We start from the raw sequence: 288,358 nt of genomic DNA on the forward strand, positions 1-288,358 counted from the left end.
CCATCTTGAAAATACCCCAGCAAGGCCCCCTTCCAGGCTCACTCACCCAAGGGGCTTTAGAATGTGTGCCAATGAACAAGACTCACCGGAATCAAGCTAGTGGCTATGTAATACATTAGACAATAGGCCAGTGAGCAGTTTCCTAGCAAACATGCATGTGAGCTTAGGGGCCAGACTTGAAGACTGCATCAAAAACTTTAAAAATCAAGGACACACTATGGTAGCACATTGAAGAGGGTCCCTGCAGATGTCATATAGGGAACTGGATCAAATTAAGAGACAAGAATATAATGCCAGGCAGTTCACTGTTAGCATATTTTAAACACAGTACAGTTGGCGGAAAGGTTTCCAGACAACAATCAGTGCATTTCCAGGTGCCTAATAAAACTTAAAAGTGTGACTACATAGAAACTCTTTGTAAAAGTGTTTGTGACCATAAGGGTGAGTCCTATAGATAAAAGGCCTAGAATTTAGTGTGGTCTCTGACCAATAGCATAGAGGTTAGCAGGACATAAAGTGTATGTGACATCTCCCCTAAGGATGGGTACGGGTCTAGGGAAGGAAGAGTCTGGGATAATTATTCTGGGGAATTAGGATAAGACCTGTCCCTTCAGAGAGCAAAAAGGTAACCATGTCATTAACAAGCTCCACCCTCGGTTGAAGAGACGCCCCTGCCCCTGTATGAGTAACACTCCTGCTTCTCCTTGTGCTTCCCTATGAGTACAAGGACCTCTGTGCCCCCACCAGCACAGATGAAGGAGAGGGGATAGTCTTTCTTTTGTGAAAGAACAAGTAGAAGCATAAGAGTGATGGGGGGGTGAAAGAAAGGGGTAGATCTCTGCCCTATTATTATGTTCTGAGGGGAATAGTGGCCAAAACTGGGGGAAAGTAGGCAGGCTAGATTGAATTAGAATACAGATGGCTAAATAAGGAACAGCACAGTCAAAAGCAGTGACTAGAGAACAAACACCACCATGTTGGTACTCTATCAAGTCCAAAGTGTTCAGTAAATAATGAGCATTTTCTTTCACCCGTGCATAACCCGTTTCTTATAAGATTTAACCCAAAGGGGACTTCACAAAAAGAAGCTGTGATCTAGACTAGGCTATTTGATTTCCCTGGAAATACTTTTTTCTGACAAGTTCAGTTGTCTTCAGCCTTTGTGAGCAAATCCTGGTTGATCCCTACCAGTCCCTTGAGGAGACCCTTTCTTGTCAGCCAGCAGGCAAGGTCCACCTCATCTCATTTCTCCCTTTACTTCAGTGATTTCTTCTCCCTGAGTGAACTCTCCCTGCTTTGGTGGTTAGCTTATTTATGAAATAAGTATAGGGAACATGGAATGAAACAGCCGGTAGCAACTTCCCTAGAACGTCAGTGACCAGCCTGCAATTAATCTCAAATGGAACCCATTTCCCTAGAGAACCATTCCAATGTAAGATGCAAGGTATGTTTAAAGAAAATTAAGCCTAACCACATGTGCCTAGGCCCAAGGCTATTCAGGCATGAATCAATACTAGTAGTACCAATGCATTTATTTGTATAAATGTTTAATTGGGCGTAATGTGAAATGTCTGCTTATCTGGAATTTCCCACAAAACGGAGAAAAAGTGGCCGATGGCAAGATTCCTGTATCTCTACTGGGTGTTTTAATCTGCACTGACACAAACATTTATATAGCAGTTGGGGCTTGGGAAAATTTATATTTTGTTTTCAAAATTCTTAAAGCTGTGACTCAGACATAGTAATAAGTCATTCCTTCTCTTTGCACATAGAGAAAATAGGTGAACCAGAGAAAATCATTCTCATTCCATGAGATGCTAAGAAGATCATTATCATCTACTATTAAGTTAATCCCACGCATTAAACATGAAAGTGAAACCCAAAGAAATGAGGTAAGTTCTAAGCATTCCCTTCATAAGCAAGAAAGGATATTGTAAAGGAATGGCCTCTGAGTGACCTTCACCTATATCTGCAGATACGACTGCAGAAGATATATATGTATGTATGTATGTATATGTGTGTGTGTGTGCGTGTGTGTGTGCGTGTGTGTGTGTGTGTGTGTGTGTGTGTGTGTGTGTGTATATATATATATATATATATATATATATATATATATATATATCAGTGTTTCTCTTCAAGAGTATTTTGCTAATTGATCAGCAGATGGTAAAACAGACTCGTGCAGGTGAAGAACGGCAGATAGCAACTGAGGCAAAGAGCTCAGGTGTTAGAGAGTAGGTGATTCATGCAACCTGCTTACCAGCCTGGCTTGGAACCATGGGTCGTAAACCCAGCCGTTTTGAGTGCGTAGAAGCACCTACTTTAACATTTTTATTTATTGTGCTCATTAAAAAGTAGAAAAGGAAAAACTTATGCTTCAGCCTATAATTTCTCAGCAAGAGAAAAGCCGCCTTAATTGCCTCATTCAGTGGAAAGCTAATACATAAAGGAGAACAAATATGTATTCTCGCAGGTTAAATCAGAAAACATCTGTTTCGTTTGTGAAGCTTCAGTGTGTAGGCACAGAAGCACTTTTGGCAGCTGTGCTATCAATTGATAAGAGGCTATAAAGTTGTCACAATAAGGATACTGCAAATTCAACTTGAATAGTTTGCTTTTCACATTAATGACACATTAGGACACTTGTGCCTCTCATCATCACTTCAGAGCTTTGAAAAGACCAATGTTCTTGTTCCTATCTCAAAGGGCCACTACCACTCAGCTCCTGATTCATCAATCCTTTGTGGTATTAACCCTTAGATTAAATTCAATCAAAGTTGAAGATAGCACCAAGAGCACTTATGTCCCTTTTAAAAGATCACACACATTCTTTCCACCTGGAAAAAAATCAAAAGAAACCAGACCCGCCACTGTTCATTAAAATTGACCCAGATGTCAATAAGAAAATTCAAGCTTCATTTGCTTAGAATTGCCCAGGTGTTTGCCAAAATATACCACAGAAAATATACTAAATTTCACAATAGATCCAGCAGCATTGAGTGTTCTTGTTAATTTTGTATTCATCAGTTAAGTTACAGTCTAACATTCTCAGGTCTAACATCATGCTGAATTATAAAAACTGCTTCACTTGGAAAAAAAAAAAAAAACGTGTCACAAGCTTGTGAAGATGCACAGGTAAATTCAAATGACTATGTGGCTCCACCCACAACTCTTTACATTTTTAAAAGAATGATATTCTTAAGATGAGGAGACAAGAAGACTAATAGAGACACCTGGCCATTGGCCATAATTCTAAGAGTATAGTACCATCCCACCTGCAGCCATAATGCTGACGAGATTTCCCACCCATTTGGGAAGCTGACTAAGAAATAACTTCCAGAGAACTCAAATATGTTATAAGAGTCATTGCCAGAAGTCATTTTAGCATAGGGACTGTCAATAGATCACATGATCCTATTAGAAGCCTTGGGCTTGTAAGGATCTCATTGGGTAGATGACAGTACCCTCAGCATCCTGCTGCATGTGGACAGGGAACACAGTGGCCATGAGCTATGACTTACTAATCTGCCTAGCAAGAGTTACATAAAGTCTCCTCCCCACAATATAGTTGAACTGCTACTGAAATATCTCAGTTACTCATCAGCCTTGTGAGGTTAATAAACAAAGTAGATCCACCTTCAAGTAGATGAGAGACTGTGAAGTCGACACTGTCTTCAAAATCCACATGATAATTATATATAACAAAATTCCAGAGTCATGAAAACATAGTTCATGAGAATTCGACTGCTCTGAAACCAAATTATGTTGAGTAAGAGTGAGCAGAGATATGAAATAGTCGCTGAAATATCTTACAGTAAGCTTTGTCCGGCTGGAAAATACACACACACACACACACACACACACACACACACACTAGTGAGAACCCAATGTAAAGATGTATACATTTCACCAAGGCCTGCCTATCCACCCACTGATGCTGTAAAATCTTGTTCTTGTTGTTGCTTAAGTATCTGTCCCCCACAGTGTAGTTGTCTGACTCTTATAACAACCTGTAAAGTTGTAAGGGACACTGTTGCAAAGTCATGAATAAAGGTTTTAGGTGTTCCAGTCCAGCTGAGCCTCACAGTTCAAAGTATGTGATTACCAATAGCTGAAATCCTCACCTATACCTAAAGTCCCCTAATAAGAACAAGAGAAGGCATTCTTTGAAGCCTATAGCCTTTGGACTGAAGTTATTTGTGTAAGTCACATTAGCATCAATAAACTTGCATCTGAAGATCAAGGAAGATCATCTGAGTTCTTTAGGGTGAGTACTGTAAGTACCAAGGCAACAATGTTGGTATTGTGTGCTCTCACACTTACATTAAATAAACAAATAAATAATGTACAAGTGAACTCCAAAACACAGAGTTGTATTTTGGGGGGTGTGGGGGAAGATGAACAAATATTTAAAAACTAGCTAGCTTCTTATATATGACAAATAGGTGGAAATAGAGACATAGTAAGTAGCACGCAGAAATGAAACCAGCATGGGAAACTACTTTGAACAGTTGTGCCTAAAAAGTAGAAACGTCTAAAGGAGAAGGCAGATTCTTGAACTTACACATTGGCCAATACTGAATTTAAATAATACAAAGTACAGACAAACAATAGTATTGAGATTGAAGTGTAATTTAAAATTCCCCCACCTGAAATGTTTTCAGGAATTGATGCTTTTCATAATGTATTCTAAAAATCATTTAAAAGAAATCTCAATTCTCAAAGGAATCCTAATGTTTCAATAATTTCTGAGTGAAACAAATGATTCTGGAGGATTTCAAATAGTGTTATGAAGCCATAGCAACTAAAATAGCTGTATACTGACTTTAAAAATATATGCTCTTGGGAAGTTGAGGCAGGCAGATCTCTGTGAGTTTGAAACCAGCCTGGTATATAAGAGCTAGTTCCAGGACAGACTCCAAAGCTACACAGGGAAACCCTGTCTCAAAAACAAAAATAAAAGTCTACAGATGAATAGCACAGAATGAGTCCATGTTAATATAACTAATCAATTCTGGGCAAAAACATCAAAATGTGCAATGGAAGTGAAAAAGGTCTCCATAATAAAGGTTCTTTGCAAAACTAGATATTAAAAAAATGGAAGAGTGAAACTTGTAGACAAAATTCTACACAAAAATCAACTAGATATAGATCAAGTATTTAAATACTAACCTCAAATCGATGAAATTCCTAGAGGAAACCATGAGATAAGTACTGCAACAAAATAGCATAAGCAAAGATCTTTTACCTAGGAGCTTAAATGCTCAGAAAACAATTTATTTATAAAACCATATCCAACCTTTGTACACCAAAGGAAATTATCAATATTTTTGAATTAATATACAAATGGGAAAGCTATTTTCAATCAATTCATCGAGAAGGTACTGGCATCCAAGATACTTAAAGAAACTAAGAGTGGACATGAAAAACAAAATAGGTAACACAATAAGTCATGCAATAAATAAAGATTTAATAAATCACTCCTTAAAAGAAGACAAAAAATGACCAAAGTATATGAAAAGTGCTAAACTCACTCATTTAACTATAGGGTAAAACTATCTCTGATGTTTCTCCAAATGACTGGAATATGAAATTCCAAACACAAAAAGATGATTAATGTTTGAATGCAGAAATGCTTATTACCCTGTCTTGAGTGTTATACTTTGCAAATAAGTATTGATTAGCATAATGTACCTAATAAAGATGTGTGAGTACTTTATCTCAGTAATTACACAGAATATATTCTAACAACATTTAAATATTTTACAAGGACCAGGAACCAGAAATTTATCATTGATTCAGTTCTCACCTCATTTTCCCCAACTTCCTTTATAATACTGCTTCCTTCCACATTTAATTCTGTCTTGGAAAGGTTCTTTTAAAAAATGTAATTATGTGAGTTGAAAAATTCCCACAAAGTATCTGGCCCCAAAACTGTTTATTTTGTAAGTGATTTTTCCAAAAAACAGAAAAGGAAAACCAAACATCCCACTATTAACGTTCTTGTCACATAAAACTACAGCATACGTATATAGTCACTCAATTAGATATGGTTGGAATTGATCCTTTTTTTTTTTTTTTTTTTTTTTTTTTGAGCCACACTAGCAAATGATGTAATCTGCAGGTCTTATTCTACATCTACAGCAGACGTTTTCAAATCCAGACAGATGTGGAGAAAATAGTACATAAAAATATTGCTCAATTGTGATTGTGAAGTGCACAAATTTAACATTTGTTTAACTTCAAAAACTTGAGGGTAACCTAATGCAATGTGATAGAGACACTTAAATCTGACTTGTGATACTCCTTTCAATAATGACTTGGAAGTCTGCATGCAAATCTTTTTAGACAATAGTATTATTTGATTAAACTTCAGCAATTCAGGAATTTGAAAGTTAGTAGAATTTCTTGGAGACTCCCCAACTGACTTGCAGCTTACCACACTGCTGACTTTCATGAGTTATTAGGGAGATTAACTTTAAGCACTTACTGATTTCATTCTGGGCAAGATGAGTGACCTTTTATTTGCATCAAGGCAGTCAGTTTGCTCTAAATCCCTCAGTGTTAAATTCTGGAAACCTAAAGATTAGCCACTGCCTCTGGATATGCACTTTTTCCTGTTATCTTAAGGCTACAAAATCTGCCTGGTTGGAGGAGAGTGTAGAGGCTGCCTGCCAAGTATGAACTTATGGGGCATTACTGAGGAGACATTTTCATAGGAAGAGACCTTGAAAGGCCTTCAGGGGGTCATCTTCTACATCTCCTTGACTGTTGCTTTGTCCTTAAGAGACAGGCACAGAGTGCAATCCAGACCCAAACATGCCTTGGGACTGGCATTTCTAAACAGGAGAGTAAAATACCGCATTTTTTTTTTAATTACACAAATTAAAATGGAAGTTTACTCTTCACGTTTTATGAGACAAATCAACATTTTTGGTCACCTCCAACTTCCCACTGAGTATTTAGACACAATTACGTTTCTTCAAGGTTAAATACATGCATACAAATAGCTATATAGGTAGGTAGGTAGGTAGGTAGATTAGAGAAAGAGAGAGGGAGAGAGAGATGATAGATGATCAATAGAAAGGAGATGATAGGTAGATAGATGATAGATAAATAGATGATATAGTCTAGCTATAAATCAAATAGTATCAGTGCTAAAATTTTAGCTCTAACTATGTTTAGTGTGCTAGCAGTCATAGCTTCATACTTTGCTTTTATGAATGCAGAATCTATTGTTAAGGGCCCCAAATGAAATGACATGACTTGCCAATTAGATGTTTAGTAAAATGGAGTACTTGGACTTACCCAACAAAACTCTCAATGAACTATCTATATTGGTAAAGTTTCATGTTATTTTTAGAGATGGTCATTACAAATTATCTCTATTAAAATCTACATTAACTGTGAGCATGTATTGAGGGATGTATTTTATGAATTGGTTGAATGGGAAAATGTCTTATAACCCTGATCCTCCCTCAGCAGTGTTTATTCACAGTGACAGAAAGATGAGCAAACTATTCATTACTTGTTTTCTTGCCTATAATGGAAATTAGCCATACTCACTCTATTATCTAAAAGAACTTGGGAAACACTATCATCTTTAAGAGTTAAGAAAAATTATTCAAAAGCAGCTGTGATGGCTATTCTGGGTTGTCAACTTGACTATATCTGGAATGAACTACAATCCAGAAATGGGGGGCACACTTGTGATCCAGATCTTGAGGCTGGAAAACACAGGCTTTTAATATGGATCTTGAGGTAGAATGACACACACAAACCTTTAATCTAGATCTTGAGGGTCTGGGAGGACATATCTTTATTCTGGGCCACACCTGATGGAAGCTTATATATGAACAATGGAAGAGATATTAATATATATATATATATGTGTGTGTGTGTGTACATACATATTCCATTATATATATATATGTTTATATAGAGGGAGAAAGATATTATATATAATTCCATATATATACATATATATATATATATATATATATAGAGAGAGAGAGAGAGAGAGAGGGAGGGAGGGAGGGAGGGAGAGAGAGAGAGAAATTCATTCCATCAATTGTGTGACCCTCAAGAACCCTGCCTAATACACCAGCTAATATGGTATGTCATTGGTTCTCAATCTGTGGACCTTTTGGGGTTTCTATATCAATTACCCTGGGTATCAAATTACAATTCCAACAGTAGAAAAATTATAGTTATGAAGTAGCAGTGAAATAATTTTATGGTTGGAGGCCACCACGACATGAAGAACTGTATTAACGTGTTGCTGCATTAGGAAAGTTGAGAACCACTGCTAATAGAATGATGTATTGCTTTGTCCATTGTGAACTGTTGCTCTAGTATATGGTTGGTGGTTCTGATTCTAAGTGAGGATTGGAGGCACTGGGGAAGAGTCACTCCCTCATTTGAGTCACCCCTCCCAATTAATCTGCACACCGCAATCTGCTCTTTAGTTGCTGTTAAACTGTGGCAGCCTGCTATGCCTGCTGTCATGATGTAGCAATTACAGCAGGAGAACAAGACATTATTATCAATCACGAGATGCCAAAGTGCTGAAACAGCCCCAAAAGGAAGTAAATCAGAGGAAATAGAAGGAAAGACAAGGAGACAATGGCACGGACAGAAAGGGAACTGGACAGGCAAGAAACAGAGATGAAACGGAACTCTGGAGCAGAATAAAGATATCTAAAAGACAAACATATACAGCACCCAAAATTCATTGCTGGACCAACTTTTATTGTCAACAAGCACATTAAGAGGACTTAACACATTTAGTTAATATTGATGACTGAAACCTACAGAAATTGGGAGGCAGAATGTGAGGCTATGGTTTTGTTTTTACTACTCAGTATTCATTGTGTGAACTAACAGTGAGTCTGCTCCCATGCAACACAATGGAAAGGCCTCAAGGACATTTTAAAGTCTCTGCCAACCCTTCCATTGACTTCCTTTAGTATCTGTTCAGTACCAGATACTGCCTTAGTCCATTTTCTGTTGCTAAGAACACAATGGCACAGGACTGGAAAGTTTTAATAGAGAATGGCTTAATCTGGCCCAGGTCCTAGAAGTGCAAATCAATAGAAAGCACATGGGGAGTGGCAAAAGGTGCACATTTAAGTCTCCTCAGGTTACCTTCCCCCCTCTTTATTAAGCTAACAGTAGCAAGTAAAGTATGCTCCATCCATTTTTCCTTATCTAATATGTATTGATTCCAAAATGTATAATTTCTAAACACTGTAGTCAGATTAAGTTCCTATTTTACTGTCTTAAAATGGGTACTCAATTTTATCATGAACTTTCTGGGGAGTAACTCATATTGAAACATATCACTAGGGAAACATCTGTCACTAGTTCTAATGGGGAGAATCAAGTGTCTACTTATAAGTGTGAGCAGTCTGTATACTTCTAACCCTTAACACAGGATGGTGCTGTTCAGTTACCCATCCTTACCCACATCCTGAGAGAGAAGTGTTTTAAACACACTCTTTTGAGAAAACAAACAAACAAACACCCTATTATAATTTTTTCTTCCTTAGTGCTCCTGTGTAAGAACTCCTGTACCAATATTTGACTTATCATTGCTCTCGCTAGCTACCAGTCAGTTAAGAAACAAAATCAAACAAAAATACAGAATAGAAAACAAAGTAAAACAAAAAGCTATGAGATAGTGACTTTGGAATCAAACAGCATACATGTAAATTATTGAACTACACCATAAATCTGTTACAGCTTGGGTCTTAATTGTAGCCCATAGCTCATGTTTGGTCCTCAGCTAATGATGTAATGGGAAATAATGGAAATGTTAGAAAGTAGACTCTACTTGATGGAACATAGTTACCCTTGTTGTGTTCTTGAAAGCATATTAGGATCCCAGTCTCTTCCTCTATCTTTCTTAATGCCCTGCCCACCATCACATAAATAACTATTATATAGTCCCTACCTTGACATCCTGCTTCATAATGGCTTGGATAAGCTAATATGGACATAAGTCTTTGAAACCATAAACCAAAGAATATCTAGTACTATTAAAAATGCTATTTATATAATAATGGGGTAATAACACAAAACAAAATACTTATATTTAGTTAGTGATATAGAAAGGATGAAAAGAAAAAAAAATTAAGTTTCTATCTTCTTGGAGTCCACACTCACAGATTCAGAAAATTATGAATAGAAAATATTCTTTAAAAATTTTAAATTCTACCTGCATTTTTAATTATCCCTTTGACCTAAACAATGCTACATATATTTTTAGATTTCATTAAATTATATTACAAACTTTACATTACTTAAAATTCACAGGAGACTCTTATGTAAGGAATTTGAATGTGGAGTTTGATGTCTACTAGGATGCTGAAAATAGTTTCCAGGATGGAAAACTATTCAGTAAGTACTTATAATAGGATTTCCTTTTTAATTACAATTTGTTAGTATATACTAATTATTCACACTGAAATTTCATTGTGATATTTTTATACAAGCATATAATATATTTTGATTACATTTACTCCCTAATACCTGCTGGTATTCTTCCATTCCAATCAGTATTCTTTCATCTGTGAAGCACTGAATTTCACTAGTATTGCTCACCCCAGTGTGGGTGAGGAGTTATGAAGAATGTACACAACTTAACCAGTTACCAGGTGAAACTTAGGAGTTACACCATTGAAGAAAACTCTCCCCCTTTTCCAACAGCCATTAGCTGCCAATAGCTCTTCCAGGAAGGGTGGGACCTCTTAGGACCCTTCCCCATCCATGAAAGAGTATTGACAGACCCAGTTTTGTTCAGGTGATTATAGCTGATGTTTTGTTTTGTTGTAGAAAGATTTTCTCCATCTATTTCGGTCCCACTGGACTGGTTTTTCTTTGCTCACTGGGTTCCACAGCTGCTTAAGAAATAACCACTCTGAGACTTAACATCAGTTACAATTGTTTAGGCTTCTTACTGGCTAGCTCTCCCTTAATTATTAACCCATTATTGTTAATCTGTATATCTCCACATGGTCTTGTCATACCAGAGAATGCCCGGGTGTCCTTCCTACCTCCCCAGTGGCTATGTGATGTTTCCTGACTCTCTCTATCCTTGTTTGGATTTCCCACCTGGCTAAATTCTGCCTGTCCATTGGCCAAAACAACTTTATTCATCAACCAATAAGAGAAACACATATTTGCAACATACAGAAGAATATCCCACATCAGTTTTGTTTTTTATTTGTTTTTTCATACTACAGCAACATAACGTCTATAAAACAGTATTTACAAACACTCTTTCCCTTCCTTTGGCTCACATATCCTAATTAGCCCTTCTTCTATGACATTCTCTGAGCTTTTGAGGGAGTAACATTGATTTCCCATTTAGGACTTAACATTTCATGTCACTTATTCATGGCACTTTGATCAATTATAAATTTCTATAGTAATTGTAACCAAATGTGGAAAAGAACTTACCTGACCAAAGCTGAGGACAGGACTAATGTCTGGGCACAAACACAAATACTAGGAGACAATTTAATAAGCACAATCTTTTTAGGGAAACAAAGTGGTAACCTACTTTGTAGGTTCTCCAAATTGCCCAAGTTATAGGTATTTAAATAGCCTCACAGTAACTAATGGATTCCTTCTTGAGAAATGGACTTTTTCTGCAGTAAAACAAAGCAGTGAGTTACCCCATGACAGTCATATATTGGACATGGGTCTTGGGCTAGGTCTGGAGCTTGGGGAGGGCACAGGCAAGGCAGAATCAAGTGTAGAAACTTACACTGATGGGCCTGACCACAGGATGGACCTGAGTCTAGAGGCTGGGTATGACAAGATGATATTAGCAACAAGTAGGAGGCTAAGGTGGAGCACATTAAAGAAATATGGTTTTAATTTGGAGAGACAATATGCTGAAGATTGAACTTATAGACTTGTTATTAATTATGGTGAAGGAAAATTGATAGTTCATAGGCAATGGTCTATCACTGATTACCTGATTTTCACCTATTTTTCCATCTTCTACATCAAGTGAGCAATAAGAAACGTAGAAAATAGTTATAAAGCAGTTGAACTTCATTTCATATCTATACATTTATGCTTTTTACCATGACATATTTTATTGTTACAGGCATAAAAGAATTTGCCTTCCCATTCTGAAGGTTTGATGTAAAGTTTGAAATAAATGCAAAGCATGTAAACATCACATCATGGCAGCATTGAAGAAAAGCAAACATCCATGAATGAGTCAGATATTTAAATGTATTCTTTGATGGAATGAGGGATGTGGAAAAAATAGAATGTTTAAAGGGGCAGGAGTATATGGCCATAAAGAATAGCAGTTTTTCTGGGCTTTAGGTATGATCCTCAGATCTAGTAATCCTTCTTATTAAATACATCTGTCTTTCCCAACTGTTGAGATCTTAGAGAAGAGATTGAGAACAATCAAATGCCACCTAGAGGCTCTGTCGTTTAAGGGAGACAAGGATTCGAGAAAAATCCATTCTCTGACCTTACTACTCCTTCCTTGCTCTCTTTGTAGTCCAAAGTAGTTCATTTCACCATTTCCTGGTGCCATTTGCCAAACTCCAACATTAGCTGTAAAATTTTTAAAATGGCAAATGGAATTTTGATTATCACTATATTTCAACTATTATGTCTGCCAGAGTTTTTCAGAGATGAATCTAAAGGTGCTATCTACATAAGGTTTCAACAATCCCAGCATCTAAGTCCCTTGTCACTGAGGCAGAACAGAATTTCATGCCCTCTTTCTACCCAATTATGAATAAACTCATCTTTAATTTGGTCAATAATTCTACAATATTCATTGAATTCCTAAGATCAGGAATTAAACTGGAAACTGAAGATGCACCAAGAAATCCATGCACTTGTCATAGATATTGAACTTTGGAGGAGTAGGATGACACAATAAAATAAACAAATTACATGTAAGATATACCAGAAATGATAAAAATGAAGAAGAGGGCTATGGAATAATAGATTTGTCTCTGGATGGGAGAAAAATTAGAATATGTAGTCAAATAAGATCTTCGTGACAGGTGACATTTTAGTGAATATTTAATTGAAACAGAAGAGATCTACATGTATCCACATTGAAAAGATATTAAGTGTTCCCAAAGTCTTGAAGGGAGATTGATATGTGTGTCTTTTTTTAATGCTGGACACTCAACAACCAGTTGTCCTCAGCACTTTCATTGGCCATGATTCTCTGCAATGACCAACTTTTGCTGCAAAGTGATGCTCCTTTATTCAAGGATGATGACAGCACTAATCTGTGGGTATAAAAATAAATATTTCAAGAAGCAATTTAACAACATGATCATTTATAATAACAACAGTTCATCCCTATGGCCTATGACATCCTCTGCAATTGGCCTTTAGTCAGGTTCACAGTACTGGACATGAACCATCTCTCATTGAGCATGCCCCAGATAAAATCAGAAATCAGTTTGTTATCCAAATAGCAGCTAAGGTCACTATAAGCATCGTTTTTCTAGAAGTTTGAAATAGTGGTATGTAAATCCTAAATCGGGGTGACAACCTTTCCTAACTTTCTTTCTACTAGTTATTTGCATAGCAACTTCTAAAATCATGAAGACTACCTAGTAGAATAAAAGCATCCATTTCAATTCCAGCATGGTTTCTCTGTAAGATACCAACATATGTGTTGTAATCAACAATGGAGTTGTACCATACAGTTGTAGAAGATAAGCATGCTTGTATTGTTTCAGTGACCTCTTGGTCTTTTTTGGTCAACAACTCCTGAGAGGCATCTCACTCATTGCACTGGGATCTTCATTAAATAATCTAAGGATTTGGGGATCCATATTATCCACCCATGAATAGTATCTCTATTCAAGTATTCAAACAACTTACAAAGTATTAGTTGCCATATGTTCTTTTTCCATCCACTATTAGTTTTAATTATAACCCTTGCACCCTATCTTCTAATCCATCATGAACCCAATCACCGTCTAAACTTTGTCACCCCCTCAAATTCCCTTCATTACATCTTCAACCTCCTTAGAGCCTCTGCAACCTTTAGTAACACTTTCTCCTTCTCACTTCAAGGTCCTTCTGCATATTTTCCAGTTTAAACAAACAAATATAAAAATTTGAAGTCATGATCCACATGTGAGAAGACTGCAGTATTTGATTATCTGAGCCTGAGTTATCTCACTCAGAATAACTTTACTAGTGCCACCCATTTTCCTGTACATTTCATAACTTCATCCCATCTTGATGGGAGATGTCATTCTGTATATATGTTTCTCATACTGGTTAATGAATAAAGCACTGTTGGCCATTAGCAAAGCAAGATAGGCAGGACTAGGAGACGAGGAGGAAAGAGGAAGGAGTAAGGAGGAGTCAAGATCAAGAGGCTGGGGAGACCAGATACAGGCCCCATTCCCCGGTAAGATGAAAGCACGTGGAAATATTAGATTAACAGAAATGGGTTAATTCTTAAGACAGAGCTAGTCGATAAGAAGCAAGTACCTGGCCAACAGCATTATATCAAATACAGAGGCTCTGTGCATTATTTGGGGCTGGTGCGGCAGCGGGGCAAGACCAGCAACTGGCAGGAAAACCATACTGCTTATACCCTCTCACAGAAAAAAAAATATCCATTGTATATATCTAACATCTTGTGATAATATTTAAGAGAAAGGAGCCTTGCCATGTTGTAAGTGTTCCCAAATCTTAGCATTGTACAGGAGCATATTGAGCCATTAACCATGTAGAAACTGTGGATTAGACAGATAGGTGCCCATAAAAGTTCTATCTATAATGTCTTGGAAATCAAATCCATATTCCCATGAACCTATCAAGAATCTTGGCATGTCACGATGAGCTGACCTACATTGGCACACAGAGGAATGATGTGAATGACTCTGCCTTTTGCCTCTGTCTTTGGTAAATAACCAAACAGTCTTTTTTGATTGTCTTGGAATATGGTCACCATCAAAGAAGCCGAAGGGGATCCCTCTTTGTTCCACCTTGTCCTCAAGAAGACAAACAATCTGTTTTCACATGCTTTGTTGGCTTAGGCCCTAAGAATCAGATGTATGGCCTCACCCACTCCTCCCCTCAGCTGGGCAGATCTTCCTACAGATTGTTCCCTGGAGGTCTAGTGAATTTACATGGAAACCTTTAGTTCATTATCAAGGTTCTCACCTGAATGATGGGTACCTTCACATTATTCGTCAAAACTGATAGGTATATTATATCCAAAGCAGGTACATTACAATCAGAGATGACAGCAAATGTATCCCACCTAAAGAGGCTGCATCCCAGTTAGGTAATGCAGTCTAGGCCATTGAGATACTCAATGGTATCACCAAAATTGATTATAGTTTAAGTATTTACATAGTTATTAATACTAAAACACACCTTTTACCAAGTTAACTATATCCAAAAAAAAAAAAAAAAAAAACCAACAACAAGAAAACACATCAGCAATAGTCTAAAACCCGAGGGCACAGCAGCAAGTATCTCACATGACTTGTGAGGGTGCTTTTTTCCTGTCGATTTCACTGAATGTTTTATTATTATCGTAATAAAAATCATATGGTGTGACCTCCCACCTGACTCCTGTAGCACTTGATAAGGTAGATTGATACATAAATAGTTGTTAAATTATATGTCTCTGTGGTGATATAATGAGTGGATAATCTTAATCTTTGGGATCAATAGAGTATCTTACTTTATAATATGGGGGAATGGGGGAGACTGTCCAACTTTACATTAAAAAAAAAAAACGAAAGTAGAAAAAAGCAGAATAATGTGATATTCCCAATGGGACACAATAATTCTCTAGAATTATTAAAGAAAGGGAACTTTCTAGATTGCCTGACAGAAATGCAAAGAACGATATTTTAAAGCAACAAGATGTAAAAGAATAGAGATTCAATGAAATGAAGATGATTTATGACATGAATGAGAATGCATATATATATATATACATATATGTACTAAATGTATGTATGTATTTATGTTCATATAGAAGGAGGTACTTAAAGAAAAAAAATACTCAGAGCAGGACAGCAAGGATGGTGCAGAGGCTTAAAGGTGCTGGTTGCTCTTCCAAATAACCCAGGTTGAATGCCAACACCAAGATGATGTCTCATAACCCTCTGTAACTTCCAGTTCCAAGGCACCTGATGCCCTCTTCTGCCCTCCTAAGGTACCAGGCATACATGTGACACCTTTTGGCATACAGATATACATGCAGGTGAAAAACCTATATAAATAATAAAAAAAAAGGGCCAGACTCAGAAAGTTAAATAGGGCATGTATTTACTTCATGCTTTACTCTCAAATGCAGGATCGAAAGTGTGTTACAAACATGTGTAAACATATGCTAAGAACGTAATCTTCCTTCTAATGGAGATTATGAGAAAGATCTGATGAGGGTGAAAGGAGAGGAGCTGAAATCAGATTGAGGTATTACTTGGTGCAGGAAGGGGATCAACAAGAGTGGGAGAGACATGTACGGGGCACTTAGTGATAAGAATGGAATAGCAGGATACAAGGGATCTGATCAGGAAGCGGCTCTAACTAAGGAAGGGAGAGGGAGATAAATACAGAAAGAAGGTTAGAGAATGGTAAAATAACTCTAAGTGTTTCTAAAAATGACATAAGCAATTATACTTATTTATCTCATATATCCATACTTAAGTGTCTATCTACAAACAACTTATAGTACATGTGTGTATGCACACATATATGTGTCTCTACACACACACACACACACACACACACACACACATATATATATTATATTAAATTAAATTCTCTCATATGGGCAAACAATACTCCCTTTAAGAACCAAAGCTTATCTAACTTAACCACAACACCCTCTTTTTTAGTTGCTGGTTAGGATTTTTCAGAGACTCCCCAAATATTGTAGGCTATTTCCCTATGGCTGAAGGCATCATGCACTTCTGACTAGAAGGCTCTGAGTTGGAACTGACATCAACCCTCCTCCCTGAAGACTAGCTTTTATGGTACCAAAAGCTACCATGCAAGCTTCCAGAGAAGGGAATCAGCCAGCAGTCCTACCTATCTCTGATTCCTAGGAGCCATAACAATGACCAGCATGGTGTGATAACCTGAAAAATATCTTACCTTGGGGATAAACAATAGCTCTCTAATTGGACTTAAAAACCATTCAGCAACAGGAAAATTGTTCTGGAAACCATGACAACTACCCAGAGCTAAGGAAGTCATGGATTTTGGAACAGAACTTGTAACTGCCACAATACTAAATCAGCATCATTCATAACTAAATTCTAAATATGTGTCCTTATACCTACATGTAAGTGTAGTTCTCATCCCTCATTTAGGAAACTTCTTTTTGTAAGAGATAGAAAAAAACCATGAAAGAAAGCCAGAACCAACCACAATGTACAGTTGTGGAGCCCAGTCCCAATGGATACATCTGCAAAATATTCCTACTCCTAAGGTTCAGGGATCATTTCAGAAAAGAGGGCAGAAAGATTGTAAGAGCCACTTGATCAAGGAGTTTGCTGTAAGATTGAGTGTCCTAGTAATATCAGAAGCTACCTAACCATGAGCTTAACAAGGGCAACAACAATAGATATGACTAAGTGGCCGGGGGGGGGGGGGAAGGAGGAGGGGGAATAACAACGGGACCATGAGGTCTGAACCCTGCACAAAGAACTACTAAGCATCTAAGAAATGCTGGTTGTGGCTAAAAAACAAAGTCTTCCCCAAAGGAGAGCACATCAGTTGCTTATCCAATATCAAATAGTCAGCCCTGAAGGCATACATACAAGTAACATCATTCAGATTGAGCAGGTTTTATTTATGATTTTAGGGATACAGATGTAGTTAAATATATGTGTGTAGCTTCAATTAAAGAAAAAAAGGCCATGAATTGAAATAGAGTAACAGTAGAGTAAGTTGGAAGGTCTGAATAAAGGAAAGAGAAGGGAAAAATAATGCTAATCTTATAAACAGGGCAATCGACTTAGGTCCATTGGAATGAATTTGATGTTCAATACTGTAGCATTTTAGATACATTTTTTTCTTTTTAGTGTGACAATGAGAAACAGTGAGGGGTTTGAGTTTCTCATTTTAATTCATACGCAGATCACTTTCTGCCAAGTATTGAGTTCTAATGGCCCAGGGTCTCCTCAGTTTCTCAACATCATCTGTGTGCAATTGAAATAAAATGATCAATTTGTCTTTTAAGCACAGCATCTGTGTTTTGAGGGCAAGTTGAGAATGGAAGTAAAAATCAATTTCATGGATGGAATCTCAGAGGGGTGCTGGCTCTTTACCTTTGGGAAAGTTCTCATCTCTGAACAGAAGGTAACTTCAGAATAGGAAAGAAATGACAAATATATCTAAGTGTGATACCCAGCCTGTGGTACAGCTTTAATTGAATAATAATAATTGATGTAACTGAGTGCAAACAGAGTTGACAGTAGAAAAATACACAGTGACCTAAGAAGTGCTACATCTACTCAACCTTATCCAATAAAGAGCAAAGAAAGACATTATTTAATCCTTTCTCTGAGTGATGACCTGGGTTGTGATAGAATGATGAGGAAAATCTCCTTTGAAGAGAGTCTTTTTGGTTTTCTATTCTAGGCAATAGTTTCCACAGTTCCCTGAGCATTGTAATATGTACTACAAGTATCTGGAGTGTAGTCCAAGTAAGGGCTCACTTGGAAAATAATCTTCCAGAACATACATATTTACATATGTTCACATGTACACACATACACACACGCGCGCACACACACATGCACACACACACGCACACACACACACACATATAATAACCATACAGGAAATAATCTGTGGTAATATTATTAGTGATAACTGAATAAAACCAGGATATATACAAACAAAAAGCAATATCCCAGATGACAACACTGCCCAATAGCACATTTGCGTGCTCAAGGATAAGATGAAAAGTTGGATAAAGCTCCACAGTTCCATTGACAGTGCAGATTTTAGCTAAAAATATTTTCTCCTTTATTTAATTTCAATAATGAAATCACTACTCAACAGATGTATTCCTTGGCTGACACTATCAGATCATACAGGCAGCTATACCTGTATCCAGTACTATACACAGATGAACTCATTAACTTCAACCTCAGGAGTGAAAGGGTAAAATTCCTCATGACTTGAGCCATAATTTCAACAATTACCTTCATTTTAAAGGCACTAGTCTTTACATAACATCTGGGACACAGAAATGTGACCAAAAGGATGATTGTTTTTGCCACTGCTTCATGTCATTCTTCTATTAAGGATGCTATTGTTGACATCCAAGGTAGCAGATAACCTCGGTGCTAAAGCTTACACAATATGAGCCTAGTATAGCGAGCCAGCCTTGGAATGAGGGCTATAAATAGGGCTGTAATATTTAACCTCATGGAATTCTTATAAGGGGTTAATGTTAAGTATTTAGGGATTTTTTTTTTTTTTGTCATTTCCTGCTAAATTTCTTCTGCAGGAGTCTTCAGTCTACAGGAGACGATGCTATGCTTGTAGCCCCAGACATCACTTCCTACTCTGAGAGACTGATGGGTACTCATTATCTCCTTCCAAGCAGCAGCTGCTGTCGATGGCCACACAAGTGGTCCCTGGAATGTGCTGTTAGCAGATAGGGATACTTTATTGCCTACAGTCAACTGACCGTTGTTTCTCTGGAGAAGAGAAGAAGCGCAAATCAAGTGTCTGAACTGATGCTGCCAGCTGACTTAGGATGTTTTCTGGACACATATGGTCACATCCTTAACTGGCCTGTTTCCTGCAGTTCCATAACCTCACACAGCCCTCAAAAACAAATCAGTACCAAAAATGTGCCAAAATGCCCTACCATTGATGTTTATCTTGAAAGCCAGTTATAATCTCAATGTTCAGGTTTGCTCACAGGAAAATTCCAATCAGTCTCAAGATTTAAAGTATTGACATTTATCTCTACTGCTTAGTCACGGGATTCTAATGCATCATAATGTGAATTTCATCTTCTCAAGGAGTGTGATCTTTGAGGCAAAACACAGCTTTTGGATACAGGTTTGACAGTGTGATGTGGTTCCTGTGGCTTTACATCATTTAAGTCTCGTGTCTCTTCATTGTAATGTGGAGCTAGGAACACACAACAGCAAAGGATTACTAAGGTCCCAGTGATAGCAGGAGGAGGGAATGTCTAGAGTATAACTGGTACACAGTGCTACTTAATATGCTGCTACCCACAGAGACTTGCTTAGTGTATTTTCTGCATAGTGTACCTTCAGCATAAATTCTTACTCTTGCCCTTGAACTGTTTTTCTTCTGTCTCTTTTCTAGCTACCACCCCACCACCACCTCCCCCCCACCGCCACTGCATGATGCTACTTTCCGTAGATTTGACATAACTTAGATGAGCTAGTGGTTGTGGAAAAAACTCCTTATGCTTGGGGCTGGAGCCTCCCTGAGGAGGATAGTTTGCACCTAGAAATTCTCTAGTGGTAGAAAAAAAAAAAAAAAAAAAAAAAAAAAACAAACCAAACCAAACCAAACAAACAAAGACAGGACCTTCCCTGGCTCCTACTGGTCTTTGTAGACCTGACTAAGCTCAGTGAGGGTTGACACAGAGAGAAGCTGAGCTGTTGGCTCTGCTGCTTGAGAGAATAAGGGAGCCAGGGCTAGCTGGACAATACTCATTACTATTCATCCTAGTCAAGAGAGCTCATTTTAAGCTGGCTAGCACTCTCTTAGCAGAGGAAGTTTCCATTTCTGGAGTGGAGGAATTAGGAGTTAAGCACATCCAGGGCAGCCAGAGAGTCATGTAAATCAATGAACTGTTAGACAACCTGCAACCCACAGTGAGAACAGTGGGAGCAGTCCTTCCCCAATAGAGGGGCACAGAGGCCTTTTGTATGCCCGAGAAGTGGGAGGCTACCTAGTCGCTCCATAGAGAGGACAGAATCTGGGACAGCTGTTACAGGAGTGCCACAGAGTCCTCCTATTGTCTCTGTTTATTGTGCTCTTCCTTTAGAATGTTTCACAGGATGTTTTGACTTGTCATTTACGAGTATTGTTTGATCTGAAGGAACATCTTTTTCACTACAGTTTGGGCCAGGGATGAGCTAGCAGAAACCCTTAGCGCAGAAGCCAGAATGTGCTTTCCTTTGGCTCTGCTAAGGATTCCTCCCCCTGGATACAGGGAGAACTGTGAATAGCAGCTTGAGCATGATTTTCCCGCTGTCTCAATTATTTCAGAAATGCCACCTTTGCAAACACTGATTCACACACTCTTGCCCTTGCCTTTAGAAGAAAAACAGAGCCCTCCCGCACAGGCATAGTCTTTGTTCTGGCTTTCTTTTGTGAGTTTTATGTGCTAACTAGAATCTAATGAAAAGTAAATTGAAGCTGAAAGATTAATCCAAGTGGTTAGGTGCTAGTCATTTTAGACAAATCTTTCAAGGGTGGGTGTGTAACAGTTGTTCCTAATTATTTATGATAATATGTGGCTCTTTTCTCCTAAGGGATTTTTGATTTCGGAGTACTTTGGAAGACTATGGCTATTTACCACACCTTGTTATTTAAAAACTGAGGTGAAATGATATGAAATTAAACAATCAAGCTTTCTGTTTAAATTACATCTGACACACTTTTACTTTGTAAAATTTTGATATTACCAACATTGACTACCTTTTAGTTGAAGTATTTTTATTTGTTGCACAATAAATAAAAAACCCAGAGACTGATATTAGGGTTCAAGCTTGAAGCTGAAGATCAGAAAAACAAAGCAACTGGACACTAGCTCTTAATCTACCCCAGGCTGAAAGGCAATCCTGGTTCCACCAAACCTCAGATTGCAACCTCTCCTCAACGTGGCTGCAGAATCCTGAGACGTCAGTGTCTTCCTGTCTTCAATGTGGCCGCAGAATGAATATTTATACCCCTCTAGTGCTGGGATTAAAGGTGAATAATCCCAGGTGATGAAATCATCTTTGTGTGAGCTGTTTCTCTTTAGAACTGGCACAATCTTTTGTAGATCTTGGTGGCCTCAGAGATCTGTCTACTTCTTAATCCTGAGTTTTAGGATTAAAGGTGAGCACTACCACCTCTGTGCTTCTGGATGCTTGGATTAAAGGTGTGTATCATCACTGTCTGGCCTCTATAGCTTGAGGCTGACTTTGCTTTCTGAATCCTCAGGCAAGTTAAATAAATCATAAATGACATATCGCCACATTTACTCACTTAAATGTTAATTTCAATGTTGTAAATTGAAAGTAATTAGTGACCACCAGCCAATTCAGTGAGCCTTAAAATCACCTTAAGTAGGAGAAAGAAATCCGTGAACACAGCAAAGGCCCTGGATTATTCTAGTGCACCATTCTATAAAACAAAATATTTTCCACATTTGAAGCCTGTGCACTTAGGGAAAAGAAGAGAAGTACTGAGTGTAATCAAGTGAATAAAAACTACCAAGTAAAAGCATTTCTAATAATTCAGTTTTTCTGATTATAGGGACTAATGGTCATAGAATGGAAACTGCATAAAGAATAGACTAAGGATTCCAAGATTACCTTCTTCAGCAAGTTCATGAGTCCCATGAACCCCTGAAATAAGGTATTAAACTTGTGTGCATGTGTGTATATTAGGATTCCTGTGTGACAAGTCACAGGAAATGGAGCCAGAACAGTTTATATAAACGGAATTTAAATAAACTGTTGGTGAGAACCTGGGTGCCTTGGGAATCCGTGGGAAGAAAGCCTGGAGTGCTTAACAATAAGGGCATTGACTGTAGTTCGCATCTTCCTTGGGTGGGCACTATGTAGCTTTACATAATCAATCAGCATCTTCACTTTGGATACCTTGACTCAGATGGTAACATCATTGTAGTAGAGAAAAGCAGAAATGGATTTTTCAGTCTTCCCATGTCAAAAAGTCATAGAAGACACACATCTCCTTCTATCCTGATTAGAAGTTTTTTTTTTTTTTTTTTTTTTTTTTTTTTTTGTGTGTGTGTGTGTGTGTGTGTGTGTGTGTGTGGCCAGATGTGTCTGGAATGATAGAAATGACCACTTGAACAATGGTAAATGGGAAGTAGAAACTACCCAGAAAAACACAAAGGCAGCCTAGCCTGGTGGTACACATCTGTGATTGACAATATCAGGGTAGCTAAGGCAGTTGGTTAGTAAATTCATACTGTCTGAGTTATATTGTGAGTTCAAGGCTGGCCTGTGAAAAATCAGTGAGACCCTGTTTCAAAATAAAACCTAAAACAATAAGAAAGCTTGAGGATATGACTTAGCCCTCCAGTGAGTGCACAGTATGCGTGAGGTCTTAAGTTCAATCCCAGCTGCGTTGGGAAACAAGGTCATTGTTCCATGGAAACAAAATTCACACTGGGGTATTTTGTGAGAGTGTTCTTTCAAATTTTGAGCTATTTATACTTACCATAGAAGAAATAACATATGACTTTTTTTTTTTTTTTTTTTACTTTGGAGTTCAAAACATATTCTACAGTGACAGAAACTTGTTAGACCAACCAAAGGCTTCTGTGAATATGCAAGTGTTTATTCTCCTTGGATCTATGATGGCAAAAAAAATCATGCAAAGTGTGATTATGAATAAACTTCAGAAGTCACTTAATGAATTATCGATATTAAACAAATCATTTCTATTCTGATTGCATTGTTCCTAAGAGCACTAAGGTTTGGGAGTTCTCAGAAGGCTCTGTAAAAATGGATAATGCTGTTAAATAAATGCCTATTAAACTCAACAAATATTTGAATTCTTTCTGCAGACAAGATTTGAATGGTCAATGTCAAAAGGTAGTTGTTAGGGAAAATACTTCTGTTATATGTGACAGTTAGCATACTAATGCAGTTGACTTCATTGCATTGTGTGGTCACTCCTTGCTGTGAAGGTACTTGATACCTACAATTATATCTATAAATGTAGACTAGAGAAAGTAGTTACTTACTTTGTATATTGTGACTAGATGTCATCTCATAGGATCAAAGTCTTAAGAGCAAAATGTAAGGTTTTCTGCATAAGACAATCAGTGCTGGGACTGGAGAGATGATTTGGTGTTTAAAAGCACTGGCTGCTCTCCCTAAAAAATCCTGAGATCAATTCCCAGCAACCACATGTTGGCCCACAACCATCTATAATGGGATCTGATGCCCTCTTTTGACATAAAATCAATAGAGCAGTCCTATCCAAAAAACAAAACAAAACAAAACAAAACAAAAAAACAAAAAGCAAAACAATAAAACAAATCAACCAACTAACCAACCAACCAACCAAACAAACAACAACAATAATCAATCAAAACTCACTGGAGATAACAAATTTCCATCCCTAGAGAGGGGACTCTTCCTTGAGTTAGCAGACCTATTAGCCCTCACAACTGCAAGAAGGTTGTGAATCCTCTCTATGGGGACATCTGTGACTTATTATTATAACAGAAACAGAAAAAGGTCTGCATCTTATAAATGCAGGCTTTATTTACCTCATTATTTTGGTGGTTCTAGTCTTATTGGTTGGCTCTGTTGCTAGTAAAGCAACACATCATGGCAGTTTTAATATAGCATACCAAAAGTACACATCGTAAGTTTTTGAATCAGGGAGAGGATGATAGATAAAGGGAGAAGGAAAGAAAGAGAGGTAGCAAGGGAGAGAGAGAAGCTAGCATCCCACAAGCCAATTAGGGCACACCCCATAACCTGAGATCTAAATTTCACCTTTTGAAGATGCTACCACTCCTCAATATTATTGTGGAAATAAATCTCTTGATGTGGTACACTCTATCTTTTTAAAATATTTTAAATAAGACAAAGTGCAAAAAACAGAATGTCTACATAAAGAAAGTATCCTAAAATAAATCAGATTTACAGAGTCGGGTGCCTAAGAATTCCTAAAATTTTTAAAATCCAAAGAATGAATTTTCTACCTTGCTTTTCAATGAATAGCTACCAAAGTCGGAGTTTCTTTGCACATTTTCCTTTGTCTTATCATTGGACAAAATGTAAATGAAGTTCATTGGTGCTAGGTTCCTAAGTCAATTTTATGATGAAATAGAGGTATTTCACCCTTGAGTTCCATATAGCTTGCACAAGGCAATAGCATCCCTGCTTTCACTTGCAACATACTCAGAATTCATTTTGCAAGTTTCAGTGTTCAAACTTTTGATGCTTACATATAAAACAGTTATTTCTTCATGGCTGCTGTCAGCAAAGTGAGAGGTCATCAACCAGAACTAGAATCTCAGTTACAGCAATGATGCAATGTAAGGATGAAAAATAATTGCCGTCAGATGGCTGAAATAGTATTGTTAAAAAAAAATGGCTAACTATCATAAGGTTTGTAGAGGAAGAATCATGTTAGTATACTGCACAACTGACACTCGTCAACTGGGTATCATGAAACAATGTACCACTCTTTCCTACCTTTTCTATTTCCTCCTGTCCTGTCCTTCACATGCTATATTGAGTACACATTATAAATCAGATATTAGTGTTTGGAAAGCTGCATAAAATAAACCAATGACCACAGGTTGGAGAGCTGACTCAGCTGTTAATGGATTTGTTCCTCTTACAGGGGGCCTGGGTTGATCACTAGCACTGCTTGCAGTCATCTGTAACTCTAGTTCTAGGGGGTCAGTTGCCCTTGCTGACCTCTGTGGACAACAGGTACTCACGGGGTGCTTATGTATACTTGCAGGCAAAACACTCATACACATAAAATAACACAATAAACCTTAAAAAATTAATGAATACTACATATTCATGGTGTTTGGTTTTTATAGAAAGATGATTTAAAATTATAAAAAATGATTACTGGGAAATGGAGGACTTGTTAGATAAACAAGCAGGCGGACAATGTTAAAATAAATTGCCGTTTTTCTAACTACCCACTTAGACTCTTCAGAGAGTTTATGTTTGAACTGAAATTCTTGTTTTCACATATTACCTGAATAAATATGTGTGTATGCACATGTGTACTACTTTTAAAAATCAGAGTACAGTGCAAGCTATCATTTATAAACTCTTCTCTATTCCTCAAGGTGAAGAAGGAAAATGCTCTGTCTACTTAAGATGATGGCAGAGAAATATAAAAGGCCATTTACACAGAAAATGAAGTATAAATGAGATTTATAATTATCTTTGTTATATGTCTCTAGGGTGTTGTTTGAAGCCCAAATGACCTTTTCCTTTATCACGTGGATTCTTGGCCAGCTAAGCTGCCTTTGCTGGCAGTCTGGTATGTTACACATTTTATTTTTCCTCTCTTAAATCCCTGGAGAACAAGAATGCACACAGTCATTTTGAACTTGCAAGTATTTCCCCATATTCCTATTTAGAGAAATATCTATTATTCTCCACAAGGGTAGTTTTTCCTTTGCTTGATCTCACATGCTGAAGAGTACATAATTCCTCAGCAATTTAAATTTAAATGACTCGGTGTTCTCACCTTGGTTTGCCTCTGTCCCTCAGCAGTCACATACTGTAGTTTGCATTAATCAAATTAATAATAAGGGATTAAAGTTGCTAGCTTCTAGGGGAGAGATGTGTCATTGGTATTAATATTTGCATTTGGAATGATTGTCCTTGCATGTTAATTATACACTGTCTGGGATAAAGGGACGGTCAAAGAAGGAGATTCTAGCCATGTGTTATTTTAATTAAAAAAAAAAAAACAGTAAAGATTGAATTGCCTTGTAATGCCTTTTCTAATCAAACCAAGCATGGACTCATATTGACTTAGACAACAACTCCTTTAAATCACTATCAGTGACTGTGAGGACAAGGATTCTATAAGACTAAGTTACATATTAAGTCACAATAGAAGATTCACTACAAACTAGAATTTGTAACACCCACAATAGGAAAACTATCTTGTTAGTCATAGTGTTGATCAGATATCTGTGCCATTCTCTATCTGGTGTATGTATAAGACTTGAATAAGAGTTGAAAAATAAATAGAATGCCCAGAAAGAGATTACTTTGGCACAGTATTTTCTACAATGGCTATTTTTTTTCTTTTGAAATGATCTGCTGTCTCATGGATGCTACATTTCAGCTGCTCATATTTCCTTTTTTCAGTCTCTCTGTAAATGTAATAATGTGGTAAAAAGAGCCATTGTTTTACTTGTTACTGTCTTTGTCTTGACTTTTAGTTCAAATAAACAGAAACCCAATTCGAATACAATTTTTTTTTTGAACTCCTGCCCTGGGTGGGAACCTGGGAATCTCACAGCTCACAGATTTCTGCATCTCTCACAGATTATACAGGTTCTGTAGTCAAATGAGATTATGAAATCTTTGCTTGCCAGGCCAGATGTTAGCCAGTAGCATAAACCTCAACACAAGGAACAGCTTTTTTTGTTCATTTTGCTCTTGGTGTCTGGCAAAGAAAGGAATCTTGACTGGTTTTTCCATTCTGGTTCCCCTTTCCCTCATGTGTGAAGCGTCAGTCTTCTATGGTGGGAGCCTGGGGAATGAGGAAGGAAGAGAGGAAAAAGTGAGGGGGATCCTTATTTACTGATGCCTTCAAGGTTCTTGCTGTGTAAAGTTAAAGCTGCTTCATTCTATCACGTTTTCCCAGAACTCAGCACACACGATGGTATAACTGCGTGGAATAGGCTCCAGAGGAAGCCAGAAACTCAACTAGAAGAAATGAAAGGAAACCTTGTACCCCTGTTCCTCCATGAATGTTAGCTGTACTGAGTCTCATATGGTCACATTATTGTTAATTACAACAGAGAGAAAAGTAGAGGAGCTGACCTGTGTAATGAGTACCTATAATGAAGGACATGCTGTCATCTCTTTACCTAGGAAAAACTTTGACCTTACTGGCCAACAGCACATCAGACTTAACTTCAGCTAAAATCAGGACTGTTTGTTTGCTGAAATAATTTCCAGGAATCACTTTGAAGAGCTAGGCTGACAGTTGCGCAAGAATCATGGAGAATAGTTACTACTATCAAATCAGAACTTCTCTGACACAGCTTTCCACTATGGGAAAAGAGCTTTGAACCTATCTTCTCTGGTGAGTTGTGTTTCTCTTTTTCTAGACCGTGTTTCAGAGTGAACTCTAGAGTCACTTTCTCTCTAATATATGTACATGCATTCTTTCTTTTCATTGAAAAAAATTCATACAGTATATTCTGATCATGCTTTACCTATCCCCATCTACTCCCAGATCCTTCCCAGTGAACTTCATACCCTTTCTCTCTTAAACAAAACAAAAACAAATACATGCAGTTAAAACAAAAACAAGCAAGCCAACACACACACACACACACACACACACACACGAGAGAGAGAGAGAGAGAAACGAAAATATATAAGCAAAACACCAATTAAGACAAAAAAAATGCTCAAGCAAAGCAATTTGAGATAAAATATCTACGAAAATACCACTGGATTCACTTCTTGTTGGGTATCTACTATTGGGCTTGGTTTCTCCCCAGCAGCGTGATTAACATTACCAGTGAGGAAGAAGCATAGCAATGAAATTCTTAAGGACATCTCTCTGTACCCACTGATTAACATCTTGCTCCTCCATTATAAGAGAAGCTGTTCTTTTTTAGCTTAGTTTTTGTGTTCTTTTATTTTTTATTGAAAATAATTTCTTCATATGTATATAATCTAACCATGGTTTCATCTTCTCTCAGAGCCTACACATCTCCCCAACCATCCATCTCCAACCCCTTTCTCTCTGTGTTTTTAGAAAACAAAACAAACCATAATTTTGAAAAACAAACAGAAGATGAGAATAAACACATACAAACCCAAAACCCTAAACAAAAGCAAACAATCCATAAAACATAAAATCAGAAAGTATAATATACAAATAAAAGATCAATAAATAAAACATTCCCCATCAAAGATTATGAGACAAAATAACCTCCAAGGATACCTTTGAGTTTGTTTTGTGTTGACCATCCACTTGTGGGCATGGAGTCTACCCTAATGTGTCCATTATACAGCCAGCAAGACTCTGATCGAGAAAACGACCTTTTCCTTGGCAAACAGTTGTCTGTTAAAGATAGCTTCTTGGATAGGGATGCTGTATGGTGTCCACTTCAGTCTTTTAGTATTGGGACCCATTTGGCTTGGTCCTGTGCAGGCCCCATACATGCTGCCACAGTCTCTATGCATTCAGATGTGCATCAGTCTTTTTATGTCTGGAAGAAACCATCTCCTTGGTGTCATCTGTCCCCACTGGCTTTTATAATCCTTCTGCCTCCCCTAGCCTAGTCCCCTGAGTCCTGAGTGGAGGGATTCAATAAAGAAATCCCCTTCAGGACTGAGTGTTCCCAGACCTCTCATCCTTGCACATTATCCAGTGGGGACTGACAACTAAAAAATGTACAGGGAGTAAGAGATTTTGGACCACTTGCATTCTAAAAAGGACAAAGTCTGATGTTGTTAGGCTTGCTGCTTTTCTGTAGATGTGGAAACAAAAGGGCAAAGTTTGGGTGTTATGCCCCAGGTCTCACTACTGACTCAAAGGCTACTGGTTTCTAAAGCCTATTCCTTTCCATTCAATCAATAAGTTTATGTGTCCCTTAAGAGTAGCCATTTGAGGACACTAAAAGACAAAACCCGTTCTCTGCCCTCACACCAACACCACCATTATGTTATCTAGGATGTGATAGAAAGACAGAATATTTTGGAACATTTGGTGAGAATTTACCCACATGTAGGCATGTTTTACAGCTCCTTTACAATTGCTTGTTTTTAAACAGTGCTATCTTTATTTCTTTCCACCCCTTTCCTGAATCTTAGCACCGGGCATTTTTTATAGGGTTAGAGATAGTACCTGACAAGTGAAACCATAAAGAAAAGGGTAATGAAAGCAACGGGGAAACTACTGAAAGTCCTTTTAAGATTTTCACCTGTGATCTTTTAGCTTCATGTCTGGATTTAGTGGTTGGGGACCTGAGTGTGTGCTGATTTGTGTGACTGTCCTAATGACAAATGGCATGAATTACTGAAAACCTAATTAGGCCTTTGGAGCTGAGTATATTTTCTTGAGACTCTGACATTTAGTGAGGAGTGTGGTGTCAGCAGAATATCTGAGCTGAATATGATTTCTAATTTGAGTAAAGGTATTGGCATGTAATTATGTGGGCAGGTAAAGAGAGCAATTATACACCACTATCCTGAATAATGAACTTTGGGAACAATGAAAAGGGACAAATACAAGTCACAGCAAGGCAAGTCACATACATCCCTATCACATACTTTTCTATGTAGACAGATGTCATGATAGTTATCTGGTAAGAATAAAACTGACTTTAAATGTTAATTCAAAAGTATAATCATAGTATATTGAAGGTTGAGGGCCATAGGTAGTAAGTATTGGTTGCAGAAAGTTCATGGAAAATTGAAATAGTTTCAAAGTACAAAAGGACTCATCCCTTTGAAGCCATTAAAATATACATCAACATTGAAAAATATTAATGATTGTTTATTGCAAACTCAGTTGCCTCCAAAGGCAAATATGAATTAGCTATTACTGAGTAACAACAGACTCAGACCTCAGTGGCTCAGAACACGAATCATTTATTAATGTATCACACACATCTGTAGGCCAGTTGGGAGTCAGGGGATTGGGCTCAGGTGATCATGGGTGGACATCTCATGGAGCTGTGGGTCTCACAGCTCTGGATGCTTGTGAGACCTGATTCATAATCTAACAGTTCCCTCTCTATACCCACTTATCTTTCTATACCTCAGTTGCTCTATTCTGGCCTTTCATTTTTAAAAGAGAAAACAAGATGGTAAAGGCCATTTCAATTCATTTTCAGCAATGTGACTGCCCTATTAGATCAAAAGCTAGAATATATTAAGTAAAAATTTAAAATTAAAGAGCAATTACATCATTTCCCTTTCCCTTTCCTCCCACCAACTCCTCCCATGCCCACCCTCTGTCTCCCAGAAACCATGCCCTTTTTCTTCATTTTGCTTGCATACACACACACACACACACACACACTTATGCCTAAATAAATAAATTGAACCTGCTCAGTTCATTTATTATTACTTGCCTGTATCTTATTTAGGACTGACCACTTTGTATTGGATAAGCAATCAGAGTGCTCATCTCTGGGGAAGATCATTTCTTCTGACTTCAGCATTCCTTAGTTGCCTCTTTTTTTTTTTTTTTTCTAAGAGTAGGACTCTTTGAGTCGTGGTAAGAGTAAGTAGCAAGGGGACTGAAGACACAGAAGATACTTCCCATCTGGGTTTTAGGAGCAGCAGGACAAAGACTCTGGAGCTACTAATCCAAGCATCACACCTTCTGTGTTACAGAAACCTCACAAAACAAGAACATTTCTTAATCTCCAGTATTCTTTGTGCACCAATAATATTTATTACTACTGTCATCAAGTCAACAAGAATATAATATTGTGGTGCTGAAAATATTGGAGTATGCATTTGATAATACAGTGAGTTTCTTCAAGAAAAATTAAACCGAGTGAAAGGAAGAATAACAAAGCTACTGCAGGAGATGTTTGAGTCACATTTTTCTAAAATAGTTCATCAATGAGAAATATGTGGGGAGATGAATTTGTTGTTTACCTGAGGCTGTTTCAAATGTGAAGAAAAGGACTTTATTATGTAAATGATGTGGATACAACAATTAAATATGAAAAACAAAGGCCTCTAGATCAAGAGAAATGAGAGGCAGATTATTGTTAGTGAACCTAAAATGTGTTTCTCTGGAAATCAGATTCAATAAGCGGTTCCCCTTTTTCCCTTTAAAGGCTATTTGAAGCTGACAGTGGACAAAGACCATCAAACCAAGGGGGAGGAGCTCCCTGGTAGTTGCCTACACTTAGAGAAAGAACCCTCGAATTTCAGAGTAAAGGGAATTTTCAGAAATTGCTCAGCATCTGTGGAATGACTCAGTTGCTCAGAACTAAATCCTTTCTTAACAGAAACATTCTATTTCCGTAATCAACTACTCTGAGAGTGTCACAAAGCAAAATTTCTAGTAGTAACTATCTTCTGTTTAAAGAATTGTGGGTTCCCTGCTGGTGAGAATTCAAAGCACCAGGGGGAACTGTCTAATTCCACCTACTGTGTTCTGTGGAAGTGAACTTCTCATCTCTTTGTAAATCCAGTCACATCCTGTCAACTGCTAATTAAGCTCAATTTACCATGGCCTACTCCAAAGAATGAATCATAAGGAAAACATTTATTAGAAGATATGAGATTTCACTTTGGTTATTTGGCTGCCAAATAGTCCAAACTGGGTAGTGACAATCTCCAGAAGCATATACTTTACCAAAAGTTTTCCTTTTAGGATGTCATAGCACTGGATGTGCAGAATACAAGACAGTTAGAGACTGAACAGTAATTGAGGACACTGAGGCCCTCATATGCTTATTGGTGGTATGAAGTTGACACAATTATGTTTAGTTGTATGTATTTTATTGCACTGCTGCCCTTGAGTGGCCTTGAACCATTGTGGATTACCACCCATCAAAGAATCACGATAACCTTCACCTTTTTTCTGCTTCCTATGAAGTAATTATGTTTTGGTAATCAAATCCTGTTCCCATCCAGACAATAAGATTAAAATATCCTTTCACCGTGTGTGTGTTGACATACATGTTCATGCATCTATACAGATAACTGGAGATCTTTTCTCACATTCTGCTGGCTTCCTGTTACAAAGTAAAACCTCCAGAGGCAGCTAACAAGACAAATAACCCGAGCAAGGGACGGCTTTTAAAGTTCTGTGTCGATAAATTCATTTTCCAATGAATATTTTTGCATGTAAAAGGCATTTATAAGGAAAAACGAGAAAGGCAATTTAGGGGGAAATGAATTGGATTTGAATGAGAATGACGAATTGGTGAGCAGAGAACCGAGGGAAAATGTGCTTCATGTTTCTGCCTTTGTGGTTCCCTAATAAAGTGTATTTTATGGATAGGTTTTATAAAAAAAAAAAAAAGAAAAGCTTACATAAGAAACACATCCTACTTTTAACTGAAATGCATTCTTTTGGGATGCATATAATGCCTTACATTTTAAAATGAATATAGCATTAGTACTATCAGATTGCTTAGATTTAGGGCTTACGGCCTAATCTTTCACACAAAAATCTGTCTTCTGAAGAAAACTTCCTATTTTTATTTATTATCTTATCTTCATTCAATCTGACATTATTATCTTATCTGACATTTAATAGAGGAAACATTGAATCCCGAATCTTAATCTGTCTTCTTAGGAGTCTTCATCACCAATGAGAAATGTATACTTTCACAAGAGAGATAGTAAGTATGTAATGGGCACAGCTTGAAATTTGGAATCTTGGACATAAATGCAGGACCAACTTACCCCCACGCGACCCACTGGTGACTGCAAACAAACTCATTCAGTTTCTCTTCATGTGAGTTTAGGATTATAGCAACATCTCTATCAAGATAGTGAGAAAGTCTATAAGCATTGAAATTACACATCTACTTCATGTCTTATTATAGTCACTTAACTAGGAGAGCAGTATGTGCATGTTTAAAATGTGATGTTGAATGAAATAAGGAGAAGAAAAGTGACCTTCCCCAAGGAGGAGTAGCATGGTTGTTTAGTGCCAAACAATCAACCCAGAAAACATACATACTGGTAGCATTTATATAGACTGAACAGGTTAGAATTAAGAAAGTGTGTGTGTGTATTCATATATGCATACAATAAAAATTCATGAAAAACAGAAGCCATGAATTTGAAGGAGAGTGGGGAGGGATATATGGGAGCATATGGAGGAAGCAAATGGGAGGGAGAAGTGCCATTATATTATAATATCAAATAGGAAAAAATTCAAGTTCATTCACTTATACACAGTTGAAGAATTATGTGATACTATTACATAGCCATCTTAAAATTATCATCTTTTTGGTCCCAAAAGCTGATGTGTAAATTACTATCTTTCCATTTCATTAACCTGAAGCAATACATTCTGAGAAACTCTTGAGGTCTAGAGCAGCCTGGGTCAAGGCATCTGGCATCAATTTTGCAGAAATGTGCTCCTGGGAGTCACAGAATTCAACCTTGAGCTTCCAGCTGCGAAGGGAGGATGTGTAATGTTACAACTTTTGGTGAAGGGGATTCATGAATGGCCAGGAAAGAGGTGGGTCCAACATTATTTTTTTCTTTTTGAGATGAGGTTTTACTCTGTAGTGCAGGCTGGCTTAGAACTCATGATGTAACTCAGACTAGTTTGGAACTCCTGACACACCTACCTTAGCCACACAAATGGCTGGGATTACATGCCTGAGTCACCATGGCATGTGATTAGCCAGCTAGCTAATTATGCCGAAAAAGTTACTTTTCACCTCTGATGTATATAGCCAACTTATTTTATTTTAAATGAAAGCACATACCTATGAAATATCTTGTGTAGATAATTTCAGATGGTGATCTAAAGTGAGGTAAAGAAAGATAAAAATGAAGTATCCTCTTAATTAAAAGCCAAGGGTAGTGTACGGGTAAGCTGCTGTAACTGTGACCCTATCAGTGAAGAGAGACACCTTGAGAAATTGTCACTGCTGAAAACTCAGGGTACCCTCCCAACAGGGAGAAGTACAGGCACTCTTATTACTTTAAAATCCACTTCTAGAGGGATGGACAATCACATCTTTAACTTTTTCACTTTTTATTAAAGAAAATCACTTTTTGTACATGAACATCCTATTGCAGACAAGAGGCAGACAGCTATGAGGAATATGTGAAGACATATTTCATTTTTATTTTCTTTTAGGCATAGAGGGATATGTTAATCCATTTCCACATACAATTCCTATAATTACATATAGGGAGTGAACCTTGAACTGGTTATAAACCTGTAACCTGTTGCCAACGAGTTCAACTGGAGAGAAGAAACTCCAGGAGTTGAAGACTGAATTAGCTTCCTTCCAGCCTCACAGCACACAGAGTTGCTCTTGAGACAGTGAGCTTCCTCCTTCTGCAGACACTGATGCAGCGGTGGCCATCGTGTCCTCTCTTGTAAACATCTGCTCCTGGGTGAGAGCTCTGAGCCTCTCTTGCTGCTGCCTAGGCTATAACAGCTGTTTGTGGACTCAGTTACAATTGCCAAGTGTACACCACGCTGGACAAGAGTAAACACTCACTTTTTGTTGCCCTGTAACTTTTCTGCAAACACATCTTAGAGTAAGACTTTAAATCTTTGATCTCCCATACCAAAAGGAAAAAAAAAAAAAAAAAAAAGCAAACAAAACAAAGAAAAAATAATAATACGGAACTATTGTCACTGTAGTGTTCATGGCTTATTGTGAAAAGCAAGTGTTTTTAAAACTTTTAGAATTTCTTTAACAAAATTCTAAAGAGAAAGGAAAAGGAAAACAAACAAACAAACAAAAAAAAACAAAAAGAAAATCATATTTACAGAGATAAACAGAATGGCTTAGCCATGCAAAACAAAGAACTTTGGTTTTGTTTTGTTTTTCCCTTTTCCCTTTGGTTTAAATATTGATCAAGATTCAATTCTTTTTTCTTGCCAAATTAAACTTCAATAAATCAAAGTTTGGAGGCAAGATAACATGTTTTCATTTTTTCCCATATTTTATACAATATTGATTCTAATAGAATATTTTATGTATTTAATCCATACCATTGTACTATAGGAAGCTTTTATTAGTCTGAGACACTATTGCTCAGACATCAAATGGTTACAAATGTACAAAGACACATCTCTCAGTATGCAGAAGTGGCAAAAGATTATTTCCAACCACCATCAGAGATTAATCTTTGATTAGTTTCTCATTGCCTTTAAAACAGTTTATTCTTTGAGTCTAAAAGCAAACACCACATTTCCTTTTCCTCTCAAAGAACAGAGTTCTATACCTGGAAATCTAATGGTCACTTTTCTTTTCTCAGTTAAAGTTATACACATAAATCTGGGGCAAAATAGCTGCTCAGTGCAGTGTGATCCCAGAAACCAAGCTTCTACCTGAAAGAGCAAAGATCGAAGTCTAATCACAAACCGCTACTGGCCCTTATCCAGTCTACTTCAAGAAGTTCCCGTGTACACTACCTTCTTAAAAAGTTCCTCAGGCAGAAAACATGTTTATAAAGTTACAAATCTGAATGTAACGAAAGATACATAGACATTTTATTATTACACTTTCATGTACTGCTCGATAAATTATGTACCAGTTAAAAACACTAAATTATCTCAAGGTGCATTCAATATCTGTAGCGTAGTTAACAAAAACACACACGAAAAAAATATATATTCTATATTCTGTGGAAAATAACACAGCTTTAATAATGACCACTGTTAAAAATCTTCAATTCTGACTGATATCTTCTATTTTATTTTTAAAGGAAATAAGTGTCATTTTAAGGCAGTGGATAACCCAAGGGGTTTAACACCAATTCGAATTACAGTGATTTACATTGAGATCTGTGAAATTGGGAATGCTAGTTGTGAGTTTTCCAACTCTTTCTGACACATTAGGGTTTTTATTTTTTCTGATCTTTTTTTTTTTCTAATGTTTCTTTTGACTGAATGTAATTTCCTAGCAGGTGTCAATAAGTATATGGGACCCAAATTCTGTGTATGTCTTTCGCAAAGAAGACAAAACTGTCAGTTTGTGTGTTCTGTTCACACCCTATAGAGCCCCGGACACTTGGGCTGGCCCCTTTCCTCATAATTAAGAAACTGGCTTCTGACTAGGCAAGGTATGTGTTTCCAGGCTCACAAACTGCCACCTATGGGTTTCAGGTCCAGGTAAGAAAGTTTGGGGCATTCTTGATAGCAATCAGAATCAGAACGGTACCTGCTTAGACTATCCATATAAACAACTGAAATAAAACATTACATTATACATCCAATTAACAGCCACTCCCAGAACAAAGCTTACAGTGTATAAAAATAGCTACGTAAAAAATTTACATAAAAGGCAAACTTAAAGGAAATCCTTAGTGCAGACATTTACAGAAAAGGAAAAAAAAAAAAAAAAAAAACAAGAAAGAAAACCAAATACAACATATGACCTATTATCATGGCTGCCAAATCTTGCTGTTATTTTATTTTATAACTGTTTCATTGTTTTACTTGAGATAATTCTCTAAGATCCTGTGACAGCTTGGTAGGATGAACTGCTTAATACTTGAACCATGAATTGCTGTCATTTTCTTTGTATATGTCTTAAATACAATCCACGTTCATGCTTCAATTTGTCTATATGGTTTTTCTCTGAAATGATGGAAAAAATATAATGCAGATAAATTACCATAAGAATCATTTTTCACCATCAACAGATCCTTTGTACTAAAATTGACAATAATTATATTACAGAAGGAATTATTTATAGAACCCATGTCCTGAGTCTACCTGTAAAGCCAGCCCTATTCTCTCTACAATATAATTTTGGAATTGATGATTTTCTTCCTTCCTTCCTTCTTTCTTTCCTCCCTCCCTCCCTTCCTCCCTTCTTTTCTCTTCCCTCCCTCCCTTCTTCACTCCCCTTTTTCTTTCTCTCCCTCCCTCTTTTTGCAAGACATGGTTAATCTACATAAAGATAAGAGGGGAATAATGACGTTTCAGGACAACATTTCATTATATTCCTCTTCATATTTAAAGAGTGCCTCCATCCCTATAAATCACACTCTAATTTGCAGGCCTTGTCTTCAGTTTTATAGTGCAATGGAACTCAACTCAATTCTGGGTTTAGTTTGTTTACATGGAATTGAGGAAAATAGAGTAGGGTAGTGGAGAAGAAAATGTGAAATCACTAGCTAGGTATCTGGGTCCCAGTGAGCAGATCAGGAGAAAGAGTCCAAATCTGACTCCTCAATCTCTTTAATCTAGCTAACAGACTTTATAAACTGATCTCATTTCCATTATGCCACATTTCTTTCCTGGGTACAGCCTTCCAACTGCAATTCTTTCCTATTCATTCCATCTGTGCTATGAACGAACTCAAATGACCCATCCAGATTGTGACTTGCAGTTAATTTGTCCTACACCTAAAGTTTATACTAGTTGGGCTTTTGTGTTTGTTTGTTTGTTTTTGTTTTTGTTTTCAAGACGGGTTTTCTCTGTCTGTATTTATGGTTTGTCCTGGAACTTTCTCTGTATCAGGCTAACCTCGAACTCACATAGATCAACATGCCTCTCCCTCCTGTGTGCTCACATTAAAGGGATGTACCACTGCCTGGTATAGTTATGCTTTTACAGCTTGTCAGTAGTAGCAGTCATCTCCATGACACACAGACTAGTAATCCAAATGATGCCTTTGATGGACTCAGGGGTGCACAAAGAAACAATGGTCAAGTTGTATGTAGTAATATTGAGTCATACACCTTTTCGAGGTTGCCTTAAAAATCATACAGATGCAGCTAATATATTTGAATACATGCAACATATGCAGTACTAGCCCATACATTATAAACACATATGCAAACATGTAGGTACTTGAATGCATATGTATGTACTCACACAAGCATGATATGCATGTACTACCAAGAAGAAAGTCTATGTATATGTGTGTATCTCTCTCTATATATACATACATACATACATACATACATACATATATATATATATGCTTGTCAGCCTTTTCATTAAAATGACTGGAGAGATGGCTGTATAAATATACTTACAATTATGCCATTTCCTTGGATTAAAGTATTTATATATTAAAATTTATTCTAATGGGTTTTAAAAATAAATTTAGAGTTTGTGCTTACTGAACCCAAATACCAACTTATAAAATAAATCTTCTTTGTGTGCAGCAAAAGTTTTTGGCATTAAAAAACAAAATGCAAATGAGGTGCTAAAAATCTCAAAAGTGGATTTTATTATTCAGTGGATATTAATTATGTTGGGGAGGCTGAGGAGACTAGGAAGAATCCCTTCTGTGAAAAGCAATGAGTCACTGAAGTTCACTTTGAAAACCTTCTTCCTGGCTGGGGAGCTGTAATTAAGAAGTATCTGGGAGTGATATTTGGGTTTGATCCCCACAGGGTTTCCCCACACTTCTCAGGAGTCGCCTCCTTATTCCCATTTACCTGAAGACCTGGGACCACTCCTCTCTTAGGCTTCTGTTTTGTGATTGTTTTCTTCCAGCTTTTTATTCTCCTCCATGTTACCAAGGTCCTTGTTTACATGTTTTGATGCAGTTCTACAAGAGAATGAAATAACACATACTCATTCAAATTAAAAAAATACTGTTCTACTTTGAAAATATTTCTAAAAATAGGTTGCACAATTACACATCTGTGAAGACTAATAACACATTGGAAAGAAAAAGTAAACGAGATTTTAAGTAGGATAGAATTAAATAATTGTTGAGACAAAAATAATTCTGAAACCAGATTGTATGATTTTTTGTTGGACTGTAGTGTAAGTTGAATTATTTTTCCCTACGATACCAGAGAAGCAATCGTTATCATTTTTTAGTCAGCTTTTTTTATTCTCTGTATTTAATATATATATATATATATATATATTTTTTTTTTTTTTTTTGAGGGAGTTTCATTAGCTCAATAGACATGCATTGCCATGAGTCTTATCAGACCCAAAGCAGTGGGCCCAGTCAATGTGGGATGGAAGTCACAGAAACTATAAGGCCTAAATAAAGTTTTTCCTTCTTTTATTGTTTAATCTCAGATTTTTCCATCCCTCTCCAAAATCTGATTAATACAGATTACAGATATAAAGGTGAGAAGGCTGGTTTTGGTGATTTCTCAGATTTTTTGGTGAATCTATGATTCTTTGGAAAATGTTGCATTGAAAAATAATACCCACCCAAGCTAATGCACCTATCATGAAGAAAATTAGGTTAATTTTGAAATAAATTAGCTACATAAACATAAATAGTACTGAACTCAACTCAGAATATAAAACAGTGACACACATTTAAATTCCCTCACAGACAATGCAGCCCCCACAAAGTCACACAAACTCAATGTCTAGAGGACAGTTTTAACTGTTCATGTAGTTTATAGATTAACAAAATCATATCGTATGTATTCATTGGTATTTGCCTTTTTGTGAAACTCAGCTGTAAGTCTATAATATTCCTAGTTAGTGGAAAAGTAGTCATAAGATGGGCTTTCACTAGCAGGCACTCTTTGCTCTGTAGTCCTTTTAGGACTTTAGACACACAATTCAGGTTGTTCCTGTGGGTTTGTCCTATTTCTTATTCTCTGACTTGCCTTTCGTCTTCTTTTAACTTCCAGATACAACATTTAGGAATATTTTAGCCTTTGTTCTGATTAACTGTAGTATTCCCATTAGCTAGTTATTTGTTTTTCCTCCCTAATTTTCTCTTGATTATATATTGTACATATTTACTCTGTGCTTGTCCAATCCTTTTTTTTCTATGCTGACATTGTATACAAAAATGTATTGTCTCCACACAATGCATGCAGTTTGTAGCAAGTAAGATCTTGTCTTTCTCTTGCTAAGCAGAGATGATGAGGGGAAACCACCATAGTTCTGCCAAGGTTCCTGGTAGTATGGGGTTTAGGTGTGATTTGAATGGGGCTAATCTACCCTGTGGTTCTTCCTTTTCCTGAGGGACAGACAGCTCTCTCAGACATCCTGAAACCCTTTGCCCTAAAATGTAGATAAAGACTTTCCCTTCAGCATTTGCCAAATGAAGTATCAAATATGGATAAACTCCTTAGATTTGTTTTTTGACCAAACAAAAGATCCTTGAGAATAAAGGACATGTTTTACTTATATTTTATCCACAACACATCATATAACGGAAGGAATATGATAAGAGCATACAAGGCATCAATTTTGCTACATTGAACAACCCATCGTGCTAAACTTCAGTCTATTTCCTTCTTCTCATCTTGATATTATTGTCAAATACAGCTCCTGTCACATGTAGGGAAAGTTAAAAGTCCTACACTGAAATGACAGAGCTAGAAACTATTATATTCCACCATTTCAGGAGGCATTATGATCATACAGATAGACAGAGTATCCTGAATATCCTATTAGCTATTAATCATATATTTAATAATTATAGTTTTATACATCAAAGCAATCAAGGCAATTGAGAGATCATCTTATCTCAGCACCACCTTCTGCAAAATTATTTCTCTTACATATTGAGATTATAAATAAAATGAAATTATTATTTCATTCTCTTTCCTTCCTACTTTATATAAGAAATGTTTCTTAAATATATAGTCTCTAGAGAAGTACCATCTACCTATATTTCTCCCTTTCTCTCATTGGCCTAAAAATTGTCAATTGTGCTAGACTAGTTCGCCAAAAAGTCCCAAGGATTCACCTATTTCTGCCTCTCCAGTGCTGGGATCACAAGTGTGAGCCACCATACCCTGTATTTTTAATGTGGGTTCTGGAGACAGAACTTAGGTCACTGTGCTTATGAAGCAAGACCTTTACCAACTGAGCTTTCTTCCCAGCACAAGTACAATTTAAAAATTAGTCAAACCTCAGCAACTTGTGGGATAAGTCAAAACAATTGAGTATACAGATATTTGGGATTTTAGGAATGGAAAATGGGTGACAGTCCAATCTTTTGAGAAAAGTGAAAAAGATTGTTTTTTGTTAAAAGAAACACGGTGTAGAAAACAAGACATTAACGTGCCTGCCTAATATTCCAAAAGTTCACAACTTCAAACTTTATACAAAGAAAATTTCCAGCAGAACTAAAGAGGAGGAAGATCATGATGTAACTTCTTGTCAGTAGATACCCCAGTTTTTAGACTAGAGCAGTGGTTCTCAACCTTCTAACCTCTGCGACCCTTCAATACAGTTCCTCATGCTATGGTCACCTTCAACCATAAGACCATTTAGTTGCTTCTTCTCGACTGTGATTTTGCTACTGTCATGCACTGTACATGTAAATATCTGATATGCTACCTCTGTGAATAGGTCATTTGACCCCCAAAGGTGTAACTACTCACATCTTGAGAACCACAGAACTAGAGTAAAGTCATGTCACGAGCATCTCAGATGCATTCAAACTAACTACAGCTCTAGATGACCTAATAGCCAAGTAAATTGAAACAGTCTAGTGAGACCCTACTTTGACAATAATAAAAAAAATGCTAAAACATAACATAATATCAAAAGATTGTGAGGATTATAAGTATGTAAACATAAGAAATATGCTAAGTAGCAAAAATATGTAATGGAGAAGTGAGAGCACATGTTTGCAAACTTCTTACATCACATAGTATGAAATTTCATATATATGAAGGACTAAGATGATTTAAACAGTTAGTTTTCACCTTACCCTGTTCATTTCAGAAGACTTTTGTTTCAAGTGTCCTTAGGAATCACTCAAATCAAAGAAATCCTATTGTAATACAAGAACTAAACGGTTACTGGAACAGTGCTAACAAAATTGAGTTAAATGAGAAATATTTGGGGTTTAAGGAAGACCTAATCAAGTGATTGTAAAGAAGTGACAAGAAATTAAAAAAATATTTGGAACCTAACAAATATGAAAACAGAGCATATTGATATTTGTGGAATATAAGTAGCATAATACTGGGCTGCAAGGATGGCTCAGTAGGTAGGAGCACCACCTGGTTTTGCAGAGGACCTGGGTTCAATTTCCAGCACCCACATGGTGGCTCACAACCATCTGTAACTTCAGTTCAGGACCAGACATCCTCTTCTGATCTATGTGCACACTGGGCACAATGTTCATATACTTAAATAAAAATTAAAAACAAGTTATTAAAAAATTAAGTGACACAATACTCAGTGTGATGCTGGTAGTTTAATGCTGTGTTAATGCTGTGGTATAAAACAAGAGAGCTTAAAATCAATGTTCTATATTTTTATTTCAGATAACTAGAGAAAAAAAGAGCAAATTAAGTCTAAACAGTTCCCCCCCCCATCCCCAAAATAGTGTATGCTGAAAAGAACAGAGTTGAAGGAACTATGCAAAAGTACAATGAAAATACTGATAGCATTTTAATTCCCTATCCTATTTACAGTCTAGGTGTCCAAAAATTCATTGTAAATTATGTGATTCCATAAAATAAGAGAAAAGAAAAATGCACCAATATGAGGGTGGTGATAGAATTCTCTACAGGGAAGTTGTGATTCTCAAGACAAATCCCTTCAGTATGTCTATCTGGGCTAACCCAGGTGGAACCATCCTTGCTTGAAGTATGGGAAGAGGGCGTTTGTGTATAACACAAAACTTGAAATGTATGTATAGAATGAAGACTTCATTTATAAACTGTTAGGAAACAAACCAATAAAGAATAACAAGGAAAATAAAAGTTAGGCAAAAGGAAATTCTCTCTCCTTTTTTAAATGCCACTTTTTGTACAATTATCACTAGCATTTAAAAGAACAATGGCTTCACAGGTATGAAACTGTTTTATTCTCACTATATTTTGATCTTACAGGGAAAAATAAGCTTGCCTGCACTCACATAGCTTGTAAGAAACAAAGGCAGGATTCGAACTCCAGCCTTTTGGTTCCAGTTCTGCAACTCTGCTGAGATTTACCACCATCTGGTGTGGCAAGCAGAAACACGTGTTGATGCTGGGATAGAGGACTGCACACCCTCTGCTGAGTATGTACAGGTAAGAGTTGCATACACTTTATTGAGAATTTCTCTCTCAGTTTTTATTTTTACTTTTTAAGAAAATTTTTTCTTTCCTTTTTGAGGTTATAATATAATCTCATTTCCTTTAACTCTTTCCTTCCCTCAAATCCTTCTCCCATGAGCCTCTACTTGTTGTCTTTCAAATTCATGGATGGCCTCTTTTTCCACTAATTGTTGGTACATGCATATGTGTATATGCTTAAACATATATATTCCTAAAAATAATTACTTCATATTGCTTAATGCCACTTGTATGTATGCTTTCAGGGATGAGCATTTGGTGTAGGGTAATCAATTGTAGCATTCTTCCCTGGGGAAGACTATTTCTCTTGCTCATTGTATTCTTCAGTTTCCCATCATACTTTGTGTAGGAGTCTGAGAATTCTCTTCTGATGGTGGATACGCTATGACTATGTGTTTCTCTGATTGATTGATGAATAAAGCTGTTTCAGCCAATGGACAGGCAGGATTTAGCTAGGCTGGAATCCCAAACAAGGAGGGAGGGAAAAGAAAAAGGACAAAAATGCCCTGTAGATGCCGGGGAGTCAAGATACCCATGTATCACCAGTAAGCCAAGGCTACATGGTGATACATAGACTAATAGTAATGAGCTAAAGATTAAGAGAGAGCTGGCCAGGTAGAAGCCTAAGCCATGGTTATTTCTTAAGTGGCTGCAGGACCTGGTGGGTGGAGGAAATCCAGTTTAGTGGGACCAAGATAGACAAAAATATTCCACTTATACTCTTCCCTTTAAAGACTGTTCTGGGAAATAACTATCCGCAAGGATCAACCGGAGTGTTCATGAGAAAGCTCTAGATTAGACACATGACTCAACAACCTGATGTTACAGAGCTGTTGCCAAAGGCTACATGGCTACTGAGCAGACCAGTTCAAATCTATGTCTCAGTTCATCTGAAAGAGCAGTTCTGTGAAGGAGCTAAATAAAGCTGTTTGTAATCACTTCTCCGAAAGCCTGAGTTCTTTCCACAGACATCACCAAGTGATTCTACACTTGCTTTGAGTTCTTTAGGAGAGAAAGTACAGAAGTCATCAGTGTTGCTCTCTATGGATGGCTTTATTTTAACAATAATTTAGTGGGGGTGGGGAAGTGAAGGGGGCTCTTGAAAATATAGGTTCAAGCCATGCTGAGAGGTATCACTGAAAGAAATAAAACAGCAACAAAGCAACACCACCACCTCCAACAACAAAACAGAATTTCATATTTGTTAAGTAAAATAATGTATGTTGAAATTATTTAATATTCAAATTTAAATACTTTTGAAATTATTGCATGTTCAAAAACAGACATGCATGTGTACAATCAACTAAAAACCCTGTTAGAGTATAAGGAAACTCACTCTTTCTGACTGAAGGGTTAAATTCTCTGATTTATATTTTACAGTGTGCCAGATTTTCATCACATACAGGTGCCATGACTATGAGCTTGGAGGACAGACACATTGCTGGTGGGAAATTGCTAGTTCAAGCAGGCTGACCATTGACACCTGTGCAGGTGATTAGGGTCATATCCCAGATAATAGTTATTTCCCCTCTTCCCTGGTCACAGCTGTCAGCAGAACGAGTCTCCTCTTGGGCCAAAGTTAATGAAAAGTCAGAGGTGGAGGAGAGAGCTTTAATCCTGCTGACAGTGGGCAGCAATTTCTTGACTTGGAGAAGAATAAACAATTGTGTTTTTTTGCTACCACTTTCAATTTACTATATGTAGACTTTGAGACTGTGCTCACTAAAATAAGGAGTGCTTTTGTCCTCTTAAAAAAATAATAATCAGGAAATAGTCTTTCCATCTTATCTAGCAGTGAGTATGTAGACTGCACAGTAAGCAGAATATTGAAAGATGGAAATAAAGATAAAATCCTGACTCCATGAAAACAAGAAGTTCCCATTGTGTTCCATAGCATGGCTCTGTGTCAGCTACCGATACAGAAAACAGTCTGGCTCCTGGCAAGGAGAGGGACATTTTCCCCTTACCTTAGAAATGATAACAAAACAATGATAATTTGTTTAATGAGCATTTAATTTATAACTGGACACACATACTAATACCAAAAGGCACATGTGTCTATACGCAACAGATGGAGAAATTGAGCCTGTGAGATATGGATAACTTCAATTTCTCTCCAGTACACACAGATCCAAGGTTACCCATGACAGGGCCAGGTACCTACATTTTTCCACAGGAAGTGAACTGTGATCGTTTAGAAACAGAAGTGCTCTATTTTGATGTGAGCCCTTTCATCTGAGGACTTTCAGGACCTGCACTTAGTGGCCAGTGATGTTGTACTTTTGTACTTAGCTAGATATGCCAACATTTCCTCTTTATTCTATTTCCCTTTTAGTTTATTATTTATGATTTGAGAAAATAATGGGACTTTTAATGTTTTTTTTCTTTCTGAATGCTTGCCAAATTATAAGTAAAAAAAAAAAATTCAAACTTGGATAACCTGGTTTTTTAATGGAGGGGCCATCCATCCCTGAACTTGGGGTGTGTTCCTCTTCCATGGCAGGATACTAAATGCACAAAGGCACAGTCACATCTTGATTCTTAACAAGGTAACAAAATATATATGGATTTATAAGGGATATGAAAAATGCTAAATATACAAATGAATGTATTCTTCAATTCTACTTTGTAATAAAAAGTTTCTCCTGTTTTTCCATGATGTTTACCATAACTAATTCAAAGAACGCCTCTCCAATGTTGCTAAAACTCCACTGCTCTGCTAACTGCATTACAAAAATTGGTCTTTGAGATTCTTAACTGAAATGATGAGTCTGCACTTCCTCTGCCAGTGTTTTAAGGGGTTAAGCATTCATTCACAGTACACAAATGTCAGCTTATTCTAGAGGCTCAGGCAAGGGATTAGATGCTTTTAGAAATCCAAAGCATCCCACATATTCTTCATAAAAGTCTCCAGTACTTGAGATGATGAGAGCTTTAGCTTATTATAGTAATTACCAATAATATTAAGTCTATCAAATTGGGCACACCTTTCAATTAAGTAGCACTCACATGTTTAGACTGGCCTTTAACTTAATGACAAACTTCAAAGGAATGCTTGAGGCCTAACTCAATGACATTATTAAGCAAAATGTCCAGCATTTATTCACCTGTGATTTTAGTTTTGATTACTATATGGTTATCATGCTTTGTGACTTCCACGTTTTTCTAGCTGTGTCCCCCTGGCAGGAAACTCCACATGGAATGGACATGTTTATAGGGTGAGACTAAGATCGTAGATTTGAGCTCACTTTATCTTTCAACTCCCTCTTAATAAATATTTCTTGAAATTTTAGAGGGATTAACCCAGACATAGTGAAAGCCTAAAATGATGCTCTAGGTTGGTACTAGCTACAGATACTCTGTTGTAAAAACAGTTTATTCACTTGTAAGATACTATTTTAAAGCCCTTGTTTGAAACCAGGAATGTGGAGAATTACCAATTGGACTTTTAAAACATGCAAAATGTCAGACTTGATTTCCCCTTGTTCTGGCAATGTGGACTCATACAAATTGTCATCTGTCTGATTTGGGAGATGTGTCTTGTCTTCCAGAAATGATGTGCATCTGAATCTTGAGTGTGATAAGGAGTGGCTGACATTACTGGTAATCTTCATTAGTTTAACCACATACTCAATGTAACCAATGTTAGAAGATCTTTAGGGTCTATCTTACACACCATACTTTATGATTCCAATCATTTCAAATCTAACCTTATCTAAAGTGTTTTAAATGCATTTGTAGTATTTTGTCTAAGCAATGTTTTCACTAAGGCCAAGGTAATGATTTTTCCACCTTTTAATTAGGTTCTTACAAGGAATAAAGTCATTCAATTAGAATAGAGGTAGATATCCTCACCTCAGTGGCATTTTTTTTTCCAGGTCAGATCAGACACTGCTCAGTCACTGACAGTCCCTGAAATATGTAACTTTTTAAAAGTAATCTTAACCAACTTGCAATAAATAGGGTAGAATGAACTTTAAAAAAAAATATACCCATGCAGAAGGCAACACTAACAAAAATAATTGCATTTAGAATGTTGACTGAGGAAGATAAGGTGACAAAGCACAACCCAGGCCACGTCTTGATGTTAGCCCTGTAGTCACTGTGAAGTGACAAAAACCGCGGTATGCCTAGTTTGATGATGCGTCTGTCTTATAAAATTGACATGCACAGCAAGGGTAAGCACAATCAGCAAGTAGGATTTATCCCGTCGGAGGCTGAGAACAGCAACAACCATTTTCTACAACTTACTTGGATTTCTTCATGTACAGCCAGTAGACGACACCAGCCACAAGGGCAGCCAGGAGGAGACCAACTACAATTCCCACAATTAGTTTTGCCTGGTCATTCACCTTTTCTCTGTTTTCATCTACAACAAAGAAGAAAAATCCATGGAATTATAGCCAGGGCCAAAGAGTTTAAAACAAAGTTGGTGTCTTTTTAACTTATTAATGATGACTAAGGCTCACTACCGTGATTTACATGCAAAGTTGTGATTTTTTTAAAGGGTGAAATTTTTAGAATCTTGTCTCATTTGGTATTTTAATTCGAGTCGAATTTTGGACATCTACACAAATTCACTTATACAAGGACACTTCATAAATCTTGAGCTGACAGTCAAGGAAGAGGAGTCTACAGCATAGGAGTCTGCAGTATAGTACCTACCACTTATATCGTCTGCCTCATCGTGTTCTGGAATACTTACTGAAATGAAAAATGTTAATATGAAATTAAAAACAAAATTTGTTGATAAATGAAAGTCACCTTTACCATAACTGTATGATGTAATAATACTTAGGTAAAACAGCTATTCTAGAACTAAGGGAAAAGAAAAGGAAAATTCACATTTGATAGAGCAAGAACTTCCCTAGGAGGGAATTAATCTTGTTTTAAGGTGACTACTTAAATATGCAAATGTTTTAAACTATTAGAGAAAATTTACAACCAACAAGCTACTGTATTTATCTAAAATCTATATTAATTTCCTACTGTCTGTATCTTTCACTAGAACTTATTTTTAGGAGAAACAAGTTGGCTCCTATGAAATCTACAATGTTGCATTTCTTAACTGTGTTCAACTTTTTCTGCCCTTATTTAGGAGAATTCATTTTCATTTGTTAGTATCAAGGACACTACTATTAATTACATTCTCAAAGTAGGAGTTGGAGTGGAGGTTATAACTGGGGTACTCTAGAAATTAAACCGCACCCTACCCTATCAGCCAGACTTCCAAGTTTCTGATTGTGCTATGATCTTACTCCAGTTAAAACTCATTGCTCTTGTGGATCACCATCCAAAGACAGAAACATTCTTCAGTGTGCACAAGTCAGCATCAGAATTCTCCATGGTGTTAGATAAAATCCAGAATCCTACATTCCTTGTCTTAAGTACTCAGGGAGCACAAAGTTTGAAATGACTGTTTCAAGTACTGAGAAAGCTTCAACAGTGTGTTGGGGCCCATAAAGATGGATCCACTTCATCTTGACTTAAGGTCAGAGAGTTCAAAACTGTCCTTAGTAAGTCAAAAGACCTAAAGGTCTAAGGAAGGCTACTGCAGATGTTTTGGTCTTGGTAGGGAATGACTTATCTAAACAACAACAGATTTGGGCTCAGGTGTGTTTACTCTTGATCTTCAAGGCCCAATAACAGGTGTGGTTACCAAATGCTTGGAGGATTAAGGGAAGAAACTCTGTTTGCTCTTAAACATGATAATAGAAGTCTTGTGCCATGTCCTTTTGGTTGCTGTACTTAAGACTGTTGAAGAATAAATTTAGAGTGGTCAATATTCACCGGATTGCCCTCCTGACTTTATCTTGTGTCTGTCTTTTTCTTAAGGGTCTTTACCTCAATCCACACTACCCCGTCAGGTATGAAGAGGGCAATTTGGCTGGGCTGCTGGATCTGACTGAAGGCCCACAAAGACAGGTTCCCACACTAGTGTTAAAAATATCTGTTCAGTTCAAAAAAGCAAAAGGATGGGTTCTCTCTAGATAGTACAAATCAATACTCATGGAATTGCATTGTGAGAAGTCAATGACCATATTTTAATTTTGTTTAGTTCTGCTCTCCAGCTAATCCACTGGGCCTTTATATTTTAGTCCATCTGTTAGGGGCCATTATCTTTTGAAAATTGTTTTGTCCCTCAAATTCCTAGCTATTATAGTCATAATATACTAATGCAAGGATTCCAACTGATCAAGAAATAAACATTTGGCAGCAGGTCAGCTAACATCCTGTCTAAAACTGAACCTTACTCTAGGCCAGTCCTGATTTAAGGTTGCCATAGTAACATAGCAACAGGAATAGTAACAGAATTGAAAATGGTGTCTAATTTTCCAATAAATCATGTTTTTCAAAATGTTTTCTCTCCCTCAAAAAGCACATAAGCTAGGATTTCAATATTGACAGATTTTTCTATTTTTTTTGTAAGGCAATTTCATCTATTTCCAATATGATTAGAACCTGATGAGAAGGGAAAGTTTTACAAGCTGATTTTGTTAATTCCCATATCTTTTTTACTACTAGTTTGCTACTTAGCCAAATTTGTGACATTCCTGTATAAAATAAGGGTAGGATAAAAATTTAAGACATTGTAATGCAAGCTAATAGTAGAATTAAAATTTTTATCAAATGTGTACCTTTATATAAAAGTGTTTATAGATAATCATTGGATTATCTGACGTTGGATCCATAATATTGATTAAATATGAGCAATCCATTTCTTAATTCTCCCTTGCTTTTGGAAGAATTTCTATCTTTGGGAAAAGTGTCTGAGATATATATATATATATATATATATATATATATATATATATATGAAGTAACTTAGTGTGAAAACATAGATAGTAAAAGAATGGAAACCAGGAAAAAAGAAAAAGAAAAAGTAACCTCATGGGGATGATATCAAATGCAAAACAAATGCATGAAACTTACCATGATGCAGTACAGGGAGATGGGACTGAAGATGTTAAGCTAATGAAGAATACCTTCAAATTTTCTTACGGTTTTAATGCCAGAAATGAAATACTCACTCGCAGAGACATTCAGGGAGTTTACTGTTCTCTCCAGTTGGTTTTCTGCTGTGCAAGTTAATGTAACATTCTCCTCTGGGGAAATGATAATTTTACTATAATACCTGCCATTGATATAAGGAGACTCCTCTGTCTGGAAGAAGAAGGAAGATGAGATTAGAAATGGAAATGCATTTTACAAGTCTGGGAAAGAATAGTGGTAGATGACACAGGACAGGTGTGATGTCCTACTGTCTGTTTTTAAGGGTATGTGGGAACTACAGATAAGGACAATTTAGGTTATTTACAGCTGTACAGCAGGCAGAAAACAGATTAGTAAAGCTATAATGGCTTTTGTCTGTCTATGATTCTCTTGGGAATTTTAATATGTCAGTCACACTTTTCTTTTTCAGTAGATGCTCAGTGTCAGTTGAAGTTTCACCCTTGTATCAAAGCATACTGTTAATCATTATAATCACCTTTCTGCAAATATTAGCATTTAATTATTTGCAAATAAGATCAATGTTGCTTTTTTGTTGGTTTGTTTTTTCTTTGCTGTAGGTATCTATTCTACTCTTTTAACTCTTTGCTAAGGACATCTATTTTTACCTTAAACTGTTATATCAAAGATTTGTTTATGGGTAAATAAAACCATTTGTTTCCCCAGAATTTTCCTATGCTAAATAGAAAAAGTGAATCCTTTAATGGTGACTTAAGTTAAATGCATTTGATTGTCCTGAGGTACAAAGGGGTGGGGGTGAGGGCATGTCTGAATGTAAGACCTTCAAACATAAGAGGCAATGCAGTAGTTTTGATTTGTATTTCCCTGATGATTAAGGATGAGGAAGATTTCTTTAAGTCTTTCTCTGACACTAGTGTTTAGTCTTTTGAAACTTCTTTGTTTAGATCTGTACCCTTTGTTTTGGAGGACCTTGTTAAACAAACAAACAAACAAACAAAAAACCCAAACAAGCCAAAACAAAAAACAAACAGACAAAAAAACCCAACTTTTCAGGCTTTTTGCATACATATTTTGGTTTCTGATGTTTTTTTTTTTATAGGATCTCCGCATTCATGTTCTTTGTTTTGTCCTATTCCAGTTTGTCTTATCGTGTTGCTATTTTTAAAATGTCTGTTTGTTTTCAAATGAGAGAGAAAGAAAGTGCAGTGGAGGTGGGGAGAATCTGGGAGGAGTTGGGGGAGGGGAAACTGTAGGCCCATAACCAGAATACACTGCAGGAAAACATATTTTCAATAAAAATATGGAAAAAAAGCAAAAAGAGTATACATATTGCCTAACCAAAAGAGAAAAAGAAAATATTTTTAAAAGGATTTAAAAATTAAAAACAAGGAGGAAAGAATGAAGTTGGGTCTATCTTGGGATTAGATGCAAATGTAACACAACTCAGGCCAATATGCATTCATAGCCTTTTCTTGGTCAATAACTTGCAATGTGTCCTATGTTTTTCCTTGCTTTATTCTTAACTATACTAAGTGTCTTGGGGATAGGAGTGCCCTAGCCTCTGTTCCCTGGGAGTTACCTCATGGCTGTACCCTAGTAGGTTCATCATACCTTGGAGGGGAAGGGAACACATACAATATCATGGATGGATCATCCCAGACCCAGAACAAGAAAAATAACACATCATCCCTAAGGCAGACTCAATCCTTCTCCATGACAATGAAGAATGACATTATTATTTCTATCCTTGTGGTAAGTGTACCTGCTATTTTCCCCGAGGCTTTGTGCTACTTCAGTGTCTACTAAATATACTCGCTTATTTCTAGCACCGCCTTTTACATTGTTACATTCATTTATTCATCAGACATATGTATGCTGTTTTCTTCTTTTGTCTACTTTCCATGTCAGCATTACCAGTACCTACAGATTCTTTTTCAATGGCACTTAACTGAGCTAGAGAGAGAGAAAGTAGAGTGGGAAGGAAACACTTAATAGTCTCTCAGGCCTCCCATCTAAAAAGTGCTTCTGCACAATGTCATCAATTTAGGTCTTTATTCCAAACAGAGAAGCATGCATCTTTTCAGGCTTGATGGTCTCCTTGCCTCTCTGCCTCCCAGGCATGGTCTTTTTATTTGGGTGTCTCCAAATGAAATGTATGTAACCCAGTCAGGATTCAGGGCTTCAAGCTTGACCACCCCGAGGGCTCTCTGTGCTTAAACATATACAAATGTATTTATATGACTCACAGGCAAGAGCCAAGATCCACCATGTTTAGCAAATTATATTATATGAGCTGAACCAGTGGTTCATTTCTCCACAGGGGAATGTGGAGTTTTCAACTTAAAATTAATTTGCATCTTTTTGCTTTATATATGACTGCTGAAACCATAAATGAAGAGTCCATTTCCTGTGACTCTCTAACTGGTTCTAATGCTCTTAGCAGACATGAGGACTGCTATGGAGAAAATTACACTAACGTTATGGTAGTACCCCAAAGAGATTAATTAGTGTGGTTAAAGTTCTGAACCTTTAGCAATAGGTTGGTTTGTTGTCTCTGTCTCATCTCTCTCTCTGTCTGACTTTGTAATTAAGAAGAAAATATTTGAAGCATTTGTAAGTTGCAAACCGTATGGTTATTGAAGTATCTTACCAAGACTACAGATACTAAGCTTAGATTAATGTCTTCTGTAGTCCACGAGTTCACAACCTAGATTTTACAGCTGGGTAGCCTTGTTCTGGTCCTAGCCCTGTAACAAGCTAACTGGAACACACGTTTTCAGGCAGTGACTATGTTGATCCCTACCCCCTGGGAGCCAGATTCAATAATCTATATCCTTTAAACATGTGTAAACAGGCAAAGTAATGGAGGCTACTTATACTCTGACATACAAGTTTATGGTGCAGAAAAGTATATACCTTAATGATTTAATTATCCCTGTTTCAGGAATTAATGGCCCTGGATAAACACCCAATTTTAACTCTTTCAAAAGCAGATACCACAACACAGTAGTTCTGATATTTTCCATGGGCCTGGGATTTAAATGTGTTCTTTAAGGCATGTTTTCCTTCAGAGAAAAATCAAGATGTCATATGTTTCTCGGAGCATATGTTGCATATCCTACATGGTAACCAAACTAGCCTACATTCCAGTTCCCTAAATAAAACTCAGCTAGAGACCAGGGGCGGCACAGAACACGAAGAAAAATACTTGCTTGGTTAATGACGCTTCCACTGCCAGTAATGGTCCACTGTATAGCTGGTTTCGGAAAGCCTTCCACATGGCAGATTATGGTTTTAGACAGGCCACTCGGGTCAGTTTTCTTTGTCATTTTGATTTGAGGTTTTCCTAAAGTATTATTACAATTAAAACATCACAACAGAAATGTTAAAGGAGACCGGATATCAGATTCTTGAAAAAAAAAAAATTGCTGCTGAACCATTTCATCACCTTCAACTATGAGTGTCAGCGACTCCCTTTTCTTCAGTCCCTCGACCTCCTGAAGAGCAGTCTCACAGACATAGTTCCCAGCATCCTGATAATGAAGGCTGTTAAAGGATGGGCTTGATCGGAGCTTGACGTTGTCCTGGTTGAAGGCAGAGCACAGTACTTCAGAGGACACAACTTCCATTTTCCTTTATTTATATTTTTAATCACTGTGCATGGTGTGTGTGTGTGTGTGTGTGTGTGTGTGTGTGTGTGTGTGTGTGCGCCCAGGCAGCTGAACTTGAGTGTTACAGGATGTGTGGATGACTACACCTACACCTGTACATGAGTGCATGGACCAAAGCAGGTCACCTCTTGACTTCCTCTATTATCATTTGTCTCATCGCCTTGGGATGGGGTCTTTCACTGAATTGGAAGATTGTATTTTGGCTGGGAGCTCTTGGAATCAGTTTGTCTTTGAACCCCAGTGTTGGGCTTTCAGACACATAGTATTATGTGGTAGGTGCTACGAACTCACACAAGGTCCTCACAGACTGAGTGAAGAGAGTGAGTTCTTACTCCTTGAGACATCTCTCCATCCTCACGGTTGTGACTTTAGATATATGTGTCCCATAATAGTTGTCTAAAGTTATTATGCTGGGTCTGATGTAAATATGTATACTTAAAATATAGCATACTTAAGTTGCTTTCAAAAATAGATTTCTTTTATCCATCTCAGTCTAGGAGTCATGCAAAGTAGAGTTATAGCTCACAGTCTCCTGTTCTAGTGTTGGTAATTTGGAACAAGTTTCTGATTTTCTGAGGATGCATTTTATTTATTTGGGAAATGGAGTCTTATTCTTACTGTATCTAATTGTTTGAAGAATATATATATATATATAAAATTATAACTATATAATTATATATATATAATTATAGAGTTATAGTTATATCATTATATACTTATATATATATTAAGTCTATAGTGAATATATATATATATATATATATATATATATATATATATATATATATATATGCAATGGGTTATTATTGAGTGAAAGTCTCCATCAGTCCCTACTTACTGTGTTAGGATTATTCCATGCCCTTCATGGAATCTAAAGAGTTGTAGGCATAAGTTCTCAAAACTTATTTGATCTGAATGGCCATAAACACTGGGTTTCATTATAAAATTATGAAAAATTCAATTAGTAAGAAAGCCTTACTATTCTAATTTCTAAGGGGAAAGCTATTTAATCTTTTAAAAAGTTACTTGAGATCAGATTATAATGATATTTTCAGGAATTAAAGTAAAAAGGCAGATAATAAGACATAATTCTAAGATTATAGGTCTTTGTACACTAGGATTTTCTTCTGCCTATTTCCCCATCAACTAATGTTGAGTAAAAATGTTGCTTAGCAACACAGATATTAGGGTTCAACCAACAACAGTGACTGCATTTCATGTTTAATATAGTTGATTTATTTCTCAGATAACACTGTATGTTTGTACCATCATTGAATATTCTACTCGCTTTGTGTTGTCTAGCTTTGTGACAATTAAGTATTATAAATAGGGATGATGAAGACTGACATTGGAATCATCTGAGAGAAGAACCAATGGTAAGAAGATGGTGCCTGAGAGAAAGTAGAATAAACTGTGGCAAGAATGAGAGAATTCTGGATTGAGGTGCATACCATTAACCCTAGCACTCAGAAGCTTGAAGCCAGCCAAGTCTACATGACTAGTTTGAATCTAGTGAGTGACACCCTGTTTCAGAAAGAGGAGAGGAGAGATGGGAGAGCTTTGTGTGTGTGTATGTGTGTGTGTGTGTGTGTGTGTGTGTGTGAGAGAGAGAGAGACAGAGAGAGAGAGAGAGAGAGAGGGAGAAAGAGAAAAAGAGAGAGAATCTAACATTTGGACTAGAAAAGAGCATGAAACAATAATATTTTGTCAAGAACTCCTAGTAAGAAAATTTGTGCATGATTATTGTAAATATAATTTCACCCCTGTTTCAAATGATGTGGATATTTATTTTCTCACAATTCCCCTGGTTGAGTGTCCCTATCCATGCAGGGAAATACTAGGCAAAGCTATAAGCACTGGTACCATAGACCTGCACTTCTGCTTTACAAACAAGCTTGACTGGAGGCACCAATTATGCACCCTCTGTTCCCATTCAACAAATGTACAAATGACTGGGGCCCAAGTCACTGGAAAATTATATGACTATGTGAGCTCATACAGGAGATCCCAAACAAGATCATAGAATGTTCCAGTTGCTTCTGAAGGTCTAGAAGTGAAAGGCCACTTAGCATTTAGAAGGACCTGCTTTAGAGACTGAACATTTGTCTCAACATCAAAGAGAAGGCAAAAATGGTGTGGTCACAGAGCATATTCATACTCCAGAAAGCCTAAGCTTGAGCCTCTGTTCTCCTTTGTGAATTTTCAGATTTATCTGCCTGGATTTCATTATAAATGATGGGGAAAATAATGAATGAGCTGCATTTTTTTCCCATAGAGATGCTACAGGCACGATGTTAGGATGATGGCACTTAAAATGTGCTCTAAAAGGTTTATCTTTAAAGTCCATAATTGCATATGCTTGTGTATGGGCATGCACGCGTGGATCACTCTTCATTATATAATCAGAAAGCAATGCACCAAGCCCAGCTCCAGCCCATCCATTAATGATGCCTCAGTAAGGCTGAGTGCCTTTACCATTCTACTGTGACTTGGCAAACACTAGAGGGGAGAGGGATGAAAGAGTACCTGGACACGAGCATACAAACCAAACATAGCTATGCAGTTAAGAATGTAAAGCAAAATCCAAAAGGATAGGACAAGAACTTCTAAGCAGCAGGACAGCATCAGAGCTCTGGACTTACTTTCATCCACACCACAGTTGCATTCCTACTTGCAGATATTGTGCATGACACAGGCAGGGCATCACCAATCTGCTTGGTCACTTCCCCACTCGGATTTAAGGATAAATCCAAATCTGTGAGACAGAAAAATCTGCTTGAAATGAAAATTACAAAAAGAGTAAACATGAAATAGAAAGCAACATTTTTTTTCCAGCTGTACTTGAATATTAGAAGTGACTTGTATGAGTGAGACAACCAGACTGCAGAAGGTTCAGCTTAGCCCTCCAAGCTAGCATTGATGCCAACTTGGACAAACACATAGTTGACCTAACTGATTATGCAGTGATTTTCAGTTAATATAACTGATGTTTGGGGTGCATAGAAATATTTCTTAGGAACCTATCATCTTAAGAAAAATAAAGAATCAACTAGCTTCGGTAAGGAAACAAAAGTGAGTAGGTAAATATTAAAAAAGCAGTTGATAAGGCAACACAGTGGAAAATCACATATATTTAGACAGCAGGTGATAAATGGAAAAACTATGAGATAGTGCAGATGTTTCTTCCGAGAAAATTGACAAATAGTTGAATTATTTTTTGAAATGCTATTCCATTTTCCATGCAGTTGAAATGTTGAATAAGACCTATTATTAGGTACACTCTCAACAGATAATTTTGAAAACATAAGCATGTTTAAGGGTGTAGAAGAGCCTTTCAAGTGAAAAATGATTTCCTAAATATAAAACTTATAATGTGATTTGTAGGAGGAAAATTCAATTCAATGGAGCAAATATTGTCACACAGTTACTATGTTCTAGGCACTGACAGAAGAGCCATATGTGAACGATGACAACACAACAGGGTGGAGGTAATGTGCACTCCATTCCGGCGCATCACCTATGAAGTCAAAAGCTAGCGAAAAGATCTGTTCCACATTCAGATATCAGTAATTACTTGTTAAAATACTAAGTCATAGCATACGCAAAGACTTGTAGGTATAAAGAGAATAAAATCAAACTGTGATTCAAAGCTGAAAGGCTTTGTATTAGACACTATGTGTTTGTAGCCTCTTGGCAGCTAAATATTTTGATAGGTGGGATGCAGCGCAAACCTTTCCACATGGACAAAATAGAAGAGTGGGGGAACTCATCAGGCTGCTCAATATCGGGTAATTAGGTGCTGGTGGTTGTAACCCACGGAATGTGTATCTAACTATAGAATTAAGTTGAGATCATGGTGCTTTTGTGCTTTTTGTCTCTGTTTCATAATTTCATTGCAGTTTGCCAATCATTTTCTGTGCCATTCCTTAAAAGAAATATATATGATGTATGGATGTGGCAATATACTTGTTGGTGTGTGTGTACATGCACATAGGGGTGTTATCCACTTGCACCCTGTTTCTCCACCAACACTTTGCTTAATTGTTTAGGAAAGGGAAACAAATCCTGCTTTTGTAAAACTAGGGATCAAAGATAAATGGGCAAAATACAATTTTCATGTTTGCATATAATGTAGAATAAAATGATGATGAGCATCATAATTCTTTAGCTCTTAAGGAGACATTCAGGCCTTAAAACCAATGTTCCAGTCAATCTGTCAAAACCAGAATGCATTTGAATAATAAAACACATCGAATTCAATTACCCTCCCCCATACTTAGTTTCATTTTCCTTCCTGTTGCAGAGTGTCATTGAGGTATGATGTGGCTGCCTCCAAGTCTTCTTCCTTATAGTGTGAAATCCAGCCATCCCTGGCCTATTCCACACACTGTGCATATAGAATAGCTCTCTCCTCTTAAGATACTGTGTGTCTGTGTACCTGACATCTCTTACACATAACCATGTCTAAGGAACTGGAATATTAGTAACTTGCCTCAAGATATGATTGACAGGGATATCAGATGACTATTCACAGACACTTGTGTTTGTTGGCTACATTCCTTTAATTTCCTTCATAGAACAAGGTTAGATAAATGGTCTCACTATTGGGTGGTCCCCAGAGAGGGGAAAGGCAGCACTGTTATTCTACTTAGAGGACACTGTTGTCCTAGCTAGCACCTGCCAGCAGATTCTCTCAGACCCATGAACATGAGCACAGAGGAAACGAAGAAAGAAAGGACTTGGTTGAGAACAGTTTTCAATACTTCTGTTATCACAGGGCTCCTCAAACAATAGGAGCAAGAGCCCTTTTACATGTCCCTCCAAGTTTTAGTTCCTCGCTTATAAGTTTTCCAAGCATTGTAGATAGAGGACACAGCACCATGAGCTTAGGGCAGTTGCCTTTAAAGTGTTTGACTTTGCTTTCTTCTTTTCCTCTGTCTAACTAATTCCACTACAACTGTATGGGAGCTCCATGAACTCCATATTGTTGTCTAGTGATGCTTTTGGACAAATGCTTGGTGTTTGCATGTTTGCTCTCAGGGAATGTGATTAAGGTGGATAGCCAAGTCTCATGCTTAAGGCTTGCAGATGTTTTGAGTCCCTCAAAGCCCCCATGTTGCAGAGGACCCTACACTAGAGCCCCAGGCCATTCTTTCTGATGACCTTCAGTTAGTACCCTTTCTTATTCATCTCATTTAATTAAAATATTGTGACATAGTGATCACCTCATGTTCTATAGGATTGCTGTAAATGGACATTTCTCTCCCACCTGCACGCTAGTTCCCAAATAACCACTCTGAGGCTTTTTATTTTTTAGTTATAAAATGCACAGGTTTATAACTAACTAGCTCTTACTTTTAAATTAACCCATTTCTATTAATCTATATATTGCCATGTGGCTTGTGGTTTTACCTGGTCTCTAGCATCTTGCTGCTTGGGCATCTCGCTGGCATCTCTGCTGACTCTGTCCTTCTTCTCTCCCTCCTTAGTTTGATTTGCCCACCTAACTTTATTCTGCATGGCTATTGGTCAGTCAGCCTCTTTATTAAACTAATCAGAGCACAATTTAGACAGTGTACAGGAATTTTCCACAGCAGATTATAACAGATCATTTCTAGGAGGACTATTTCTGATTACACCATTGAGTGAAAGGTTTCCTCAGCCTACATCCTAAACAAGGCACAGTTACTCAAAACAATGTATGAGTTCTATTCTTCCCCAGTGGCAGTGTCAATAAAAAAAATAAATCATTACTTTTAAGAAGCATCTGATATGTTAATAATATGATCTTTCATGATTTGCAAACTAAAGAATTTGCCAGGTGATGATGGCACACACCTTTAATCCAGCACTTGAGAGGCAGAGGCAGGAAGATCTCTGTGAGTTCAAGGACAGCCTGGTTTACAGAGCTAGTTCCACATGATAGCCCGAGCTGTTACACAGAGAAAGCCTGTCTCAGAAAAACAAGGGGGGAAAAAGAAAAACAAACAAACAGAAAAACCTCAAGTTTCATGGCTCATCTTTCCCCTTTTTTCAGAGATTATTTCATTGTTTTGTGTGGATGAAAGTTTTACCTGCATGCATGTATGTGAAATGTGTGTATGACTTGTGAACTCTGAGGTCAGAAGAAGGCACTGGATCCTCTGGGAATTGAGTTACAGATAGTTGTGAGTCACCATTTGAGTGATGGGAATTGAACGTAGGTCATCTGCAAGAACAAGGAGTTCTCCTGACCACTTAGCTATCTCTCCAGCTCCCTATAGGCCTCTTCTTAATGGATCTTTTCCCACATCGTATTCTTTGAGACTAAATATAATTTTGGAGCCTCCTGAGTTCTCCAAGCCGATTAAAATTTAATAAAAAGCGTCACTCAAGGTGATTTTGAAGAGGTTATCTTTCCAACAATTAACTATACTTCAGCTATTAGTCACCTCAACTTCATTTTCCAGTGCTGATACTGCAGTGACTTTGTGTCACCTGGATCTGGGTGCTGTTATTATTCTGTAATTTAAAACTGAGATATATAATCTATGTTTTTTTTTTCTAGTAAAATGCAAATCTTGTTAAAATCAAGAGTATCTAAAAAGAGCTTAGGGGTACAGCTCAGTGGCAGAATGCTTACTTAGCATGTAAAAAGCCCTGGGTTCCATCTCTAGAACTTCGTAAAATAAATTATGTATATTGCACATATATTTATATATTCTGTATACATACATTTAAATAGATAATGAGTTATTTAAAGATCACATCAAAATTACTTAGTGCTATAACAAACTGAAGGCATTCAGAAGCAAGGGTTTCACCACTGACAAGTATTCAGCATAGCAGTGGTAACCTGCTTGAAAGTTGAGCTTTTTCTGCTGCATTTTACAGAATGAACTGAAATCAAGTTGTTTGAGAAAGGTAAGTCTGCACTTCTTAAAGTTAGGCAGGTAATATTATTAGAAGCCTTTGAGGTACAGCAGGTCCCGAGGAGGTGACTTACAGTGAACTGTGATGGCTGTTGAAGCAATCATACTTTTTTTGTCGACCAGTGAGCATTTGTAGTCTCCCGTGGCATTGCGCCTCACATCTGTCAGTGTGTAGGTGTTTGAGCTTCTTATTCCCTCAGGCTGTCCCTTTGGATGGAGGAAAGTGTCAGATGGTTACTTGGTAGCTACAATAATAACGACTGTAATTCTTGAGGATGGTACAATTTTCTCAGCTATGAGAAAAAAGTGACCATACTTTTTGATTAGACAAAAATTATTCCAATTTGTTCTGTGAACATCTGAAAAACAATTCATAGTTTGGTGCTAAATTTTGAAGGGCTGTTTTACATTGTTTTGATAATATCTATTTTTTGACAGCATAGCTTGAGTTTGAATTTTAAGCAATATTTTTTAAATTTTCATTTTTCCCTATCCAGTACCTATGCCAACAAAAAGGTTTGAGGAATTCTAAAAGAACTGAGTCTTGGCATACATGCCTCTATTTGCAGCAGTCAGGAGGATTGCAAGTTTGAGGATAGGCTGAGTGGCATCGTAAGTTCAAGGTCAGCCTGATAATGAGACTGTCTTAATGAACCAAGGGATGGCAGAGAACTTGCCTGGTGTGTGCAAGACTCTTGGTTTCATTCCAAGTATGAGACAGAGACAGAGACAGGGAGAGGAAGAGGAGATAAACAGACAAGAGAGGAGAAAAAGGGAGAAGAGCGGAAAGGAGATAAGAGGAGAGGGACAGAGAGGAAGCAAAGAAGCAGATGGGAAAGCCAGTCATAGATCCAAAGTACAGTGATGACAGAAATGAAGGGAGCAGGGAGAAGAATGAAAAGCAACAAATCAGCAAGAGCAAGGAGGAAACTGAATAAAGGAAAGGAAAGCAAACAGAGGAGAGCAAGTATAGAGATGGCAGGAGCAGACATTATCCACAACCAAGACCACCCGCAGACACGATTTCTAAGCATAGAACAGGAGTTTAGAGCTGCCATTCCCAATAGCCAAAATGGAAATTTGGTTTCCAAACTTTTATTTGTAAATGATGATATGTTCATGTAATGAGACGTGGTCAGTGCAACAGGTGCGGAAGGGTGAATGTCTCACTACAAGTTCATATATAAATGTAATAGGTAGAACAATGCCATCTGCCAACATGTATGCTTGTAACAAGTTTCGTGATGTGAAAGACTACCAGCCATGCTAGGAGTAAATCCATTATAATTGCACGATTGCAGTAAATAGCTTTCCTCAGTAAGAAGGCAGTGAAAACACTGTTCTTCCAGTTGGGCTCCACACCACTAAGGATGCAAAGATCTGAAGAAATTTCTCAAAGTGTCCTCCATGCACTTTCAGCTGTGGTGTAAGTACTGTGATAAAGAGCCCACATGATTATTCTACCAAGCTAGCTAAACTACACGACACAACAGTCTTTGCTTCAAAAGAGCTCCGCGTGTTCAGAGCAGCCTGTGGCGGAAGCCTCATCCACATTAGACCATTTGCAATCATGCCCTTTGATTTTATTAGTGATCTACTTCTGAAGAACAGATTCTGTGTCGGTTTTGGATGATTATACCCTGAGTTTTTGCAATTACGGTTTTCTGTGGTTGCCTCTTTTTTTCTTTTTGTCTCTAAACATCGAGGAAAAGAAGAAAGAACAGGGGACTGGGTCACAGACGCTTTCAACAGACATGCTACAGGTGGTGTTTTGTCTTTTTCTGTTCCCAGGAATAACCTGTTTTTCTCACTTAAGCTACACAAGTACATAGAATTGTTCACTTCAGCTAGAAGCCACACAATAGGACAAAATGAGAGTAGTCAAGTTCAGCTAATGCACTTACCGGTAAGTAAAACATGAACTCCTCAGGGGGTGGATTGCCATTCCCCAAGCACCGAAGAGTGATGTTGTCTCCTTCTTTGATGGCATTTTTTGGTGGCAGCACTTGTATTGTCACCTGCTCTGTAGGATCTGCAGGAGTCACAAGCAGAAGTTAACCATTTTTGTCAAGTACCAAATTACTCTGTGCATACAATGTAAATGACTAAATTATACACAATTTTCTCAAGAAGCTAGTAATGGTAATTACTTAAATGTATCTTTTTATAGAGGGATTGAAGTTAATAGCCACTTGCTATACCAAGTACTAATCTTAGTTAGAGCAAACTACAAAGAACCCTGTTACATAAAAAATCAATTTCTTCCTAGCAAAATGTCTTTAACTGAGGTGGCAATGACTGTAATTATTTTATGTGTAAAAGACCAGCAGAACAATCTCACCGTGTGACTTCATTATAAGGCAATTGAATGGTGTTATATGAATCTTATAGCTTGGAAAGACTAAATTGAGTAGCAAAGTTACTAAAGCTACTGGATACCATCACACCCTTACTATACAATAATGAAAGTAAAATGAAGAGACATGAGCTAAACAACACTAGCAGTGTTTTGGGCATGCAGGAGGATAGGTCTATTTAAAAAAATTAATTCAATGGACACATACACACACGGAGACAGAGAGATAGAGACAGAGCCAGCCAGAAAGAGAGACAGTAAAGAATCGAGATTAAGATTGCTATACAGTCATTGGGACCATAAATACTGTTGTCATTTTATTCTGTTCTTTAAAACAAGACACAAGACATGATATAGCTTCCATTAACCATTAATTAATTTTTGCAGATAAAATAGAGGATTGGAAATTTTTTAATACATGTGACTACTCAACACTCGAATGCCAAGTGGATTAAATGCTGCACACAGTAGAACATTATCCAGTAAACAGGAAGAAAAAGGAAGTAGTGTTGGCTTTTACACGATTGCTTAATATCCATCTTTAAGTAGCTGGAAAGTGCCGTGAAGGATGAATTTTGAGAACGATAGAAAGTAAAGTAAATAATGATTGAGTTATCTGCCTGTTTAAAAATTTATGAAAAGAACGCTGTGTCTACCATGACCTATTTTATTATTAGCTAATAAAGTAAAACTAATAAATTGTAGTTTGAGAAGTCCCCCTCCATTTTTTGCAGTCATTTAAATTAAATGCAGAGGAAAATGTAGAAGGATAGTTGTAGATTGCCTCTGATGTAGATATCAATCTACATCTGGGCATCATCAAATCCTGAGACTAAAACATGAGGTTCACACACTCATTTGGTTTGTTGCATGTGTTTCACTTCTGGATTTGTTGCAGGTAGTTCTCCAGCCAGCAGTTCCCAGTGGAGTAGAAGAAGCAAATAAAGCTTGCTTTTGGCATCCTACAGACAGCTGCCATTTCTGGGCTTCTGTCCTATACCCTTTCCCTCTCTCTCCTTTTTTCCTTTCCATTATTTGTGAGTATACCTCAGTTGTATGGATTAGTGGGATTCATCATGGCTTTTTTGTTTGTTTGTTTGTTTTTGTAATGTGTGTCAGGTTCATACTTCGAAGTGGCCCTTTCTTAGAAATGAACAGAGGCACATCTCTGATCAAAGGTGATATTTGGACAGCCGGGACCATGACCTATTGGCTTCCTCTTGTAATTCAGTGTCCCTTCCCTGCAATCCTTTTCAGTCTCTGGAGAGGTGAAGAACTAAAGTCTGATCAGAGGATTATTGTAACACACTTGGCATTTTTACAGTAGTTTTCTGGACTACTGGCATGCCTAACAAATTCATCATCACTTGCTGTCCCTTTGCCCCAGACTTTGGATTTTACTCTGATTATTAATAAGTCATCATTCTTCGCATTATCTGACATTCTGCTTTGCCGCCTCTAATCCACTTTAGTACCAGGTTCCAGTGCTTAATGCTTGAATATATTTTACATTTCATTCTCCCCTTCTATTCGCACTTAACATTTTCCTAGTCCATGCCCTAATTGACCTATATCAGAAATAATGCTAAAATATCATTTTCTCCTCTATTTTGAGCCTTCATTTCCCTTTCAACTCTTTCATAACTATTTTCTCTAAATTAGTTTTCTAAGATAATCATTTGACAATTATAATGATATTCAAAATTCTTTGTACATCTCCTACAAATAAATATTTAAAATGAGTGTTCCTTAATTTGGATAATGGTTATCTAGAATTTACATCAAGTGAGATTGTTATATTTCATCACTTTACACGAACCCCAACCAAATTAGTCTAGTCATTTTGTTCCTCACATACCTATTTGTTCACTTATCTTTCCATCCAGTCAAAGATCTATTAGTATAGTATGAATATAATTTAAGTAACTTGCAAGGATCATGAAGTTAAAAATACTGTGCTATTCACTCCAGTGAAATTTCTCTGTTTATGAGAGAAAGAAATTTAATCATGCAGACTCTCATACTATACACTGCACAAAAGGGTAAGTCCTAGATGTCTGAGCCTGCGAAGCTTCCAAAAGAATTTGTCTCCAGAACTATGTTTTAAGGAATCAGTAGGGACTTCCTGCATGATAAAGACATGGCAATAAGAACACACAGGAAGGCGTGGGACTTGTCTTCCCCCAGAGGAATGTGACCAGTAGAAAAGAATATAGTGTGGAAAGTATGATGATGAAAAGGGTTGACACATAGTACATGACTGTAACTGAAACAGACTCAGAGAGCACAGCATCCAAGAGTGTGGAAGGTGAATGTGAGCATTGTGAGGCATCGCAGCAGGATGCTGCAGATCTGAGTTTTAGGAAGAGGCTTCTGGTGGCAGCTTGATAAGTAGTCCGCTTAGGGTGAGTCAGGAATACCATTTTGGTGATCACTACAGGCAGCACTAGGAACCAGGAGTAGTTGTGTGAAGTCAGTCCCAGAGGCAGAAATCAGGTGAACACAGGGACTAAAGAGGGGAAGAACTAATACATCTTTTTCAGGCTCTCTCAGGTTGAATACTTTCATCCAGTTCTCTTTCTTGAATGTCCTCTTCCATCATTTTGCTTTGTCTCTGAAGTCTCCCTACAGCAGTGGTTTTCCATATATGCTCCGTAGATTATTAGTAATAATATTATTACTGTGAGGCACCTCTTTACTTCCACTGGATCTTTTTACTTGAGTGATGTTTAGGAATCTGTGTTCTAGGAATCTGTGTTCTACTAATGTGTTCAAGAGTTTCAGAATCACTGTCCTTGAACACATGACCTTTCAGAACTTACCATTCTATTCCTATGACATTTATCACTTGCAACCTCATTCTGACAATTTCTTTGTGATGTGAATGTCTCGATTCTCAGCTCGAAGAATAGTCTCTTTGAGTGACGACTTTGAGTCACCATCAAGAGGTGGAGGCTATTACTAAGTGGAAAGCATTTTTTTCTATAGGTTTTCCAAGGAAGAGGAGATTATTTGCATATCAAAGTTTGGGGGTGAGGATTGACAGCAGAATATTAAGAGGAATTGAATCAGGATTTCAAAGATTAAAAGTATTTGAATATTATTTCTAATACATTACAATTATACAATTGTGTATTCAGTTACTTACAGTAAATATCAAAGACTGTTTGTTCTGAATGAATTGTCTTCTGGCCTGATGGTCCATAGTATGTCACAGAACAGGTGAATGGCATTTGTATGTCAGCCTTTGTTGTCTTATACTCCAAGGATGAAGTCATGGTATACAACTGAGTAACTGGATCAATTTCCTTTTTGAAAAGTATTTCCACCTCTAGAGAAAGTAAAGAACACAAATGATAAAAGAGCTTTCATCAGAAAAGCACAACCCGTAATTAAACATCTCAACACATTTAAGAGGTGCGTTTGTCCTTCTAATTGTATTTAACTGGAGAGAAAATTGACACTCAATAAGGTAAGATGTCATTTCAAAACTGTGAATCAGAGACATAGGCAAAAATAGAATCCTGAAATCCTATCTTCCACTCAATTTAATTAACTTCTAGGACATGCCATATATAGAAAAATTTCTTTCTGCTTCTGACTCTTCCACACAAGGGATAAAATGGTGTCTTAAGAAATCACTCAACGAGTTAAAGGGAACTTAATGAAACCGAAGTGTAGAGTTGTGGAATAGTTCCAGATAGTTCATAGAATGACTACCCTATACAATACACCAAAAAGTCATGAGAATTCATTGCCTGGCTCAGACTCACCTCCTATAAGGGGCTGCAGGACTTTCCCATTCCTGTACCATGTAATGTTGCCATCTGGGTAACTGTCTCTTGAAATGCAGTCACCTAACTGAAATGCAAAGGAAAGCGTTCTCATTTCAAATGGTCTCAAATCCTTATTTCATGGAAGCCTCAGAATCTTCAGGAAATGGAGTGTTCTAAACAATCTATTTTCCCTCTTTGGCTACGAAATGACCCTTTGAATCTTCCATAAAAGTAATGCTTCATATTAAAAACTAAGTCTTATCCATTTTGAGATGTATAATAACGTTTTCCATTTTATGTAAAACCACATCCATTAAAGGCATTACCAAATTCGTTTTGATGCTATTCGTTTTTAATATTAACTAAGCGACATTATAACTATATTAATATTGATTATTGCTGTGGTTCATAGATCTCTAAATGCAAGAAACATTTAGTGTTAAAATATGGCACCTCTCCAACCCCGTTTTCATTTCATAGTATAAATACTTGCCATATCCTATAACCCTCAGTGCAGTCTTCAAGTGCGTTTTAGCTAAATTAGTCAATATTTATCACACACTGTGTAGCAAAATTAAATAGGATTAACAAAATTGATCTTACCTGCCCCCACAAACACCAAGGAATACTGAGGTATTTTAGTTAATGAGGATGAGAATATTACCAAATTGATGTGCTTACATGTGGAATTCCATCTATGCCTATCTATTTCACTTCCTTTCCCACCTGTCATAATGTGGCTATTTGTATCTATCTATCTTCTCTCACTGTGTACTTCAAACCTATGGTAATTTACTTTAATAGAATAAAGTCTACATAATACACACGTCTTGGCTCATCTCATAACTTTTTTACCTCTCCAAATTTATCTTCTATTGCTTTCTTGCCTTGAATTGTAGCATCCCAAATTTCTGAAACACCAAAACTTGATTTTACCAGACAGACCACACTCTTTACATCAGCAATGATTTCATTTAGTTGGAAAACTTTGCTCAAGGTTGGACCGGAGGAAATGTACTTGTTCATCACTGGTCCCTATCAAGCATTTGGGTTATCTGCATCAGAAAGTTTCTCCTCCTGAGAAATGGCCCTCCTTCACATGCCCATTGTCATGGTCAAAGGGACAGTGGTCACACTGTTCCCACTGTGACTTCCTGTGCTCTCTGATTGGACCCGAAGCACTGTGAACTCCACAAAAGCAAGTGCATCCCATTTGTCTGGGCATATAGGGGCACCTAAGTTGAGTAAAGCCATGAGTACAAACAAATTCTCACCTTTTGTAGCTGCTCTGTTTCGAGATATGGTGCTTTGTTTATAATTTCAGGTTTAGATGGCTGCTCTAAAGTTAAGTAGAAAAAGGTTAAAGTATGCTGGAAGAGATAAAGGACACACATGATTTATGAAAAAAAGAATCCGTATACTCAAAGCAAAAGCATAAACAATAGAATAAAGAATAGATTATTCACAAATAATCCAGATTTATAGAATGTAGCAGGTATAACCTGCCAAGTATTTTCTTTATGACTTCAAATATTGTTTCAAGTACTTATAATTCCTTTAAATAAAATATCTTTGATGCTCTCTAGGTGTTTAATGTGGTAAATATGGATTTGATGGTAAATGTAGACTAACGTTCTAATTATGTTGTAATTATTTCTAGTTTATTACTATGGTACTTTCTACTTATTAAGTAGAAGGCCTCCAACTCATTACTTGAATCCAAATCACAAAGGTTTTTATTTGAAACATACATTTCCAGGGCTTAAGAAGCTTCCAGAATCTACAGGGAAAATTCCATTGGTCCATATTTTTTAACACGCTCCTAGGGGATACTTAAGCATAATGTGTAAGAAATGTGAAAAGTATGTAGAATTGTACATACCCCAATTTCCTTTATCTCTTATTTCATCTTATGAAATTATGAAAATATAAGAAAATCTTTCCAATTTGGAACTTGAGATGGAGGACAGAGAATTTATAGAAAGCTCTTTAAACAAATTGTACGAGTGGATTCAGGGACAATTGATAAAAACTTGGTAATGATTTCTTAAGCTAAGTTATTTTGCTTTTCTTAGCTTATCTTCATTGTTCAATGCAACAGAAACTTGAATTGTGACATTCTCATACTACTATATTATGGAATTTGATCTTATTCTTCCCCATTATTATCCTCTGTACTATTCATTTTTCCTTTTCTAAATAGTACCCTCTATTCCTTCAAATTTTATGCTTTTAAGTATAGATCTCTCTCTCTCTCTCTCACACACACACACATATGCAAATATATATATATACACATATATATGAGAAATTATGAAATTCATCTTTCTGAGTCTAACTCATTTTGTTTAACATGTTGACTTTCTTATATTTTCTGAAGTCACAATTTTGTTTCTTTTTAGTGGCTAAGTAATAACATCTAGATTTACACTTTATTTTCTATATCTGCTCATGTGCTGATAGACATATGAACTGAATCTACAATTTAATTGTTGGGTATAGTGCTATAATAAAAATGGCTGTGCAGGTATCTCTATTGCATTTCACCATAGAGTGCATGGAGTGCACACCTAGAGATAGTATAGCTGCATGCAATAGTGGTTCTGTTTTCAATTCTTTGAGAAATTGTCATTCTGATTGTCATAGTGATGGGACTAATTTGCATTCCAACTAGCTTTATATAAGGTTTCTCTTTCTTTGTACTCATGAGAATTTATTGTTTGGTTTCTTAATAATAGCCATTCTCACTAGGATAGAAGCAAATTTTAATTGACTTTCAATACCATGATGGCCAAGAATGTAAAACCTTTAATCTAATATTTATTGGCAAATTGTACTTCTCAGAACTCACTGTTTTTTTGCCCAGTTATTGATTAGATTATTAAAGATTTTTTTCTTTTTGAGCTTTTTATATAATCTCAATATAGGATTTATATCCTTCCAGTTTTCTATTAGTGATGTATTTTATATTTTAAAAACAGATCAACTACGCTTTGCATGGTGACACACACCTTTAAGCCCAGCAATCAGTAGGCATATCTCTGAATTTCAGGCCAGCCTAGTCTACAGAGAATTCCAGGACAGCCAGGCTACACAGAGATACAACAACAACAAAAAATGAAAACAAACAAACAAAACAAAAAACCCAACCCTCCCAAACAAATAAACAAACAACTCAACTGATTAGTAATTACATAATGTAAATTGAGTCACTATCAAAGAAGAATTAGTTTTTTATTAGCACATTAAACTAATCATTTTCTCATAGTTTTAATGTTTATATTTTCAAGTATTTTTGATTGTTGTACTAAACTAAATTGATTTTTTTTATATACTTTTATTCAATTTGGGATTCAGTTGAACGATTGACCTAATCAGACTATAATAGAAATACAAGACAAAACCCCTTTGAGTTACAAAATAGTTGTCACTAGAATGTATAAAAAAAAAATATAACATTTTTTAGGTTAACATTAATTTTCCTTTTGCAGGTTTGTTTGTAGTAGAACAGTGAATATAATGAACTTGTGTGTAGACCCTATGCCCTTTACTTATAGATCTTATTAACTGTAGGTTTTAAAAATATAATTCCACCAATGGACATTTTACAATGACAACAGCAGTTGGAAACAAAACACAAGAAAGACAGGAACACAGCAATACAAATAAACAGGACAATCAAGAATAATACAAACAAGAAGTGACACCCAAGTCCCTGAATGTTAAGAAAGTGACTACAGATTAGAAAAAGTTAACAAAATTTCTCCTCAAAATAGTCACTAGAGTGTGGGGAAAATATATAGCATGGAGGTTAAACTCTTTGCCACGTCAGTACAACTTAATGCTCTCAGCATTTCAATGGAATACACTTCAAATTAAAACTGAATTATTGATCAACCACTGACTTTTGCTTAGAATCCATGCTGTCAAAGACAAACATTTAATATGTTTGAGAGACAAATACACCAAAAATGTTTAAACAAATGAAAATTCCTGGGTCTTAATTAAATAAACTAAAGTTCCCAAGACCCAGAAGCCAGTTCTTAAGTGACACGGTCCTTCAAAACTCAAGAGACAGAACACATTAATTAATTTATCTGATTTTTAAAAGTGGGTCAAAATGAACAGAAATGAAAAGACAACTGGTATTTCATTTCTCCTTCAAGTAGTAACATGCTCAGAAAATTTAGAGAGGTTTGCAAATCACACAAATGCAGACTTTGAATAAAAGCTTACTGGCAAATTTTTGACAATTTTTACTGCTTTTCAATTTATTGGGTACCACAGGACCCACAGGAAAAAGAGCTCATATCTGAACTTCCTCTTACTATGTAGTTTTTTTTTTTTTTTTTTTTTTTTTTTTTTTTTTTTTGTTAAACTTGGTAACATTTTATCATTAGGCACAAAAGTACACATACTATATGTATGTCAAATTTATGAAATACATTGTTTGCATTAATTGTTTCTAAAATTCATCACAGTTTTAATAGAACTAAGCTGTAATAGAAAGAATGGAAGGAAAGACAAAAAGAAGGAAGGAAGAGGGAAGAAAGAAGGAGAGAGAGAGAGAGAAAGAGGGAGGGAGAGAGAGAAATCTGGTGAAAACATGCTTAACTTTAGTCCTTACATTTTTACTCATGTTTTATCTGGAAATTTTGTGATTTAATGATAGCTTAATAATAGTACCTATTCTATTTCCTTGAGTTATTTTCTCTTTAGATTCTTGCTTTAAACCCTTTCTTTGTATTAACTACATTTTTGTATGTAATTTTCTTTTATATTACCTTGTAACAATCAATGTATATTAGTTGAAGAACCATTAAAAGGACACATACTATTTTAGCAAAATTGCATATTGATTCCCAAGTAGTGTTTTTGTAAAAGAAAAGGAAAAAACTTCATGCGAATTATATTTTAATATGATTCAAGGATTCATAACCAAGTATAAAACTGAAAGAAAAGCAACACCACAAGTTGGGTTGTAGTATTAATTTAGTCAAGATGACTAAGTTAAAATTAAGCTTCAGAAAATTGTTGAGTAATCTCTCTAGAATCTCTCACTTGACCATGTATCAAGTATAGAATTATGTTTTAGTTTACATTTTTCTTCCTTGAAGGCCTGGCTGTCTCAATTAAGTAGCTCGAAGTATATTAGTACAGGGACACAATATGGTGGCACATTGTAGGACAGGGAGATTTTAAAAGCAAATCATATAATAACCCTGACAGTGCAGTAGTTTGCCTCATGTGACTGTGTGTATGTGTGCATGTGCGCATGTGTGAGTTCACACACTCGTGTGTGTGCGCACATGTGTAGTATCATGTGCCACACATCAGTATCTGTAACAATGGTATAATATTCTGAAGCTGAAGTGATCTCTTTCAGTAATATCCTTTGAAGGCTCACCACAAATAATTAAAGACTAAGCTAAGCTAGATATAAAATGTTACATAAGTTCAAGTGCTTTGGAAACAGAAGCTTTGCTCTTCCTTACTCCTCTTGTTTTGTAACAGTCTTTTGGGGGATGGGGGAGAAAGAAACTAGTATAGAGATAAGGACTGATCAAGAATAAATATGCTAAAATAGATATCCCACTTCTATCTCTAACTCCCAGGCTATAGTCAGTGAATGATATGAATATTGATTTTTCAGAAAAACGTAGAGATCAATACCTAAAAGTTACAGTTTGGGCACCCAGCCATCTAATGTACAGGTGAAGATGAGTTCTGGGTACAAAAGTGTTCTTTGTCACCCATGGTATCCTAGCATTACTGTAAAACCACACCCAGGCTAGCTTGGTCCATGAACACAAACAGAAAATGTCCTGGCAGGTGTACAGAGGCGAGGCTCTCAATTCCTGTCGACAACGAAAGTCCTTGCTAGCTACTAAACACTAAGATAGTGTGTCCATAGAACACTGTTGTAATTTTTTGCAACAGACAGGGAAATGTATTTTTTAGTATCCTAAGGATCAAGGTGACCTGGAAACAGTGATAGGCATATAATTTCAATACTTGGGAGGTGAAGAAAGGATGAGGATGTTACATAGTATGCTTGTGGAATAGCTTGGGCTGTGTGAAACCCTGTGTCAATCCCCTTCGTTCTCCCCACCTTAAAAAGAAAGAGTCAATATAACATACAGCTTAGATATTACTTGTTAAGTAGCTCATTTTCTATGTCTTTCCCCTTGAAAAAATTCCTTTACTGTTTTCTGATTTAACAATCTTCCTCTGGAGGGAGGAGAGATTCTCAACTTTCCAATGCGATGATGCATTAAGAATCATGTTCAAGTAGGAGCTGTGAAACGATGTACATACAGAGCCAGCACACATTGGCCAATGCCTTGAGCACTGGGCCACTGACTGGTACATGGACTAAGTCCTGGAAATGTCTCTTTTACAATACTGCAGAGCACAGAGAACCGACAAATTAAGACTGTAGTTTTCAAAGGCTGCCTCACACCCCTAAAAAAATCAAGATGGGTCTTCTTATATTTTCCATGCTGTCTCTGAAGTGAGGTCTGATCTCTTAAGTAGCTGAGGCTGCCTTTTATTCTTCTTTTTCATCAACACGTTACTGTAAATAACTGAAACCAACCGTGAATAGGATTCTAACCACTTGAACAGAAGCAGCTTCTTACAATGCCAGACCCTGCTTCTGAGTTCCTGGACAGAGCTTTAGTAGCAGAATAGAAAAGCCTCCCACGTAATCTAAAACATTCATTTTACTCAAGAGGTTGTTTGAACCCCAGGAAGGCTAAGAGACTTGCCAAGGTCACAGCTTAGTGGCAGTCCTGACAAAGCAAGGTCTTCTGGTGACCAGCTCACAGATTTTCCCATCTCATCACAGCGAGCCATTTGGCTCTCTGGGCACCTGTTTGACCTCTGAGCCTTTTGCACAATCATTGGAATGAATCTTTGGGAACTTTCAATGGTCTAATTTTTCTTCCAAGTAGTTTTATTACTCTCCGATGTGCAGTAAACGCAAAAGCAGTTTGATTTTGATGCTATTCAAGAGCTGATTAGTGGTGACAAAGCACGTTCCTAGCTTGGATTTGGGGAAATGATTTCTTACATCAGAGAGTTAGTTTAAAACTAAACAAACAAGCAAACAAACCGACATGGAAGGTAAAATCATCCATCAGTTCCTCTGGTTTGAATAAAAGCAACTTGATTTGGCTCATGGGGCTGGCAGTTTGCAGAAGGCTGATCTGAGATTGGCTCACACCAGCCACACTTGATTCGTACATGGGTCACGTTGCTAGGTGATTCAATAGAGGAAAACAGAGGACTGATTGATGAGCACAGTAACTCTTAAGTGACTGAAATATATACACAAATAGGATGAAAGTCTCCCTGCCACAGCAGCTGCTGGAGTCACAAAATGTGGCCTGAGGCAAATTCATAATTCAATGAAAAGAGCAAGGTTCCTACACGATCTTGTAGGTGTGTCATGGTCATCTGAGATGTCATTCATTTTCTTCTATTTGGTGGGTCTTTCGTGGTTTCTCAGACACCATGCCATTTTTAAGAGTGTGCAACTTGCTATGTAAATTCTCCCTGGCCCACAGCCTGGAATGCAAATTCTGTTACTGAGAATTGCTTTGTTTTCAAAAACATTCAAAATAGCAGGGGGCAAGGGTCCTGGCGGTACATGGCATGTGAGTTTGTTTTCACCATCACAGAAAGCTTCTGTATTCTAAAACAGCTTGCACATTTTATTAAATTAAGCTAATTGGATTTTTACTTTTAGATATCGATGTAGTAGTTTCTTAAAGAGAAAATTTGGAAAATGTCACAAATGATTTTTCTAAATATAACTTGGAATGTTCTTGATGTGTTTGTGTACTAGCTTGAACTTCGATAATTTCAACACAATTTACCGAAACTTGAAAATGGCAAATTAATTTACATAATGATTAGTGTTGTGAGTTAGCCTACTTACATTCTTGGTATTTAAGATATCAAAGCCTATGGTAATGTTGGTGTTATTATTTTGCTGTTAGGTGAAAAATGCCCTTAGCAAATCCATCTCTCCAATAAAAACAAAACAAAACAAAAAAGAAAGTAAGGGATAGAAAGAAAACTCAAAAGCCAACATGGCCAGTGGCAAATGCAGAATACTAGCTCTTCTCATACCCCATGGAAGTAGTCAGAGCTGGTAAACAGCTAGGACTTGGTTTGATGGAAATATGATAAGAAAGTGTGGATGACTTCTGGAAAGTAGTGCCTTCTAAGCTAAAAGACAATCAATGGAAACATGTAATATGCATTTACAAGGCCCTTCTGGAGAACAAAGATTCCCTTTGGCAGTGGTAGTACTTTTTGAATCCACATCATGAACCCATTGAAGCTTTGAAGTCTACATCAATACTTAAGGGGAAGCCCTACTTAGCTGCATAGGTTATTAAAGAGAAATGCAAAAAATCCAAGCTTGCTTGCTCCAGTTGGAGGCCTCCAGGGTTTCCTTCTTTACTATATATTTTAATCGTTACTAGTATCTGTCAAGCCATCAAAAAGCAGAGGGGGACAGTGGGAAAGTAAGACCCTTCTTCCCAATTAAGCGTTACTGGTATTCTGAAACTATTTTAGGTCTGATTTTTTTCTTCTCTTGTAGGTTCTAAAACATTATGATGTAACTGAGGTAGGACTTTTTATTTGAATCTTAAAAGAACTACTTTAATTATACATCTCAAATCATTTATTTACATAGCTATTTGCACAGTAACATTAACTATATATTATCAGGTAAAGTCACCGTGTCATGGTAACCACAGTAATTATGTTGAGTATCTTCTATTAGTTTCCTTTCTTCCAACTGTACTTTATCTTTTTGGTATAATTCCTTTGTAATCCCATGAACAGTCTCATATGCTGAGCTTCATTATTTCAGGAAATTTTTCTGAACCATGTGAATATGTTAAAAATGGAATCAATAAACACTGAAGTTTAGAAATTACACACATACACACACATGCATACATACACACTCATAAACATATACGTATATGTATGTACATACGTTGATCTCTAGACCATAGAATACATTATATTTGTATTTATTCTTTTTATATGAAAATGACAATTTTACATTGCTAACCCTAACATTTATACATTTGTATGATATGCATGATTATATATGCATCCTATAGCTATATAAACATAATTTTTTCTTTGAACATTGGAAGTTAGATGTCATTAACCAGTTGTTACTGGTAGTATTTCACATGCCAAGGAAAGTTACTGTTCTAAAGTTATTGTTCTGACTCCTTACTGTGTATCTTCTATGTGAATGACAGACTTATTTTCTTTGCTACCAGTGTGCATAAGTAGAATAAAGAGAAACTCCCTTACACATAGTTTCCTGTGGCGAGGTATTGTGGAGAGCTCAAGCTTCTACCTGAAGAACACCTTCTAGCACCAGCCACCAACCCCACTTAGCAGTTCCATTGTAGTCTACTTACTGAACACCTTGACTAGTGTAGGTGCCTCAAACACGTTGTCCTCAGTCACTAGCATGCACACAAATCTCCTTTCATCACTGATCTTTGCATTGTTGATGGACAGAGTATAGTTTTCTGAGAGGCTCAATCTGTCCTTGTATTCGGGTACATCATCATACTGAACACTTTTCTTTGTAGAAGATCTGAATGCAATAAATACTGGGGAACCATCGGGCTTTTCCTAAAAATCAAAACAACAATACATGTTGAAAACAAACATAATTCATATTTCAGAATACTATGATTTCTTTTGCCATATAATTCTATGTGGACTTTTTTTTGGTGTTGCTGCCAAAGAGCAATGGTTTTTAGGCATCACATAATTCTTTGCTTACAGAAAGAACAATTACACTTCACATGAAATGAAGCTATTGGTTCACTCATAGGTTCATAGGAGTGGGTGAAAAATGAAAGGATAAGGCTCTGTGGAGCTCATCTCACACCTGTGGGACATTGGTGGCTTTTTTGAAGGGGCATGGTGTAGTCTTGTTTAGTACACATCTAAAAAGTAGATAGAAACAAACATAAAAATACAAAAACTAATCCAGAAAAAACCATCAAAGTCATCATACAGTTGAGCTTGTCATATTGTGTTAGCAGTACTAGACATCTATACTTGAAACATGCATTGCTTTAATCCCCACATGTTAAGTGTTCATATCTGCCAGTTAGCATTGATGTGGGGTCCTTTACACCACATACTCAGTTTTCATGAAGGAGCAACATTCAGCTTGGCAAACTATCCTCTTCCCTAAATGAGAAGCTGATCAACCAGTTTTTCATCTGAGGCTTAAAACTTACTTTGAAAGCTTTTCATATGGAAATATTATCAAGATAATCTGTAACTCAGCATAGGAAATGATGCCAAGAACACTGGTCCATACAGTGTCCTTTTTCCTCTGGTCTCCAAAAGTCACCTTACCTAGGAAGCAATTTAGTCTAAAATAGGGGCCAATTATCCCCTTTACTTCATAAGGACTTTGAGAACATAAATTATGAAAAAAACATGTTAAAATACATAACAAAATTTAAAATTATAAAGAGGCTTAGTTTGCTTTACTGTGTTTTAAAGTAAATATTAGTTGTGATTGCAAATATTTAGGAATCCAAAAGCATTAGTAAGTGTATCAATAATATTTGTCTTAAATCTTTAGTTTTAGCCCACTTTCCAGTATTAGACCCTGCTTTAAATTATTCCTTTATTATAAGATATTTGTTAACACAATACCTTAGGTTTTCATACTCATTCTCTTTGCAATAAATAATTGTTAATGTTTGAGTGCTTAGTTACATGTCTGGTGCTTTCTCTGGGTTATCTGTGATGTGATTAGTGGGTTCAATATCCGTAGCCAACTTGAAGGCAGAACTGTAGTCTAAGTCTCACTTGTAGATTAGCCAATGAGGGTGGCATTCTGTAAGATGATTTCCTAAGGTCCCTCATCAACCTCATCAGCGCTGGCATTTGAGTGTACCATGGCTGCATTATGAGTACACTGTAGTGATCTTGAGAGTGGTGAGAGTTCTGTCCCACTCTTTGGGGCAGATGCTAATGAAGAATCTGAGGTGGGGAGACTTTGAGGGGTTGACAAATATTGTCTCCATTTATGGGGAGTCTACAGTGATGACGGGAAACTAGCTATCTTCTTTTGTTTCCTTACTTTGAATTTGTCCAGCTCGTCTGCTTTTCTTCCAGCTGATGACATTACATTAGAGTATGCACTCTGTTTCTGCAAATCAACACTGACTTGAGAGTCACTCAAAGGCATCCCATTAATTTATTACTGGATCTTTTTGCTTAACTAACAATTTGAAAGTAGCCATCATTGATTGGCTTCTTGCACTCTTGAGTCAATTAAGTTTGTGTGGAATCTCGTCCCTATGTTGTACTTAGATGTGCTATTATCACACACTTTTATTTTTTTTTCTCTAGACTGATTCCATTTATTTTGATTGTAAATTTAGTTCAGTGGGTGCATTACATCATAGACACTGAGACTTGGAATCTGAGCATTTCGAATAGACTCTTTTTTTTCATCATAACTCCTCCACTTGTGTAGAGAACTAGAAAGAGTTCAGAATTACCTGGAGTGACCCAAATATGAGCACAGAGATGCAGTATGCTATGTTACCACCCCCCTTTTTTTTTTTATGACACTCATAAATGCATAGTGTGGCTGGGGTGTTGAATCCTGGAGTTGTAATAACTGACTTCTTAAAGCTATTTGCTACCTACCAAGTACTAGTAAGTATTTTCCTATGAGTTACTTACTTAGCCCTCACAACAACATTGTGAAGAAGATATCTCGTTTTCATAGCAAGAAAATATGTGTAATTCTTTTGTTCATGGAAGACTCTAGACCCTGTTAATTTGACTTGAGAGCCCACATTATAAAAGGCCACATCAGTTCTCCCCTTGAGGTCAAGCCTAGGTACTTTTGACAAAATGTATTTAGTATGGTGATAGCATTTAGTATAATATATTTTTATGGAGATATTTTAGGTAAAAATGTTCGTGGTCAAATAAATCTAACAAATTAATCCAACCAAGGACTCATACAATTCACAGTGTATTTTAACACACCTCCTGTTCTGAGAAATGACGTAATAAACGTTAATTAATCATGTGGTAACCAACAATGTTCCCATATGCAAATGTCTGCAAATATTCAGGGACTAGGGAAACGTGCTTCTGTGTTCCAGGAAATGTCTGTGTATTTGAAGCTTGTTCGCTGCTGTAAGTCTCTTGTGGCTCTGTGTCGGGAAATTGTACCACAAAGACACCTTTTATTGATCTGTGTTCAACAGAAGCATTAATCTATTAAAGTTCACTGGAGTACCGCACCCATCTACCAGGATCTCTATTCTCCACTTCCAGACCCACCTGTTACACCTGACAAAATATGATGGAGTTAAGTGTAAGCAATGGATAAAACCAACAGTGTTAAATGTACAAGTTGCCTGTAATATCCACACACACTTAGAAGATTTAGCAACAGAAACAAAGCTGTTTGCATCCCCCATGAAAATCTGCATTCTCTAGGTAGTGATACACCTTACTTTTGTAGTAGCTGCATTTCACAAAAACTAGTAAAGAGAGAGTGCTCTCTTCCACAACACTGTGCTCTACACTACCCTGTTCAGACTTCGCAACTCTACCTTTTCCTCTGCCTCCGTTACTTAAGTGTGGAAAAATGATGTAAAATTTTTGAGATATTAGATGTATTTTAAAATAGAATTAATGCTACAAACATGAATATTTTGACATTAAATACACTAATTCTTTTTATATAAGTATATGCACACATGAACATTAGCATTATGTCAGTATTATATACTCATATACTCTCAAAAATGCGAGAGAATTTGAAGGCCCAGGAGCCTTATACTTACATATTTCCATTTGCCAAACATGAGGTTCTGAGGTACATCGAGTCGGCAAGGCATGACAATGGTATCTCCGTAAGCTGAGTTGACCGTGTACCATCCAAGGCCTTTGGGTAGAAGAGAAAAGGAATTTTGAGTATTGTCCTGAAGCTATCACAGAGAAACATGGGGAAATTTATAAGCCAAGTATGTTCTTCAAAGTATTTACTAGGAATATATTCACAGAAACACAAGGCTGCACTATAAGTAACATGTTGAGAGAATTTTCATTGAGCTTACTATCAAATTTACCTCATAGAAAATTAAAATTAAGTATCAAGAGTTGAAAAATAATTTAAGCAAAAGCAAAATTCAACTTTACTTGGATGGAGAAAAGACAGTATTCAAATAGCTGATTTTATTGGCAAAAATAAAACTATTATTTTTTCATAAAATATTTACATGGTAAAATTATAGAATAATAGCCCTGGCAAAGAGTTATTCACAAAGAGGTTAGATGCATTTGGGAGTCAACCTAATTTAAACTGCATTTATTAATCTAATATAAAAAAGGAACAGGTAAATTCATTCTTTATTGATAAATGTAATAAACAATTGAAACATGAAAAGAATAATTTTGATAAAGAATATAAAATATTTTTCATATCTGTTCATAGTCATGGTGTTTTGAAAATAACTTTAAGGCTTTACAGTCACTGAAAGACAAATACAGTCTGCTCTTCCCACAAAAAGGTCAATGTGAAAATATAATAGAAATTACGGTAGCCTGGAAAGGTTAATAGGAAAAAGGAGGGTAGAAGGGTAATACCAAAAAGCTAATTAGAGGGGTAATCTCCATACTCTGTCATATGTTTTATTAAGGATTGGATGAGAGGAGCTTGAAATCATGAAATAGTTATGAAAAAGTAGAAATACCCATTACCCTGACTCCATCAGAACATACTATATACCCATATTGATATATCTCATCCTACTCTGTAAATACGGAAAACTCTAGTGTGCTAATTATAAAGAAAAAATCATCTTGGTAATTACATTGGCAATAGTGGCCAGGAAACATCTCGGATACTTTGAAAGTTGTTTAAAGTTGAAAAAGTTTAAGTGTGGGTGCCCACCCGATATTCATAGATAGAGCATGAAGGGGCTATTTTAATCCGCAGATGTTATTTCGTCCAGCAGGTGGTGCTAAAGGGTAAAGCTAAGGCAATCCGCAGCGCATAAATAAAACCATCTTGGGACTTTATGAACAGCCACACTGGTGCATGCCAACCTTCACTGTTACCCATTAACTGCATAGTATACACAAAAGCTTTACACAGAGATCAAAATCTCTCATGGTAGTAAAAAGAAAGGTGACAAAATTCCTAAAAAGAAATTGGTTAAGGAGGCTACTTCCTTTTTTATAGGTGTCGCTATGAAAAAATTCTGAGAAGTAAATTTGTAGCACAAACTATTTTAACATTTTTACCACTGTTAATATACTAGCTGGGCATGGTGGTGCAGGCAGGCAGATCTCTGTGAGTTCAAGGCCAGCCTGGTCTACAGAGCATGTTCAAGGATAGCTAGTGCTGTTGCTCAGAAAAGTACTGTCTCAAAAAACAAACACACACACACACACACACACACACACACGCACACACACACACACACACACGCACACACACACACAAAGAAAAAAAACCTACAGCAATTACAGGATATTAAAAACAGAAGAAGTGAGAGTATATTTATTTTCATTTGGTATTTGATTTGATAATGAAGGCATACATAAAATTGTTCACTTTACACTCAGTATCTGTTAGGATAACCTTAAAACTTTCCCATTTTTTTTTTTTTTCTGTTCCCCATGCTCAAATTACTACTCTCTTTGACATTAAACCATATAAATCAGAGGATCATAAAAGAAGTCATGATGCTTTGCTTTTTAGATTTATCTCCTTTATTTTGCAGCACCATGGATTAAACCCAGGGCCTCGGGCATGCTAGGCAAGTATTGTACAAGTGAGCATGCCAGCTCTCATGCTGGGATTTTAGATGAGTGATTCCAGATATGCATGCTTACATGGAGTGACCTGTTCTAACTCATGAAGCTATTCTGTTTTTCTATCTCAGGCTCTTGAATGGGAAATCTTCACCATCATTTTAAGTAGTGGCCAGGCATAGATGCAGATCAACCAAGCCACAGGAAACCTATGACTTCACATGTTGGCGTTTTCATTGTTCTATAGTGAGGCACTTGAATATGATGGTGAATTGTCATTTCAGCTTCATCTGTGTCAGGGACTATCCTAATCAGCTCCCATCATTATCAAGTCACCTTCCTTTGACAATTGACACTGGTTCCAATGAGCCAAGCAATGCCAACAGTTTGCAGAGATCAGATTCCAATGAGGCAAATCATTCACGGGGTAAAGGGAAGTAAGCAAAGGCCTTTCCCAAAATGTTGATCATTGCTCTTTTCAGAGATGATTTTTCTCTTCTACCCTTATAGAATATTAATGTGTCCTACTTATGCCAGGTTTTATGACAGGATTTAAGGCTGTGTGAATCAGAAGTATATCTTGTATTATTAGCATGATCAGAGCACAGTTGTGGCAGAGAAAGGAACAACCAGTTTTAAACTTTGTATCTAATACCAATGCCTGACACAAGGAATTTAGTAAAATGAATTCTCATTGGAATATGGTGACATCATTTTGATTTTGCTATCTTTGAAAATGAGAAGGAACTTAAAACACAGAACTTTGAGAAATTCTTTCTCCTATTCTAAAGGTAGCAACATTATAACTCACATGTGTAGAGAACATGGAGTTTGTCCTCCGATGTTATTTACTGTCAAAGGAGAGGAGGAAAGAACCTAAAAGCAAATATAGTTTGTGGTAGCTCATGTAGCACTATAAATAAAAGATCCAGAAATTGATATTGGGGTTCAAACTTCAGATCAGAAAAGCAAAGTAGCTGGGCAGTAGCCCTCATTCTACCTCAGACTGAAAGATGATCCTGGTTCCAGAAAAAGATTGCTGCCTGCTTCTCCTCAGTGTGGCTGAAGAATCCTGAGACTTCAATGTCTTCCTATGCTCAAGGTAGCTGGAGAATAAATAAATGCCTGCCCTGTTCCTGTTTTAAATACTTCTTTAATGCTGGGATTAAAGGCATGTGATCCCAGGTCATGAACTCTGTTACTCTTCAATCTTGTGTAGGCTTTGGTGGTCTTGAACTAACAGAGATGCCTCTACCTCTTCATCCTGAGTCCTGGGATTAAAGGTGACTGTGTGTACCACCACTGCCTGGCCTCTATAATTGAGGCTGACTTTGCTTTCTGAATCCTCAGGCAAGCTTTAATAAATCATAAATAATATGTCACCACAAATTCATGTATGAAAGTTCAGGAAAAAATGAGCTTAAGCCTCTCTTCTATCTCCAGTGAGATTAAGAACTATTTCGGCTCTCTGATTTACAAATGATACTAGAAAATGTCCCCATTCTTCTCAGATGGCCACAAGGCCCAGAGTTGCTTTGTTTTGAAAATTCATGGATCACATCTTATAGTGACAATGCTAGACTGAAGTCAGTCAGGGAGGACTCTCATGAGAGAATAAACACAAAGGAAATAAGACCCATGACAAGAATAAGGACAGCAGAGAAAGGCCAACAGTCACAGACAGGAACCTGGTTCCCCAGATGCATAGCAGAACGAGTGCTCAGACTAGCACCGGAAGGCATAATAGTGCTTACTTTAGAATCAATTTTCAAGTTGGCTACAGTCACCAATGTGCATGTGCTAAGTGCATATGACTCCCAGGTTCATCTGAGAAGAGATGAAAGGCTTGCTCTATGGAAGAGCTAATGTGTCTCACGTGCTAGAGATGCAGTAACTGCAAAAACCACTGTGATCTGGTGATGAATTAGCATCCTAACTCCTAGGGATGTCTTAATCTTCTAGATGTCGGGGCAGCAAGGACTGAAGAACTTGCCACTCTGTGGATTCTGTTTACACCTTTTGCAAAATCTGAAAATTGAGATCAACTTACTGGAATATTCCTGCAGTTTTCTTCCTGAAACAGTCATTGACTAAATTGTTGAGTTTTGTGGTCTACATATTATTGGGAACTACTGGAAATAAAAATTGTCTGTCACACATTCTACCTAGAAGCTGAAAATACAATCTAAAATAGAAGACTATGGCTCTGCACTGTACGCTCATGTATGTGCATGATAATTCATGTGTATATGTATGTGTACATGCAATTGCATGTATATGAATGGGTGTATTTATGTGGAGAATACAGGATGCCATTTCTTCAGGTGCCATTCATCTTTGTGTGACCTCTTGGTGGACTGGAACTCATCAAGTAGAAAACTCAAGTGATAAACCCACCTCCACCTTCCCAGTGCCAATATTACAGACTATAAGTGCTCATATGAGCCATCCTACCTAGTTTCTCCTTAACCTAGATCCTCAAGCTTGCAAGGTAAGAACTTAACCAAGAGACACCTCTCCAACCAAGTATGTGCTTTTATGTTCAGCCAATGTCATATCTGCACCTGCATTTTAACTGGGTGAGGAGTGTCTGTATTAAATGTGCTTTGAACATTCAAGATATTTTGGTGAATTATAATTGCTAGAAAAAATATGACATAAAATTACATAAAAGTTTTATGCCTGAGGAGCAGGGTACAATTAATGCACTTTTTATAAAGTGCTATCAGCTAAAACCAAACCAAACCAAAACAAGCAATAGAAGTGGAAAGAAAATAAAATGGGATAAACAAAGGATATAAAAATCTCTTGACCAAAATATCCTGATATATAAAATCTTAAAAAACAGAGCATAAAATGCACAGTAATTATAGTTGTGTATTTCTACAGATAACAATGGAAAGCAGATATCTATATCTATCTATCTAGTGTGTGCACCTAGTGTATATACATATGTATATTGATATATACATAAAAGTTAGGAGGATATATGTATATATATAAAAGTTAGGTGCACACTTTTGACATTCAACAGAAACAATTATGAATGTAATGATTTTTAGCACATGGGTGACAAATGATTTTTCTATGTAGATGAATTCTAAAGGTCAGAATGATTCTATTCATATTGCTGATGGACCTCAGGCTCTGGTGTCACATTCCAAGCAGAAAAACAGTAGTGTAGAGGACAAGATGAAAAGCAGATCCAGTATAGCTCTGCATTCTGTAATTCAGCGTGTGCAATTATTATTTATTGCTCTGATATTTTAATAGCATCATTGCCCTTAGAAGCACTTTCTGAGCTCTACAGCTTTGTTGGGTGTCACGAAAGGGTTAACCAGAATTATAATGGGTTCAGCACTTGTAAGGTAAGAACTAAATTCCAGTTTCACCAACATTTCTTACATATGTGAACAAATGAATTGCTGGGGGAGGGATTAGATACAAAGATATTTGTCATTAAAAACTACCTTTATTCTTAGTCGATTCATTTTGATATACTAACCTTATTAATAACAGGATATGTGAAACCCTAGATGAAGTGTAACTACTCTGTAATATCAGTTTAGAGCAGTGTTGGTTACACCTGACATTTAATCAACTTTAGTTGTAAGAAGACTGGACTACATATTGTGAGGTGTTTAACGCATCTCTTGACACTACCTATATTCCCCCATTATGAAAATTCAAAGCCTATATAAGTGGTAAATGTCCTTCCATATGCAGAATTACCTCAAAGCCCTTCCACTGGGGAACTTGGTTTAAGCTGCAACTATTGGCTTCCTAGATTCCAAGAACCTGTGGTTATTAATGAAGAATATTTAAAAGTAAAATAGAATCTTAATGGAGGACAAAATAATGATTGAATTAACGTGGACAGATATAAGATATTAATGATATAACAAACATAAAAATATAAATAAACATATAAACTATTATATGACAATGGATCACAGACTTTAAAATTTGATTTTCAATTTTATGGAAATGACAGATTATTTTTTTTACTCCACAAACCAGTCAGTATGGGTCAATATCATGAATAAATTATACATATTATATATATTTTACAAGAAAATATATATGTGTAGTGGAATAGAAATCTTGAAAGTGTTGGCCAACACTATTAATTATGACTCAGTCACTGGAAGATATCCATCTCAGAACTGCTCTGGTAACATCACGTTAAACTTGAATTTAAGATTTTCTTTATACTCATATATACATATATACATATATATATGTAGTTGGTCTTTATTAATTTTACACTGTTCTCTTTTGGGGGCCTGCCACCAGCTCCCAAATAAATATAAATAGACATGGACACTTATTCTTTTTTATTTATGAATGCCCAGCCTTAGCTTGGACTATTTCTAGCCAGTTTTTTTTTTTTTTTTTTTCTTAAATTATCCCATCTACCTTTTGCTTCTGGGCTTTTACCTTTTTCTATTTCTGTACATCTTTCTTCCGTTCTTATTCCATGTCTGGCTATTCAGCTTGTTGGCTGTCCCCGGGAATCCTCCTCTCCTTTTTTTCTCACTCCTTGATTTCTTCTTCCCAGATATCTACTTCTGTTTATTCTGTCTGTCAGCTCCACCTATCCTTTCTCCTGTTTCACGATTGGCCATTTATTCACCTCTGTATTAGATCAATCAGGCGTTTTAGACAGGCACAGTAACTCAGCTTCACAGAGTTAAACAAATGCAACATAAAAGAATGCCACACATCTTTGCAACCTTAAACAAATGTTCCACAATATGAACACATGTAACACACCTTTAACTAATATTACACAACACATGCATGTAAATTAAGGAGTGTATTTATGTGTGTGTTCATGTGCATGAGAAATATAAGGGGCTATTATTTCAGGTAATTTGTAATAGGTGATAGATGGGAGATGACATCTAGTAAAATGTAATGTCGTTTTGACAGAGGGAAGAATTTTACCTCCCCTCTCCATTCTATTTTGTCAAATTCCCTTCATCTAACTTAGGTACTTAGAGGTTAACTAGGAGTTAGAGATCAGGAATCCTTGCTCATAGTTCACCTTCAGTGTTGCCTTTCACAAGAGTCACGTCCTGTCTCTCACATATGACTGAGCTATACCTGTGAATAAGAAAAATAGCACTTTTCCTATCCTTTTTCACTCCACTTCCCATTATTTAAAAAATATGTTATATTAGACATTTTAGAGTAATGATCAGACCACTAAGGAATAATACTTGGAAGGAAACGACCATTCCATAAAATCATAAATTAACATTAGTACCTGAGATTGTAATTTAAGATATGTACTCTTCATTTTACTTGCAAAATTGGCATTTTATAACGCTTCAAGTAGTTATCATTCTAGGTCAACATAATACTCCCTATTATGTGACAGGTCCACATAAATGAAATTCAAAGTCTTTTTTTTTTTTTTTTTTTTTTTACTGGGACTTGTACTCCTGTGTTGAAAATTACCTTTTCAGTCTGCTTGTACATATGCATCACAAGTAGACATGGACTGGCATATAATGCTGCATAAGTCAAGATTCCTCTACCATTCTAGGCTTTTCCCTATCGCTACCTCATATTTTTTTTTTTAGCATTCCTTGGACCCATCTATTTTTATTGATGTTCTGTGCATCCTTTAAAGATTGTCTATTCATATACCAAGTGTTTTTTAAACATCTACCTCAGGCAAAGTGGTACTTCTTTGTGAAGGAAACATATAAATGAAATAAGGGGGCTGTTTCGTTGGGGAACATGACTGAATTAATATTAGGTACATATCCACTAAAGTATGTGCTGCAGGAATGTGCAAAACAGAATCCCAAAAATGAGCCCGGGGATGTTGGTTAAAGTGCCTTGGAGGACATTCCATTTGACTGGACCCTGAATGAAGGGTTCAATAAGTGGGAGTTAAGATTTCCTCAAAGGTGTGTCACAGGAGGAGGCAGCCAGAAGTGCCAGTGACAGGGTTACTTCTCTCAAGGCAAATTCATTTTTTTTTCTTTTTTTTTAGTCTCCACTGAAGAGACATTTGATTTTCAGAAGGACTAACACAGGCACTTTCACCAGATTCACAAATGCATAAGGTTTCTCTAACAAAATGCAGCAGATACTGGAGACTGTTACTTTCTTCCATCATCAACATTTGCCTTGAGTTTCTATTTGGAGCAGGTTAAAATTGTGAGTGAGGATTTTATTTAGAAATTACCCTAAAGCAACATTTTAAAGTTTTTTTGGGATTATAATTATCATTGTTACATAATTCCCCCTTTGCTTTGTCTCTCTCTGATACCCCCAACAGCTCTCCTTCATCTCTTTTAAATTCATAACCTCTGATTTCATTAATTGTTGTTACATGCATACATGTACACACACACACACACACACACAAACATACATATTTCTAAATATAACCTCAGTCTGCATAATATACTTATATGTATATTTTCAGATCTGACCACTTGATATAAGATAACCAACCAATGTGTGCTCTTCCCTAGGGAAGTGGTCACAGATCTTGCAAGAGAACCTATAATTAGTACCTTACTAACCCAGCAAAATCGCGAACTACTTTCTCAAGTTTTGTTCTTATACCGCCAGGTAAGTTAACAGGAAGTAAACTTCTCTTTGCAACATAAACCATCATGTAAAACCATAATCAATCAAAATGCAGAGCTGTGGGGTCCAGTCTCAATGACTACATCCACAAAACAACTCCTACACCTACGGCTTGGGGAACACTGTGGAAGAGGGAGTGGAAAGACTGTAAGAGTAGGAGGTCCAGGGAGTTTGTTGTAAGAATGTCTTCTAGGAATTTCAGAAGCTATACCCACAAAGTTTTACTAAGATGATTGCCTAAACATAAGCTGAACAAGGACAACAAAAATAGGCAACCAAAGATCATGACACCTCAACCCTACAAAAGTAACTACTGGCAACCAAGTAATGCTCAAAAAACAAACACAGTGTAATTTGTGAACCATTATTTTCCTGCATTGAGAGCTGCCTCCTGAACTCGCAGTCAGGACATAGATTTTTCTGTACTTACAGAATTTCTTAACTCTGGGGTCCAAGAATAAACTTTGAGGCATCCTTGAGTCCTCTTAAGTAATATTCAAATGTAATTTAGGTAACTGAGTACTAAAATGTATACTTTGTATCTAGAGGATATAAATAATAAATCAGATTGTTAAAAGGTAACTCAGATGAAGAATAAAAAGTCCAAGTTCACTCTAAGCTGAAGTGAACTCAGGGAAGCACAATTTGCTAGTATCAAGTATAACATGTTCTTCTACCTAGCATTTCCCTTGCAGGTAATCTCTCCTACAACACTGTTCGCATATATCCACGGTTACATATAGCAGCATCACTGCAAATGTTAAACACTGGAGTAACCTGAACGCATATTAATATAAAGAAAGAATCTATGCAGAAAATTCTCTCTCTCTGAACACCTTGGGAAGAAATGAGAAGAAATAAAATATTTTTCTTCATTATGTAAAATATTTTGTTTTACAATTTTAAACTATCCAATCATTAGTTTATTCTTTGAGCAATGGGCAGCCATTCGGTGCCAAATGCTTTTGAAAGTAAGACAAAAGATGTTACACAAACATGACTGAACAGGACTAAGTTAATACTGTTCTTTGCCTGTGATATATATATATATATATATCAAGGTAGGAGATGTTTCCATTTTAGTTTTCTCTCTAACCAGAGAATTATTTGATGGCAATTCCCAACATTTTATTTTGAAATTTTATGAAGCACCCTAAGGTTTGAAGAAACATAATGATCATGTTTGAGCTAGCTGGGCTTGGTGTTGTACACATATAATTCCAGAGCTTGGGGACACAGCTAAGATGATACAAGCTGCATCACAAATTTTAGGCTAGCCTGGCCTACGTAAGACCCTGTTTTCAACCACATCCCCAAATAATGTACAAGCTGAAGTCCATTTATATAACACCAAAAGAAAGTCTGAACATCAATTATCCCATGTCTTTTCTCTGTGTTGGACTTTCCAGAAGTCCACATATTATTTTTCTAAAAGGGAAATCTAACTTCAGAGTTTGGGGAGGAGAACACTGTGGCGATTTGAAAGGACTGTTGAAAAATGCTCACATCAAATGAAACTAATTTAGCTTAGAAATTATTTAATGGACTATAATGTATACATACACACAAAACCTAACAGATGTGAACTTACTTTTGGAATGTTATTAATGGCTCTAATATTTTAGTGTTGGCTTCCCCCCCCCAGTAACTCCACACACATAATTTGCTCTGCAAATGGAATGATAGTCCCACAAGCTTGTGCCACTATGAAATCCCCATGTTACAAGTCATCACTCATTCCTGAGAGATGAGTACTTGATTAAACTATAATTAATTAAGGTATATAATTAGAATTATAAGCTATATAATTATAATTAAGCTGTATCCATCTCAGTGTGCCAAAGTACAGGTTCTTCAACCATTGACAAGCTTAACCAAAATCACTTCAGTATTATTCCTTTGTGGGTAAGGGTTACATAGTGAACCAAAAAATTTAGATTGTGTATATAAAAAGTATAACTACTTTAATTTTTATTTTAAAGTAGATTCTTGTGAGTAAAGAAAATAAATAAGAGAAATGTTTAAGTATATTTTCTTTAATTTTGCACGTTACTCACGTTAAAAATAAAAGTTATGTATGTGGTTAGAAATTTATAGGAAAAAAATAGACCTATTTTTTCCTAGACTTAATGTTCTACTCAGAGACTTAGCCAATTTAATGACAATAATTAGCAAAATATTACTTTCTATCAATTCTATCAATTCATTTTCTCATATTATATTGTTCCTCTTTGAATCATAGGGACTTTATTTAGTTAGTTTAACTAAAAAATAAGTGGAAGAAACCAATATTAGTACAGTTTAGATAATGCAGACATTTAGGGTCCATTACAGTGCACATTTTCTCATCATGAAACTCCAGGTTTAACTGGGTATGAGTATTGATGCTGAGTTATGAGTATGTTAGTGGACAGAAATCACATTTTTCTTGTACAATTCACTGTGTAAGTTGTATTAAAACTGTGGATACAGTTGAGTTACTTCAGCAAGAAGAAGAATAGCAGTACTGTATTCACAAAAACACCATCAACAAGAATGCCGCCCCAAGGCTTCACAAAAGACTTTAAGTGCATCATCTGAAGTAATGGAAACTTCTGGAATTTAGAAGAGTCTGTCTTCAGAAAGAGTTCATAGTTATTGTGACATGATTAAGTTTGTTTTCTGCAAATAATTTAATACCATGACAACAAAGGACATCTTGATAGGAGAAAAATCAAAGGTCTCCTTGATGGCTATGTCAAACTCCCAAACAACAAATTTCTAATAATCTTAATAGTCTTCAAAGTGCCATAAAATATATTCTAAAGAACTGTTTTCACCACTGTTTTCACAGACAGCATACACTAATAAGAGCTTGTTTAATTGTATTGCATTAGCATTTGAAGAAATGTACATTCTCATTGGAATAACAGACATAACCAATTTTATTTTTCCATTGAAGTAATGAAGTACCAAGGCTAACAAGTGAATTAATGGGATTCTAAATGAGCTTAGTAGGTTTCTGCTTCAGGGTTGGTGGAACAATTTTGCTTGGTGTACTGGATTTTGCACATTTCACAGTAAGTATCTGAGTTGGTTTGGAAAATGTTTACATTGTTTGAAATTGCTCTTCTTTTTTCCTCATGCATCCTAATTCCCATTACCTGTATCTCCCTGGGCTATAGAACTGTATAATCACACATGATAAATCATGAAGGTTAAAGCTATTTAATAAGATGATCAACACAATTGGTGCAGCTTGCTGGCTGATTTCCAAAACTTATATTTGTGTAAATTACATGCTTTTAATCAACATGTCTTGGGACATTTTCAATATAAGTTAAAGTCTTAGGAAAAAAGTTATGTTTCTAAGACATTTTCCCTGTTCCTCACAAACTAAGCTCAAATTATTTTCAGATTTGAGTATGAAAGAAAAATGGGAAAGATATGTTTTTGAAAACAATAAAAGAACAGGAAAGATAAAATTTTTAAAGAAATCTAAAACATTAGAAAGCATTATGCACTATGAGAATTTATATGAAGTTGAAATCACTTTCCCATCTTAAGATGGCTTGTGTGGCCTCAAGTACTGAATGGGAATGGAAAGCATGTCCATTGTAGCTTTCCTACAGTGGAGCTCACTGGGGCAACACTGGGATACATGAACTTGGAGATATAATGCTGACATCCATTAATATTTTAACAATAACTTTTCATATATTCCATTTTCTCTGACAGTCATTATTCTTAATTGATGAGTGGGAGGAAAAGTGGGAAAGAGAACAGGATAATTTAGGAAGGTGATGAGTAGAGTAGGAAATATAAGAAGCTCTATTGAAAGGTAATTTTATCATTTGTAAGGGTGTCAGAATAGAGAACTGCTGCAAGATGGGTGAAATCTGCCCCTAAAGTTGCCTCCAGCTTTAAAACTTTTCCTAATTCCCCAAAGCTTTAACTCTATGAAAACTTCACCTTTGGGTCTCTGAATTCAGTTATCGTGTGTGTGTGTGTGTGTGTGTGTGTGTGTGTGTGTGTGTGTGTGCATCTCCTATGACTAAAAATGTGACTTAATGTCCTCTGCCTTTAAGAATGCTTACACTCTGGTTATTATAGACAAAGAGCCAAAACAAAAGCAAAAGTAGGGAAAGGAAGAAGTGTGTAGAGGAATGGCCTGCAGTCTGTTGCACAGCAGCCCGAGCATATGGACAGTGCTAGCAAACCCTACCCATGAATTCCTGTTTACCAGGATGTGCCTGCAGCTAGCTATTATTCTGTTAGTTGTGGTATACATTATTTGTCATCAGTTTTGTAATATGCCCAAGTTGAAGCCATGCCAAAATGAAAGCTCTTATTTTTTCTTTTGTTATTTAGGGTATAGTTAGTTGTGTGAGTATAGTTGATGTAAAAATGTGCATAACCATTTAGCTTCAGGAAATGTTAAGTCACCAAGTTGCTCTGGCTCTTTACAAAATCATGCATGCTAATGCCACACTTTCAGTGAGCTGTTCCCAACAGAGGGCTGAGTGGAACAAGGATATTAAAATAGCAAGTTCATCAGATGGGAGTTTCTCCTATGTTGATGACTATCTAGTTCACTTTTCAATGCCCCATGACACTATAGGGTGCAAGACAATTTAGAGGGCCTTTACTCAGTCTTCTGGCCCTGATTTTTCACCAAAGGTTAAATTTACATATCATTCTAATGCTTTCTCTAAGACCCTGAATGTGGGTCTCAATTAGAAGGACTGGGCAGTCTAGGACACCTCTGTCAGTGGAACAAGGATGTATCCCTGGTGAAGGAAAGATCTTAGGATCTTCCCCATGGAGAGCTACTCCCTTAGCCTAGAGACATGGGGGAGTGCCTAGGCCCTACCCCAAATAACTTGACAGATTTTGATGATCTCTCCCAGAAGGCCTCACCCTCCCTGGGGAGTATGTGTAGAATAGGCAAGAGAGGGTTTGTCGGGGGCATGGGAGATGGGAGGGAGAGGGAACTGGGATTGATGTGTAAAATAAAGAAAAAAATAAAAAAAAAAAAATGAAGTGGGGAAAGGCTGCAAACAGATACATTTACCTAGAAGACTTAGTAAATGACCCACAGGAATATGAAAAAGTGCTGAATGTCCCTAAGAGACAATAATCAAAACTACAACAGAGGACATCACCTCATAGCTATATGAAACATAAAGTATAGTGATGACTATAGTTAATAACCTTTCTCTAAAATTCTATATTGTAGAGATAAAATATAGAGTAGATATCAGATACTCTTTCCACATGCCGGACCAGTCAGGATATGAGGTACATTTGAAAATATACATGCATATATGTATATATTTATATGTATCAACATCCTGTCACATGTATTAAGTTGTACAAGAAAAATATACTACATAATCTTAAAATGTATTAAATAAGAGCTATTTTCTAAGTTGTAATATTCTCATGCATTGTACTTTTGGGAGAGGAGCTGGGCTTCACAAATGTCCAGTGAGATGAGTAAAGAGGCTTGTATAATGAAAAGTATCATGACACTTCATTTGACTAGTAGCAGAGCATCTTCTACACAAAACCCAAAGACTAAATCAACATCATCAAACCAGAGCATGATAGGTCCAGGGTTCAAAATAAGAGTTCAAGCCTTGCTATCACCAGAGAATAATCTAATGCCATTAATTCATTTTCTATTACATAAAATTCATTCATATCCTTCAAAGGTATTTAAAAAGTTTTATACATTTATCCCAAAATAATTTGAAATCTATAGATGTAAGAGCTTAAAAAGGGTTTAAGCTATTTCATTTGATCGACTTTCTCAGTGGGATGAGCACATATGACAGGAAACTTAAGTTTTGCCACAGGAAACTCATCTAATTAGAAGGCAAGTCAGAACCTTTATTTGACCAAGCTTTAGGCATTTTCCAAACATGAAGCAGACAGGTAAGAAGGCATTCAAATGGGAAAAGGCAGTCAGCCAACGAAGAGCCTGTTATGCATTTATAACACCTATAGTAGCAGAGAAAGCATAGCTGACCACTGTGGTAGAATATTATTTTAAAGTGTGTGACTTTTGTTTATTCTGCATTGTGTAACTGTGCAGCTGTGGTTGTTTGTCCATCTGTAACACTTGATCATCTGATGAAGAGCCGAACAGCCACCCAAATAGTGAGGCAGGAGCATGGATAGCCAGAGAAGGAATCCAAGGGTCAGCCACCCAGTTACACAACAAGTCATGGAGTAGAGACAAAGGCAGATGTACGGGAATAGAAAAGAAAAAGCCCAGAGGCAAAAGGTAGACAGGATAATTTAAGTTAAAAAAAGCTGGCAAAAAACAAGCCAAGTCAAGGCCAGGCAATCATAAGTAATAATAAGACTTCTTTGTGATTTATTTGGGAGCTGGGTGGTGGGCCCCTTAAAAAGCCAAAAGAATAAAACATCGCACAACAGACCACCACAAAAATCTCTGAAAGATCCAAATGATAAGCTTAGGAATGGATCTAGAAGTTTCGAGATTCAAAGCTTACTGTTATTCCTGTGCATCTGAAATACTACCCATGTTTGTGTCTTTTAAATTACTTTAAATTATGTATTCTCATATAAACATGCACAAATCTATCTTAGAAACTTCAGTTTTAATTTCCCATTCTGAGAAGCAACCAATTGTCCTTCTACAGTTGATAATCAGGCTGTGGGACATCTACCCAGAGACATATTACTCAGGACTGAAAAGGGATAGCCAGGCTGCTATGAAAAGACATAGAGCAACCTGAAATGTAAATGGCTAAATGAAAGAGGCCACAAGAAAAGGATGTCTAGTTAAGGCACAATTCACTTATGTGACAGACATTGTAGATAGAATGAGACAAAGCTAAGGAAAAGATGAAGAGTAGACCAGTTGACACTTGTTCCTGGGAGGAAGGGAGGAATCATGGAATAAAAGATCAAGCACAAGAGGTTTTGTTTTGTTTTGTTGTGTTGTGTTTTGTTTTGGGCTGTAAAATTCTTCTGACATCATAAGAAGCACAAATGCTATAAAATAAGCATCAAAATCCTAATTGTTTCCCAAAAGAGGAAAACGTAAGTTAAACTATGGGCTTTAGTTAATAACACTGCAGCAATGTTGGTTTATCAATTCTAACAAATGTGCCACATTAATGACAGGGGAAACACAACATATATAATTTCTTTAGTGTTTGCGAGATACTGGTATTTAGAGAGTCTCATCTAAATTCTTTTGGTCCTGGGGAGTGAACCCTCATTCCCATTTCCAGGCAACTTGGCCAATGTTGACATTCAACAGCCTCAACATCTTTCTGATGGGCAGGTCCTGCCTGAGTGAAGCTCTTTAGCTGCTGTTTTAGGAGGATGTTTCCCACATATTACCCATCCCACTGAGGTGATAATAGATTTGCCTTAGCTTTCCATTTAAAAGACACAATGTCTTTGAAAATTTGCTCATGGGTACTGCTTAGGGAGATAATGATACTTGAAATTCCCCTAACTGGATATTATAATATTGCCTCTTTGGCACTGCTATTTTTAACAGCTTTTAAAGACAATGGTGTCATTTGGGTTAAATAAAAGTTCACTTTTCTTATACATTCAAAGCATGCCAGGTTATAGACATGAGCTATTAAGATCCCCAGGAAGAACTTCAGGTTATATCATGTTTTGTTTATGAATCTCATCTGGAAAGAACTAAAATGTCCCCCAGGAAGTTATTCACTGGAATCAAGCAAACCACAGAAAGAAGAAAACCCTTGGACTCTGCTAATGTAGTTTTAAAGTGTTTTCTGAAGTAACTGAATTCTTCACATATAAATACAATAATTCTTACATGTCTGCATACACACACACACACACACACAATGCCTTCTATGTCATTAGCATATCTTCAGAGACTTGTTTACTCAGAAATCTGTCAGTTTTCATATTTGTCTTTTATTGACAATGGCTTCTTCTTCCTCATATAAAATATTCTGATTAGAGTTTCCTTTCCTTTTACCCCTTCAAGTTCCTCCCCACCTCATCTCCCATCCAAACTCACTCTCTTTCTGTCTCTCAATAAAAAGAAACAGGCCTCTGAGGAATAATAGAATAAAATAAATAAAATAAAAGTAACACATCAGAGTTGGACAAGACAGAAGGAAAAGAGCCTAAGAATAGGAAGAAGAATCGCAGGCCCTCTTTTTTCACACTCATAAATCCCACAAACATGTTAAACTGGAAGCCAAAATATATATGTAAATGATGTGTTGCAGACCTGTGCAAACTCTATGCATGCTGCCTTAGACCCTGGAAGTTCATGTGAGCTTTGTGAATGATTTAGAAGGCCTTGCTTTCTTGGTGTTCTCCCTCCTCTCTGACTCTTCTGCTTTCTGTATCCTCTTCTGTGGTCAACTCTAATTTGAGAACTTGGAAGATGTTCTACAGAAAAACTGTCTAGCCCAATATCTCTATGAACAGCTATCAATTAAAAAAATATATGCTCTATGAAAATAATGCATAGATTTTAATTTCTAAAATACAGTATAGTGGAAGTTTGCTTGTTGTTGTAACATTAAAAGATTTCTGATTTAAGATATATGGATAGAGCCCTGAAATCTATATAGAATGGGGAAATGCATAAAAAAGAACATAGTAAGTATTATGTTAAATTTAACAACTTTTTGTTGACTTGATGGAAAAAATTAAAAAGGACACAATACACAGAAAGAAACATGGGGTAAAGTTTATTAAAATTAAAGACATTTTTGTTATTGATCATGTCAAATATTTGTTAGTTCTCAGAATTTACTGTACTGACCACTACAGGGACACTTGCTCATCCATATTCATTGCTGCTCTATTCACAATAGTTAACATTGGAAACAACCTAGATGTCCCCCAGCTGATGGTTGGATGGTGATAATGTGGCACATCTACACTGTAGAAAACCATCCAGCTGTTAAAAATAAAATTTTCAATTTAATAGATGTAGCTAGAAAAAAATCATCCTAAGTGCAGTAACCTGGACCCCCAAAGACAAATATGACATGCTTCACCCTTCTTCTCTCTTTCTTTTTGAACCAATGGACAGTTTAGGGGTTACTTAGAGCAATATGGAAAGGGGTTTTATTAGTTGTGTTTCTCTACAGTCACAGAACTTATGGGATGAATCTCTCTCTCTCTCTCCATACATATATATATGTGTATATATATATGAACATATATATATATATATATATATATATATATATGAATTTATTGAAATGAGTTATCACCTGTAGTCAAACTATAGCTAATTACGAGTGGAAAGTCCAAGAATCTAGGAGCTACTTAGTCCCAGAAGGCTGGGTCTGCTGAGATCTTGAAGAAGGAATGAATGGGCTGACAGAGATAAAGGCCAGCAGGCAAAGAAATCCTTTCCTTCTTCCATTGTCCTTATATAGTATTCCAACAGAAGGTGTGGTCCAGAATAAAGTTATGCCTTCCAGCCTCAAGTTGTGGATTAAAGATATGTGTTATCCAACCTGAAAGTCTGGTTTAAAGGCATGTGTCATCCACCATCAAGATCCGGATCACAAGTGTGCCTCTGTATCTGGATTATAGTTCATTCCAGATATAGTCAAGTTGACAACCAGGAATAGCCATCACAGGATTGCTTAACCAACTCAATGACTGTATTCAATGACTGTTACCATTATCCAAGCCAGCATGATATACAGCTTATGAAAACTGCATACTTATAGCACACTGCACAGTGAAATTCTCAAATAATAAAAATAATATGTTGGAGCAAAAAAAGTTGGATGACATAGACATCTCAAAATAGCTTCCAGAATGCTCTGAATGAAACTGACAGCATTTATTTTGCTTAATTCCCATAAAGAAACTCAGATTACTCATGCTACATGGACGAAGCTTTGACAAATGGAACCACCAGGATTGGATGATCTTTAGCATGTTTTCTCTTAAATGAGGATGTTAACTTTTAACTTTTCAATATGTGTGCTACAATCTGAATAACTCCATAGGTTAAATTCCTAGTATGGAAGTTGGGGGACAAGACCTCCCAAGGAAGGAGAAATAGAATATATTGATAAAGGAAGATTTAATGAGAAGGGGGATGAAAGAGAGGGATAAAGAGGGGACCATTGGGACATACAATTAAGATGAAAGGCCCTTTAAAAAACATATGGAAACATACTGCTATAAATAATTCCTAACATACAATCATATATGACAAAAATATAAATGGAGCTACCCTATATTAGACAATATTCCAATTAGACATCTTATTCTACCAAGTAAAACCTCCAGCTTTAGGAATACATTACATTTTGCTGAGTCATTGACCAAAGGGGTTCTATGGAACTCTCTACATATCACAGGCTATTGTCAAGGCTATCAGATGCTTCCCACAACTGGACAGTAAAACCCTATTGCTAAAAACACAACTTACTTATGTTATTGAACACGGAGAAGTCTAACTGGTACCCAAAAGAAGCGTCATTCCTCCTGACTAGCATTCATAGTGATGGAAAGTACTATGCATGCTACCAGAGGAGAAAGGTAAACATCAGTATTACCCAGATACAAATCCTGAGACTTAGAGCAGAGATCTATCTGGAAGATATTCTGGTATAATAGTATCACAAAATTTCTAGTAATAACCAACTACTCTTTAATTGGACTTAAGGCCTGATCAATGAGACAAAACACATACTTGACATTGCTTAAGTGGCCAAGAATATGAGACTAACTAGGTTATGGGTCTAGGGGAAATCCAATACTATCATTTATGCTAAAGGAACAGAACAATAAAATGAGTTCTAATGACATTCTGTTATTCTCATAGATCAGTGCCTTGCTCAACCTTCATTAGAGAAGCACCTTCTTGGAGTAAATAAATACTAACACAGATGATGTGGAAGCAAGAAGCATTTGGTCCTAAGTGGGATGTTTTCATCCGACAGTGCTTTATGTGAAAGAGCAGACAAAAATATATTATATGATCTAGAGGTGACAGATGACTAAAAGAAAGCAGTATCTTTTATCTACAACAGGATGATGCACATATGAACTCAGAGAGACTGTGGCAGAATGCACAAAAGCCTTGTGTGGATTCAAGCCAGAAGAGATCCAATAGAGTATGTGTGGGGAGGGGAAGGGGGAGTTGAGGGAGAATGGGAGAGAGAGAAGGGGGGAGAGATATAGGAGAGGTGGACACAGGGTCCCACCTCTAACCCAGTAAGTTGCTATTTTTATACAGGCTGGCAAAGTGAAAAATCAGTTTGTTTGGTTTTTTCCCAGTTCTTCAATGGAGTGTTACTCAGTATATTAGCCACACTCCAGAGCACATCCTATGCCCAGGAGTAGTTGTCCAGAACAAAACAAACTCCATGTAATTTTTAGTAGGTTTTTGCTTTGTTTAGTTTGGTCATTTTTGCCTTACTGCTTTTTGGTTTTTGGCTTTTTTTTTTTTTTTTTTTTTTTTTTTTTGAGAGAGAGAGAGAGAGGGATTGTACAGAGAACACATAAAGTTGGGTAGATAGGGAGGTGGAGAGGATTTGGAAGGAGCTGGATAAGGGAGAATTATCAGAGTATATTATATGAAAAAAGTTAAAAAGATAAAAATCAAAATGCCCATAATATTTTAGAAATTTAATTTAAAATATTTTGATTCATGTTAAAGGTAAAATTAACATAAAGCTTTGGTTTGCAACAATATGGCAGACTTATTTCCTAAGGAGAATGCACTCTATTAAGTCAACACACATTAAACAGCACTAACGGCTAAACATGATCCTTGTGCTCAGAATATGTGGGCCTGGGCCGAGCTCTATTGCTAACAAGTCAGGCAGTCTCTAGGAGTTATTTAACTGGTGTGTGCCCATATTGTCCAGCTATAAAATTAAGGACAATGATAGTATCAAGCCCAAAAGATTGCCCCTAATCTAACAGCTTAGGAAATGTGTTAAGTTTCACTTGTATGTACTTATTCAGCATCACATTCTCACTAATTGCTAGACACTGTGTCTGCCTGGCTTATATTTATTAGGGTAACGGAAACAGTGTGCCCAGCATTGTAGGAGCAGTTGAGAGATTGACGGATAGATACAGAAGGCCTTGCCCTGAAAGGAACATGTGTACTGACTCCTCAGAGATGAGAATGTCTTCAGGTGGAAGAAAACTACAAGGGACTCCATACACAGTGAGCATGTTGTCCCATCTACATAGCAGGTGCTGGCTGAGACTTATGTCTAGGGAGAGGCAATGGAGAGATGTACAGATAACATGAATCTGGGAAAGATACTGGAAGATGGTTACACTTAAGCCTAAAGAATTCAGAGTTTAATCCCACAATAGATGTGTAGGACAAAGGGAATTTTGGGCTATGTCGAGGATGGCAGTGATAATTATTGATACCAGCAATATGGACAAAAACTACCTAGAGAAGACTCAAGAATCAAAGCGCCCAACAGAAACTTCAATTGATTACCCAACAGTCAGGAAATAGAGCAGTGGGGATAAATAAAGGGAAACAGAGTGGGAAAAAAAAAGATAGGAAGAATGTTTCCAAAGTAAAATTGATGTGAGGTTCCCTAAGTCGGCTGGCTTCTGAGGCTACAAAGTTCACGTTTCCCAACAGAGCTAAGTACACTACTCACTTGAAGAACAGCTAACACACAGCCTCCGTGGAAGGGCATAATACACAGTGTGTGAAATCACACACTAGCTGGGCAAATAGGCATGCGGACTTTTTGTGTTAGCTCTTTGGAGAAGCTGAGACTAAACACTCAGAGCAGTCCAAAGCAAATATTAACTATGGTGATGTTAGGTGTCTAGGTTTCTAAACGCAAATTGTTAATGCAAAATGCTTTTAACACCTTCAAGCCCTGTTTGTTGTATGCTCCAAATGCGGGAAACAGAAACACAAAAAAGAAGGACTTAAATAATTCCCTCTCTGTTTTATTTGAGCTTTGTGTTTACTAGCTGGAGCTTTTGACAAAGGGGCCAAAATGGAAATGCACAAAACGCACAAGAATTCTGTGCTTTTAGATCACCATTATTTTTCTTCCTTCCTAGAAGTCTCTGAATTAATTAGGGACTGCAGAGTATTTTGAAAACACTTCCGTTTGAATGGACAATGCTGCAAGTCTCTGATATCAAGTGGAAAGACAGTGCAATAGTCCTGTATCAGTATTCCAGTTCATGGTGTCATGTGACCAAGTTTGTTGCCAAGGACAACTGTTGCTAACTTCACTTGCTAGTGAACTTCAAGAGTGACATGATGCGGTGTACATTTCCTATATGGGGAAAATGGAGCGATTTATTTTTATATCTTTAAAAAAATCTCTTTGGAATGTTGTTGGTAACTGGGGCTTAATAATCTGTCTTGTTCTTGTCTTCTTGCCCAAGCTGTACAAAAGGGTCATTGAGCAAACTGTGCTCTGGCCTGCCTGGAAGTCAATCCATCTGTCTAACCTGTAGCTGCCTGGCTGATGGCCTTTCGCCTATTCACTCAGTCACTTTTGTATTCTCTCCCCGGATGCCCTGACTCTGATTTCCCAAAGCACCTAGGATGGCAGACACTGACAACCACACAAGTTTTCCTTTTGCAATGTCTGCTAATGAGGTTGAATAACAGATAAGGTATCTGTATATCAAATCCAACATAGGCGTTGGAGTGATGGATCAATGGTTAGAAGCACTTGCTGCCATTTCAGAGGACCAGGTTTCTATTCGGGCACCTTCACAGTGGCTCCCAACTGTCTGTAACTTAGTTCCAGTGGATCTAACACTCTCTTCTGGATTCAGTGGGTGAAGGAATGCACAGGAATGAGTATATGCACTTGTGTATGCATGCTCACATGCTTACATACACACACAAACACATACATACACACAAACACACACACACACACACACGTTACACATACATACTAGCAGGCCAAACACTCATATACTTAAAATAGAAATAAACAAGTCTCTTAAGAAACACAACAGGAAACATCAATTCTGTAACTGAAAGAACACCAGCATAAGAGACTAAACAATCAAGGTTTTACTACCACTTAATATTGCTTTCTTGTGCCACATCTAATTTTTGGTTAACAGGATGAAAACTTAAATGTTCTTGGATCCACATTCCCCACTAAGAGGAAAGTAAACTGTTCTTTTCTGGTGAGATCCGAAACTTTATTGCTTTTATGATGGTGGACAAATGCTTACAAAAGTATAGTGTTTCAGACTTCTTAATTTACCATAGACGTTTCCTGTTAACACATTAGTAATGGCACTGAAAGCATGAAAGCACTTTAGTTTGAGTTTCTGACTGGCTGATATATATATATGGTGTGTGTGTGTGTGTTATACACATAACTATTTAAATATAAGCGATGGAATCTATCATCTCTCTCTCTCTCCCCTGCCTATTGTTATATATATTTTGTGTGTGTGTGTGTGTGTGTGTGTGTGTGTGTGTGTGTGTGTGTGTGTGTGTGTGCTGAATGCTATTCTGTGGTGTGTCCACCAGGAGTCAGTTCTCTTCTTCCACCCTGTGGGTCCTATGGAACAAACTCAGGTCATCAAGCTTGGCAACAAGAGCTGCTGAGACTGAATCAAAGGGGTCAAGACCAGGCTGGAGAAAACCACAGAATCAGCTGACCTGAACAAGGTGGAGCTCATGCACCCCAGTCTGATAGCTGGGAACCAGCATAAGACTGATCCTGCCCCCTGAATGTGGGTGTTAGTAGGACTGGGTACTCTATGGCCTCTGGTAGTGGATCAGTATTTATTCCTAATATATGAATGGACTTTGAGAGCTCATTCCACATAAGAGGGATAGTCTCTCAGCCTAGACACATGAGGGAGTGCCCAGGCCCTGCCCCACATGATATAACAGACTTTGAAGATCCCCAGGGAAGGCCTTATCCTCCCTGGAGAACAGAAAGGGGATGGGCTAGGGTTTGGTGAGGGTGATAGGGGAGGATGGGAGGGTGAGGGAACTGGGATTGACATTTAAAACAACCTTGTTTCAAATTTAAATAAAAAAAAAAAAAAAGATGGGGGAAGCTGCTGAGATACCATGTTTACCTTGACTATGACTCTGTTGACTAATGGTTTTGGCTATGACTTGAGCTTCCTTTAAATTGGTTACCACTATCTCTTACAAACTATTAAATACTTTATTCCATTGCTGAATTGTAGCACACAGTTTGGCTATTAGCAAGTCCAAAGGTTTTTAACCTTTGGAATACTCAAGCAGAAGGTCATTTTGTTCCCAGTGTGACTGGATAAATTATTATCTTAATTGCTTTCACCAGGGACAACAAAATTTCCACTTCACTCCAAAACTGCATGAATATTTAATTATTCAGGACCATGAAGATATAATCTGCAGAGTATTTATAATGTAGCCCATCTTGTGTGTCACCTGCATTTTTATTGACTATTTCTTTAAGGGGAAAGTATTTGGGGTAGGCTGCAGGTTGCATGCTTTCCTGACATAGTCAAAAAGCATGACAGTGAAGATGCTTTCAGAGTGCTTTGAAATGCATTTCCCAAGTGCATACTGCCTTCCACCAATACTATGTGGGCTCTGAATGTGCTTTCCCTTGATAACCCAGTCCTTTCCACCAGCCTGCACATGTATAGGGCTACAGATCTGTGACTACCTCAGCAATCATTAAAATGAGTAAACCTACTCACCAATGACCTGAGCAGCCCACCCAAATAGGACTTTAGAGTTTTTGTGCTGTTTCTGACCCAATTTGTTATTCTTTCCTATCATAGTTCCTGCCATGTGTCAATCACTCTTGCTAGTGACAGCAGCTAATATCTGCAGAGCATTGCAGAGCTGACAAAGCATTTCCCCATACAGCTCCCCTGTCTATTCCCTCATAGACCCTTTCCAATTTGCCACTAAACTGCCAGGCCTTTGACAAACAATATAATCAAACTTAAAAAGAGAGGCTATTTAAAGAGTAAACAGACCCTGAGTGAGAGGCCTGTGGGGTTTCCTTAGAACAAGGCTTAGTTCATGAACATTACCATTTATTTTGGCTACTCAGACCTTTGTGTTTCCCAAACACTCTTGGCTGAGCTTGGGATGGGTGAGGTTGATAAATAAGAAAATGCTGTCTTTATGCAATATTTTTATTATTGCGCTTTTATAAGAGTTTGGAAATTAGTCATTGTACACTCAAATGCGATATGGATTAAGAGTTTATTTAATGTAGGTTGTTCTCTGTATAACTAAAGATGTAGAAGACTAGAAAAATCTCACATATTTAAGTCAGAACTCAATCAAGAAAATGAATCTTTTAACTCGTAGTCCCATATTCTTTTCATTAATATTCAGTTTGCAATCCTCTAAGCTGTCTTGATTTTTTTTAAAGTACCCCTCATCAGGAGATATATTTAATACTTCATAGGGAATGCAAAGCTCCTCAGGTAATACAAAATCATATTCATGTGTGTGTGTATGCGTATCTCTAATGGTTTCCTTTGTAAATTAAGCACAGGAAGAGATTAACAGTAGCATCTAAGAATAGCATTGGTTGCACACTTATAAGACTATGCTCTAATAAACCCATCATCCCTTGTGTCATTATTAAGTAAATGTTACTGAACATAATACTAGTTTATGTATATAGCAAAGTTTCTGCAACAGAAACAGCAGCTTCTAGACTATGTAGTGTGGATACTACACACAGCAAGGACAAGATGTACTTACATACTGGGTGAGAAGGAGCAAGATAGCTCGGGATTTTGCCATTCTACTCACACATGTGATTTAAACTTTTCATTTACTGCGTTTGAATCCCAATTGACCACAAATAACTCTAACATGTGAAACCACAAATAGGAGGGACTACTGTCCTGAATATTGGGTCCCTGACAAAACTGGCATGATGGTGACAAGTACTATTTGTTACAACACATAGTGAAGCACGTATGGACAAATTGCCACTCCCACAACTGAACTGTAAATACCTCAGCGTTTCCTTCATATTTCCTCAAATCAGAGAAGAAACAAAAAATAATTTAAAAACTTTCAACTAACCACCACACACGAAACCAGATCTTAGAAATGCAGACGCATAAACGGGGGGTGGGGGTGGGGAGGGGAGGGTGCGGCGGAGGGAGAGACAAGACCATGCATGAGAAGGGAGTAAAGAAGGCAACAGTATGGGGAGTTCCATCCTCGTTTGCATACGATGCAGCAGAAGCACTTTTTTATTTCAACAATTTTCTCCCTTCATAACGCACACTATATTCAGTGTGCGGTTAAGACTTTCATTTATTTTCTAGCTGGGAAGGAAAGGGTAGGAAAATATGCTACATTTGTTGGGAGTGATACCATGACTGCACAGCGGATGGCCATTCCTCCTAGTCCATCTCCTTTCATTCACTAACAGTCGCAGCAGGCATTTTGGTGTTGAGATGAGTGATTGTGCTGGTATCACATGTGACTCCATTTATTGCAGATGAGAACTGGATGGAAATTATTGTCCACTGCAAGCCTCAGTGCAGGCTGGCTTCGCCAAACGGTCATATTGGAACAAAAGAACAGAGGAACAACGGTCTTGAAATTATATTGAATGAAACATTTGATATAAGTTCATGTAACACCAATGTGTTATTATATCCAATAAAATAATAAAAACTTATTATTTGCTATAAACTTTGTATCAGGATTATATGTTTAAATATGTTTTAAGTGAAAGAAAATATGGCCATGGTGCCCCATTTCTGTAACCCTGGGGAGGCAGAGATAAAGGAATTCTTGGCTTGATATCTAGCCAATTTAGCCAAACAGATAAGCTCGAGGTTCAGAGGAGAAAGACCCTATCTCAAAACATAAGGTGTAGCAAATTTAGGAAGATATTTGATGTTGAACTTTGTGTACCCATACCAACACACACGAATATTAACACACACACACACACACACACATACACACACACACACACACACATATATATATATATATATATGCACACACAAAATAAACTTTTCAAAAGTAAACCACTTCTGTTTTAACTTAGTTAGCAAAACTTGGCTTAATTTGCATACTGACCCATGCCATATTCAAGATAATTCAGGTATTAGTTATTTGGAGGAGAATTGTGAAGTTGAAATTCTGTTCTGGTGGAATATGAAGACCATGGTAATAAATCACACATAATATTTAAGAAGAAAATTAGGAAATTTCAGCTGTAGTTAAATCCTAGGACAACAAGCCTTTAATGACTTCAAGTAGGCTCATATTAATCTTTAGACAGCTTCCCAATATCTTACATATTTTAGTGTTTATGACCTGAAGGTACAGATGGTGAGGTAGACTATTATATAGGTGGTATGAACCCAATCTGATAATTCATTTTTAATTGTCTGTTTTAGAACCCTGGTACTTATGACTTCCCAGGTGTATAATCTTAAACATATTTTAAACACAATGATTGTCTACTTCACAAAGTATAAAATAATAGTAATTATACCTATATTTCATTAGTAAGTAAATGGTGAATGCAAGAAGTGAGTATTCTTTTACCTATGATAACTACTTTCTTTACAAGGGATAAGCCTGCTTTCTTATTTTCTTCATCATACTGTTTTTTTTTTTTAAACAATCTTTTTTCATTTTACATACCAATCCCAGTTCCCACTCCCTCCCCTTCTCCTGATGTCCCTGCCCTCCCCCAACCCCACCTTCCCATCCACTCCTTAGAGAAGGTAAGGTTCCCATGGGTAGTCAATGAAGTCTGTCACATGTCTTTGAGGAAAGACCAAGGCCCTCTCCCCATGTATCTAGGCTGAGCAAGGTATCCCTCCAAAGAGAATGGGTTCCAAAAAGCCAGTTCAAGCAGTAGGGATAAATCTGAATGCTGGTGACAGTTGTGTGGCTTGGGCAGTCATTGGGGCCACTGGCAGTGGGGCCTGCCTTATTTTTAAACAATAAGACTCAATAAATTCTATTGGCAAACATACATGTTCAGTTATTAAATCTTACAAGGAAAAGTTGGAACATTTAGGACAACAATCATGATAGCCAGTCATTAATGAAAACAGTCTAATAGATATCTGAGTACAATTTTTGCCATGTAATTTGATAAACTTTGACTATGTTATGATAAATGTAGACAACAGATAGCCAAGACTATTTGTTTTTAATGGAGTTTCATGTATAGTGATCACTGCTATTTTTACTTAAAAAAAAAACAAGCAAGCAAACAAACCAAAAACCAGGTTCTCTACAGTACAATACCTGTATGGAAAAATATTTTCTCTGAAAAAATATGTATTACCTATATCAATTATTATAATTAAAGTGGTGGCAAATTCAGAAATATATGCAGATTCTCACATAATGATTGCAAAGCTTAATGGACATGGCTTAAGCATTTTGACTATCTGGGGAATGTTCCTCTTCTTTAAAGAGGAAACCATTTCTCATTCTCAAAATATTCAGCAAGAATGAGTCACTTTCGTTTGAAGAGAACACTCTCATGCTTCGCTTGGTCTAGGTGAGAAGTGCACTTCATCTGAATTCCTTTCTCTAATGTTTCCTCAGCTAAGAATGGATTGAAAGAGGAAGAGAAACAGTCAAGAGGAGAAAGTCCTGTTTAGTTCTTTCCTTATTTAGGCCAATTTCACCTTCACTGAAAAACTCCTGGTTTCATTTCCATGGATCCTGTTGAACATAATCCAGTCTTCCTCACACATGAGCAGATGTGTTTTAACTGGATCACTAGAAGGTCTAATTTCAGTGAGTAGAGTGAGCAGCAATCTTGTCTGGAGAAAACTCTTCTATTGATAACAAAGGACAACACAGATATACTTAAAGATAATCTTTATCAACGCCAGTTACTTTGTTCTGATAATGGGTTGAATACCAAGAATGTCAAAAGGTCTCTTAGAGAGTGGCAAACCAGAGCAGGCATGCTGAATAATGCTTGTGGTGATGGTGACAAGAAGTCTAATAAAGCAGTAGATGTTGGAGGAAATAGAAAACCAATTATTTACTGTGCAGCGTGGACTAGCACAGATTTTAGAACAGTCTGTTCAGTGCTAGTGTTTTTAGTAGCAACTTCCTTTGGCGTTTCTTTTTATCTTCCTTAAGTCTTCTTACTTTTTCTTATAAACACAGAATAAGGCACAAAGCTCACTGCACATTCCTGGGACACAGTTGCCTTTTCTGGAGGATGGTCATCACCTTTTAATTCTTTTCCCTCCTTTTACTTAACTTTAACTTTCCCCCTCCCCTTCCCACCTCTTTCCTCTACTCTGTTCTCCCCCCACCCCCACTTTCTTCATCTTTCCTCTTCTCCTTCCTTCCCTCCATGATAATAAAGGTTAAATCCAGGGCCTTCTGTGTGTCTTGCAACTGCTCTACCCATACGCTGCATTCCTAGCCATAACCCTCCATTTAGAATACCACTGAGACAGTAACATGAAGTGGTGTTACATAACAAGACAAAACTATGGAGTGCTTTGACAACAATCTGTCACTAAAAATTAAGAGAGAACACAAAAGGAAAAGCAACCCTAGCTTTACTTTCCCCATAAAAAGTCTGCATATGTTATTTACTACAATTTTTAATGTCTTCAGCATTTATTTTGATTTAGATACCTCCCCAATTCCTTCTCGGGTGATAATTTGTTTCCAATCATATTGGCAATTTAATACTTGGTAATTTTGGATATACGCTGGTTCTGCATTCTTGCTGTGCCATATGTATCCTACTCTGTCTTGAGCACTTTAAGTGCAACCTCGACTTCTTCATACAAAACATAATTATTACTTACATTGCAATATTTTTTCTCTATTAAAAACTGGTGTATTCATACACAGAGACCCGCAGCCAGATGTTACACAGGGAGTGAGAGAACTTGGATCACTCAGACCTATGTATGGGATGTTTCTATCAAATCACTCCCCCAGGACTCAAGGAACTCTGGAATAGGAGGCAGAAAGACTGCAAAAGCCAGAAGAGATAGAGGACATCAAAGCAATAAATTTCCCCTAAAGCAACACCACCAAAGTACTCATGAACTCACAGAGTCTGAGGCAGCATGGACAGTGCTGGCAAGAGTCTATACTTGTATCCATCCCTAACGCTGAAGCTATCCCCAATTGATAAAACACTTGCAAATGAAATTTCATTTTTTATCCCAATAGAGTCTTACTGGAAAACAAACTACTCTTAAAGGTGGGCAGCATGCCCAGGAGTAGACAACAGGCAAGAACTCAATGGCATGTTTGGAGATTTCACGGCTCATAGTGTTGTGTCAGGTCTTTTTAAAAAATCTTATTTATTATTATTTTATGTACATTTACTTATTATTTATTACTCTTTTTTTTAAACCTACAGGTGTATGTACTATGGCTTTCAGTGTATTGTTTTTAAGGGCCTCCTGAGTGTGAAAACAAGTGTGTCTCTGCATCTGTATCTGTTTCTTGTGCTTTTTTCTTGTGATCTTTTCCTTCTGTTTTCTTTTATTCTGATATGTTAGATTTTATTTTATTTTATTATTATCCCTTAGAAAACTTGCTTGTTTTTTAACGAGAGACAGGAAAGGTGTGGATCTGGATGGGAAGGGTGGTGGGGAGGAGTAGCGGAAGGGGAAAGTATAATTAAGATATAGTATATAGGGAAAATAAAAAATCTATTTTGAATAAAATAAGTAAATAAAACTTGGTGCCTGGCATTTCTATTCCCTGATCTTGCAATTCACTTATCACATAGGATTCTATCAATACATCTTCCTTTCCTAAATATTCCCATTTTTTCTCTGTGTGTCAAAGCCCAGCAGCTTTCATCCTGTCCACTCTTGATGTTATGAAGCTGAAATGCTCTTCAGTTCTTATCAAAGTTGTCCTGCTGACAAAGAACCCAAGTCACTGCAGCTTCAAGTGTCTTCAAGGGTTTCAGCATCAAAGAAGAACCCAACAACCTGGACCACTCTTCAGCTGTTCTTGCTTCTTTATCTGGAATATGGCTTCATGTGCTGTGGTGAAGACACCAGGTGGCTTTCACCCGTTCTTCATGGCTTTTGACACAGATGCAGTGGTGTCAATTTTGGTGACAATGTTATAAAATGTTCAGAGCTCCCAGGCAAAGTGACAGCCCTCTGTATGAGTGAGTAGAAGGGGAGTTAAGCAGTAATACATGAAAGGGAATAAAGAAGTACTGAGAAGGAGATGGTGCATATTTGGGGCACAGCAGCCTCAAAAATCAATAATGAATGTCTTTCTCAGGAGGGCAAAAGCTCTGCTCTCCTTGTTCTTTGGGAGGATGAATTGGCTTGCCTGAAAGAAAGGATGGGAATGACTCTTAATTACCTACATCCACAGATCAGTGCATCACTCAGTTGTCATGAGAGAAACTTCCTCTTGCAGTCGATGGGAATTAACAGAGACCCACAACTGGTAATTGCACAGCGTGTGAAAGACTCAACCCTAAATAGGATTTCCTATCAAACCCCTTGCCTTAAGTATCAGAGATCTATGTGGAAGAGAAAGTTATAAGATTGTAAAAGAGAGATGGTGGATGACTTCATGGAAATAGTGTTGTCCAGTTATGAGAGGATTGAAGTATATGTGAATTCACAGAGACTGACAGCATGCACAAGTCAAAACCAGACAAAATCCCCAGCATGGAAAAGGGGAAGGGAACACAAAATCCTACTCCTAACAAAGAAGCTTTTTGCAATTGAAGCTTACTGGGGAAGGGAAAAATCAGTTTTCTTTAATGGCATTTCACACTACAGGGCAGGTCCCATGCACAGAAGTATTTGAACAATACAAAAGGAACTGCGTGTTTTGTTTTTTTTTGTGTGTGTGTGTGTTTGTTGTTGTTTTTGTAATTTTTTGTGTTACTGAGTTTTTTTTTTTTTTTTTTTTTTTTTGGTTAGAGAGATGTTTGATTTTTTTTTTTTTTTTTTTTTAGACAGAGAAAGCATGAACTTGAGTGATAAGGGAGGTGAAGAAGATCTGGGAAGACTTGGGGGAGAGGAAATAATATGATCAAAATATACTGCATGAAAACATCATAAAAAGAAGAAAGAAGGGGAGATGGAAGAGAGGGAAATAGGGAAAGAAGGAGAGAGAATGGGAGGGTGAGGGTGAGTAAATCCTGATTAAATAGAGTATGTTTTTCTACACTGGGGAGAATGTGATGTCACTTTTATTTTTCCTTCATAAAATACTTAATATCATTGAGGTCCTAAGAAATTTGAAAGGTAGTTTTAAAGGAGCATCTCCCCCCATCCCAGTCCATACAGGACACGCCCAGATACCAAATTCTCAGCACAAAGGAGATTTATTACTCTGGATGAGCAAGCTGGATGGGGAGGCAGACAAAATCAGACAGCAAGCAGCAGAGCAGGTGGTTTTTTGTTTTTTGTTTTGGCAAGAGTAGTCAGTCTAGGCAAATAATGAATTTTGACCATTGGACCTTGGTGTTTAATCTCAGAATGAGTCAGTGGCCAAATTCGGGAATGGACATTGGAGGCAAGCATTAGGAATGTAATCTAATGTTTTGTACCAAGGAAGTGGGAAAGGGAGGATGGGGCAACAAAACCATGCTCAGGCAAACTTCAAGGCATCAGGTGTTCATCTTCAGTTCTTGAGGCTATTTCTACCTCTTTCTCTGTACCTAGTTTTTAAACCCTATATCTAATCCTCAAAGCCAGGAACTAACTTTATGTATATATCTTTAGCTGTAGCCAGAATTTTTCACTGTTTTTAAGTGGTGGTTATTTGAGACCTCCTAGATAACCCACGATAACCATTCCATCTCAGTGTCCTCATCCATAATCACATGACCCAATTCCTTGGGCATGTAAAGTTCTATTTTCAAGGTCCTGGATGTAGAGCATAGACATGATTGGGAAGCCCTTATTCTGTTCATTAGAATATCATTATGTGGTACTAAATAAATATGACTTGCTAGCAATCACCATTGTTTTCACTATTTCATTAGTGTTGAAGGGTGAACACACATATTGAGTTTCCTAAGGATATGCGTTATTTTATGGCTTTCCCTCTAAACATTTCTCTGATAATCAGCTGACAAGTGACTGAAGCCATTTAGACACAACTTTTTACCTAGTTGTGCTGATTTTGCATGGTTCATAGCTTTTGCTACAACATATGTGTTTTCCTTCATGGAACTCATATTTTATATTACAATACTAATTATAAAAGTTAAAATCAATATTTATACAGTTTGAAATTGAATTAAAATTAATTTAAAAAACAAAGCTAAATTATTGAATTTCAATAATCAAAGAAAAGAATCAAACCAAAATTTTACGGTACATAGAAGTTTTCCTAAAACATATTAACATAAGTATTTCTAATTGCTAGGATAATTTGGAATAAAGAAAAGTTTTAGGACCTAAATATTAAATTTCTATACTTTTTTCATTGCTTGATTTGATTTTCTGACCTCTTATGTTCTCATAAACCCGAATTAATATAATTGCTTAGTGAGGAAAAAAATAGCGCTCTGAGGTATAATAATTATATCATTTCTAATTTATCACAGTGCTATATTGCCAATACAATACTATAATATTCCTTTAAAAGTCTATATTTCTTCAAATGGACCATCAAAATTTTTTGTGACTTTTCCGGATTACAGTTTGACAATGTTTATCCATATAACACAATACTTACTACAATCTATAACTAACTCTCTTATCAACTATTCTTCCTAAATAACACATAAATACACCTCACAAACATATCCACATACAAACACACCTTACAAACATACATATACAAACAAGCATGCATACACACAAACACACCTCACAAACATACATCCACACACAACACACAAACATAAATACACACAAACACACCTCACAAACATATATACACAAACAAGTATACACACTCATAAACATACATACACACAAACACACATACATACATACAAACATACATATACAAACAAGCATACACACAAACACATACAAAGTTATTACTAAAATTTTATCAGAAATAATCATATATAAAACACATATAGTCATACATATGCCATAGATAGATAGATAGATAGATAGATAGATAGATAGATAGGGAAAAACAATACCTTTCCTCTAATTTAAAATATACTAAAGTCAAGAGGGTTCTGTGTCCCATTGTCCCATGGCAAACCAGATTGACATTGCTTACTGTTTACTTTGTGGAGTTAAAACAATTCGATTTAGCATTGTTACTTGGCATCTCTCCTCTGGTACAAACAATCAGCTGAATGCTTGAGAACAGGTTGGGACCAAAAAGGAAAGAAAGCATTGGTGTCTAGAAAATGTGTGATGATGAAAACATGTCTACAGTGCCTAAGTCAGAAAGACACTTGGAAACAAGAACCTCACCGAAGAAGATATGTATGAATGAAAAGCCCGTTTTGAATCTCATTTCTCTAAAAGATTTTGGTAGGTGAACAAAGGGTCTTAAAACAGGACCATTGTCCAATAAGAGTGGTGGCAACAACACCTGGGTCACTCTCTAAGGTGTCATTGGCATGGCTGGAATGTAAAAAAACAACACAGGTGAAAAGCAAGTGGCGGTGACCCAGGCAAGTGGGCTCCAGTGATAGGCAGAGAGTAACAAAAGGGAGTTTGACTTTTGAACAGCAGGAAGGTTTTGTCCCCTTTCCTGCACATCATTAAGAGAATCAAGTTCACATTCATCTAAATAAAGCAAATCAAATCATGCCTAAAGGCATAATAAATGTGCGTATTTACAGACAGACACACACATGCACACACATTTACATTTTGGGGGAAATGAAAGATCCTGGAGGAGAAAAAAAAAAATCAAAATAACTAAAATATATACATTTAATTACAAAATTATATTAACAAAAATAAGCTTTGGCATTTTGGGTGGCATTTTTTTCTAAACAGCATTGGACAGCCCATTGACTTTTTCACCAGACTCTATGCTGATTCTCATGAGAGGGCTGATAACAGTTATCCTGTATTTTTCAGAACAAAAGGGCTTGATACACAGCTAATTCTGGATGACTATTGTCACCAAGGCAAATGTCTGGCACTTCAATAAATACAGTGCACACAGATTTGCTTTTTTCAACTTAAGTCATCAAAATATAATGCACACTGCAATATGAAAGCACGGTGGTGTTTTTGACATCACAGGAGTGCATGGAGAAAATGAAAGTGTCAGTACTTCCTGCCACCAGGTCCTGCTGAATCAGAGTGTTGGCAGTATCACAGATGTTTTGTATGCAGGTCAAGCTTGGGAGCCCTGAATTACAGCACAGCAGTCCCAAACTGAAGGCTTGACTGTGATTAACGGTCTTCCCGCAAGACATCATGGTTTCATTTTATTGCATCTCATTGTTTTTCCTCTTGTCTTCAATCCACTCTCATAGAGTATTTTCTTGTTGGACGATACATTCTTGGAGCAAAAATTCTTACTGATAAAAATGCTTTAAACAAGCTGTTGTTTTCATTGTTTACAAATAGATCTGTTCTCAGGCTTGCTTTTGTCTTGAATCAGCTGTCTTCAAACATCAAGCGGCACTATATATCATACTGATTCAGTCCAATCCCCTTCCCAATTTTGCAAGATAAGAAACAAATGTAGAGAAGTTGAGTGATTCATTTCTCACATTAATCATGCACTAATGTGTTGTAGTCTCTCTCCGAATAGGCCTACACATTCATTTTGTTATTCAGTTCTTTCCTCCCCTTTATTCCTAGTTGAAATTCCTGCATTCTGACTTTCGCCAGGTACTAATGTAAAGGGTGCTTAATGGTTTCAGTCTACCTCATGTCCTTCCCAACATGCACTGTCAACACTTTTTATTAATAGTGTACATTTAGTTCTGTCTTTGCTGTAGGGACAGTGTCTAAACCAGGATTTGTTTCCCCTAGAGTTCTGGTCTCCATGTCTGCCTCCACTGGCCTTTATAGTCAGGTTGGAAGTATCTTTTCAAGCTCCTTGGTCACTGTTGGCTCAACCAAAGAACTCATTTTAACCTTTCAACTCAATCTTTTCCGCCTCTATCACTAGCTCTCCTGAGTGCATTTTGTTTTCCAACTGTGTCTTTATAGTCACATCTTTGGAGTAAAGAGACAAAGACTCAACTGTCTATCCTCTCTTCTAGACTAACTGTCTATCCTTACTTCTAAGAACTACTAGTGATATCCAGGGCAAAAATACAACTGTCAGGAAGTCATATCATCTATGAAAAGAACATGTTTCCCCAGCTCTCGTTTCTTGAGGTCCCTTCCAGTTCTCAGATTATTTGTCCTTTTTGCGCTGTTCTCGTTGCACCTTCTTTGTAGAAGGCAGAGGAGCATAGTAGAGGAATTCTTCCTTCCCCAAGTGCCTATGTATTGCATAAATCAGATGTGGGCACTGCTAAATTGAATTTTAGTTCAAGGTTCATTCTCTTATACACTCTGTTTGGTGCAAGTTTAGTGCTAGCCAAGGGCAGAGACAGTGTAAAAATTTAAGGTGAGCCAAACTCATCTGTAATAAGGGTTATTAATTTATCCGGAATTCTTTGGGATGAATTCCCTAAAAGGATCTGAGAATTGGATACAGCTGAAAGACGACGGAAGGAGTCTTGGTAAAGGAAAGTAGCAATGGACACAAGAACATTTGGCATGGTTAGATTGAAATAAATTGAAGAAAAACAACAACAACAACAACAACTGGTTATTCTGCCCTTGAAATTAATGACTCTTGAATCATAGCTAGTTTCCCAAAGGAAAGCTTTCCCTATTTTTAATGCATATAGATAAAACTCTTGCAAAACTAGGCAGAAATTCTCTTGCTTCACTGGTAACCTACTTTGAATCTTAGCCTAGCAGAACAACTGAATAAAAAAAAAAAAATGAGTAAGCAATGTCATGTGCTCTGCTTAGAAAGATAGTAGACGAGCAATTCACTGTTTAAAATAACCCAATTCCAAGTCAAGTCGTTTTAAAAATATAATCTGTACATTTTAATGTTAAACCTTATGCTACTAATTTTAAAATTAGTGCTAAAAGATAAATGGAAGTTATTTCCTGAAGCAAGCTTTCCACCTATATTTTCAGAAATTCCTTTGGACTGGCTGATTGTCAGAAGCCAACCTTCCTAAATGTCCCTTATCTAGGGAATTAATTTATCTGTCTGTATATGTGTCTTGTTCCACTGTAAATTGTATCCTAAGAAAACAATACACTTTTTAACAGATGTGCATCCTCTAAGATAAGAATTTACAGTGATGCAGAGTGCAAATCAGAAAAATGAAGTGCTTTGGGGGAAGATTGAGGACCCAAGTCCAGAGTTCTAGCACCCAAGTAAAAAGCCCAACTGTAGAGGACATAACTCTGATCTCAGCACTGGGGAGGCCAAGACAGGAATGTTTCTGAGACTTCCAGGGTTGGCAACCAGAAGAAGCACAGACCTGATATCTAGGTTCAGTGAAAGACCTTTACTTAAATCATGATAGAAAGTGATTGAAGACACTTGATATTGATTTCTGAGTCTATGTACATCGTGTACACACATGCATATAAATGCACATACACAACACACAATGATGTAAAACTCATTCTCTCCTTTTTAACATTGATGACAACAGCAGCAGGAACAACAACAACAACACACATACCACCACCAACACACACACACAGACAGACAAAACTCCCCTTCAAATGGACTTTGTCATGCAATCTGTTCCCTGTCTACCATTCTTTCTTTAATAAGAATGATGGGATCACATAATAATAATAATAATATGAGAACACAATCGAAGCTTTGCCCAAGGCCCATTTGGAAGGCAAACTATACACTGGGTTTTATAAGCTTGCACAATAGTTTTTATTTGTAGAACAGTAATTCATGTGAAAATTTAGTAAGTGCTGCAGTACCTCAAATAGCTGAGTACAGTAAGCATGCACTAGGCAGAAAATGCTTTTCAGAAATCAAGCTGAGCTTCAGAAGTATCCGTGATGTTTTAAGCTCTCTATTCAATACAACAGACTGATGACTCTCCCAGTAGGATTGTTACTGCCCTGCGAGCCCCATGAGGTGCTGGTATATAGAACATGAGAAAATCATAGCTTTTACTTGATGACTTTAAATCTAGACAATTCATAGTTACTAAAAATAGATGAACTCTTAATTTTAAGGACTTGTTAAAAGTTCTTGAAATAACTATTTTATCCCCCAAGTTTTGTACATAATAATTTTCTAATAAGAAATCTGACCTTGTTATCAGTCTAGTGGTAGGTAGAAATTCAAGAGGAACAAGCCCTTACTAGTGTGATTTCAGAAAAGATTCTTTTAGGCAAATTGATATAATTTGTGCTAATCTATGCAGCAGAACCCTAGCTTAACATTGCATGGCATTATTTTCATTCATTATAATTTTATGCTTTCTTTAAGTTACCCTTCTAAGCTATGAAATTAACATTTACCATTAGGGTGCTTAGTGATAAATCAAAAGTTATTTAAAAATATAAAGTAGTTCTTTTCATGTAAAAATGATCATGTGTAGGCAATTTCACATTGCCTAACCTAAAATCAAGGTTAGTAAATATATAATTTCAATATTACAATCATTCAGTAGCATAGGCAGATGGATAACACTATCTGGGAAAAATGGCATAACATTCTACCTACCCATTTTTTTTTCTGCTTTATTTTCAGTTCTCACTCTCTCTTTCTCTGTCTCTCATGCATTTTGCTCTGGCTCAAGCCCAAGTCCTTATATGTGCTAGGCATGTACTTTTTCACATATTTGCCTTTCATTTTGCTTAACTTGATTAGATTTTTAGTTTTATGAAGCCAATCATTTAAATTCTCTTGTTATGTACAATCTCTCTCCCTCTCTCTGACTCCTTCTGCCATCCATAATGGCATATAACACCCATCCCACCCCCACCTCACCCCCTACCCCCAGTTGTAGTCTTGACTATCACCTAAAAATAAAAAGGCTTATCTACTGAGAGTTTTTTTTTTTTTTTTCTGGACTTTAATAAATTTCTTTGAAATCCTTATTAGTTTCACCCCTCCCCCCCCCAAGGCAAAACACAAGAACCAGCTTGTGTCTAAGCCTGGATGGCTTGCTTCATTGGAGATACAAAGCTTGGTGTTGTTAAAATGTATCTGTTTTTATTTCTGTCCCCAGATGTGAAACAGCACTTAGATAATTTCAGTAAGTCAAGACTTAGTAAGTAAAAAGAGAGCAATGAAAAAGAAGTCCAGGTAATTATATTTTAATTTTAGGAAATTTAATTTTAGGAAATCCTTTCGAAATTTCTTTCCCTTTGAAAATAGTTGTTTCTGGTTTATCTGTGGGCTCAATCAAAAAAGAAAAAAAAATATTTGTTTTCCTAAGGTATGAGCAGGTACCAGTTCACTAACCTGCCAATTGTTTTTCTGCCTGAGCAAAGCCTCACAATGCGGGCATAGCCACAGCCCTGTTTATTCCACATGCTTCCATTGAAATCATATTACCCTGCAAACTTGGGGATAATTGTTGACTTGAACAAATGCCTTCCAAGGCTAATACTCTATCTCCTGCGCTCTCTCATCATTGAGCCTATTAACAGATACAACATCTTAGGGTCTTCATGGTGAGAATGACTATCTGAAAGTCACACATATTGATTTTCCTTAAGAAAGCTGTTTTGATATATTCTTCAAGCTTACTGAATAAAGAAAAAATACAGACCATTTTGTCTCATGAGGTCACATGCTAATATTGACCAGTCATATGATCCACTGACATTTTGGTCATCCCAAATCAGGATGATTTTTTGTTATAATCTAAACATGTCAATAGATGTCACCAATGTGCCAAAAAAATCTTCTCAATTTATTTTCCCAATTCCTACAAAATGCATCTAGTAGAAAGACACATAGTTACAGGACTTACCCACTAGTGTTACTTGAATATGATTTTATATGACTTCTTTTCACATACAAAATATGAATCTGACATGTGATAGCTAATGACTACACTTATTTCCTAAGGTTGCACCTGGCCATCAGTATCTTCCTTGCTGTTTACAATGCTGTGTGGAACATACTGGAACTTGGAGGGAACTTCACCTTATTTGATCAACCCACTTCATTTTTATCTTAAAGGAAGGAAAAGGAACAAAGAGTGTTACTGGGAGGCTTAACAATTTACCACTTAAAATAGGCTGCCTTATGTAATTGGGTTGTATAAAACTGCAGACAGGCTACACTCTAGCATTCGGCATATGGCAAATTATGAATTTGATAAAAAATTGTTTCATTTTTCTATGCCATCCATCTCATCTTCTCTTGCCTCCTTTTAACTTTTGTTTAGTGTGATCTCTAGTCACACTTCCTGCTTGTCCTCCATAGATCATATTCTGCTATTCTCATCTTAGTCTCCTGTTCTCTTCCTTTCTCTGTATGTGTCTGTGCATGGACATCTATGCCTGTGTGTTCATGTACATGTGTTCACATGTGTGCAAGTGCATATACACATGTATGTACAGGTTATTGGACAACCTTAGGTATCATGTCTCAGAGTCTGACAATTTCTTTTAAACTAAGTCCTCTCATTGAACTGGGGACTTGCCAAGTAGGCTAGAGTGACAGTCTAGCAAGTGGAGGGGTCCACCATTGTCCTCTTCCCCAATTATAAGTGTCTGCCATCACACCTCACTTCTCTTTTTCATATGGGTCCTTTGGATTCAAGTCAGTTTCTCATGTTATTGAGGCAAATAGTATAGTGACTGAGCCATCCCCTCAGACCCTCTGTCCTTTCTAAGTGGTTTCCCCTAGGTGACATTGGCTGTATCATTTCCTGTAGGCTTCTCTGTGACTCTGCAGGCCCAACATTGCTTCTGGGATCTAGAACCACATGTTGCAGTATTATAAATTCCTCACCTGGAGTTCATGAGCCATCTTAAACTTAATATAACACTCCAAGTAATTAAATGTTTTTACACTCTCCTCATCTTATCATCAGTGTGTTTTTCCTTTTACATTTTCCAGTTGGTTACTAAATTGGCCATCTACTTCCTGGATTTGTCCACCATCATTAGCCCCAGCACTAATACTAATTCCAAAGTCTTCCTACTATCTTTTACTGGTGCCTGTCAAGTGATCTGTCATTCTTCCATTATCCCTTAAATGCACTGCAATGCTTAACTTATAGGAGGTAATTTCATTGGTGAATAAATAAAATAAATATGAGTAAATGATGATTGTGTCATCCCAGACTTCATCTTATTTATTGTACCACATACCTACATGATATGTGCTTTCTTCTTCCACTGCAGTGCCTGTCTTCCACTGAGAGCCTGCTTCCACTGTAGAGCCTGTCTTCCACTGTAGTGCCTGTCTTCCACTGTAGTGCCTGTCTTCCACTGTAGAGCCTGCTTCCACTGTAGCACCTGTCTTCCACTGTAGAGCCTGTCTTCCATTGTAGCGCCTGTCTTCCAGTGTAGAGCCTGTCTTCCCCTGAAAACCTGCTTCCATTGTAGCACCTGTCTTCCACTGTAGCACCTGTCTTCCACTGTAGAGCCTGTCTTCCACTGTAGTGCTTGTCTTCCACTGTAGTGCCTGTCTTTCACTGTAGAGCCTGTCTTTCACTGTAGAGCCTGTCTTCCACTGTAGTGCCTGTCTTCCACTGTAGCGCCTGTCTTCCACTGTAGAGCCTGTCTTTCACTGTAGCGCCTGTCTTCCACTGTAGAGCCTGTCTTCCACTGTAGTGCCTGTCTTCCACTGTAGAGCCTGTCTTCCACTGTAGAGCCTGTCTTCCACTGTAGTGCCTGTCTTCCACTGTAGCGCCTGTCTTCCACTGTAGTGCCTGTCTTCCACTGTAGTGCTTGTCTTCCACTGTAGTGCCTGTCTTCCACTGTAGCGCCTGTCTTCCAGTGTAGAGCCTGTCTTCCATTGTAGTGCCTGTCTTCCATTGTAGTGCCTGTCTTCCACTGTGGTGCCTGTCTACCACTGTAGAGCTTGTCTTCCACTGTGGTGCCTGTCTACCACTGCAGTTCCTTTATTCAAGCTAAAGTTTCAAGAAATATTTTGAAGGATGAAATCTTAGATAAAAAAAAAAAAAACTAAATTTATATTCTAGCTTGTTTTCTTCGAATACCTTTAGATTGACTACCTGGACAGTGGGAAATGTAATGGTTTCCAAATTACCAATATAGCTTTTGTTCCCCCCAGTTAGCCAGGATCTCCTGAGATTTGTTTTTTGTCTAAGGCAGTCCAGTGTTTGTTGTGAAAAGTTAGTGACTCATGGAAAACTGACTACACATTTTAGTTATAGTTCATGAAAAAAAAAAAAACTAAATTACACTCTTCTGTAAACTTTAGAAGAAAAGTCATAGTATAAAACCAAGAAATTAAAATGAGCCCCATATTTTTAAATGAGCTATAGGCTGTACAAATACACTGAAAAAACTACAGAATAACTTCTATCTCAGATTTATTGTGATGTATGCCCCCTCTTGGACCTGGTATCATCCATGTGGTTATATTGCAAATGGCAACCTCCTTTGATGATCTTTACATGATATATTTATTCTGAAAGGGATAAGTTATAAATTGACAATAATAACGACTCATCATTGCCTAACATATCCTCTATGTTAACAAAAGCTCTTATTTGAGAATACACAAACATTTTCCTTTATAATGTTAATATTAGTAAAAAAAAAATCAAGCTTTCAGCAAGATTTCAGAGTTTTTATTAAGCTTTCTTCTCATAAATAGTTCCTAGTTATGAAACAAATAAAACCTCATTTAATCCAGAAATTTCAGGAAGTGGTAAAGAAGCTAATGATGCTGTTTATCTTCAATATATTGACGAAATAGTTCAATAATACCTTTAAGATTTTATAATGACTAAGACATAACAAGACAAAGGAAAATGTAACATTATATTTGTTCTACCAAGAAAACCTCTGTTGTCTGGGGACATAGGTCAGTAAGCAAGCACTTTCCCAGAATGCTAGAGGTCATGGGTTTGATCCTTGCACTGGGAAAAACAAAACAAAGAAAAAAAAATCATCTTTCATGTCTAGTTATATGCAACTTTATACTTTTCTTCTATTTTTTGAAATTATCATATAATGAAATCATCTCTCCCTTCACTTTCCTCCTTCCAAATCCTTCTTGTTACCCTCCCTTGCTGTTTTTCAAATTCATAGCCTCTTTTTTCATCAATTTAAATAAGAAAATACCATTTTACTTTCTATTAGATGAGCTGTTTTATGTATGTTAGCATTTACTACAGTGAGATATACCGTTTTCTTGTTTCATTATTAATTTTAATTTAGTGTAAAAAGTAATGGGTTTCATTATATTTTTACACATGAGTGCTTCACCCTTTGTCTTAATTTATCTATTGTAATAGAAGCAGAAATTCAGTAAAATGAAAGTACTTCTTGATTTGTATTCTTTTTTGCAAAGATACAATGTAAATTCTGTCTAGATTCTGGACTTTCATAGTATTATTCTTCATGAAAGAGACAAACAAAAACCACTAATTCAGAAATAAATGCCACTTCAATCCACTTATCCTTAAGTATTCTAGTGCTTGCTGTTGCAATTGTAACATGGGAACTGCTAACCAATGCTGTAAATGTTCCATAAACAGGAAGAAATTGTAAACTACTGCTTCTATTAGTGAAAGATAAAATTATAGTTATTTCTCATATGGGAAAATGAGTAGAAGTAAGCTAAAGATAATCTAAGTCTGGCCTCAACCTCCTTACATTCAGGTGGTGATATCTAATCATAGGCTACTGTCATAGATTTAGTTTTGGGTTTGGGAACAAACAGTTTCTAGTATTGCATGTACATTCTAAAACTAGTGATACTTGCTTCTCTGGCCTTGTCCAGCAAACTGCATTCAGCAATTTTTGTCTAAACTTTTTTGGATAAAAGACACATTCCACTTTTCTCTCTCGCAGCTGCTGAGGCTTCCTATATTTATAAACAGTCTTAGCAAGAGAAAAAGGAAAACATCCCCGAGTCTCTCATGCCTCAAGGTTGTGCTCCTTCGGGCCTCTCTGGAGGGTCGCGAGAGGACAGTGGAGGAGTGACGCACTGCCATGGCCTGCACACAGACTCATCCATCAGACAGAGGATTCTGCCCCCTTGTGCCTTCTTTGCACTTGAGTGGAAACAATGGAAAGAACCCCCCCCCCCCCAAAGCAATTCTGTTGAAGCACTTTGTGAGACTGAGGTGATAAACGACAGGGCTTGTCTCCCTAGTAAGCACTTTCCAACATGAATACATTGTTCCTAGGAAAGACACTTTATGTGAATTTTTATTTCATACACACAAGGGGTTGAAATACCAGCATGTAAAAGTAAAACGCGAAAAGGAAGAAAACACCTAGAGTCAAGCTTCACACTATGCAAGGGGAACAGTTCTAACCCTGACATGGTCTTTTATGCTGCAGGTTAGCCTATCATGGCCTTTAACAATCTCCAATGACTGCCTGCTGAAACCAGGCTCTGGGAGGATTTGGATCTGAGCGCTGTGATTTTCTGTTAGGTCAAAGGCTCAGAATCCTACTCTATTTCAAAACCACCTCATAAGACCATTTCAGATTTCACAGTGTGCACACATTTCCTTTTTCTCTCTGACACACACACACACACACACACACACCTCAATTTATCATATTTTAAAAGCAGAGAAAAAAAAACTGGTGAAGCCAATTAACAGTGTTTCAAAGGCTGTGTATATATAGTATGAAGAGTTCTAACATGAATGTCTTTGAATCCTAAAGTGATAGTAGAGAAAGATGGGGTATAACAAATAGTGATTGAACATTTTCTCAAAGGAGAAAGAAGGACATAAGCTTGCAGCTTTAAGAACTACAGCAATCCTTCACCAGGTACAGAGGTTTGTGCTTTTAATCCCAGGAAGTTATGATATCTGGGCAGGCAGATCTGTGAGTTTGAGCCTTGCTCAAGTTGCTCAAGAGTTAGTGCTGGGACAGGAAAAACTACACTGAGAAATTATATAGTAAAGGGAAAAAATAAAGAGAGGGAGAGACAGACAGAGAGAGACAGAGAGAGAGAGGAAGAAGCAGAAGCAGAAGGAGAAGGAGGAAGAGGAAGAAGAGGAGGAGGAGAAGAAGAAAGAAGGACAGCAAACATTGACACTTAAATTACACCAATGTGAGAACCAGAGAATTCATTATAAAACATCTTAAAAATAAAGAGAAAGTCTGAAAATCTGCAAGAGACAATTGATTCGTTCCTCTAAGAGTAATGAGTCATGTGACTTCTGTTTCCTAATTAGAAACAACTGGTGCGAGAAGACAGAAAATCAACATCCTTAAAATATTAAAAGAAAGTCATTTCAAACAGAATTACCCAGTGAGCAAAAAATATTCCACAGAATGGAATTTGTAGGACAACTGATAGCAAATAAACTCAAAACTTCAGGAGACAAGGGCGTTAAGAAAGGTTAAGATGTGGTTAACTATAAATGATACTTCTTTTTGATGTCTATATCTGAACTTGAAGTCTTTTAGACATGTGACATAAAACTTAATAGACATGAAGTATTAGTGAATATTTTTGATTTAGAATTGATATAAATGGGTAGAATGAAAAAAGGGCTCCTAGGCTTCTATTTGGTCAATCCAAGGAATAGTGATGTCACTTACTGAGTTGGGGAAGATGGAAAAGTAAGATCTTCAGGTGGCAGAAGGCTCATAACAGGATGTGCTGAATTTTAGTGATGGAGCTGAGGGATATATTCATAGGAAAATAGTAGGCATACAACTCAATATAAAAGTGTGTGTATTAGAGTCTTCAATACAGAGATATACCAATGGGAATCAGTTTGTGAATGCAAATGGGTAGAAGAGAAGAACATCAAAATATATGTGAGTCATGATATTCTGGACTTCTCTTCATGAGGATATATGATATAAGGGTAGTTTTCTAAGAAAGTGCATGATATCTGGAACTACTTCTCATGTGGGTCCATGATATGCAGGACTTCTGTCCATACAGCTACAAGGAACATGAATGTTTCAAAGTCAGATGGTTAAGAGTGAGCAGCAAAAAAAAGCCAGAGTGAGAAAGACCTCATATTTCCTGTGTGCTGCTAAACCTAACCCTAACCACAACCACAACCCTGATGCTGTACAAAATAGGGGCTTTAGTGTAAAAGATCAGCAATTAATCATTTGCATTCCACAGAGAAATCATGCAAAACAAACATGTGAAGTGCCATTGACTTACAGAGGCCATTACTGACGTTTGTGTGAAGGGCCGAAAGTTGACAAAAGCAGATTCTAGTAAGGGGCATGGAATCATGATCGACCTTGTGCTTAGTAAATGGGAGACCCTGGGTTCTCTTCCAAGTACAAACACAAACACAACACAAACAAATGAACAACAATAGATACCCTCAAAATGAAGATATGGGAGCCATGATTATTGATGGCTATTGACACAGTGTCTGACTTGAAGAAGGTGAAAAGAGGAATCACTTAGAAGAATGGGGTGAAAGGGGGGGGGGCTGTGGGGCTGACTTTGTGATAGGCACCTCTAAACATGATATTGCAGCTAAGATCTATATAGTTTAGAGAGTGGGGGTGCAGAGAAACAGAGACTATGACAGATTTGAGTTATTTCAAATTTGAGTTACTCCAACAGGTAAATCACTTTAGACCAAGTACTTTTTCCTTTGAATTTACACAGATAAATGTTTTGCTGAGCATGACATTTAAAAGTAAGTATCCTTATTCCTAAAACACTTTATTACCGAATTATGTATGTGATTAAGTGTTGTGTATCTAAGACTTAGGCCACAGTTAATGAAAAGTTATGGATAGAGTTTATCTAACTTATCAAAGGCCTTTAAAATAAAAAGTCCAAACTTAGCTTGAAGATCACTTTGAAGCCAGCACCCGCCAGCACCCAAAGACACACTACAATTTGCTATTTACTTTCACAGATTTAGTTGAATTATTTCATCTCAGAAAGAATAGAACTATTTAAATGTCATCTTAAAATTTGCTAGTATATAAACAGAATTCTTCTGGAGGCCTTCATTTACTCATCTGTACCATTCTCAAATGTATTGCTTCACTAAACTATGAACATAAACTATAAACAGAATCATGAGTCAACTTAGTTTGATGACTAAAATTAAAACCCAGGCTTCAAATAAACCACCCTGCCCTTGTAAACAAACACCATCAAGGAGGAAGGTAGCTGAGAACAGGGTTTGCTGGGCTTACAGCCATAGCAGAGGACTAGGGAGGAGAGTGTGGCGAAGTGTGTGAGGACAATGCAGAAACTTAGGAGATGAGGTGATGTGCCAGCTGTGGTATTTTTTATTTATTTATTTATTTTATATAATCAAGTCCATTTAAATGAAAACACACATTTATAGACAATATTTGGGAATTTGTGTGTCGTTCTTTCCAAACTACTTCCTGCTGGTAAGGGGCGCTGTCATGGGGGATTCTAAGAAGATTCAGAAATCCTGGCTGTAGTCTGTCAGGCTGCTTTGTCCAGCTGTTTTGAATGTAGGATCACCTGGTACTCTGTTTTAGGTGGCCTGGCTTGATCAAACCACATTAGTCTGGAAGGAATCCACAGCTGTGGTCTTATCCAGCAAACAGCTAGAGAGTCAGATATTGTCTACAATTCAGCTGCTATTAGCTGGACAGAAGATACATGAACTGGCTAAAACTGGTATTGCATTAAATGGGCAACAAAATAAAAAAAAATGAATCTGAGAAAAAGTGAATTAAAAAGAGTATTTCTTTTTATTTTCTTTTATTATGAGACTTCCCCCTGATATTTTTGCTATTGTTTAAAATAAATTTTTTTCACACATAATCTGATTTCAGTTTCTAATCTCTCTACTCCTCCCTACCTTTCCTCCCATTGACTCCATTCCCTTTGTGTCTTTACTAGAAAACAAACAGGCTTCCAAGGGATAATAATATAATAGTCTTAGTTAGGGTTTTTATTGCTGTGAAGAGACACCATGACCATGGCAACTCCTTTTTTTTTTTAATTTAAATTAAAAATAATATTATTTTAGATACCAATCCCAGTTTTCTCTCCCTTTTGTCTTCCCATGTCCCCCACCAACTCTCCATACCACCCCCCATCCCCTCTCCAGGGAGGGTGAGGCCTCCCATGGTGGGATATCAAAGTCTGTCACATCATTTGGGTCAGAGCCTCGGTGCTCCCCCATGTATCCAGGCTGAGAGAGTATCCCTCCATAGGGAATGAGCTCCCAAAGTCCACTCATACACTAAGGATAAATACTGGTTCCACTGCCAGCAGTCCCATAGACTTGCCTGGTCTCCCACGTTCAGGAGGCCTGGTTCGGTCCTGTGCTGGTTCTCCAGCTGTCAGACTGGGGTGCATGCACTCTCCTTTGCTCAGGTTAGCTGTTTCTGTGAGTTTCCCCAGCAGACCATGGCAACTCTTATAAAAGGAAATATCATTGTTGTGGCTTTGAGTTTCAGAGGTCTATTCCATTATCATCATAGAAGGACATGATGGTCCTCAGGCAGACATGGTGTTGGAGAAAGAGCTAAGGTTTTACATCTTGATCCACAGGCAAGAGAAGGAGACTGTTACAATAGGCCTAACTTGAGCATAGATGACCTCAAAGCTCACTTCCACAGTAGCATACTTCTTCCAACAAGGCCACCCCTGCTAACAAGCCATACCTACTAATAGTGTTATCAATTATAGGCTAAGCATTCAACCACATGAGTGTAAGGGGGGATGTTATTATTATTCAAACCACTACTATATGATAAAAACAAAAGCTAATACATTGGTATTGAAAAAATAAACAGAAGATAAAAGACCAAGAGAAAGCACAAGAATCAGAGACCCACTCATTCTCACATTCAGGAATTTCATAAAAATACTAAACTGTGGAGCCATAGTGCAAATCCTTGCAGACTTATGCAGGCTCTGTGTATGCTGCCTCAGTCTCCCTGAGTTCATAGGAGCTTTGAAAAAGTTGATTTAGAAGGCCTTGTTTGCTTGGTTTCCTCCACCCCTTATGGTTCTCCTTTTCAGCAGAATTCCCTGAACCCAGAAGGGAGTTGATGAATACATTCCTCTTAGGGCTGAGTGTTCCAACATCTCTCACTGTGCATATCATGTGAGTCTCTACATTTGCTCCCATTAGCTGCAGCAGGAAGGCTCTTTGATAATGACTGATCTATGAATATAACAGAATATCATTAGGAGTCATTTTGTTGCTATGAAAGATAGTAACTTTTTTAAATCTTTGTGTGTGTGTGTGTGTGTGTGTGTGTGTGTGTGTGTGTGTGTGTGTGTGTGTATGACTGGAGAGACATAAAAATGTCACAGCACACCTGTTCAGGTCATCAGACAGCATATGGTGTCAATCTTGGCTGTCCACCTTATTTTAGGAAGGGTCTCTGTTTTTCTCTGCTAGGAATACTGGCCACCATGTGAGCTTCCAGGAAATTTCCTGTCTCTATATACCATTTTGCTGAAAAAGCTGTAGGTCTAAAGACACATGGTCCTATATTTAGCACCATAAGGGTTCTGGATATCCAAACTCAGGTCCTCACACTTAAGCAGCAAGTGCTTTACCACTGAGCTGCCTAGCCATCTAACCTGCTTTAAAACAATAATTCTTATAGCTAAATTGTAGTGTGTGAATGGACGAATTTGATTTAAAGACCTATGTATCCATTGCCAGTGCATTCCAAATTCTTATCAAAGCACTTGATGTACATCTTATTTCATTAATATGAATCTATTATGGATATAGAAGTTATTGTTGCTTATCTCTCCCTCTCTCACCTTTCTTTTTCTCTCTTTTTTACAATAAAAGGATAACATCTACATCTGAATATATTAAGGTGCCATTGCAAACAGAGTTTCTTAGCAAATTAGGCCAATTATAAATGAAGTTACATACGGTTGCTGTAAATCTCTTAGGTATTACCCTCATGTTCCACGAACAGTTTAATCAGCCTGAACATCCTCCCATGTAACCAGAGAAATACATTAATAGAAGATTTTCCACATAATACCTCCATAGAGTGCAAGAATGGCTTTGTTGAACGAGCCCATGCACAGATGAAAGAAGCTACCTCATGCATACCGCAAATAGGAGTTGGCATGCAAAGTGCATGCCAGTCAGTCTGCTCAGTGCCTAATTGCATCTTTAATTCAAATGTATGGGGGGAAGGAACAGAAGAGCATCAAGATTCTTGAAACAAAGTCTACATAATCTATTTGATGTTGTTGGAAAAACAGCACATGCTGTGGGTAATTGCTAAAACCTCAAAGGATAGTTTCCCAATTAGTGATAGTGAAACCAAATGCTTCCACATCTATAGGTACTGATAGAACCACAGGTACACAGTCATAAGGATGGCGTTACTAATTATCTGGCCATTGTCCTTTAAAAGCATACTTTCAAACGACAATAGCCTTTGGAATAATTGAATGCAGTAGAGAGTTAAGATAGTCAGTGTCTTCATCAGTGTTTTAGTGCTGTGAAGAGACACCATGACCACAGCAAGTCTTATAGAAGAAAGTATTTAACTGGGGCTGGCTTATAGTTTCAGAAGTTCAGTTCATTGTTATCATGGCAAGAGCCTGGTGGCACACAGACAGACATGTTGCTAGAGACGTTGCTGATAGTTCTACATCTGTATCCACAGGAAGAGATAGATTCTGGACTTTGAAGGAGGTTTTTGAACCTTCAAAGCCCATCCCCAGTGACACACTTCCTCCAACACGGAAATACCTCCTCACCCTTTCAGAATGTGCTACTCCCTGGTGACCATGAATTGAAAACTCTGAAACTTTGGGGGATATTCTTATTCAAACTATCAGCCAACATAGCTTTAAAAATCTTCTTCCCTCTCATTACAAAAAGGCTGACTGATACTTAGTGGCTTAGTTGCTCTAAATCTTTTCCAGAACCTTGTAGACCTAAGCATACACTCCTTAGCCATGACATGTGTGATGAAAAACTAAATCACCTGGAAAAAGAATCCCATAGCACTGACCCTCATCCGACATTTCAGGTCATGTATCTAACAGGGGACAAGTAATCGTAGTTGCATATATTTGCCCAGGTATGGTCATCAGCTTGTGTGTAAGTCTGCATAGATGGGTAGTTGGGTATAAATAAAAAAAAGTTTGAACCTTGCTAAATAAACATACATGGGAAAACGAAAGGCCAAAGTAGTAAGTAACTGCAATAAAGGCCCATGCGATACAGGTTAGAGAACAGGAAGTCAAAATGAGATGGAGACAGGTTGAGATAATTTATTATTATGTCAAATTGTTTGGGTCTAAGCTAATTAAAGGTAGTAACCTATAAACATATGCTATTTTAGTGAGAAATTAGAATGTTTAAGACAGCATTGAAACCCAAATTGAAATTATTATTGGGTTAGAAATGCTATCACGCTTCATCTCTATTAACATTTTCAATATACATTGCTATAAAATACAGAACCTATTTAACATAACTTAAATATCTTTATTTATACAGGACCTTATATTTTATTAATCATTTTTATAGGTGATCCATTTAGTTACCCTAACTATATTTTAAATATTTTAATTCTCACCATGAATAAGAAAATCTAGAACTCATGGGTGTATTAGATATAGTTGGGGGCAATAAAATAAAATAATACTTGAGATCCTATGTTTTACATCTTAGTTTTTGAAGAAAAATCTGGTAAATTACTCAGTGCATTGACTCTTCAGTCATCATAGTCTTCCCAGCAAGGATGTTTGATGTCTGTCTGAAATGGGAGCTAAATGGACAGATTTGATAGTGTTTATATGATTTGCTTCTCAATTTTCAGATCCATGACAGATATATCATGTCGTGTGGGTTTCTTTTTATCCAGATCATATACAAATAAATGGATTAAACCTAAGAGGTCAACACAACTAAGAGAGCACTAGCTGATATATGACTTCCAGGTAGAACTAAACCATTTCTAGGAAGATCATGGAAACTTCTACTCATTCCAAGGACGGTCAGATTCCGAAAGATTTAAATTCAGCATTGGAAGTTCTTCTGATCTATTCTCTGCCAAAAAGTAAAATAATATATTTTAGAAAATTAATTCTTACTCAAGGAAAGTATCTACACATTTCTTTTCCCAATCGGCAGAAACAACCGGAAAATATTAATTCCTAGTATGAGCCTCAATAGACTACCTGGGAATGAGATTAGACCTACACCAGAGGAATGACCTAGTAGCTATGAAGAACACGAGGTGGGTGTGAAATCTGCTGGCCAAATATGTCTATGCATTGTAATTCTCATAATTCACCAAGTCCACAGAATGTCATACTGCATATGGTGCTATAACTTTCTAAGATGATGAATCAGACACATGCCAGCTTTTTCTAGACAAGGATGAATAAAACTGTAAAAATAACTTTCTGTATTTATTACAAAACATAATTAATCCTACAGTATATGACCACTATAATAAATTTAAGCTAAAGAATAAAATAAATATATATGCTAAAAACTATCCCATATGCCGGGTTTTGTAGCACCTTTTGGGATATATATATATATATATATATATATCATAATTATAAATTATCCTAGTAGTATATTTTTACCTTTGCAGATAAGCCTATATATATATTTTTTTTTTACTTAGGAATTTCTTGTGAAAGACAGACAAAGCTTCAAGAAAAAAAGGGAATGCAAAGAAAAAAAATCAACTTTTACATTCTACAGAAGTTGTTTTCCTTTATTGTTTATTTTATCAAAAAGTTCAAAGTGACTCTTGCTCCTATAAGCCATGTAGAAATGCTGTGATTAAGATTTCAGATGACCAGCTCCAACTAGCAGCCCTCTCCAGAAGAATATCATTCTAAAATTCAGTAATCTGTTTACATTAGTACTTCACATCACTACATTTTTCATTCTCAGGTTGGTTCCTTTTACATTGACCTACTTTCCATTTGCTGATATTTTTATAGGGTAATAATTAGGCTTTTTACAGTCAAGAGATTCTAAGTAAATGCTGTTTTTCCTGTATATACATTTTTTGTTTTACTTTGCTTTTTTTTCTGTTCTATTAGCAAACCTAATTAGCAAAATTAGATTTAAATCTGCCCTCCAAACTCAGCTTATTTAATAACTACATTATAAAGAATTTTATTCCCCACACTATTAAATTAATCTGTTTCAAAATAACAAATCTATTCAAGCAATATTCTAATTTTAAACTCACAAATCAATAGTTCACCTATATGTGTGAGAATGAACAGCACAAATAATTTCTAGGGTTACATTTTCTACTTTCATTCTCTGATGGGCACTTCTAGTTTCTAGTCAGGACAGAAAGTTAGCATAAAATTATATTAAGCCTTTAATATAGCAGCTGATTGGTTCAAAAAAATCTCCATATAATAGTACATACTACCATGCTCAGAGAATGTGGTCTTCTGGCCATTGACTTTACTCAAGAACTTAATATACACAAAGGAAAAAATAGCATAAGTTTATTTTAATATTTCTTTTATCTTTTGAAAATAATGTAGTCTCTTTTTTGGTTTATTAAATATAATCTATAAAGAGTGATCATATCTAAAGAGAAAAATGGCCTGAGTCAGAATCATCATTATCATAAACAGTATTTATTGTAGAGTTTGAGGATAGAGGTATATGTTTGTAGTTATTGCAGCCAACCCTCTAAATAAACTTTATTTATCATTTGCCTTTTTGTCTAACTTCTCTCTTTTCTTAACATCTAAGAAAGTCAGATGAAAGAAAACTGTGCCAAATTATACCCATAAAACCTATAAATTAACCTTATAGATAATAAATAACTTCTAATTAACAAGAGGTGGATTATTTTGATCGTAATTAACAACAAATTTGTTTTCTAACTTGCAACAAGAGGTTTCTTCTCTATTAATTAAGCCTTTCTTGAAAAATATGTGGAATATATGAGCACAACAACAACAACAAAAACCATTTACCCATGAACATCCTGTTGAGTTATCAGTTAATTAAAAAGGTTCTTTTTCATTCTTATTGCTATGGTTCGGGCTTAAGTGTTGAATGCTTGGTTTCCAGAGTGGTGGTGATGTAGCTGGATGTTTAAGAGCCTAGTGAGAGGCCCTTGAATTATGAGGATGCCTTTTCCTGGGATCCCGTGTTAGCTCCTGTGAGAGCTAGTGTAAATGATACCTAAGCCTCAACACTGACTTGTTCTTTCACTCCCTGCCCTGCAGTGTGCTCTGGACTCCACATATGATCTCACCACTGTGGGGCCAGATTTCACAATGTACTCATCACATTTAAGACAATGCCAGTCCCACACCCTTGAAATTCCAGCATCATGAGATGAAATATCCATTCTTTAAAAAGGAGCCTGCTTCAAGTCTTCCATTCAAGTGATGAAAAATGGGCTCATACACTAAAGAAGGAATGAGAACATTTTAGGATAATTTTATAGTAGGAAGGCTGACATTTCTCAATCTACAACGCACAGATGAATTTCAAGGAGAAATAAGAGCAGCTGTATACTTATACAGGCTTTCAAGTTATTCGGTAATAATATTTGTAACTGACTGTGCATAAACTACTTGAATGGTGATACCTGATACCACTTCTAAGACTTGTTATAGCAAGTGAAAATAAAGAAGATGAAGAAGATCACACAGAAAATCTACTAAATGATCTTTTTCTCTTTTTTTCTTTAAGCCTCTGGCAACATTTTCTAATTCAACATAGTAATGGAATAGGGATGACAATCAAAGAGATGACATGAAGAAGTCTGTAAGAAGTATGGTTTTTCTGCCTGCAGCCTGGTCTTGTCCTGCCATTGCGCCAGTATCTTTATTCCCAAATGATATGACTTATCTATATTAGACCCCAAACAGCTGTCACTAGAAACCATCAGAACTGGTATATACTTTCAGAAAAGTGTCAGGATGCAAAATTAACACTCGCATATATAGCATTCCAATATGCCAACAATAAGCATGATCAGAAATAAATCAGGGAAGCAATCACTTTCTTCTACAGTTGAGAAGAAATAAATTTAACCAAGGAAGTTAAAAGACCACTGTAATGAAACTTGTAAAACACCCAAGAAAGATGTTTCGAAGAAGGTAAGATGAAAGGCCTATCGTCATGCACTGTAAAAATGAATATTGTGCAAATGACCATCCAACCAAAAGCAATCTACAGACAACATTATTCCCACCAAATTTCGAATGCCATTCTTCACAGGAATAGAAAGAGGTACAATGTATTATTGATAATCACTGCAAACCTGAAAAAAAAGAGAGAATTTTGTGGGGGGGGGGCTGGAAAGTTAGCTCAGTTGGTAAGGGTACTTTGCACCAATACTGATGACCCAAGTTCTAGCCTTGGAACCCATGTTTAGAAAGAGAACCAATTCCTTCAAGTTGTCCTCTGATCTCCACTCTCCTGATATATTGTATTTCTCTCAGAAAATACAATATATAAAAGAAAAAATTAAAAGAAAGAAACAAACACTGAAGATATTGTCATACAGATACCCAGTCAGTGAGACTACAGAGACATGGTATTAATTAAAAAAGCACCATGATACCAAAACAAACACAGGCATGTAGAGCCATGGACTAGAACACACCCACATAAACTCATAAAGTTACAACCAAGTGATTGCTTTGATAAAGATGCCAAAATATAAATTTTGAAGAAAATACAGCCTCTTTAACAAATGGCCCTGGGTAAACTGTATACCACCATGGAGAGGCATGAAACTACTGTGATGGGAAAATTTAGTGTCTTCATGTAGAAGAGTGAAACCAGAGCAGTGCATTTTCTAAGTGATGACGTTCAACTACTTTCTACATAGCACTTGCCTCAGTATCTTTCTTATGCATTCGGTCATGTAAATACATGTGATGCCCACAGTGTGACTGGTTCACAAAAAACAATAAGGAATAGCAGGCACCTGTCGAGAAAGAGGTAAAACCCGGCACAGGAGATCCTGGAAGGGGAAGTGGGGAAAACACGAAGTGTAAATTCTGCTGAACTCCGGACTTGGAGCCACCCAGGAAAATGACAAGTTCTGAACAGGCATTTTGGTTGTGTGGCCCATAGTGGTGGTGGTGGGGGAAGGGGTAAATATGGAATTGTGACGTAGAACACACACATACATACACACGCATACACATACCCCTCTTTGAATGAAAACAACAACAAAACCTGGTATCTGTTCAATAATTCACAACATCCAGTCAAAAATTCAAAATTGCCACACCTGTAACAAAAGCAAGGCATTGCTACCCAAATTTGTTGTGAGAAAAATTAACAGAGTCTCTCCTGGGACCCAAGTGCTCAAATAGCAAACAAGGGTTCTATAATGACATTTAGGACAAGAAAATTTATGGTCAAGATAAATAAAAAACATGATATCAGGGAAATTAAAACACATAAAATTCTTTTTATTTTGTTGTTGGTTTTTCAAGACAGAGTTTCTCTGTGGCTTTGGAGGCTATCCTGGAACTAGCTCTTGTAGACCAGGCTAGTCTGGAACTCACAGAAATCCACCTGCCAAGTGCTGGAATTAAAGGCATGCACCGCCTGGCTAAAAAATAAAATTCTAACGGTGAAAATCCAATGTCAAAAGTTGAAAAATTTGATATTGGTGTGTAACGCTTGTCCTAGTAAACTCCAACACATCTAGATGAAGCAGCTTCCCATTTTAAATACAAACATGGCATCAAATTAAATCAAGCATTATTTTATATACATTTAGTCATTATTTATGGTCCCTTTCAAATATAGCGATGAGGAATTCTTTCTTAGGAAGGTAAGAGAGATGGCCTGGTAAATTTATGCAAGTCACCTTCCATTAATGTGACTTCCAACCACAGTGTGAAACATGTATATTAGTGAGTTTATTTTTTTTGAAATGCTGGAAAGATGAAAAAATGGTGCTTATGTTATAATTTCTTTCATGGCATCTAAAATGACGGGTGATGGCCAAAGTTTCAGATGCAGACTGACCTCAGGAAAGTAATTGTCTACTTCTCTGGAAAGGTATTAAGCAATAAAAACTATTCACAAGATCAAAGCATGGCTAAAATCAACCATTGGCTGATCAGCTGCACACCTTTTTAACTTATCTTTACTAAATGGAAAATTTGAAGGTATTTATAGCACCCTTTCAATTTTTAAATAACACTTTGATATGGTACCAGCAAAAAAAAAAAAAAAGACAGTAGGAAAATAAAACACTCTGGCAAAAGTTTCTAGCCTAACATCATGTACATGCTCACTTTGAATCAGGCTTTCTTCTTTTCCTAACTGAACGTTTGAGCTCCCAAACTGCATATGTAATACACTGATGAAATTGTTTTATGGCCTGCATTTCCTGCTATATTTAAACTACTTGAGTCTGATACTACAAATTACCACTATTATTCATTAGCCAATAAACATAAAAGAGGACCCTGAATTTGTGCTTCCTAATCTCTAACCTCAGCAAACCAGAAATACTGAAGGGGAAAGAGGAAAGGTGAAGACATTGTATAACATCTCCAATGTAGTATTGGCCAGGGGCGTGTGAAGCAGGAGTCACAGTGGTATGTTGATAAAGGAGATACTTCATTGCAATTGTTTATGTGTTCAATTTTAACTGTTCTGGCCGCAGCCACAAACTACATCCATACCCCAGAGTGTTTGGAAAAAAAATCACGTGACACTAAAGTTGTAGAAACCACATATTAATCACTCCTGACAAATGGAAATTTATTAGTTAATTGTGCTTTGGTTAATGATATTTTTAGTACAATTCCATGTTGTGTCCTAACTAGTCAGACTATAGCCTAACGTTCTGAAGGAATCTAGTCACAAGCACATCCTATTCTTACTATGTAAATGTTTATGTTCTAAATACAGGACTCAAGAAAAAGAAGCTGTACAAATGTTATATAGTATATTTCCCAGTTTCTAAAGAACTTCTCACACGAACCCCTGGGAAGTCTCCCCAGAGTCCCAACAAGTATTATACTAATTTTACAGATGAGAAAATTAAATTCTGATAGATTTAGTGGCATCTGCAAAGCTTCATGTCTATTTAAATCACCATGTGAATTCTATACTGATCCAAAGTCTATACCCTTTCTATTTTCCCTTCAAATTGATACAATTATACTTTTCTCCAAAAACTAGGACTTGGTGGACCGCTTAGTATTAACCACTTCTCAAGAGATGACTTACTCTATGGGACTGCTAACAGAAATTCAAACTCCTTCAAATTGTTACAACTTGACACTGGGACTTCTGATGGAGAATCCTACAGCCAGGCTTCTAGCATCTGAGACGGCAAGTCAAACTTCTACTTGTTCACTTAACAGAATCAATTCAGGTCATTTGCCCCTAATTAATAAGTGCTGAAACTATGTTCTAGACACCCTGAGTTCATAACCTTTTCATTCCACATGTCTAAGGACACAAGACTACAGTCACTTCTTGATTAAATCCTATGAACAAGTTAACCTTTGAGTTTCACATGGCACATGAGAAAGAATGGCTTTGATAACTAATGGAACTGGGGAGAAAAATTGTTTTTTTTTTTTTTTTTTTCCTTAATCTAAAAGAACAAATGGTTATAGGAAAAGTGCTTTAGTGCTTCTTGTGCGTGGGTGAGAATCTTCGGAATATATATAGTAAAGCCATGATAATTGAATAACAAATTAAAATGTGAATATAGGCGATAATAGCGAATACCTTTGCCAGGTCTCTGGCCCCTAGATGATGAAATGTCTGCTATTTGTACTTAAAAGCATAGCCACCCCGGCCTATTTATCCTTACTTCCTTGGAGAATATTCAAGTTGACCAGAATGGCCCTTATTAGATGGATAAAGTACTGAAAATGAGGAGAATCTTGACCTTCAAGGGCAAGAGTTCCCACTAAACGTTGGGGAGTTAAAAAAAAAAAAAGCATAATGACAGAGTAGGAATAAAAATGCAGCTATCACCACATCACTGAGCTAGAGCATCAATGCCAATAAATAAATGGTAAAAGGAAAATGAACAAAAAGTGTTTGAACCTGTACTCAGGCTGCTTTGAATTGAAGAGAAAAGATAAGCCCACTATTTTATAGAAAGCATGACAATTTTAAAGCTAACATTACTTCTTCAGTGAAACCGCCGTAAAGTTGAGTTTTTAAAGAACACATATTTCTTGTATTTAAACTCAGATCTATTTCAGTTGATGTGCAAAATTCAAGATTCTGGATTGGTCTACTCAAAGATTAACACGTTTTTAGTAAAGAATGAAAAGCTACAGAAATATCCTATGTACCTAGAAGTGTTGCAGTAATAAGTATGCATAAGTGCTTACCTGTAAAAACAGAGTAGCCTAAACATAAACTGAAAAAGAACAGCAACAAAAGACATGACAAAATAGACAGAGGAAAGACCACGAGGCTTCAGCCCTACCCAAAGAATTGCAAGCAGCCAAGGAATGCCAAGGGCAGGAGAAATGCTCTTCCCCAGGGAAGAGCACACCAATTGGTTATCCAGTACCAAATGGTCAGCCCTGAAAACATACATACAAGGAACATTATACAGACTGAGCAACACATTTAGGAATATATATGCATATACATATATATATGTATTACAACAATTAATGAAAACAAGGATCAAAGGAGCACAGGGAGGTATATGGAGGGCTTGGGAGGAAGAGAGTGAAGGGAGAAATGTAATTATAGTATAATCTCAAAAACGAAAGAGAAATAGTTGGGGCACAAACTATAATGAAATGTTGCCTAAACCCACTGAAGAGTATCACCCGCACATTCAGATGAAAAGTGTGATGGCTAATATTGATTGTCAATTATACAGGATCAAGAATAACCTAAGAGACTAGTATCCAGACAAAACTGTCAGGGTTCAGTTTGAATTAGGTTAGCCTCTGGGAATGCCTGCAAGACACTAGCTAAGACTGGGTTAACTAAGATTGTAAGAACCATCTTTTATTTATTAATATACTTATTTTAATGTTTTAAGTGAAATATAATTACATCTCTTTATTCTCTCTTTTTTGTCTCTCATTTCACCCAACTATCTTCCCTTGAGCCCCTCCCATGTCAATTCACCACTTTCAAATGGAGAGTCCTGAAATGAAGATGAAGGAGACAGTGAGTTAGGAATCAGCATTCATCACTCTGTGCTTCCTGTCCTGTTATTATCTGCCTCAAGTACCTGCGATCACGATTTCCACAGCATGCTGCGAGGTAAAATAACCCCCTTGTCTCTTTTGCTAAGGTATTTTATCACAGGAGTGGAGAGAGTAATTAATAGAAATATGGCTCCTCATTGAAGAGGAAGTGAGAACCAAAGACACATGCATTCAGACACGTCAATCCAAAACCAACTGGTGTCTTAGTCAGAGCATTGCCCTTCCCTTGATCCTCACAAAGCTGACATTCTCTTTACACACTTTACTCTGTCCTAATTATCACTGCACTTTGATCATGTCCTGTACCCATTAGCCCATGACTAATCCCAGCAACATCATGTCTTCAGATTTCCCTGTATCCAGTCCCTAGCTGCTCGGAATTTTCTGGAGAAGAAAATGTCATGTAACAGTTTTGACTACCACTTCTGTGAAAATCCATTTCCACCTAGAGCACCAAAGACAGCTCAGATATTTCTCCTCTTTACCATTCCATTGCTTATGCTATGCTTTGAACCTTTGGGGTCTTCTCACAGCCTTTTTTGTCACCTTTCACTTTGCCAAAACATCCTTATCTCTTCTGCTATAGGGTTATATCCTTCTCATTTCTTTCATAATCAATGTTTCTAAACATATATGACATTATTTCATTTGAACCCATCTTTTGATGACATAAATGGAAACTATTTCTCAAAAAGTGCCAACTATTTCGGAAAGAATTCTTAGATAGTAACATGCATTCTATCCTCAAACAATTGTCTTTCTTAAACTTTCAGGGTGAGTGTTTCTACCATAATCTTACTTGGACTTATACTTTTGAATATAACTTATGTTAAATTCCCACTACATCAGAAAATTAAGTCATTTCATGAAAAGGTTAATCCATAAATACTGAGATAACATGGCTGATAATATATACATTCCTTCATAGTATTTCATATTATTCTAAAGACATCTACATATCAAAAGTTCATGTTAGTTCTTAATATGACTATAGTTATACAAGAGAAAACATAAAGAAGTTGTGTGTCTCCTCATTCAAAGAAACTAACCATGTTTGATGATTGAGATTTTCCTTTCTTGAGAAAACAAAAGCAGAGATGTATGTGTGCTAAGTGGAAAATTCACTATTCTGAAATGTTCACCTATTTCCCACAAATAAAATTTGTACACAGAGATTGCACCTGTTTTGAAAACTATGTCATGTATAATATGAAAACACAAACTTAATATATTTTTCAAAATTGTTCCACTATACTTCGTATCATTGTCTAACATTCCTCTGAGAAGGTGTGAAGGGGTGACAAGTCAGTTTTACGAGAAAAACACAGTACACAGGCAATAAATGCGGGAGGAGTGGGTTTTCAGGCTTAGACTCATTTAGATCACAATGAATAAAGCATCTTTGTGCTAAAAAGGACTTCCTCAAATTCAAAAGTTGTCAGTCATCAAGGTAAAGTAATTTGCAGATCTGAAAACTATGTTATCATTGATTAAGTGGCTTCAGGAAAAGCAGCTTAGCTACAAAAAAAGAAAAACAACTCTGTATTTTCTGAATAGCTTTGCTTTCTCTAAATCCATGGCCTCAGTACTCCAGAGGGAAGGTTATATCGTATTTACTGTGAAAGTGAAGGAGACATCTGCATTATTTCCAAAAGTCAATGGGAGATTTTTTTTAAAAAGCGGTCATACCTGTTAACTTCTAAGAAGCATCTATTAGCTTAGCCTTGTAATGCAGGAGTCCATTGAACAATCTTCTTTTCCTTACATGCCTCAAACCCACATTTTTAGAAAGTATAAACTAATTAAGCAGGAAGTTTTATATGTCATAAAACTGCCTTAATAAAGAACCCAAAGTTATCAGAAATCCTATTTTTTATGTTTAATAACTTGAGGGACTGTAACTTACCTTTTTAACATATAGACTAAAGCTTACAGGATACAGAAATAGACAAATTAGGTAACACATTTGTGAGGATAAAATTCCATCGGAGCAGGCAGTAAAATGAATGGAAGAGAATCAGCAACAGAGAGAAAAACGGCTGCAGCCTGAGACAACATTGTGCTGACGCAGAAGAAACAGGGCTGAGGAAGGTGAAATATGACTGAAATTCACAGGCTGGAAGTCCTTTTGGGTATATATTTTTAACTCAAGCGTATTAAGGGAATATTGACTTTGACCCCTTTTCACAATTGAAGTATGGTTTTCAAAAGGTATGCAACAAAATAAGTCTAAATTTCATTATACTTGTTATGTAGTATGTCAGTTATGAAGATGCCATTTTGAAAAATAATATTGGAGATGATCACACTGACACTTTATTTTTCTTGCACATATGGATCCGATCTTTCTTGATTTTCAAGTTAAATTGAGAGAGTGCACATCTTATGTTCTGTGTGTCTTGGACACATGCCTGGATAGGATATCTGTGAGAAATAGATGGCAAGGTTAGGCTGGCAGTAACAGTTTTTTGAATGGAATGCTACACACTGGAAGCTTTGTAAGTTCATATTTTACACTTAAGTTGCTTAAACCTTCCAGATATTGGCATGACTCTCAGATGTTTGATCGTGTTTTAAAAGTAATACTAGATTTGAGATATTGGAATAGATGTTTTGATAACTTTATATTTTGCAGACTACTATGCTATAGGCAATGAATGTTTGGACCACATTTCTCTAATTACTAACTCTCATTCATTGGCTGAGTAATTAATTGCCTTTTAACCCCATTATGATGTGCACTCTGCATTATGTACCCATTGTCCTTTGATTATTTAGTATAATTGACTGTAAGTCAGACTTCCATATTTTAAAAAGATGTTACATGCCTTTGATGTAGCTGAAAGACCATTTACAATGCATATACATGGGTACATTTTACTTCTCTATAAATGAAATGTACAGGATACGTATTCAAGGATGTTTCTTGATATCGGAAAGTATTACCTTTCTGAAATTAATTTTTTTTCTCTACTTATCTTTCTGAATATCCATGTGTTTCACTACACAAATGGATACAGGACATAAAGATGTGGATTATTAAAATATTACCCTGCTGATTTTAGTATGTTCTGGTAAGCATTCAATGGCTGCACAGTGATATAGAAAATGAACTTGGCTACTCCCACTTTTACATGAACTATGTAAAATATGACGTGGCCTTATTCTCAATTGCTTCCATAGTGTAGGGCACAAGTGTTTCATGTGGTATAGAATTAATGGCTCATTTTTTAGGATTCCAGAAATTCTCAAGGAACTTGATCTCTTTCTAGAATATATAAAGTATGGTAAGTGTGGCTGATCATGTGTTTGACTTGGAATAAAGTTGGATCCAATCAATGTCTGCCTGCAAGAGAAAACATGCATATAGAATCAACCTGAAACCTATCTTGGGGTTTGAAACAATGCTTGGTACATAATATATATTAAATAAATATTTTCTAAGGAAGCATGCAGTATTGTTTTCTATTGAAGTTAGTTTGGAGGAGATAAAACAATGTTCTGAGTTAGGGTGTAGAGTTTCCAGTCTACTCTTTGCTCAGAGTAAGCTTTTTACATTCTGCTTCTACTATCATCTCTACCATTTCTTCATTTGTTCCTGCTGATAACAACCTGACCTTCATATTTCGGGGAAATCCCCATTTCTTCATGGAATTCTGGCTAAAGCTCTGCCTGCATCGATCTTCCCTCTTCCAGCACACTTAAAACTTCACCTACTGACTTTTATTTTATTTTACCTGGCATCAAATTACATGATGGCTTATACTACTCTTGAATTACTTAACATAATTCTTTTAAACACTACAACCCAGAGGGTTCTCAGCCTATAAAAATAAAGTTATATCACATGTGTATATTATTTGGTTATCATACACTTTTAACTCTTAGTAACTGAAATATTCACATAAGATTTAAAAAAAAAATAGTTCAGTAGTTTTTCCTGGGGGGAAAATTCAAGATTAAGTAACAGTCTGTGTTCTTAGTTGTCAATTATGAACCTCTATTTAATAGATATTCTAAGATTAATCTGGGCACTTTTCTATCTTTCCATATCTGGCTTCCTTCATGTATGTAGATACAAGATTTAACCCTACAAACTATATCATACTAAAATACCTGACATACACATGTATGTACAAGACCCAGCTATTTTTGGGAACTTACTCTACTGTATTCATTGTGGCTGTATTCATAATCGCCAGAAACTGAAAAAAACCTAGATGTCCCTCAGTTGAAGAATGAAGCGGGGAAAAAAAAAATGAGAGAATGAGAGGGGACATGGGGGAAGAGAATGGGAGGAGAGGAGGGAGGGGAAACTGTGGTTGGAGATCAAAATAAATAAATAAATTTAATTTTAAAGATGACATCATGAAATTTCCAGGCTAGAACTAAAAAAAAATCATGCTAAGTGAGGTACTCCATACCCAGAAGGATAAATATGGCATGAATTTAGTTATAAAGTGGATATTAGCCTTTAAGTAAATGATAACCAAGCTACAATCCATAGACCTAGAGAGTTGAGGTAAACAAGAAGGGTCTAGGGAGGATGCATGTATCTCCCTGGGAAGGTGAAATAATAGTTGCTGTGGGTGGACTGGGAGTGGGTCGAGACAGGAATGGGAGGGATTGGGTATGGGGGGGGGAGATGGGGTGGAGGGGGAGAGTACAGGGAGAGATGGCTAGAATTGGGGGCTTTGGATTATGGTATGGAAACCTAGTGCAGTGGAAACTTCATGGAATCTATGAAAGTGATCCTAGTGAGGACTCCTAGTAATGGGGAGCACAGTCTCAACTGGCCATCTCTTATAGCCAGGCAAGGCACTCAGCTGAGGGACTGAGTTGTATTCAATTCAGTGGTTGACCAAAGGGGCTCATGGAATTCCCCCGAACAACCCAGGCTGATGCTCAGACCAAGGGCTGCTCTCCACATACTCACAGAAGGGCCACATTGCTGAAGAAAGCAACCACATAACTCATTGAACATGGAGAAGTCAAACTGATGCCTCTGTGGGTCCTTCACCTCTATTTCTAGTCTCTTTAGTGTGGAAAAGTACTCTGCAGGCTACCAAAAGGAAATGTGAATAACAACTCAGGAGGAAAAACTTTGTCTTACAATCTGTCTGGCAATGGTGGCATAGAACTTGTGGGAGTAGCCAACCAATCTCTGATTTGTCTATGGAAAGTAACCCATAGCCAACACTGTTTGGACAACTAAGAACCAGAGACCTAGGGTAAAACCAAACAAGATTAGTCTAAAAACAAACATCCATAAAATGAGTCCTAATGATATTCTGCTGTACTCATAGATCAGTATCTTATCCAGTCATCATTAGAGAAGCTTTCTCTAGCAACATATGGGAGCAGATCCAAGGACCCACACCCAGACACAACCAGACATGATCGTGCGTGCATACACACACACACACACACACACACACACACACACACGGGGGGGGCGGGCAGAGGATCTAAATTTTAGGCCTCCATCAAATCCCTTACCCCAGAGCTCCTACAGAAGAAGAGGCAGAAAGATTGTAAGAGTCAGAGGGGATGGCTGACATCAGGAGAACATGGCCCTTAGAATCAACTCAGCAAAGTGTATATGATCTCACAGAGACTAAAACAGCAAGCACAGGGTGTACATGGGTCTATGCCAGATTCTCTTCACACACCCACACACACACACACACACACACACACACACACACACACACACTATTAGCTTAGTATTTTATGGGATTCCTGACTGTGAGAACAAGTGAGTCTCTGAATCTTGCCTGCTCTTGGTACTCTTTTCCCCTGTTGGGTTGCCATGTGCAACTTTGATATGAAATCTTTTGATTCATTTTATTAATTTTCTTTTCTCATGTTTGACTATTATCTCTTAGAAGCCTGTTCTTTTCTAATTGAAGACAGTAAGGGAGTGAATCTGTAGGGACTGGGAGGAGTATAGGGAGGGGAAACTATAATCAGGATATATTATATGAGAAAAGAATCAATTTCCCATAAAATATATGCACATAAAAAGATACACAAAAAAGCACATGTTCACACACAAACAAATGTACATACATGCATGCAATATATTTGAAAGGCCACAAAAGTTCTTAGAACTGTATCTTTATATCTCCTAGACATTTCACATTTGAGAAAAGTAACATGTTTGCATTGTTGATTTATCCTCCTATTCCCTACATATTAGCAAAATAGAATTCAAAGTATATGGATGCTAGAACTCCTGCTTCTTGAATTCCTTTCTCTTGTTTTGAACAAACAAAAAAATGGGAGAGCAATTCTGATATCCCTTTCTATCTGATGATTTCCCAGTGGATTTCCCAAATCCACTGGCAGAGAGAATTATGAAGGGAAAGGTGCTTATTTCCCATTCTTCCCTTTTACTGCCTCTGACCCTAGATCCATACTGGATGAAATTGTGAACCCCACCCCATGAGGATTATTGTCCTCAAATTTAATACAGATTCCCTAAGAAGCTGTCTCTTTCTGACTCTAGATTCCAAAAACCCCTGTCAATTTACAGTCAATAGTGAAGGAATTGTAGAGCCCAACTCACATTCACGGTGCCTATAAAAGGGCATTTTGAAACATTTACAACATCTAAAGACAATTGGGGAAAAGTTTTGGCACCAGCATGTCTGGCGTGCAGCCTTGAGACAAGAAGCATTTTAACCTGCATCCGACTTGACTTTCTCTATTAGAGGCAGGACACGTGAGAGAAACGGGAAATCTCTGCAGCACTTTGAAAGCAATGTGGTAAATTATAAATTAATGAGGGCTTAGTATGGGAAGGGAATTACATCTGCAGAAGAGCGGATTTCATAACGACAAAGGGGAAAAAGGTTTCCCTTAATAAAACATAACCTTTCTGCATGCTCAATCAATTCTCAATCAGTCATGGCACAGAGCGTGCCCACTATGGTCCATCAAAGATATCTCAATAGGATGCTTTTTCCCAACCTTGTTTTGAGTCGGTCCCCTTTTACTCAAGCTTTTTGTTCCTTTCTTTCTTTCTTTCTTTCTTTCTTTCTTTTTTCTTTCTTTCTTTCTTCCTTCCTTCCTTCCTTCCTTCCTATCTTCCTTCCTTCCTTTTCTTTCTTTCTTTCTTTCTTCTCTGAGACAGGGTTTCTCTGTATTGCTGTGGAGCCTGTCCTGGAACTCACTCTGTAGACCAGACTGACCTCGAACTCACAGAGATCTGCCTGCCTCTGCCTCCTGAGTGCTGGGATTAAAGGTATGCATCACCAATGTCTGGATCCAAGATGCTTCTTGAGTTAAGTTTTCTGAAGATTTCTTATGCACCTTCCCACTATGAGAAAACCCATTAAAATATGCTTCTGGCATTTCTGCTGTATAAGCCTTTACCCCTCCCTACCAGTTACTGTTTTTTTCTGTCTAAGCCCAATGATCAATTAGAGTGTTGGATAAGCCAGGGGAGAATAATATCTAAGAGGAGAACTTTCCCTAGGAGGTTAACCTATTGTTTCCATGTAGCACTTTAATAAGTCATACAACAATGTGGTCTCCATTTTTGGAATTTCAAACACACCATGGGAAAATTTGTTGATGTGTTTCTAACACTCAGTAATTACGATCTGAGTCCTTACTACGCACTAAACATTTTTAAAACAAAACATACAACATAGCTTCTGAAATAACGGAAGGGAAAGTAAAAGAAAAATAACCAATGTTGTATCATATTGCTTGGATCATTGTCCCCTATCAGTTTGCCACTGATAGAAAGAAAGCATTGCATCATTCAGCAATCTCTTCAGTAGACATCATTAATTTTATATCTGCTGCTCATCACTGACATTAGATGAGAAAGACCACACCCATTCTGATCTAAGGGGCATGATTACAAGCACCACTGTTGTAAGTAGGGAAGGCATTTCTAGATGGGCAGTATTCTCTGAGAGGTAATATGATTCCCAGATACAGGGACAGTTGGAAATCTCACAGCAGAACTATGTCACCAGTAAGATGTATCTTGTGAGTGAGGAGATGTAAAAGAAGATTCAAAAGTAAAAATTTTCTCAGAGCTGTGAAGATAGCACTGGCTTTCATAGATGCAGGGAAAAATAGTCATGTCCAGTGTCCACTGTATACTCATCAGAAGGTCCTTAGCGTCTGAAGGGATGTAGCCTCTTGGTATTTTTTATGTAGGTAATTTTAAAATAAGCTATATTTTGGCAATCAAATCTGTATTAGAAACTAAAATTTTGAGTATATAAAAACATACATGACAGACAACAAGTTAATTCCCCAAATTAAAATCTGATCCCCCTAAAACAAAAACAAAACAGCCATCTAAAGTAATCCTTATTTCTGGCATACTTAGTGGCATTTTTATGTATGTACTTACTGGAATAGGGTCTATTCTTGACTGGCTTTCTTTTTATTTTTCCTTTTTTAAAGCCAGTCTCACAGGTGAAATGCATGTTGTGTACTTGAAGGGGTAACACAGAATCACTAGAGTTTTAAAAAAATCTTTTTGAAATTAATTTATTTTATAACTCCTCCCTTGTCTCTTTCCAGTCCCTTCCCTAATCACTCCTCTGTTCCCTCTGCCCCAATCTGCTTCCCTATTTCTGTTTAGGAAGGGGCAAGCCTCCTCCTATGAGTATCCACAAAACATGGCATATCAACCTGCAGTAAAACTAAGCACCTCCTCATGTATTAAGGCTGGGCAAGGTGACCCAGTATGAGGAGTTGGATACCAAAAGCCAGTAAAAGCGTCACAGACAGCCCCTGTTCCCAAAGTTAGAAGCCCACCAAGAGGACCATGCTACACAACTGTAACATATGCAGCAAGCCTATGTCAGTCCCATACAGGATCCCTGTGGTTGTTGGTTCAGTCTCTGTGAGCCCCTATGAGCCCTGGTTAGTTGACTCTGTGTATTTTCTTGTGTGTCCTTGACCCCTCTGGCTCCTACAATCCTTTCTCCCCTCTTCTGACCAGGCAAAACTCAAAGTAGAAGAAATGGGAAAACGACACAGTCACATAACCTTCGACCTACAATCTGTCTTGCTTATGGGTGGTCTAACAATAGAGGGAGTAGGCAACCGATGACGAGTCTAGTCTACAATCCTTACTAGGAGAGTAAAACCACCCCTGACACTGCCTGGATCCACAGGCTGGATAACACAGACACCTAGGATAGAACCAAACACATCTGGAGGGAAAAATGGCAATGTAATGACGCCTAATGATATTCTGCTTATACATGTATTTGTGCCCAGTACAATTGTTATCAGAGAGGCTTCATCCAGCAACTGATGGAAACAGATGCACACCGATATCCAAACATCAGGCTGAGCTTGGGCAATCCTGAAGAAATCTTAAGCTATTATAACCTAACATAAATGTTGTATTGTGTTGAAACAGCTTCTTAGACTTAGGTGAAGATCTTCAATCCTGTCAAAGGGATGGAAGTCTTCAAGTTGGATATTTTGGAAAACACTGCATTGATTCAAATAAATGTGTATATGTGCATTCATAAATGTGTGTGTGTGTATGTGTGTGTGTGTATACGTGCACAAATGCATGAGTCAAAATTCAGTGTACAGAAAAGGTTATAAAAGAGCTCTAAGATATTTATTTTTATATTTATAATAAGAATATTTAGCAGATTTCTTCTGTATTTGACTAGTATCCTTTCATTCATTCAAGTTATATTTATTGCTTACTTAAGATTTTCCTAAGACTCTACCAGGGTTTGGAGCTATAGAAATGGACCGCACACAGCTGTTGTCATTAAAATTTCAAAGGGATGCAACAAGTGTTCTTGGTAAAAGCTTCTAAGTATGTTGACAGTGATATGACTCAGTAGGCTTTATGACAGGGAAGACATTCCTGCCAATAGCCTGCAGGAATGCTAGGGGGATTCTTAGTCACCACTTCGGGGTGGGAGGGCATTCCAGGAAGAATGGAGAGCGTGTGAGGAGACGTGAAGACAGGGGGAAGAGCACCAGTGACAACGTTCTGATTCCTCTATCTTTGTATCCGAAGTTGCCGCCTACCATACCTCCCTGTTCACTGGGGTACTTGTCACATGTGTCTTCAGCCCACAGCTGTATAGCACCCCCACACATACCTTACCAATTTCATTTAATGCACCTGTGTCCTGGTTTGCTCATTTTCTTAGCACTAGAATACATATCACTTTCCTTTAGATCCATAGGTAAAACACAAATAGAAGTCCAGGAAAGTGATGCATAGTAGCTCGATAGATCGTATTCAAGCTTATATAAAACAATCGTTACAAATGTGGAATAATACTTTTGCTAAAAAATGCACAGAAAATGTTATGAAAGGAAGCTTGTACCTACTAAACTGAAACTATTTTTTAAAGTTCAATTTAGTAAATAACATCATAGGATAATCTGTATCTTATATCTGTATCTTATAAGCCATTCCATTCCATATATACATGCTTGTTTGCAATCTATTTGACAATTTGAACATTGGATTTTTCTATTTTAAACTATTATCTCTAATAAATATTTCTTTATATAAGCCAGACTTTGGAAAAATATCTTAGCATACTTATCATAAGGATAAAAAATAGCACTTTATACTTATTTAATGCCCGTGTCTGTACAAACACACAGACAATAGACACACACATGTGCCATGATGCACATGTTCAGGTCAGAGGACAACTTGCTAGAGTCACTTTTTTCTTTCCACCATGTGGGTCCTGGAGATTGAACTCAGATCATCAGGTCTGTTGGCAAATGTCCTTATCCTCTGAGCCATTTTGCTGGCTCCATGAATGGTACCATAAAAGGCAAGTGTTTGCCTTCATTTCTTCCAGCAATTGAACAAGAGTTTGTTTTAATATAGTGAATCACTAATACCACAGATTTTCATGAGCGTTTACTATGTGCCCATTCAACTTTAGGTGCTATTAATGAAGACTGAAGAAAACCTTATTCAAAAATTCTGATTTTATTTGGATGTATCCAGCTGAGAGGCAAAGGAACTGCATTGAGGGAAAGACAAATTGACTAAAGTTTGCGTTCTAGACATCTGAGATCATGGATCAGATGGCAACTAAAATGAAAACAATACAAAGGGAAACATGATATAAAAAATTGTGAAAGAAGACATTAAAGTGATATATTTCAGTACTTAGTGCCAGGTCATTTAGGTGGTTTGGACCCTTATGCTTCCTAATACTCTAAGCCAAACCACTCTCTTTGTTGCTTAAAATTAGTTGCTAATAAAAATGAGACCTACTTAACAGCCAATAATCTCAAAAAAATCTGTCGTCTTTTCAGGGTATGAGTGAGATTTTGAAAATATTATTTGGTAAGGTATTACTTTTTAAGGAAAGGAAAACCACTTGTCAAAAGGCTGCTACAGTTTTCAGAATTACATATATATTAAAACCAAAGTTGTAATTTCATCATTCTTTGGTGTCTTATTTTGTTGTTGTGAGTCTTGGCCTTTAATGGCTGAATGCAATGGCATTAAATCAGGATATCAGGATCCAATGAAGATGTGATTTAAATCCTGTGTAAATTAGGTGCTTCTGTCATACGCAGATCACCTCCAAGGAACTAAGCATTCACAGAACTTCTACTGCAAGTATTGATGGCATTAGGGGAGGATTAAATGGTTCCCAGAAGGCAGGTTGTTTCAGAGATGGAGGTTTATATCACATTTCACTAGCTAATGAGCGCAGGGTCAGAGACTGGTCTCCGTTCCATCAGTGGTATGTTTTAAATTCCTCATCTGGAAAAATCAGGAGAAAACATTCTGCCTAATAAAAAATAATACACTGCCTTGAGGTATTCAAGCAGAGCCAACACTCTGTCTCCTGTTTGTCTCTTCTATTTCTCATTAGTTTCAACCCATTAAAAATTTCTGACAAATGTAAATCCTATAAAGCTGATTGGTTTGATTAACCTGATAAAGAAAAAAGAAGCCAGCTACTTATCAACCTTCACCTGACATTGACATAAAGTCTTTATGTGGCACAGTCCCTGGGTTTTGTCATTTGAAGCGGGACTAGAAACTGCTGGGAGGATGAATAGGGTTGCAGAGCTACAGATTAATTAAGGAGCTCAGGAATGATATTGAAAGGCAACTGATTAATTGAACATTGAAGCCATCTAATCAAATAGGGGACACAATAAATATGTTTCTTCGGAGATAAATTATGCACTGATTAGCATATTCATTTATACACTTGGGTTAACTCCTTATATGCTTTTAGCTCTGCTTGACTAGACATAGCCACCAGCTAGAGATTCTCTTCCAATAACTGTGAAAATGTGTGGAGAACATGCCTGCATACTTTTCAAGATTTGCACAGATCATTTCTCACATCTGTGAAGTTCTGTTCTCAAGTTCTCAAACAGTTGAAGCAATCTTCCAAATTGATGCCCCTGAAGCCAGGCAGAGCATGCAAGACTAATGGAAATGGGTGAATAAACTATATCATGGTGAGCATAGGCTTTAATAAGAGACAGAGAGACACAGAGACAGAGACACAGAGACAGATGGAGGCGGAGAAAACTACCAACACTGAGAAAGCCTGAAGATGTGCAAATATATTCTGGAGGCATGAAAACAGGGCCATTGGAACTGGGCTCAATGTGAGCTTTAGGAGGCACCATTGTAACTATGAAGTTTCAGTAAAACAGAGGTTAGATCTTAAATCTCAGGCTTTGAACAGGACAGAAATCCAGAGTTTAAAGCAAAGCAGTTCACTCTGGAACTGCCTTTCCTTTCACTTACACTGAAGCCCAAACCCATTTTTGACATGAGGCCGTTGCCACAGCTGTGCAGCACGATGAATAGCATGAGCTTGCTCGCTGTGCCTGTGGGTGATCATCATCAAAGGGGAGTCTGTCACCCTCTTGCCCAGAGATGAATTCCCTGCCAGCCTACGAAAGCCTAGTTTCTTGGGGGGGGGGGAAGGGCATAAAATCCCTGAGATATGAAACCTGGCCTTGTCAACCCCATAGCACTAGCAGCTTCTAGTCTTAATGTAGATTCTTGACTGGATTTCTGTAAGCAACACTCTTACAGAAACTCCAGCTTTACCTATGGGAGAGCTCTCCAGGAGTCAGGCCCTGTGAATGCCTCTCTGCTACTGATGTCATGTGGAAAATAGGATGGAGCCATGGTTACTCATCACTCTAAGCTGGAATTGAATAAAGGGCAGCTCCATGGATAGAGACTGACCTTATAGTGCTGTCGATGGAGAAGGAGTTGGAAAATTACGGGTTTGTTTTTAATAGATATGAAAAGAATACAGGGGGCCTTTTTATTTAATTAAGGGAAGTTGATTTATTTATTATTTATTTATTTTTGGGTTAAAGTATTCCATAAAAGCATTAACCAACCCCAGACACTATGCTCCATTATAGCCTTTATTGATTCTTATCACTTTTAAACCTACAGTCAAATAATGGGCTTCATTTCGACACCTTCACATATACACATTGCCTACTTTGTTCCTTTTTGCATCCTCTTTATCCTTTGTCTTTAATTTTTTTAAAAAAAAATGTTTATATTTGGGGTTTTATAAGTGGTGAAAATATGGTAAAATCTACACGTGAAAATTACTGAAATGATCTTATGTTTTTTATGGTAATAATTAGGTTAGAGTTAGATGAAATTTAGATAGCTAAAAACTATGTTTAAAAAGTCTATAATCTATTAGAATACCACAATCCTAACTTCATGTTTTTTTGCTTTAAATTTTGGAGGGGATTATAATATAAAGACAGAAATTTCCTTCTTGTTCCTTTCCCAAACCCTCCCAGGTAACCCACTACCACCCACATTACCTTTCAAATTCATGTCCTCTTTTTCTTTAGTTATTGTTATGTATTTATGTTCAGTTGGTTTGAGCAGTGTTTTTATTACAAGAACTCATGGCTTAAAAATACAGTTGTGGAAAATGAGAGACGAGAATGAAAAAAGACAGTTTTAATTTTAAAAATATCAAATGTCTAGTGTCTTCCTCCTCATATTTGACCTAGTTCTTGGGACATTAAAAAGAGAAAACCATGATTACAGCCTTCAATTCTTCTGGCATGTTTATTTTGACATAAAGACAGCAGGAGGGAAGAAAGAAAGAGTGGGCCTTCTTGCATTGGCAAATGGCAGCATTATTTGTTAGCAAAAGATAAATGGTTTTCAAAATCATGCAAAAGTTCTGAAAATTATACCAAAAAGTAACAAACATGAATGTAACTCTTCTTATAGGATTGGTGGTAATTTGTCTTCAAAAATATAGTCTCCTTAAGATTCTGAAACAATTTTTTTGCACTGAAAGTTTGTTGATTTTGTATTTTACTTGAAGTATTGGCTTGTCAGATAACACTATCAAATTTTAAAAAGAAAATGGCCTGTGTGTATGTTAGTGAATCAACATTCATAGGGCCTGAATAAACACAAAATTCATGATAGTTTAATTCTGTTGGTGATCTCATTATCATTCTTTGATAATTATCATTCTTTGAGTACATTATGATACAATCAGGTTGAGGATATTCCAGAATTAATCTTAGAACCTACAGATAAAAGTAAGTGACCTTCATTTAGATCAATACTTTCATATACTACATATCATTAAATTGGTGATTGTCTCCTGCATGTACATTGGATTTAGAAGTCATTACCCATTTGTATATGTATGTATACATTATACATGTATGTGATTTCTTTCTAGGCATGCTTTCAATATATCCAAACAAAAAGTAACTTTGTATTTCTTGAGGGAATGTATTTTAGTATCATAATTTATTGTGATTTAAATCTGCATCAGGGATTGCTTAACTAGTAAATTTTATATCTTAATCAAGATATCAGAGTTAGGAGATAAAGAACATAGAATAAAAGTACTTTTTAAAGATCCATCTAAAAAAATAAAACAACATTACTAAGTGTTTTGGTTTAATTGGGAATTTTTTTTTTTCAGAATGAGAAAAACCTGGTGAAAAACAGGATTATTTTTGAGGCTCTTTTGCATTAACTTTATACTTTGACAATAATTTGCTTATTTATAGATGGTAATCACAGTATTTTGCCACAGATAAAGCGGATGCATGGTAAAAGAAAACACAATCACTTCTATTTATGACACTTCTTGCTATATGGTGTCTGTTCCATGCTATTCTGTCACATCTTCAAAAGGTCCTTCAAAGAACTAAAGGTGATTTTGTTTTTCTTGAATGGTATTCAATGGGCACAGCATTGAGACTGGGTTACAAAAATTATAGCAGGTTTTTCTGGTCTACATCTTCTGGCACTGAGACAGAAGTCCTTAAACTTGGATTAAAAGAAAGTTGGCATTACAAGAATATTTGATTTATCTCTTTAATACCATGAAAGTAAGAGTTTTCAATTCGGTTCAAAGAATGAAAGATGCTATAACTGGCCTGATTTGAGAGTATGCTTGTCAGCAAGAGTATGTGCAGACCCATTTGAAGCCTGCCTGTGCCTTTGAAATAAGCAGAGAGCTTTTGTAATGGAGTTGCCCAATGTTCAAGACAGAAGCATATGTGCCTTTGTTTATTATTTTTTTCAAAAACAGCTGCCTTCATTGTGTGTATTTTTCTTGATTTAAAATGTCTATTTTTTAAAAACCTCAGATAGAATTTTTAGTAATGAATAATTAAATCCCATTGTAAAACTGTTATTGTTATTCAGTATCTTTCAAATAGTTACAGTTTAATTCAATGGTTCTCAATATTTTTCAGGTTCCCTTGCACAGAGCACTTCATTCAGACCCCTGTACACTAAACAGTGTGGTTTTCAATACAATAGAAATGGAAAGATGGGAAAGCCTCCTGGGATTTGAAGAAGGCTGGTGAGGTAGAAAGACAGTTTTCTATAATGATATGTTTGGATGGTTTGTTTATTTTGAGACAGGGCCTCACAGTGGAGCCCAGGCTGTTCTGGAATTCACAGGAATTTTTCTTCAGCTTTCATGTCTTGGTTACAGGTATGAGACACTAAGCCTGGTTTAACAATGTCTGGTACATAATTTGTTCATTTTTCCCAGAATTGCTGAATTAAAAAATCTGTTTTCTTTCAAATCGTCCACCTTGACTATGCTAAGCAACACAGAGGAGGTATTTTCAATGATGTATGAAAACTTAGTTGCCCAGCATCTTGCAACACTTTAATATACTTAAAAAAAAGATAAAAAACAAACAAACAAACAAACAAAACACACACACACACACACACACACACACACACACACAAAACATTTAAATTTGTTCTGCTTAAGCCAAAGAATCTCTAAGAGGAAGTGATGGAAGATGTCATTCTGTAAATGTTTCTCTTATTGGTTAATGAATAAAGTCCTGTAGACCAATAGGAAAGCAAGATATGTGGGACTAGGAGACTAAGAGGAGAGAGGAGGAAATAGGGAGGAGATGCAAAATAGGGAGGAGAACCAATGCCTGGCATTCCCTCTAATAAGATAAGACCATGTGAAAATACTTAGATAATAGAAATGGGTTAATATTTAAGACAGAGCTAGCCAATAAGAAAAGCTAGTAACAGGCCAACAGAATTATATCTAATACAGCATCTCCATGTGTTATTTGGGGCTGGCGTGGAGAGAAAAACTGCTTTTAATAAGGAAGATTTTTGTTTTGTTTTGTTTTTTGTTTGTTTGTGGTTTGATTTTTTGATATAGGGCTTCTCTATATAGTTTTGGAGCCTGTCCTAGCACTCGCTCTGCAGACCAGACTGGCCTCAAACTCACAGAGATCTGCCTGTGTCTGTTTCCCAAATTCTGGAATTAAAGTCATGTGCTACCACTGCACAGCTCTGCTCCCCAAGTTCTGGGATTAAAGGCATATGCTACCACCCACACAGCAGAGAAGACGTTTTTGATGGCTCACATCTATTTCACTGTGATAAAGTAAAGTACAAATCCCAAGACATCAATTCTGGCTGTATTCTAACCTCATATAACAGTGTAAAATCATAGGCAGTACTAGATTCAGCAACAACCTTTTTATATATAAATTTTTTATTACTCTTCGCAAGATATTCACAAATACATACAGAACAAATATAGTAATGATGTCAAATACTGTTAATTTTCTTTCAATTCTCTAAAATAAATACTAAATAGTATGAATACAAAGGTGATAACAGGAACGACCTCCATAAAAGGCAATACCCACTCAATAAACAAACTCCCTTAGGGCAACCCCTTTGAAACAATGCAGTATTCACACAGACAGTTCAGAACAACTAGACTTAGAATGACTAATTTGATTAGTTCATTATTTTACAGGCATATTTCACTAATGAGATGTGTTATCCTCCTGTGAAATGTATAGAAAAGATTGACGCCTATTGCAAGGGGAACATGTTTTAGAGATGACTAACTGTTGTTTGGAAAGGATAGGAGGAGGTGTGCTGTGAGGAGGTGGCATAGCATTCCTCTTATTGATCACAGGATGTATGTGAGGCAACTTGGAGAAAATTCAGAGTCAAGGTCAGTTGTACATTTAGGGTAACTTCCCACGGTACTGATGAACTACAGCCCTTGTGTTTCCTCCTAAAAATCTGTAAGGTCGTTTTCTTTCTATTGATTAAAGGCAAAGGGAAGTTGACAGGGAACTAATGAGCTATACATAATGAATAAGGTGGCTTTGCTTTCCTCTAGTCAATCTCTATTACACTAACAAAGGAAAGCAGGAACCTAACTCAGTACTTACCACAGGCTAGTCTAAACCAGAAACTTCAAGACAGTAACACCATGGGATCATTAATTTAACTGGGTTTCCTACGATATGCATACATGGAAAACCAAGTGAGTAGCTCAGAGTTAAGGGAAAAGTTTTAAAACCCCCAAAACACTGTGATATGAGGACTTAAAGATTCTTCTCCATTGTGTTTGGTCACAGAGTGTCATGAACCCTTTGCAAATGTTTAAATGGTATGTGAACCTCTGTGAATAATCAAATGGCTATGAGTGATGCACAGAACCAAGTCAAAAATCCAGACCTCATTATTTTATATTGACTCAAACAATATGACCTGTAGTGCACCAATAAAGCACCAATAACAATACAACTTACAATGCACCATAAGCACCAATCAAAATCAGAGATGGTGTTTTACTCTATGGTTGCTTTCCCCTTTACCTAGACCTTCTTTTTTTGTTTCCATGCCTCAAACATTTCTATTCTTTCAGTCAACTAGATACACTAAGACCTTCAGGGCCAGGAAACCCAAGAAAACTCACACCAAACCTCCTTCACAGACTTCAACAAATAACAATAACCACCACCACCATAACACACACACACACACACAGAGAGAGAGAAAGAGAGAGAGAGAGAGAGAGAGAGAGAGAGAGAGAGAGAGAGAGAGAGAGAGAGAGAGAGAGAGAGAGACTCCGGTAATTAAAAAGAAAAGCAATCTGGTTATCTGATGCAGGTGATTTATTCTAAGAGTGAACTGACAGCTCTCCTGCCTCTTCGATTTTAAGCAAGGATTATTAACAGGAACAGACCTTGATTAGTAATTGGAGATGACAGTGCTTCTGTTGTTGGCCAACATCTTCCCTAGGGCACGCTAGAGATAAAATGCAGAAACCCCACCCTTTAAAGAGTGCCAGGAACTACATCAACTTTTGCTTTTGACCAAAAGCTTCCAGTCCGGTGCCCCTGAGATATATTCTCAGTCCAGGGGCATTTCTTTCTGGCCTTTGAGAACCTAAAGCTCAGGAATATTTTCTCAGAATTCACCTTCCAACCCACTCCAGAATCACTTTAAGATACAAGCAAAATAAAACAAGCCAGCAAAGCTCATCTATATTTTTCTAGACAGTAGACAACTTGCTCTTCAACTTCAGATTGCTCACGAACTCGTTTATTGCTCCTGTCTCAGGTACTGTTATTAGGGGAATTCTGCCTCCTGTTTTGTCCTCTCTTGATCTGTATGTCCCTTGTTTCACACATTGGTTACTGTTTCCCCTTCTAAGCCATCCCATTGAACTTGTCTAATATGAGTTTATTTACTTTTTATCCATAGAATAATATTATTAATCTGATCAAGTTTATCTTCATTGACTAACGTAGTTCATGTAAATATCAAATGGCCTTTACATTTCACTGAGTAGATAATGAGTAACTGACAGTTTTCTACAGGTAAGAAATAATAATGTGTATATAAACAGTATTTTGAAATAAACAATATATAACACAAGCCCATACGTTCATATGAGTTTGGATGCAAGATAATCAGTCATATCATAACTGAATATATCAAATCCAAGAAAAAATTATTAGACAATGAAAATGCATTAAGTTTTACTCAAACTTCAATTAAACAAGATGCTGAAATTTATCTCTGAGGCATTAATGCTTAAGTTCACAAATACTGTAGTAGAAATGAATATTTTCTAAATTGTTTCATATTTACAAATAAAATCAATGGGCAGTCTTTAGTCATTCATGACTTTCATAAGTAAACATTGTCACATTGTCTTCTGTGTTTAACGTGTCAGTAATCACATCATTAAGAAATTACTTTTACACATTTTTATGGCAGATTTTATAAACACCTTAAACCCAATAGTGTGTTTTATTTTTTGTGTGGAACTCTAAAGCTAAACAGAGGAAATAACTATTATTATTATAATTGTCAATGCTACAAGTTGGATGTTCTCACTAAAATGTATTGATTTATGCTCTGAATTAAATCAATAATGTCATGAGAGGAAAGAAATAACATACATATTTAGAAATTATTCATTAGATTATTTTAAGATACAGATCTGGAAATGTAACTTAAGAGATAAAGAAATAAAAAATTTCAAAGCATCAAATAACCACACACAAATGAGTATTTTTAGAAAATTTTAAAAATATGTTGGTGCATAGAATGACAATTGATAGCAAGAAGGTTTCTAAAAAAATAAAGGTAAAGTGAACTAATATGCAATCCAATAATCCTATTACTGGATACTTATTCAAAAGAAATAAACTAATAAACTAATGTGGTGAAGACACGGAGGCACTATCATATTTATCACAGTACTATTAGTAACAGACAAGCTATGGAATCACACTAAATGTCCATCAATGGATAAACAGGTAAGAAAATAGTCTTAGACAATAAAAGATAAAATCCTTTTATCTGCCACAAGTGAATGAGCATGGAGGTCATTTATGTTAAGTGAAACAGTCCAGGTACAGAAAGAAAGCCAGGCACTTTAGTGTGGAATCTAAACAATGCTCACCTCAAAGAAATTGAGGGTAGAGTGAGGCTCTACCAGATGATAGAGAAAGTAGTTGGGAGGAGGGACTAGAGAGTAAAATAGGGGCAATAAATACTGACATTATGTTGCACAGTAGCATGAGAAGAAGAATTAGTAGTCATTGGATTTTCAAAATAGCAAAAGAAGACTTTGAATGTCTTGTTCACAATGATGTGCTAAGAAATTAAGGTATTATGTTGGCTACCAGGATTTTTCTTTCAGTGTGAAAAGTATATATGAATGTAGATATTCACATTGTACCCAATAAATAAACAAAATTACTGTGGGTTAGCAAAAACTGATTTTTAAAGGTTACTAAGACAAAAAAATAAAATAAAATTTTCATATGTGTAAAAGTAAAATAAAATTTAATTTCACCCATCTATTTCTTTCCATACTTTTCAAAATGTATTAGAAAAAGTGATGTGAAAAAGATAAACTAATTTAATTTTCTTTTTTATCTATTTGACTTTTGTTAACACTTAGAATGTCACAGAAACTTAGACTTCAATTTATGCATTTTACTTACAGAGCCATAATTCTTGATATGCATTCTATGATGATGATTTGTCACAAGGGAAAATTAAAAAGAAAATTAACAAAAGGAGAGCAGATTACAGTCTAGAACGATTGTTAGGAGTGTTCACATAATTTTATTTAATGCAATATCAAAGGCAAGAAGAATTATTGTTAGGCACTATTTGTGCTATATTGTGCCTAACAAACACAGAGAAAAAAAGATAAACAATGGCTATTGAATCAGAGGATTTTGCACCTGTGAATTCAACTAAGCACAAACATTTTGAAAGAAAGCTACATCTGTACTGAAAATGATCTGTGTTATTGTCATTATTCCCCAAGCAGTGAACAGCTATTTATACATCATTTACATAGTATTCAACACTATTAATAAGCCAGAGATGATTTTTCCTGAATAGGAGGATCTATACAGGTCATGCAAATAGCATGTCTTTGTCACATAAGGGGCTTGCCTGTCCAGGGATTTTGGTATTTGAGCTGGAAGACTTTTAGAAGAAATATCCTGGGGTATTAAGAAATTACATATAATCTTAGAAAAATGAATCATTGCATTGGAATGATCACAAGCATATGAATTAGATTTTTGAAGACACTCACATATTAGAATTGGAATGTCTGCATTTCCATACTTACCCCTTTTGGCCAAAGCTCAATATGGGCAGGATGGAATGTAGCAAGTTCTATAGTCACAGGAATCTGATCTCCTGGAAGGACTTTTTGTCCTGATCTTTAGCTGAGATGACCCCTTCAGAAATTGAAAATGGGATACAGAAATAATTCCCTCTGCCTTCAATTTCCTGTGTACTAAACACTTGCTTCCTAGTCTCACTGTGCTCTGCCTCTGAGAGTCTAGAACAAATCTGCTCTAGTTTCTCTTTGTAGAACACAGGAACCTCAGAAGTCCATGCTAAGCCTGAACTTTTCACACTCTCGGGTTCCATTCCTTGGTATTACTTTCTTCCCTACTGAATCAGAAGCTTGTTTTAGAGTTGAACAAAGTTTTGCCTCCATGGTAGTAATTATTATTTTTTGAGCACATACAGTAGGATCACTGCATGTGATTTATTATATATGAAAACATGGCATATAAGATATTTAAGTGACCTATTTTATTTATACTTTGTTTTATTGATAACAAGCTAAATATATTTTATTTCATAAACCACTCAAATAATCCAATTGACCAATCATAGATTTCAATCCAATCTGGGTCACTACAATAAGTAATGATTATAAAATTATTTGGTCCTAATTACTGAGAAATTAAGATTGCTGTCATTTATTCTAACTCCAGTCATTGCCTTCAATACCAGCAAATGAGAAGACATTTATTCTCCTTGAACTAGTCACTGAGGATGGTTCTCCAACTATTTTACTTTGACAGTGGGAGCAAAGTCAGTGGCCACTTTGCAATTACTATATATTCAATTCTAATACCTTACTCCAACAGAATACAACATTATTCCAACATATTTTGTACACTATCATTACCTATATCATTGTCCAGGTGAATCATTCATGAAAGGAACAAGTATTTGAATAACTAACCAGAAAGGCAATAGTCAAAAAATAATAACTCTTTATAACTAATAAAGAATACTTGTATAATACTTAAATTCATGGTCATGTGATATTTAATAATTTGTTTTATTTTTTCTTGTGTCCATGTGTATGGATATGTGCACACATTGCAAGTATCTATGAAAGCCAGAGCTGTCAGATTTCCTGGAGCAGAATTACAGGTAGGCATGAGTTATCTAATGTTTCTGTTGAGGACAGAACTGAAATATTCTCTAGGAGCATTAAGTACCCTTAACTGCTGAGCCATCTCTTCAGGCTCAACCGGCATATCAATCCCTGAGTAGGGGATGCATTTTCTTTTTTAGCATTTATACATTGAATTTTCCCTCAAAGAAACGGCATACACATGCTATTGCATTTGCAGAGATTTGCTACACTTTTCTGAACAATTTTTAGTCATATTAACTTCAAAATAAGATGATTCATATCTCTCAGATACAAAGATAAGTAGAATGCCAAGACACTATAATGTTGAAAGCTAATTATATCACAAATTTTGGAGGTCATGAAAACTCAAAAATGTTAAATTAGTCAAAATGAAAGATTCTACATTATGTTCTAAAACAAAAGAAGCTCATACCTTAGGGCAGTGGTTTCCACTTTTGCAATGCTGTGACCCTTGATGTTGTGAAGAGCCCCTATCTCTTATTTTTGTTGCCATTCCTAACTGTAATTTTTCTACTATTATGTATGAATCATAATGTAAATATCTGTGTTTTTCGATGGTCTTCCATGACCCTGTGAAAGGGTCATTCAATCCTTAAAAGGCTGTGACCCTCAAGCTTAGAGCCAAGAAAACTGATTCTTTTAAAGGAAGGCAAGTATACTTTAAACCACAGCACGAAGATGATTTCACACTATATAAAACCATGTGTGGCATCTTTATTTACTAACAAACTTTAAGTTTAGAACATACCTTTCCTTTAAAACTTATGTTTCTTGGATTTAACGGTAATAGTTTTAAAGATGCATTTTCCTACTATGATATACAAGCATTTAGGACTTGATTCATAAATGTAACTGTAAAAAATGAGTGGCTTTGACTTTGCAGAGTATGCCCAAAGAATGGTATTTCATATTCATTTGGCATTTGGAAACACTTTGCTAACACTGCAAGGAATTTTTAAGGAATATGCAGAAAGCATATTTATTTTTTTCATGTTACTTTACATCCCCTTTTCTTCCCTTGGGGAGGGAAAGTAAAAACAGGACTTTTGAAGAGCTCATTATCCCAGGAAGGTGGTAAACCCATTACAAGTGTAGTTCCTTAAATTTTATAGCTAATTAGAATGTCTACCAATGGTGGTACTAGGCTCATCTAGGTGAGTTAATCACAATGCCTTTGTGTAAGAAAGCTTTCTTTCCTCCTAACACTGTGGATGAAAAGGCCCTGAAGCTTGAACATTTAAGAATCAGCCAGCACTTCTTTCACAGAGAACCCAAGGAATTTTTTCAAAATTGTTTTATTTTTATTCACTCAGAAAAGAAGAAAAAGTATACTTCTAAATACTAACAAGATCACTAAGGAGTCATCTTTTTCAAATGTTCGGCTGTGGGGACTGTGAAATACTGCGGGGTGGTGGAGGAGTAGGAGGATAAAGAGAATAAAAACTAATTTTATCTTTGCCACAAAGTCATATTATTCTCATAGAAACATTTAGCATTCAAGAAAGTGAGAAAGGGATTCTAAAGAACAGCTGAAGAAATCTTCAGAAGGCATATGAGAAATCATCATTTTCCTAATGAAATTCAAAGACTGATAGTCTATATTTTAAAGGTTTTAAAATTATATAACTACACCTTTAGAGATTTGGTGTCTAATACAGGCAGTATTCCGCTGTGAGGAAAATTTTTAAAAAAATTCTAGTAATTTAGTTCATTCTGGAAAGTAAGGTGGCTGGCTATACTAGTGAGAAGTGAAATAATCTAGCAAAGCCAGGCTCTAGACAAATGTGAATCCACTAACTTCCATATTATGGATAGTGCACAAATACTGTCTGGATTATGCTTCTTCCCGTATGTACAGTAAACTATGCAAGGACAGGGGTTCTGCCTGTGTTATGGCATCTGTGTCCTTAGAATACTGGACTGTAGGAACACCCAAAATATGTTACTTAGAGTATAGTACTTGTAAGTATATATACATATGAGCAACACTAAATAGACTAACCAGGTTTGTGTATTTGTATGGAATGTGACAAGTGTGTGTGTGTGTGTGTGTGTGTGTGTGTGTTTGTGTGTGAGTGTGTGTACCAATAATAATTAAGATGAAAAAAATAATTTGAGAGGAAGATTGGAGGCATAGCTGGAGGTGGAGAGGGAAGTAGATACTGTATAAAATAGTGTGTTTATGTTTGAAATTCTCAAAAAACTTAAAACAGAAAAAGGAAAGATAAGTACTTCATTTTCTGGTGCTCTTGTCTTCTTCTTCCAGGAAGTAGATTATCTATTACTAGTGCAAGCTCAGTACTCATTGCTGGGACCAGGGTTCTAGCACATTTTTTCCCTAATACTCAACTTGTACAGTTCGGGCAGCTTGTCCTAGTCCCATCCTCTAGCTCAGCAAACTCCAGCATTGAATATGTTTCTCATTAGCTCCACTGTTAGAGCCCATCTCACTGAATGAAGCACATTGCTATCCAGATGGACATGTCATCTATGCCACAACTGGCAGATGGTTGAAGAACTCTTCACTAACTGCTAAGGAAGAGGCATTGCATAAACACAGTTGAGTGGAATTTTTGTTCTGTCTGACCCTCTACAATGCCATGGGGGGGGAAATATTGTCCAGGTTAAGGAAAATCTAACCAAATAGTGTCAAGCAGTCTATCTTGCCATCTTGCAATCTTTATATTCTAGGATATAGCCTTTTTCGCATTATTATTTTGAAGTTATGTGACCCAATAAACTTCATCTTTGTATACTCAGATGAGAAACAGAGTCCCATTATTCAATACTTGACCATAAGAAATACATTTTCTGATATTTTATCTAATATTTTTGTCCCTATACATAATAGAACGATCAATAGGAAGGAAATAATGATAAGAACTAGTCTCCACTCAGAAATGACTTTCATTGTTTGTGTAGTTCTTCTCATTTACTCAGATTAAATTTCAGAAAAAGGAAGAGCATTCATTTTCTGGCCAATAGCCTTGGGTGGTATTTTCATTCTTGTGCAACTTGCCGGTGTTGTTGACTCTGGCAGTGAGGGAAGTTATGATCAAGCCTTAGTTTGTTTGACCAATAGAAAACAACCATGACAAGTTTCAGAAAGAGAAAAGGCAATGATTTCCACAAAGACTTCAAATACATTCATTCATGCCCTTATTTTACAATTCAAGGAAGTGAAAGGACAGGTCAATGCTGTGTCAAGATAGGTGGCAGAGGCAGATACTGTAATGTGACAAGGCACTTTGTGATTTCTATTAGTCCCCATATGCTGCTTTATGCAGAGGGGCTTTTACATCACAAAAGAACTTTAAAACATGATTGGATCTTAGATTTCTAGTCACATGTAGAAAACCAATTTAGTTTCTCCATCCCTGTGATAATGTGTGAGCAGAGTGGCAAGGAATTTTATGGTGTGCTTCACTAAATAAGCGCTGGCTAAACAGTGGATTCATTAGCACCCTCAAAATCCAATATAAACTTAATCCAAGAGTTAAGTCATAAAAAGATTCATTTCTGTAGAATTACTTATCTTTTAGGTTGATGGAACATAATTTATCTAACGCTTCTTTGGTGTCCTAACAAATTTAATTTATCCCTCCTTACTGGTAAGAACAGGTCTATGAATTATTTCAGTAATTGCCCAAGAGGATTAAAAGGCCAATGTAGAATATATTTGCATATATTAAAGTATGAAATTTTTACTGAGGGAACCTTAAGTCTGAGACAAAATATTCCTTATAATATATTTTTAAAATAAAGACAAGCTATTTTACATTAAAGTCCAATAGAAAAGAAACAGATATTACAAAGCCAGCTGCTAAGTGAAAGTATATTTCCTTCTAATTTATCACAAACTCTAAAGAGATAAGGGAATTAGTTAAGATGAAGCACTGTGCATTTGAAATTTCACCTCAAATTATGCCTTGTTTTTCTTAATGTTTCCTCAGTTCGATATCAATCATAAAAAGAATTGGCAGCTATGTTAAATAACCATAGTGTATGTCCATGATAAAGCACTTTGACGTTTCCTGGATGAAAGACTTTGTGTTAATACAATATAGTATTAACCCCACACCTATCAAAGAATTTAAAGAGAAATTTACTTCATGGTGAAACTAGACAGGATTTAAAAACCTATATGAATCATAAATAATCCTCATGGGAATGTAACCATAGATTTATATTTAAGGGCTGTAAGCCTTACAATTAAGAGCTTCCTGCGTAGTTCCTTTGGGAAAACTGAAGTTACCTGATATTTTGGGAGATGGAAATAGAGTACAAACCCCACTGTTCTTAGTCTCCTTCCTATTAACAGATATAGAAACTGGGGATAAAGACTTGATTTCTAGACTCATTCTAACACAGAGAAAGCCTGTCTCAAAAAGCCAAATATATGTATACTTGTGTGTCTGTTTGTGTACGTGGATTAATCCTTGTAATGACACCAATTTATGGCAAAAAAAAAAAAAATGTTGTGCTCATATTATGCAAAGTCCACTTTTGTTCTTGGATAAAAATGGCAGCAATTGGATCATCAGATATCCATCACACAATTGAAAGGCACTGCCTATCATTCAGATTTCAGCATGTCAGCTTGTGCATATCATTGCTTGAGGTGATGAATGGAATGCTGAGCTCTGTTGAAAAGTTCAGCCTTGTCCTAGCACCATTCGTTAGAGATAAAGGAGGAATTTGGTAGGTGGACATAGTTCTTACAAATGCATTCTGTGTAATGTGCTTTTCAAGTTCTGATGAAAAGTAAGTTACTGAATTGCTAGAGTGATTTAACCAGGGTATATTCTGATGGAAAAACTGCACACTAAAGATCTACTGATCAATTTAGCACATCTAATCTTTAAGTTTGCCATCAAGGACTTAGGCATTGTTCATAATATTTGTGACAAGCATCTTGAGTTTGCAGAAGAACTAAACTCCTAACAGTTGTAGAAATTTATCTCACACAGTGACAAGGTCATGATAGCTATGAGCACAAGTTTTCACTGTCTTTGCGAGATGTAAAGGTGGTAAGCAAACTACAGTCTAATGTTAACTGTCCTACGTGGCCAATTCTTGAAATACTGTCAACAAAGTTCTTCAGCTTAATATACTTGAAAATATTTTAATGCTCATGTTAGTTGAGAAAATTATATATGTCAATCTAGTTAATATCTAGGTATATTGGGCCAGCATAGTGGCACATGCTTTAATTCCAGCACTTGAAAGCCAAAGTCAGGCATATCTCCTGAGATTAAGGGCAGCCTGATCTACAAGGCAAGTCCCACACCAGGCAGAACTACACAGAGAAATCCTTTATTGTGCTCATACTATGCAAAGACAAATTTTGTTCTAGAAGGCTAAGGGTAGCAATTGAGGGGAAAACAATAAATAAGGAAGTAGAAGTTGGTATCCTAGAATTCAAAATATTAATAAGGAGTTTCTTGTATGCAAATCATTGTAGCTGTTTGACATCGTATTTATAATTTAATTCTCACTAAAATTGAATGAGATAGACATATTACTTCTTATACATAAAGAGAAGACAGAGGCTTAAAATGTTTATGAGGAAAAAAACCTAGTTAAACCTACTGTATAAGACTAGGAACTGGGATCTCTACCAAGATTGCCTGAACCTAAAGCTGTAAACATTTTCACTACAAACTACTACCTCACTCATAAGCAACTTTCTAAGTAGACACTTTCATTCAGGATCCTACTTATAAAATGTAAACAATGAACTATGCTTAATTACATCTTATACATGATTTTCAGCAAAATGTTCAGTTTGTGTTATTATACTAAAAAATAAGATTTGTATATGCATGAATTCATCGACGCTTCACTCAAACCCTAAAACAACTGTTTTGCAAGCTGTATTCTTTGCAATTCTCCATAATTCTATTTGTAAAAGCATTTCCCTGGAAAGACCCTCTTTATATACAAGAGTCTCCTGAACATTGTCCAAAACTAGACTTCTTCTGTGTCTAGTTTTAGTCGAAATCCAGGTGGAGGAGATTTGTAGCATGAATCTATTCTTTCATTTTACAGAGCTGCTCATTGTTACATTTCAAGTTTTGTTGCTTGAACTCATTCACACTGGGAATACATGTCTATTAAAAGTATTCATTTGCTAAAATTTTATTATACTCCATGATGTGTGCAGACCAAATTACTATCTTATCTTAAATGATTTGGTCATCAGTTGAGATAAAGCAACTCCTGAACTTGGCTTAATGATAACTTTGATTATTCTACTCACTGTCATAATTCATAACAAAACAGACTGAAAACTGATTTCAGAAACAGTAACTACGCCCATGAGAGGTTAGATATTTTCCTCATGTAGTTATGCATGATAGTTGATGGCTCCATTGATCCCCATTCATATATATATATATATATATATATATATATATATATATATATATATATGACTTTGTGTTTCTCTTCACACTTTAAAAGATAGGGCATTAGTCATAAATCACTTCTGAATTTGGGATCCCCTCTGTCTTGCTTTGCTCTCTGGAATGCTAGCAAACATGACAGATACCATGGCTTGAGAAAAGCACTTAACATTTTTCTTCTCAATTCAGCTCTTGGCTGTCCTCATGAAGTTGTGCTCAGGCTACCTACTGTCTGAGGAGTGAATCACACCAGCTATGCCACCAAAGGCATAATAATTGGCAATAGATGGCTAAAGGTGACTACAAAACCACCATCCTGTCCTTGCCACATAGACATCTGTGCAAAGAGACAAATCCATCCTATTGTAGCTCAGGTCAGTTGATCCTTTTGCTTGTAACCAAGATTGACGGTTGCATATAATCCCACATGACTGTGGCAGTATCTAAGTTTTATGCTCTCATCTTGGTGATGCTCTCCAAAAAAGGATCAGGTGGATCTGGATAAAGTATGATTCTTATTTTATTTATTTATTTTTGTTTGTTTTGTTTTCCGAGACAGAGTTTCTCTGTAGCTTTGGCGGCTGTCCTGGAACTCACTCAGTATAACAGGCTGGCCTTGAACTCACAGATTAAAGGTGTGTGCTTCCACCACCTAGAAAATCTTATTTTAAATGAAGTTAAGATCAGGCTACAGATAAGCCTGTAGGGCAGTGTTTTTCACTTGTGGGTGGCTGCCCCTTTAGGGGTTGAGTGAGCATTTCACAGGGGTCACATATCAGATATCCTGCATATCACATATTTATATTGTGATTCATAACAGTAGCAAAATCACACTTAGAACATAGCAATGAAATAATTTTATGGTTGGGGGGGGGGGTCACCCAAACATTGGGAACTGTATTAAAGGGTTGCAGCATTAGGAAGGTTGAGAACCACTGTTGCAGGGTATTTTATTAATTAGTGATTGATGGGAAGATCAGTCCATTTTGCCTAAGGCCACTTCTGCGCTGGTGGTCCTGACTTCTATAAAAACCCAGGTTGAGCAAGCCATGGAAAGATAACCAATAAACAGTACCCCTCCATGGTTTCTGCATCACCTCCTGCCTCCAGGTTCCTGAACTGACTTCCTTTAATGATAAGACTATGATGTGGAATTACAAGCCAAATATACCCTTTCCTCCTAAAATTAAAAATAAAAGTCTACCATCCAATTTCTTCCCTTAGATTTACTTTAAATATAGTTTACTGTATATCAACAATATTTTTTGTAATGCTACCAGGAAGTTCGCTTATACATAAGCACTTCCAACAGCAATTTGAATGTTTGAGAAAGCCAAATACATAGCAGTAATGAACAGAAATACTAAGTACAACTAAATATCCATGACCCCTTCCTGACACTAGAAACATTTAAAACTTAAATGGAGAACTGGTAGATCTTCCACATGAAATAACTCTAGTATAATTGTTTCAAAGAGGCACCATATAAATCCTGAAAACTCACACATTAGGAAGAACAGCGTTTGAGACAAGAGGATTTGCCTACATCTACCATACATATATGCTTTGTGTGGTGACTTCATTCCAAAAAGTACAGGAAAATCATGGAGGAAAAAAATAACTGGAGGATATTGAGAATCATTAATTTTTCAAGGTTTCTAATTTAGTATCAACCAGAATAAGAGACACAGAGACACTGGGTATTATATGATAAGAATAATATTTTAGCCTGTGTGGTTTGCCTGCACAAGCTTTACTTCAGGCCCAATATCATCACTAGACAAATTCCCAATGAAAGAATATTATACCAAACACCTGTCCAGTATCTCTCAAAATGACAAAGATGACATAAAAGAAATCACCTGGGCATGTGTTATATCTAAACAGTAACTAATGTTACAAGATCAGCAAATGAAACAAAGAATTAAATGTCTCTATTGAAACTAAGAAAATGTGACATGTATGGTTTTCATTAATCCTAATTAATTAATACTAATACTAATTCACTGGTATATCCTATAAGTATTGCACATAAATTGTAACAAATGTACCACGAACAAACAATGCTGGTAATAGGGGAAACTCAGTATGAATATTGAAGAATGGTTGTACTTTATAAACCCACAAAATATACTGAAGTTAAATTTTTATTTAAAACTACAGTGTCCAAAAGGGGCTGAGGACCATTGAGTAAGATGCATGCACACAAGGGCTTAAATTTGTATCCCCAGTATCCAAGTAAAAGCTGGGTGTGTAAAGAAACCCTGTCTTGAAAAACAAACAAACAAACAAACAAAGCTGTATGTGGTTGAATATATCTGTACTCTGACCTAATCTGAGGAAGTGAAGGGGATGATAGAGACAGTCAGGTCTCCAGAACTCGTTGACCCAATAATCTAACCAAGCCATAGAGCTCCAGATACAGTTAGAAATTCTGCCTCAAGACTGACTCAGACCCCCTGAACATGGATCTCAGCTAGAAGGTCTGAGCAGTCTAAGGGACCTCAGACAGTGGAATCAGGATGTATTCCTGGTGCACAAAAGGACCTTGTGGGCACATCCCCCATGGAGGGATACTGCCTTAACCTAGAGACAGGAGAGAAGTCCTAGTCCCTACTTCAAATGACTTGACAGATTTACATGACCCCACCTGGATGGCATTGCCCTACATGTGGAATGGGGGTGGGAGGATGGGAGGGGAGGGTGGTCAGGATGCATGTAAGGGGGGAGAGAGTGTAAGAGGGAAGGAGGGAGAGAGGGAGCGAGGAAGGGAGGGAGGGAGGGAGGGAGGGAGCGAGGAAGGGAGGGAGGGAGGGAGGGAAGGAGAGGGAACTGGGATTGACATGTAAAGTAAAAAAAAATAATAATAATAAAGTAAAATGTGGAAAAGAAAAAAAAGAAATTCTGCCTCAAAAAGGGAGGTGGTGAGCAATAGAGGAAAGCATTCAATATTGACCCCTGGCCTCCACACACACACTTATGCAAACACACACCAGTGTACACATATGTACTCACATATATAAAAATGAAAAGGAAGTATAGTGTTTATGAAAATATGTACAATAAAATATGCAGTTTTATAGTCACTAACCTCTGATTCAAGGTGTTGAAGGACTGATTTCACAAAACTGTTTTTATGTACTATTTATTTGTTTATCACTTATCATCACTTCCATTGTCAAACTAGGTTCTTTTAGATTTTCAAGTATCATTTTAAAATTTTCAAAATTTGATTTACCTAACAGTACCAATGCAGAAATGAATTTACCAGCCATCTAATTTCTATATGTAAACAAAATAATATTCTACTCTAAAATATAATGTAAATTTCATGGATGAAATCAGTTTAATTCTATGATGCATTTAAATGAGTAGAATCCATTCATTTTTTGAAATAACATGCAAATTGCATCAATTGGCTTTTGCAGTTTCTAAAAGTATTATTGAATATCACTTCTTGTCACACTCTTTCTGGAGAAGATTAATGGCATGATCACAGATACACCAGCTGTTTCAATACTGCTTTGTATTTACAGTGCTAGCTTAATAAACTACAGATCTGCTTACCAGCTATAACCTCTTGCAGCTAAAAAGCTTTTCATATTCTTGCATGTGGATTATTATTTTAATGCTATGCCATTATTTGCAGTGGTTAATATTATAAGAGAAATTTTCAGCATGGCCACAAAACAACGGTCAGTTCATATTTCATTCAGTAGCTTTCAGACAATCCAGGGCATCCAAAAGGCATTAGTAAACATATCTGAATGACAACTGAAACAGGTGTAGATGACATTTAATAAAACAATTCTCTCATTTTCTTGCTCACTCTCTGTTTGGTTTCCTGGGATTCTGTTTGGTAGTGAACTCCAGTGTATTTGCTCCAGGGAAATTGTTAGATTGTCAGTGTCTACTGACATGGCAACCAAAAGACGGATCGCAAAAACCAGGGCTAAGCCTAATATTAATTTCTAAGAGGATAAATAGACTTTTGTGGGTAGAATTAGGATTATCAGCAACTAAATCTTGAAATTCATATGTATTATATAAGCTCAGACAATTTCTATTTGCAAAGTGTAACCATAAGTTATAGCAGATCACATTTATTTTGGGATTTGTCTAATTCATATAAATGCCAATGTAAATCGCCGACAATGTTTCTTTTGCTTTTGTGTCATGTAGATGAAGAAATGTGACTGAGTCAAAAAAAAATAAAAGATGGTTTCTTCTCTTAAAGGCTCATGCAACGTCAGTTGTAGTCTGGAGGCCAATTCCAGTATATTGGAACACTATTATCATTTTCTCTCATGTCCTTTCTACTACTTACTAGTTTTTCTGTCAAATTGCAGATATCAGTATAGACTTCACAGAATTAGACTGTACAGTATTGCTTTACAGAATTATCCTCACATCAAAAAATAATGAACTGACACATACTTACTAAAAGATATACAAATTTTGCTGTGGAATAATGCCATTAAGATGTGTTGCTCTCATTGGTTTAATAAAGAGCCAACTGGCCAATAGGGGTTAGATGGGAAAGCCAGACTGAGAGACCACAGGGGAGTAGGTAGATGGGTTTGCCAGCCAGACATAGAGGGAGTGGAACATGAAGAAAATGAGGTAACAAGCCATGAGCCAAGTAACAGCGTATAAGTTAACAGAAAAGTAATAGAAATGAGTTAATGCAAGTTGTAAGAGCTAGTTTGTAACACACCTAAGGTATTGGCTGACCATTTATAATTAATAAGACTCTGTGTGGTTATTTGGAAGCCGGCTGGCAGGAAAAAAACAGCCAAGAATTGGCACCCAATGTAGGGCCATGTGCACCCACATAAAGCCTTTGTGGACATGTATAAGCTCTACTGCGTAGAGCTTATACATGCACAAAATCAAAGCTGATGAGAAGATTCAGAGAGGAAAAGCTGAGCAACAGGCTTCCAAAGTAATCCAAGTAGAAAATGTTGAAGAAAATAAAGTCTGTTATCTTTAATTTGGTAAAATGATGTACTCTAAACAAAATAGCGCCCTTGCCTACAACATTATAGAGAAAAGGACAACATGCTATTCATGTAAGGATGGCCAAGACCTTAGCGCCTATTCTCCAGGTGACTGTCAGACAGGGCAGGCAACACAGGTGCAGAGCCATGGGCACTGAGGAAAATCAGGACTCTGACATCCCCAGGTTCTTCTTTCTTCCCATCTTTCTTAATGACAACTATTAGTTTCAGGTAATAGAAGAGGCAAAAAATGGCAACAATAACATTTTCCTGAAAGTCTTGATTTTTGGCAGATAATAACTGCATATTCATATGGTGCAGTGTGATATTTTGTTCTGTGTATACACTATATAAAATTTCAGTCAAGTAATCAATATAGCTATTACGTCTATAACTTACCACTTTTGATGCTAGAGGATTTGAAAATTTATTTTTAGCACTTTTAAAACATAAAGTACATTATCATTAACTGTGGTCATCAGGCAGCGCAATAAATTACTAAAAGGTTTGACTCCACTCGGTTTGCATCTTTGAATTTTTTGATCAACACCTCCTCACACTTTTCTGTTCTTTTCCACTGCAGCCTCTAATATGCTGTCTCTGTATTAATAGCTGTGGAGGCCCGTAAAGATGGCTCCTCTTCATCTTGCCTCAAGGTCAGAAAGTTCAAAACTGCTCTCAGTAAGTCAAAAGACCTAAAGGTCTAAGGTGTGGCTACTACAAGATGTTTTGGTCTGGGTAGCAGATTTGAATGTCTTATCTAAATGACAACAGACTTGGGCCCAGGTGAGTTTACTGTTGACCCTCAAGGTCTGATAACAGGTGTGGTTACCAAATGCTTGGAGGATTAAGGGAAGAAAGTCTGTTTGCTCCTTATACATGATAATAGAAGTCTTCTGCCATGTCCCCCTTTTAACTGGGGGTACTGAAGAATGTTGAAGAATAAACTTGGGGCATCCAGTATTCACTGGATTGCCCTTCCCACTCTATCCTGTTTGTCTTCTTTGTGTCTTTACCTGCCTTTTCTCAATCCACACTTCCCCTCTCAGATACGAACCAGGCAAGATGGATCCAACTGAAGTCCACAAAGACAGGCTCCCACAAACAGCATTTATCATTGTGTGATGGATTCTTGTATTTCACAAAAATCTCTTCAAGTTACATCTATGTTGCCTCAAATAACTAAATTTAATTTTTCATGGCTGTATAAACTATACAGCATGCTATCATACACAGAAGAGTAATTTATTATGTATTTATATTTGTTGTGCACATGTGCATATCTGTTCCCATGTGGTTGTGTGTGTGTGTGTGTGTGTGTGTGTGTGTGTGTGTGTGTGTGTGTTTCTGTGGATACCTAAAGTTTACATGAGGAATCTCTTAATAATTTCTATTTCATTCACTGGAGTAAAGTCTTTTATCTAAGCCAGAGCTCTCAGTTCCAGCTAGTCTGGCCAGAACAGATTTTGCTCTCCTATAAACTGGAGTAACAGCTGGGGTTCCATACATACCCATGTATTTTGTGGGCTCTGGGAATCTGAATTCTGGTTTGTGTGTGTGTAACAATAACTTTACCTGTTGAGCCATCTCCTCAAATTTGCTTTAGTTACTTTTTTTCAACTGTAGTAACAGAAATATTTTATATCCCAAACCCCAAAAACATTATATTAAAGAACTAAGGTCATTATTATATGTTTGCAGCAAATTGTAACAATAAAATTCTCACTCTAAAGACTTTGATTATATTCTTTAATATAGGAATGAACATTTTGTACAAAAGTCTATCTTACCCCACTGTTTCAGAAAATGCCCTTGTGGACAGTTGTTTCTTTCACTGCTAACAGTAAGAACTTATACCAGAAGATTCCAGTAAAATTATATTACTTAATTATGTACCACGCTGTAAAATGAAATAGCTACTATATTTTCAGAGCACAACTCATACAACTGTTAGTTATGGATTTAATTTCTGAAAAGAATATTCAGATGTTGAACTGTCATTCCCCAGTGTAAAGGCTATGCTTGCTCCTTCCATCATTAATGCTTCTCTTCACTCCATACTTTATGTCCTAGTAACTCTTTAAGGAGTGACTGGAGAACAAAAAGAGTTCATCAGGCATAATTTCATAGTAGTAGTTTAAACACAGGTTATTTTTAAAAATTGTTCCATCTTGTCATTATTCAATATCTGCTCCACAATGCACAAAGAAATTCAATCCAACACTTATACTAACACCTACCACACTCCACATGTTAGGATAATTCATACAGCCCACATTATGAAGGAAAGATACACAAATTTCACTAATTATCACTTGTGACTTCGAAGAGTCAACTTTCTTTTAGCACAAGCCTACAGATTATCTCATGAAAAGGAAACATTCAGAAGTAATAAATTTATTAATTGGTACTCCAAAGGTGTACTGATTCAAGTAAACTGAGAAAGTGAACCAAATATTCTGCTTGAATGAAATATCGCTATCACCAGAAGTAATGTTAGAATCAGTAGTCACTTTAACATATGTTTATCCTAGAACAAAGTTGCTCAAAACTAAGCCCCTTCCCCAAATTGAAGTAAACATACATTGACCTTATCAACTTTTTGACTCAAGAATGGACAGTAATGTTTCTGGAATTTTTTTTACTAGGTCAAAATTTGGGAGCTCTATTCTGACCCCATGGATATTTGAGGTTGAGCCTTCATCTAGTAGCTGATCAAAGTAGTAGCAGACATCCACAGCTAAACACTGAGCTGAACTCCTGGAATCCAGTTTGCAGAGAGAGAGGAGTGATGAACAAAGGGATCAACACCAGGCTGGAGGAACCCACAGAAACTGCTGACCTGAATAAAGGTGAGCTCATGGACTCCAGTCTCATAGCTGGGAAACCAACATAGGACTGACCCAAACTCCCTGAATGTGAAAGTTAGGAGGACTAGGCAAGTCTATGGGGCCTCTGCTAAAGGATCAATATTTATCCCTAGTATACGAATGGAATTATAGACACATGAAGGAGGGCCTAGGCCCTTCTACAAATGATATGACAGACTTTGAAAACTCCCCATGGAAGGCCTCACCCTCCCTGGAGAAAGGGGATGGAATGGGGGTTGGTGGGGGGAACAAGGAAGGATGAGAAGGTGAAGGTCTTGTAAAACAAGCTTGTTTCAAAAAAAAAAAAAAAAAAAAAATCTAGGTTTTTTTTCCATGAGTGAGAAGTTCCATGGTAGTGTTCCTGTGTCATAACATCTTTCCTTGTTCATTTTTCACTTGTATAGAAGAGATGGAGTAGGAGAAAATATATTAATAAAATTAGATTATTTGTGCTATCATTTTAAAAGTTGAGAGATACATATCTTCATATTACAAATTTTGTTAGTATTTTACAATGAAACTTGATTACCAAAATACTACACGTCATTAAAGTCTGGTGTTTTTAATGCTAAGTTAAGTACAAAGATGAAGCTGATTTATTACAGACTTCAAATCACAACAGGTCCTATTATCCTTTCTTACCAATACCCCCAATTTTCTTCTCATTTCTGTCTGTCTCCCTCATCCATTTAATTTACACAGCAAATATGATGTCAATAGTTGAAGGCTAAACCCCACATTTGGGCTTTCTGAAAGGATATCTTTATTTATATCAAAAGCAAATGACTCTTACCCTAGAGAACTAGATTTCAGTTTGACAGAAGTAAAATTTCAAATACTTGAAATCATTGCTTGAACAGAATCTGAGGGAATGGTTCTCAACTTATGGGTCACTACTCTTTGGGATAGAATGACCCCTTCACAGGGTTTTATATCACATATTCTACATATCATTTATTTACATTATGATTTGTAACAGTAGAAAAAAAATGTATTTATTAAGTAACAACAAAAATAATTTTATGGTTGGAGTTACCACAATATGAGAAACTGTATTAGGGCTGCAGCTTTAGGAAGACTGAGAATCACTGTTATAGATCATTTGTTCACAATTACCAATCCTAAAAATAGAATTGTCCAATATAGTTACCAGTTGGGAAATCTCTAAAATACAACCAAAGATTGTCTAAAACCACTAGCCTTCTTCCTTTATGAGTCTTCAGAGGTTGTAAATTCTTTTTTTTCTCTCTCTCTCTCTCTCTCTCTTCCTCTATTGAACCAATGAATACAGCTCCTACCCCTCTACTCAAATGTTTCCCTGTTTCTGTTCCCATAGCAGTATTTCCACCACCGGCCTCAGTCTCAGAGCATCAAAGCTAGTTGAGAACAAGCTCTCTTTTATTGCCTGTCAATCACACATATGTATTCATTTTTGCTTTATTTTGCTCTTGTGTGGAATATGGTAGGATCACCCTGAATAATGCATTCCTCTACAAACAGAGGGAATTATAATGACAGTTGTCATCTGATAGAACATGTATTCCCCAAAATTCAAATTTGTAATTCAGCCAGTAAATTAATCATTAACCTCCTTTCTGTATTCAGCTCATTTTTGTCTGATGCATATAGAGAATAAACCTTCTCAGAAGTAAACTGGTTTCTTAAATGGTAGAAGCTAGAACAAAATAATAGTTTTCAAACCATTTTTCATCATCAAAATATGAGAATGAAATAAAGAACATTATTTAAACACATATTGAGCACTTTTAAACTACATTGTTAATTATTTTTTAAGGAAAAGCTGGTATGTTTTCTATGATATTGTAGGCCACACACACACACACACACACACACACACACACACACACACACACACACACACATTGAACAGGAAAGGAGGAAGTTGTCCCCTAAACCAAAGACAAAGGACAGATATTCACTTCAAATTAGGGTAGTGTTCCCTCCTTGTACTTGTTTTCTATTATTTGTAGCATAAGAGAATTTCAGTGGCTCTTAGGAAGCTTGGCCCTGCAACCACTCCTATCCATGCCAAAGAAACTGAGACTTGACAAACACAGTTTATGAGGTTGTCCCTTCTGGCTTCAACTTTTGGCTCTCGCTTCTCCATTACATTGACTATATTGATTTTATTTCTTTCTATTCTACTCTGTGTGTGTGTGTGTGTGTGTGTGTGTGTGTGTGTGTGTGTGTGTGTATTGATTTATATATGGGCATTGCAAGTACATGTGTGTGTTCACCTATATCTAGTACACATAGTGGCCAGCCGTCAGGATCTAGTGAGATCCTCTATCATTACTCCAGTTGCATCCTGTAAGAAACAATCTCTCACCAGATCAAAAGGTCATCAGTTTTGCTAGGCTAGCTAGGCAGTAATCCCCAGGGCTCCTGACTTTGCCTCTCTAATGCTGAGGTTGCATGTGCATGCTGCCACAGGTGATTTATCTACAGGTGCTGGGACAAAACTCAGGTCCTGCTGGCTGTGTGCCAAACCCTATTGTGACTGACCCTTCTCAGCCATAGGGAAATGAAAATTTCCCAGAAATTAAAGATGAGCAGGTGACATGATTTCTTTCAAAGAACTTACAGATGGTGCACTCTGTGGAGTTCACATTAGACTCCTTTACTTCCATTAAGATAGATCACCACAATCACATAGGAACTTCCGTTTAGATGTTTATAAACATTGCTCAAAATCAGTTACATGCCAATGGACTCTTCTGCAATTGTTATGGGAATCAAAATAAATATGATTACTTAAAGAATCTACCTCTATGTCAAGCTGCAGGAAAAAAAAAATCTATGTTCATTGCATTCATCAAAGTCTTATAAACAAGAGTATCTTCAAATGAACACTCTTCTGTTTACATTTTTAAAGATGGAAGCTGCATGAGGAGCATGTTACTCTCTTTTGTTTGGGTTGAGTAGTGTAAGGGAAGTAGGTAGAACATTATAAGTGCTTGCACGTGTAGGACAAGATATAAAATGCTGTGCACACTGCTTTATGTAACTATTGTTCTAATGCTAACATACTTAAAGGTGTTACCTCCTTTTAATCCCATCTGTCTTCCATATATATGTCCATAACATTGATTCTATGAGTTGTGTCAGGCATGGAGCTGGATTTGAAAGGCAAAGTTCATTTGGAAAAATGACCTTGAGTTCTGTGTTCATTATTTGACTGTGTTGAGAACACTGCTGTGTGACATCAAAAATTCTTACTTATCACCATTATTATTGCCAGGGAAATTTAATTTCTTACAACTACTTGCTCGTTTTGGACACACTATACTATTAACTCTAATTAGTAACAGGCACTACAACTGGAAAAATAAGATTCCCTTGGGACTTATAATTTCTAGGTTGTTATTTAAAAATCCTACAGGAAATTTCATTATTATCTATTTTGAGGCTTAACAAAATCTGGCACTTTATACTCATTTCCTCCTTTGCTTCTGGACTTTCCCTATGAAAATGAATATTGAAACGTCATTGACTTATTATAGTCTGGATAATGTAGTTTGGAACATTGCCTTTACCAGCTGTCAGTGTGAAAGCAGTGATGTTCTCTTTAGACATGGTCCTCTTTTCCCCATTAATGTTCTAGAATTATCAGTGCCTCACTGATCCCTGCTCTTGGTTTTCGTGTCAAGCAGCCATCGCTTACAGAGTCTGGTATTATTACAATGTTTACTCAGATATCTCCATGAAAATAAGTGGCACCAATTTGACTGTGACTCGGAAATCATAGTTGTGAAGCACATGCATATTACAGGTTGTTCCTGACTCAGTGCCCTTGACCTCACTGCAGTTTCCAAGAATTAAATCTGGAACGCCAACTTTGAATTATAAAGTCACATTGTGCCCCTTTTCAGAGAAAAATGAGGGGGAATTTATTTTGCATATAAAGATAAGTTATAATTTTATGTCATATAATAATAATCTCTATAATTACAGAACTCAGAGGTCCAATACATGCTCTGGGATTTATTCTGAACAGAGGGTAGGAAGTGTCAACTGTTCAAGGAAACCTAGGTAAGGAAACCAATAAAGGAGTTATATTTGTAGGAAAAAAGGTTCTGAGTACATGGATAAATGGTATCTGAGAAATGCAGAAACAAAAACAGAAGGTCTTTTACTTTGGTCTTTAAAAACACAGAACCCTGGGAAAATTCCATTTGTGACTAGCAGTTTTTGCCTTCTATAGTGAACATCTAAGTAACAGAAGAAGCTGAAGTTAAAATTAAATACAGTAGCAATATTGGTTATATTGTAAGTACATTCTTTTTTAAAAACACAACTTTTAATTCGTCATTTGTATTCTTGGATTAGCCTTAAAATGTTAGCTCCCTCTCACCTTGCTGAAAGGCACCAAATTAACTTTGCAAAACAAAACAAATAGAACCACAAATTGGAGGGGAAAAAAATCCTTCCTCATCATAGTGGTCTGTTGCCTCATGACACATGGCTTTTTGGAACAAATGTGATTTCTCATTAAAAGACTTTTTCTTTTTAATCTCATGATAGGGAGTGTAGGTTGACAGAAAGAGGCACGTTTGTTTGACTGCAGATTCGAGAAGCACATAGTACTATGCTCAACCTCTCTGCTATTTCTGAACAGAGAACTTCAGTGCCTTTTGTACATTTAAATTCTTAAACAACAGCTAGCTAACACACAAAATGCCCTATGCATGAAAATGAAAAAACTCACTTAAAAGTGGACAGCTGGTGAAGATTGCATTGTAGTGCTAAAACCAAGAGCTACTGTTTCAACTTCATTATTCTGGGTCTTACCTTTAAAAAGACAAGTTAGATTGCAGGAATCCAGTTGCAGGGAGGGAGTAGTAATAAGCAAAGAGTTCAAGTCCAGGCTGAGGAAACCCACAGAAACAGCTGACCTGAGCAAGTAGAAATTGACAGACCCCAGTCTGACAGCTGGAGAACCATCATAGGACCCAACCAAGCCCCCTAAATGTGAGTGTCAGTTGGGGGGCTCTGGGCAGTCCATGGGGCCTGTGCCAGTGGAACCAGTATTTATCCCTAGTGCATGAATGGGCTTTGGGAGCCCATTCCCTTTGGAGGGATACTTTCTCAGCCTAGATACATGAGGGAGGGCCTAGGCCCTGCCCCCAAATGATGTGATAGACTTTGATGATCTCCCATGAGAGGCCTCCCTCTCCCTGGGGAGCAGTTGGGGGTTGTGTGGCAGGTTGGTGGAGGGGATGGGAGGGTGGAAAAGAGGGGGAACTGGGATTTCTTTGTAAAATAAGATTGTTTTTCATTTAAATAAAATTTATTTTTTAAAAAGGCAAGTTAGAGAAATTAAAAAAAAAAGCATGCAGGATTTACACTGGGTATCACATATGATGAATTTGCAGAACCGTGTGCGGAAGCATGCGCACGGCCACAGTAATAAGATGTCAGAGTGTAGCTCAGTTTGTAGTCTTCACGAGTCAGCACAAATGCAAGACACAGTCAGGCCCCACACAGCAGCAAAATGACAATCTTTTGGTATGTCTAACCATTAGGTCAACCATATCGCTGAACCATTGCAGGCAACAACAACTATCCCTGAAGAAAAAGATGGCAATCAGTCCTCCAGTACTAAAATCACTTACTGACAGCCTTCCAAGGACTGACAAAGGGGGTTACAATGGCAATCTATATGTTGAAAGAGAATATATAATGAGGTGGCAGGGTTTTCACCCCAGTTAGAATGAATGCATGTCAACAGAGTAGCTATGTATATAAATAGGAAAAAGAAGAAGTAACGTTTATAGAAAACGCATTCTGAAAAAGCTAACTGATTTGCATGCTTACTCATTTAACTCTCACAATAAACATGAACTGGTTATAATTGTCTCACTATTTCCTGATCTAAGAAAAAAACAAACAGACTGAACAACACACTCAAGGTAGCAGAATGGTAAACTGCTCAGGCTGAAATCTGAGATGTGGTCTACCAGGAGAATTAGGCCATTATCATTAAAGTCCCTCTAGTTCACTCAACCATTATACTACTGTGAGTGTAATTGTTTCATACTCATTTTCAACCATATTTTATATTTGGTTCAAAGAGCTAGAAAAAGTGAAATTGTCTCTGTCTTTAAATATTTTTGAATCAATGTAAAAAATTTCCTATGTTGAAGTAGCAAGTACAACATCGTGTGTGCGATGTTGGACTACAAAGTGCCATAGGACTTAACAATTGGGTAGCAGGGTTGAGATTTGGAGCGTGGGAGGTTTCAGGAAAACATGGGGAAAAGTTACTAGACCTCCAGATTAAATAGGAGTTCAAAGGTGCCTTCCAGGCTGGAGGGAGGTCGGCAGAGGCATGGAGCTAGAGGACTAGGTGACTTTGGGAGGAAATAAAGAAAATTCAGTAAACAGATCCTTGGGCAGAAAGCTGGCAAAGAGCAAGTGAACACTAAGAAACTAAGCAAAGGGTAAGAAGCACCAGGATTTTAATGTAATTGGTGTCAATAATTGTAGATTTGAAACTAGAGGTAAGTGGATACCGAAACATTTTAATTTAAGCAAGACATAACGTCACCAGACTTGATTTTCTAAAACCCTCTCCAGAAATATTATGATTTACTAATTATAAATCAGGAAAGAGAAATGTAGAGAGATGAGCTAGCTACCAGAGCAGTTAATTCAAGAAACGATAGTAGCTTGACCTCAGAGTGATGGCAGTGTAAACAAATGAAGCCAATGTGTCGAGATTCGAGTGGTAGCTAGTAAAAGAATAGGCAGAATTATCTGACTGACTCTTAGTGGGATATGAAGGGTAGAAGCAAGAGGGAGATCATTTAAGAGATGGCTCTACCCAGGCACACCACTGCATGCTTCTACTCCTAGCTCTCACAAGGTTAAGTCAGGAGGAGGATGAGTTCAAGGTCATATCAGTATGCAATACATCATGAAACACAGGCCTAAAGGTTGTTGGATAATAGTGCTACCTACCTTTCCAGATAGGTAACAGAAAAATGAGTCTGGTTAAAAAAAAAATGAATATGCCAAACTGGACAGCAAAAAGTCCGTGAGGCATCTTGTTCCACCCAAAGAATTATAGGCAACTGAGTAAAGGTTGGAGCAATGATAAGGGCTCCACACACCAGGGAAGAACACACCAATTAACCAAGTGGTTAATTGTCCAGTGCCAAACGGTCATCACCAAAATCAATCATACAAGCAATTAGTGTTAATTGGCCACAACAGGTTACATTTAGAAATATATGTGTGTGTGTGTGTGTGTGTGTGTGTGTGTATATATATATATATATTTATATTTATATTTATATATATATTTGCATGCAGTAACAATTAGTGATAAAAAGAGGCCATGCATTTGAAAGAGAACTGGGAGGGGTTTATAGGAAGGTTTGGATGGAGGAAAGGGATGGCCAAAACATAATTAAATTAAAATCTCACAGTTACACAAGCAAAAATGCCATAAAACAGTAACATGGCTCTAAGGAGATAGTTTATTAGATAAAGCACTTGTAGCCAGCTATAATGCCAGCTCTTGGTGGCAGAAACAAGGGTATAGTTTATTAGATAAAGCACTTGTAGCCAGCTATAATGCCAGCTCTTGGTGGCAGAAACAAGGGTATAGTTTATTAGATAAAGCACTTGTAGCCAGCTATAATGCCAGCTCTTGGTGGCAGAAACAAGGGTTCTTGAGAGCAAGATGGCTAGCTATATTAGGTGAAAATGTCAGGCTACTAGTCCCATAAGAGATAGTGCCTCAATAGATAATTGATTATAGCTCTAAATATATGTATGTATGTATGCATGTATACTTATATATATACATACATATATATACACACAAACCTGTGTGTATGTATATATATATAATTGGAGTTATAATATATCTGTATCTATATACGAAATTTCCTCTTATCACCTCTGATCTAATTTCCTTGCTCTCTCAATTTTGTTAATGGAATAAGTAAGAACTGGAAAGTTCATAATTCTATCAATATCACACAGCCGCTATACAACAATGCCAGCTGGATAGAATGTATGAAAGAAAACCTTAAGGAGAAACTAAATGTCACAATGTTCGGAGATGTCCAAGTGTCCTGGTGTGGTCTAAGGTCACACCAAGACATTACAAGTAATTTTTTTCTCAGTGAAAACAGTGCCAAGAACATTTTGAAGGACAGATGTCACAGACAGGGCACCAACACCCATCATGTCACTTACATGCTGCCAGCTGTTCTGTAAAGTGCGATCTTGCATGACATGGAGTCTAGGCTCCCGAAAATGTTGTGTAGGGAGAGCATAATTTGTGAAAAGTGACATTTTTGCAAGGCTTATTTAATGAGCGCAAGCAAAGCACCTCAACAAGCTCATTTTCACATGTGTAACAGACAGGAATGCAGCTCTTATGATGTTCTGAAGAAGTTTAGCCACGAATTCCCAAGGTCAGGGAGACAATAAACAAAGCTAAAAACCAACCAGTGACAGCAAAACCAGCCATGATCATTTCAATGAGCCTCAAATCATGGGTCTTCACTTTGGCCAGGGATTAAGGATTCATTAGGTGCGATGAAGTTCTTGCAAAAAACAAACAAACACAAACGAACACACACAAAAAAACAAAAAACAGAGTATGAAGGACAAAATGCCGGTATCCTGAAACCAGCAAATTCTTTACACACCCCTCAGCCTGTGTCTGGGGAGTAAATAAAGGAAAACCTAGAAACTGTGTGTAGTTAAAGAAGAAACACTGATACCAAGTTCCTCAGGACTAGCTCTGACATAGGAAATGGCCATTTTCCCCAGTGACAGCTTTATTTTGTAAGAAAACAACCTGCTGACCAGCCCCAAAGCCATGATGAGGTCAGCCATCAAAACATTTCTCAGTTCTCTTCTGAAACCATAAGGCTGGGCATTTGGAAATAGTCACTGTGTATGAACTAGTTTTCATTTTGCTACAGCTCCTTACACCTGATAAAATTGTACACCTTTTTCAGAAGTTAAGAGTTTTGTTATTGTTGTTTTGTTTGTTTACCTTTTGAGCCTTTTCTTTCTCTTCAAGTAATCTTATAAGTGAAGGCCAAATTTTCTATGTTCCTTATAGCTTTGGTGCAATGCTAAAGGAACATTAGTACACTTTGCCTAGAACATTCATCATCCAGTGCCTACTATTGTGCTATGCCTCTAGATGTTTTCTGTGCACAGATGACATACCAGCATCATAGACAATTCTTTCACATAAACATTACATCTTCTTTATCCTTTACTTCAAGAAATATGATGTGTTGCTAATATATCCAAAGTAAATTCAAAGAGCCCTGGCCTAGAATTCAATTCTTTCTTCACTGTAATTATAACTTAACCCTGTTGTATTTGTATACGATTGCACAAACCTCTGTCATTTACAAATAAACAGCATCCCACAAAGAGAGAAGCACAAGAACATCTTGAATTTCACTTCCCTGAAACTGTGCTATGTATCTCCAAGTCTAAACTAGATTGAAGCTGTTTCCAGGAGTTTTCTAAACCCCAAAGCAGGTTTTTGTTTATTTTTTTTCCTTCAAGCTGTACCAGGGGCTCTCCAGTTCATCCAACTTAGAGCAAATCTTTCTCTTCTAATCTCATGATACTCCGAATGTGCCCCCTTCAAAGATTTTCACAGCTTGTCTTAAACTCTGTTTCTGTTAACAACTGTGATTTAAGCCACTAAATACCAGAACTGTGTCTGATTTATTTACATTTCTCTTCTCCCCTTGCCTCCATTGGGCATGGTGTTTTGCATAAGATAGGTATTAAATCTTCTAAATTGAACTAAATAGGATTTGATGAAGGACATTTTACAGCATGACTGACCATTTTAGGCCTAAGTACATGAACACATTAATTACTGGGTCACTTCCCTTTTTAATCAGTACAAATTTTCAGTAAAAATATAATAATAATTTCTTTTGCTTTCCTTCAACAAAAGATTGTAACTATTAGGTCTTACTATGACCAAACACATATTCCAATAAAGGGAAACTGTGAACATACAGTCAATGGCAAGCCTGTTCTGTGTTAATCATAGGGATCACTAACGGCTTTATCCATAATCCCATGCAATGTATTAGATAAACATCAATTCTCTTGTATGGCAGATGATAGTGAAGGCTAGAGGTGGGTTAAGTGACTTTTACAACCTCCTATTAACTACTAGAGAAGAAAATAAAAATTATGTTTGATTATGGAGTACCCCACATCTACAAGATTGGAATGATATGCAAATGTATATAAAGAAGAGGGTGAAACAATTTTATATCTGTATCCATCAGTCAATCCAGGCAGAAATTAATTCTAGAAAGAAACACTGGATAAATATGCTCCATTTTAACTGCCTAGCCAATTCTTAGCCTAAGATACATAGTGTTGTTATCAGCTATTCATTTAAAAGATGATCTTCATCGATGTATATATCACACGTCATTCATTCTATGAAACCGGTTAACATATACATTGATTTCATCCTCACTAGAGCACTGACTTATCTTTATACATATTTTACAAATGAAGAAGGAAAATGGAGCTGTCATATACACCTAAGGTAACAGTATCACCATGGCCGAACTGTGTGTGGTTTACAAGGTTTGCTTGAGACAAGATATGCTCCCTAACTTTTTGCATGAACTTCTAGAATTCAAACAAAATGTAAATATCTGAAACACTAAATTTAGAAAAATACTTTATCACTGTTCATTATATGAGAAGGGGTATCTATGATTGAGATTTATGAAGTTGTACTTTAAAATATATCTTTGGGGAATTCTAGGTATTAATCTCATTAATATACCTCCTGATGGAGACCCAATATACAAACATAAACACACCGTATACATGTGAATATGTCAATTTCAGATTTTTGTTTTGTATTGTTTTTCAAGACAGGGTTTCTCTGTATTGCTTTGGAACCTGTCCTGGAACTAACTCTGTAGGCCAGTGTAGCCTCGAACTCACAGAGATCTGCCTGCCTCAGCCTCGTGAGTGCTGGGATTATTCACATGCTCTCATAATATTTTGCCAACAAGTTGAGGTAGGAAATTTTCTGAATGAAATTCAAGCACCATTTTCTTTGTGCTCAAACTGCCTTTTACCTTATATGTAAGTCAATTTTTCTCTGAAGATGGTAGCACTGACGATTGTCAGTCAACTCAGATGGAATAGAAACAATATGGGACTTTCAGAAGTCCAATTCTGAACTACAACTTGTACCTTTCTTAAACATAACTATGCCACAAAATTTAATATTCACATGAATTACATCAAATGCCTGTGAATCACTATTTTTTCCTGTTGAAGTAAAAAATTATTCTATTTCATTTTCCTCTGACCTTGAAAGCAATATATTTGCATCAATGTTGAAAACTGAATTTTGGGTTAATTATAAAGATGCATCTCCAGCATTATTTATCATATCCATTCACAGTGGGAAATGCATTGGCTTCTAATACTTTTTGGCCTTCATGTTGTTTTGTTACATTCTTCAAGGTTGTTAAGACAAATCTTCACAGAAACAGATTCCAACTACTTTGGACACAAAGATTTGTCCCTCTGTTCATGAACGTAGTTCTGAGCTATAACAAAAATTAAATTACTTTATAAAATTATAGTGAAAAGGGACTCAGGAGGCTTTCTCATCCCTTCTCCAGGCTTTACCTGTATCATTCGCTGCTGAAGCTATTAGGTCTGCCATTAAATTTCTCCACAGTAAAAGATTCCATTTTCTCTTCAGTCACCTGTTTTAGTTTATAAACTCACCACCAGTAGACTTCCCCCTTGTCTCATTTCATAATATGCATGCTGATATGTGAATAAATCCATTTTTAGTCTTTCCATCTTTCTGTGAAAAATATTATTTTCTTTAGTTTGTGCTTAAATTTCTCTCCTCTGTTGCTTTGTGAAACCTGAAAACCTGAAACACAGAGATCTGTATGCTCTCTCTCTCTTCACTTTAATTTTATTTAGATAACATTTATGGCTCGGCCGTTAAAGGATAGGCTCACAACCAAAAGTATATTCTCTTTAGTGGCAGAATCTCTCTGCTGACAGATGTTGAGAGAACCTTTGAAGACTGCACTGCTAGATAAAACCTGGCCAACACCAGTCAGGTGACTAGCTAGATCCTCTAAACTATAAGTACCATACATCTGCCCATTGGCCTTTTGCTGGTGTTTGTTTGTTTTTGATGAAATATGTTCTGAATGAAAACATTTCCTAAAATGAAGAGTGTTGTGATACAGAAATCATTGTGAGAACTGAAAGAACTACATTGTGCAGACATCTTTGCATGATGCCGAACACACTGTTTATTATCTATAGATCACATCTGTTGCTTCTGCTACCACTGTTGTTATTTCTCCTTGTCTAGTTATAGTTGCTCTGCTGCTGTGGTCTCTGTGGCCTGTTGCTGCTACTGAAGTCTCTGTCCTTGGTATTGGTTTGGTACCAGCATTGCTACTGTGATTTCTGCTTCTTCTGATGTCCGTGCCCTGATTTATACTCTGGTTAATGCATTTTCTTCTACTAACTGGAATATGGAATTTTTGTGGAATTGGGAAATGCCTCCTTAGCACTCTCAATTCTTCTTAAATACATAGTTAGTTAAATGTATACTCCTCCCTGATCCCAAAACCTTTAAGGAAAAGATTAGCCACTTGACAAAGATACTGCAACATATTCATTCAGATCGGGGACTCTAGGTCTCCTGCCCTCCCACTTCTTGAGATCACTCTCAGACAGGCTGACATCTTGTAAGACATGCATTAAAGTTTTCCATCAACATGAATATTTGAAAGCTTATATAACAGAATATCATTCAATATTGTATGATGACAATCAACCCCGATACTGAGTTAGGAGAAGAGTGCATGAGAACTGAGAATTGTAGCAATAAACAAAATGTTAGATTTCATTAACAATTTTATAGTGAAAAATATTAGGTTTCCTTCTTGTACAAATTGTCAATGAACATAGTGAAAAATAACTTTTTTTCATAACAATAATTTTTTTAGGATTTGTTCCTCATGGAAAGCCCTTGGGTGAAGGAGGGCCTTCATCTAATATTTTTCATACATGAAGAGCCTAAAGCGTGGAGATAAGGCAGTTTAACAATGGTCAAAATGTAATTGGATTTCTCAGTCTAGGAGCTGCTAACATGCTGTTAGGCCTATTGAAGCCTACATGCCTCTGACAGATAAAGAGAATAGGGGGGTTAGCATTTATATTTATTAGTGAATCAGTAGTGAATAGCACTCAAGTTAGCAGAGCCTAGGCAAACACACATGCATCCTCCTTCCCTGCATACGCATAACACTGAAACACACAAAATGGACACTGCTCTGAATAATTTTGAACCAACTGATCCTCTGACGGATTTTATAGTGAATGTCACATCACACTCTTCCTCCTTTTGTCAGCAGACAGCATGTCCTCGTGTTTCTTTGCTCAGCCTCCCCAACCAGCTTTTCCCGTTGTGAATTCTGGGTGACCCAGATTGGCAATCTTGGAGACTGAACTTGCCAGTGGTCCAGCTACTCAGGTGCCCCCATAACATCCAAAGCTGACTATTAAGACACAATAAATCTAGTATTTTAAGGTTATAAATGTCAAATTCAAAATCATGTGGCTACCTCTATTTTAAAAACACATATCAATGTGATTATTTATTCCCTACACCCAGAAAGTTTTCCTCAGGATTAAAACCCAATCTGAACTATCAATTCTGGGTGATGCACATGCTTCAGTATGGGTTTCTGAGTTGTAGCGACCTTACCTCTCTGGTGAGGGAAATTGCAGTGCAGGATCTCAGATGTGTTGTAAGGAAAGTGGTACATGATGATTCTTTGCCCCTTATATTACAACTTGTGTGAACCTAAAACATGTCTAAAAAATAAACTATTAAAAGTAAAGATTGATCTGGCTTAAATTCATTGCACTCATACACTGACAATGTATGAACTCATGCTTAGGACAGGGAATTCTTATCAATGTGACAAAGCGTTTGACATATTTCTCAACAGAAGATTCCCACTGAGTATAAATGTAGTCACTGGGTAATCTAACTGAAGTTTCTTACTTGCCTTCTGCATAAGCCACATACTTGATGGGGAAATTGGGTAAAGTTCCCAGGTCTTACTACAGTCAGTTGCTTTTCATGACATTTGTCATTATTCCCATCACAGAATTACCTAGTCATTTCTATTTCTCTGTCTCATTTAAGTAGTGGTTTTTAATCACAGCTACACTACAGTGTTGAAAAGTTTCCAAAAAGTACAAAAGGCAGAGTCCCAGACCTAGGATTTACTACTTAATTAGCTGCTTTGTTATCCTATACAGAACAATGTAGTCACTCCTATTAGCTAAAATGATGTAAAAGGAGGAGTAACATGTAAAATCATCAGAAAAAATAAGACAAAATGGGCTGGGGCTCTTTTAATTGGCAGAGTGATTTTAGAATGGGTAAGGCCTTGGCTTCTATTCCAGCACTTCGATACTAGTAGATGAATAAAAATACAGTAAGGAGTCATTCACAGAGCAGAAGGAGAGGCAGTGAGGAAGAGGCTGTGGAGATCTAGGACAAACCTAGCTCCTCTTCAGAGTGGTTTTCATACAAAGGAACGCAGGCTGTCTGATAAGCAAGTTAATTTTAGCCAGTAAGTGAGAGTGCACTGTGTTCTCCTGGAAAACGCTGAAAAAGAGCCAAAGTTTGGCAAACAGAGTGACTCTTGTTGTCTTTGTATAAGAAGCTCGTTTATATTTTCCAGGAGAGACAGGTTTTTGTGGTTTTTTTTTTTCTTCTCTCTCTCTCTCTCTCTCTCTCTCTCTCTCTCTCTCTCTCTCTCTCTCTCTCTCTCTCTCACTGTTTGGGTCACTTGGAAAAGACAATCTAAAAAATTAGTCTGAAATGATAAGACTATCAAGACATAACAATAAATCATGAAGATGATAAAAATAAATTCAGGAGACATTAACTCAGTATAGTCTTTGCCTAATTTCATTAGGTTTATTGTTTGTTTTCCTAGAGCAACCCAATAAGAAATTTAAAGGATTGCAGACCATGAACATAAGTTAGGCTAATAAGATCATGCACATGACAGAATGTATGTAGCCACTGTGGAAATTCCTTAAGTCATTGGATTATTTTAGCTAACTATTGACAAGGGTACTAATACCACTCTGAAAACTTCAGTAGTTTAATTTATTTTTTTTAGACCTAGAATGTTATAAAAGAAAAACAAATATTATAAACACAGCAACAATGTACTACCCTAACACAGAAAGGTAACAGGAGTCCAATTTCCTTTGAAGCTAAACTGGAAAAACAAACTTAGGCCAACATATATTTACTGAAATATATTGGATGCAGAGATGGGTACAGACATTACTTGACCACTGTCCAAACTTTATACAACATGAAGTACATTTATCTTTGAAATAATAAAAGTGGCTAAGTACAAGATGTATGTATGTATGTACACACACACACATATATGTATATATATATATATGTATGTATACACACATGTGTGTGTATACATACATGTTTTTCAAGACAGAGTTTCTGTGGCAAGTAGAATTTTTACATGTCTTTTACTATCTCCATGTTAATGGGCTTTCAGAATCTTTTAAGAAATGCACATTTGGCATTGCACTTGCATGTATTGAGAGTAAACTGACCATGGTCACTTAAGAGTCATAAGCTGAAGTGTTGAGAACTGGAGCAAGATAAAAGCATGAAGTTAAAAAAATAATTAGGCTTAAAAATCCTAGAAGGCTTTTCTTTTATTCACCCTGTTCCTTGGCTGAATGACACTGAGAAGCAATTCCTAGTGCTAAGAAAACTGTAGACATTAATTAATAGTTATCAAAATTTGGTAAATATGACCAACTTCTTTATAAATAGCTTTCTAAAACATGTTGTGGCTAATGGCTTAGAATGCATGAGACAGGACAAGGGCAAACACTGTAAAAGAGGCTTTCATACCAGGGAAATAATTTACACACTAAACACAAGTGCAGTCATTCCAGCTGGCATGCTGTTATCCATCTTAATTATTGCAATAAATGAACCACTGGCCATCACATTTAAAAGATTATGGAAGACCGGATGTTTATGAAAGATCAGAAGGAAAAGTTTTATGTTAAAGTACAGCAACAATTAAATTAGAAACGAGGCCATAAAACTGATAAACTACTTTCACTGAGTAAACAAGGAGCCTTCATCTTTGAAATTTTTATTTATTTGACCTTATTATCAATAATTTTGTTAAGTTATACAGCTGAACTATTTGTAGATATCAGCTTGGATTCATAGAAAATGATCTGTCTTAGTGGAAATAGCTAAACAGGAATGATTGTAGTGTGCCTGGGCTAGTAGAGAGCGGACTAAATAGAGTCTCAGCATATAAGCCACACTTCCCACCCCCCTCCACCCCCCCACCCCGCCCCACACAGCTGCTCTCACAGTGTGCCCAGGACAAGCCTTACCTGCAGCTTATGGACAATGCTAGAAATGTAAATTACCCACCCCTATGCCAGCAACAGTGAGTCTGGAACTCTAGAGGTTGGGCCAAAAAGTCAATTTGAACAAGCTTTGTGGTTATGCAAATGTATGTCCAAGTTTGAGAACCTCCAGATCACCCCAATATAAGATACCCAGAGATATATCCTTCCCTGATTTCTGGCCAGAACCTAACCCAGTAGTACATTGGCTGAATCGTAGTGGTTACTCAAAAAGTATTGCAAGTACTGTCAGTTTCAACAGGTATTTCAAGTCATTGTTGCTATTTGGGGGTACTGAAAAATAAATTTCATGTATAACAACTGTTTTCAGCTGCGTTGAAATGTTTAATGGGGATGAATTTTTCCTTGCAGCTATAATCTAACTTTCTGTGTATGAATGACAGAGGAAAGGAAACAGACACCAAGTGAGGCTTGCAGAGTGGAGAGGCTGTGGTCCGGCCGTCATTTTTCTCCCGCTTACTTGATTATCCAGAACTTCCAAACGTGAAGGTAACTTAACTTGGTTATTTGTACTCTGCTCTTTGTCTTTGATTCTTTCTCTGAGGATGAATCCCATGACAGCAGTAAGCCATGTTTCGCCTCACTTTCAGACTCCCTCAGTCTTCGTGTGTCCCAAGTTCAGCCCTTCCCCTTTTGCTTGCCACTTGTCTCATTTTTTCACCCCATACATTTTTTTGTTTGTTTGTTTAAACATTGCAGAAGTACAAAAGCTCCCAGCTACTTAATCTAAATAACTCCTTGAACTGTTGTACTCCTGAATATTTTGAAAGCAGCCCTTAAATCCTGCTCTTTCTACCCAGCACAGCAGTTGTAGGCAGAGGCTTCTGCATAATGATCAGTTGAACTAATTGCCTTCCCGGGTCTTTCTCTGGGTTTTCTTGAGCTTACATAGAAACCTGCCAGCTGGCCCTGCTTCATTCCAGTTCTTTTGTCTTACCTTTCACACCTGACTAAAGCTGAGCCAATGAGAACCCTTCCCCTGTGAATTTGGAATCAGAACCAGGCAAAAATATGTTGGTTACTTTTCTGAGTGAAAAAACAAACAAACAAACAAACAAACAAATAAAACCTATCATTTTCCCTTATGATCAAGGTAAGATAGTGCACAGAAAAATAGAAGGCAGACAAGTAAAAGGGATGGAGTCTACAATGGGGGAAGAGGAAGCTGATGCTTCTCTTCCCTCAGTTCTAATCAAGTCTCCAGGCTGACTTCTACCCTCCATAGCATCCCTCACTTATATGTTTCTCATTAGCATAATTACAATGACAAATTATGAAAGATCTCCATGGAACATGGTGAATAATAGCAAACTCATATTTACCTCACCAGTTATGAAATGACTCCTGCTTTCTGCAGTAACGAAAAGAGCTACTATATAGAACAAGTCTCTGACAAAGCCATTGTGAGGGGCCCAGTAGAAACAAGGGCTATGCCTATAAGCTGCAGATTACATAAATGATTTTTCCAGAATATAGGCAATAGCTTGATGTACTCTTTATATGGCGGAACTTGATAGTAAACTGGGAAAGGTATGGCATTACTTAGAACCAATGCTGCTTTGATGATGAATCCCGACATGGCCGCAGAAGCTCTGGCAGTGTGGTTCTAAGTGCATAGCCTGTTATTATAAAATATGGAGCACTATTCCCATGTGTACGTAGTCGAATTTGCCATATGTCTTGTTTTTGTTTGTTTTAATACCAATAAGCTCCAAAATTTCCTCTTAAGTTCAGGTTTATAAATAAGCCTGGGATAAAGGAGTCTCAGGAAATCTCTGACACATCAGTAAATGGAAACTTAGCAATAAAGCAGAGACCTGCCCATGGGCCTGCTGAAGGGGAAAGGGTGGACTGAGAGAACTGTGGGTACTGGGCATTTATCCGGAACTGTGGGGGAGTGTTTTCCAGACTGGAGCACACACAGGGCTTACTTAAGCTGATCTCAGCCCCTCCCCCCACATCCATTTGCTGTATCACTATCTCAGGTATCAACACACAGCAAATGAGACATGGGTCATGAGCAGTCATGGAGAAACACAATGGAATGAAACACAACCAACCTAACTGCCCCCCGAAACTCTGTACTTTTGAGTGGATTCATTTATCTAAGAATTAAATCTGAATTCTCTCACCTGTGTATGTTCTACATGTCACCTTTTTAGCTTATTTACTTAGAGCACAATAGCTGGCCACTGGCATAGCACTCCTGAGAAAACACACTGATCTGTTAGCAGTTAAACTTGTTTTGTGATTTGAACAGATTCATAATGCCTTGGAACACAGGCAGCCCAGCTCATAAACTGCAAGATTTTTTTCTTTTTTTCTTACTGGAATCAGCCCTGTGTTAATACTTGATGATTGAGGTCAGTTAAAACACCCCAGGATTACCTTCCTGCAGGTGTTTGTTGTATTTTTAAATTTTAAAAAGTACAAGTATACACCTTGTCTTAATTTTATCATTATGTTTCTGATATTTTTTTTGTTCCGTTTCTTAGTTGTTTCTTTATAAATGTGTTGGCATATATTTTAATGTCTAATATCTTTTAAATTAGCTTTTCCCTACCTGTGAACAAAATGTCAGATACAAAAGAAGGCGCAGAAACCAGGACAGTTAGGAATTCTCAGTGCCAAAGTAAATTCTAAAAGTAGGAAGTCATTACCCAGAGAGCCTATCATGTGAAAGTCATTTCATGCGTGATGTTTCTAGAAGGTTCCAAAGACAATAGCTATACAGAGATTGAGGCAGAGTGGAGTCTCTCTGAATTCTGTGAGTTATGCATACATTTCATATGAGTTTGAAATTAATAAAAATGAGCATTGTTGTTACAAGGGTTTCTAAACGTCAGGGTGTTTAGCTCAGCTATATTGTTCTAGTGACTCTCCCGCAAACACATGAGACTTAACACTCTTCTATGTCTTTAAACTGTATTCAGAATAACGGAATTATTTTATACTTTAGATAGCTAGACTTTGAAATAGTGTGTGATTGATGAAAATGCTTGGAAATATAATTTTCTGCATCCTGTGTTATGAGGAATATTGTTGAAAACCCTTAGAGTTGCTTCACTTCGGAGAGGCAAGGTATTTAGCAGAGAATTATTAACACAAAAATAATGTTATTATTGCCCTTGTCACCCAATTAATGATTACCTGTATTTGAATGGGCTTATGATTAGGATTTGAATAATCTAAATCAAAAATCATGTTGTTCATGGAAATGAAGAGTAAATTTCTTTGACTTTTAGTTATTACGATCTTCTGTGTGTTTTTGTTTGTAATGGAGAAATACAGCCTTAGAAGACACTGGAAAACAAATAACCCCAAACCTGAATACTATATCTAATGTCATATAGTTCTGTGCAAACAGTATCTCTCAAACACTGGCTCTCAGAATATTTTAAGTTAGTCACAACACTGAACAATGTTAAGAACCCAATGTATCTGAGAATTGTAGAGTGAGTGTAAGCACATGCCATCTAATAATTGATCTGATCAGAGTCTAATAATTAAGATTGCATAAATTCAAAGTTTCTCCATGTGACAGAAACATGTAAAATAATCTACTCCATTCAGCATGATCTGATACTAGCCTTAGAAATCACTGATATAAAGTGTAAAGCCCTATTTTCTCATCATTTCTTCTCCAGTCCTTTCCATGACATTGCATATGGACTTCTCACGTTAATGAATCTATGCTCTGCTGTTCACAGTTTAGTGATATTTTGTCAGTCAAATTTTTATCCACAAATCACTTAACCAATCAATCAAAAGTAACCCAAGCAACCTCATTTTATGTGACTGATTTTTAAGTACTATGAAAATAGAGAATCACTTCAATTTTGTCTAAGTTTACTATAAATCAGAAAGTTATCTCATGTCTTAGGAAAGGGAGGAGAAAGAAGTAACAAGCAAAAATGTATATATAGTTGTCACCAAATCTTTAAAGAATATATAAAAATTGTGTCCTGGTTTCCTAATTCAAAGTAAGTACTTTAATACTAGAGACAATATTGTTGTCTATAATTTTGGTGGTAGCACCTTTACAATAATTGTATTAAATAATAAAAAATAAATAGCACAATCATATGAAGACTTTAGAGTTAAAAACGATAATAACTTATTCCCAGGCAATCTTTACAGAGATAACCATAACTATTTTATAAATTTGGGGGAATATGTACAAGCAAACAAATAATGCAATTGTTTATGAATATACTCCATTATTTGTTTGGTATAACCAAATAGATGCACATAATTCTGTCACGTTGTTTTTGATTTTTTTTTTAACTTTTTTATGTTTTAGTAAATAAAGACAAACATAATTATAAAAATCAAGTTTTCTACTTTGTATGAATCCCCTCCTTTTCTATTATGGGTGAGTATGCATGGATCCCCTACTTTTCTATTATGGTTGAGTACATTGAATATCTAACCTCTCTTTAGATGATCGATTATGCTAAAACTTTCTCCTTAAGATGTTAATAACAATGAAAGTAAAACCAACAATAGCCATCATTTTCTGGCTTGTCCTACTGGCCTACACTTAGTTAATCACTTTCCGAACATGATCTAACATTGTTCTTTCAACGAATGTCTCCAGTAATTACTATTCTTTTCTCTATGCAGATAGAGAAATAGGCTTAGGAGACAGAATGGACCTGCCAAATTGCATAACTTGTTTTAAATATTTTTTGTTTTTCTTTTCTTTCATGAAATCTTTAATAAAGTCATTTCATTCATACTAAGTCTTACTTCTTATTGAAAATATTTTTCCTACAGTTTATTCTGATGAGTGTTTCTTCTCCCATAACTCCTCCCAAAATCTCACCACCTACCCCCACAACTTCACACCTTCTTTATCCCTTAAACATTTGACCATGAGGCCTCTTAAGTTTAAATTCTCAAGAGTCAAAGATCCATAGGGTATGGTGAAAGCCATTTGGAATCAAATCATTAAGTTAGAAATGAACTCACTCTATAGATAAAAGAAACAAGTGAGATACTTGGTTTATTAACCTAAAATGAGTTTTCTTAAGCAAGTATTTCTATAGTCACAAAGATTTGGATTTATTGGCTCAAAATACAAGAAAAATCTGCAGAATTAGAAACTATAATTTGTCATCCCTAGTGCTTAATAGATAAGGAAAATAAGGAACTTGTCACCAAATTTATCAAGTTATCCTTTCGCATAAATTTTTAAGTTGAAAAAAGTCAGAAAATATCTATTCAGAGTATCCTAACATATAGAACGTTGCAAATAGAAGAGTGGCTAGCACTTTTGCAATATTATCAGAAATAATGATGCCAGATCTTGCTTTGAAAAGCAACAAACTAGGTGAAGGCACTAGCTTTTGCTTTCAGCAACTATGTGACTTTTATCTGCTAGCAGTCATTTGTTTCCCTTCCTTCTCCAGACCTCCTTCCTTGCATGTTTAATCTATCAATTGAATTGTTTCTCTGTAGATCAACTCCATGTTTAGCTAGAGGTGGAGGCACATATCAGTAAATGCAACTCTAAGGACACTATGGAAGAAGACGATCCAGACCAACCTGGGCTATGTAACAAGCCCTTGTCTTAAATAGAAAAAAAAAAAAAAAAAAAAAAAGGCAAGTCATAAAAGAAACCCAGTTTTAGCATGGCATAGGGGAATGCTTCCACTGCTCCTTGTCTAACCTAATTTCACACTCTGCTTGTATCATATTTTTATTTCAATGTTTCAATTATTTTATTTATGGTCCACTATCACTGGGGATCTCAATCTGCACAGTGTTACATGGTTAGCTCTTAATAATGTATAGTTATGAGGACAAATAAAGCACAAATAACACGGAAGAGAGATGATGAAGTGATTATTTTTATATGGCAGTCAAGCAAAATCACACAGTTACCATGGAAGAGAGCCAACTAGGCTGCAGTCTAATATAACCATCCAACAAGCGAGTGCTTAGAGAAGCAAACACAGAGACTAACCCAACTCACATAGAGAAGTGAAGCCAATTCTTTTCTTCCCTTTCCAATCCTCCATGTCATGGCATCATCAGTCACAGAGTAGCCAGGGAACAGCTGTGACCCTGAACCATTGTAGACTCAACAGTGACAGAGCAGCATTCACTTTACCTAATTCCTCTTAAGTCACTGAGTAATGGCATACATATCTTGTTTCCATAGTTTTCTAACTTTCTCTTGAGTTTATTATTTGCAGAAGAACTTACTAATATAGATTTGTGGCTCATGAATATGCATACTAGGTCTGCAGTTGAATCTAGTAGATTCAAGTCCTGTGGAAACGTCTAAAAGATAAAAAGCTAATAGGTTGGGCAATATTTTCAGAAGGCAACTTAAACAAACCAAGAAAAGGTAAACAGAAGAAGATCTTACATTTCAAGTGTTTGAGTTTTGTTTGGAGGTTTCATTCCTTTTTTTTTTTTTCCCTCATTGTGGACAGAAGGGATTCTTCGTTTTATTTTTTATTTACCTCCTGACATTCCTGTAATAGCCTCATTTAGAAAGAGCCTAAGTAACCTACCTCTGTGGAAAACATAACTACTCCCATGTTATTCTATCCACTCATGGAGAAATCAGCAAACTTCTATTGTAGATGGAGAACTGTGGTAAAAATAAGAGGGAAACTAACACTTCATCAGCTTGAACTATCAACAATTAATATGACTTTAAGTACAGGCAGATTTAAAGTTGGAAAAAATTAAGTGATTTGCTCAGACTACCTTTAATTGCTTTGGAGTTAAAGGATAGAGTTTGGAATGAAAGCTGTCCGGTTCGGAGACGTTGATGAGTTTGACCAAGAGTATGGAATCAGTTCTCACCTGTCCTGTCCCACAAGTGTGCTTATCCAGGTGCCTAACTTGATAATGAAGGACAGATTTTAATTTTCATGAAACTCTGAGTTTTAAAAGAAAAACCCACCATTCACAGGAAAACAGAGATGGGCCAGAGATTGGAGGCTTGTGAGGAATCAAGATCTAAAGTCTAGAGATAGGAATCATGGGAAATAGAAGAGGTAAGAATATAGGGTGCAGAGGAGGCAAAATAGCCCGACAGAAACTCATTGTGAATAGTAATGCCATAACTCATGAGAATGGATTTAATTAAGTTCTATGTATGAATAAATCCCAGAAAAATGAACAAATTCCAGAAATGGAGGCTGCGCCCAGCCCCCAGCCTCTGCTTCAGCTGGCATTGAGCAATACCGGACCCAGTGTGCAGCTAACTCAGGGCAGACAAATGCAACTGTCCTAACCAGACAGTCTTGGTGGCAGCAGCCTTTGCCCATGTGCCACCATCCTATATCTAGGTTATTTTGCAATAAAAATCAAATATCATCGTTTTCCTGTGAAGACAAGTCACAACTGCCCGTCCCAAACAGGCTTTCAACATGATCTCCTATCTCAGCCTTCCCAGTGCTGTAGACATTACCCAGCATTCCCAACCTTGTGTATTTTCTGAAGGTTTGTAGACTAGTCATCATTACAATTCATTTGCAAAATGTAACATCAGGCTTTTTTTTTTTTTTACCTATTTTCTTTGTACTGTATTTGAAAAGCATTAATGGCAAATGTGTTTTATGTGCTTAAGTGAATGAGTAATTTGCTTCAGAAATCTTACTCTAGAAAGTCATCCTCATAGGCAACTACACTTGTATGGAGATACACACATACACACGTGCACATAAAATTCAAACTAAAACTTTAAAAACTAGAAAAAAAAAGGGAAGCAATGTCAAGCGTTCATTGCCAATTTTGAGCATCTGCTGCTAATTAGAAATAGAAATATAGTTAGTTTAACTGTCGTCAGAAACCTACAGACACAGATGACCTCATATTAATTTATAGGCTGTGCAAAACAGAAGAAAACTTTCAAGACTATTTCCCAGTTATCAAAGTTTTTTTAAATTTATGTTAATCTGTATTGATACTTGAGAATGGTCCATTTGTTTTGATACTTCAATTGTGTATCTTAGACTAGAGCAAAGAATTTTACTTTTATTTTACTTTATTATTTGTTTGAGACAGGGTCTCACTATGTAACACTGGCTGTACTGAAAATCTCCATGTAGACCAGGTTGGCTTCAAACTAGCAGAGATCTGCCTGTCTCCATATCTCAAGTGCTAGGAGTGAAGTTTTGCATAAGTTTTAAAAGACTTAAAAAAAATTCTTAAAGGAAATGGAAACTGCTTCATATTCATATGAGAATATATTTTGTTATTTAAAATATGTTCTGGCCCAGTAGGATGGCTCAGCTAGTCTGCACCACCCAGCCAGATGGTCAAAATTGCATATTGGGGACCCACACAGTGGAAAGAGAAAACTGAGTCCTGGCTGTTGTTTTCTGGACTCCATGTGTGTTATGTTACATGAGTTCTCCTCTAAATGAATCAACGTAAACTTAGAAAATTGTGTCTCCTTTATTACAGAGAATTGAAGAATTGAAATTTTAACTAATTCAATTACTCAGTGAAACTGGTACTGGAGAAAAACATATTAGAATATACTAAAGGAGAAAGATTACAACATCATAGTCCCTGTCTCCAGGAACAGGAAGACTCTTTAAAAAGAGAGAGAGAATAAATAAACAATAAGAAATAATGAAATAAACTTTGGAGCTATAGAGGACAGGAGCCTCAGGAGATTTGGGAGGAGTCTTTGGAGGAAGATGGAAACACAACTCATTCAAGTAAAGGAGGGTGTGGGGGAGGATGGGAAACATATCAATAATATTTGGAGGGCAAAGTTGAAAGACAAATATGTAAATAATAGTCACATTTATTAAGCGCTTATACTCTGACGGCCACCATACTGAATGAGGCTTATGTGTAGCAATGACATTTTGTTCATAACAACTCTACTGTGGCCCTCACTTCAAGAGACACACCCTCAGGGCATAGGATGTTTCAGAGATGGGGGTGAAGCAATTGGTCCCATCAGTTGTGATAGTAAAGCATGGAGACATGAGTTCCCACAGCTCAGATGCCATATTCTGAAAATGTAACCTATAGTGAAAGACGCAATGGAATGAACACTTGCTTTATAGAAGTCGATTATAAGATAGACTTCCAGTGGCAAAAAAAAAAAAAAAAAATCAGTAATATCTTTTATTCTATTTCAATTACAAAGTAAATAAACAGGCAGGATAACAGACAGAGTGAAAATGTAGCTGTAGCTGTGTGAATTAAGGGAGTTTTAGAGAAAAATAACAAAGCCACCAGACTGAGTGTATACCATTTCCTTGTAGCAAATTGGAAAAGCTTAAGTTTTAATATTCTCATTTAGTATTTATCACATATTATTATAAAGACATGAAATATTTTTGTCAATAGAAATAAACTCCTTCTCCATGCATTGTTAAGCCTTTCCTATCTACTACCTGTGGTAATTTCCTCTGATAATTTGTTACACACAACAAAACCTATTAACTAATTGAGTTTTAAAATGCATAGTAATTGTACAAGCAGCTGTTAAATTTCTGTAATAAAGGAGAATAATGTTCAAATTCTATTATGACTTTACTACTACTCCTGAAAATGGAATGCAAACCATTTCTAAACATTGAAAGTCTCCTGTATGTCAGGCATGGGAGAATGCCAGATGAACCCAGTACCTTCTTGAATATTCACATCAAATGAACTTGATAGTTACTATCCTCAACTTACAAATGAGAAACCAGATAAATGCTAGAGAACCAGAAAACCACCTGAAAAACAAACCAAAGCACCCGAGCGAGCACAGCTGCAGCTCTTTAGTTCCTTAAGTGACATCCAGTCTGGAAGCCATGAGTCATGGCTGTGGCAAGCAAAGAATGGGTTTTAACACCCAGTGTGTATCATACAACCTACAACTGGAAGCTAATGATTTCCCTCTGAACGTTCTGAATTAATTCTAGATCATACCCCCCCAAACAATCCTGTGAGTCTCCTCCCTAAAGGAAGGGCCAGTGAGATGGCTCTGGGGGCAAAAGTGCTTGATGTCAAGCCTGATTATATGAATTTGATTACCAAGACCCAAACAGCAGAAAGGAAAAATAGGCTGCAACTTGTCCTGTGGCATCCATCTTCACTCTATGGGCACACACTCACACATATACACTCTTACACACATGCCAGCTAAGTTAATAATTGTAACATCAAAGCAAAAAGAACAGGCAGAAAGTTTGAAACTACATCTTACTTCCATTGTGAATATTCCAGGTTTTAAAAAGATTTTTTTTTTTTCAGTATATTCTTGGTGGCAACTTGCCAAAAACATATTGCTATGCTTTCTTTGCTATATAAAAGTAACCATGAAGTATATTTCACTCCTACTTTTCTTAATAGGTCCAAAAATTACAGGGTGAGATATGTTTAATCATATTAACCTCTTTAGTGTTTGTGAAAAATGCTGTTTTTCAGCTTGAACAAAAAAATAAAACAATGACCCTGATCCACCGAATTGTTGGAAGAATTGTTCAAACTATAATTTACTTAAAAATACCTGGTTTTCTCAGTAAGATCTCTTGTATGGGCATTGCAAATGGCATTAGTTAGGCCACCCTCAGTGTGCTCTGTACCTTCAGTGGAGGAACACAAATATTTGGCGACCACTTGTGTAAGGAAAAGCAGTGTTGAAGACATTTAAGGCCCATATGTGACTACCTCTAAATTGACTTCCAGGCCAGCCAATCTGATTCCACAGCTGTGAGTGGAAGAAAACTTTGTTCCTTGTAGAACAGCTTGTGTTTTAAAAGTTAGGTGCTCGAGAAGTTATGTTTCATATTATATGCAAAGAAAAGTGATTTTAAAAGAATCACATGAATCAGACTTTCCTTCATCCATTTTGGCTTCATTTGTTTACACTGAAATCAGGCAGTAATATACCTGTACCTTCTGCTCTCTACATGTACAATATCTATGTACACCCATTACTCATAACCTCATTTTGCAATATCTTTTAACTAAATGAACTCAATTGTTTATTTTTGATATATGGCAATGGCACAATTATAGAAAAAGCATGCTTTTTGAAATACAATTTTAGAATTTCTCTTTAAATAACGAATGTATTATATAACTCAGCAAATTCACTTTCAACATATCTTCCTTCCAACATAATTGTTCATATGGAAAACAGCATCTAGAATAATGTCTGTTGCTCTATTTACAATAAAAAATAATATACTAATGTATATAATATACTAATGTAACTAATATACATCCAAGAATGACAAACTGTTCATCACAATGTCCCAATATAATTAAATGCATTTTTTTTCTGTTGGTTTTAGGTGAGGTGTATTAAATGTACTGATATGACAAGGTTTCTTTATCTCTAAATTCTGTTGAAAAGGAAAAGATAGATTGCAAAACTGTGGATATAATGTGTCTTCACTCCTAAAGGAGGGAAGTGTATGTGCAAATGTACAAAAGTTTGTCACTGTATGAGTACTTGGATGAAACAGATTTCCTGAGCGTCACATTGACAAGCAAAATAACAGGTTGCAGGGAAGTATCAAACAACCTCAGGGATCCCCATGTCTGGGACAACTTTTAGTCATGTTTAGTTTCATTAAAAAAGGAAGAACATGTGGCCAAGTGGTGGTGGCACAAGCCTTTAATCCAAGCACTCAGGAGGCAGAGGCAGGCGGATCTCTGTATGTTTGAGGCCAGCCTGGTCTACAGATATAGTTCCAGGACAGGCTCTAAACCAATACAGAGAAATCCTGTATTGAAAAAAAAAAAAAAAAAAAAAAAAAAAAGGATCATTGTAGTGAGATAGTCCTTCTGTGGCACTGACCATGCCCATTGGGGGGTGGAGCCATGGGCGGAAGTGACCTGTGGAAGGAGGTCTGAGGAAGAGCCGGGAAAAGCTCTCTTGCTGGCATGACTCGGATAGGAGAGCATCGGGTGGAATTTCCTGGTGTTCATCTGTCTAGGTTGTAAGTTATTTCTCCCTGAATAAACATCTATTCGGCCTATTTGTTTATCCTGATCCTTATTTAACCGCAATAGACCATTTACCACTTGTCTCCAAGAGCCATACACTGCCACCCCACCCATCCCAGTCTCTTTGTCTTTGTCTCTGTTTCTTTCTCCCTCCCTCCCTCCCTCCCTCCCTCCCTCCCTCCCTCTCTCTCTCTCTCTCTCTCTCTCTCTCACACACACACACACACACACACACACACACACTTTCTTTTTGCCGCCTCTCTTTTTTGACTGTGGATCTAGGCTAGCAAACTCCTTACAACACCAGGCTATAACTCTGTCTTTTTTTGTACCTGACAGGAATCTAGCTCAGATATTTCGCTATGACTAACATTTAAATTAATAATGTTAGGAATAGAGACTTTTTCAGGATGACAACTGCATTTTTCATGGTTAAGCGCTGTAAGGTAAACATATAGACAGAGCAGTTAGTAATAATTATGATCTGTTACTGAGTTCTCCACTACTGTATAAAATACTTGAGATAACTGACTTACAAAGAGAAAAGGTTTTGAATCTTAGTTCTGGAGGTTCCAGTTGGAATTTAATTGGCAGCATTGTTTGGGCTGGTGGTGACACAGTACTTCATGACAGAACAGCACAGGACAAACTGCCTATGCCATGAGCCAGGGAGAAGGAAAGGAAGGAAATGGGGTTGCCGCAGAAAGCTACTCCATATTTGTGCCTTCAGTAATTTTTAAGGACCTCACACTAGGACTCTTTTTCCAAAACACCATCACTTACCAGTACTGCCCTGGGGACAAAGCTTTCACACACAGTTCTTTAGAGGCTATTCAATGCCCCAAATGGAGCACATGGTCCATATATAAACTTCATTCCAGAAGCCAAAGGGAGATGTCTGAAGTTGAATATTACAGCACTTGCCTGGCATAATAGGGCCCTGGGTTTGATTCCCAGCAGCAAAAATAAGGAAATAAAGACACAAAACTTAGGGTTGTCTCTTTCTAACTTTAACAATCCATGTACTAATGTATTATAGCAACATCTGAGACGCCGCCATTAAGTCAATCCATCAATCATCACACCCAGTAGAACCTCAAGCACACTCTATGTCGATCCTTCCTAGGTTACATCAGGAGGCATGGTCACCCTACTAATGGATTTATCAGTCTCAATAACACTGAGAAAAGGGGAGCTCACAGAGCAGGACAAAGGTATGTAACAACTACTACTTGGACAATGCTGGTTGACTACATTTCAAGAGGGCTTCTGTGCCTTCCTGGTTTCCTCCTTTACCCTCAGGCAACTGCTCTCTCAGTCTGGTTATATTTTCTAGTTTAATTCTCAGGGAGTGATATTATACCCTTCATTCCAAGATCCTTAGGAAGAGAAATTTGTCAACTCATGGGTAGGAGGTGATGCTACATACAAAGCTCCGTATCTGTTTTTGTGCAAAGAAGAAAAAGGCAGATGCTCAGCTCTTTGTAGGACTGAAGATAATATGTGATATTGTTAAAGTTCATGGCCCAATAAGAGACAAGTAACACATATATTAATACAACAGGGCAAAGGCCACAGCACAGATAAGTACTGGGGAAGGGAAATGTCTAAACACAGTTTGGTTATTACAATGCTGATTTTATATAAAGGCATAGATTACATGTAAGTATTTATAGTTCTAATGAGAGAGTTTAGAATCCTGAAAGATACATACTCATGGGATAAGAAAAAAGAATCTGCTTCTATTAGGTTAAAAATCTATTTCTATTAGGCTAGGCATAACTCAGTGGTCCAGTGTTTGCACACACTATGAACAGCAAGCACTTGGTTTGATTCTCAGCACAGAAAAAAAAAAGGTCTATTTATACTGATTTGTGAAGTATGAGTATCTTTGGGATTTATGTTCCCAAAATGTTGAATTAGAATGCCAATTAATATCTTAAAACAAATTTACATAATTCCTCTGTCAATATCATCACAATAAAGTAGTTATAAATTTATTTTAATTCAATTTTCTTCTGGTATTTATGAGTTGCCACTTTTTAAAATGACCTTGAAATCCACTGTAAGTACTACTGTTTTCACTAAAAACAGATAAGTAAATAGCCTTTGGGTAATCAACCTATAAAGATGCCAAGCCAACTTATATCAAGAAAAGGGAACTGCCTCTTTATTCATAGAAACCCATCTAAAATAATGAAACAAACTTAGGGAGAGGAGAATCTTCCCTCATCTGGAAAGTTTTTCTTGTAACTGTCAAGGGCCTCCTATTTGAAAAGACTACAGAACAGATACACGTAATGATGTTTCTAGACTTGTAGTCTTACTTTGACCAAGATTTCATCTCACTTTTTGAAGGGACATAGAAAACAGAGAGGAGAAAGGAGAAACCAGTGGTGGAAGTAAGATACCCAATTCTTGAACCATCTATTCCCTACATAGTTTGATGTCATTATTTTTAAATACAAACAACCCTTAGAAGACAAGATACAGTCATGCTCACTAAGTAACTCAACTTAAAGTCACATGAAATAATCCTTTGATTAGGACTGGTATGCTCTGCATGCAAGTCTGAGAACTGACTAGATAAATAAGAAAAAACATTAAAACCTAATTTCATTCTTAGAACATACACTACAATAACAAACAATGATAATAGGTTACCATTTAACAATGACTAAATATCACAGTATTTTTTGATCAGTTCTTTCAAAAATATATGCTACTCTGGCCAACAACAAAAAGAAATAAATGTGAGATTGTCATTTAAATAAATAATTAGTTGGATGAAAATATTTATAAATATGTAATACTTTACATATAGAAAGAATACTTGAATAAATGTAAGCTAAAGCTTGGTCAAATGGCATGTAACAGCTTCTTCTTAAACACAGAATATATATATATATATACATATATATATATATATATTTGAACATACATATATGTTCAAATTTTACCTCATTTTTCATAGGGAAAGGAAAATTCTGGTCAAATAAGAAAGTAAATAAAAATAGAAATGGACACATTTCCGGTCTTTTAAGCTCTTGTTGAGAAAATAATGATCAGAAATTTGAAAGTAATAATCAACAAGCATTAATTTTTCCCCACTCTTCAAGAAAATATTCTTGGCAGTTTTTGTTATTTCAATGAGTAATGTAATTCTTTGTACATCACAAAAGTCTTAGACCAGCAATGGCATGGAGCTGTGTGAAAACTGAACAACAAAGAACAAAATCAACACTTTGAAGGGACTGATTCTATTTGTCCAACCAACGGCACAGATGTTTTTTTATATTCAATGTGGGGAACCTGTGTAGCTCTCCTCCATATTCCCAGATATAAATAGGATGTGTCTACTGGAGTTATAGAACTCTTTGATGTTTGATGTTAAACAAATGGTCAGAACAGAAAGAGGTGTGTCTGGACTATAAGGCTTGATGGTCATAAAACATTCAAAATACTACTTTAGAAATACTGCTATTATAGATGAAAAATAAAAACTTACAACTCAGCATTCAGTTTCAGTAAGATCTTGGTTTAATGGCATGAGAATTGGGAACATAAAAAGGCACTAAGATATAAGAAAAGTAAAAAGCATTCTGGCCCCCTTTAATAAAACAATAAAATGATAACTAAGTGGAATAGATTAAAAAACATTTTGTTAACAATATATTAAAGTTTCAATATAGCACATCTTACAGCTAAAATTTTCCAAAATGCAGTTCTATGGGATGATTAATCTCCCTACAATCAGAACCACGAATTACATAAAAGGAAGTTTTTTTAGATGGGAAAGAAACAGGGGAAGAACAATAGTTCTCAAGGTCATAGCTTTCTTAGATGTAGGGGGTAAGGAATTGAACTCTGTAATACCAGCTTTATATAAATAGTACTTAAGACTGCTGAGTGGGCTCCTGTTGACTGCCTACTTCTTGACAAGTCAATGATATACATGCGTTCGCATAAGAATTTCCATCACCAAAAAAAGTGAGCTTGAATATCCTAAAATGTCAGAAAAGTTGGGAATTAGCAATGCAAAATAGCATGGATTTCTATGGCTTTTAAAATGACATGAAAGTTTTGGTGTGTTCTATTCCCTGAATTATACAAACACCATTAGGGTTAGTAAAACAAGTAAAATGTTCATGTTTTGTTACATGAGCGTTTCGTACCAGCCAACCTATACCTACTTCTAGAACTACACATGCAGTTAAGATGAGGCAGATGACTACACTACCAGGCTCTTCTAGGTTAATGGGAGACAAATCCCACCCCCCATCTTATTTTGTTTTGATTTTCCTAATTGGCCCTGGAAGAAAGCACAACACATTCTTATGAATTTATAAAAGGAGTAAAAGAAAGAAAGTTAGCAATTGGGATACACACTGAACCCTTTCTAGCAATACAATGCATTTTGCTCAGAATGAGAGTGTAGGAAACACATTACTGGAAAATGATTCTGCCAGGCCAATTGTTTTTACCTCAATACAAGAAGCAGTGTCTGAGCTGGAGGAAGTCTCAAAGAATAGGTTCATGGTTTTTTTGTTTTTGTTTTTGGTTTTTTTTGTTTGTTTGTTTTTGTTGTTGTTGTTTTTGTTTTGTTTTTTTAACATGGGAGAAAGCTGAAGCCCCAAAAGCTTTCTTGTCATGTTCAAGTGTCTGAATGTAGACCTAGGTTTTAAATCAAGCTGAGAAAAGCAATTTGCTGCAAGCAGTACTCCATTACATTGTAAATTGCTATTGGGTTAAAGAAATAAAACAAACAACAGACTATAGTGGGGCTAAGAAGCAGTTTGTAGTTGTAAAATTAATAAATTTTAATATTGCCACATGAGTGATCTGAAAGGACATGAGCTCAGATTTCAGTGGCTGCTCCCCCCCCCCAGACCTGGTGACATAAACTGATAAACGTAAGTCTTAGACTGAACCTTGTATCCTGAGAAATGAAAAAAGATCTCAGAGAAGAGCTGAGCTCAGATGGCTCAAGTCTTCAAACAAATGGTTAACTGCCATGCCACACCTCCTTCCTAGCAAACAAGCAAGGAAAGCTTTCTTTAAAGCAGTACAAAATGTCACCACAGGCTGACGCTCTTTCTGCAAGAATAATGCATTGATTTTTTTTTTTTTCCCCACCTAGGATGCTGAGCACACACTTCACTGCCTTTATCATACTCAGATTTTCTTGGTGGAAGTCTTGCCTCCCTCTACCTTCAAAACAGATTACACAAGAGGCCTAAAACATATGGGTGACTACTGTGGTATCGACAAGTCAAAAGACCTGCAGGAGCAGTGTCTGTCTTCTGGCACCTGACACATACTGTTAAAACTGCTCCAGAAAGGAGGCAACCAGGAAAATGAGCCCCAGGGATGAAGTACCACACTCCCAAGGCTCCACTCTGCAGAGGACACTGCAGGAGGCGCACTTACAGCCCTGGACTCACTTGCAAGGAGACCTGTGCCTTTAGAACCATAACCATTCCACTGAAAGCACACTGACATTCCGTGGAGAAGTTTGCACAACGTCAGCGCTATCATTCAGGGGAAAAGCGAATTTGGGGGTTTGTGGCTTGCGACCCTGGATCAGCAGGTGCGCTCCTGCGGGAAAGCACACAGCTGGTGGCTTGGACTGGAGCCTGTGGTGCAGAAAGAATCGCCATCAGGTCTGAGAGCAGAACCTCTCCTCTCTTGGCAGTTTCGAGCGAAGAAAAACCTGTTTTTCGACGGGGCCAACTGAAAATAAATTCCAGCGCGACCGCATGAAAGGTTAACTGCTGCGTGCTGCAGTCCGGGGCGGGGGAGGGGAGGGTGAGTAGAAGTGGTAGTCTGGGAGCCTGGTGTGAGAGGGTTAAAGCCAAGAGCTGAGATAGGCGTGTGCACTGTCACATTTCACACACTGGCCCCCAAGCTCCCTACTTGACTCTTCCCCTGAATTCCAAGGTGCCCTTCCCCCATCCTACAGCGGGATTCAGAAAAGTGAGACTATGTTGTGCAAAACTAGAGAGGCCTGGCGCTCATCTTCTGGGTGATTTCATCCTGCCCTACCTGCCTTAAAACCTGGAGCTACTCAGGTTTTAGGGTCCCCGCCCCAGAGCCTGAGATTGGTCACTGATGTCTTTCTCAGCCTCAGAAACATAAGTTCCTTACCTCACCCAAAAATGCAACTTTGATATAGAGAAATGGAGAAGGCAACAACCTCCTCCACTCTCACTCGCCCAGCACACACACACACACACACACACACACACACACGGGGGGAGACACACACACACACAGAGAGAGAGAGAGAGAGAGAGAGAGAGAGAGAGTAGAGGCTTCCAAACCCTGCTGTGGCCTCCTTACTTTCCTTTCCTTCCTGGGAAAGATTCCCTAGCCTTTGAACCCTCTTCTGTGGTTTCAGCTCACCAACAACTGAAGGGGAGTACAGGAATAAAAGATGTGAAAAGAAAGTGAGTCCTTTTTTGCCTTCTTCTTGACTTAAAACTAAAGAAAGGGGGAGGGAAAAAAAAGGCAAAGCCCAATAACAGGGAATAGTAGGTTAACCCCCAACAACCCACTAAATGGTTGAAAATCAAAACTTCAAAAGGTTAGATCTAGGGCTCCACAGGGAAAAGTACCTGCCACTTAGGCTAAGGACTGGGAGAGCATACCAGGCAAGGCAGGACTATGGCATGTCAGCCTGCAGGCCAGCTGGTGGATGTGGACACCAGGGCCAGGGATGTCCCTTAGGGTGAGAGAATGCAGGGCTGTCCCCTAGGGTGAGACAAGGGATTCCCCACAAGATAGTCTGGTTGGTGGGAATTTTGTCGTCTTCCTTCGAGGACTCAGTGTAGAAATGAGAAGTGAGGTGCTATCACTGGGTGTGGAAATCAAGACATCCCTCACACAGGGCTCACAAACCTGGCTGCTAACCCAGTCCATGCTGCGTGACTCGGCTGCCATCAACCCTACCCTCACCACCCACCAGACAATGCAGCTGTTATTTCAGTGTTATTACACACACACACACACACACACACACACACACACACACACACACACACACCGAGATGGTAAAAGCCTTGCCTTGCCCCTGCCTTCCCTCCTGGGTCTTCACATTATGACCAAGAGGAAGTTACTAGGGGATTTATCATGACAAAGTGCAGGCAGTTATATCAGCTCAAAGCCAAGCAAAAGGAAACTGCCCTGGGTTCATGACGTGGACTTTGACACCCAGGGTCTGGAGGGACTGTGCAGGGGAAGAGAGTATAGCGAATCCTGAGGGCACCTCGGCCTCGAGCTAAGCCTCATCCAAAGTTCCTGGAGATTTTCTCCGAGCTTGCTCTCTCTGCCCAAACTTGACCAGACCAGTCAAGCCTAAAAACGTGTGACACAAGTGACTGCTCCCAGGGACAGGTCCGTGTCCCCGCGCGCCTTTATGGCTCCCTTACTTTCCCAACCACGCGTTAGGGCGCACAGTCCCAGGCCACCCAGGGCACCGCCCCCGGGCCACAGCAACCGCGACACTCGACACTCGGCCGGGCTGCTCAGAGGCCATTGCTTACCTGGTCTGAGGACCGCGGCTGAGATCAAGAGGCAGAAAACCAGACGGCAAGAAGGGGACACCTTAGGTGCCATATTCCTCCTCCTCCTCCTCGAGGGCCACCGACAAAGTCCACGCCGCAGGAGGGGGCGTCGTCCCCGGGCCCACGGGGCCCGCTCGCTCTTGTGTCCGGACTCAAGGGGGGGTAGCAGCGTTATCCCAGACACACGGTCCCCCGGGGATCGCGGCGCTGCGCCGTCGGGTCTATCTATGCCACGCGCAACTTTCCTCCACGCTCAACCCGCAACTCCTTCCTCCCCCTCCACGCCCTCCCTTCGGTGTCTTTGGCTGCTCCTCCCAGGACGGGCGACCCTCTTATTCCAGGAGACGCTTCAGTAGTCAGTCGAGGAGGACGCGGTTCTCTTTTTCGCGCTGGCTGCTATCTTCTGTTAGTTTCTCCGCTTGCGAAGGAGATGACAAGAAGGGCAACGAGAGTTGCGCCGTGCACGGATCACCGGGACCTCGGAGGGGTCGGCGGGGCAGCGCCTTGGGTCCGCACCTTGGGTCTCCTCAGGTGGCAGCCGCGGCAGTGGCTGGAGCGGCGGCAGCTGGAGCTGTGGCGGCGGCCGCGGGCTCGGGCTGCTCTGAGTGGAGCACTGGAAGGCGTGTGGAAGCTGCCAGTCTCCTCCTCCTCCTCGCGCTCCTCCCTCCGGCTCAGCTTCCCTGACGGTGGCGTGGAGCAGGTGGTTGGAGCGCGGATCCGCAGCCTAGAGGCGCTGCAGGACCGAGTCGGAAACGGAGCAGAGCTGGCGGCCCCGGATGGGAGGAGAGCATGACGCCCCGGCCCCCTTGCCAGCCCGCGCTCGTGTGGGCGGGGCTGCGCTCGACTCCGCCTCCCAAGGACACACTGGCCAATCAGGAGCGGCTTTGCGAGCCGGGGCGCAGCGGGCTGGGTTCGCCCCGGACTGGCTCTTGCCATGAGGTTCTCAGCGCCCCCCAAGACTCAGTCTGTGGCCATCTGCTGTGCGCGCCGCCTAGTCACATAGCTGTCTTCTTGCACCCGGAAGCACGTTCACTGGCTCACTCCTAGGGATTTTTCTCCTCGGCGACAGCACAGCCTTCAGCTTCTGTGGAGTTGCTGGGGCAGCACCGTGGGGGTCAGGAGTGAGAGCGCCTTTGGTCCTCTTGGACCAGCAACGAGGAGGCGGAAAAGGTGGAAACAGCGACTGGCTGGTAGAGGAAAAAAAATCTCCCTCGGGACAAACTCCGTCCTCGCTTCTCTAATTCGCCTTTCTTCTCTACCCCTACTCCCAGCTAGCGCACATCTCCTCGGAGCAGAACATTTAGTCAAGTATCCAGTACCACAAAGCCAGAAGAAATTTCTGCCCCCTCTCCCGCCCTCATCTTCCTCCCGGTGAGAATTAGGAAACTACCATACCATACATCGTCGCACGGATTTTCCTAATATCCCCCTTTTAAGAAGTGTCATGTTTATTTTTAATCAGGCGACGATTTTTAAGTTACAAAACAAAATCCAGAGTTCCTCAGATTAAAAGCCAACTCCTCCTGCTCCGTTCCAGAAAGCCAGGCACCCAGCAGATGGGCAGGCTTCTAGGGCAATTTCTGAAGCTTAAACCACCTCCCAGGCTTAGCATCAGGAATCCGTGTAGCTTTCAGTTCAGGCAGAAAGAATTAAGGAATATTTTCCTCTAAAACACCAGGGTGGAGCTGTTGGGGCCCTGAGTGACTCTAATTCAGGAATGTGGGATTACAACTCTTATGCCAGTAACATAATAAAATCCTGGTCCCTGAACCACCTCACGAGGGCATTAAATAGTCTTTCCTGCATCACAGGGTCATCCCCTGTGAGAAGCCAGTCTCCAGCAGAGAATGCTAACTAGTCACAGAGAGCTGAGGCTTCAAAGGACTAGGAACCACCAGCTACCTGCTAGTGGAGATGGGGGTGTCCCAGTGTGCAGGCAGAAGCTTAGCGCATGGGAGCGCGCGCGCACACACACACACACACACACACACACACACACACACACACACACACACACAAGCGCGCAAGCGCACACGCAGACCCTGATCTTTGAATTCCTTTCCTTTCGTGCTTAAAATTACTAAACTCCATCTTCTGTGTTCCCCCCCACTCCCAGCGCCTCTCTGTCTAGTTCTCCTCGCGTTTACAGTATTCTAGGATGGCTTTCTTATATTTTTCCTCTGAAAATAAGTAGTTTCCCCCACTTGGTTTTAACATTTACATTTCATTTGCATCTTATGAATCAACAGGAAGGCTAAATGCTAGGAGGCAAATGCCCCTTAACTCTGTATTCCATGCACAGAGCTAAACTGCTGGCATGCTCCTGGGAATCCTACTTTATCCCTTTAGGGAATTTTTCTCCTAACTGCAGCCAGCCTTAAGTTGGATGTTTTAGAACGAATCATCCTCTATTTCTCCTGGATCTTCAGACTGATTATTTTGAGGTAAAACTTAACATATAGTTGTACAAGTGGCAAAAGGCAGAATGTCTGATCCTGGCTCTGACATTATCTGAATTCTACTTCTCAACACCTCCATCTCCTTGCTTGCAAACGGGGACATCCCTTGTTCCAGACTCATTGGATTGGTTATTGTGAGTAAATGAGATCGAATAGGTCACTGGCCAGACACAGGAGAAGGTGATGGGCTTTGGGGAATAGACAGAGCCTAGGGAGACCCCTGATTTGCACTTAGTGAGTGACCTTGGTCAAAAGCCAATCTCTCACAACTAAATTGTGATGACACATTGGCAACTCACTTTTAAAGATACATCAATTACAGATATGAAGCATGCACACAGTTCTGGAAGCAGCTGATTTTATATGCATTCATGTAATATGCACACCAGATTTATGCATATATATATATACATATATATATATATATATGGCATATTTGAACTTACAGTCAGTTATCTTCAGAATGTCCACTAGAGAGGAATATCTTCTACAGTAGGAACATACCTTGATTAACTGCTCAGAATAATAACTTCAAAAGCCATGGTTCGTCTATTACTAGGACCACAAAAAGTAGTGGTGGCATTGCTCTGCCTTACATAAAATAAAATATCAAGACAGGAATTTAGCAGAAGAATGTGGCTTGAGTATAAGAATGGAAGATGAGACAAGGTCAGATTGTATTAGCTGGGATTTGGAAATGATCAGAGGCCCTTAAAATTATCTCAGTTATTTTTACTGAAAGTTCCATAAAAATTCCAAGCAATTTTTATGAATTAGTAAGTATTATTCACCCTCAAAAAAAACCCCATCAGTATTTCACTTACAAGAACCTGAGGGCCAGTACAAGAAATAACTTCCTCATGTTGCTATGATTCATAGCAACAGCAAAGCTAGAATTCTAGACATGAACCTATGATCCTAGTATTGAATCCCTACTCACCTTGCTCACTCAATTTGTATTACAATAACTTTATGCCTTTGGGAAAATGAGGGTCTCCACTTAAACATAAATTCCTTCATCTCAAAACTTCGACAAAATCTCTATAGTCAAAGATGTTTTTCCTTGAGGAAATTAATAAGGCAGCAAACACTATCTAATTAGGTTATGGAGCCCTCCATGAGAAGTGGGAGGAGGAAGACATTGTCTATGGGAAGTTATGTTCATTCATGTATAGTAGCCAAGAGTCAGAAGTGAACAAGGGAATGTGAACTCCAAAGTAATGCAGTAGGGACGAGTTCAGCTAAAAATTCCCGGTTATAGACCCTGATTGCCCAGAAGTCAAAACAGTACTTCAAAGTAATCAGTTACATCACATCTATAGTCAAGAATAGAGGAAAAAATAATTCATGCTTGTTACTCAAGTGGATTTCCCTTTTCTGATACAATTCAGAATAGTATTGCCCACAGTAATCTGTATCTTCCTATATCAATTAACAATAATGACAGTTCCCTGATAGGCTTTACCACAGGGCAACATAATCTAGACAATCCCAGCCTAATCTAGACAATCCCAGCTTAATCGAGACAATCCCAAACTAATCCCAGGAGTCATTCTACCTAGCCAGAGAGCTAAGTGGTCATGGCATACACCTTTAATCCCAGGACTCAAGAGACAATCATATGAATCTGTGTTAGTTCAAGGCCACAGTGAGCCACATGAAACTGATCTTGTCTTAAAGAGAAACAGTTCATAAGAAGGTAATCTCAGTGGTTGGGATCACATGCCTTGAATCCAAGGATCTGAGAGGTATAAAAGGAGAAGGTAGCAGTCTGGGATTGCAGTCTGAGTCTTGGTGGAGACTGGACAGCAGTCTTAGGGTTCCCTGAAGCTAGCCAGATCACACTTTCAGCCTGAGGTAGAGGAAAGAGCTAGTGGCCAGCTGCTTTGCTTGCAGCTGCTCACACCCTCAGAAGTTAATAAAGATACCATAGGAGCTCAGGAAGACAAAAATGTTCAAAGCCTTTGGTAAATATTCAGTTCTTATTTCAGATTGCAGTGTGTTCTATGTTAGGCACAAAAGGACAGGCATTAACTATTTCAGTGCAACTACAAACCCACCTAGTCATTTTGTTTCCTGTCTCAGACATGAGAAATGGAGAAGGAATCCAGCAGAGCTGTTCAGCCATGGAGCTTGCACTATATAAGATGGTTGTCAGCGACTCCTAGTATGTTCAATACTCATAACCCATTAGTGGTTTTAGTAAGTGCATAAAACTGAACTAAAAATCTAACACAATGTGAGAGTGTCTCCTCAAAGGTCACCAGGTGATTTAGACTTTCCACTGAGTTCAACAGCTCTATTAGATTTGAGAATACAGAAAGTGACTCATTATGTGTACAGAGATACAAAGAAATACAAAGCCTGATGAGAAATTTCTTTCTCTCCCCTCCCCCCACTGGCCAACAGTGCTTTATTCATCAACCAATAAGAGAAACATATACACAGAAGGACAACCCCTCCATCAGTGGTCCTCTGGAAGAACAGCTGGTGTTCTTAACCGCTGAGATGTCTCTCTAGCCCCAACAAAGCACTTTTATTGTCATCTGACTTTTTTTAATTAATTAATTTTCTTCATTTTACATGTAAATCCCAGTTCCCTCTCCCTCCATCCCTCTCACCCTCTCTGCCCCCTCACAAGCACCCTGACCACCCTCCCCTCCCATCCCCCCACCCCAATTCCACTTGTAGGGCAATGCCATCCAGGTGGGGTCATGTAAATCTGTCAAGTCATTTGAACTAGGGACTAGGACTTCTCTCCTGTCTCTAGGTTAAGGCAGTATCCCTCCATGGGGGATGTGTCTGCAAGGTCCTTGTGTGCACCAGGAATACATCCTGATTCCACTGTCTGAGGTCCCTTAGACTGCTCAGTTCTTCTGGCTGAGACCCATATTCAGGGGGGCCTGAGTCTGTCCCGTGCTGGATTCCTAGCTATCAGTTTGGGGGCCCGTTAGCTCCTCCTTGTTCAGGTCAGCTGTCTCTATGTGTTTCTGCAACCTGGTCTTGTCCTCTCCCTCTATATCTGGATTCTAGTTCGACTCAGTGTTTAGGTATGGGTGTTTGCTTCTGTTTCCAACAGGTACTAGATGAGGGCTCCATGATAGTGGATAAGTTAGTTGTTGATCTCACTATCAGGGAAGGGCATTTATGGTAGCCTTTCCATGGTTGCTCAAATTGTTAGTCCTGATGAGAAATTTCAACTTGCTTCTAGAAGCTCACTAGAGTCATCACTATTTGTTCATTATATACTACACTTTTCCTTTGTTATATACAATCACTTATTTAAGTGATACCAGTTAGATAAATAATAACTCTAATATATTATAATAATCTACATGAATAATAACTCTAACATATTATAATGATCTATATTTCATTGTTAAAGACAAAAAAATCATCATAGATACCATGACCTCCTGCAAAGTCATATTAAGTACCAGCTTTAGTAATCCATCCTGTTTTCTCTATGATAAGTAATATATTTGGATTTACCTGAGAGTATTAAAACTCAGTTCTTGGATATACCTATAATTCCTGAACAGTGAAGAAGAGTTTTTAAGTATCCCAACCATATTGGTAATGCTGAATCAAGACTCATTGATCACATAATTCATGTAAAAATATTGAAATTTTAATACTGTCTAGGGCCATTCAAGAAATTTAACAATCTTCAGATTTAGGTAAATGTATAATAAAATAAATGTAAATTTAAATAATAAAATAAACAGGCCTTTTCCATCTAATATAGACTTGCTTCCAACTTCAGTTTCCTATCTCTCTGTTGTTATAACCATTCAAATCAGAGTGTTTTCTTCATTGCTCCCAATTCTAGCAGCCTTACACTCACCTAGGGCCTCTGCAACTGGTGTTTCTAGTCCTTGGAAATCTTTCCCCCAGATGTTGGTGTAGACCACTACATTACCACTTGTGAGGCTTTTGCTCATGTTTTGCCTTCTTGGTTCAGCTTTCCAAGAACAACTATAAAAGCTTTCAACTGAATCCCAGTCCCTTGATACTGATTTCCTGTACTTCCCGCTTCATGTTTCCCTGCAGACACTATTATTGTACAGTATAAAGTATATTAAACACATTTTGATGGTTATTGTCTGTCTTGTTATGGCAGTGAAAGCTCAGGGAAGGCAGAGGTTTGCTTCTGTTTCATTTTCTGCCTGAAACAGATAACATAGAGATTGCAAATGCAAATGATACTACTATTTGATTAATGAATTCAATAATATGTGAATGAACAAATAAATCATTGTGCTAGGTACTTAACAATCAGATGAAGGTGGAGTTCTTTTGGCTGAATTTCAGTATGTAGCCTGAAGCTTTACTTTATTTTGTAGACACTCTAAAGCAGTAGTTCTCAACCTTCCTAATGCTATGACCCTTTAATCCAGTTCATCATGTTGAGGTGACCCCCAACCATAAAATTATTTTCATTGCTGCTTCATAACTGTAATATTGATACTGTTATGAATTGTAGTGTAAATATTTGTAACGATAGTAATTTGGAAAGGGGTCATGACCCACAGGTTGAGAACTACTGCTCTAAGTCTTTTGAGAATAGCTTTCTGAACAGATGATGTAACACAGGTCTCAAAAGTCAAGGATATAATAAAAATTCCATAGCTTTGGGTATCATTATTGTTTAAAAGCAAGTGAACCCCTTGCAAATAGAGGAAATATACAAGACATTCTGTAACTTTTAAATTAAAATTCTAAGAATAATTTAAAAAATCAGGATGCATTAATCAATTTTAAATATAGTACACATTTATCCAATCTTTTTTCAGAGCAAACATTCTGCATAACATTCCATATTACATTTCACTAAGGCAAGATTATGGATTTGGTACCAATATTGCAAGTTCTACAGACTTAGAACAGCATTAAAGATTTTAAGCCTTAGTGTTCTTTATACTGTGTTCTTTATGGAGTAAATTTGGTACAGTTATAATTCTGAGCAATGGATTCCACAAACATAGACGACTCATAACCTGTTCATCTTGCAGCACTATAGGACAAACATTTAATTTAACTTATTGCCCAGCATTATAAGATTTCTTCTAGATGCTTAATATGTTTATTTTTCTTTGTAAGGGCAAGAAATTCATCTAATGATTGCACCTCAAGGTGAGAAGCTTGGGAAAAATGCGGTGCATATTAAAACAGCTGTGCAGACAAAAATTTAAAAACATGAACATGCTTTCATTGACATGGACAGAAGTTGTCATTTAGTATAACTACCAGTAACTAACAGAAGGCAGAGGAGAAGAAGGATTATGAATTCTTTTGTTGTTATAACTACTTAGTAAACATTCTGGGTCTAAGAATGATTTTTCTTGTTATAGAGATTGGCATCTGATATTATTTGCTTCTCTGATGCTGTGGTAAACACTGACCAAAAGCCACTTGGGGAGGAAAAGGTTTATTTGGCTTAATAGTGTCAATCCATCATTAAGAGAAGCCAGGGTAGGGACTTGGGAACTTGAAGCACTGATTATGGGGAAATAATGCTTACTGGACTCCATTCCCTGACTTGCTCACTTACCTTTCCCACACATCCTAGGTCCACAACCCATTGATGATATTGCTCACAGTGTGCTGGGTCCATCTACATCAATTTGAAATCAAAGAAAACTCACAAAGACATGTCTGTATGATATTCTGATGAAGGCAAATTCTCCATTGACATTTTGTCTTCCCAGAAATACTTAGATGTGGTGATATATTGTTTATGTTATAATAAAGTTTGCCTGGAGATCAGAATGCAGATAGCAATCAGAGGCAGATGGATCTCTGTGAGTTCAAGGCCACCCTGGACTACATTAGAATGAATCAGTCTAAAAGAGAAACAGAGCTCACACCTTTAATTCCAGCACTAGAGAAAATATAAGGAACGTAGTTCAGTTCAGAGAGCAGTCTGAGATTCTGAGGCTTGGTGGAAAGAGGTGCAGTCCATAAATGCAATCTGAGGTTTGGTGGCTGGCTGCTTTGCTTTTCTGATCTTCAGCTTTAACCCCAGTATCTGTCTCTAGGTTTTTTATCAATCATGCTACATCTAGGTTTATGCCATGTTGATCAAAACTATGAAAGAACCCAAGTAATAAAGTGTCCAAAACTTAACATACAAGTTAGAAAATTTTCAATGAATATACTTCTCAAATTTTTGAGACTCCATAGTGTGTGTGTGTGTGTGTGTGTGTGTGTGTGTGTGTGTGTTGGGAGTGTGTTCCAGGTATTTCTTGAGATTTTTAAGGCTTAGGTAAATATTGAGTTCAGGAATAATGAGCATACATTTCATCAATCCTCCTGGTAAAGACAAAGAATTAGCAGGGGCAGCTTGAGAAGCGAGTGTCGGGGTGGGGGTTGCAGCACTCAGCATGATAAACAGATAGACCTGAGTTATTCAGATCCTCTCCCCACACTCAGAACCCAGTCACATATTTTCATTTCATGAAAACTCTCAGCAGGCAGTTTTTTTCCACCTTGGGGCAGCTCATACCAATTCCTGCTATGAAATAGCAAATTATTTTTTTCTGTCTGTTGTCTGCTGACTTGCCCATTCAATTTAAAGCAATTATCTTCTGCCTTCTTTTCCTTCCAACTTAATGTCATGTTTTTGTATGATGTAAGAAGGTAGCATGTTGAGTTAAATGAGAAATCCATGATACTTTATGTATGAAAGTGTGAAGAATACATGTATGATCATCTGTGTGCCAACCAGGAAAATTAAGATACATGAAATTTATTTCCTGTTTATATTTCATGATTATAAGGCCCAATATACCTCTACATCCAGATTGTGTACAACAGAACCCTTTGATTAGCCAGTCAAGGAAACAAGAACAAACAAACAAAAGACAAAACAGAAATACTATACAGCTGGGGAGCCTAGTTTTACTTTCATCTTTTCCTCTAAATGAATGGTGCCTAGGAAAAACATTACATGCAGGTACCAGTTAACATTTGCTCTTGTCACTGTCATGTGCACTGATTCTGTGGGGAACAATGAAGCTTTGTTACTGCTATTTTATTCTCTAAGCTATGTGGAATAAAGTGACAAAATAAAAGTATTTTGTGAATGTATTTATTTCTCCTGCATGCAAGGTCAATGTGAAGTAAGTTTGGAAGGTTGAGAACTAAGTAATCTTTTCAACTTTATTTACTTCACTTTTTCCTAAGGCACATTTTTAATCAATATATTACCTTCATTGTTTCTTGGCTGTTGTCCTTGCCAGGAGGAATGAGAGAAGCAGAAAAACAGAAATCCACAGGAACTCATATTGGACTAAGCTTTTTGATTCATCTAGCCTTGTGATTAGAGTAATGTCATATGCTGTCAGTTTTAATAGTCATTAAAACAAGAACTTGGCAAAAGTTCTTAACATAAATCATTATTTGTCTTCTAAAAGGTTGCCAACCTTTCAAGAATAGCTATGTGAAGGAAGTACCAACCAGCCTAGATTATCCTAAATTCATCTTTCTACTTCAGAATCTCAGCTGGCTCATCTGCCTATTTTCCTGAAAATAACAAAAGAATGCGCCAGCCCAGCTTGCACTCAGTTCTACAGAGATAAACCCAGTTCCCTGACACTTTGCCTCTGAAACTACTGCTCAAGTACCTCGTCCTCCCTTTGCATGGTGAAAGTGGCTCCCCAGAGGAGGTGCACAGAGGTCCCACTTCAGCTTCTACTCATGCAGGCAGTTTGAAGACCAGCATGGTACCACTTTTTTTTTTTTTTTGTATGTTTTTTTTTTTTGTTTTTTTCCTATAGCACATTACAGATTGCCTCTTTGTTTGTTGTTGTTTTTAGTTTTGCTTTGATGTTTGAGGACTGGTTGAGTGGATCTGATCTGTATCTTGACGAGTCAGCAATGCAGTGCTTGTGAGCCAGAGTCAGGTACCACGTAAACTTTCAGCTCATTCATTTAAGATCCGTACAACATGAAGAGACTTATTTCACATGCATTTCACTTTTCTCCAGCAATATAAAACACCTGACTCTTATAGAAGCAAACCCATGACAATGGGGGGTTTCCCCCACCTCTGATCTTTTGTGCCTGGTATAGGAAATTCTTATCTGTGACTGTTTCATATGGATATCATATATGTTTTGTATTTTATCATAAAACTCTGCTCAGTGGTTATCAACCTTCCTACTGGTGCAAATCTTTAATATAGCTTCTCATGCTGTGGTGACCCTCAACCATTAGAATTATTTTGTAGCTACTTCATAACTGTAACTTTGCTACTGTTATGAATTATAATGCAAATATCTGACATGCAAGATGTCTAATATGTGACCCCCAAATGGGTCAAAACCCACAGATTGAGAACCGCTGCTCTAGCTTTTAAATGTTACTATTGCAGTTCCTTTCTTAGTGTGCTTCTTAGACACAATATCTACACTAAATCCATTTATTAGTGTAGATTGCCAGTAAGGATTGAAAGGCCAGTAATGATTGGGATGTACTGAGCAAAGATAAAGGCAACAAATACTAGTGAAGACAACATTAGAATGTGAACAAATAAGAATGTGTAATATATTTAATTTTTAAAAAAAATATCTATTTTAATGTGTTGTGTGTGTGTGTTTGTCTGCATTTATGTCTGTGCAGCATTTGTGTGCATTTCCTGCAGAGGCCAGAAAATAGCACTAGATCCCATCTGTGACTGGTTGTTAGCCACTATGTGGGTGCTTGGAATCCAACCTGGGTCCTCTGGAAAAGCAACCAGTGCTCTTGAGTTCTGAGTCATCTCTCTAGATCTGTAAGTTTGAAATTTTTATTCATGTATGTGCACATGTGTGTGTGCATATATATGGTGTGTGTGTGTGTGTGTGTGTGTGTATGCATGCGCACACATGCCAGAGGACAACATCAAGTGTCAATTTTTCTCAGGCACCATTTACCTTGTTTATTGAGATATGGTCTCTCACAGGGTTTGAAATTGTCTGCCTGGGTTAACCAGTGAGTCCTCTGCTTCCCCAGTACTGAGATTATAATATTCCTGGATTTTTTTTTTTAATGTGGGTTAGGCGCTTTGAATTTAGTTCCTCATATAGTTTCTGTGAATTAAGCTCCAGCCCCTGTGCTTACAAAGCATACATTCTACCAACTGAGCTGTTCCCCGAGATCATGAATACATTTTCACTCTAGTATATATCATGACCAGCAAAGTTGTCATGAGGTTCAACAGTACTAAAAGACACTAATGTATGGAAAGAAGTCTCATCCCAGAAGGTGACTTTGGTGATTCTTCAGTGGATGACTGCATGGGTTTAATTTTCCTAAAGCCCATAGGGAAAGTACACCCTTTTAGTTAGAGGACTTGGGCTAGAGATGTAGCTTAGTGCTTAACATGTGTGAGGTCCCCAGCACAGCAAAACAATGAGAGGCACAAGGGGTGTTCCTTAGAGGCCTTCTTAGCCTGCATGGATTTTATGGGATATCTCCAGCTTTTCATCCTCAAAATAGATAGAAGTCTTAATGCCAATATTCTTTAGATCACAGTCCTTCCTTTTGTATTGTTTTCATCTTAAACCCGTCATTTCATACATTTGTATATGATATTTATAACCATTCTCATTCAATTGAGTTCCTCTTTCCTTTCTATAGAGTTCTGCTCATCTGAAGGTTGGTAGACAAGTTGGAGTAGGGTGGGGCACACACACACACACACACACACACACACACATTTGATTGTTTCCTAAAAATGAAACAAAAATAAAACAACAACAGAATCTATGCTGGAGTGATTGTACCTTCCCAGTAAAAGTCCAGTGAAAGCAAGTCTGTGAAACTGGGATTGTTTTTACATTCTTGCATCTTGCTTTATCTCTGCCCCTCTTTGGTTTCACATCTCAACATTCTCTCATGAACTCACTGTTTCCCAAACATACCACAGGCAGTCTTTCTCAACCATGCCTTTGCGTATGTGATTCCCTCATCCTGAAACATGCCTCCCACACCCATGCCTTTGTTTGCTTGAGATGTTCCTACTCATATTTCAAAACCCACCTCCCATGTCAATTTGTCTTTTAAGCCTTTCCTGATTCCCCTAGGCAATGTTAGTCATTGCTGCCTCTGTATTTCTACAGCCCTGGCACTTAGCCCTTTGATATATTTATCTGTTTACATGTCTGACTCCTCCACTAAAACAGTGACTCCTTAGAAGGGATGTGCCACAAGCCTGGAGTCAGACTGTCTCATTTACAAACACCTGCATCAACACACATTAGATATATGAGTTTGAGACAGCTGCTCAGCTTCTTTAATCCTGTTTTCTCACCTATAAAAAGGAGCTAATATCCTACTAGTCTCACAGGATCCTTCTAATAACAAAATGACAAAGCACAGGTAAAGCCCCCACCCAATGCTTGACATACACTAATGAATATTAATGGGAACGATGATGAATCTGATGGAGGCGATAGCAGGCAGGGCAGTGGGAGAAGAAAGGTGAAGCCAAAGAAATCGCATTTATATTTTTAGCCCCTGGACCAATTCCCAGTGTCTGGCACCTAAGAAATGTTTGATGGCTGCTTATAGAAGGAGTGGTTGGTAGTACCTTGTGTGACCTTACAGCAAAGCCAAAATAACTAAAACTAGATCATTTTCCCTATCAGAGGCAACAGCATTGAATTAAATTTGGAATGTCAGAATCTCAAGGGCTAGTGGAGAGCACTGAGTAGATTAGGAAAAGAAAGGCAGAAAAGGGAGGCGAAATAGCAAGAGTTATTTAGGGATGCAGAAGACTGGCCACAATTTGCCTTTTCACAGCTTTGTCTCAACATCTTGGTTTCTTGGTTTTTTTTATTAGCAGACACTGACATAGTATTTTTTTTTTCTGATGTGTGGTTTCAGGTCTTGAAAGTGACCCTTCTTTATGTATCAACTTTGGTCTAAGTACACTCAAAGCTACCCTCCTTTGAAGTCCCATGACAGCCTGAAGGTAAAACAGCAGCTCAGTCAAGTCAGTCAAGGCAAGGGATAGGCCTTGAACATCTGTCTTCTTAAGGGAGGAGGGAGAGAGGAATGACTTCATCTGTATGACTAGAGAAGGACTAGGTCCTTTGGGAAGGGACTTCCACAAGTGAATAGCATACCCAGGAAGCATTTAGGAAGACAAATACCTAATGCGCAGGGCGGTTCTCTCCATTAGTTAAGCCCAAGGATGACTTATGAGGGCAAAAGAGAAGTTGACTCAAGAACAGATGGATAAAGAAAGTATTGCTGTCTTAACTTAAAAGAAAAGGCAGTTTTTAAAAATTATACAAGAGATAGTCTCTAGGCCAGTTTTGGCTGATTCCCTGTAGCATGTAGCAAAGGGAAAACAAACAAAACAAAAGCAAAACCAAAAATCAAAATAGCAACAACAACAAAATGGTTTCCCCATGGTCTTTCTGTCCCCCATTCCTTAAGTGAACCTTTCTTCAGCATGGGAGACCACAGGCAAGCAAAGGTTTGCTACTGCTGTTTTTTATATTGCCCTTTGGTGCCCAAAGTCCTGCATCCTTCCATGGCCCATGCAGCTCTTAGCTTCTCTTCAGCCGATCAGAGTTTCACTGAGCCTGTTACCAAACAGGCAAGCAAACTGACCTGCTGTGCTGTTCTCTTTCAGTGGTTCCTCTCTGCCAGCCTGTCTCTTTGTCTCAACAGCAGGAGGAAGGGAACCTGATACTTCAAAGCAGATGTCTGTGTCTCCAACTGCCCTTCCTCTTCCTCTTCTTGATGACTGAGACCACTCTGCCTCACCCAGGAAGTAGACAGAGCATAGGGCTTGACTGACATGGCTACTGCTGAACCAGTGTGTAGCAGCTACAGCTCTGCATTTAGCTTTGCTTTTTAACAAAAGATGAGGCTTCTTGGGAGGCTGAGTGAGTTACCTGTCCCCAGGTTAGCCTTGTGTCCTGCCTCATGTAGAAGACAGCATGCTATGGTATGGGCCATACTCACCATCCTGGGATTTCTTCCCTCAAAGGAAAGCCCACAATGTGCTTTGCTAATCACAACAAACTTTTGACCAATCATTTTAGGGAAGTGGAGGGATTGACCTACCTGAACAGACACACAGATCTGCTAACCAAAACAAGCAAATGGAGGTTTCTTTTCTTTCCCACACTGTAAACAAGGAGTCGAAAGTTTTCTCAGATTTCAAATGTGTGCCCTCAGATGCCCAGGATAATCATACCCTTCACATTAAAAATAGGACCAAAACAAAACAGGAAAAAAAAAATCATTATCTTCTGGATAATCTTCTCTAAAATGACCATTATCCTTTAATGAATATCTAAATCTACCTGAAGGAGACATGCTTACTTACTTTTTACAGGAAGAATGTGACACTCTTAAAAGCTGCCCTTTGGGATCCATTCTCTGGGAATCTAGAGACAGGATTGTGAAACACAAGGCACCATGGCTGAGTTCACTTTGTAAAGTAAAAGATATGTTCAGTTTTAGGGATTCTGGGTGAGACTGTTTTAAATTTAGGTGAGAATTGTTGGTGGAGGCATAATTGATACATGGAAAATTATTGAGCTGATGCGGGAAACAGAAATCCTTGGACAATATCTGAATGGAGCATTTAATTCTCTGTCACTCAAAAAAAAAAAAAAAAAAAAAAAAAAAAAAGCAGTTCAGCGTTCAAAATGCATGTGCATTATACAGTCAGACAATAAAATATAATCCCCATTCAAGCCATTGGAGTAGAGCTCCGGGTAGCAGTTGGGATTTTTACTTGGTTAAAACAAATAAAATACTTGAGAAGGAATGAAATCTAACTTGTTGAAACCTGGATTTGCAGAAATATAAGGCAGCTTGGAGAAGATGAATTCAGGTGGAAAGTGACCTTTTTATTACTTTCAGGAAGGCATTAGAATGTTAGGAGAATTGCAGAAAAGATTTATTACCCTAAGTAAAGCTGACAAGTTCTATGTTGTTGGGTCTTCTGGACACACAAAGAAAAGCCCACATTAGAGAGGTGAATGAGAACTATTTGCTCTGTCTTCAGCAATCCAGGGAGACTAAATAGAGAGGAAATGTGTTGCCCAGGTCTACTTACAGGCTCCTGGGAGCATCTGAGTATACTATTCTTGAGTTTCAACCACAGACATATGTATTTTTTTTTATTCAGATATTCGTTCTAGATGGGTTATATAAAATCAGAGTTGGATTGGACCCAATAGCCTTTACACCCAATGGAAGAATTCTCTATCCAATTTTGTACATGTGTCTGTTCCTGTGTGACTGACCACTTATGTCCCTGATCCAGACAATTAGAAGGAAATTTTGAGAATATTAATAGTATCTTATAGCAAAATGAAAAGCCATGTTTTACACTTTGAAGGCCATGCCTGGGTTCATTTGAAGCAAACTACATCTCAGATGACAAAGAGGGCTAATATTAGGATTTACGTTGCAGAGATGAGGAAATGAGGGCAAGAGAAGGGAAGTGACTTGCCCACCATCCTACACACAGGGTTTATGACTCATAAGCATGCACTACACTCTCTTGGTTTTGAACACATCCTCTTTTCTAGAAGGGTTTCCTTCTTTTCTTTTCAGATATTTAGTTAACTTCCAATGAAGGTTCAACACTTTTTCATATGCATCCACCCTCTATATTTTATGTCTCTGTTTCTTCATCTCATGGCTCTCTTATCCCAGTTTAGATTTCACATATCTATGTAGTTTGTGTGGTTTTTCTGATGCAGAGAGCATATTTGTAAAAACTGAGTTCTGAGGAGTAGGCAGGAATATTTTCTTTACCTTATTATACCTAATTCCTAGAAAAGTCCGAAGAGAAGTAGCAAAGTCACTGCTTCTTACATGAATGCACTCATGAATGAATGCCTAACAATTTCCCTTGGGATCTTACCACAATTCTCTTGCTATTAAGTTATGGTAGGGAGGAGTTTGGGTGAATATAAAAGAAAAATGACCTGAAGTTAAACCTCTGCAGGACCCTTGACACTTGATAATAAATGTGATTTTTTTTCTCTTAGTTCCTTTTTGCTTGTAAGAAAATGTGTGACTCTTGGAACCTCATTTCAGACTTTCAAGTGACACCTCTGCCTGGCAGGAACATTTTGTATGTTTTATATCTTTGCTACTTCCTACTCCCTCATCACCTCCTGTATGCACAACCTTCAGGAAGTATCCTTTGCCTACAACGTGTCAGGAATGTATTTTTTCTGGACAAATGCCCTGCATGTAAGATCTTTCTAGACATTTCCCTCCCTCCTGAAATTTTGCCTATCCCTTTTCACTTTCCTCCTGGCTTCTCCGTTCTGCACTGTTTTATACATCTGGGGGAATACATTTTAAATTTGCTAAAACCAAGTAGTCTCAGAATTAGAAAGCCTCATAGTAGAGTTTCTCTTTTGCTGTAGCAAATCTTTTTACAGCCATGACAAGTGAGAAGTCAGATGGGTGAAAATCCAGACTGTGGACACAAGATAGATGTGATTTCTGTCTTTTACAAATTGTATGACTTTGGGCAAATCACTTAACCTCACCACACTTCAGCCCTTTCATTAGAGAATGACAAAAATCTTTCACATCTTGTAGGACCTCTGTGAGGATGAAGTGGGAAAATGCAGACAAAGCACATTGAATATTTCCTTGTCAGTAGTAGCATTAATAGATATTAGCCATTACTGGTAATTTCCCTGATAAATGATCTCTCAGATTCCATTTCAGTGTCCTCAATATTGAAGAAGGAGACTTCTGCATTCTTTAGTCAGTCGGTATCTTCCTTGGGAAGATACATGTTACTACTGGTGCGAGGCCCTTTGCAATTAATGGAAACATACTTTATAGCTTTTAGTCATTGTCTTTGTAATTTACACATGTCACTTATATATTATATAATATATAATAAATAATATATATGAAATTGCTAATCTATACCTTATCTATTCAACTTAAGATTCTCCTTGTCAACATTTGCCTGTATTACCCATGTGTTTCCCTTAAAATATCTCCAAATTAAATTACAACAAGCTACTTGCTGTTATCAGAGAACCAGCCAGAGATGAAGAAAGTGTTTCCTAAGATCTGGCCCTTCTGCTCTTTAGCAGATGAATAGAAGCTAAATTCTCAGATGTCTAGCAACATTTTTACATGCCTGGGTTCAAGTGCAGCTTGTCAACAGAACTTCACGTTTTTGCACATAAGTACTTGTACACCAGTTCAACCTGTTTTGCAAATAAGTAAACAAAAGCATGTTCATCAGAAAAGTTTCTGTTTTTTTGTTTTTTGTTTTGTTTTTTAGTCCTGCCAAGGCAACTTCTGGAGAAATTGCCTTCAACCTGTCAGTCCCAAGATTTTTCTTCTCTCGGTCCACATGAGTGATGATGCGTATATGGAGTAGAAACACCCACAGGCACACTCGTGATGACTTGTGAATCACAGCAACCAGTTGTACCTCTGTTCTTTACACTTCTGTGGATAAAGCATGCCAGAAAAGGGAGCAAGTAAGTGGTTGACTAAATCCAAAAGGCAGCCAAGTCTGAAGCTCTTACAGCAGCCTGGATGGCCATCTCCATGATAATCAGGACAGATAAGAACTTCTTACATATCATCAAAAACAGAAAGAACTCACACATAATAAAGTAAGAATTGAAGGCATCTACTTCATTAAAACACAATCATTATCAAGATGCCATACAGAAAATGGAGGATTTTTAATTATTTGCAAGGCATATGACTAACAACAGGCTAGTCTATCTCCCAGAATTATCCAAAGCTCTTATTTTAAAAAATGTTTTTTCTTAATTTACATATTGATCCCAGTTTCCTCTTCCTACCCCCTTCCTCCATCTTTCCCTCCCTCGCACCCCCCCCTCCCCAGCTCCACAGGGAGGGTGATGCCTTCCAGGAGGTATCAACAAAATCTGTCAAGTCCTTTGGAGCAAGGACTAGGCCCTTCCTCCTGCCTCTAGGTTAGGGGAGTATCCCTCCATGGGGAATGTGCTCCCAAAGTCTTTTTGTGGGCCAGGGATACTCCTGGTTCCACTGTGAGAGGTCCCTTAGACTGCCCAGGACTTCTAACTGAGACCCATGTTCAGGCTCTTGAAAGGTATTAAGAAGCAACAAGGCAGAGAAAAGGAGCAAAAGCCTGAAACAGAAGAACTTGGTCCAAACAAACATCACATGAAAAAAAAAAAAAAATCTGCCAGGGGAATGAGGCAAAACCTGATGAGATAGCATTTGGCATGTCCTGCAGGCATAAAATTAAAATTTCTTACAATAGCAAATGTGAACTAGGAGGTGCAGCCATGGTAACTTTGTGGCCTTATGGTGGGAGTGCAGATTGACAGAGGTCCATTGAAATACATTTTGGCCACAGCTACTCAAACAAAAGACGTGCATGCCCAACATACTACAAGAAACACCTGGAATCCTGGAGAAAATGGTGGTGGCATTTACCTCAAGGATGTGCTTCCACTTCAAGATTTGTGAGAAACTTCTTCCCTGGGATCATGCAAGGATCAGTGCTTTTTCAGTCTCATGACTTGGTCAGTCTCTTATTTTAGGCTCTCTTCCAGTCCTACAATATCCTCAGGCTGAACTGTGGGTACATCGGTGTCACAGAGCGTGGGAAGGGGAAAATGTGCACCCAGAGCACAGGTGTCCAGAAAGTTAGGAGCTCGAAGAGTACGTTTCTCACTCACTTTGCATTTCCATTTCAGAAAGGGGACACATTCACATGGCCTCACATGGCTGGAAGAACGTTCTTCTCCAGTCTTCTTTTTATAAGGAATGAGAGAATATTGGGTAGAAATTATGATCTCCAGCAGAAGCTATAGCATAGCCATTTTACTTCAGGGAGAAACTAATGTTTCTAATGAGGTACCATGATCTCAGTGACAGCAACTATTACCAAGAACCTACAAATCATTCAGTTCCTCAAAAAGGAAAAGAATAAGTGACTTTAAGTGACTTGTATATATTATATAGCGACACATTAAAAAAAAAAAGTCTCAATTCTAATCAACATAGCCAAGTTTTGCAGATATTCTAAAGGAAACCATGCCAGTGACTCCATTTACATAAAGTTCAAAAGGGCAACATTTAAAAATGCAAAATCTTAGAGACACCTGGTAGACTGAAGAAGCATAGGGAATGAAATCACACAAGTAACCGTAATGAACAGCAGACTTTCAGGCAGGCAGCAGGGACGGACATGGAGAAAAACATTCAATAGTCATGGCCTTGCTTTATTGTTAACTGGGTCACAATTACAGGGCAGAGCTGGTGGGATGGCTCAGTGGCTAAAGGTTCTTGTCACCAAGCCTGATGACCTGCGCTCAGTCACCAGCCCTACATGATGAGAGGAAGGAAGTGACTCCTCCAGGATGTCCTGTGACCTCTGTACATGCAAAATAGAGGGCAGCATTCACAGACTTACACACACACACACACACACACACACACACACACACACACACACAAGAAACTTTAAAATGAAAAAAGGTGCTGAAGAGACAATTCAGTGGTTAAGAATATACTTTTTTTTCTGATTTTTTTTTCTGAAAAGATAAAAATTTGTTACCAGGCATCCATGTTGGTTGCTCACAATTACATAACATTCCAGGGAATTCTGTGTTACATGTTGGCCTCCAAAGACACCTGTACTTGTGTCCACATGCCCATTCATCTCCCCACAACCAAAAAATGCACATAATTAAAAGTAAAATAAATCTTTAAAAAAATAAAAGAAAGAACACGACTCTTTAGGAGTTTGTCTGCAATATTTTTTTTTAAAACTGCATCGAAGTTCCTACCATTTTTATGTATATATTATTACACCTGTATACACACATACACACTCATTCACACACATGAAGAATACATGGCTATAGCCATACACTGTGGTTTTCTGTGTGTATAGGTTGAGCAATAAAACCTTTCATAGAAACCAAGTCAAAAAGAAATTCTGTGTTTCAGTATAGAGTTTACCAATTGCTTACGGCAGCTCCTTTGCATAATATGACTAAAAACAACACAATTCTTGTAATTTCAAGAAGACAGATTCATTTTGAGATTTGAAGTCACTCTAGACTTAGTCTTCAGCAGCAAACCCCTTAGGGGCTATTGAGAAATGACTGTTCTTTCTGCTACTGAGTAGTGTCTCCTGCTTTCTGTGTCTTGTCTGCTGAGTGAATGTCTTGTGCTCACCTATACACGTAACATAACAAGGCAGACACACTTCTAAACATAAAACCACAGTTCTGAATTTTATTTTTTATTATACTGTTTATGTGGTGGAGGGGGAGGAGCATGCCATGTTGTGGTTGAAGAGGTCTGAGGACAGCTTGAGGGAGTCTTTGCTTCCAACCTGTGAATCCTAAGGGCTAAACTCAAGTAATCAACAACTGAGCCATCTGCCCCCTTTTTTATTTAGTATTTTTTTCTTATTTTACACATGGATCCCAGCTCCCTCTCCCTCCCATTCTCCCGTGTCCCCCACAGACCCCTCCATCCCATCCCCTATCCACTCACCAGGGAAGGTGAAACCTTCCATGAGGGATCATCAGAGTCTGTCAAATCATTTGTGGTAGGGCCTAGGCCCTCCCTATGTCTCTAGGCTAAGGCAGTATTCCTCCGTGGGGAATGGGCCCCTGAAGTCTGTTCCTGCACTGAATATACATCCTGGTTCTGTTGTCAGAGGTACCATACACTTCCCAGGCCTCCTAACTGAGACCCATGTTCGGGGGCCTGAGTCGGTCCAATGCTGGTTTCCCAGCTATCAGTCTGGGGATCCATGAGCTCCCTCTTGTTCAGGTCATCTGTTTCTTTGGGTTTCTCCAGCCTGGTCTTGACCCCTTTGCTCATCATTCCTCCCTCTCTGCAACTGGATTCTAGGAGTTTGGGTCAGTGTTTAGCTGTGGGTGTCTGCTTCTGCTTCTATCAGCTACTGTATGAGGGCTCTAAGATGGCATATAAGGAGGTCTTCAATCTCTTTATCAGGGAAAGGCATTTAAGGTAGCCTCTCCACTATTGCATAGACTGTTACCAACTGAGCTATCTTGCCAGTCCTCTGATTTTAAAATGTGATGGATATTTGTCTCCTAAAATTTCATATGTAGAAACTTTAATGTAAGTTGATTATATCTGAGGAGGAGGCCTTAGTTAGTTCACAAGGGTAGAACCCTTTTGAATGGCTTAGAGCATCTAACAGAAGCAACCCAGAACTTTCTTTTGCTGTATGAGGAAACAATGTTAGTTTTTTTCAGCAGGTGAGGTGGAGCTCCATCCTAAGGCTGTCCAAGCCACATCATCTAGACTTCCAGTTCTTCCAAAGAACAAGAAACTTCAATTGTTTGAAACCACCTGATCTACGGTGTGTTTAGGTTAAGCAGCTGTACAATACAATCCTGGTCAGTATATCCAATCGCTTCAATGTACCATAGTTGTGTAGTGCCACAGCAATGCTACCTCAGCTTCCTTTTTGTCACTATAAACAATCTTCTTCTTGTCATAAACAATCTTCTTAACATCATAAATGCCTTGTTTCGTTTTCTGTATAATGGAGATTTAAATAGATTCTACTTTATGGGTTATTGTGGGAATTAAACAGAATGATATACTATTATTTCATTTATGTTTATTTACTAGTAGGGACTTTAAAATGTTAATTTAAAACATATACTAATAGAAACTTTTTCAAGTCAGCAATTAGTTAATAGTAGAATATATAGAAATGTAACACATTGCCCGTTCAAAAATTGTCTGTTAAAATTTACTACATATGTGCAAAAGCTAGCTCTGACATGTGGTAGCCCTGGCATGCAATGGACATGCAATAAACTGTAGCTTCCTTTTATTTTAAAGTATTTGAACACTTTGTCCCTGTTTTTGTTCAATGTGTTATTATCTGTGAATCTAGTAATTAGAGTCAGAGGTTATAATTAGGAGGTGGGCTATCCTCTTATGGATAGTCAGTCTCTTTACAACACTGTGGATATTTGTTCTGAAATTTTTTTCTGTCTGAATTTCAGATTCTTAAGTTATCAATGATTTAAATTAAAAGAATATAAATTCAATGAAATATCTGCATGCAAACTTACAGTACTGTCATGAGGTATAATAAGAGCACTGTCTTTTTTTTTTTTTTAAACTCCCCTTTTCTCTTTTCTTTTCCTCATTTGGAGTTGCTTTAAATGCTGAACCAAAGACTATAAAACACATGCTTAACATGTCTTTGTCTTTGCAGCTTAAGTCTGATATTTGGAAATAGCTGGAACCCTCGCCGAGCCAACAGTATTGAATAATGCATGTGAGCAAGCTGGATAAGACCATTTTTGGTAAAGAAAATGTTGTGATGAAATTAATGAGATGTCTTGCCTGGCTTGTAAAGTGTCTCTGAAGGCATTTGCAGATAGGAGTTCCACACATGGTGCAGGTGGTAACAATAGCTCGGAAATAAAGGGGGTGCTGCTGGGGAGATGGCAAAGTGTTTTAGAGTACTGACTGCTCTTCCAGAGGAACGTGGTTCAATTCCTAACACTTACATAGCAGTTTATATCTATCCATAACTCCAATACCAGGGAATCTGATTCCCTTTTGTGGTCCCAATAATCACTGCATGTATGTGGTATAAACAGCAATAAACATTATGTAAAAAAAATTAAAGATGCTGATATAATGGCAACAATACCATATCATCTCATCAAGTTTTGTTGACAACAGTTACATGTGGCACACCCATTTCAATTACTAAAATATCAAAACCATTCCCTGCCTGGTACTCACAGCAACCCCCTTCAATTTCCCAGCTGACTATAAGATATAAAGCACAGAATATTCGAATCTACAGATGTAATAAGAAACAAATCTTTCCAAATCCATTCAAGTATTTATGGTCCATTTACTTTCACAATTTTCAGTTTTTCCCCCGTGTGCTCATTTCATTGGTAATTTTTATTGATCACATAGTAGTGATTGCTTCATATCTGCCACTGAACTCCCACCTTATTGTCACTTATCCATTAGGGTTTCATTTAGCATTAATTGTGCTTGCTAGCTTTGGGCGGCACATGATCACACATTCAGGTTGAAGCAGAAAATGGCAGAGGAACATCAACGCTGGAATATATGTGGTAACTGTGACATTTGTCTGCATCCGTTCTTTGCGTACATCTGAAAATATATCTCTGGCCCCTTTCAAGAAAGAAAAACAAGAAAAAGAAAATGAAGGAAAGGGAAGCCAAAGTGTTGTCAGAGTCACAAGCCTAACACAACATTTGGCACAACATTGTATCCATTCAATGGCTAATAAAGGGAGAGCTATTTAGGAATAGAAATCAGGGCCTGGGGTACTCATCAGTTAATATTTTGGAACACTTGGCTGGAGGCCTTAAGGCCACTATGCTAAGAGTATTGTTTGGAGATGGAAGGACTCCATCTCTCCTGCACACTTACTTTTCAACTTACAAGAACCGAGTAGTAAATGATATGCAGCTTCAGGCTCTGTTGTTAAAAGCTTCCTCATTTCGAGTGAAAGCCCCTTTTTAAAGCTAATAGGAGAAGCATTAAAACAGAAATACCAAACCCATGCCAACAACATCCCACAGTGCTAGGTTTCAAAGTTGGTGCAGGCTAATAAGTGAGGAGAGGGAAATGGAAACATAAATACAATATTGCACTTACTGACAACATTGAAGTCTATTGGAACCCTGTGTGACGCTGTGATGGACCCTTGGTTTGCTGTCCTAAAGAAAATGGCATGTGGAAATTATGGTGGCTGTCAGAATGAACTTAGAGAGACTTTTATCAAACCATAACAAAAATAAACAAAGATGTGAGGCTTTGAGGGACCAGAATATCATGCACCTGCTCCCGATAACAAAAAACAACCACAGAAGCCTCTGCCAGAAGCCACCGTAAATCAAAACAAAAACGGTGTCTACAAAGATGTCTGCCTAGCAACTGCCAGCCCAGTCTTGAACTCAGATCATACTTGTCAGTGATGCCCATAGCCAAAGGTAACTGTTTCAAAAGAACTTTTCCTTGGGTCTTGGAAGACCTTTGCCTTCCTTTGCTCCCTTGCCCACGTATTTCCCATCACAAGGTTCATGGCTGAGTAAGTTGTTATTGCGGGGAATCTTGCTCCTGTTGTGTATAAGCTGACAATGTTCTGTGAAGACTGTATAAATTCAATCACCTTGTCTCTAAGAATAAAAATTTGCTGCTTAATCAACAGATGGTTTGTAGTTTCAATCCTGTGGAACAAAACTCAAAGCAGAATGGCATTAGTTCCCTATCACTGCACATGAATTGCCCTAATTGGTATTGTTGCTTAAAAGAAAAGCAAACAGTTGTCATCTCTGCTTTTGTAGGTCATGGTTTGAGAGAGACACAGGTGAGCAACTTCATCTTTCCCATAATGTTGCCTGAGGCCTGGATGCTTCCATTCAACGATGCCTAACATATATGACTGACAACTTGGCACTGGTTGATATGAGGAGGACTGGGTTCTTCCCTCTGTTGGTCTTTTCTCTGTGCTTCTTGAAGCGCATGACCTGGCTTTCTTCTTAGTGAGATATTGGAGAGCTTGACGTGGTAGCTGCAGAAATCACGAGGAAGCTTCTTTAACATTGGATAGGCAAACAGATATGCTTCAGTCATTGGCAAGTGAACTGTAGAAAGCTATGAATACCAGGAGGAGACTATACTTTGGAAATCACCGTAGAGGTGAGCTACCACAAGTGCCAACAACTTCATCATATGTGTTCCACGGCAGGATAATGGCTACACCTTGTTTTTCAAACAGCTTCTTTTTATTCTGTTTACTAAGAGGATAACATTTAATTCCAACCACCAAATCATGAGTTTATGCATCTCACTTGCAGGTAAATAAATGAAAGCTTACAGCGACTAAAGCAATTTACATTAAGAAGTGATCGAGTTAGGAGTTCAATCCACTGGTGCTATTTGGTTCCATTTAACATAATGTAGTCAAACTAAATACACATATACACTCATGAGAGGAAGTAGAGAGAGTGAAGGAGGGAGGAAGAAGGAAGGAAGGAAGAGAGAGAGAAGAAATTGGCATTCAACTACCATTTAAGTAATAAAATTGATGGAAAACAAAGCAGAGACAGACATAGGATCTGTTCTAATGCTCAAGATGGATCTCACTTGAAATCCTGGCAAAGACAACACTCTAGCTCTTAACCATGGAGTTTGAACAGTTTCCAATAATCAAGCCATAGCTTTCCTTGATACAGATTTGATTTAATTCTTAAGGTCCTAGATACCAAGTCATTTACTTGTTATTTAAGTTTATAAAGCATCAATGAAATCAATTTCTAGACAATTTATTTATATATTAAATATAATTGTCAGGCCAATTAATTGCTTGCTTTGACCTGACTGCATACTCCCTCTCCATAAGAAATTATTGAGTCAATTATACTATTTGAGGTAATCTAGGTTATGCTCCTATGTCAACACCACATTTCAGGCTCTTGAAACCAGAAGGATTCATTTCTTGCTTACCTATGTATACTCTTTTAGGCAAAATGGTCTTCTCATTTTAAAATAGAAGCCAATGTTGATATTATTCTGACATTACCTGCTTCCACTGAGCATATGTAGAGCTTGTGGATTCTAAGGCTCATGTAACAGTGGATGTTCTTTTAAAATTATACAATGTAACAGGAATAATAAGAACCCAGAGACAAATATTTGGGGTTAAATTTAAGATTAGAAAAACCAAAGCAGCCAACTACTAGAGAGTTCTTACTTCTACCAAGGTTTGGGACCAAAACCTGAGGTCAGGGGAAATCCTGACTTCAGAGGGACTGCAGACACCAAAACTCACCTGCCTTCTGAGACTGCACTGAACTCCTGCTTTATAACCTCTTTAGTGCTGCAATTAAAGGAGTGAGCTCTGTTTCTCTTTTAGACTGATTGACTCTCATGTAGCTCTGGGTGGTCTTGAACTCACAGAGATCTGTCTGCCTCTGTATCCTGAGTGTTGGGATTAAAGTTGTGGACACCACTACCTGTCCTCTATGGCTAACTAGTGGCTTAGGTTTGTGGCTAACTAGTGGCTTAGTGTATGTGAGGCTAACTAGTGGCTTAACTTTGAACTAGGTGTGTGGTTAACTAGTGGTTTAGTTCTGCATTCAGATCTACAGGAAAGCTTCATTTGTTAGATTGCAAACAATATATCACTACAGTACAGCATAAAATTATACATAAAATGTTAAATATAATCTTGGGATGGCCTCTGCAAAGGAAGGGCCCCAAAGATTACATTTTCATAGCTTCACAATACATTTTCTTATGCTCTAATGATTATCAGGTATGGGAAAGGAGATATGGTAAATGACTTTAATATACACTGTATTGTAGCTTCAGTATGGTAGAGACAGAATACAATTTCAAATGGATAGTACAGTTTAGGCTTCTGAGAAGAGCTGGGAGTGTTATGTAGGTAACCACAAGTCATCACAGTAGAGAAGAGTAGAGGTCTAGGAGGACTTGACTGAACAGTACACCACCTTGTAGGCTTTCATTAATCTAGCTGTATAAAAGGCAATTAGCTGCCTCTCAAACAGACTGCAATCTAGTTATAATTTGAGATTTTCCATCTCAAGTTTAGCATAAAAAGGGATGCAGGCAATGCTCTTTGCAGAGATTTTATTTTATTGTTTTAAGTAATCAATTCTTCATCAGATCAATATACTGTTAGTTATAGTATTATCACTCATCAATATGTATGCCAGTTGTTAGGAAGTATCTCTCAGGTGATTGTTTTTATGTATTAAGTTGCTATTTCTGTTGTGAAAATGCTTACTTTCAAAATCTTGGATACATGCCACCAAAAATATCTACTAGCCTTCTTATAGATCCAGCTCAGTGAGTGTAGTGCTCTAACTTATGGGTGGAGTGGTGGACATATGAGGTAATCATCAGAATCTGGTTTGGGTCAAAGAGACGAAAACATTCATAGAAACTTAGTGCTTTTTAAATCTTTTTGTAATTACATCATACGTATACTGTGTTTAGATCTTCTCCACCCCTACTCTAATCCAACTCCTACCCAACTTCCCAAATTCCTGTGCTCTATGTGTTCTTTGCTTCCTTATAAGTCAATGAGTCCCTATCTGTGATGCCTGTATGTAAATGGGTATAGTATTATTACATTGGACATATTTGTGCTTCAAAAATATAGAGAAAGAGGACATGGTTGATGTTGCTTACTGGTTCAAACACTAAACAATAGTGGCTACATATTTTTAATCCTGTATTTATAATATTTTCAATAGTTTTGAAAGACAGTTCATCCTGTTTATTTGCAGTTAATCTGAAAATACAAATGTTTTGTTATTCAAAGTAGGGCATGTTCTGATAAAAATCATTGTAAAATGAAAGTATTGTAAATTGAAAGTGTTTAACATACCTCTAACCTACTGACCCTCAGCATCAATACTGTACACTCTAGAGTGCCACTTGTTTATTCAATGTTTTCATGGATAACTGGGAGCTGAGGCCCATTCTTGTTGCATAGAACCTCAGTGTATACTGTACTGCATTTGCCTACACTGAAAATAGGTCAAAATTTAAAGTGCAGTTTCTACTGAATCTGTCTCATTTTTATCAGGTAGATAGATCATAATCAAACCCCTGTAAATTGAGAAATTTTACATGACAGAATTAATATGTTCATAAATATGCTATCTGTCAAGCAATTATGTTTTTTCTATGTTATTTATTTTACTTAGCTTTCAACCATCTACTTCAACAGAAAATAAGTTGCTGCTTGGATACTGTTAAAAAGAGTAACAAACTTAATCTTAATATATGTGGAGTTCCTATTTATACTAAGGAATGGTTTAAATTGATGGTACTTAGCTACATTTCATTGTATTTTATAAAAGACAATTGTTTTCTTATTGTTTGAGTTATTTATTACTTTAAACGCTTATAATAATGAAAGGGAGCTTTGGCATGAATAATACTTGGGGAAAAGTTATAATGTTTAAAATCTATTTGGTATCATGTTTTCTCCTGAGCCCTTTGCCACGTGGCATGATGACATCATGTTTTATGCTGAGCCCTGTGCCACATGACATGATGATATCATGTGTCCTGCGAGCCCTGTGCCACGTGACATGATGATGTCATGCATTGTGTTGAGCCTTGTGCCCCATGACATGATGACATCATGTCATGCATCCTGCTAATCCATGTGCCAGGTGACATGATAATGTTTTCATATAAATTTCACAAATAATCTCTCTGATGAAGCAAGTCAGACATAAGATTTTGAGGAATCTGGAATCATACAGCAAACAATGGTAAAGTAGGCCATTCAAGATAGCAGCATGATTTCACTAGTTAGCTTGATCATTTACTCCTCTAGCTCTGAACAATAAGCGGCTCAGTAAGAGAGCAGGAATAAAGAGCCCTTTATGATTGGAAAATGCTTTGTCTCCATGTAATCTATAAGTCAGACTCATTTCTATCTAAAGCAAAGAACGAAAGAAAAAATAAGAAAAGAAAAAGAAGGGAAAATGGAACATATATATATATATATATAAAGATCTGTTAAATATAGTTAATTGTACAATATTCCAAACTTAATTTTCATTGAAAATAAAACCCCATGAATCCTTTCCTAACTTTCTAAACTATAATCAGAGAAACCTGTTATTACATGGCAACTTGCTTTAGAAATACTGATTTTAATGACATAAGAATAGACATAAGACTATTAGAAAAAGAAATAGTATTTATTGCTGTTTTTCAATTCTTGAAAAATTAAGCATGTGTTATTTAGACTTTGCCTTAAATATGTACAAATAAGCCCATTTTAGATTTTTTCTTGTTTCCTTATATTAATATGATAAAAAAATAAATAGGAGAAAAACAAGAGAACAAAGAGGTATTCCAAACCCCAGGGTTTTAAAAAATTGGTTTCTTTCTCACAAACTCTACTTCCATATTTATTTAATCGCCTGCTAGTAGGTTTAGTGTAACTTCAGATAGTAATAGCTGAATGTCTAAGACAGAAGATTTTCAAATATTTATGTCTCATGGATTGCTCAATATTATTATCAGTTCATTTGTATATATTATTGTTCTATGTTTCCTGCCCTGTGGAGGCAATAATGATCTGACAGATATTCTGTATTTTGAATTTGCAACTAGAATTTTTTATAACCATATCTACATTACTCATGTTCCATGATTCAACTTTCTTCATTTCGGTCCATTGCTGTATCTTATTCTGAACCCTAAAATCTTAATGATTTGTTGCACTGAATTTTGGACAACTGTCTATCATTTGAATCATTTGGATTCCTTAAAAAAAGGTTATTATTCTTCTGATTACAAGAAGTTGATATAGGGTAATGAATGCTTTTGAGAAATACTTTCCCACTGATCTTCATAGTTAAATTTTGATGAATGAAATAATGAAAATAAAGATATTCAGAGGAAATAAACCATCTTCATAATTCATGTAGGTGCTATGTATATTAATATAGATAAAAGGACATATAATTTATAAAGGCTATTTTTAAGTAGAAAATTTGTTAAAAGTGATACTAGTTAGTTGATATTTTCCTTTTATAAAATAAATAAAAAGATATGTGGTAAAAATAATTTCAGAATTGTTTATTAAAGGAAGGGAAGAGTTTTTTTTTTTCAGTATTTAATAAAACACAAATGCAGATCCATGTGATAAAAAGGTAAGAATGGGGAAACAAGTGTCAAAAATTATTTATGTCAAGTGTGAGGTTTGATAGCTGTATGATTCTTCGAACATTATTAAATCACTAGTTCATTTCTGAAAGTCCATTTCCTACACAGTTCAAGTGATGTTTAGAAGTCAGTTTTAAATGGAGATGCGTATTAAAACAGTTCAAATTACTAACATGTAATGCAATTTGTCTGGATACTGAAAAGACTAGATGGGGTGAATTCCTTTGAAAACAGGGTTGTTACACTGTCTGAGGTACTTAAGTGTCTGCCAGACATTTATCTAAGTGCTTTTTGAAATTTATTTTTGAGATTGCATTTTAATTATAGCATTTCCCGTCCCTTTCCTCACTTCAAACTCCCCTCCCCACTCTCCTTCAAATTCATGGACTTTTTTGTCATCACTTGTTTTTGAATATATGAATGTATTTGCATATATATATATATTTGGGAATATATATATATATTCCCAAATATAACCTGTTTAATCCCTATAATGCACTGGCCATCTGACACTGGACAAGCAGTTGATGTGTTTTTTCCTCTCCTTCTTCCAGCTTTGCTCAATTGCCTGTAGTTCTCGAGTAAAGTGGAGGCATTATGTCTTTCCTGACCCTGGTTGCCTATTTGTAGGTGTCATCTTTGTTCAACTCAGTTTTGGGCAGCATGTTGGTGAGACTTTAGTGTAGCTTCTGATATTACTTGACAATATCTCAGTAAACTCCATGATCCTCAGGCTCTTACAATCTTTACTCCTCCTCTTTGTCAATGTTCTCTGTGCCTTAGGTGTGAGAGTGTTTTGTAGATGTATCTATTGTGACTGGGCTCCATAACTCTGCATATTTCATATATTCTTCATATATTATGTCATTTAAGCAGGCAGATAGACACTGTAGTAATCTCATTACTACAGAGTAGACACTGTAGTAGTCTCATTTTAGAGCTTATTATAATAAAGACTTCTATTAGTTGTTTCTTGCTGGGATAAAATTCCTGACAATCTCAAATTAAAGGAGTAAGGACTCATTATGGCTTACAACATGGTGGACAGTCATGGTTTGAAAGCCATGGCCTTGGAAACTCAAGGAAGCCTGTTCCATTATGTACTTTCAGTCATGAGTCAGAGAGAGCTAGCTTTCATATGTTTATTCAGTCCAATCCATGGAATGACGCACCTACATGTAGGATGTGTTTTCCAACCTGGATTAACCAAACGTGGATAATACCACTCAGAAATTCTCAGAGATTTGTTTCAATGGTCACTCTAAACCCTAACAATTTGACAACCAAATTAACCATCACAGGTCCTGAGAAGTATATTTCAAGCAGTACCTTGTAGGTGTGAGGAATGATAAATGCCAGGATTTGTTTTCCTCATGTTTTTGTTCATTCTTAATTTCTTTTCATGGAACATATTTAACTTGCTTATTCTTTATATGTAATCATTTTTTCTTCTTCAAAACTTTTTGGTTGCACCTAGTGCAGAGTACTTCATAATGAATGCTCACAAGGAGTGTACTTCTAGATCTAACTCACTAACTGAGACTATGTGTCATAGCTTTTACTTGACTATTAAACTAATGGCAAGGGTTGGTTTCTTACCTTTGATCTGAGTTGTTATTTCCTACTGTACCAAATCTATTAAGAACCTCATTTATATAATTTCGGGGCAGGAGTTAACAAAAAAGGCAAGTGAAGAGAACATGGAAAAAGTTTTTTTTTTTTTCTAAGTTGCACATAGCTTCAGAAAGCAAAGGATTTGGTTTCTTAATCCACAAAACTGTCTTCTAGAGAAGTCATAAGGGAAAAGTACACATTTTAAAAAGTCATTATATGAGTAATAAGGGTGGGTAGTTTTCCTTTTCTGTCTCTCACTAAGTTTACATACTTTTGGGCGTTTTCCCCCTGACGCATAGAGTATGCTCTATCATCAGGTTAATATAGTAGTAGGAGAGAGTACCGTTTACTAATTTGATATTTTGTTCATTGTTAGTTTTCCCACTAAATTGGATCTCTGGGTATACAATTTGGACTTTAAAGCACTCCTTTAAAAATGTACATTTTAAGTGACCACTGAAGTTGTGTAATCTGAGTGAGGTAACCCTGTTACAAAAGGACAAACATGGTATGTACTCACTAATTTATGGATTTTAGACATAGAGCAAAGGATTACCATCTTACAATCCACACCATCAGAGAAGCTAGGAAGCAAGGAGGGCTCTAAGAGAGACATACATGGTGTCCCAGAAAAGTGGCAAGGAACAAGATCTCCTGAGCAAATTGAGAGCATGGAGGGAGGGGAGAGGGACTTAGAAGAAAGAGAAGGGGAGAAGAGGAGGGAAGAGGTGAGCATGAGGAAGCAGGAAGATTGAGTTGGGGGAAAAATATAGGAGAGCAAGAATAGAGATACCATAATAGAGGGAGCCATTATAGGTCTAAATAGAAGCCTGGCACTAGGGACATGTCCAGAGAGCTACAAGGATGACCCCCAATTAAGAATCTAAGCAATAGCAGAGAGGGTACTTAAATGTCCTTCCCCTATAATGAGATTGATGGTTATTTTATATGCCATCCTAGAGCCTTTATCTAGTAGCTGATGGTAGCAGAAGCAGACACAAACAACTAAACACTAGCAGAACTCCTGGAATCCAGTTGTAGAGAGGGAGGAATGATGAGTAAAGGGGTCAAGACCAGGCTGGAGAAAAACCACAGAAACTGCTGACATGAATAAGGGAGAGCTCAAGGATCCCAGTCTGATAGCTGGGGAACCAGCTTAGGACTGACCCAGACCCCCTGAATGTGGGTGTCATTTAGGAGGACTGGGCAGTCCATGCAGCCTCTGGTATACAAATAGACTTTGGAAGCCCATCCCACATGGAGGGATACTCTCTCAGCCGAGACACATTGGGGTAGGGCCTAGGCCCAGCTCCAAGTGATGTAACAGACTTTGAAGATCCCTCATGGAAGGCCTCACTCTCCCTGGGGAGCAGAAAAGGGATGAGATAGGGGGTCAGTGGGGGTCAGGGGAGGAGGGGAGGGAGAGGGAACTGGGATTGACATGTAATATAAGCTTGTTTCTAATTTAATTAAAAAATGTATAAATAAAAAAGAGTTTTTGCCCATGAAACAAGATCTTCCTTTCTAACCTCATCCCAAGGCCCCTATACCCACCTTTATTGATATACGTGAATCATTCACCCCAGGACTCATTTGAAGTACACATTTTTCTCATCACCTGATGAGGATATCAAAACTCACTATGCTGCAAAGAAAGCTAACCACACTGGAGCATTTCATTTATCCTTATACTCACTCAGTCAGGTACTCATTCATTCAGTATTCAACTTTGTTTCAGTGAATGTTTTAAACATATGGCTATAAAAACAACAGGCTAAAATTGCTACACAATATTTCTATTGTGATACATTTTAATTATTTTTTCAAACAGTTGTATTGCTTAGTATGACTAGAATATTTGAAAATACCTTTAATATTTGAACAACACCAATACTCAAGTACCGTCAGAATAATCGGATCTTTTTACTACTCTTCCAAATTTTCTTTGCATATGACTTCAAATTAGCATTTGTGTTGCATTTTGTTCTATGCATTTAGTTCATAGAACATAGTCATTTGTCACAGTTACAGAGGCTGGGGCTTCCAATATCAACATAATGGTAGATCCAGAGTCGGAGGAAGGTGTCATCTCTGTTTCAAGATCTCATCTAATTACTGTGTTCTCTCACATGACAAGGGGACACAAATAAGAACAACACAGCAAAAAGCTTCTTTTATTCAGGCAGTAATCCCATTCATGACATTGGAGACTTCATGATATACATTCTGAATGATATACATTATGCTTATTACTATTATTGTGTGAATTAAGTTTCAACCTAAACTGGAACACATTTTAGGTGCTTATCCCATCAAAGTGCTAACCAAGTGTGATCTTCCTTAGCTTCTGAGATCAGAAGAGCTCAGGCATATTCAGGGTTATTTGGCCAAACTACTTTAACTATTTCTTTTATTGACTTTTTTTTTACTGTTCATTTTTTAATTGAACATTTTCATGAATGATCCTAAGTAAAAAAAAACACATGCATGGATAATATGATCATGTACTATTTATTTATTGCATAACATCATTACATGATTTTTTTATCACATTGCCTTTATTTATAATAATTCAATATCCTAAAAGAGAGAGAATGTAAATGGTCCCTGAATATCCCTTCAGGTAAGTGGAACAGGTTGAAATATTATATGAAGTCTAAGTCCCAACTGTAATAAGTAGATTCCTATACTTCTACAGGAATGAAAAGGACTTGAAGAAGACTTTGATTCATTATTTCAGCACAGAGTTACTAAACCTACTACCTAGTTGGTTTTGTGTAGGTATTGAAAAGATGATATGTTACATAATGACCCGATGTAGAATTGAATGAGTGACTGAGAACCCATTAAGAGAAAATCCAGAATGGGAATTGTTAATGTGTAGGGAAACATCTGAAAAATCATTAGATTGTATACAACAAAGAAAGGATGATCATGCTATTGGAATGAAATGAAGAATTCCCTATACCAATTAAATTCTCTGGATCACTGTGTTTGAAGGCCAGTCAGTAAGTCTGAATAACAGTGGTTTTTCATTATGCCAGTTAGATTTTTTTTTTTGTCAACTTGACATAAGCTGGGGTTGTCTTGGAAGAAAGAACATCAATTGAGAAAGTGCCCCATCAGACTGAGCAGCAAGCAAGCCTGTGGGAGTTTTCTTGATTAATGATTGATGAGACATACTGCACCCTTTCTGAACAAAATGTCCTGGGTTGTATAAGAAAGGAGGCCGCAGAGAGCAAGCCAGTAGATAGCATTCCTCAATGGGCTCTGCTTTAGTCCCTGTCCCTGTGTTCCTGCCTTGGCTGTCTCCTTTGACTTCTCCTTGTCAAGGACAGTAAGCTGTGAAGTAAAACAACCTTCTTCATCCTCCAAGTTGCTTTTGGTCATGGTGTCTTTATTATAGTACTAGAAATCAATCTAAGGCAGAAGTTGGTACCAGGTTTGTAGGGAGTTACTATGACAGAAATGATCATGTAATAGGAGAAAACTGTGAGTGGAGTTGGAAACTTTAGGCTGGAAAAGCTCATGGGTATTCAGAGCTTGGTGAGCTGTTGTGGGACTGCGGAGGGCAATGCTGAGAAGTGCAGATGATGCATGGCTTGCTATATTTCAGAGGAAGTTTGAAAGTCCCTCAAAGACTACCAAAGTCATTTATATAATACTTATGTGGTTTCTGGTGAGCTAGCACTGGAGAATCAGATGAGATTAATAAGGGACAAGCACCACTGAAGGGAAACTTACGCTTTGCTGGGGCAATCGATGTTGGTTAGCTGCAGCTGAAATCAGCTGTAATTGAGAAAATGCCAGCATCACTGAGGGAAATTCTTATTGGAACTATTTTCCCAGGGTCATCACACAGAAGCTATGGACCAGTGGGGACAAGGATGCTTTTCCAGCTGGTTGTTGAACTTTATAATGTAAGAGTCCCCCATGTGTTACTGGTTTTGACATCAGGGAGCTATTGGTTTAAGGATGCCATGGACATCAGCTGCATTTGACACTATGAGAAGTAAGGAGAGGCCTTTGGTGAAGGTATAGTCACTGCTGTAGGCGGACATTCTAGGACTGAAGAAATGATGGAGAGAAGCTGAAAATTTGCTCTAGGTGTTGGGGGTAAAGTTCCTGAAGAAAGTCCAGGAGAGTCAGTGATGAAGAGGCAGCCCAGTTACCCTGGAGATCCTGGTACACTGGGGATTCTGAGACTAGGAGATGACTTCCAAGAACAGCAGCAGGTGTGGAGTGGAGCTGGCCTGAAATTATGAGACAAGCTGCTTGTGCTACAAATGGCAGATTCTAAGAGGTGGAGTGACCCTAGCATGGTGGAGACCAGAACACAATAAGAGAATCCAAGATTCAAGACATGGAGTTGCAGAATTTAAATTACACTGTTTAGAGTTTGGTTTTGCTTTTGTTGATTGTGACTATGCCTGATGTTCACTCTCAGGATAAGAAGAATTTAACTTAATTTGCATTTCACAGGGGCCACAGTCGACTTTTAGAGCAAATTTGGATATTTTTAAGGAAAACGAACTTGTAAAGTATTGGCTATTTTGAAAATTGTGGGACTTTTAAAAGTTGGAATGTTTTTGATGTTGTGATATTGATATTTACATGAGATCTTGGGGATAATCAGAAAGGAAAAGTTACTGATTAGGTATTACTTGTATTTGTGTATCAAGATGACAAAGATTCAAATCTTTTTGTCATCTTTGCACAAAGAAATTTTTCTATGAGCTTGACTTGTATGCAGGCCTGTAGGACATTTTCCTTACTAGTGACTAATGTGAGGGGGCACAGTACACTGTTGGCAATACCACTTCTGGGCAGGTATTGTTGTGGGATATTTGTACACTGTGTGAAGATATACAGCTATGATTGGTTTAATAAAGAGCTGAACGGCCAATAGCCATGCAGAATATATAGGACAGACTTCCAGACAGAGAGAAGTAGAGGAGGAATCTAGGTTCATGAGAGGGGGAGGGGGACATGGAGTGAAGGAAAGAAAGAGAGGGAGGGAGGGAAAGATGCAGGGAAGCAGGATGGGAGATAGGTGACAATATGTAGAAATCGATTAAGTTGTAAGAACTAGTTAGGAGCAAGCCTAAGGTTTAGGTCAAGTTTTATAATTAATAACAACCCTCTGTGTTGATGTTTTGTGAGCTGCGAGCCCAAAGAAAAAGCTGTCTATAGGTAATCCTGGGTTTTATAAGAAACCAGGCTGAGCTAATCAAGGGGAGAAATCAGTAAGCAATGCTCCTCCAAGACCTTTGCTTTACTTTTTAACCCCAAAATTCTTACCTTGAGTTCCTGCTCTCACTTCTCTCCAAGATGGAGTATAAACTGTTAGGTGAAACGAACCCATTTCTCCCTCACTTCCTCAAGTTGTTTTGGTATGACATCTGATGGGAGAGGTCATTCTGTATGTTTCTCATACTGGTTAATAATAAAGCACTGTTGGCCAATAGGAAAGGAAGATAGGAGGGACTAGGAGACAAGGAGAAAATAGGAAGTAGTAAGGAGGAGCCAAGATGGAGAGTCTGGAGAAAGCAGTATGCCGCCGGCTCCGCGGTAAGAGAAATACATAGATCAGCAGAAATGGATTCATAATTAAAGGCAGAGCTAGCCGATAAGAAACAAATAACCGGGCCAACAGTATTGTACCAAATACAGAGTCTCAGTGTGTTATTTGGGGCTGGCTTGGGTGGCGGAACAAGAGCAGGTGGCGGCAGAAAAACCTGTACTTGTTACAGACATCTTTATCAAACAAGTGGAAACTAAGATAGTGATTATGTATCAATTCTCAGAAAACAACTTCTTACCATGTATTTTATTTCAAAGACAATAAAGCGAAAGACATTGTAACATTGGAAAGATCCAATCAGAGAACCCATTTCCAACTGGTCTACCAAACAAGTTTGCTTTGTAAGAGAGAAAAATATCAAGGAATTAAAAGGACAGATTGAGTCCATTTCTTTCTATCATCACATACAAAATCAGAAAATAGGTTTTCACCTGGGGCAAAAAAGTAGCAGCAATAGCTATTTCCAGAGAGAAAGAATCAAATGAATTTTAGAAGAAAAATGAGATGTTGGGGACAACAAGCCACTTACATTTGGGTTTGTTCCATGGTTCCTAATTTTACTGTGATGAGTTACTTTGTGTTATAAATTACTAGTTATTCAATCAAAACAATGTATGGCTTTTATTCACAGATTTCTCATTTAATTAAAATTCTTTGTATATTGGTGATAATCAACCTTGATTAAACAGAATAAATTAGTGAAGTTAAACAGATTCTCATATGTCATTCCCTGATTTTATATTTACAGGAATCAGATCATAAAATAAGCCTTTATATTATCCTCAATTTATCCATTCTTTTGAAACCAGGACTCTAGCCAAATTTTTAGATATAATTTTATATTTTCTTTTGCTGCAGAACTATATTTGGTTTTATATTTTATTTTAGATGTTACTAAAGATGGATCCTGTAGTAAAAGTATCCATAGTTCTTGAGACTTTTAGATTTTTAAAAGATTATGTATACTATATTTTAAAATGAGGAACAGATGATAATTGCAATGTGGCAAATAACAATAAATGAAGCATGTATATCTTTACTGGCAGAAAATTGATGTTAATTTCAAACACTCTAAAGGGAAACACTCAAGATATATATTACTGTGTCTGAGTATTCTGTCATGTTTTAGTGATATAAAATGTATTGGAACTAATGTTAATTGTGATTACTCATTTAGTTTCTTCCATTTAAAGAATATTTAAGAACATTTTCTGGGTGCTGTAATTTCAGACTTCTCCATGTCATTTGTCATTTACAGTAAACCTTCTTCAGCTAGTGTACTCAACTATGGGTGAAGTTGTGTCATTGATGGACATACTATGGTGAGGATCACCCAGAAGATCAATGTTGCTCATTTGTGTAGCACTGGCCTTGCTTCTCAGCATCAGGGAAATGGCAAGGGGTCTGAAAACTCTTTCAGGCCAAGGAAACTTTCACAATCATTTCTACTTAAATGCCAGTTGTCTTCCACAGCGTTGAAAGACTCCTTTCTAAAAGACCAATTCTTCAGAAACCATTAACACTGAACCATTAAGCATGCATATACATATATGAAGACATTAATGGGCCATCTCAGATGAGAGATCTTCAAAGCAGCTATGTGTCTCCAAAGGACAAAAATTGTGAGAAATACTCTTTTGAATAGCATTTTGGAATCCCCCCCCTGCAGTTTCCAAAGTCATAACTAGAAATCATATACTAGAGCTATCAACTGAGTTCATTCTTGTTAAGATGAATTTGGAAATGAAAATGTATGTCCCACATGCCACTTAAGCTTAAGACACTAGGCTTTGGTATGACCTGTGTTCTCAAGTAACCTATTGGCTCTCAGAAGCCAAATGTTGCTCTGCATGTTATTGGAAAGGCAGAAAATTTGTCAAATCATGAATTTCATGTACATATTCAATCTTGGGTAGTGTGCCAGATAGTTTTATGTCAACTTGACACAAGCTGAAGTCATCGGAGTGGAGGGAAACTCAATTAAGAAAATGCCTCCAAAAGATGGGACTGTAGCCAAGACTGTAGGGTATTTTATTAACTAGTGATAACTGGGGAAAACCCAGGATAATGTGGGTGGTGCCATCCCTGGGCTGGTGGGTCCTTAGTTCTATAAGAAAGCAGACTGGGCAAGGCATAGAAGCAAATCAGTAAGGAGCTCCATTCCATGACCTTTGCAACAGCTCCTGCTTCCACATTCCTGTCCTGCTTGAGTTCGTGTCTATATTTTCTTTGTTGATGAATGGTGGTATGTAAGTATAAGTCAAATAAACCCTTCGTTTCCCAAGTTGATTTTGATCATGGTGTTTCATTACAGCAACAGTAACCATAGCTAAGACAGTTAGAATAAAAATAATTTAAATATCCTTTAGGTTTATTGTTTTTGAGTGTTTTGTTTGTAAGTAGGTATGTGTATGTATAAACCATAGAAAATCCACTGAAAATATTGATTTAAATATTATTTTGGCATTGAAAATACAAAACAGTATGCTTCACATTCGTGGAGAAGATGAAGCAGGGAACCCGAGGGATAAAAATAGAGGAGAAGTTGGAAAGAATAAGGAGGGAAGGATTTAAGGAAGAGTAAGGAGAGAAGGGAGAGAGTTGAGGATGGAGGGAATAAAGAAGGAAGATATGAGAGAAGAAAGGAAAGAGGAAGTTTTTGCATAAAAGGCATGAAAGAAGAGGGGAAATTTGTGTGAGTTGGGCCTTTGTTGATACCCTCAGCTTGAGTGTTTGGGACAAGGATAGGCAGACCTATGGAGTTGAGAAGAAAGGCTCACCATCAAAAACACTCTGAAAACATCCCAGAGAAGACAGGCACAAAGCAAACAGGAAATAATTTAGATTCTGCAAGGAGTCCACGACATATCCTCCATGAACTAGGAAAGGCTGAAATCGCTCTTAGAAACATTAAATTGAGAATAGGAATCGAGGAACCTGTTTCTGAGACAAGAGACCTTCAAACATGAGATCATTTCCAGGTCTTCCATGGAAGTACAAAACAGAAACTGAAGTAAAGTACTCCAGTTATTTTCTGGGTATGGATTAGTAGCTTACATAAGTTTTTCATAGCACCCTGTTGTTTATTGTGTCAAATCCTTATAAAATGCACACAAGTTCTTAGTACCAAAGTCAACATTCATGAGCCTGGAGACAGTATGAAAGATGCTACTTGTAGTTGATTCTCTCCAGCCTACTATGCAGGACTGCCCCTGAAGCCTCTTGCTCTGAGCTGGCTTTACCTGCCTCAATGAGATAGTGTTTAATGCTATCAGGGTAAAATCTGCAAAGCAAATTGATATCTGTATTTCACTTTCCTGAGTGAAAGAAAAAAATAGTTATCTGATCATTTAACACAGCAAAATTCAGTATGGCATTGCATTGGAAGAAAATTAAGGCTGTAAATATTTAAAAACTCATTTTGTACTATGATTCAATCTTTTAGCAGAGTTGGATCATTTAGAGAACTATGAGGATTCTCCTTTTAGAGGAAAAAGATGAACATTTTTATGTTCTTTTAATAGACTATGGTGACCACGTCAGCCTTATCACTGTAAGGAAATGGAAAATCACTCTTAGGACTGAAAAAAAAAGATATTTAACAAAGTTGATTGCGTTTAGTAACAGTCATTATCATCTTTGAGGGGCTGCAAACATGACTCCATGGTTAAGAGCATTAACTGCTCTTGAAGAGGACCAGTGCTCAGTTCCCAGGACCTACATTGTGGATCACAATAATCCACAAATCCAGTTCCAAGGGATTCTACACTCTCCAACCTCCATAGGCACAAGCACATAGGTGGAACACATACCACAATTCATAAGATTAATCCTACAATATCATCCTATTGGTCAGCCCAGTTGTATTACATCAATATGAATGTTCTGAAAACTGACCTGTAGCATCATTATCACACTCTCCAATCTCACCATTATCCCCTTCTTCTAATTAGGTTCTCAATTAGCTGTTGAAATCTCCCTTTTTAATTCTACTTCCAGATACAAAGAATTTTGCAAACTGAATGGAACAGTAAACAAGCACATTAGGTTAATGTGCTTCCAAGAGTATCTCAGATCCTGCTGCTCTCACTTATGTCTGATCTTATCTTTCCACCTTAACAACGATTGTTGTTGCTTCCTGATTCTTCCTGTATCTAATTTCTCCTTATCTCATCCTGCCTTGTATATACATCACAGGCCCCCTATGCATGCACTGATAATATACAACACCTTACACATGCACAACAACTATCCTAAAATATCTATCATATTATTTCCATTAGTTATACACCACATTCATTGCTCTTAGAATATTCTCCGTTCAGTGTACCATTCACATCTCAATTTAATTGATTTACCTTCACATATTGGCCACACATTTGCTTTTGTTAAATCACATTATTCTAAAACCAAGCAATGACATTGCCTTTATGATGATGTTTTCTTCAATATTTCTTGCTTTCATGGTTTTCATTGTATATTTATTTTGTCTCATCCTTATCCTATTCTGTAATAGTATTTTCCATACAAAAAACAATCAATACTTTCAATTCTAAAACATTCCATTAATATCACATAATTAAGTACATACATCTAAAGCTTAAAACTATTTACTTTTCCCAAACCACAGCATAAAGGATACACTAAGCTCTCAAACCTATGATTTTGAAACTATGATTTCCCCCTGCACTGTACTTGTGTATTAAAATTGTATTATTATATTTGCACTAAAAAAATACATGATCAAGAAAGTGTATTAAAAAGTTGACTCATCTTGGTGTGCTGGACTTTGCTGACTCCCAAAGGGAGGCCTTAACCCCTCTGAGGAGTGGATGGGGGTGGTAAGGGGGAAGGGGAGGTGGGAGGAGGGGAGGGGGAAGAACTAGGGTTGGTATGCAAAATGGAAAAATAAAAAGGTGAGTAAAATAAAGAAGTGAGGGAATATTTTAAAAACACATGTCAAATGTTTCCAAATTGATGATTAGCAACTTAAAATTCAGACTCACAACTTAAACTACTGTACACATCTCTAACTCTATTATAATGGTAAATACTAATAACTGACATTGCCTGAAACTATACCATCAGTTAAACTGTTCATCTAATTGTTTTAATTATCAGAAAACTCTCATTAGATGCTACCTTTTCTTCCTTTTCTTTAGAAATAAAGAAATGGTGTTTCAGTGACGTTACAAACTGTGCTTGCAGATATGGATCACATGCAAGAGCCAATGGCCACACATAGTTGCACTTAGATCTTATTCTTGTCCACTGTTCTCTGAAACTTCAAAGTAAAATTCAATTATTATATACATATACCTTCAGTTCCCAGGCTCTCTTCAGTACTTGAAAAGCTGAACTCCAAAAGGTTTCTGAAAAATCTTGGTCAAAGAACTTACCATGTAGACCCAAGTGGCTGACTCCAAGACTATGTCATTACATTACAGTTCCTTATGAATAGTGCTTTCCATTTATAGTAAATCAGAAATTAAAGGAAAATATGCACACACAGAATCAAATTGAAAACATTTTGGAAATTTGGATAAGAAGATGAAATGTATGTCTATTTATGCATTTATAACATACTTGTCATAGTCAGATTATAAACATGATCCATATTTGTGAAATTTTATTACCTCAACTTAGATTTATTTTGAAAAGTGAGTAGTAGATTGGAACATCAACAGGAAACACAAACCACTTGGAATGTCTGTAATTTCATATAATATTAACAAAGCCTAGACTATGAAACTAGTTATATCACACCTGGGTGAGGGACATGACATATACATAATATCAAGGCTAAGCTGTAAAAGTGGGGATTTCCAAAACATTCATGCTCCAATCCACAAACAGGAGAATGCTTAGTAAGGTAAAGACTGTTATCCCTAGCACAGTAACTTGCTTTTTTGGCAAATTAAATGTCAGTGTGCAATTTATTTTGTTTTCACATCCTTTCTTGCTTGGTAATAGCATAAGGAAAACTATATATTTTTCCTATTGACTATTACATAACACAGTTCTTTCATACTAACAAGATTACCCCTTTCACCTTTGTGTTTACTATAGTGAACAATGAAAGTAAATAATATTGTGCTCAGTTAAGTGTTCAAGTTCCAAAGAAGGGAGAAACAAGCAAAATTCTAGCACATCCAATATTCATGAGCAAAAACATTTGGCTGGTCTGTGTGACATTAGCATTTTTCAATGATCACAGAATTTCAAGCCAAAACAAACAAATGAAAACTGTTTAATGCAAATGGAAGCATTTCATTCAGACAAATCTAATAAACTTCATTTTGACACACAGGGTGAAGACTTGATGGAAGATACTGGAGGACAGGGTGGACTGAGTAATGTACAAGCAACAAGAGCATTCTAACATGAAGTCATCTGGCATAGGATTGTTTCATTTCAGTTCTACTTCTGTAGTTAGTGTTCTATCCATTCACTGCATAAGTCAACATGGTAAAGAGTGTGCCAGCATTCATTTTCAGATAAATGGTGGTGGCCAGAGCTTTATGGAAGAGACACTCAGTAAAACACACATGAGGACAAATTAGAGAAGAGATGGTATTTTCACTTTATACTGTGGTCAATTTCGATGCATATGCTGTCCGTGGTTCTTCTGTGACACATAAAGATGACATCATTTATTAAGATTTTCTTGTATGGCAGGAAGATACATCTGCTTGAGGTTTCCATTTATGCAAATACTTCATTTCCATTTCACATAAACGTGGTGTTGCTCTGATAAACAACATGACCAGAAGCATCTTGGGAAGAAGTCTTTATTTAATCTTTTGGTTATAGTCCATTATCAATAAAAGTCAAGGCTGAGTTTCAAGACAGGAGCTTGAAGCAAAAACCAATGGAGTGATGCTTGCTTACTCTCAGACTGTGGTTCAGCAATCTTTCTTATATAATCTAGACATATTTGCCTAGGGACAGTAATACCAACTCTGAGATGAACCTTCCTACAATAATTAACAGTTATGAAAATTCCCTCTATCCCTCCACCCCAATTCCATATGTAGGGGAATGCCATCCAGTTGGGGTCATGTAGGTCTGACAGGTCATGTGAAGTAGGGACTAGGGCTTCTCTCCTGTGTCTAGGTTAAGGCAGTTATCCCTTCATGGGGTATGTTTTCGCAAGGTCCTTTTGTGCACCAGGGATACATCCTGGCTCCACTGTCTGAGGTCCCTTAGACTGCTCAGTCCTTCTGGCTGAGACCCATATTCAGGGGGACCTGAGTCAGTCCCATGCTGGCTTCCCAGCTATCAGTCTGGTGGCCTGTTAGCTCCTCCTTGTTCAGGTAAGCTGTCTCTATGTGTTTCTGCAGCCTGGTCTTGTCCTCTCCATCTGCATCTGGGTTCTAGTTCGACTCAGTTTTTATGTATGGGTGTTTGCTCCTGTTTCCATAGGTATTTGATGAGGGCTCCAGAGGGGAGGGTGGTTAGGGTGCATGTGAGAGGGCAGAGAGAGTAAAAGGGAGGGAGGGAGGGAAGGAAGGAGGGAGAGAGGGAGGAAGAGGGAATTGGGATCGACATGTAAAATAATAAATTAAATTAAAAAATGCTTTGACTCCAAAATTTAAGTTCAAGGACAAGTTACTGGGGAAAAGGATTTCTATTTTTGTTTCCACAGAAAATGAAAAGATGTGGATTCCTTCCAGACAAATGTGGTTTGATCAAGCCAGACCGCCTGAAACAGAGTACCAGGTGATCCTACATTCAAAACAGCTGGACAAAGCATCCTGACAGACTACAGCCAGGATTTCTGCATCTTCTTCGAATCCCCAATGACAGCGCCCCTTACCAGCAGGAAGTAGTTTGGAAAGAACAATGCCCAAACTCCCAAATATTGTCTATAAATGTTTGTTTTCATTTAAATGGACTTGGTTATATAAAATAAAGAAAGGAAGAAAGAAAGAAAGCAAGAAAGGAAGGAAGAAAGAAAGAAAGAAAGAAAATTCCCTCTATCATATTCCACAGGCCAGTATAATGGAGACAATTCTTCAGTTGGAGCTTCCTTCTTCCCAGGTTAATTATAATGAGAAAAAGATTAGCCATCACATGGATATCCTTTGTCAACTTGACATATAAACTGTTAAATTATGACCTTTTCCTGTTCCTAAGCTCACATGTTAATATCACTCTATACAACAAGCAAACAAAAGAAGAAACAAACAAAATCAGGCTGACTTTAAAAGTCCTGTAGCTAAAAAAATTCCTACTGTTCGAAACACTTTGAGGAGTATTGGTGTTAGCTGTTCCTTGAATTTCAGGTAGAAATCTTCACTGAAAACATCTGGCCCTTGGCTTTGGATGACTGTTTCAAATTCATTATGGGTTATATGTCCATTTAAATTGCTTATTTTCTCTTGATTTACTTTGGTAAGTGATATATTTCCAGAAAATTGTCCATTTCCATTACATTTTTGAATTTTGTGGAGTACAGGTTTGCAAAGTATGACCTCAAGATTTTCTGTGTTTCCTCTGTGTCCATTGTTATGTCTCCCTTTTCATTTCTGGTTGTGTTAATTTGCATGTTCTCTATGTCTTTTGGATAGTTTGGATAAAGACAATCTTACTGATTTTCTCAAAGAACTCTTTGTTACATTATTCTTTGTATTGCTTTTCCTAGTTTCTACCTTATTTATTCCAGCCCTCAAATTGATTATTTCCTGTCATGTACTCCTCCAGGGTGAGTTTGATTCTTTTTGTTCTAGAGCTTTCCATTGTGCAGTTAATTCTCTAGTATGATTATTTTCTAGGAAGTCTCTAATTTCTTTCTTTATTTCTTCCTTAACTTAGGAATGGTGCAATTGCACATTGTTCAATTTCCATGAGTTTGTAGGTTTTCTGCAATTTGTTTTGTTGTTGAATTCTAACTTTAAAGCATGGTGGTCTGATATGATTCAGGGTTTTATTTCAATTTTTTTTGTACCTATTGAGGTTTGCTATATTGTTGAGTATGTGGTTGATTTTACAGATGGTTCCATGTGGCTCTGAGAAGAATGTATATTCTTTTGTGTTTGGATGTTAGGAGGACTGGGCAGTCTATGGCGCCTCTGGTAGTGGATCAGTATTTATCCCTAGTATATGAATGGACTTTGAGAGTCCATCCCACATAGAGGGATACTCTCTCAGCCTAGACACATTGGGGAGGGCCTAGGACCTGTTCCAAATGATATGACAGACTTTGAAGACTTCCCATGGAAGGCCTCACCCTCCCTGGGGAGCAGAAAAGGGATGGGACGGGGGTTGGTGGTGGGAACAGGGGAGGACTAGAGCGTGTGGGAACTGGGATTGATATGTAAAACAAGATTGTTTCTAATTTAAATACAAAAATTATATATATATATATATATATATATATATATATATATATATATAGTAGTTAAGTTCTATTATGCAATGGCTTTCTAGACCAAAGTTCCAAGTATTTTTATAATCCAAGAACCCACCACAATTAGGTCCATTACAGTAAAAACTCCACTCTATTGGTACCAATGTCTACTCTAATTAGATCTTTGTTCCTGTAATAAACAACAAGGCTGAGTACAATGTGAACCGGAAGGGTTTATTTCATGTAGACCACTGTTGAGATGAGTCATAGCAGGTACTCAAGGCTGGTACGTGAGGCAGAATCTGCAGATGAACATTGATTACAGATTTGATCGAATACTCGGTCTCAGATATTTTTCTTAAATAGCCAAGTTCTCCCTGCTTAGGGATGATACTGCCTATGGTAGGCTGGGCCCTCCTATATCAACTACACTCAAGAATGTAATGTACAGACACGTCCAAAGACCATTTGCATGGAGATAGTTCCTCAATAGAGGTAACTTCTTCCCAGTTGTATTAAAGCGACAAGCATGATTAGCAGTCATAACAATACATGACCTATGTAACATGTCTAAAAATTGTCTTCAATAAAAGCTTAAAATTATTTCTTAATAACAGCTACCTATTTTGATTGACATAATTTTAGAAATGAATATTTTAAATACAGTTGCAAATGAACATGATTCTATTAGTCGAACTGAAGAAGTTTAATACTAACTGATTTGTTCTCTTAGTCAACAGTGTCCAAACAGTTTTGGCAAATCTTCTCACCTGTCTTTTAGAGATAGCTGTTGGTAGACTGACATGACCCATATTTTAAAATAGTATTTAATGTAATTAAAATAATTGGCAAAGTAGGGACACAGTACCTGAAATGGAATTCAGATGAAGTCATACATAAATGTGTTAGTTTACAATCCTTTTAAAAGTAACTTATTCTTTTACAAATTAAATTAATCAAAGAAACATCTGGACTTGGCCATCATGTCCAATCTAATAATAGTAGTTTAGTATAAAATGTTGTAAACAGTGGAAGTACATATGTAATAATAGTGATTGATTAAAATCATCTAGTGATGCTTGCATATTATTCCTCTAGCTTTTTAATTTCTTATGAAATACTCACTTGCAATTCTAACTTCTATGTATTTTTCCTGATTTTTTTAGTAGTCTTATTAATTAAAAAATTAGTGTTTACAGCATGTACATGAGTGTTGGACTGTCTATTGGAGCACAGGTAGCTTTTCAGAGGTCACTAACATCAAGAAAACAGACCATTTCTTCCCTAGAAGTCATCAATTGCCAGTAGCTCCCTAGGTAAGTATGGAACTTTGTGAGAACTATATGTATGTATGAAATTATCAAACAATAAAAAATAAAGTTGAAAAAGACATAAATTTTTTTAAAAAGTATTTGTATATCTTAACACACTTTGCTACAATCACATCTGTGTTAGTTTGTCAAACACATATATCAGTATGAATTAAAAACTGTTCAGTAATATTGAGAACAGTATATATACATTCAAATAGAAAGGCAATTTATATATTAACTCAAAATATAATATTCACAGTTTTGTGAACAAATTTTACTGTTATATAGTAATAAATTATTTTCCATAATGGTGATGTATACGCCATTATTGATCCATGATAAATTGCACAATAAACATTCATAATATATAAGGGGCTTTAAAATGTTAATAGATCAGTTTGTTCTATCTATAACATGTTTGTTCATTGTAAAGTCAGACTAGCAATTAGTTGATATATTAACTGTATCACTTCAATGAAATCTATATTTTATCTGTGCTCTTAGAAACAATGTAAATTTTGGGCTGGAGAGATAGCTTAGCAGTAAGAAGGTATAGGTTCAATTCCCAGCATCCACATAGTTGTTCATAACCATCTGTAACTCCAGTCTCTGGGGCTCCAGGTCCCTCTTCTGGCTTCATGGGCACTCAGTATCCACATGGTGCACAGACTTACAGGCAGTCAAAACAACCATGTACATTATATGAATAAATACAAATTTAAAAATTAATATAAATTTCTTAATTTGGCTGCTAAAAAGCAAAGATATGACAGTGAACAACTGTATTGCCCCAAATTAAGGGAGAACCTACTGCTTTGAATTTTTTTTTCTGTTAAAGATACACATTGTTTTATTTGTCAAAAATCAGGTGTTCGTAGGTGTGTGTGTTAATATCTGGGTTTTCTATTTGATTCCATTGGTCTTCCTGTCTATTTTTGCGCTAATACCAAGCTGTTTTCAAGACTATAGCTCTATAATAGAGCTTGAAGTCAGGGATGGTGATATTTCCTGAAGTTCCTTTATTGTACAGGGTTGTTTTGGCCATCCTGGGTCTTTTGTTTTTCCATATAAAGTTGAGGATTGTTCTTTCAAGGTTTATGAAGAATTATGCTGAGATTTTGATGGGGATTACATTGAATCTGTAGATTGCTTTTGGCAAGATTGTCATATTTATTATGTTATCCTGCCTATCAAAGAGCATGGGAGACCTTTTCATTCTTTGGTATCCTTTTTTTTAAATTCCTTTCTTTAAAAATTCAAAGTTCTTATTATGTAGGTCTTTCACTTGTTTGGTTAGCATTACCCCAAGGTACTTTATGTTGTTTGTGGCTATTGCTAAGGTGATGTTTCTCTGATTTCTTTCTCAGCTCCTTTATCATTTATATATAGTAGGGATACTAATGTTTTTATGAGTTAATCTTGTATCCTGCTACTTTGCTAAAGGTGTTTATCAGCTGTAGGAGTTACCTGGTAGAGTATTTCAAATCACTTCAGTCTAGACACATGGGACAGGGCCTGGGCCCTGTTCCAAATGATATGACAGACTTTGAAGACTCCCCATGGAAGGCCTCACCTCCCTGAGGAGCAGAAAGGGCATGGAATTGGGGTTGGTGGGGGGAACAGGGGAGGTCGGGAGGGTGCGAAAACTGGGATTGATCTGTAAAACAAGCTTGTTTCAAATTTAAATAAAAAATTATATATAAGAAAAGATATATAGTATTAAACTGTCTACTAAGAACTTATCTTCAGGCTCATTGACTAATGCATCATCAGGGAAACTTCTTCTTACAGTAGGTGGTGATTAACACTGAGACCAACAACTGGTCAACAAGCATAGAAAATGAGATTGTATACTGTTCATCCAGAAGTAGGACATCTATATCATGCTCTTTCTCAGAAGTGGACAAGGAAAGATGGTAAGAGCCAGCTGTAGTGGATGATGATAAGGAAAGACTATTTCACAGACTCAACAGAGAAGTTGCTTATATGAACTCACAATATTTGTAAAAACGTATACAAGACCTGCACAAGCTCAAGGCAAACAAACTACCAGCATGGAGGGTGAAGACAGGCAAAAAGTTTCAGCACTAGCTGAGGAGCTGGTGTCAATTGATAGCTGTTGGGAGGAGAGTCGATTTACTTTAAGGGTGTGACATTGTTAAGTTGACCAACCTGTGGAAGTCCATACATCCAAGAACATATGGACGACACATACTGGATACAGAAAAAGTGGACATAGAGTTGAGTAGGTAGGGAAGTGTTTGTGGATGTGGAAGAAGTCAGAGGAGGGGGCTAATTAGATTAGAATAAATTGTCTGAAGTTCTAAAGGAATTAATAAAACATTATTTGCAAAATCCCCCCCCTTTTTTTTTTGTATGTTTTCAGATGTCTCTGTTGACTTGTGCTTTTGGTATCATTTTAAGTTAGCCCAAATAAAAGTTCTCCAAAGCTAACCCATCCTATATCTCCTGTTACCCGATGGGTTTACTGCAAAATGTTTGCTACCATGTTTATAAGAAAGCACAGAAGAGTGGTTATGATGATATCAATTGTGGTATCAGATGGATATTTCTCTCAGGTCTTGATCAAAGTTTGTTTGAACAGACTTGTGGGGTAGCAGTGACCTTTGGGTACAGTGGCTTGTAGTCACACGCGAATGAACCCTTGGCTTGGCATCTTTTACTCATCGTAAGGAAACCCCTTACTCATCTTAGAAACTAAGTTGAATAATTCATTTTACTTGTCCATGTTGTGTGTTACTCCTTAGAAGATACTACCTATCTCTAGAGCTTTTCCTTCTGCAATCTTCCCCTTCAGGACTAGTGTCACTTAGTCTCAGCTTAGACCCAGGGTTTATGTTTTTTCACCAATGACTCTGGGTAAGTTCTGCAAGGAGGAAAATGAGGCCAACCTCTGTGTACACTTCTGATCACATAGATATAGTTTAGGATGTTTCATTTGCCAAGAATGTGACAGGCTTCAAAATTCTGAAAGCAGATTTGCCAGCTGCCTGAATGTTTGGCATCTACAATGTTAGAATTTCATTCTAATAAACAAAACATAATATCACTTCTTCAGGCAATGTCAGGAAGTCTAATCAGGAATTGACTGTGAGCCAGAAGTTGCCATCAGCTCACGATGTACCAGTAACAGAGGCTAAGAATATATTAACTATTCATTGCTCTGGATTCTCTAAATCACTCATAGAAACCTGTATCAAGGCAGGTCTGCCAGGATATCATCTCTGAGTGATAGTACCTCAGTATCTTTCAGAAACAATTTCACAGGCATATGATCTAATGGTAAAACTCTGACTTCTTATATAGGGTCAATGAAAGAAATGTCTACTTGCACATTTCTTCATTCTTGAAAAATAGTATTTGAAGATGACGTTTATTTTGTAATCTAATCTCTCTCAAACAAGAATTACAGGGTAAACACCTTCTTAAATTTTGTTTTGGAATAGAATAAGAGTGACCTACTATTCAATCTTGCATGAATTGGTTTCTGAAAGCTTGATGAGAACATTGTTTTCATTTATGTTACAACATACAAAGAAATAAGCACGAGGTGGGGGGAAAGCACGATTTTACAAAATCTTCTCAATAAATAACCCATATCACATCTTATCAAGGTGCCTATCAGTAAAATCTTCTACATCATAATGCTGATTTTAATCAAGGTCCCTTCCTATTCCATGCTGTAGGACACAGAAGGATAATAACCAAAAGGAAAGCAAGTCCCCTCTATCCTTGTACATCAACCTCCTTTACAGAGACTTGATGAAAAAGAAGGAGAAGCCCTCACTGAAAAGTAGCAATTTGGATTCTATTAACCCTTTTCTTTTCAAGTCTTAACTCAAGACTTAAAATGAATCAATCACTCAGTTTCATTGTCTCTTTTCTAACATGGAAATGATAGATACCACACCTGCAACTTACTACTCTTCATGAAGGGTAGGATGCATAGCAGGCTTAACCATATGGGCTACATAGATGGAAGCAATAGGCAGTAGTGTGATGGTGAGCAAGGAAGCTACGATAATGGCATTGGCAATTTGGCACTTACCTGAGGACAACCCTCTTTGTTCATAAGCTCTGTGGTTTATACTATGGGCTTAAGATTTCAGCTGTTTTCTGGGCAAATGCTTTAACTCAGAGCCAAAATTAGAGCCAAGAAGAAAGTATGAAGCCTCGTCAGATTTTGACTTTGTTTTCAGGATGCAGTTTAAAATGAGGTATGTTTTCAATCTCTAATTATAGGAAAGACATATAGATTAAACTTCTTTTCGAGATTCTTGCTACCTACCCGAGAAAGCAAAATTCCTGATTAATCTTGGGGATAATAGGAAGCTTGTTCTATTTTAGTTTTGGAGAAAAATAAGATAAAAGGGACTCTTTGAAGTTCATGCATGGTCTACTGCCATTATAAGGATGGGTGCACAGAATCCCTAAACCGATGAGGACACTGTGTATCTCCTGGAGCAGTGGTTCTCAGATATTTTGGTCTCATGACCCTTTAAGGAAAACATTGACGATTATAAAGAGGATTTTAATGTAAGGTATTTTTGATATTTACAGCAATGGCTATCAATACAAAATATTAAACTACTCATTAACATTTAAAAATTAGCAACAATTAACCCACTACATATTAACATATAAATAATATATTTTTGAAACCATTTGAGTTTCCAAATTAAAAAAAAAATCAGTGAGTTGTAATAGTACTTTCCCTTTTTCCAAAATGTTTTAACATCTGTCTTAGTAGAAGACATCTGGATGTATGTGTAAGATTTTCTGTTTGTTTGTGGTGTATGATGCATTACTTGAAGATAAAGAAAATGGCGATGCGACAAAAATAAGTAGTTACAAAAGGGATAGGACTATTTTAGAAGCCTTTGGAAACAGTTTTACACCATCTTTCTCAGGCTACTCTAAAGCTCTCTACCAGTAACTACTTCTTAAAAGCAGTAACAACGAAGGAACCCAAACCATATGGGTGAAATTTCCACTCTATTAACACTACATTACTGTCTTCAGAGCATCTTCACATACCCAGCCATGCTTCATTCAGTAACTTCATGCATCAGCCATTTGGAAAATGTTGGTCCACTGAATTATGCAGTTCCTGCAAATGTTGAAACATTTTATTATACATTATTAAATAGTAACATTTGTTAATCTCATTAGAGAAGTCTGTATTGAGAAGCTGTCAAAATTTTAACTGATATAAATTTCCCAAAGATCCTGCTTTTGCTTGGAAGCTCAGATTGCAAACTTGCCAACAAATGCTGTCAGTTGTTTCCTTTTATTCAGTTTGAGGACTATGTCTACCAAATGCCAGTCTGAATAACTAGCATTTATAAATTTATGCTTCCTTTGAGTAAACTGATTTATCTATAAATGAGGCAACTAGTTTAGCTTGGAACTCAATTTCACAAGAAATTTTCTTTGTGACAACCGTAATATGTTAATGCCAAAGTGATTAACATTTTCCAGTTACCTGAAGTTGGTGACAAAACAAAAATGATAACCTTTTCTGAAACATTCTGGATGTTCTTTAGTAAACTGTTGTTTCAGGCAGAAATGTCCAGCAGTGTAATATATAATAGTTGATAATTCAAATCAAAGTCAATATTTCTGTGTCCTTAAACATTTGACATTTGCTGTTCATTTGTGTTGAAAATACTCAAAATCTTTTTTTTTTTTTTTTTTCAAATACACAGTATGCTACTGTTGCCTACATTCTTCTGAGGACACTGGAATTTTTTGCTGCCTTCTAATGGTAACTTAATACCTATGGATTGACCTTTGCACCCCCCCCCCACACTCCGTATTTCACACTACATCATCCAGATGAATTCTACTGTTAACTTTTGTAAACTGACCTTTTTATAATTCACATGTGAGTGAGATCATGCAGGGGCTGGCTCTCTGTACCTTGCCTACTTCATTGAGCATAATGATCTCCATGCTTTGGCAAATGAAGGAAGCTCATTTTTGATACAGCGGAAACATATTCCGCTATGAATACATATCATATTTTCTTTATCTATTCATCATTTAATGGGCACTCAAACTTTGTTGTGCTTTTCGTTTGTTTTCACTGTTTTGGAATCTCCTGCTGTAAAAAGACAGATGCATGTATCACCTGACATGCTGCTTTCAGCTCCTTTGGACATACAGCCAGCAGTGGGGTTCTTGGTTAATTTGGACAGGATTTTCTACACTGTCTTCCACAATAGAGGAACAAACTTTGGCATCAACAGGGTGAGCGTGTTCCATTTTCTTCACCATCGTCACAACACTTATTGTCCTTAAGCATTTTTGTCGGTGTAAGGTAATATCTCTCCAATAGAGCTCCATTTTAATTCAAATTAGTGATTATGACATTTGTTCATGGGATCGTAGGCTACTTGTCCTCCTTTGTTAAATGTCCATTTTCATCTACTGTCCATTATCGTTCATCATGGTTTAATTATTTTTTTATTTTGAATTATTTCTTATATATTCTGAAAGTCAGCCTGGTGTTAGATGGATAATTAGAAAATATTTTGAGGTTGATCTCTTCATTATGCTGATTGATTCCTTTTCCCTGAGAAATGAAATACATTATATTTTTTCTTTTTTAAAAACAAATACAACACTAACGCCAATAGAATGCAGACTACCAAGTATATCTTATAAAGTTTGTGAACTGTGTCTCCAGGTGAGCAGCAGTAAATGTCAGCTGAGAACATTTTAGAGAAGCAGTCCTGGGTTCTACCCTAGACTTTAAAAACAAAATCCAAATTTAAGGCAGTTTGTGCGATTCTTATGCATAAAACCATTTGAAAAGTCCTGCATTCAAAAAATAGGTCTAGAAATGTATGCTTTCTTTTCTTGAATTCAAATCATGTACAAAAAGGCAAAAGTTGGTTAGGAATTCCTGCAATAATATTCTGTGTGTAGAAACTTTTCTGGCCACATGCAGGCTGCTTCTTTTTGAAATCATCACTAACAATTTCTAAGCCACCTGGGTGACAGTATAATTTGCCTGACATATGATTTCTCTTTTCTAGGAAGAGACAGGACATGAGGTGGTCCTGCAGAAAGCAATGACATTTCTCTCTATGTGTCAATATTTGAAGAGGAAAAACATTTATTACTAGAGTAGTCAAAAGGAATGGAATCTCCTGTGCTCATTTTCAATGATTGCAAAGTTTTCATTACACCTGCTATCCTTGCTTTAACTTTTAATGTGAGTACATCCTTGATTCTGCGCTACCTAGAATATGTTTTGAGAATGTATTTCCTTGTTAGATCGCTGTGCAGCTGCACGCCTGTACTGAACTGTCTCACAGGCTGAAGTTCAGCTATGAACCACAAAGTGGTAACCAGCTGGATGTGTTTGAGATTTTTTTCTACAACTTTTATCATCCTAATTAGATGCACTTTTCCCAGAAAGTATACTGCAAGGCAAATATTCAATATTAACATTATATATATATATATATATCTTGTCTATCAAATTGAGGGAAGATCTTTGTAACCTTCATAAATTGCTATGATCAAAAGCCTACCCTGTAGCTTCCAGAAATATCCCATTAGTTGTAGATCCTAAAATGGTATATACTGACATAATTCCCATGAATGATATTTTGGCCTGCCCTTGCTTGTTTTGTGTTTAATAATAATTCTAACCTTGGTAATAATTTCTCTGATGGAAATTCATATTACTTATTTCATCCAAATTGTTTAAGCACTTTGTGGATGAATTTAGACTTAATCACACTGTGATATCAGTATTATTTAAATTATTTGTTTTTGTCTCTATACAATGCTTAATAATAGAGGCATGCTATTCTACAAAGACAGATATCCATCAATCAAAATTATTTTCTTTGTATAGTCCTCTTGGGAAGCCCTATCATACTTGTGGCTTTCTAACTGTTCCTAACAATTATTTCCAGAACTTTCCTGTGTGGCAAGTAAGAGTCCAAGAGGTGCTAGACATTAATTTTGGGACTCATGGTTTCAGAGAGTTAGATTCAATGACTATCATGGTGGAGAACATGGTAGAAGGCAGGCAGAGATGGCACTATAGCAGTAGCTAGGAGGATACATCTGATCTGCTAGCATTGGGAAGAAAGAGAGAGAGAGAGATTGCGGTTAAATAAGGATCAGGATAAACAAATAGGCCGAATAGATGTTTATTCAGGGAGAAATAACTTACAACCTAGACAGATGAACATCAGCATGTTCCACCGGATGCTCTCCTGTCCGAGTCCCGACAGTAAGAGAACGTTCCTGGTTCTTCCTCAGACATCCTTCCATAGGTCACTTCCGCCCGTGGCTCCACCCCCAATGGGCGTGGTCAGTGCCACAGAAGAACTATTTCACTACACAGAGAGTTTTATTGGCAATGCCATGGACTTTTGAAGTCTTAATCGCAAATTTATGACATACCTATTCCAACAAGGCCACACCTCTTTTTATTCTTTGATATTTTTTTTAATTTAAACAAGCATTTTTTTTTTATGTCAATCCCAGTTCCTGCACCCTCCCTTCTCTCAGTCTCCACCACCAAACCCATCCCATCCCCTTTCTGCTCTCCAGGGAGGATGATGCCTTCCATGGGGAATCTTCAAAGTCTGTCATATCATTTGGAGCAGGGCCTAGGCCCTCCCCTATGTGTCTAGGCTTAAAGAGTATCCCTTTATGTGGGATGGACTCCCAACTTGCATTCCTATGCTAGGTATAAATACTGATTCATTACCAGAGGCCCCATACACTGCCTAGTCCTCCTAACAGTTATATTCAGGGGGTTTGGGTTGGTCCTATGCTGGTTTTCCAGCTATCAAACAAGGGTCCATGAGCTCTTCCTTGTTCAGGTCAGCTGTTTCTGTGGGTTTCTCCACCCTGGTCTTACCATCTTTGCTCATCACTCCTCCCTTTGTGCAATTGGATTCCAGGAGTTAGGCTCAGTGTTTAGCTGTGGGTGTCAGCTTCTGCTTCCATCAGCTACTAGATGAAGGCTCTACAATGGCATCCAAGGTAGTCATCTTAGGGGAAAGGGCATTTAAGGTAGCTTCTCCACTATTGCTTACATTGTTAGTTGGGTTCATCTTTGTAGGTTTCTGGACATGTCCCTAGTGCCAGATTTCTCTTAAAAAATGGCTCTTCTATTGTGATATCTCTTTTCTTGCTCTCCCCTGTTCTTTCTCTGACTCAGTCTTCCTGCTCCCTCATGCCCACCTCTCCTCTCCTCTTCCTCCTAATGCCCTCTATCCTACCCCCATGCTCCCAATTTGCTTGGGAGATCTTGTCTTTCTCCTTCTCAGGGTGACTATGTTTGTCTCTCTTAGGGTCCTCCTTGTTTCCTTGCTTTTTTGGTGGTGAAGACTACACCTCTTCATCCTTCCCAAATAATTTCAGTAAGTGAGGACCAAGTATATAAGCCTTAGAGATTATGTGGGGTTTCTTATTTAAACAACCACACAAACAATCCCATGTATTCCTCCTTGCTTAATTTCAAATTTATGGCCTTGTTTTTTCAGTTTTTACATACAGTCTTCCCTAAGAAAGAACGTGACACTTTTTTTTTTAATCCAAGAGCAATCAGTCAACCCTGATAATGTGCATATTGTGTTTTTACAAATATATATCATCATATTTTACTCTCATTTTCCACTTCATGTACTTTCTAAGTGCCCTCAAATATGAGATTTTGTTATTATAAAAACACTACAATCTTGTAGTACGCTCATTAATATAAGAAGTTTATTAAGTAAAAGTTATATCATTTTAAACTTGTGTTACACATGGAGCATATCCAGATTTTATGGTGAAACTTCTCAAATTTAATCTGAATACAACATTAAAACATAAAAAAAAAATAAGCCATGGCTGTGTACAGGCCAAATGATACAGAGTAATGAGTTTCTTCTGTCTCTACACATCACTGACACCCCTTCTTGGTCATTGACCTAGATGTCTAAGGACAGTAGAACTAATATTTTTGTATCCCTTGGAAACTTATTTATCATGAGTATCTTTCTATTATTTCGCTTATAAAAGTAATGATTGTCTGACTGTTGTTATTATGATGATAATGATAATAATGGTGATGATGATTGCTGAAATGACTGACTCCTTTTATCAGCAAATATTTACAGCTAAGTACATAGATTCAAGATCAGATAATTAATTAAAAGACCTATAATCCCCAGTGAAATAGAAGCAGTAATTAAAAGTCTACCAACCAAGACATTCCCAGGGTTTAAGTGTAGAATTTTACCATACTTTCAAATAAGAGTTAATGTCAATCTTTCTTACTGTACTAATTTTGTTTTATCTTAATTCATTATTATTATTATTATTATTATTATTATTATTATTATTATTATTATAGCTAAGAAGTTGAAAGTGGTGAGTTTTCTGAGTTGTTCTCTCATAATTCTTTTTTAAGAGTCCCAAAGAAAATTAAGAAGAGGAAGATCAGTACTTTACAGAATTTTCAGTTGCTAATATCCCCTGTCTCTTAGTCAGAAGTTGCATGTCTTAGACACTAAAGCTTTGGTTTTAGCTGGGTAAGCCACTTTCTCTTGCTTTCATTTATGAAGTTTCTGGTTATCCAGGAAGAATTGTGTCTGAGGATCTTGTCTCTTCATTGTAATCACAATGCAACATGTTCTCACAACGTTGGTTCATCATAGTCTAGGGATTGAGGCAAACATACCCAGCTAGACTCAAAATTAAGAAAATTGACTCCACCCTTGAACAAGAGGGTCTACACCAATAGTGGTTAATTCTGCCAAGTCCTGCAAATATCCACGTCAGCTAAAGAGCCAGAGGGCCAACACAATGGTGAGTAAACAGGATAGTCCCAACAGGGTTCAGGATTCTCTAGTAGGTAATCTTTAGGAATGACAACTGATACTTTATAGATGTGCAATTGTACTCTATGACACTGCATGAGAAAAAGATTCTATAAATATTGTCAGGACCTCATGTTCTCCAGACTGATGAACATCTAAGTCATGGTTTTGCAGAGCTCACTTTGATATACTAGCGATCAGAGCACGTGCTACTCAATATGCACTGGATGCATCTACATCACTTGTAGAAAATTATTGTCCTAAACTCATCTTATTGACTAATGAATGAGGATTTGAACAAGAATTCCAGGCCTGTGATTTGAAAAGTTTTCTTATGGATTCTTATACCTAGGCTTAATAAGTGGTGTCCTAAATGGCATTGGGTAGACAAGAGCACAAAATAGGAAAGAAAGAGAATTATAAGAAAATCAGAACTATGGAATATGCAAAATTTGTTCAAGCAAACAAGAATCCTAGTCTTTCCAAGAACACACATCAGCTATGAAGAATAATATCAAACATAGGAATTGGAAGAAATGTACTACATGCTCCAGAAGAAAAAGATGACTAATGGTGGCTGGCAAAACCTGTAGAAGAATGACCTATGTTTTCTTTATAGTTTGCCAGCAGTCTAAAGTTGACCCTTCCTGGGATATGTTTTTTATTAATGTTCTCATAGTGAACACTGAAGGAAAGCCTGTCTTGAGGATGACTATGAGTTTAATCAATCAGGGCTCAGGCATGGTTTACTACTGTCTGGAATGATTTGTTCTTTTCATTTTCTTGCCACAGAATTCTGATAAATTCATTTAAAGTGATCCACCACAGGTCAAAACAACAGAAGTACTATCGTAGTGTAAATCCAGTACAGCAATGGACACAGTGCCTGGCATAGAGAGGCTATTCAGATCTTCTGCAGGAGTTATATGGAAGCTATAGGATTTCATGATACACACTCTTGCTCTGTAATTTAACATAAAGCTGTGAGCTGGGGAGTATAGATACTCAGTTGGTAACTTAGTGAATTTATCCCATTGTGGTCCATGTATGTGGTACCAAAGGAGTCAATTGAGTATAGGTTTTTAACTATCTTATATTTTTCTTATTTCAGTATTGTTTTAACCATTCTTTCAACTGATTACCATTTTTGTTCAAATTATTTTAAAGTGATATTTTCTCTCTTCAAGTTAGACCTCATCAAACATACCAACTAGCTCTGATTGTCATCTAGGCTTACTATTAAAGGTAACAAAAATATTAATCTTTGCTTCATCTCAATTCTTATCCTGCTTTCTGAAAGCATTTGAAATTTAAACCTTAAATATAAGAACTGAAATTGAATTAAGGGAAAAGAACTCTGTGTGTACAAATTTAACCTGTTTGTAGATTGCACAAATCACTTCTTTCCCTAGACTTCAGAAAGAACTGTAGATTGATCTCAAAACCTAAAAAGGAAAATTGTCCTTCTTCTGGTTGATTGGCTTGTCACCTAATCTCCTAACCTCACCACTACCTAAATGACCATAATCAATATAGATAGCTTGGTTAAGTGTAGATAGGTAAAGGAAATCTAACTGTGTTATCTGTTTGACTTTTAAGTCAAGAGGTTTTTAGAAAATGTAAGTCCCCTACCAATAGAACTAAGGGACGTTGTTTTCAAATGTTACAGTTTAATGAAAATTAAAGATGCTAAGTATATCATGGTTTTACTTCTCCATGTAAGTTTGCTATTCTTTGGTTGTTTTGAAATACCTAGGCCTAATTTTTAAATAATTATACTGTATTTGGCATTTTAGAAAAAAAGTTACTCAGTTGCTTCCCATTTCCCATTATTTCTTAGAAATGGAGCAGCAAGTGTGTGATGTCAGTCACCCTGGTGATCAGAGGTCCACAGCAGTGCTGATCCATAGTCACACTCATAGCCTGTGACTCAGTCCCCAGATACCCACATACTTCCTGTATTCTGTTTAGAAACGGCTGAGGGAACAAAGTCAGTGTGCCACAATGCCATGATATCTTAAATTTGCCAAACATTGTCACTATTTTCTTCTCTTTGTCTTTATTCCTTGTATTTTAATTTTTTAAGTATTTAGGAAGGGTTAACACATGACACTAATAAATTTTTTCCTTGTAAACAAAATATATCAACCATTCTCCAGAAGAGCTTCCTATTCTCTATGACTTTTGTCATGTTGGTGTTACTTTCTGCAAATTAAAAAAAAAAAAAAAAAAAAAAAACAAGACTAAACTTCTGCACATTATATACTTGCTATTATCATGCTTGAATATGATACATGTGTAGCACTCACATGGTGGTAACCAGAAACTCTTTAAGGGGGAAGTGATACAGTTAGGTTTTAATTAAGAATGTTAACAAAAACTTTTACTAAAATGTATCAATAATGGAATCTTAATTTTACAAACCTCATTTCCTTACTGCAAATTTATGCCAGAAATTGTTGCGAAGAATTAGCATGCAGATGCACACTTGTTCACACACATGTGCAAGTACAAATATGTATGGGGGTGGGCTGTGTGGGTGTGTGCATGTACAGATGAGGTTAACATTGATAGTCTTTCTTGATCACTCACCATCATGGTCTGTGAGGCAGGATCTCTCAGTAGAATAACATGCTCATTTGTATGGCTAGTGCTCAGTCGTGTGTCTAGTCTGAAGATCTGGCTTGTTAGAGGCATCCTCTATTTCTACGTTCCAAGTTCTAGAATTGTAGCTATGTCAATATATCCACTTGGCATTCACCAGGGTTCTGGTTCTCATTCTTGCATGGTTGGTACTTTAGTCACTGAACTATCTCTCAAGTTTCTGATTGTGATTCTTAAAGTCATTACTTCAACGTCAACATTTTTCATCCCTTGCACATATATTGAAACCTTTCCAGAGAACCCATATGGAGCAATTTCCATTTTCTATCGTCTTATCAAATGAAGGTTCTCAACAATGTTCATCTTCTGGTAGACTTGAAATGCTGATGTTTCTATAAAAATAGTCTAAATAAATCATGAATTATTTTCCATCTACTTATCTAGAGGAATCATTATTCTCTCTAGTTACAGCTTGATTTGTCTCAGAAATTCTTCCACACAATGATGGTGCTAGTCCATGCCTCTGCAGCTTTGCATTTCCGAAATTCATTATTGGAGGCAACTAATGAGGATCCTCAGGTTTTGCTTGCTGTTTAGCTTGGGAGGGGGGTAGGAAAAACTTGGGCACTCAGTAAGATCAATACGCTCTTATGTTCAGAAAGAAAATGCATTATTTAGAATATTTTGCATGTTTTCAGTTGGAGATCTTTATCTGATTTTTATCTGTGTCCTCAGTACTTATAAAGCACTGTGTTAGCAGATGCTGAGCAGGCGATGGCTTGGGAGGTCCCACATGAACACTGCATCCCAGCATGCATGCTCCACCCAGCTGTTTACTGAGAATATCACACTGCAGTCCTGGAATTAATTTTCTCTGGAATTAGTTTTCTCTTAAATGGATTTTTAAATTAACACCGGAATTCTTAACAATGTTAAACATTTCTCAGGTTATCAGTCTTATCAATTTGGTTTGCTACTTTCTTAGAGCTGTATTGCTTGTTTTAGATGCTATGAATGTCATAAGTAACAAATTAAAACATTTGATCCTTTTTTTGTTGTTGTTGCTAGTATGATAACCTAAGATCTCTTTTCCTTCTAACTTCTGGCATTATTTTAATAATGGCTTTGTTTTGTGGTCTTTGGAATCATATCTAATTTGAGAAGGATAAAGAGCTCACAAAGCCCTCTGAAATATTTGATACTACCTAGAACTACTTAGCATCCTTTGCAGAGCTAGTCAAGAATCTAGAGTACTGTGTCAGAAGCTAAACATATTCACATGGATGAAGTGGCTTTAGAGGCAAGTCATAGAAATAATACATTGATAGCTTAAATGTGATCATAAGCCTTATTAAAATGTAGCAGGTCACTTCCTAGAATGATATTTCCTGTCACAAACAGAAGGTATCTTTAAAGGGTGACAGAAGAGAGTTTAATGAAGGCATCATTTATATTTCTGGTGGGACTCAGAGAAACTAAGAAGGATAAGTATGATGAAGTACCCTAGGGCTAGGAACAGCAGAAAGATACACTGTACTGGTGCTCATGGGACACAAGAATCTGTGTCTGATGAGCAGTAGAGGGCACGGCATTTGCTAATATGTTCCTTCTTGCCTCTGATCCCCATACGAAGCCTATCAACTACTACTACACCAGGGAGGGCCTTAGAGAAAAGAGAAGATGAAAAGTGATTGAGTGTATCTGATGGACAGCACACCCTAACCCCTTTGTACCTCCACACATATTCCTAACACTTCTTTTTATAGTAAATCCATTTCTTTCTTCATGGGGAACACAGTTGCCCTAGTCAACTACTCTATTACCATGAAATAAATTTGACTACACACTTAGTAGAAAAGGAAATCTCTAAGCTTTGATAGTATACATGATGTGAAGTTGCATGATCTTTTTTTGTCTTCTTTAAGTTATTTCCATTGACAAGGGCCATATGTACAGGAACACAGAGGTGCTTTTACAAATTCACAAATTCTAGCCACTGTTCTTTTTGCTATCATTGCAGGTAACCAAGACATTTCCTCTGGGTAATTGAGATCAACTACCAATTCAGTAGGATGAAGTCTCTATTTTCCTAATGGTTCAGTGAATAATAGAGAACAGCTAGCCTTTTTTCCCCCCAGACTAACATTTAAAGTAATGCTACCCCTCTTCCCTTGGTAGAATCATTTGTTCTTCAGCTCAAGACTATTAAATTCCCCATACCCCATGTTTCCAGGACAAGATGCCCACCCTCTTCAAATGAATTACTTGACAAAATCATGAGAAGGAATGATCCCTTCTTCTACTTCCACCTTTTAGTTCTGTGTTCTATTAAACTGACCCATGGTTCTATTAACATCTTATGCCAACTACAGTTCAAACATTTGTACCACATATTTGCAGAGTGGAGTAACAAATGAACAACTAGTGAGCCTTCAGATAAGCTTTCCTCTACTCTTAAGATGTTTATCATCAAGGTACCATGATGTGCATTTCAGCCAATCACTGTATTTCTTGTTAGATAACTTGCTTTTCCAGAGTGATGTTCGAGAAATGTAGTTATAAAGGAGAAGACACCCTGTAAGTCTTATGAGGCTCTCAAGGAAAAATAACCTCTCTGTAGAACCCCATTAGTGAATGAGCTGGTGAGCAAATATTCCACATTATCTCATCTCCTTGTATTGGGTTTCCTTCTGGTCACACTCAAGCACAGTAGTTCTCAACCTTTTTAATGCTGTGATCCTTTAATATAGTTCCATATGTTGTGGTGACCCCTCCAACATAAAATTATTTTGTTGCCACTTCAAAATTGTGATTTTGCTACAGTTATGAATTGTACTATAAATATCTCATATGCAGGATATCTGATATGTGACTCCAAAGGGGGGTTGTGACTCATAGGTTGAGAACTGTTGTTAGAATTCTAGTAGCGTCTAGAAGAATCCAGAAGATGATGGAGCCTCCCTCCATCTGGCATGTGTCTTGTCAAAAGTAATTTTAATACATTTTTATGATGCATTGTTGGTAAAGGTGCAATTTATATAACTGATTTACACATACTTATACCAGGGGCTCAGTGTACAACTTGCTCAGGGAAAAATTGGTCATGAGTAGAAAACATTAAAGAACATTTGTGCTATCTGAGCTGGAATTGATCTTAAGGCTTCCTTCCTTGGGGCTCTGGAACTGCACTTAAAATTTCCTTCCTTAGGTCTAGCTTTAATGGTACTAGAAGACACCATACACACTTCTATAGGAGTGAAGAAACCAACAGTCCTAGCTAGCTATAACACCTGTGAATTATATCAATGACCAGAACAGCACAATCACCCAAAGGATGCAGCAATGGCATGTAAATCTTGGTATTAACCAACAGTTCTCTCAATGGACTTATCACCCACTCAACAAGAGGGAAATCGTGCTTAGTACTACTGCTAGTGAAATCATGGTTATTGAAGAAAAATGCATAACCACTGCTTTACTAAACTATCATAATCCCCAACAATCTATTAACATTTGTCCTTATTCCCACAGATATGTGGGAATAGTATTTACCACTCATCAAGGAAACTTCTCATTGCATCAGAGACCACCACAGAAAACTAACTCATCAAAATGCAGAGTTGTGTAGCCCAGTACCAAAGAATATGTCAACTGAATATGCTTTCATCTAAGGCTCAGGGCACATTCTGGATGAGGAGGTGCAGAAAGATTAGAAGAGCTAGAGGTCCAGGTAGTCTGTTATGCGATGGTGTCTCTTAGTAAGGTCAGAAGCTCTATGTACAAAGTATCACTGACATGACTACCCAAATGCGAATTGTACAAGGAAACCACTAGTGGACATGCTTTTATGGGGTGGGAAAAAGGCCACAAGACCTTAAACTAACACAAAATACTACTGGTGTCAAAGGAAAGTGGGGAGTGGGAGATTAGTCTTCACTAACATACATACCAACTGATTATCCAATACCAAATAATCTGTACTGAAAAAGATCCACACAAGTAACATATGAAATGAGCAGCTTATATTTAAGAATCAATATCTATCTATCTATCTATCTATCTATCTATCTATCTATCTATCTATCATCTATCTATCTCTACATATATATAAAATGAAGAACAATTGCATGTAATATAAATAACAATTAATGAAAAATTCATACATTTGAAAGAGATCAGGGAGGAGCATATTGGAAGGTTTGAAGGGAGAAAATGGAGGGAAGAAATGCTGCAATTGTACTATGATCTCAACATTAAACAAATTAGTTCAGGGTTAGATGATACTGTTACATAGTGGAATAGATGTAGATAATATGAATAATTGATGGGGAATACTCTTGAATGTTTGGATAAAACTCTGATCTGATACATTTTAGGCCTCAAGGCAACTAGTCTCCCAAAGATAGAATTTTGCCTCTTGTCTATGGTGTGGGAAAAATAGCCAAGCTGCCAAATCTGGCTTCCCCAAAATTTGAAGCTTGTGATGACAACATCAGCTCTTCTTATCTAACATGGCTGCCTACTCCAGAAATTTCAGACTCAGACTCAGAACTCAATCATTACATTTTCTGCATTTCTATCCTTTTGTATTCCTTTGGATTCTCTACTGTTATAATTACATATAATAACATCTATTTATTCATCCATCATCCCATCCATCAGTTCAACAATTCTTCCATCTATCTGTCAATCTGTCTTGCTATCATCATTTCTTTTTCTGGAGAACCCTGACTGATGCATGTGGTAAAAGCATATCCATGCTATAGATATTGCTCAGATAAAGAATTAATAATATGTATGCATATGATGCTAATTATATCATTTCATTATGAGAAACAAATAATATAACCTAAACTGACTTAAGTAATTAATGTCTCATACTTTAATTTTTTTTCTTATGATGCTCCCCATAAATGCATATTCCACATTAAACACACTCTCTTCATTCTTTCCCAGCATTTCTCCTTTTGGTCCTCTCTGTGATTCACCCTGGAGTCTAGTTATCAACATGGGGAGAACCTTAACTTAACTTATAGTTTTCACTTTCATATTTCCAGCAGTTATCCCTATTAACAATCATTATCAGACTTCAAATGTATGTGTGTCAAATGGCTCTAGCATAAAACTTTCAAGCCTTCAAATATTTCAGCTGAGTCTTTGTAATTATGAAGCAGAGATAAGCTTTTCAACAATCCAACAGTGTATTATCTCCAATTTTGACTTAGGAAAAATCCTAAGATATTCTAAATGTTTATCATCATTTTAAGACAGTGGAATTTTGAAAAGTTTGTTATTAATAGTCAATAATGAGTATTAGTTAACTTACTGAAGAAGATTAAAAGTTTTTAAATAAATATTAGGTAAAATATGACCAATCATTTGTCATGTGTTTTCATGACTTTTGAAAATAAATTTTAGTTTCTTTGTATATCATTTCATTAATTCCAAGGGGAAAAATAACAACAGATGGTTCACTGTTTCATATCTGTATGTTAAATGATCCAAGGAAAAGAGGTATCTTTTGTTCAAAGTCTCAGAATTAGTCCTGATAGTCACTAGGATGTTGAGGCCCATAAAAATGTATCCACTTCATCTTGACTTAAGGTCAGAGAGTTCAAACACAATATTGATATTTTAAGGTTAAACAACAGAATGTTTGACCTAAGATGTGGCTATTGTGTGTCTTGCCTTGACACCAGGATATTTGGCCTAAGGAGTAAGCAAAAGATGTCTTACTTTGACAGTAGGATATTTGGCCTAAGGTGTGGTAATTATGCGTTTATTTTGGCAGTAGGATATTTGGTTGTATTGAGAAGGTAGTTACACTTGTTTCTTCTTTGTATCTTGGTAAGGAAGTCTTTTGCTTTCCCCAACTCTTGATTGGCATATATAAGAGCTTTGAATAATAAAATTGGAGTAGATCCTGGTATTCACCAAGTACCCTTTATCTTGTGTCTCTGTCTTTTCTTTTATATCCATATTTTTCCTACCAGCCATTTATTAATCCTTCTAAGCATGGACAAATAAGCTGGGTAGGACACAGCTGATGTTGTCACTAAGATGCTGGATACAACACTAGGATTGAAGTATTTGAAGTGTTTTAGCCATCTCTAAAATAATCTTGATGTACTGATAAAGGATGAAATCACCGGGTTAGCATGATATATTTATCATATCCCCACAGTTAGAGAAATTCCAAAATCTCAATGAGCAGTTATAAGAAAAAAGAGAATGGAAACTGTACTTTCAGAAGCAATGACATCTGTACTGTTAGCATATGTGGTGATCTAAATGAGAAATTCCCAAATCCCCAGCCCATGGGCTCAGATATTTGTAGGGCTGGCTATAAAACATTTAGAAGACCTTAACAGGGGAAGCGTGGCACTGTGTATGTGCTTTGAGACTTTAAAGCCTTGTCCTATTTGTCAGTTTTCTTTCTAGGTTTCATGTGTGGTTATGAGCTTCCTGCTTTGGCTGCCTTCTGCCATGTCTTTTCTACCATTATGGACTTTCCCACTAAAAGCCTAGCTCAAATATTCTTTGTTGTTTTTGATCATGCTGTTTATCATTGCAATAGAAGAGTAAACAATCTAGAACTTTTTTGTTTTGTTTGTTTGGATTTGGTTTATTTTTTCCAAGACAATGTTTTTCTGTGTAGCCCAGGCTGTCTTGAAACTCACTCTTTAAACCAAGGTGACCAGAAACTCAAAAATCTACCTGCCTCTGCCTCTGGGATTAAAGATGTGTGCTATGACACCCAGATTAATATAACACTATAAAATAGTATTTATTATATGAAGTTCCTTATATATGATAAGAGTGTTTATTACTATCTACTCAAGATTGATTATCCTTGAGGTGAAATATTCTCTCATATATCACCAGTCACCTAATATTTTTATTACAATATCTTTTAAGAAGTTACAAAATGACATTGAACTCCCAACTATTTTGTGAAGATTGCCGTTTGTATCTATTTTATCTGAATTAGCTATATGTCTCAAAATTAAAAAACATTCTATATAAACTTTCTGGAAACTTTCTTCAGGATACTTTGCAATGTCAGGTGATGGCATATGCTTTATACAATTAGTATTATTTTAGTAAAAATACATTAAGTATATAAAATATATATCCTATAAAGACTTTTGTTATTATTCAATAAGTACTGAAGGAAGAAAAGTTAGAATGAATGAGATAAATAAGGCAAAATACAAAAAGTTAATGTTAGTTGTTACAATATTTCATAAACTATATCCTAAAGAATTTCCGTTCTGAAAAAAAACTTAGAAAGTATATCTCAAAGAGGTAATGTGCTATATTGTCCTTTTGCATATACAAATTCAAGACTGACATATTAAAATGATTTTTTTCTTCTGAGTAGTACTCCATTATGTAAATGTGCCATTCATTCTTCAGTTGAGGGGCATTTAGTTTGCTTCCAGTTTCTGGCTATTACAAATAATGCTGCTATGACTATAGTCCTTGTTATATGAATGTACATCTTTCGTGTATATGCCTAAGAGTGGATCTTGAGGTAGACTGATTCTACCCTCACTTTCCTGAGAAACAACCATACTAATTTCCAAAGTGGCTGTATGAGTTTGCACTCCCACCAACAGTGGAGGGGGAGGGGAGAGGGAGTAAGAAGGAAGAGGAGGAGAGAGGTGGGCATGAGGGAGCAGGAAGATTGAGTCAGGGAAAGAATAGAGGAGAGCAAGAAAATAGATACCATAATACCATTATAGGTTTTAAGAGAAACCTGGCACTAGGGGAATGTCCAGAGAGCTCCAAGGATGACACCAGCTAACAATCTATGCCATTCTCCAAGAATGTGATTGATTACTACCTTATATGTCAACCTAGAACCTTCATCTAGTAGCTGATGGAAGTAGAAGTAGACACCCACAGCTAAACACTGAGCCAAACTCCTGGAACCCAGTTGCAGAGAGGGAGGAGTGATGAGCAATGGGATCAAGACCAGGCTCGAGAAACCCACAGAAACAGCTGATCTGAACAAAGGGGAGTTCTACTCTGATACCTAGGAAACCAGTATAGTACCGCTCCAAATTTCTTGAATGTGGTGTTAGCTGGGAGGACTGAGCAGTCTATGGGGCCTCTGGTAATGGATCAATATTTATCCCAGTATATGAATGGACTTTGGGAGCCCATTCCACATAGATGGATACTGTGTCAGCCTTGGCACATACGGGGAGGGCCTAGGCCCTGCTCCAAATGATGTTACAGACTTTAAAGATCCCCCATGGAAGACCTCATCCTCCCTGGGAAGCAGAAGGGATGGGATAGGGGTTGGTGGGGGGAACATTGGAGGATGACAGGGTGAGGGAAATGGGATTGACATGTAAAACAAGCTTGCTTCAAGTTTAAATAAAAATGTTATTAAAAAATGAAGATACAGCTCTCTGCTCCTCCCTGTTCTAGAGACAGCGCATCTTTTCGTGCATTGCCAGCCTCGTTTCTGAGACACAATGGTGAAGGTCGGAGTGGAAGGATTTGGCCGTATTGGACGCCTGGTTACCAGGGCTGCCATCAATTCTGGCAAAGTGGACATTTGTTGCCATCAATGACCCCTTCATTGACCTCAACTACATGGTCCAGCATGACTCTACCCACGGCAAGTTCAAGGGTGAGTCAAGGCTGAGAATGGGAAGCTTGTCATCAACGGGAAGGCTATCACCACCTTCCAGGAGCGAGATTCCGCCAACATCAAATGGGGTGATGCTGGTGCCGAATATGTTGTGGAGTCTACTGGCATCTTTACCACTATGGAGAAGGCTGGGGCCCACTTGAAGGGTGGGGCCAAGAGGGTCATCATCTCTGCCCCTTCTGCTGATGCCCCCATGTTTGTGATGGATATGAACCATGAGAAATATGACAACTCCCTCAAGATTGTCAACAATGCTTCCTGCACTACCAGTTGCTTAGCCTCCTTGGCCAAGGTCATCTATGACAACTTTGGCATTGTGGAAGGACTCATGACCACAGTCCATGCCATCACTGCCACTCAGAATACTGTGGATGGCCCCTCCGGGAAGCTGTGGCGTGATGGACGTGGGGCTGCCCAGAACATCATCCCTGCATCCACTGGTGCTGCCAAAGCTGTGGGCAAGGTCATTTCAGAGCTGAACGGGAAGCTCACTGGCATGGCCTTCCCCGTTCCTACCCCCAATGTGTCTGTTGTGGATCTGACATGCCGCCTGGAGAAAGCTGCCAAGTATGACAAAATCAAGAAGGTGGTGAAACAGGCATCCGAGGGCCCACTGAAGGACATCCTGGGCTACACCGAGGACCAGGTTGTCTCCTGCGACTTCAACAGTGACTCCCACTCTTCCACCTTTGACGCTAGGGCTGGTATCGCTCTCAATGACAACTTTGTAAAGCTCATTTCCTGGTATGACAATGAATTCGGCTACAGCAACAGGTGGTGGACCTCATGGCCTACATGGCCTCCAAGGAGTAAGAGCCCATCCTGGACCATCCACCCCCAAGAAGGACATGAGCAAGAGAGAGGCCCTGGCTGCTGAGCATTCCCTGTCCAACAACCCCCGACACTAATCTCCCTCACAGTTTCCATCCCAGACCCCCAGAATTAAGGGGCTTAGGAAGCCCTGCTCTTTTGAATACCATCAATAAAGTTCACTGCACCTGTCAAAAAAAAAAAAAATGAAGACACATCACTTAACTCAAAGAGAAATCTACCATTATAGGTGGACAGTAACTTGTGTGGTATCTGAAGGAGAACAGTGTTAAACCTTGCTGGAGTGCGATGAGACACAAAGATACAACTGATAATTGAAAGCTTTGACTAATGACAGTGAAGGGATTTGAAAGACACAGTCCTCTTAATACTATTTCAAAAACTACAGTTTCTCATTTCAGCTAAGGAGTAAATACAGTCGTATATTTTTTGTGTTTTTACCAAAAGCTAAATTCTTGGACAAAATATATTTTAAAAATGAACTATGTACAGAGCCTGTAAGGTAAATTACAGTTTTGAGACTCAGCACAGAAATATAAATTTCAAAATTGACCAACACAGAGATGGTGTCTATGTTTTCTTCTTCTTTCCCAGAAGTCTTTGCCAGCCCTAGATGCTACATGCACAGAAAAATTTACAGTGAAAAACACCCTTTCATGCAAGAGCCCATGTAGGTCATCTTTAAGAGTGTAAGCCAAGGCCGATCCCTCCCCCAGGCTTTCTTTTTCAAACTTTCCTGACTTGAACACAGAGATAGTCAGTGCACAATTGGTGAGTCCTGCAGTGGTGGCGTGAGCACGACAAACTCAGAGAAACCTTTCTTTTTTTCTCTGTAAGCACTTGTAAAAGAGGTAGATGAGATCTATTGAGGATGGGGTACACTCTGTTTACCTCACCTCTCTTTTGTCTCACATTTTGTCTAGAGAATCATCCAGTTATTGTACATATGGATGGCATAAGTAGGTTCAAACTTTGTCTATGTAGCTAAAGTTCCTGGAAAGGAACTCTAGGAATCTAGGAAACATAATAGGAAGAAGGGAGTTAGATAAATTAAGTCTTCAGAGGAAGCCTGTAGTCCCCAGGCTATGGTGTAAAATTGAAACAAAACACAGAAGTGAAGCTTGGAAAACAGAATGTTGGTGGGCTCCATTGCCAGGTACCCACATTTTCCTCCTGTGGTGCACATGTAATGTGGGCTTGTTAAGTAGTCTACAAGGTTTTGAAAATTAAACTGGTTCTGGAGCCAAATCCACTGAAGACCAATTGGGAATTGTGGTCTTAACCAAACTAGGCTTGATTACAAATAGAAATGAACAAACACATAGTTAATATCCCACTGGATTTTAAACAGCAATCATATTCTCATAATATTTAAAGTATGTGGTACACATTCTAAAACTATTTACAACTGAAGAATGAAGATCATCATAATTTTCTCAAAGAATTGGTGGCCATCTACAAATGCTAAAGTTGATCTGGCCCCAGGGTTAAAATTAGAAAAAAATCTTAATGCAATTTTAAAATCTCATGCATGTAAATCCTCATGCATATGTGCATGCATGCATGTGTGAGTGCATGTGTGTGCATGTATGTGGATAATGTGGGCATGTGCAGGCTGTAGTACATGTGCATAGCTTGGAGGAAATCTCATATGTGCATATTTTCCTTTCAGCCTGTTTTGGGATAGAGTCTCACTGTTCCTGAGTAGGCCTGTCTAGTTGGTCCACGAGCTCCCAAGGATTTCCTAGTATCTGTATCCCCTCTCTCCATAGAAGTATGGGGAATGCAGATGCTCACATCTATTGATGTTTAATAAGGACCAGGAGAAACAAATAGGCGGAATAGATGTTTATTCAGGGAGAAGTAACTCACAACATAGACAGATGAACACCAGCAGGTTTCTGGTCCCAAGGATGCCTCCGGAAGTGCTCCTGTCCCAGTGCTGCAAGCAAGAGAACTCTCTGAGCCCCCTCCTCAGCCTTAGTTCCCCCAGGTCATGTCTAGCCCTGTCTCCACCCCCATGGGTGTGGTCTATGCTATAGGTGTAGACAAGGTGAATATCTCACTATACACATCAGCCTTCAACTTTGACTAAGATGCCAGAGATTCAAACTCAGGTCCTCATACTTGCTTGGATAGTGCTCTTACCCACTGAGCCACTCCCACATACATAAAAAACAAACACTTTTGAAATAAAGGGAAAATTAGACATTCTCTATAGAGAGACACGAGCTCCATAAAAGAACCATTTAGAAATTTTAGATGGGAAGCATTGTACCTACAGGAAACTTACAAGTAAAGCCCAGAGTACAAGAGAAGGATGAATTCAGATTGAGGTTTACATAAACTGTTTAAATTATATATAATTAAGGAAATACAATATAATAATGAATTGTGACTCAGTGAATAAGAATTATTGTATAATATAGGGAGCAGAGATCCCATCTCAGCATACACAAGATAAAACAAAAAGGTGACACAGCTCTTTATGTGGCCACCCATCCTCCCCGCACAGGTAAACCTCTACTATACACACACATACTATACTCATACACATGCATGTATACATACAAACAGAAATAAATAAAATAATTTTTAAAAGAAATAATGAAACTCAAAACAAAACTTAAAAAATAAGCCACAAAAGTAATGAAAGCATTATCTGCTAGCTTAAAAACTCAACTGATGGCAATTAATTGGATAATGTAAAACTTTGTAGACATAAAGCTCGAAAGGAAATGCAGAAACTTTTAAAATATGGTAGAATAGTTGTCAATGCAGAGTCTCATGGCCAGTCAGTATCAATATCATTTAGTAACCAAAGTACATTGCACATAATGCAAAGTTCTATTGCACATAAAAGAATGCTAAAGTTTCCAATATACTCGATTGTTTACTCTGTGCAAATCAATTTAGAGACAAAGGGATTAGGAAAAAAAGGTTCAGAATAATTCCAATAAAATTTTAAAAAAAATTTTATCTTCATCCATTTACTTGATTTACACAACAAAATCCTTCTGTGTCTGTGTATGTCATGGTTCCTTATTTCTCTTTATTAAAATTACCTACTTAATAAAGCAATGACATATGTGTAGGTCCTAGATTGCTTCTATTGTAGCAGGGCCTCAGAGTGCTTGTGGTGGCAATCCTGCGAAATGTTGGGTTTACTGAGTTACCCTGGTGATTCTAATGTGCAGGAGAAATAGAGAGCAACTAGGCCAAGCCTTTGCCATAGTCAAGACACTGACAATTATTACCATTTTAATCATAAAAGGTACTTCAAGGTTTAGCTCTATTTATGTCGGTCTATATGATTAAAAGTAGTCTATGTAGCAGTACCTTCAAATGTAGCTTCTAAAAATGTAGGTTGAGAAGAGAAGCTCCTGTTACAGAGAATTGCACTTGGAGAAGCAGGTCTTTTCAGGTTCAGCAACACAGACTCTTTGTGCCTAATCCTTACCTTAGCCACATAAACAAAAAGCACTGTAGGAGTTGCTTTCCATTTGCATTATTTGGTGTGCCTATTCTCATTAGAGTGACAATATGAATTAAAACATCTTGATAATATACTTTTCCAATTATCTGTGATCCATGTGTGATTAAAATAGAGACGATCCAAAATTTAGTGTCACATTTGAGTCCTGAGATGGAAATGGTATACCTCCTCCCTTTCCACCCAATAGCATCTGCTGTGTGCTTCAAAATAGCATTGGGTCACAGAAGGAATTTTCATCAGTCTGATGTGGCCTCTGACTTTGAAAGATGTCAAAGAGATCCTGATAGGGCACCATAGTTCCCTCCTGGGGAAGCATATACACTCAGTTTCTTGAGGCAGCAGCTTCTACCAGACTGAAAAATTAAAGAACATGCTACATTTTCATTAAAAAGTCAAACCAAGCATTGTTCATGTGACAAATCCCTGAAACTTGAAGTATTTTCTTTCTTTCATTCTTAAAGAGGAATGTCCGTGTATTCATCTCATACAGATTAACTCAACCAAGAGACATGTTTTACTCTATTGGTTCATTGTTGGAAAGTTTTCTACTTAGTTCTTTTTATACTGTTTATACTGTTTGATGCTTTTGAAAATGAAATGAACAGATCAATGCTATGACTCTCTAAGGGAAATCAGCAGAGGCAGTTAGGAGAATTCACTTTCTATGTTTAGTATATGCACATCATAATCGTCAGTCACTACATATGTATGTCTTGGATTCACAGACATACATGTAAGTATTTTACGTACTTCCTAGCTCTTTGTTTTATTCCACAGTGCTGAATTTCATGAAATAAAATGAAGAATTTATGAATACAAACTGGGCCCTCAAGGATTCATAATGATCTTAAAATGAGGTATCAAGTCCAAGAAAAGAAAACAGAACATTGGGTTTCAGGTATGAACTCTTCACTTTAAGTTACTATCCATTATTCCAAGAAGTATTTAC

General features: G+C 37.2%; 1 protein-coding gene and 1 pseudogene across 2 annotated transcripts; one reads left to right on the forward strand and one right to left on the reverse strand.

Annotated features, from left to right (window-relative positions):
• Window positions 1-34,651: 34,651 nt before the first annotated feature.
• On the reverse strand, window positions 34,652-213,023 carry Alcam (activated leukocyte cell adhesion molecule). Of its 2 annotated transcripts, XM_051191609.1 has the most exons (16): window positions 212,871-213,023; window positions 80,202-80,302; window positions 76,773-76,992; window positions 68,583-68,647; window positions 67,306-67,393; window positions 66,681-66,863; window positions 63,081-63,208; window positions 61,251-61,383; window positions 56,908-57,020; window positions 54,043-54,178; window positions 53,807-53,940; window positions 50,654-50,786; window positions 48,288-48,326; window positions 47,874-47,991; window positions 39,051-39,163; window positions 34,652-37,233 (listed from the first exon to the last, which is right to left on the reverse strand). In XM_051191609.1, exons 1-15 carry the CDS (start codon window positions 212,941-212,943, stop codon window positions 39,076-39,078), a joined length of 1,752 nt encoding a protein of 583 aa, XP_051047566.1. In that variant the 5' UTR covers window positions 212,944-213,023; the 3' UTR covers window positions 34,652-37,233; window positions 39,051-39,075. The 2 variants fall into 2 exon arrangements, with proteins under 2 accessions (XP_051047566.1, XP_051047567.1); XM_051191610.1 differs by lacking the exon at window positions 48,288-48,326.
• Window positions 213,024-282,903: 69,880 nt separating this feature from the next.
• Window positions 282,904-284,039, forward strand: LOC127226860 (glyceraldehyde-3-phosphate dehydrogenase-like; annotated as a pseudogene).
• Window positions 284,040-288,358: the final 4,319 nt, after the last annotated feature.

Source organism: Phodopus roborovskii, unplaced genomic scaffold (assembly GCF_943737965.1).
Source record: "Phodopus roborovskii unplaced genomic scaffold, PHOROB, whole genome shotgun sequence".
NCBI lineage: Eukaryota > Metazoa > Chordata > Mammalia > Rodentia > Cricetidae > Phodopus > Phodopus roborovskii.

Excerpts from the sequence above, each read along its gene's own strand:
- Alcam (XM_051191609.1), bottom strand. The coding sequence starts at position 212,943 with ATGGCACCTAAGGTGTCCCCTTCTTGCCGTCTGGTTTTCTGCCTCTTG. Across the intron at positions 66,864-67,305 it reads CCTGCAGCCCCTTATAGGAG|AGGTGGAAATACTTTTCAAA; the intron begins GTGAGTCTGAGC and ends TACTTTCTCTAG. Across the intron at positions 50,787-53,806 it reads GTGGAAGCGTCATTAACCAA|ACAGAGGAGTCTCCTTATAT; the intron begins GCAAGTATTTTT and ends TTCTTCTTCCAG.